Source organism: Carettochelys insculpta, chromosome 23 (genome assembly GCF_033958435.1).
Source record: "Carettochelys insculpta isolate YL-2023 chromosome 23, ASM3395843v1, whole genome shotgun sequence".
Classification (NCBI taxonomy): Eukaryota; Metazoa; Chordata; order Testudines; family Carettochelyidae; genus Carettochelys; species Carettochelys insculpta.
Window position 1 is genome coordinate 2,843,417 of NC_134159.1, and position 277,133 is coordinate 3,120,549.

The window sequence follows — 277,133 nt, forward strand, 5'->3', positions numbered from 1 at the left end:
CTCACCTGCACATCCTTCCCAGCCCGTAATGACTGGGAAATCAGTCATCTCAAGCCAACCTCTCCTCTCGGATCATGGAGGACAAACTCTTGCAGCCAGTAGGTGATAAATGGAAAATTTTGCGTTGCGTCTAGCAGTGGGAATCCAAAGGCTTCGTAAATAGAATCTTCTGGGCCTGTTACCATTGTCCTCAGTCAAAGGTAGTAAACTAAGTTGTTGTGCTGTGTGGAAGGCAGCATTGCAGGCCTGGCTCCTGTCACTGCAAGGTGGTGTCTCCAGACCATGCATTGTTGACGCCACCCAGCCGCCATCAAAATATCCTGTCAGGCCCAGTCTAGCACCTCAAATGATGGAGAAGGAAATGCTAATCAGAAACTACCCTGGGGCGTAGAATCCAAGTCCCTTGCACTGTCTCTGGGATCATTACACGAGACCCGGGATGTTCACCGGGAGAACAAGTTTAGACCTTGAGAATATGCCCCCCGTGGGAAAACAGAGTGGGCTACATCCTGACAGAGCCATGGCAGGCAAAGCAGTGATCAGGCAGGAAGATACAGAGTGCCATATCATACCCCAGTAGAGGGATGCGAGTTAGTCTGTTTTTCAGAAAGATCTGACTGTCTCATTTCTTACTGGGAACATGTGTAGAAAGATTTGCAGTAGAGTGAAACTCAGCTCTGTGTAGGGGAATAGCACAAGCATTATCAACATTGCAAATGCCTGATACTCCACCAGGTTTTCTGGCCTCTTTCCTTCTGGCCTTGAACTCCGTGGCTCACCTATGAAGAGGTGACCTTCAGCACACAGCTTGCCTTGCTCATGGAATCTGCTGGTCAGGTTTGGGCTATCCCAGCCAGTGGTTAAAAAATAACCCTCTGTTCCCTGAAATAGTTCTCAGCAATAAAATCCATGTGGTTAAACTGGTGCCATTGTCTAACGTAGCCCCAGGCCTGGGCTTGGGGCAAGGTACGGGTAGAGGAACCTGCCCTGGAGCTGTGCAGCCGTTGGCAGAAAGGAAGTTTCCCTCCTTGGCCCTGAGCTCTAATGAAGAATAGCATACATAGCCTACTGGCTGGCCCCACTGTCCGCACACCACCTTGGGCCCCACCCACTGGCTGGGCCCCACTGGCCCAGCTCTGCATAGCTCAGCCCAAACAGCAAAATTCTCCTTTTGAGCAATCAGTTTTGTCCCACAACGTTAATTTGTTTTGTTTGACTTTGGAGTTAATTACCTGGAGAATGGCCATAAACTTCAACTATATACGTCCATTATCCTCAGACTGACAACACTGCCAGCTCTTGCCATTCTATTGTGAGGTGTAGTGGTATGTATTGTGTGTTCTGAAATTGTGACTCGAGTGCACCTTAAACCCCTGGAAACCAGAAGAGAAATAACGAGAACACAACTTTTGTTCTTTTATTTTTAAAAGATCATGATGTTTAAGCTAACCTCACTATTTTGGGCTCATGACTCTTGATTTTGAACCCCAGTGGTTGGCAATGCTGGACTGAATCCTCACACAGGCCATATGCTAAATATCCCCAAATCTTTCTGGGTATGGGGCTATTCACTGACTGAGATGAGATGTCTCCAGTTTGCGTCATTAACTCAGTGCTCTCCAAACTAACAGACAAAAAGGGTGAGATCATGTTAGAACCACTGGAGCTGAGTTCAGCTCAGGAGGAGTTTTCACGCTGACAAAGGTCAGAACTCCTGAACTCTCCGTACAGCTTGAAAAAACATGCAACCAAAATATGTCTTAAGCTGCCCTTCTATTTTATTAATTGTTTTTTTTTTTAAGAAATAGCTATAGGCAGCCACTCTACTTGTCACCCAGCCAAGAATAATTTGTGGCAGGAAAGTTTGAGCATTTGTAAAAATAAAATAAAATAACCCCCCCTAAAACACTTTAGAGTATTTTAGCATGAACACAAACACAGTCAGGTATTTAGAGGGAGGGCAGAATAACCCCCAACGGCCGGGCATTTTGGACCATGTGCTGAAACAGAGATTTTTCATGTGTTTGTTTTAGTGATCGCACTACAGAACTCAGCAAGTCACTTGCTAATTTTCTTCTTGTTAACATTTCTCTGTCTCGCTGCCTTGCCAGTAAGTTTCCCTTTGCGTTCTACACCTGCTGCTCATTCAGTACTTAAGAGCCCCACTTGACGAAGGGCCAGAGCGCTCTAGCAGCCTAGGACTCTGGGGATGTTTCTAACATTTCACCAACACATTTATTGGTATCTCCTACTGCATGGCCAAGGGATGTGTAGGAACCATTTAGGGCTAGGTTGTGCAGTCCTGGTCAGCACCTATTCATGCCAGTTCTGTTATGGACTTCACTGGAACTGCTCAGGGAAGTAAGTGCTCACCAGCTGCCCCTCAGAAGAAATCTCTGGATCCTTGGGCATTAGGGCACAAGCAGAACACAAGTTTTGGTCACAAAGAAAATCGTACACCATCTAACCTCAGTAGAACAGTAGATTAAGGAGTTTTCCCATTTTCCACTTATAATAGGAGGGGGCATGCATTACCGGGAGAGATGATGGATTCTCTGTCCCTCAAAGTTTTTAAGTCCCATCTGGACAAGGTCCTGGCTGGGATGACTTAGTGGGGGTTGATCCTTCCTGAAGCAGGGGGCTGCACTAGATGACCTCCTGACGTCCCTTCCAGCCCTAGGATTCTATGATAAAAGATAGAGAAAACCAGCTGGGAACGTCTGATCTCACTGTCTCATCACACACAAAAAGGGACCATTTAAGTAAGTTAAAAGGTGGTTATGGTCAAAACTGATAATAATAGTTGTTGCTTGCACCCAATGATCAACTGGACTGTGGCACTCCTTGCCATGGGATGTAGTCAAGGCCATGAATTTAGCAGGATTCCAACAGGGGTTCACATGGATGGCAAGACTATCTGGCGTTGTACCAGTTAAGACAAACACACATTGTGGAATACATATTAAATCTCCTGCTCAGCAAGTGAGGATTAAGAGGAGGTTGAACGTGGGGGACTCCATCACCAGCCCCATGCAGGGTACCTACATCTTCCTCTGAAGACTCTTGTACTGGCTGCTGTCAGAGACGCGATGCTGTACCAGTGTGGCCATTCCAATGGTCTTATTCAATATGCTGCTCTACTCTTTTTATGTTCTCGTAATGTGCACATCACTGTAGTGTCTGAATACCTTCCAGAGCTACAAAAAGCTAACAACGATTGGCACCAAGCTGGGGTTTGTTCCCTAGGAAGGAAAGAGTGCGTGTGTGTGCGTGTGTGTGCGTGTGCTTTATGAATAATTATTGTTATTGGCTGATGTGCTACTTGTTATTTGGGAAGGCACCTGTGTCTGACTTCTACTCATCCGCCTTTGCAGCCATTGAGAGGTGATCCTGTTTCATTCACCTGTTCTACTGTTAACATCTTATACTGGCTTGTGTTGAGCTGCACTTTATGTGGTACCTTCTGTTTGACCTCACCACCATGGGTGGCTGTATGGGAATACAGAACTTCAGGTGTCATGTCTCTTAGGGTCTTAAGTATTCTTGGTGGTCCGTCATGTCTGGCGATGACATCTTGAGCTTGCACAGGCTCATTGTCTGTGGACTTGCCTGTGGCTGAAGAGTCCAAGCCTTGAATAGCATGGGCATTCACTGTAGGGACAAGGGAATTGTCCTGGCTCTGTCGGTACAGCTGCTGCTGTTGTTTTCCTCCCCTCATGAGTACCAATCAGGCATAAGTGTCGCTGCTCTTCAAAGTTACAATATGCGTGTCGTACCAGAGCACGCCAGCCTGTTTGGTCTTCTGCATGCTGCTCTGGTTTTAATCCAGCATGAGCAATATTGGCCTTCACACAGTCTTTATACCTCTTGTGAGGCCTACCTTGATTCCTTTTGCCCATAGAGGAGTTGCTTAGGGATTCCAGACTCCTTCATTCATATGACTTGCCCTGTCCAGCGAAGCTGGAGTTTCAGAATCATGACTTCAATGCTTGTGGTTCCTGCTTTGTCAAGGACTTCCAGGTTTGTGACTGTCCTGCCATTGAATGTGCGGTATTGACCTAAGGCTGCGTGTGTGGAAGCGCTCCAGGAGTTTCATATGTTTTCTGTACAGGGTCCAGGTTTCACATCCATACATGAGACTGGTCAAGACTACAGCCTTGTACACTTTCAGTTTAGTGGACTGTTGGATATTGTGCTGATTCAACACTTGCTCTCTCAGACATCCTAGAGGCTGGTTGGCTTGGCAGATCCTGGCATTGATTTCTTTGTCAAGGGCGCCATCATTGGCTATCACACTGCCGAGGTATTTGAACTCGTCTATTGTTTTTAACTCTGTTCCTTCAATAGAGATCGAAGTGAGTAAAGCGGCAGATCCTGGGTCAGGCTGAAACGGTGCCTTGGTCTTTTCTAGGCTGATGGTCAAACCAATGAGGTGAGTGGCTTCAGAAAACTTGTTGATGATAAGCTGGAGATTCCTTGAGTGCCATAAGTGCACAGTCATCAACAAAAAGGGCTTCAAGGGTGAGCCGCTCAAGAGTCTTGCTTTTAGCAGTCAAACGATGAAGGTTGAAAAGTGACCCATCAAGCTTGTACTTTATGTAGACTCCATGGGCCAGGTCCCTACCTGCGTGGCTAAGGACACGTGAAAAAGAGGTTGAATAACAATGGGGTCAGAATGCACCTTGTTTCACACCATTGGATGTCTCAAATGGATCTGAGGACTCACCATTTGAAAGAACAAAGCCAATCACGTCATCGTGGAACAGGCATATGAGGTTAACAAATCTTCTTGGGCAGCTGAATTTTGACATGATAATCCATAGGGCTTCTCTGTTGACAGTGTCAAATGCCTTGGTCCAGTCTATAAAGACAATCTATAGATCCAGGTTCTGCTCTATGCACTTTTACTGGACCTGACGAACAGCAAAGATCATGTCAATGGTGCTGAGGCCTGGTAGAAAACACACTGTGTTTCTGGTAGGTTCTCCTTTGAGATGCTGATGATCAGATGACTGATCATGAGCATGACTCGAGCCAAGATCTTCCCAGCAGCAGAGAGAAGGGAGATGCCCTGGTAATTTCCACAGTCAGCTTTATTGACCTTGTTCTTGAAGAGCAAGATGATTGTGGCCTCTCAAGTCTTTGGATATGTCTTCTTCTTCCCAGATGCTGGTCAAAATGCTGTGAAAGGCTTCAAGTGACATTGGTCTGCTACCTTGAAAATTTCATCAGGGATACCATCCCTATCATGGGCTTTGCCAGTGCTTTTTGCCCTCATCCATTGTAGAGGGCAGGTCAGGACTGTCTATCATAGGTTTCTAAGGGATCTGATCTAGGGTCGCAGGGTCAACAATGGAGGGCCTGATGAGAAGGTTGCTGAAGTGCTCTCTCCACCTATCGTTGATGCTGCTGTTCTCCCTCATGAGGGTCATACCATCTGCAGACAGGAGAGGTGCAGTACTTGGCTTTGAAGGTCCCTATACAGCTTTGATAGCACTGAAGAACATCTTGGAGTTCTTGGTGTCAGCGTGTTATTGGACTTCATCAGCTTTTCTCTCCCACCACTCATCTTGTATTTCGCGAAATGCAGTCTGTGCCTGACTCTGAAGGTGCTTGTAACGGTCCTGTTTGGAGATTGAGGACTGGTCATTTTGCCATACCACAAATGAATTCTGTTTTTCCTCTAAGATCTTCATGATGGTCAAACCAGTCGTGATGAACTCCCTTTTTTAGTCCTAGAGTCGACTTGGCTGACTCCGTCACTGGGTTTTAAACTGGTCCCGCTTTTGTATTGGGTCTCCAGACAGAGGTCCATGGGATGTCATCATGTCATCAAGGTGGGCTGTGAATTTCTCATGATGATCAGTATGTTGCAGCTTCCCAGTGTTGAAGGGGGTCTAACAACCTTGAGTTTCTTGCAGTGCAGTGGCGTGATGTGCAGCATAAGGACAGATCTGATGAGTCTATGATCAGTCCAGCACTCATCTCCCACATGAGACTGATGATGTAGTCAAACAGGTGCCACTGTTTTGATCTCAGGTGCATCCATGTGGTCTTGTATTTATCAGCTTGCCTGAAGAAAGTGTTGGTAATCATCAGTCATTTTCTGCGCACAAGCTCAGCAGAAGAAGGCCATTGGCATTCATGTTACCAACACTGTGATGCTCAGCACCCCTTTCCATTTCCCACAGGCCTGGCCAACTCTGGCGTTGAAGTCACCCAACAGGAGAAGCTTGTCACTGGGAGTAGTTGCTTTCACTAGACAATCAAGGTGCTTGTAGAAACTGTCTTTTGCTTAATTTCTGCTGGTCAAAGTGGGGGCGTAAGCGCTGATGACTGTAACGTGGCGAGAGAGGTTGAGGGGGAAGCAGAGCTTGATCAAACACTCACTGATGCAAATTGGTAGCTCAGGAAGCTGGAGCAGAAGTGATGTCTTGATGGCAAGTCCCACTCCATGGATTCGGTCTTCATTTTCTGGCCTGCCTTTCCAGAAGAAGACGTAACCGCCTTTTGGTTCACGGATGGATCCTTCCTCTGCAAGTCTGGTCTTGCTCAGGGCGGCTATGTCAATGTTATAACATGCCAGTGCTCTTGCTATGAGAGCCATTCTTCTCTCAGGCCTCATAGTGTGCTCCCTGTCCAAGAGGGTGCCAATGGTCCATGCTCCAAATATTATCTCTCTTTTCATTGTTTTTCGACCTCTGGGAGGGTAAAACTGCCAGCCGCGGCATGCTGGCCAGTTTGGTTGGAACAAGCAATTTTTGGGACACCTTTTCTAGTCCCCTCCCTCATCTGAGGGTGAGCAGTGCTGCTCCTAAAAAGGCTGCTCAGTCACCTGGGATGTTGCTGAACTCTGTTGTCCTGGGGTCAGAGTCAAGCGACCAAAGTCCACGGGCTGCCTCCATGCAGGTTTGGAACTAAGACTCCAAGTGGTCACCTCCACCTGTTGCTTCACCCCTCCCTCCCCCCCCGCATTGCCGCAGGACTTTGAAGTAAGAAGAAGAAGTAGATTAATAAAGTAGACTGTTTTGAGAGATGAGAATGTGCAAAGAACCTGTGTAGGAGAACATTTAAAGTGGAAAAGCCATTGCACAAGGGCAGTTCCACTTTCTTGGCCTCAGAAGCCTGGATCCAGGGGTTTGAAAAGTTGTCATGGCTGGAGACTTCCTAGGCTGCAGTGGATGGTCATACCATCTTTGGTGCCTTGCCATGCCCTTCGCTCTCCACAGAGCATTGTAGAACCGCCTTCCTGGTCATTAGATCTCACTGTTGATCTCATCCTTTCAGTCCACTGGAGCCAACTTTACATAATGGGGTAGGCAAGTCCCTTTCTCACTGAAGGTTTCAGACCTGTGGGCTACCCTCACCTGGGTTAGCCTGCTTGTCGAAGCGGTTGATCAGGGTGTGGATGCTATGCATGCCACAGCTTCTTGGAGCTCCAGGTGACAGCTGAGTGCCATGTGGGGACCAAAGGTACATGAAGTGCCTCCCAAAGAGATGCAACAAGTCCCCCACACCAGAAGTGCTACCCCTCCCTGGATACTCCATACACCTTAAGTATTACACAAGCTTTTCCACCACGTCAAGTGGCAGCCCAAGGAGAAGGGGCATCACTTCCAATGCAGCTGAAACCCAAAAATGTTTCTTGCAGCTTGGTGTGTCCATACCCAAGTAGATGAATCCAAAGGCGAACGATCCAAATGCAGAACAGCAGTTGTTGCCCCTGGGGGTAACATTGCCATTCTCATACAAACAAGATGTGCAGATGGAAACCACTTGAGGGTGGAGGGCAGCGGTTACATTTTCCCTTGGAAAGGAGAAGCAGCAAGTGACAGGCAAATACGAGCTGTTAAATTTGCAGTTGAGAACTTTCTCGTCAACTGTCTGACTGAGCTCCCTATCGGCATCAACGGGCACTCGTGACCCTCCCAATTAATCAATAAATTATTTGCCACTTTCTTCAGTGCACATGCACCAATGCTTGATGCTGAAGAACAGAAAAATCCTTCTATAGTGGCCTTGATAAAATGTTGTCCATCCATTCCAAAAACAGATCCTCTCAGGGAATCTTAACGCAAGAGTTGTCTGAGACTCTAATGTACGGAGCAGCACCATACATATACAAACCCATGGGGATGGATCAAATGCATCCAAGGCTGATGTGATTGCAGAATGATGGGCCATTACCTTTGAAAACTTGTGGCGATTGGGCAAGGTCCTGTATGACTGGAAACAGGCAAATGTAGTGCCCATCCTTAAAAGAGGGAAGAAGGAGAATCTGGGGAACTACAGACTGGTCAGTGTCACCACAGTCCCCAGAAAAATCATGGAGGGGATCCTCAAGGAATCCATTCTGAAGCATTGGGAGGAGAGGAAAGTGTTCACAAACAGTCAGCATGGATTCACCAAGGGCACAACTCGATTGCCTTCTATGATGAGGTAACTGCAAATTTCTGTGGATATGAGGAAGGCAGTGGATGTAATATACTTTGACTTTAGCTAAGCTTTTGATATGGTCTCCCACAGTGTCTTTGCCAGAAAGTTAAAGAAATATGAATTGGATAAGTGGGCCCTCAGGTCGACAGAAAGCTGGCTAGATTGACAGGCTCAACAGGCTCAATGTCTCTATATCTGAGCTGTTGGCTGGTATAAGTGGAATTCCTCAAGGACTGGTTTTGGAGCTAATTTTATTAACATCTTTATTAATGACCTAGATGTGAGGATGGATTGCAGCCTCAGCAAATTTGTGAATGACACTGGGGGGTAGGGATAGGGTTCAGGGAGACCTAGACAGATTGGAGGATCAGGCCGAAAGAAGTATGATGAGGTTCAACAAGGACAAGTGCAGGGTCCTGCATGTAGGATGGAGGAATTCCAAGCATTGTTACAGGCTGGGAACCAACGGGCTAAGCAGCAGTTCTGCATAAAGGACCTGGGGATTACAGTGGATGAGAAGCTAGATATGAGTCAACAGTGTGCCCTTGTAGCTAAGAAGGCTAACGCATACTGGGGTGCATTAGTAGGAGTATTGCCATCTGATCTAAGGAAGTGATTATTCCCCTTTATTGGGCACTGGTGAAGCCACATCTGGAACATTGTGTCCAGTTTTGGGCCCCCCATTAAAGAAATGATGTGGACGCATTGGAGGGACTCCAGCGGAGGGCAACAAAAATGATTATGGTGCTGGAGCACTTGGCCTACCAGGATTTGAGATTTGGCTTTATTTAGTCTACAGGAGAGAAAAGAGAGTGGGGATTTTATAACAACCTTCAACTTCTTGAAGAGGGGGTCAGAAGAGGATGGATAGAAGCTGTTCTCGGTAGTGATGGATGGCAGAACGAGGAACAATGGTCTCAAGTTGCAGCAGGGGTGGTCTAGGTTGGCTATTAAGAAAAACTATTTCACTAGGAGAGTGGTGATGCTCAGGACTGGGTTATCTAGAGAAGTGGTGGAATCTCCTTCTCTAGAGGTCTTTAACTCCCAGCTTGAGAAAGCCTTATCTGGGAAGATTTAGTTGGGATTGGTCCTATATTCAGCAAGGGGGTGGACTCAATGACCTCTCGAGGTCTCTTCCAACCCTATGACTCTAGGATTCTATGAAAATATTTCTCCGTGAAACAAATGACTGCATGTATATACCTAGCAATGACAACCTAAGGGTTGAAGGAGACTGGGAAGCCCTAAAACAGATTATCCATAAGGCTTGCAAGGACTCTATTGGACTTGCTACCCACTGCCATCAGGACTGGTTTGACAATAACATTGAAATTACAACCTATTTCACCCAAAGAGAAAAGCTCTCTGTAACTGGCAATATGAACCAATATCGCATCAGAAGCAGAGCTCTTTCAATCAGCTGAAAGCTCAAGTTCAAAGGCCGATTTGAGAACTCAGAACCAAATGGTGGGAGGACAACGCAAAAGAAATCCAAACATTTGCTGACAGACATCATATGTGGAGTTTTTTCGGTGAGAGAAAGAACCTGTGTGGACCATGCTCCTGCCACGTCACACTTCCGAGATCCAAAGATGGTAGTACACTTCTTAAAGATAACAAATCTGTTGAAAAGTTGAAAATCGAGAAGTGACTGTGACTGATGACACCATCAATTTCATCCCTCAGCACCCAGTCTGGGAAACTCTTGCCAACCCACCAACTCCTGAGGAGTTCTGCAAAGCATTTAAGTGAAAGGAGAACAACAACGCATCAGGTGCTGATTGCATACCACCTGAATTACCGAAAGTAGGGTGGGGGTGGGGAGAAACAATAACACTGACTATCTTCATTTGCAGCTTCTGAAAATCTGGCGTACTGAAGAAGTCCCTGCTGAGCTGCATAATACTCATATCATCACCATTTCCAAACAAGGAGACAGGCACCTGTCTGTTCTGTGCATACCAGAACTAGTGCTGGAAGGCCCAGTTAGCAAAGGGGAAAGGAAATGGGAAGGCCAAGAGAAATGCTCTAAAAATAGCCTCATGTTAAAAATCAAGAGATGTGGTACTGGCTCCACACACTGGGGGATGTGTGCTCAGGACAGGCATAAACTTGTCAGAGAGGAACGTCCACTTTTGAGGAAAACTGCCTTGCCATGGTCATAGGAAAACATCAGAAAAGAACGCGGCAAAAGCTCACACACCAGTTGGGCTCCAACCCTGTGTTCCACCAGCACCTGCTGTGTCTGGCCATCAGCCTGTGGCTCAAGGATCAGACTCCTCAGTCACCAAAGGACCCACCAAAAGTAAAACGCATCAGAGAGATTATCCAAGACCTTGGGGGTCACCGATAACTTGGGGAGGGAAGGCAGAATGAGTGAGCTTTGTATTTGGCCCCAAAAGCAGTGAAGTTTGCAATAGTCTTAATACTGGCCCCCCAGAGCCAGCTTGGAGGACACTGGACTAGCTAGGTGTTTAGGTGTTGGGCAGCCGGGTGGGTCCCATTCCAGGTGTCTTCTTTTCTGTGCTAGGAGCATCATCCTCTGTGTTAACCTGGATGTGGAAAGGGTTAAGACACACAAGCAGAGGCTGACGTGCATGGCCCCGTGGTGCCCAGGATCCAGCAAATTCAGAGCCCAGGGGCCCAGCTCCAGTAAAGTTCGGGGCGCGTCTCTCCCCAGCCCCATCTGCCACTCCCACATGCCTAATTCAGGAGCATCCCCAGGCCCCCTCAGAGCTTGCATTGCACTCCCTGCCCCAGCCCAGAACCTACAACCCTCACCCAAACTACCCCCGACAGTCTGCACCCAAGCACCCTGGCAGCTGCCCCAGCCCATCACCCACACCCAAACTGTGCCCCACAGCCTGCGCTCCCCCCCTCCCAAACTCCCCACACAGCCTGGATTTCTCTATGGTGCAGAAGTTTTTTTTTGGGGGGGGGCTATTTCTCCAGAGCAGCTGCATGGGGGTTCCTAGTTCAGCCCCCTTCTGGGGGATTAGAAATGGTTATGCATAAATCTGGGATGGATTCCCAACTGAAAAGATCTGATGCTGCTGCTTCTGTTACAGGGGCCTGTCAGCCCACCCCTGTGAGTATTATTTCTCTGTGTTTAATGCAACTAATTGCAATGCTCATGTGTCCACGGGCAGCCTCTTTCACAGGCATCTCTGCCCCCAGTCTTAAGTATTCCAAACAGAAGATTGGTTCAGTACACAGACAACTTCACGCAGGGGCTCATGTTCTGGCCAGCCCCACCCTGAGCAAAGGAGCCCTGGGCTGACCTGCTGCTGGGCCAGAAAACACTCAGGATATTGCAGTTCTGGAAATGGAAATAAAACCCTTTCCAAAGAGTGCGGCAAACTTTGCTGAAACATGACATGTCAGTGAGAGAATGTTGTGTGCACACTGCCACCTAGCACTGCCGGGTGGAAATTCATCATCCATCCTCGGTACCTGTACGCAACACTGCACTCTCTGACCCTGTAACAACTTTAACTAGTGGTGATGAGGGCTGGGAGGCTCTGTGTGTGTGTGTGTGTGTGTGTGTGTGTGTGTGTGAGATTTTGCATCCTCCTTCCAGCCCAACACTGAGATACATGCAGGATGCATGGCAGTAGTGCCCTGTGTGATGGATCTTCCCTTGTTGCATGGCGAATTGCAAAGAATATCGCCTGGTGCTATGTTCCTTCTCACACAGTCATACCCACTTTTTATTTGCAATAAAGTGTATGTTATCAACCCTGTGCTTGAAACCCCAGCATGTCCTGTAAACACTGAGGATGGAAATAGCAGTGCCTAGCACCTGTCCTCCATGGTGGACAGGTACTTCTCACTTGTCATAAACCTCCCATACTTGCATCTTCCACTGTAATTTACATACACAGCGGACAATAGCCCTAAGCAAAGCACATTGACGAATGCAGGTACCTTTCCAGGCTATCTGGCATGTCCCAGGCAGTTCATTTCCTTTTGCTCTCACTCTGGTCATTTCACGGGAGTCAGACTATGGAATTCAACTAGAATCTAGAGAAAGTGGCAGGTTCTGAGACATTGCCATTGCTGAGCCTGGAGGAAACTGGATGCTATTCAGAAATCCTTCTGGGTTTGGGTCAGACTCGTTTCTGGCTCTTCATAACCCCCTGAAGCCTGGAGCTTCTTGCAAATGGGTGAAAAATTGGATAGTTCTATGATTATTGAACGGTGAGGGAAATGTAAGATATTTATAACAGCAACTGGCAGAGGATATAATCCAGCAGAACTGGACTCCCAGCTGGATAAGGTGATAGAACTGCTGTCTTCAGACCCTCCATGAGCCCTCTTTGAATCTAGAGTACCTGGGGTGTACACCTAAGTCCAGCCCCTGGGCCAGTGAAGCTCGCTCTACAAGTGTCTGGCTGTCTGCTGGCACTCACACATCGGGGTTTATCTCCAGACCTGCCACTCAGTTTGAAAGCAAAGAAGTAACAGGTCTTGGAATTATTTTGGAACTTTGTACTGACCTGGAACCAGAGCTCAGTGGGCAGCTCACCGAGAACAGGCAGGGCTGCAAGGCCTCTTGTACCCTCTGCCTAGGGACGTCAAATAGGGCTCCCCTCATACAGAACCTCCCTCTCCCCTGCAAACACAGCCTCGCCCCCACACACAGCCCACATGGGATTTGGGGGGTTCTCACTGGGTCTTCTCTTCTCTCCCAACACAAACCTCTCCTTGCCATTTGCACACCCCGAGGCAGAGTTCCATGTGATCAGACGCGTGTCTCTCACCTACAGAAGTGGGGCCAATACCAGACATTCCCTCCCCCACCTTGTCTCTCTATGCCCAGAGTGTAAGTGTACTTCATTAGCCTGTGAGCATTTCTATCTTCACTTCCGAGCACCTTCCCAAAGCCTGTGTGTTTATGGCTGGGGAAGACACTGGATGAAGTTACACAGGATGTAACTGGACGTGCTATGGAGACAATTGGCCTGCTGATTTATACCAGCTGCAAACCTGGCTGAGTATCGTGATCACACTCACACAAACTCAGTTCAAAGAACATATGAAGGTCACAACCATCTCCTCATTATTCAGTGTGTGGCCCACAGCCCTTAAACACTGTCGGGGGTAACCTCTTGCACAGAAGGCAGAATTATTCATTTCCTGAGGGGCCTTTCTATTATGCGCACCAGCACAGCATCACTGCAGGGGCTTTCACAACACCCTTGTGAGAGGAGACTTAATCCTCATTTCACACTTGGGAAACTGAGGCACGGAGCAATTAAGGGCGGATGTGCCCGATTTGGGACACGTAGGACCTGATTTTTACACAGCGCTTAGAGTTGTGCTTTCTATGCTCAAAGCACAGTTCCCACTGACGTCAACTGCAGCTGCCAGTGCTTGGAGCTTCTATAAATGCGAGCACAAGTCAAGAATTCAAGTGCCTTAAGCATGGGACTCTCCTCTCTCTTCCTTCAGTCTCTGCCTTGTTCACCTCCCACCTTCCAGTTTCTGCAAGGGTGCCACAGACACCAGTGTAACCCTGTGCCACCCAACACTGCGTCATCTCCAGGCAAAGACCCATCTTGCACACTGCATGTGGCAGGGATCCTCGGGGAAAATAATCTGCGATCGAGTAGTTGAAAACTGACTCAGAATGCCCAGGCACCAGGGAGGCAAATGAGGGCAATTTCTAAACACTTGACTTTGGCCAGGTCTACACCAGGCATTAAGGCTGATTGTAGATATGCCGTTCTAGCTATGGCAATTAGGAAGCTAGAATCAGCTTATCTACAATCTACTTACCTGGCCGTCCTCACTGAGGGAGGTCAGCGGGAGAAACTCTCCCACTGGACCTCCCTTACTCCTCGCGCCATTGAGTACAGGCGTTGAGTGTTGATCCCAGCTAGTCTGATTTCGTGCATTTCTGCCAGGTGCACAAAATTGAGCCCCAGAAAACCGACCCTGCCTGGGCTGATCTTCCAGGTAAAAGAGATGTACCCTGTGCAACCTTAATTTTGGAGAGAGACATACTGAAGAGAGTCCAGCAGAGGGCAGTGAAAATGGGGCACGTGATTTATGACGGGAGGCTGAGGGATTTGGGCTTATTTAGTCTGCAGAAAAGACAAGTGAGGGGGGATTTGATAGCAGCCTTCAACTTCCTGATGAGGGGTGCCAAAGAGGAGGGAAGGAGGCTGTTCTCGGTGGTGGCAGATGACAGAACAAGGAGCAATGGCCTCAAGTTGTGGTGGGGGAGGTCTAGGCTGGATATTAGAAAAACTATTTTACTAGGAGAGTGGTGCTGGATACTTGGGCTTGGAGCAGCCTTGGCACGGTCCACTTACACAGGGATGGGTGATGAGGAGTCATCAAAGGTGGAGTGATAGTAAGGGAGCAGCAGAAGGTAGGTGACAGGAGGAGAAGGCAGGGGAGGATTGCATCTCTTAAAATTGTCTTCCAGTGCAGGAAAGTGGAGTTTCCCACCTTTCCTTCACTCAAAACCAGCTCATCTTAGTTTGCTCAACTAGCACCTCTGGGATTCAGAACAAGCTGGGAAATTTCCAGGTGACCCTTTGTGAAAGTTCTCCTGAAAACCCTGAGAATTAAACTCCTGCCTGAACCAGAGTGTTGCCAACTTGTGTGATTTCTTTGTAAATCTTGCAATAATGGAGTTCTCCACAAAGCCCCAGCTGCTGGAGGCAAAGAATAAAAGTTTTAAAAAGTCATGATTTGAAGCCTATTCACTGGTTTCTGAGGCCTGATTTTTAAATGGGGGATTAAATTGTTTAACATTGGGGGTGGGCAGCACAAGTTGAACCTCTCTAACCCTGACCCCTCTCATCCAGCAACATCTGTAATTCAGTATGATTTTAATCAGCTGGATGCCCACTTATCATGGGTTTGGCCAAGATTCCCCTCATCCCATAAAGTTTGTTTACAGCCACCAGTCCCGGCTCTCAGTGTTCAGTGCTGTTATTTAGCTGTAATTTACCTCTAAATGTCTTCTAAGAGCCCAGTAAGCAGCAGGCATGTCGATAATGTGCTAGACAATATTGACCTTCCATTCCCTGGCAAATACTCTCACCTGTCACCGGTCAGGTCCTGAGGGTGCCAGATTAGAGAGGTTCAACCTGTAATTGAAAGCAAAGTCCCTGAGCTGAGCCCACATTGGTGCAGGGTTGCTATTGGAACTGGGATTTCCCTTAAAGCGCTGGGTTCAGGACACTCGCCAAGACACGAGAATCAGTTTTCATTTAAAATGATGGTAACTTTCCGGCCTCCATAACTGCAGAGTAAACTTGAAAACATGGCATGAGTGCAGCAGCCTAAACCTCTGCAGCTGGAGGGCCCAGAACCCTCTGCTTCCCATCCCGCCCATATACCGTTTTCTGATGACGTTGTTAAGCTTTGGGTGGCCTGACTCAGGAGCGGCTTGGATGGGCAACGCTGGTGTGCGTGGTGAGGATGCAACTCGAGCACACGTCCCAGTCAGCTATCGCCGCTCTAAAGCCATTCCAGAGCAGAACGCTGATGGCTATCTGGGGTGAGCGATGGCTGACGATGGAAATAATTGCTCAGGGAAGATTTTATTTGGAAAATGTTGTGCAATTGACTGGGTAAATGGTGCAATGGAGACAGTTCAACCCGCTCCATGTGGGAAGGGGGGTGCTGGACAGCTTGAGTTTTTAACAGCTGGGACTGAGTAGATCTCGGGGGCTCAGCCCTGCTACCATTCCGAGCAGCCGGCTCTCGCCCCGATGCGCGGGAAGTGCCTCTTGCAGATGCTTTACTGACAACGCGCTCTAAGACAGCCGTTTGGAAACAATTAGGAGCTTCCTTAACTGGATCTATGCAACTGGCTCTGAGACACCGCTGGCAGCCAAGCCCACAGACACAAGGTCAAGAGGAGGTCAGGTCAAAAATACACACGTGCCCACGCCAAGGCGCAGACAGGGCCAGACCCTGACGGAAAGACGTGCGCATGTGGCACCCAGACATGGGCCCACACAGAGACTTTCAGACAGCTCGCTGACTGCACAGTACGACTGCAACACATGCAGAGATGCACGGCCAGGCCGATAGAGGGGCTCTCGTGGGAGCTGCCTACCTGTGCATCATGTTCACAAACAGCATTTCACAGAGACCCACTCCAAGTGCGCCTAATCCAGGCCTGGATTCAGGCAGAGAGGTGGTCAGAGTGTGACGCACAACAGCGTGTGAAGCTCTGTGGCTGTGCCTAGAGCAGGGGTGCGCAAAGTGGGAGGTGAGCCCCCTTGGGGGTTGTGAAATTTCGAAAGGGGTACGCAGCGTGATTGGCTGCTGGGTGTCAGGCTCATCCATCTCTGAAAATGTTGAAGGAGATTACTGGTTTTATGTACAGATGAATAAAGTTTTTCCATTCTACCTACTTAGCTTCTGATACACGGCAAAAGGTTTTCATATGAACGTAACTGAAATTTCCGTTGGTTTGGATCACATGAGACAGGTTTGGGGGCCCCTCTGAGGTGCTGGAATGAAAAGTGGGGCCTGACTTAAAAAGTTACCTCACCCTGATCTCGGGCTACATCTAGACCATGCAGAAGATTGACCCAGTCAGGGTAGATCTTTCAGAGTTCGATTTCATGCACCTGGAAGAAATGCATGCAATGGAACTATTTGGGATTGGCAGTCGACCCCCTGTAACCCTCAATATGGCTAGGGGCAAGGGAGGTCCATGGGGGACTTTCTCCTGTCTACCTCCCTGTGTGAATACAAACAGGTAAGTCAATTGCAGATTAGTCAATTCTAGCCATGCAATTGCCGTAGCTAGAACTGCGTACCTGTAATTGACTTCCCTGCCTAGTGCAGACCAAGCCTGGGTGGGAGGCAGCTCCAGACGACATGCTGGAGATAGCTTTTGTTTGATAGCTCAGGCCCTGGAGCAGTGAAGCTACAGCAGCCTGAGCTTCAGCAGGCTGACTCCACAAGGAATTACCCAGCACTCAGGCAGCCTCTGCTGCAGCACCCCTGCTAGTTTGCTGTGACTGCAGAATAGATATGCGCCAGGCTCCAGCAGAGACTCCTTGTTGCACTCACCACACTTATCTCCCATTATCGCGGCCCAGCTTGAGCTCAAGGGCAGGGACTGGAGCCACACAGGCAGGCTGTCATGATATGGCACATGTGCCCACGCAGACACTATACCTGCAAGTCCAAGATACACTACCTGCAAGTCCAGCCATCCTCGTGACCAATGATTGAGCCAGAGGCTTTGGAACGGCAAACTTAAGTCTTTGTAGTCTTGGCTACAACTGTGCACTATATTGTGCTCTGGGAAAGGTCCCCAGAGAGACAGGTCTGGGATCCACCACTGTTGAGTATTGGGTTGTCATGGCAATAGATCTGGTTGTTGTCAGAGTAACTGAGTTACATCATTAGGGGGTTAGCCCCGCTGGTTTTGGTTGGTTCTAGCTTGTAGTGTAGGATGGAATAATAGGAAAGCAGGTCTCTGTGTTCAAGTGATTTCTTCCTAAACTCAGTGACTCCAAACAATATAACAGCTACCATCTATTCAGTAGGGTTGCCAATCCACCAGGATTCACCTGGAGTCTCCAGGAATTAAAGACTGACATTTAACGAAAGATTGTGTCATATGATGAAGTCTCCACAAATACATCAAACCAAAACTGGCAACCCTACGTCCAGCCCTCCTCCAGCTACACAGGGAGTCAGAGAGCTGGAGCTGTGACAATCCAGATGAAATGTGTTGGACAAGGAACCCATGGAGCTGAAAGCTCCTCCCTAAGGCAATGAGGAATCTGGTGGCACCTTAAAGACTCATACGTTTATTTGGGCAGAAGCTTTCATGGGCTGGAACCCTCTTCATCATATGGGTTCCAGCCCAAAAAAGCTTCTGCTCAGATAAATATTTTAGCCTGTAAAGTGCCACATGGCTCCTCATTTTTGCTGAAAGAGACTAACATGACTACCCCTCTGAAACCATGCCAAACCTGGGGCATTGGCTTCTCATGCTGTTCATGGCAATATCCCCTCTGGATTCTGTAAGAAACCCAGTATGCTTTGAAGTCTACCAAATATTATGCAATACCTAATAATGGTAATAACCTTCACCAACAAGGTCCCATTTCTGAGGCTCAGTAAACCCTTTCTTACAGCATGGGTAGTGCCATGGGTAGAGGAAGGAATGACTCCACCAGAATAAAGTGGTCAAAGTTATTACTCCACCAGAGTAAAATGGCCCTAATTCACTAGCAAGTGTTGAATCATGAAAACATGGATTTCCATATCACATACAGAGAAACCTCCAACTTATAAACATCTTGGGAATGGAGGCTGCTTGTAACTTCAAGCTACACATTCTGGTTGTTCTTTCTAAAGTTTATAACTGAACATTGCTCATCTTTGAAAATTTACTGTGCGAAGATGGTTTTAAACATCTTCATTTAAATGAAAGAAGCACAGAAGCAGCTTCTTTACTCTGTCAGGTCATTGTTAAACTTTCCCTATATTTTTTTAGAAGTTTACTTTTCACACATTTGTGGTTTTTTTTTAATCTCTATTGCTGCCTGACTGTGGTTGACTGCTCAGCTCATACCTCAGTGTCTTGTAACTCTGATGTTTTGCTGTACTGAACAATTGTCAGCAACAAAGATCAATGAAGATATAATTCAGTGAATAGTGTTTGGCTATGAACCAAGGCATCGGACAACAGTGGAGGGGGGGGAAGTGAATAAGGTTCTTATAATGGGCGTACCCAACTGACAACGTGATGCAAAATTTTCCAAGTCCTTTTTCTTAGTTTTTCCTCTTAGAATGACAAGCCGTGTGGTTGTTAACACGGGGTTAAGCAGGGTGTTGTGTGCAAGCACCTTTGGGAGAGAGGGTGCTGTCTGAGCAGAGCAGGGCACCGGTACTGAGCTGGGATCCTTGGACGGAGGAAGAGCCCTGCCTGTTGCTTGATCACCTCACTCTGCGACTGGTGCATGTGTGCAGATAAAGCGAGTGACCCAGACTTCACTAATTCCTTGTGCACTGGGAAGCCAACCTGCTGAGCCCCTTGTATCTGTTACTGCTTGGCAGAGAAGCAATGCTGGTATGGAAATAAGGCGGCAATCACAGCGTCATGGAATGCTAGAGCTGGAAGGGACCTCGAGAGGTCATCAAGTCCAGTCCCCAGCACTCATGGCAGGACCAAGCACCACCTAGATCATCCCTGACAGATGCCTGTTCAACCTGCCCGCAAATATCCCCAGTGATGGAGACTCCACAACCTCTCCAGGCAACCCACTTCAGTGTCCTACTGCCCCGACAGTTAGGTGGTCTCTCCTCAAGTCCAACCTAAACCTCATATACTTGACCAAAACAACAGCAATTCTTCAGGTGAATTATTTGCAACGAATTATTGGATCAGCCAACTCATACAGGGCCAGCTCCTCAGCTGGGGTACTTTGGTGGTTCTCTGTTGATTTCAGTGCAGCTGTGCTGGCTCGCACCTGCCAAACATGTGGCCCACAGTCTTCTGATAGGGACCTCAGAAGTTAGTAAAGCTTGGCTAAATTGCTGAGTTTGCTTCCATATTACCTAGCTGGACTCTCATGAGCTTAAATTACTGAGCATCTTCCAATGCACACGATATTTGGAGAGGAATGAGACCTTTTTTCTCCGGGCTGACCATTCCCGCTTTCTGGGAACATGTTGTGTTATGGCAATGGGTTGCTGACCACTTTGGACAAACTCCTGCTAGGGTAGGAGGGTCTGCAAACAGTTGAATTAAGCTATTAGCAAGTCATTGTTTGTGATCTGTGGATTGGTCATCTAAGTCATATGGTATTGATTCTGGTCCCTGATTGGATGACTGCATCTGCTTAAACAGCAGAATGAAACAGGGAAGGAGAAGAGAAGCGTGCTGAAGCACTGGAATGCATTACACAGAGAGGTGGTGGAATCTCCATCCCTAGAGGTCTTTAAGTCCTGGCTTGACAAAGCCCTGGCTGGGATGATTTCGTTGGGATTTGTGCTGCTTTGTGCAGGGGGTTGGGCTGGCTGACCACTTCAGGTTCCTTCCAGCCCTAGGATGCTATGATTCTGTGATTCTAAGAGTGTCGAGTGCCACTGTTCCAGTGAGGATACAAGTGTTTGTAGGAAGAGCAGCCACACCCTAAGTGCTGGTCCAAACAAAGACTGATGCTCCTGAATGTTCACAAGGTGTATGAGAAGTTAGGAACTTGATGAACTGAGCAGCATGCAGGAATCTTCTGCACAGACTTTGAGCAACTCTACTGGCACGTCATGGTGGTTTTAGGCTGTGATTTGCAAAGGCACCTAAGGGAGCAGGCAGCCAATGGGATTTGGGCATCCAGCTCCCTTGGGCTTTGATGGACATCCAGGCTTTAGCCGATTGACTCTTCTACAGCTACCATGCCTTCCACTGAGCAGAGTGTGATGATGCATGGTGAGGCGGCTGCCTCATTCTTGCTTGCACTGCTGTGAATGCGATAAAATGAAAGCAGTTCATTATATCGACCCTTTCTGAGAGCTCATTCATTTTAGTTCCTTACTCCAGTATTAATGGGTTGATTTGCTCACTGCACTCACTTTTTCTCTGCTTTATATTGTCACATTCCTTCCTATTCCCTCTAGCCCCTTTCTCAGCATTAATTCCTTCTGCTTTTCTCCAGCCCATAACATTGCCCTGCACATCACAGCTGATTTGGCTTTGGCTTGTTTGGCTCCCCAAAATCTTGTTTCCAGGCTAGGTGCTTTTCGCTGTCAGACCTTCAAATCAGCCGAGCTGCCTCATGTGTCCTGGGCTTGTTCTTCTGAGGAACCAGAGAGCGTTGTGGCTGTAGGGCTCACCAGCCTTTCTGCACCCTTGTGTGGGTGGTGGGTTCTAAGATTTGCCACGGCACCCTGCCTCTGTGGGGACATGCAGAATGCTGGTTATCTAGTTCTTGTTCACTCCAGAACTGAAGTCACTTATGTTTGTCACTCTGGGGGATTTCAGTGTCCAAGCAAATGGTGGCACTTGTGACCTTCATCCCAGCTGTGATTCAACCCCTTGTGATTGCTGGCCCAAGAGCAGAGCAAGGTTTTGGTCACTCTCGGAGTGACCACTCCCCTTGGATGATGACTGAGTCTTTACCTCTGTTGCTTTGCTAGGGCTCAGGGAACTGAGGTATCTAACTGGGCTTCAGACACCTCCAGGGGTGCACAGCCTGTGGACAGTGAGCTCTGCAGTCGGGCAGGATGCTCTGACGAGCTCTTTCCTTGACGCACCTGTGCAGCTTGTCTCTGCTATGGTACAGTCCAGCCCAGGCCACTTGAGCATCAGCCACTGTATTCGGAAAAGGCCAAGGAGCACAACTGATGTCTGGGGGCAGAGCCTCTGGCTGCTTCCTCAGGCAGTGCAGGGAGAGACAGGAATCAGCCTCTTTGGCACCGAGGCTGCCCTTTCCCGTGTTATTGATGGAGGTGCATGGCAGAGTGGGGGCAGGGGGCACTGTGGCCATCTTTGCCTGGTGCCTGGTCTCTTGGGGGCTGTCGCCACCTGGTGCAAGTCAGAGCAGCCCCCCAGGCTGCTCTACCCCGGGCTGGAGCAGAGTCATAAGCGATGAGGGAGGGATCATTCTGTGTCTGCTCCCTCCTCCCATCTTCTGCTCTGTGTCTGAGCTCTGAGGACGTGCTGCCCTGGCACCGTCTGTTATCAGCAGCTAATGGGATGCTGCTCAGCAGCTGAGTACCTGGGGGTGCCAGGTGGTGTCTGAGCTCTCCAGTGTCAGAGTGCCCAGGGGGCGCTGGTAGGTGGCTGAGCTCCAGGTGTGGACTGAAGCGTCCGTTTCCATTTGGTTTCTTTCCTTCTACTTCAGCAGGAGCCCATGTTTTCCCCAGAGGCCACAGAATTCAGCATTTGGGGCCCAGACTTGGCCATTTGCTGCAGGGAGCTGCAAGGGCCTGGCCTGCCCAGCTCGTGCTGCTGCTGCCTCCTGCTCTCCAGCTTTGCCCACCAGAGGGAAGCATTGACTTGCAGTGCCTGCTGCCTGCGCTGCTCCATGGAGTCTGGAATCCAGCGGGGAGCAGGGAGCCAGAAGTCCAGGCTGGTGAGCCAGGCTGCCCGGTGAACAGCACAGCGAGGGTCTGGGCAGAGGAGCTCCTGGGGCCCCCTTCCAAGCTCCTCCTTCACTAGCATCCTCCCCTCTGGGGCACTGGAGAGAAGTTCCCAGAAACCATTGCAGGAGAATGGAGAACACAGTGTCCAGCCCAGCCCTAGATGACCTGCACATCGCAGAGAGTTTCCATCGGTGTCCCAGCCGGGTGCATCTGGGGGCAAAGAAAGGGGAGTTCCTGCCAGAGAGTTGCAGGAGTGATAGCTCAGTGGTTTGAGGATTGGCCTGCTAAACCCAGAGCTGTGAGCTCAATCCTTGAGGGGCCATTTAGGGATCTGGGGCAAACAAATTAAAAAAAAGGTGATTGGTGCTTGATCCTGCCAAGCCAGCAGGGGACTGGACTCAATGACCTCCTGAGGTCCCTTCTGGCTCTGTGAGATGAGTATGTGCACCCATAACACCCTCGCCTGGCCATGCACTCATGGAGCTGGTGCTGCTGAGCTGGGCCTCATGGTGGGAGCCTGAGGCTGCTCCAGTACCAGAGCACCTCAGTGGGGTGCCTGGCACCAGGGCTCACGGGTGGACGGGGTAAGCCACAGCCAGAACTGAAGGGTGACTTTTCAGAGGCAGAAAAACAGCTCCACTCCTCCCTTGCCCAGCTGCAACTAGTGGCACGGCTGTCTCCTGGCAGCTGCCCCAGCACCTCTGCAAGCCAGAGCAGCTTGACCAGAGCCAGTTCTGCTGATAATTCATCAGCTGAGCACCACACTGGGGGAGATGTTTGCTGGAATGACTTTCCTCCCTGTGCTCTCATGTCACGGGCAGGAACCTGCTGCAAACGCAAACGCCCCAGGGCAGTTCACTCGTCCTACTGTCCTCCCCGCCAGCCTCCTACATGGGTCTGACATGACCCTGGCCCAGAGCTAATGTTCAGTGCCTTCCCCTTGCTGCAGCTTCTAGCATGCAGGCGATGGATGTGCCCCCTCCTCTGACTAGTGGCTGCCGCCCCCAGGAGCAATGGCAGAGACACACTGGGGGCAGAACTGCCCTGCTTCCAGGGCATGCTCCCAGCATACAACCGGGGCAGGGCACTGTGCACCTCAGGCAAGGCAGAGGACTGAAGGAAGAATCAGGCCCTTTGTGGGAAGGCCAGAACCATTGTCCTGGGTCTGGAACAGCTGGGTGAGCCTCCAGAGAACAGGACTTCACTTACCATGGCAGCACCCCCTGCTGGCCGTTCGGGGGAATGAGCTCACAATAGCTGGTGCACCTGCCTCTAGTGGTGATTCCCCATCACTGCTGCTACCGTCTCCTAGACCCCCCTCACTCTTGGACCATGGCAACCTCTTTGGGGCCCAGCCCCCCAGCAGTGCCGGCCCTCGGTCCCACCACTTGCCACAGCAGCTGCTACTCCAGCATCTTCGCAAAGAAGGACCCTGGTGCACCCGCAGCCGCAGCCAAGGATGCCAAAAATATCCCAGAGATGCCAAAGGCCAAGTCACATGCACACACCCTTAAGTACCCCACATACATGCACCAGTGCTGTTATCCCAGGGTGGGGTGGGGGGCTTGGGGCAACCCCCTGGCAGCCTGCTGCTGTCCTCTCCGCCTTCTTCCAACCCACTGCGCTTCTCTGCACCGTGGCGATGGGAAGTGGACCCCCCAGCGCAGCCCCAGCTGCATGCAGGCCCCCAAGCCATGCATCGCTTTGGGGAGTGGAGCACAGCAAACTGGGGCTGGGTTAGGGCAGCTGCCACAGGGCGACCCAAAGTGCAGGGCACAGGGATGCCACCATGAACCATCCTATGGCCGGGATGGCTCTGAGATGCACAATGCAGCGCAGTCACTCCCACGTGTAGCTAGGTAAAGGGAGGATATGATTTAGTGGCTGGGGAATGCAGTGGCCATAATATACCTGGGCATCAGCAAGGCTTTTGACGTTGTCCTACATCAGGGTGAGCAAACTTTTTACATTGGGCCTCAATTTCATTCCGGCAATTAGTAGATACCCCCGCTTCCTAACCCATCTACTGTGATCCAGACCAATGGACATTTTAATGTTCCTATAAAAAAGAAACAAACCCACCCTTGTGGCACGTGTAAGTAAATACGTCTGTAGGGTGTAAAAACTTTATTGATCGGTAGGTGAATGTGAATACACAGGCTTTAAAACAGTAACATATTTCATCATTTTCCATGAGATGGATGAGCCTGAGACCCATCATCCGATCATGCTGTGCCCCCTTTCATGTCCTCGTGAGGGGGCCTGCCCCCCGTTTCGTGCTTCCCTGTCCTACATGACATTCTGATAAGGAGAAGTGCAGGCTCAATGCGTGATTGCGGCTACGTAATAGGTTAAACAAACTCAGACCAAGAATAACTACTAATGGAATGCTGCTGGATCAGCAGGAGGTCTCCCACGGCGTTCCACAGGGATCTGGTCTGAGTTTGGTGTTTAACATCTTTATAAATGACCTGGATGTAGGTACAGAAATCACACTGATCAAGTTTGCAGATGACACAAAGCAGGTGGGAGGTGGCTGCCAACACTTTGGAAGACGGCCAAAATTCAGAGGGATCTCGATAAACTGGAGAAATGGGCTGCAGACAAAAATGAAATCCAGCAAAGAGAAATGGAAGGTGCTGCAGCTGGGGAAGATAAACCAAATGCAGAATGGGGAGAGTGGCTTGGCTGCAGCACTGCTGAGAGAAGTCTGGGGGTTGTCCTGGATTAAACTCTCCCCATGGGCCAGCAACCGGAAGCCTTGCAAAATAAAGCAAATGCAGTTTTCGGTTGCCGCAACAGGGCATTATTCACCACAGCAGCACCCCCTGCTGGCTGTTCGGGGGGGGTGCGCTCACACGAACTGGTGCGCCTCTCTCGTGTCAGAGAGCAGAGGTAGTCTGTATCTTCAAAAACAACAGGAAGTCCTGTGGCACCTTCCACAGTAACAGATATGTAGGAGCACAAGTTTTCGTGGGCAAAGACCCGATTCATCCAAAGCGTGAGTGGGGGGCTCCAAAAGAGGATTTAAAGAGGGAGTCTCAGTCAAGGGGAGGGCCAGAGTTGACAAGGTCAGTTCAGTCAAGCAGGATGTGGCCCATTATCAGTAGCTAATGGGGAGGTGTGAACACCAAGAGTGGAGAAACTGCCACGAGTGGTGATTCCCCATCATCACTGCTACTGTCTCCACCACCGCCATCCCCTGGGCCCTCGTCACTCCTGGACCATGGCATCCTCCCTGGGGCCCGGCCCTCCAGCAGTGCCCAGCCCTCTGTCTCTCCACTTCTGGGGGACAGGCAGCCCTCAGTCCATCACCTCCTGAGCAGTCAGCTCACTCACAGCAAGCCGTTCTGCGGGTGAGGCAGATTAGTTAGCAGGGATCAAATATGGGTTAGATGCTGAAGTGAATGAGATTTGGACCTGCCATTATGTGGGTGACAAAGCCGCATGCCTCCAGATGTTGCTGAACTGTGAGGAAAGGTCAGGAAGGAACCCCCTCCCCCTGTGATGTAGTGGCATGCAGGAGTGCATCTTAGAGCCGGTGCGCCGTTCTGGAAAGCACTGTGCTCTGGCCATGTCTGGATGCAGGCTGCTGGCTTGTGGTTGTATCCAAGTACTGCTCATCCCACGTCCTGTCAAAATGCTTCCTCTTGTCATAGGATCTGGCTGTGCTCTAGCCATTCAAGAACTCTGGCAAAGTCTGGCCATCGGCCAGTGGAACAGGTGGAGCGAGGCAGTGTGGGCCATTGCCCTGGTACAGAAAACTCACCTCAGCTCCCCAGGAGGCCAGCCTTCCAGGGCACCTGTCACCACAACTACAGGCCAAATGCTCCCTGCCGGGCTGGGTGAGTGGGCTTGGGACCCTTGGTTTCGCACGTGCTGGAGGAAGTGCAAATGGCACGTGGGGAAGCGCAGCCCACGGGAGCACGTCGACTCAGAAGTTGCTGATTTAGGTGGAAGGGCCCTGTAAGAAACAGCTGAGGGCTGACCCCTCTTCCCTCCCAACAGGGGAGGTTCCTCTTCAGGCTTGTCCACAAGTGGTTAGCTCCAGCCTGCAGGCAGGAGGGGTTTTAAGCCTTGTTTTTCTCCCCCTGACATGATGGGGCTGGTCTCTGGTGTGCATGGAGCACAGCGGCTCACAATGGCTGTGCACGCTGGGACCAAAGCACCTGTCTGTCCCTTATGGGAAGCAGAGTGCACATCTGTGGTGATACATGCGTGTACAGCTTATTATCCGTGGCCTCTGTCCATGTGCATGAATACACAGAATCACATGCAGCTGTGCATACATGCACACACTGGACTTATGTACATGCCCCACACTGGCTGCCTGGGCACATGCCTGGGATGAACAGTCAACTCCCCCCGGTGACAGTGATGTCATGAGGTGAGGACTCCAGCTCCCTGCTCAGCCAGTCAGCAGCAGCAGCAGCAGCAGCAGCAGCAGCAGCAACCACATGCTCAGCATGTTGGTGTCTGATGCCTCTCACTAGTTCCTTCCATCTTTCCCTGTCCAGTGTGGAGTGGCTTAGTTTCTGCAGACGAGCTCCGCACCAATCTACGGTATCATCTACCCATTCTCTGTGGGCTCTGCCTCTCCTATTCGAACCCTCCATTGTGCCAAATACCAGGGTCTTGATTTTTCATTTGTCGTTCATTCTGCAAATATGCCCTAATGGCTGTAACTTGCGTAGTACAACCTTCTGCAGCAGGTTCTCTTGGCTGTATCTTTCTATATAATTCCTCATTGGTGACCTTCTGCATCCATCCTGTTCTCAGGATCTTTCTACAACAACGCTTCTCGAATGCCAGTATCCTTCTCTTCAAATCTTTCGTTATCACCCACGTCTCACAACTGTACAACATGCTGCTGAAGACACATGTTTTCAAGATGCTCAGCTTCATTCCTAAGCTAATCACTTTGTTTTTCCAGACCTTATCCACTGCTTTCAAACTCGCTGTTGCGTTCGCTATTCTAGTCACTATTTCCTCCTTACAGGCTAGCTCATACGTTATGTTGCTCCCCAGATATGTGAACTTCTCTACGTTCTCCTGTTCTATCTCATCTACACTGATCTTCCTTCCTATTTCCCTATCTCCAAATACCATAGTTTTTGTTTCATCGGTGTTCATAATCAGTCCGTACTGCTTCCCGTCCTCATTTAGCACCTGCACATTTTTGCTAGCTTCTCCTCTTCTTCCTCAATGGTCACTATATCACCTGTGAACCTCAAGTTATTAATTCTTATCCTGTGCACAGATATCCCTTCTACCTCTTCTTTGATCTTGTCGATCACTCTCTCTAGGCGTGTGGTGGAGATACACAGCAATATCGGATCTCCTTGTCTCGTATCTCTACCCATCCTAAATCAGCTTCCCAACTCTCCGCACGTTCTCACCACTGCCTCCACATTGTCACTGGTATCCTTCAACAACCAGATCAGTCTGCTATCCACTCCTTAGAACTCCAACACTGCCCAAGTCACTTTCTGATCTATACTGTCAAATGCCTTCTGAAAATCGATGAAATAATTGTCCATGTTCGCTCGTCGAGCTTTCTCCACTCTCAGTCTTAGTGCCAATATCTGCTGTATGGTACTTCTGTCTTTCCGGAACCCTGCTTGCTTGTCCACTAGACGTTCTTCCGAATGATAAATCTGCCTGCTGTCCCCGGAGCAGATGAGCTGAGTTAGGGGTTCTGCATTTGCTTCCTCTCGTGTGGTGCTACCTGCTGCCTGACCCAGCCAGGAGCTGAGAAACGAGATCTAAGAGCCCAGGAGGCCCTTGAGTTTGACCTGGTTATTGATAGGATTTTGCAGCAGCCACCTCTGCACACCTGGTTCCTCCAGGTTCCCAGATGTGCCTTGTTTGCCCAGTACATCTCACTAGCACTCTGAGAGGGAGCACAGAGAGGCTGGGCCACAAGTAGATCTGATGGGTCTGTCTGGCCCAGTGGCTGGGATTAAATGATTTCCACATGATGCCTCAGCTGGCAACTCAGAGCCCCAGGTAAGCCCTGCAGCCAGCGCATTCTGTCCCTGAGAGCACATGGCCAGAGCAAACCCATCCTTGGTGAGCACGTAGCTCCTTCTGCTGTCTCTGCCCATCCTCCTGCTGCAGGCAGCTCAGCTCAGACCCCTCCCTGGGGAGGCAGGGCAGCGATGGGGGGAGGGTGAGCACTGCCCAGCCAGCCTGAGTGCTGGGCTGGGCTGCTGTCCATTGGAACTGGCCCAGCATGGCCTGAGCAGAGCACTTGTGCAGCCGCCCACAGGTGGACTTGAACCTGGGACCCTGGGAGCTCTGTGCAGGAGCCTCTAGAGTTTGAAACAAAACCCAGCAGGCTCCTAGGTAAGGCTGCAGAGGAGACTCGTTCTTCCTCTGTGTAAGTGGGCTAGATACCACGGCATGGGACAGCGACTCACACCCCGTTAGCTGTGTGGGTTGCCCTTACCAGCCCCATAAGTGCTGAATGTCACTGGGCCACCTGTGGAGGATGGGATTCAAATGGGCCATGTGGGACAAAGGGCATTGTTAACATGAGGCCTAATATGGCCCGATGCTAATTACCGCAGCCTATGGTAGTTTGGCTGCCTTGGGCACCCCTACCCCTCTGCCCGGGCTAGTAGCCAGGCATTGCTCACACTTCCAAAGCCCCGTCAGAAGGGCTGCTCATGCAGCTCCAGGGCCTCGTGTGTGGGAGAGCCACGCCGGTGCCCACACTCTGCCACTGAAACCCTGCGCTCGGAGAGAGCCCAGTTAGTCGAGGAGGGGCCAGCGTAGGTGGAAGACGGCCGACAGCACATGAAGGGCAGTACCTTCTGGAATGTCAGGCATTGCCGCACGAAGCCATCAAGGAACAGCTAAGGAGGATTTGCATTCAGGCTGCTCTGCCTGTGGACCCAGAACCCCTGTTTGGAAGGTGGGGAATTCAGTCCCCATGCTTTACAACGGAGCCCTTTACGCAGGCTGCCTTCCTCTGAAAGGGCCAGTCGTCAGCGGGCGTCTACGCACGTCAGCATGGAGCAAACTACCGTGAGCTGTCTGATTGCAAACCCTCCCCGGGGTAGCCCGAGTCGGACGTGGGTGTCTTTAGAAAGCACTTAGGAAAGTCAGCCTGTGTCTTCGTCCACACAACCCCTCAGCTGTTTGGTTGCCCCTCCCGTTCTCCCATTCTCTGCTCTCTGGAGTCCAGCAGCTGGAACAGGAGCTGGCGGGCTCAGAGCGAGCAGCAACAGGGAAGAACCATTTGGCACCCTGTGTTCTGTGGCAGAGAGGCCAAAAGGGGCAGGCGCTTTGCAGGTCACCCATCAGTCACGGCTGAGAAGAGACGAGAACCAGCTTGAATAGGCTTGTCATCAGGTGTGTGGCTCCTCCTCCCTCCGTGAGCTCTACAAGGCCAGCCCAGGGAGTGGGGAGAGAGCTGGGCTCCATGCTGTTGGTCCCAGCCCAGCTATGAATGAGGCATCTGGATTCACATCGTCAGCACAAGGTTAACAAACCCGCAAGCGCCGAATAACACTGGGGACATCCAAAGCAGAAGGACCCTGGTTAGAGGTTCAGGGACTCTCCGACAAGGGACTTCCAAATGGCACCCTCAGAATCACTCCCTCAAGCGGAGCAGCTCCGGATGCAGGAGCTGGGTGCAGGCCTGGGGTGCAAGTCCAAATACAGCAGGGAAGGGCCAGAAACAAGGTGCTGGTGAGAAGTGAGACCACAGGGGAATTAGGAGAGCAGTGAGGGACTGGAGTGAAAGGGCCTGGGAAATGAGGGGCCTGAAGGACAGAGAGCATGGGGAAGGGAGGAAGTGGCACTGGAGAAAGGAAACAACAAGAGGCCACAGAAAAGGCTGGGGAGCCCAAGTCTCTTGCTTGGCTCTGGGGTGTATAAGGGCTGCTGACGGGAGAGAAATCTGATGGGAGAGGAGAGGAGCAAAGCCTAGGAGAGTTGAGGTGTGGAAGTGCCCCTCTCCAGCGACTCCGTCCTGGCCCTTTAGGGGTGCCCCACCACCCCGCTGCGCAGGCAAGGCTTTGCCGTTGGGAATAGGCTGGGAGCAGCACAGATGCGAATGGCACTGGCAGTGTGGCGTGCCCTGGGCAGGGCTTCGATTTGTCCCAGTGGATTTGAATGTCTCTGAAACATTGCAAACCCACGTGTGGCTCCCGACCTGCCCTTCCGCCCGCCCACCCGCGTGAGTGGCGTTGCACTGCTCACACTCCTGTGCCAATGGGGATGGAGATGTGGAGGCCAAACCCAAGCACCCCCACGACTCTCGGGCACCAGCTCACAACATCTGCACTGGGGAGCCACAGCCCACCCTGGGGGCAGAACCTGTTGCTGTGGGGCAAGAGTGGCTGGATTTGTCTTCCAACCCCCTCCCCGCCCGGGTATATTGGGGGAGCAAAACAACTAGGCTCCGTGCCCTTTGCGTGACTTTTCTTTTCTTTCCTGCACCACTGCCCTGAGGCTTATGAAGCGTTTCTGTGCCAAAACTGGAGCGTTAGCAGTTTGTTACCCTGCTAGGGCCCCTTGCCAGGGGAGACACTGCCTCGCAGGAGCCAGGCTGCCCTGGACAGGGAATGCGCCGCTCTCCGAAAGGGATCAGACACCAGCAGCATTTCCCCAGGGATTTGGCCCTCATTGTGTCTCCCCGGCTCCATTGTGGGGCAGCCCCCATGCAGAGGGCAGCTTAGTGAGTTCTCGCTCGGCTGTGAGCCTGTCCATTCAGCCCCGGGGTCAGGTGACTGATCTGGAGCTCAAGCCCAGAATGGTGGGCTCAGCTGCTCCGGCCCTGTACTTCAGGGCCCCTCTCCTGCTCCACCCTGGGGGTGCGCCAGGCACAGAGGAGGCATTTGCCACCTGCAGCTGCTGCACAACCCTGCTTTGAGAGGCCTGACCTGAGCTAGCTCCAGGGACAGAGCAGCGTACTCGTGCCCTATCTCCCTTATCAGAATGGCACATGGGACTGTCAGTGGCCTGATGTCCAGTGACACTGATAGGATGACGATCCACTTGGTTGGTAAGGCTGGGACTGACCCAGATGTCCAGGATCAGTGCTATGCCCCAGCCTCTCCCCCTCGGAGGAACCGCCGCAGCGTGTCAGACTCCGACACGCCTGTTTCCCAGCGGGAGAGCTGCCCAGCACGCCCATGTGAGACAGCCTCTTTGCCAAAGGTGTTTACGCTTGTTGGGGGTCGCTGCACCTCAGCGGAGGTGGGCAGTGAGAGCAGGCAGCTCTTCCAGGTGTACTAGTCCACTGGAACACAGCGTTGGCAAGTCCCCGCATTAGCATGGAGACACAAGGTTAAGACACCGTCCGTGCTGGCCAAGCCAGTGCTGCACACAGCCAAGCTGCTGTGGAATCCTTTCGCTGGCTCCCTTCTCTGTCAGCCCCAGGTGAGAGCTGTGTATCTCCAAAAAGCCAGCTCCCATCCCAGCAGCCTGACACCTCTCAGGCCCTTGTCCTCCTCTGCATTCCTGCTTCACCTGGATTCCTGTTGTGAGGCGTTAAATTGTTCAGTCTTGTCTTTCTCTAGATCCTCCCTTGGTTCAGCTAGTCCTTTAATGGCCCATTCCTACCCCTCCAGCCCCTCTTCCAAGGGCACGTGGATATTAGCTCTTGTGGAGCTCCCTCGGCTCTGTGGTGGGACCAAAATGAGAGGTCAGGTGTGCAGGAGGGGGCTGTGGATTAAGGCAGGTGATGCAGGCTCTGAGGTGGGGCTTGGGAAGATGCATTTGTTGGGGGGCGCGGGATAAGGGGACTCCAGGCTGGAGTCGAAGGGTTTGGAATGCAGGAGGGGGCTCAGAGCAGTAGGTGGAAGGCCTGGGTGGGAGATAGGGGCTAGCAAGGGGCTCAGGGCCGGGCAAAGAGTTGAGGTGCAGGATGCTTACCCAGAGTAGCTTCACTTTGGTGGTGCAGACCATAGGGAGGGAACGAGGCAAGTGATTCTGTGTGTTGCCCTGCGCTCACCTGCAGGCAAAGCCCCACTGCATTTCCCATTGTTCATAATTCCTGGCCAATGTGAGCTGTGGGGTGGAGCCTGCAAATGAGGGAAGCGCACGGATGGAGCTTCCCAGGGAGGCCATGGGGGCAATGGCAACTCTCAGAGTTGCATCCCCCTCCCCTCTCTACCAGGCGGGGCCAGAACACAAGGGCTTTGGTGACTGCAGCCCAGGGCCCCGGGCTAAGGGGGACCCCACAAAAAGATCTGCACTTCTGGCTGCTTGCAGAAATTTTTGAGCCACCCCTCCACCAGCACCTGGGGCCCTGGGCTACAGCCCTAAAACCCCTTCTTAATCTGGAGACAGTTATCTGACCCAGTGCCTCATGTCTTCTGCTCTGCCCCAAGGGCAGAGCTCACTCTTTGTGCACCCTCCAGGTAGTCAAGTCCCCAGTGGAGTATGTCATTCACTCTGCCTGGGGACAGGGGTGGGACAGGGCTGGTCTCTGGGAACTTGCCCAGCTCTGCCTGGGGATGGGGATGGGCACCTGCTTGGGGCAATTACCCAACCTCTTTGTTACTGGAGCAGCATGTGCTGGGTGGAACTTGGTGGAGATGTTTATTCCAAGGCAAATTGGTCGCAAAATTCTATTGTTCTGTTCATTCCTTCTTCAAACAGTTTAATAGAAATAACTGGTTTTGAGTCAGTGCCCTGAGTTATTGTTCCCTGGATGCTACCACATCTATACCTGCAGCAATAAGCTTCTGCGTGGAGCCTAGAGCCTGTTGCCAGCCTGCCAGTCATGAACCAGCATACCTGTGCCCAGAACTTATGAACACCTAAGCGACAAGTGCGTGTGTGTGCACCGTGCTCTGAGTGCGTATTCGTGCGTAGAACCATAGAGCACTAGGCCTGGAGGAGACCTCAGGAGGTCATCAGGTCCAGGCCCCTGCCCTCGCAGTAGGACGAAGTCCCATCTATATTATGTATGTGACTGTACTGAGTGTATGTCATGTGTCGCCATATGCCTTTGTGTATCCACATGTGTGTTTGTGGTGCTGTTTCAGCCCCCGTTTGGGGTCAGGTTGGGAGGCTGAGCCAGGCTGTGTGGACTGCAGCCAAGCGCAACACAGGGACCAGGGGGGAACTAGTTTTGCGACAGGTTCCTCTCTGCAGCCTCTTGGGTCCCCTGCTTTGTCCCGGGACAGGGTGCTTTGCTCCTCAGGCTTTAGGGATTTTCAGGTGAGAAGGAACCAGGCTCCCTGGGGCAAAGACTCGCCACGTGGCTCCCAGGCAGACAGCTCGGTGTGTGGGGGGGCTGTGGGGCTGCTGTGTGTTCGGTGCCTTGTCCCCCATGCGGTGACACAGACACACTGCACCAGCTCAAGGCGGAGGGAGCTCTGTGCCACAGTGGGGATGGAAATGAAGTGAAACTCCTCAGGAGCGGGGCTGTGGCTCCCCATCTCCCAGTTCGGCTCTCTGGGTCTGACACCCCACGCCCGCCCTCGGCCAGGGGACGGGGGACCCCCTGAATGCATTGGGCTCGGCGTGGTGTGTCGGTCAGACGGACAGATGGGTTTGTGTGAAGCGGGGCGCTCCCATTTGGAGGTAGGTGCTGCCCTCCCTGGCAGGGTGGCTGGCTCTGTGGTGCCACCGCGTTGGGAGCTAACTGCTCTTGAGTGCCTTAAGTTCAAGATCCTTCCATAAATCCTGGGCTGTCTGCAAATGCCACCCTCCTTCACACGTCGGCCCCTCTCCTGGGGAGGCCTGACACACCATCCGTCATCCCGAAACGAGATCCGTCAGCCAAATGAGCTGGGCTCCGCACCAGGCCCATAAATCGGCCGGGAGGCAGGCCCAGACACAGAACTCCCTGATTTATGCACCCGGCGCTTTGTGCTGCGAGGGTTCCTCTCTGCTGAGCCGTGTCTCCAGACAGCCTCTCGGGTTTCTCCGGCGATGGGGGAAGGGGCTGCGCCGGTATCTGTTGCAGACACGGAAGATCTGGCAGGAGGCGCTAACCTCCCTCCCTCCCCTCTCTGCTCAGACCGTCGCTTACAGCTGGCGAGCCAGGCGCTCTGCCGACACGGCTCCGGCCGCACGGAGACCAGGCAGGGCTCTAATGGAAGCCAGGTCCCCGCCTGGCTGGGCGAGCGAGCGTGCAGCCCGCCGCCCCTCCCCGCCCCCGCTGGGCAGGGTCAGACACCGGGACAAGCTCCATCCGTTACGTGGGGCGCGGGCTGGCACTCCCAGCCAGGGCTGTGCTTAATAAAACAAAGAGCGCTGAGGGCCGCAGGGGCCAGGGTCACTCTGGGGACGGCAGGCGGGGCTCTGGCTCCCCAGCCCCCAGGGTGTGTGTGGGAGTGGATATGGATGGGGCGGGGTGGGCCAGAAGCCTGTGAGGAGCCCAGAAGGGGCAGGTGGCTCCAGCACCCAGAACAAGCCGGGTGCCCTCTGAAGGCTGCAGAAGCAGGTCCTGGCTTGTCCGCAGACCCAGCCTGGCTGGCAGGGAGGAAGGGTCCCAGCCCACAGGCAGAGCTCGCAGGGAGGTGGCACATCAGGGGCTGTTTCGCAGAGTTAACCCTCCCGCTCCCTTCCCCGACTCCCAGCCGCAGCTCTACGCCTTGCGCTCTTCTCCAGAGAGCAGACAGACGAAGGCAAAATGGGTGACCTGTGCCAGAGGGTGACTCGGCTGGTCCCACAGAGGCAGCGTGAAGGAAAGCACCAGATGTCAGGGAGAGAAGAGAACACGCTGGCCCTGGAGATGGAGCAGAGCAGGAGGGATGCAGTGAGGCTGACAGGCAGTGAGAGCCAGGATGACTTAGGGCCTTAATGTTAGTCATAAGGCGCTGGACTTGAGGCACTGGAGAATAGCGTGGCCAATTCCGGCTGGAGAGATTCCTGTGGGTTTTGTCACACGCCGTCACCTATAATAACAGGTTGAGCTTCAACTTGTGGAGGCTCAGGGTGAGGAGCGGTAGGGTCAGAAAGAGGGACCCAAAGCATCACTTTCTCACAGTGTTTGGTATGAACCACAGGGGACTGTGGGGATGAGGGGTTGCCGAGGGCTGTGGGTACTGGGTAGGTAGGACAAAGGGGCTATGGGTGCTGAGGAAATGGAAGAGGGGGGCTGTGGGTACTGGGGAAGTGGGAGTGATGGGCTGTGGGTCTTGGGGAGAGAGATGGGGCTCTGAATTCTGCCTCCTCCATATCCAGAGCCCCCAGCTCCGCCCCCACAGGACCCACAGCCCCCATCTGCCTCTTCTGTATTCAGAGCCCCTCTCTATGACGAGGCGGGACAGTGCTGTGTCAGTATTAGTTGCAGACACCAAAGATCTGAAAGGAGGCGCTAACCCCCCTCCCTCCCTCCTTTGCACAGACCATCACTTACAGCTGGAAAGTCAGGGGCTGGTTTTGTTCAACATCTTTATTAATGATCTGGATGAGGGGCTGGATTGCACCCTCAGCAAGTTCACTGATAACACTAAGCTAGGTGTATAGATAGGTATGCTGGAGTAATGCAGACAAATTGGAGGACTGGGTCAAAAGAAATCTGATGAGGTTAAACAAGGACATGTGCAGGTCTTCCACCAAACACATTAACTGACAATCAGATACACAGGACCGCATCCCTTCCGGTCTGCATACACCAGAGGCAGAACGCAGACCCTGCGCCGGTACCGCTTGAGTGGTGATCTCATCAGAAATCAAAGTGAGAATTTAGATTCTTAGATTCCCAGGTCAGAAGTGAACAATCTGCCTTCTTGTCTAGGCACAGCCAGAGACCTGCCCCAAAACGATTCCTTGAGCAGTTCTGTGAAGAAAACATCCCATCTTGATTTAAAAATGCTCAATGATGGAAGACTCCCCTTTAATTACCAGTCATTAGTTAAAAATGTTTGCCATATTTCCAGGGCATCTGTGTCTCGCTTCTGGGGCTGGATTGTGTGAGACCTTTCTCTGCTCAATAGAAGAGCCCATATGAAATATTTATTCCCTGGGTCCCTACTGAACTTGTTGATTTTAAATCATCTATTTAACATCCTTCAGAGACACTCCTGAAATGGAAATCTGGGAAGGCCGAAGTCAGGCAGAGGATGATGCTGGCGATACTGAATCAGTGTCACCATGTGTAGATCAGGGCTGAGGGATGAGAAGCCAGACTGCGGCCCTGGCCCCTGGTGGGTGTGACAGAAGAAGGCGATTTGGAGCTGGAGTTTAGGTCAATTCCAATTGCACTCGCTGCATTCTGCCTCCTGATATTGAAATTCCATGTGCGCATTCAGCTGGAAATGAATGTTTTCTTCCCTTCCCTTGGTCCAGTTGCGAAGGATGGCTGTCCACCAACTGCCATGTTCCACCCCCGCGTTGGCTGCGGTTCTGCAGGGAGTGATGTCATCCTTGTCTCCATGGCTTGTAAAGTGTTTTGGGCCCTGAGGTTCTGCAGAGAGGTCAGACGTTGCTAATACGGATCGCTGGGGGTACCGGGTCCCCGTTTGCTCCCTTGTGTTAGTGAGCCTTCTCTGGTTCTAACGATAATTAGCACTGAGGAGAGCTTGCATGGCTCCAGCTGCGCTCGTTAGGGAAAATCCCAAAGTGCCTCACAAATTGCACATGTGTCAGGATCGCTTTCTCCACCCCAGCCACGCAGCCACTTCTGGGGTGTGAGGAGGCAACTGTTGTGCGCCAGAGCTGACTCCAGCACTCTGTCCTGCTCTGGTGATTCCCACAGCCCCGAGGTGTGAGGGTGATTTCACTGACTCACCAGGCCGGCCTGAGCGGCTGGCACAGCTGTGGCTCCAGCAGGGTGGAGTTTAAAACCTATCAGTCTGTAAGTTCTGAGGGAGGCTGCATTTGTTGAAATGTTCATTGGATTTTTCCTGTCTGCTGGGGCCTGTAAATCTGGCTGTGCAGAGGCCATTTCTGCTTCGGTTGCTCAGCGAGCAGGGCTGCTGTTTTTCTTGGAGGGCTGCACTGGTGTAACCCTCCTTCCAGCACCTGCTGCTACAGCTTTAGCCACATTCCAAAGCAGCACTAGAAAACGGGCCCATCGCTAAGGGCTTGGGACATGGCTCTGGATTATTGCAGGGTCAGGAGTCAGTCCCATCCCATCTGAGCTCCTCTGCGGTGTCCATACAGCAGAAGGACAGGACAAAAATATGGTCTCCCTTCAAGTCCCAACTGCTGCAGATAATCAGGATGCAGTTAGGGACCAGCTTTGGGGCTGAGGTGTTGAAACAGACTGTCATTACTGTTGCGCAGTACAGCGTGCCCTCTTACAGCCAGTGCTCCAGAGGAGCAGGGGTGTCTGCAGCAGAATCTCTTAAGGCCTCTACGTGGACTGAGAGACAGATCTCTGAGGTGATAAGCCAATGTAGTGTGGCCAAAGGGAAGAGAGATTCCCCTCAGATATTATCTGTTCTTCTCAAGTAGGCTTTGGTCTAATGTTTTCAGACCCCTCAGCCTTGCGGGAGATCCACGGAGCAGTTTTGTTGAGGCCTGAGACTAGCGGTATATCACATAGGAGTAGATTGTGTTTTCTTGTAGGGGAAAGAGCTGGCTGGTCTGAGTGCGCTAGCAAAAGAAGCTATATGCTCTGGATAGTGCACTGCCCAGGACGGGGAGCCAGCGGAACCTACAAGCCTGTCCCTGGCTACGGAGCACTGCAGAGTTCAAACAGATGGGTCTCGGCCAGGCTGCACAATGCTTGCACATGTGAGTATGTGAAAGGTCTGAGTCTGGGGTGGTTTCCCCACATGTAACTGGCCAAAGGCCAGTGAGATCGGAGCAGAGGCATGGCGCAGCCTGGCTCGACTTCCTTACTGATAACTTCTTGGGCTGTGTGGTCAGAGCAATCACGTGAATGGAAGGAAATGTCCATTTTTGAAGAAGGGCACTGAAAGAGTAGCTGCCGGGAACGTTTTCTGCCCACAGGCTCAGCGAATGGCTCCCACCGAAGACCCCTTTCTTGTACTGGGTATCATATTACACTCCTTGTAGTTAGCCTCTCTGTTACCTCCCAGAATGAGCAATGGTTCTTGGATCTGCCAGAGCAGACTAATGGCCGGATCAGACTGGCATGGGGAAGGGAGAGGGGTTGTAAAATAAGACCTCATGGACACCATTTATCAAAAGGAAATTGCCTGCCCAGGGGGAAGGGTTTTAATTGCTTTGCCCTTGATTCTGTTGTCTCAAGTGAAATTTCAAGCACTCAGGCAGCCATGGACACACACGTGTTAGATGCCATAAGGCATGTTGTCCTTTGCTGCTAGTTTTGCTGTGGTCACCACCACAAGCACCCACAGGTCCCAGCCTCAAGAAGACTCCCACAGGCAAACTGCACACCTGTCACAGAGGTACTGAGCATGTGTGTCACAGCGCCGTAATTAGGGCCATGGTCTGAAAGGACTTCCTATGGGACATAGAGTCCACTCTACATACATCTGGCCTTTCTTCATGACTTTTCACACATGGCTAGTTTTACACCTCATGCAGATTTTCTCCGTGGAACTGGAAGAGAGGTGAGTGGATCTGGCACAACAGGACAGTTATATAAAGAAATATTTAGGACCAAGTTTCAATTTTAGCCTTTATTCCACACAGCAGCAAATTTCTCGTTCAGTGGAGGCTGGTGAATCATCTCTTTCTTCTGAAAAAGTCCTCAAAATTGCCTTCTTTCCAAATGGCCACCCTATCCCAATCTTTCACTCATACTGAGGCCACCAGCTGGCCTCAGTTAAAATGATTTCATTGTGCCGCCAGACTGTGAGGGGGACAGTTAGGCTGCCCTCAGTAATGATGGCCTCTGACTCTCATTGTTCCCATGGGAATGAAGGCAAGCAGCTTCCAGGGGAAGTGGCTGCACCATATGCTGTCATTTGGCACAGAGGGACAACGTAAGGAGCTGGGGCATATGCTACAGATTGTACAGGAAGGAGTGCTAGGGCGATGGAAGCTAGAGCTGGAGGGGCAGGGAGTCGGAGATATGAGGGCAAATATGGCAGAGGGACACATGAAAGGCTGAGGGAGCAAAGGGAGAGAATGTGAGGTGGGTGGAACTGGAACAAGGGAGAAAGGACAGTGAGATGGGAGAGAAATGGAGAAGTAGAATGGCAGCTTCTCCAGCCCGAGGACTAGGAGATGGGTGGTGGCGTCCACTTGGAAGAGCCAGCAGGAAGACAGACATTTCTGCAAGGGGAATTAAAGTTCACCTCTCCCTTGGACACCAGCACACACTTTGGGGCTGGGGGGCTTCCCCCAGTACTCACTAGGCCGACTTTCATAAAACATGATATGGGATAGTTGTGTAAATCTCATGATTTCAACCAATCTCATGTGTTTTGAAGACTTGGGGTTGGCAGCAGTAGTGTTCTGTCCAAATGAAGGAACCCTGCTATGGACAGTAATCTTTAGGGACTGACCCTATGGCCTTTAACAACAGGAACACAAACCCCCTTGCTCCTGATCTAAAGGCTCAATTCTTTTACCTATTGATAATAGCAGGCTGATCCCCATCTTTGGAGAACCCCCCAGCACAGGGAAAAGCATGCTTAGATAAAACGAGTACATCATTTTTGCTTTACTCTAAGGCTAGGGTTCATTCGGTAGGTCAGCTGGTAGAGGTGACAACTGTAGACTTCTTTCCTGAGGGGAGGGAGGGCTTGGTAGTTTGAGCCTTAGCCTGCTGAACTCAGGATTGTGAGCTCAATTCTTGAGGGGGCCATTTAGGGATCCCAGGCAAATAGATTTCAAAAAAAAGGCGGGGTGGCAAGGGTGCTTGGTCCTGGAAGAAGACTGGATTCAATGATCTCCTGAGGTACCTTCCAGCTCTCTGGGATGTCTCTCCATATAGTTTTACTATATTATAAGGCTACATCTACACACAGTACTTACAGTGGCACAGCTAGGGCAGACGTTCTTAATTTGATGGGAGAGAACTTGTAATTAATCTATCCCCAACAAGCAGCTTGCGTCCCTGTGAACAGACATAACGTTGTCCACACTGGTGCTTAAGTCAGCATAACTTACATCCTTTGAGGATGGCTTATTCATACCCCGAGTGACATAAGTTACGCGGATATAAGCTGTAGGGTGATAACAGGTAGCAGTGGCGAGATGAGAAACTGGTGGGGTAATAAACTGCCTGAGCTCCTAAATGAGGCCATCAATCTCTTCCCCCCCAAGGGGGTGTCATTGAGTTGCCCCCCACTCTCAGGAGGAGATGGAAGGCTGGAGTTGACCAGCATGTGGTGTGGGATCCCTGCATCCCCACCTGGGAAGCTGAACACTGCTTTCAATAAAAGGCACCCCACATCCACCCCTCAGAGACGGCTTCCCATTTACACAAGGACCCCTGTTCACCACGCTGGCTGTGCAAAGGGCATCACAGCGGGTGCAAATGTACTTTATTTGCAGAATTCTTACCATGCCCCGGCCCCCTTCCAGTGTCAGGAAAGGCCTTGTTGTCTGGAGACCAAAGGTCTGGCCTTCAGAGCTCATCAAGCATCTCCTGCCCCTTGGCCAGTTGCCTCCTACCCCTCGCAGAAAACCCGCATGTGCACTGTGTGTGTGTGTGTGGGGGGCCTTCCCAGCCAGCTTCTGTCCTGTGCAGTGAGTGTGCTGTGGGGACATCAGACACACCAGAGGCCAGCAGAAGAGCCTGTGTCAACTTACCCAAAGATGAATGGCTAGACAAACATGGAAGGATAAACAGAGGAACCCAGGACTGGGGAGAGTGGGAGGGAAGAGGGAACTGGAGACAGGAGTCACCTCTGGGTCTCAGAGAAAACTTCTCCCATGCCCATGATGGAAGGCTGCTGGCGGCTGTCAGCTGAGAGCTCCGTGGCCTGTTCTCCCCTGTGTCTACGTGGCTTGTGTGCGTGAGTGGCTGGGCAGGCCCACGGGTGCTGCTCAGCTCTGTTTGAAATGAGCCAGAGGAAAACTTGGCATGGCCCCTCTGGCTGCTGCTGGGTGCTGATTTCCATCATGCTCAGCCTTGTGAGGGCAAGAACTTTTCCACGGATTCCCTCCAGCCAGCCATTCATGAGCCTCCTCTGCCTGCCCTATCCTGCACAAGGATCATGGCTGCCTGCCTGAGAAACACACTCCTGGAAAGGAAGAGCCTTATTGGAGCTAGGGCAAGGGGAAGGCAGCGGCTCCTTCCTGGGGGCAGAGCATACCGCCCTGAGAAGATCCCTGCTGTGCTCTGCTGCTAGACTGGCTGTCCCACCCCTCTGCTCCCAAGCCAGCCATATCCACACACAGGTGCACCTAGGCACCAAGATCAGTGCCCTAGAGTAGTGCCAAACAAACAAGGCACTGATGGGCAGTCTTGGTTCCCAGGATGGGTGTAACAGGGGCTGGGGGGCACTATGGGCTGGGTGCCCTGGTTCCCAGGGTGCAGCTGGGGGGTGGGCACTGTGGGCTGGCTGCCCCTGTTCCCAGGATGGGTGTGATAGGGGTTGGAAGGCTCTGGGTCTGTCTGCTTCTGTTCCCACGATGGCGGCAATAGCATCTGGGGGGCAGTGGGTCTGGCTGCCCCCCTTCCCAGAGCTCTGTGACTGCTAGAGAACAGGTCTTGGGCCACCTGGATGTCTGGGCTCCCAAAGCAGTGACCAGCCCAGCACACGCAGCAGGCAGTGAAAGGGAGTGGGAACTCAGCCGACACCAGCTCTCCTCTGCCATTTGGAGGAGACAACAAGCTGGAAAGCTTCCCATCCCCCACCCCCTGCATTCAGGGTAGCCTCGTCCCCTCCTCCCCCTCTGCAGGGTCACTGCCTCTTCCCATATGGCCGGAATCCCATTGCCCTGAAGTCCCCTAACCACTTGAGGACACCACATGGGTGCTTCAGTTCCTCTGCTGCTCCTGGATGGGGATGTGAGTGTCAGTTGTCTGGAGCATCACTTACGGCAGGCTGGGTGTGTGAGTGTGTGCCTGGGGGCGTGTACACATGGGTGTGCAGAGAGTCATAGATCTTGCATGTGCAGGTGCGCGTATTATGGCTGACTGCTTCCCCATGCTGGAATGTGCACACGTAGGCATGTGGATGCGTTTGTCAGCCTCTGAGGCTCTGCAGGTGAAGCCATATTCCTCGGCATGCTGGAGCCCCCAGGCAGGGTCAGTGAGCACCAGGAGGAAACAATGATTCCAAACTCCTTGTGCTGCATTTTGGTGCTTTTCCAGCAGGACATTCTAATAACATGAAACTGATTAAATAAGTCAGGTTGCTGGCTCTGCACCCTGGGCATCTGCCCAGTTGCATCTAAGGTATGGGCTGACCTTATGGCATCCACAGCCCTGTGGGATGCTGCCTGGTTGGCAATCATCTGCCTTTCACAATTCTGTTCCACGTTCCCTCCCAAAAATAATCCCTGATTCTCAGAAGCTAAATCCGCCCGATCTTTTCACATTTGCTTCCTTCTAGATTCAGCATTTGGTTATTTGTTTAGTTCTGAAAGCCATGGAAGGAAAAAAAGGGCTAGAAACAGACATTTTGGCTGCCTTCTAGGAAACGCAGCTCTACCCATGTATCTCCCACTTGATATGCAGCTCCCTCCTTTTCCAGGGCTGGGCTCCCCACACAGAGCTCTGCTAATGCACCTTGATCCTGACCTGCAGTTCCTAGACTGGGACTGGACATGTAAATCATTCTATAGGAACCCGAGCACAGCACAGGCCACCAGCACGGGTTTGCATTTTGCTAAGTAATTTGCAATGAAATTATGTTGGATATATTATATTAAGGTGACCATAGTTCCCAAAAGAAGAACAGCATATGGTAAGGGGCTGCTCCAAGGTAGCTCCCCCTCTCTGCGAGTTTCACCCCAGCCACTCACCCAAGCCATCTTATTCCAATTTTTCAATGTTTCCCTTTGTAATCAAAGCCCAGACTCTGGGGAAACCTCTTAGACTTAGGGACATGTCACTGCAGGGCCTAGCAAGGCCAGACAATGCAGTGGCCAGTATCTCATACAACACATGGCTCCCACTGCCTCCTGTGAGGGAACTGCGCCCTATAGTCTCTCCTTGCACACTGCCACTGAAGTGTCTCTGAACCCTCCCCATGCTGAGCTGTAGCAGCCTTCATGGAAACCACCTAGGCAGCTGATCTCTGCCCTCAGCCAGTGCTGACCAGGCCTCTTTCCAGGCAATGACACTTCCAGGACTGTACTGTCATGATTCACCTCTGCCCACCTCACCCAGTGCCAGCCTCTGCCTCTCTCCTCACTTAGTGATCCCCAGCACTGCGAAGGGAGCAGAGAGCATGGAAAAACGAGAGATACATCAGCGCCTGAGCATGGGCGCCTCACAGGGGCTGTTCCCTTTGTCTGAGGACTAGCCTATGGCCCCTAAGGCCTGGGCTGCCAGTACCTGTTGTTCAGCTAGAAGGTTGGGTTGGCTCAGGAGCTTTGAAACATCTGCACGTTCTCAGAACTGGTGATCTCTTGGACTGCTGTCCTCATTAAACAAACAAATAATTCTGTACTGAATAAGCAGATACTGGTATCACTGACGATTCAGTTAATCTCAAATGGGCCAATGTTCTGTCCTGGACAACAACGTTCCTTCTAAGTTTTTCCATCCAAGGGCAGAATAAATTTTGTCAGGTGCACCGAGATGTGTGCATGCGTAACACCAGTAGAAACACAGGCTGCTGGTTGTGGGCACTCTGCTAATACACTGGGCAGCATCTGAATCTCTCCGAGGTGGCTGCCCAAGTGCTCAGCTTCTGGGGAATGCTGCCAGACAATGGCCACGTCTACCCGTGCCAGCTACTTCGAAGTAGCGACGCCAACTTCGAAATAGCGCCCGTCACGGCTACACGTGTTGGGCGCTATTTCAAAGTTAACATCGACGTAAGGCGGCGAGACGTCGAAGTCGCTAACCCCATGAGGGGATAGGAATAGCGCCCTACTTCGACATTGAATGTCGAAGTAGGGAACGTGTAGTCGTTGCGCGTCCCGCAACATCGAAATAGCGGGGTCCGCCATGACGGCCATCAGCTGAGGGGTTGAGAGACGCTCTGCCCAGCCCCTGAGCTCTATGGTCGCTGCGTGCAGCGGCCCCTTAAAGCTCCCCGCCCCCTGCCTTCCTGTGCAGGAAGCTGAGAGAGCGTGCAGGTGGCAGCCCAGCCACGCGGCCATCCTGCATGTTCTTCTGCAGCCAGAAAACCCCCCCAGCGCTGCGATGGCCACCCCCCAGCCCCCTAAGCGCCCCCAGGGCACCCCCCCCGAAGGGGGGCCAGGGCTCGCAGGCTGGCAGCCAGGCCGGGAAGCGGCAGCGGGGCCCCTCCTGGACGGAGGCCAAGCTTCGGGACCTGCTGGGGCTCTGGCGTGAGGAGGAGGTGCTCCAGGTAACGGGGAGCAAGAGGCGGAACGCGGATGCGTTCGCTCGGCTGGCCAAGGGCCTGGCTGCCCGGGGTCACCCTGCCTGCACTCCGGATAATGTCCGCAGTAAAGTGAAGGAGCTGCGGCAGGGTGACGCCCGGGCCCGGGATGCGGCCAGCTGATCTGGGGCCATCCCCGTCACTTGCCCCTTTTACAGGGAGCTCAGGGCCATCCTGGGCCCCTGGCACACCTCCTCCCCTCCGGCCACTCTTGATACCTCGGCCGACGAGCCCCAGCAGGACCCAGAGGTTGAGTCCGCCCCGGAGGCAAGCCCTGCACCCTGGGGGCCCCCCCAGGAGCCCACCCCCGGGGCACGGGAGGAGGTGGAGGAGGGGGAATCCTCCAGCGACTCCGCGCTCCAGATCCACATCCCGTCCCGGAGCTCCAGCCGGGCGTCCGCCCACCGGGTGTCCCCCGACCGTGGGAGTGGACCATCAGGTATGTCCCCCCCCGGTGCACACCCCCGGGGTTGAGGGGCGGGGGTAATAGATATGACCAGGGCCCTCCACATGCCCAGATGACCATGGCCCCAAGGACAGCAGTGGCATGTCCCTCAGAAGAGTGCATCAGCCCCTGCCTCCCAGCATGACAGTGCCATGCCCCATCCCTGGGGCTGGGGGGAGCGGAAACTTTAGGGTCCCCCAGGGGGAGGGGGTGGGACACCCATCAGCAGCAGCAGCATCTCCCGGGGACGGGGATGGGGAACCTGCAGCAGAGGGGTGGGGGGACAAGGGCCACGGCTCGGGGCCCACACTAACGGCTGTCTCCACTCTTCTTCCCCACCTCCTGTGTTCCACAGCTGCACCATCGGAAGGACCGGAAGAGAGCGCTGGCGAGGTGTCAGTGGTCCCGGACAGCCCACCGGGGCCATCACTCCAGGCCAGCCCCTCGGTGGAGGACTGACCAGCCCCACAGCAGGGACGACAGCGGACCCAGCACCACCACCGGACGGCGACGGACCCCCCAGCTGCTGGCCATCCATCGTCGGCAGCTGGAGGTCGCTAAGCAGCGCCTGCAGGTGGAGGAGCGACGCCTCCAACTCCAGGACCAGGCGCTGGCCTGGCGCCAGGAGGCATGGGGGGCCTTCATGCAGACATTCAACAGTATCACGGACTACCTGGCCCCCCATGCTGCGCCGGCCGCCGCTCTGCCTGCCCTGCCTGCTCCACCCGCTGCTCCACCCACTGCTCCATCCACCGTCGCACCGCCACCCACCACCGAGGGCCCTTCCGCCGAGGGGCACCTGGGGCCAGCTGACACCCACCAGCCTTATCTCCCGGTCCGCCTGGCCCCCAGCCAGCCCCAGCCAGGGCTGAGGCCGAGGTGTGGGTCGCGGCCGCCCACCCCGAGCGCTGGACATTAGGGGGTGTGGGGCCCAGGACGTGGCCCCCCCTCCCCCTTTGTATATATCCCCTTCAGTTTAATGTTGTTTTGTAAAGAGTTTCTATTAGACCCCTGTTATGCTGATCCCTGCCCCCCCATGTACATAGTTCTCCCCTTCCTTGTCTTCCCCTTTCATCTTATCTTATTTATAATACATATATATAATTTTGATTTTGCCTGTAAATAGTTAGTCATGATAATAATAATAAGAGTACAACAGATATTTGATTTGACGAACAACTGTCTGCTTTTATTTGCAAGAAAAGTGTGGGGGGGTGTGGTCTTGGGTGCTCTGTGGTGTGGGCGTAGGGGCAGAGAGTGTTGTGGAGGATGGGGGGGTGCAGTGGGGGGTCTGCCAGTGTTCACCCCGCGGCCTCGTTGAACTGGGCCCGCAGGGCCTCCCGGACCCGGGTCCCTTCAGGGTCCACCTGGCGACTGGGGGCAGCGGGTGGCTGCACATCGGCCCTGCCGGCCTCCACAGCCCAGCCCTGGAAGAAGGCCTCCCCCTTGCTCTCCACCAGGTTGTGGAGGGCGCTGCATGCACCCACAATCTGGGGGATGTTGGTGGGGCTCGCATCAAGGCGGGTGAGGAGACACCTCCAGCGCCCTTTGAGGCGGCCAAATGTGCACTCCACCACCTGGCGCGCGTGGTTCAGGCGCTGGTTGAAGCGCTCCTGGCTGGCTGACACGTGGCCTGTGTACGGGTGCATGAGCCAGGGCCGGAGGGGGTACGCCGCATCTGCAATGACGCAGAGGGGCATAGTGGTGTCCCCCCACAGGGATCTCCCGCTGGGGGATGTAGGTCCCCACCTCCAGCCGGCGGCATAGTCCCGACTTCCGGAATACCCGGGCGTCGTGGGTGCTGCCAGGCCAGCCCACATAAATGTCCAAGAAACGGCCCCGGCTGTCCACCAAGGCCTGGAGGACCACTGAGTGGTAGCCCTTCCTGTTTAAATAGCGTCCTCCACTGTGCTCTGGGGCGCGGATGGGGATGTGGGTCCCATCCAGAGCCCCGAAGCAATTGGGGAAGCCCAGGGTGACAAAGCCCGCGATGGCGGCATCCGGGTCCCCAAGCCGCACGAGCCTGTGGAGGAGCAGGGCGTTGATGGCGCGGACGACCTGCAGGGGAAGCACATGGGAGAGCACCAATGAGGGGTGAGCAGGGTGTGTGTGGCCCTCCCCTCCCCTCCCCTCCCGTGCCAGGGCTGCCTCCCCCTCCCCTCGTGGATCCTCTTACCTCCATGAGGACAGCCCCGATGGTGGCCTTGCCGACACCAAACTGCTGGCCCACGGATCGGTAGCTGTCTGGAGTGGCCAGCTTCCAGACAGCGATGCCGACCCATTTCTCCACACTGAGGGCACGCCGCATGGCGGTGTCCTGGTGCCTCAGTGCGGTGGTGAGCCACTGGCATAGCTCCAGAAATGTCTGCCGGCTCATGCGAAAGTTCTGGAGCCAGCGGTCGTCGTCCCACTCTCCGAGCACCAGCCGCTCCCACCAGTCGGTGCTGGTGGAGTAGCTCCACAGCCGGCGGCGTATGAGGTGGGGGGCGGGGTGCTGCAGGGTTGGGGGTTGCATCCTCCTCCCCTGCCGGCAGCTCCTCCTCTGTGGCAAGGAGGTGCTCAGCTGCCTCCTGCATGGCATGGAGCAGGGCGAGCACTGCTCCTGCAGGGGCGGCTGGGTGGACCTCTGGCTGCTGCTGCTGGGGGGTCCATGACTGCGTCACTCGAGGTGTGCATGCCTATGGCTCTGCAGACCGCGTGCTGTGCAGGCTGCATGTGTCTGGGAGGGGCCCTTTAAGGGAGCAGCTAGCTGTTGCCCCGGAAGCGCTAGTCCACCCTGTGACCCTGTCTGCAGCTGTTCTTGGCACCCTTATTTCGATGTGTGCTACTTTGGCATGTAGACATTCCCTCGCAGCGCCTATTTCGATGTGGTGCTGCCCAACGTCGACGTTGAACGTCGACGGCACCAGCCCTGGTGGACGTGTAGACGTTGTTCATCGAAATAGCCTATTTCGATGTCGCTACATCGAAATAAGCTATTTTGATGTAGCGTGCACGTGTACACGTAGCCAATGAAGGTAATGCTGTTGCCCCCATAATTAATGCTGTCACCCACCTTGGTGTTGCCAGGGCTCTGCTTTCATCCTTCCCAGCTACAGCTCCGTTCAACTCAGAGGGGTTTTGAGCAGTGTCATGCCAGCTTGTGCTGGTGGGTAATGCACTGTCAGCTAGAGCCAGGGATGCTGCAAGGGGTTTTAAAGGCCAAGCATTCAGCCAGGAGGGAAGATCAGCAAAAGCGGCAGAGTCCAGAGACTCTTTTGTTGGATGCAAAAGGAGAACCAGGCAAACTGGGAGGCCCTCCAGCACCATCTACTGGCAAATAAGACTAGCACTGTTCCCAGGTGTATAGAGTCAATAAAGTTGTGATTATACAGAGACTTGGCTTCTGAAGCACAGCTCTGAATAAAGTCAGCGCTGACCAGCGTAGCGCTGATAGCAAAGCAAGAGGGAAAAGAAGCAGCTTTCAAGAATGCTTACTTCTTTGTGAGTGTTTTCCCACCTCAACCTAACGGATACGGAGTTGGACCAGAGAGTGTTTTTAGCCTGGCAAAATAAACTAAGCAATGGCTACGTCTACTCTATAGAGATCTTTCGAAAGAACTTCTTTCAGAAGAGTGCACCCACTCGCAAAAAAGCGGATCAAAAGAGAGCGACCTACTCTTTTGAAAGAGAGCGTCCACACAGCCCCCGCTCGTTCAAAAGAACAAGCCCAGGGTGGAAAAATCAGGTGCCATGAAGACTGCTCTTTTGAAAGAAGGGCCCTGCGGTGCATCTACACATGCTTTCTTTTGAAAGAAGCTTTCGAAAGGGGATGCTCTTCCTGAATGATTCGAAAGTAGTGCCTCATTCTTTCGATTTACTTTCGAAATAACGCTTTGTGTGTGTAGACGCTCTGTGGGATCTTTTGAAGGAACTTGCTAGCTTTGACGCAGCCAGTGTGTTTAATAAAGGTATAGCTAGTCTCGTACAGGAAAGGGAATAATGACAGGGTATAAGGCAGCTGTATACCACCATAATGGCGTAGACGCCAGGACTCCTAGCAGCATAACTATGTTGGTAAAAACTCATCCTCCAAAGCTACAGTTGTGCCCATACCTAGCTATGCAACTTCTTGTCTAGTTTGCACCCAACTTTGCAGAGTAGGTCCACCCTGGGATAAGGGGCACATTCAAAATCTTAGCAAGATGGTGTCTGTTTGGGTAACATTAGGACACAGCCCGAAAATCAGAAATGTATGAAAGGAAGCCTGCTGCAGCTTTAATAAAATGGTGAATCAGCAATCATATCAACATTGCAATGCTAAAAAATAAAGCCAAGCTCTCCTCTGGGCTTCTTAATGCACCTCTCTTGGCTGTGTCTGACTTGTTTACATTGTAAGCAGCTTGGAACAAGAACTCTCTGTATTGCATATCAGTTAACACAGTCACAACACCACCAGTGTTTAGTAAGTAATATGTAATGATCACAGAACATGACAACTACAGTTTTCTTTGTAGGATATTACATAGAAGAAGTCAAAAAGACTCTCTCTTTTGGCTGGAGTGAAGCTCCTTTTAAAGCCAATCAGTGGGTCCTCTGTTGCTGAGAAAGTCCTTAATCTGGTGAGGATTTCAAAGCAGGGGTATTCAGTCAGACATCTTCTGAGTGAGGGATGGGAGAGATGAATGTCTTTCTGGAAGTCAGGTCAGCTGAAAGGCTCCTCGTGGAAACAAAATGGGCTTCTTAACAAGAATCACATCCTGAGTCATCGTGGTCAGATACTTGAGTGTCTGCCAAAGATGTACACTAAGCGTGTTAGCCATGTGAATGTGCTGTATTCGCTGCAAGCCATAAGTGTTATTGTTGATTTTATCAGTTTGGTTTTCTGTTGTATTTTGGGTTCCTGCCTATCTCAGATTTTGTGCTATGTGTCCAGTTCTGCTGGGGCAGTCTGAGTTCTTATAGAATCTCAGAAGTGATTGGAAGAGTCTTATGGGCCAGCTCCCTGTTGTGACATTGCAGGCAGCTGATATATTGAAGAAATGTCATCACATCCCAAAGTACCAAAGTCTGAGCATGATGCTGCTTTGTGTCCAACACGATGAACTTTCTTTGAGGCTCGCAGAATTTTTCTGCCAAGAAGGCTCTGGATAAGAACTGCCCATGGCTCCGTGGGCACTCCTGAGTGGCACTTAGCGTTTAATCCATCAAATGATAGAAAATAGGTTCTTCTTTTCTGTCACCCTTTGCGTGTGAGGTTTATGCCACGATTTAGTCCAAGCCCCAATGTTTGCCTGCTCATTGACAGGAGTAACAATGAGAATTTCTGAATACACTTCTATGGTGCGATGCATCTTGCAGAGTACCAAAAGAACTTTTCAGGAAGCATTTTTCTATAGCCCAAAGGCTCTTTCTTCCCTCTGGACGTGGACACCTATGTGAGTTGATGGATAGGTGAGAATATCATGCATAGATAGAGACCCAAGACAATATGGTAAAGAGGCTGGGCCATGTCTCTTTGTGTCTGGGCTCTTCCATCTGTCTTCCTGAGACAGTGGATTGATTGGTGGCAGCCCCCTTTGAATGCCTGAAAACAATGACTCAGATGAGCAAGGGGCAGGTCTCCGCCCTTGGCTAGCAGTGATTGGCGTTTTAGTGGGAATGAAACAATGAACTTTTTCAGATATTTTCTTTTAATTTCCCAGTGGTTTCCGCTCCTGAGAAACAGCTCCTGGGTCCAATGGAAGAGCTTGTCTCAACGGTCAGGGTGGCTGTTAGCTCCAGGGCTGCGAATTCTGGCATAAAGTCTAAACTGGGCAGGGAGCTCAATGTGTGGTCGTTGGGAATGCCGGCTAGGGATGCCCCAAAACTCCAGACTTTTGCGCTAGATCTTCAGCTGGGGTAAAGCTGCAGAGTGCCATTGACTTCCTTGCCTTTGGCATTACTAGAGCAACGTCAGTTGGCATCAGCTGAGAATCTGGATATTTAAACAAGTACAAGCTTTCTGCTTTCATATGTCGTCTGCCCTCTCTTCCTGTCACTCTCTGCACCGACCTGCTCTCTCTCTCTTGTCCATTTCCCTGCACTCTCCCCTTTCACGTTTGCTGATATGGCATCAGACTGGACACCCTAAGCCATCGAGTGCAGGAGACTTCTCTCATGTGCTCCATTGTCACGTAACCCCATTCAAAAAGTCCTCCAGCTCCATTTTAAACCAGTGATATTATCTGCCCTCACTCCTCCTTTGGGAAGCTGTTCCAGTGCCCGTCTTCTCTGATGGTTAGATACCTTCACGTCAAGTCCAGCTCAAATTTATCCCAAGCTAGGCTATCCCCATTTGTCCTGTGCCAGAATTGTTCTTTATCTTAAATAGCTCTTCACCCTGCCTGGTGTTCACACCTACTGTATTTATAGAGAGCAGCCAGAGACTCTCTCCACTTGCATCCTGCTAGGCTGCACAAACCAGGCTCTTTTAGTCATTGTCTAAGATAAGCTCTTCAGTCATCTGAATTCATCTTTGTGGAACGTGGGTGACCAGAACTGTGCGCAGCATTCCACGCAAGGTCTCACCAGCGTCTTGCACAATGGCATGAATGCCTCTCAATCTCTACTGGAAATAACTGAGATGCTCCTTTGACTCTCCTTTCTGTGTCTCTGTCTCTTTTCAGAGTCTTAGCCCTCTCTTTGTTTGGCCCACTGTGTTTTACAATCAAAGAAGCAGAGAGCAGGGTCGGTAGAGACCTGAGAACGTCATCTACTTCTACAGCGGGACCAACCCCAACCCATCCCAGCCAGAACTTTATCAAGCCTGGCCTTAAAGCCTCTAGGGATAATCTTGCTCTGTCCCTCTCCATCTGCTGCACTAGCTGGGGGATTCAGTACTTTCCTCTGTTTTTCACCCTGTTTTGTGACAGCTGAGCTCCTCTGAATCATAGAATCCTAGTGCTGGAAGGGACCTCAGGAGGTCATCGAGTCCAGCCCCCTGCCTGAAGCAGGATCAACTCCAACTAAATCATCCCAGCTAGGACTTTGTCAAGCTGGGACTTAAAAACCTCTAGGGATGGAGAATCCACCACCGCTCTAGGCAACACATTCCAGTGCTTCACCACCCTCCTGGTGAAGTAGTTTTTCCTAATATCCAACCTACACCTCTCCCTCTGTAACTTCAGACCATTGCTCCTTGTTCTGCCATCTGTCACCACTGAGAACAGTTTCTCTCCAACCTCTTTAGAGCCCCCTTCAGGAAACTGAAGGCTGCTTTCAAATCGCCCCTCAGGCTACGTCTACACGTGCACCCAACTTCGAAATAGCTTATTTCGATGTTGCGACATCGAAATAGGCTATTTCAATGAATAACGTCTACACGTCCTCCAGGGCTGGCAACGTCGATGTTCAACTTCGACGTTGCTCAGCCCAACATCGAAATAGGCACAGCGAGGGAACGTCTACACGCCAAAGTAGCACACATCGAAATAAGGGAGCCAGGCACAGCTGCAGACAGGGTCACGGGGCGGACTCAACAGCAAGTCGCTCCCTTAAAGGGCCCCTCCCAGACACACTTTCATTAAACAGTGAAAGATACACAGAGCCAACAACTAGTTGCAGACCCTGTATATGCAGCACGGACCCCCAGCTGCAGCAGCAGCAGCCAGAAGCCCTGGGCTAAGGGCTGCTGCCCACGGTGACCACAGAGCCCCGCAAGGGCTGGAGAGAGAGTATCTCTCAACCCCCCAGCTGATGGCCGCCATGGAGGACCCCGCTATTTCGATGTTGCGGGAGGCGGATCGTCTACACGTCCCTACTTCGATGTTGAACGTCGAAGTAGGGCGCTATTCCCATCCCCTCATGGGGTTAGCGACTTCGACGTCTCGCCGCCTAACGTCGATTTCAACTTCGAAATAGCGCCCAACACGTGTAGACGTGACGGGTGCTATTTCGAAGTTACTGCCGCTACTTCGAAGTAGCGTGCACGTGTAGACGCAGCTTCAGTCTCCTCTTCTGCGAATTAAACAAGCCCAAATTCTTCAGCCTCTCCTTACAGGTCATGTGCTCCAGACCCTTAATCATTTTTGTTGCCCTCTTGCACCTGGCTGAGTGGAAATGCCAAACTGAGTGAGGCTCCTGCCTCATTGGGCCAGCTCCCATCACAGTCAGGATAAGCTTTCTGCTGATGGAATTCTCACTTCTCATCTGCTGAGGCCTAAATGCATGAGTGGCACTCTCTCCTTTAGAGAGGGAACAGAAAGGAGGGACATGATACAGGTATGTGAAGCCAGGGTGGTAAGTAAGGGTGCCTTCAGGGCCCCTAACTGGCTTGCTTGTATTAAAAGAAGTATGGGCCATTCCATGGACCTGAAAGGCATCAAATGTGAAACCGATGAATGTAAATTATCTGACACAAGCCACACTGAACCTGTAGAACTCACCAACACAAAATCTCACTGTGGCCAAGAGCTTCGCTGGATACAAAAAGCAAACCGACCATTTAACAAGAACATCTGCAGTTATACTTGACAGGATAGAAAATATATCAGGGCTGTAAACCCTCCTGTTTTAGGACCTGAGCTGCCAAATGAGGGTTGGAAGGCACTTCCTTTGGGGGCAGATTGTTTCCTAAGGACCTAGTTCAGGGTTCCTGCCCCTTCCTCTGAAGCAGCTGGTCTTAGCGTTGTCTGAAGCAGGATTCTGGGCTAGACGGGCACCTGGACTTACCAAGAGGGATAGCTCCCACAGCTGTGTGCTCTCAGCTTGTCACCCGAGCCCATACTGCTAACGACATGAAGGCTTATGAAGGGCAATGAGGTTTGCTTGGGCTCTAGGCACCTCTGCTCCATCACTATTTTGCACGACTGTCCTCAGTGGCAAGGAAACTGGGGGCATGGCTTCTTCTCTCCTAGGGGAGTGAGGAAATGAGACCACCTTCTGTGCGCAAGCCCCACAAGGGTCCCACCTCTCTCTCTCTCTGCTCCTTCCTGCTGAGCCAGCAAGAGAGGAGAAAATCCCAGTCCATAGCATGTCGAATTTTCACAGGCCGACATGTTCGTGTGGGGGGTTCCCCTCCCCCCAAAGCCACTGCTGCGTGTAAGTGTTTTATTGTTTGCCTGGTGAGGTGTGAATGAAGTAATGGGCCTTCTCTATCACTTCATCCGTCTCTGGCTGACAGCGCTGCTTAGACACATTGTGCTGTTCTGTATAAAGCCTGTCACCCTGCCATCTCCGAACAGGCAGCTTCCTCTGGGAAAGTGTAATCAAGCCCTCCTGGGCACTCAGCTAGTGCTGTCTGCGGCTCATAAATCACAGCCGCTTTCCTGGAAAGCCAAGAGAGGAGACAGACAGACTGACATACGTACACACAGCCCCGGAGCTATGCTCCAGGAGCAGCTCTCCTTCGGTTCAGGATGCGGGACCACAGTGCAGGACAGGCCGCCGGGAAACACACTGGAGAATGCTAGCTCACTGGGTTGAGGACTTCCATCCCCTCCATGGCGATTCTGGCCCAGCCAAGCGCTGGGTTCCTGTGAACTGGGCTCTTTGCCAAGGGGAAACTGTCATGGTTGGGGTGAGACCCTGGGCAGGGCTGAGGGAACCAAAGCAAGGCAGAGATGCTGGAGTGATGCCATCACATGTGCCATCACATGGCACAGCTCCACACCCGGCTAGGACCTGGCTCCCCCACTGATTCAGTGGGGACAGCATCCTCCAGTATCATCAGCACCACTTCCTGGGATGTCCTCTGAGGAAACCCACTCAGGAAGTGGCCAGCCTGACCCTGCCAAGATCCCAGCATGCATCAGGAACCCCAGGATGACATCATGGCATAGGCGCATGGATTGCCAGGCAGGGAAATGCTGGGTTCTTTGGTCTCTTCAGGCCTTCATCTGTCCTCCTTGTTCCGTACAGATGGGAAATCCCTCCCCCATGGAACGCTGCAGGTGCTGGTGCACCCAAGAAACGGACATGCCCATGGTCGTAATTTGGGAGTCCCCGCTTCCCAGCCAGTGCCTGGCCCCAATGACTCTGCTGTGGCCCAGGCTGGGTCTGAAAATCACATCAGCACAGCTCACTTGTCAGGGCTGTGCAAAAATGCACCCCTGGCCAAGAACCTGGCTGTGTCGACACTGCGACATTGATGGCAAAGGCCTTCTGTTCACACACCTAACACTGTCCAGCTAAAACCTTCTGTCAGTGTGGTCCGCATCGCCATCAGGGCTGTGCTGGCAGAGCTGTCCAGCACAGTGTCCAGCATGTAGAGATACATCAGTCATCAGCTTGCACGGGCAGAGGGAAGCCCAAAGCAGTGTACTTGGGAACAGACGAAGGCCTTCTTCTCTGGCTCTTGGCAGAGGGCCCTAGCAAGTTCCTGGCTGTGAAGGGCCTTGTGAGGTCACTGGACTCTGTTGGTAGCTGGGTTGGGCCCTGGGTGCTGGTACCCGGACATCAGACTCAGGTTCAGGCCTTGAATACTAAACCTCAGATTCTGGACCATATCAGATGCAAGCACCAGCCCCTCGCCCTGAACCAGCACCACCCCAAGCCCTGCACACTGGGTCTCACCAGGAAAACTGAGGAGCCTGGTACGGCCAAGCCCAAATGTTCAAACATCACCAGTCAGGCTCACCAAAACTCCCAAGATTAGCTTTAAAATAGTGAGAATCTACAAAAAGAATTTGGGGGGGGGTCTTTTGATTTGCCTTTTGAGCCTCATGTGGTGCTGGGGTGCACTGGGTTGGGGGGAATGTCACATTTTGAAGCTTTCTCCACAGCCACGAGGGCTAAAACTTACTTTTTCTTTAAGGAAGGCTGAAATCATCACAGAGCCACTTGACTCCAGCAGCTGCTGCTTAAAGGAAAACAGTGATTATCATGAGACTCATCACAAAAACCATGAGGGTCGGCAAACCCGTAATTGTTATGGGGAAAAAGGTTCTCTTTGACACACCGCTGGCAGGGCCATCCCTAGAGGGCACACAGCCTGGGGCAACTCCCCATCTGCCTCAGGCAGCAGCCCACCTCGCCTCTTCCTGCCCCTGCTTTCTCCCCACCCCTGCTCCCTGCCTTCCCCTAAGGCCTTTCCCTGCTCCCTGTTCAACCCACCTTTTCCCATCCCATCTCAGCCCCCACCTGCCCTTATTGCACCCCTACCCCAGTGCCCCCTCTCCCAAGAGCCACAAACTGGGGGCTTGGCACAGGGCAGCAGCAGGGGTTGGCAGGACCTGTGGGAACTCAAGTGACCTGGCTGGGAGATGGGTCATTCCACTTCCCTGCCAGGAGGAGTGTGGGAGGCCTGAATGCTGCTGCTACTCCACACCAGGCTACCCAGTAGTCTCTGAGGCTGCCCTGGGCTCCGCAGGTCAACCTTGATATGGGGACTGTCCTGTCCAGAGGATGGTTTGGAGCAGCTGCCACAGGTTCCTCCAAAGCATAGGGCCTGGGGTGGCCACCTGAAACCTTCCTAGGAACAGGACAGCTTTGACCAATTGGATCCGTGGTAGGCAGGCAGATCCCCTGCCCTTTCCCCTCCCTACAGCCATTCAATCAACATGCCACAAGAAGAGCTGCTGTGTGAACTTTGCAGCAGAAGAACAATACAGAAGGCTTTTCATCATCCACCTGGGTCTAAACAGCATGTCAGGAAGCAGGCAGACTGCTCCCATTAACAACCCATAACATCAGGAGTCACTCAGTGCCCTGACGGGGCCTCTCCAGGGATTACCAGGCTTCATTTATTTTAGGGATGATACTAGACCAGCTTCAATGAACGTCCAAGAGCCCAGGTCTAGTGGGAGGCTTAGGGTATGTCTCGTCTGCAGCATTATCGACGACTTAATCAGTAGAGTGATGGTGATTGAGAAATGATCAGGAGATTAGAGAGGCTAGTAAAATAAAAACCTCAGTAATAATGGGGCATTTCAGCTATCCTCATTTTGCCTGGGCACGTTACCTCAGGACAGGACGCAGAGATAAAGATGCTTGGCACCTTAAATGACTGCTTCTTGGAGCAGCTAAACTTGGAACCCACAGGAGGGGAGGCAGTTCTTCATTTAGTCCTAAACGGAGCACAGGATCTGGTCCAAGACGTGAATATAGCTGGACTGCTTGATAATAGTGACCATAAAGCAATTAAATTTAGCACTCCTGTAGCTGAGAAAGCATGACAGTATCCCAATACTGTGGCATTTAAATTTAGCAAGGGGAATTACTAGAAAAGAGCAGGTTAGTTAAAGAGAAATTAAAAGGGTCAATGCCAAAAGTGAAATCCCTGCAAGCTGCATGGAAACTTTTCAAAGACACCATAATAGAGGCTCAACTTAATTGAAAAAACAAAACAAACAAAAAACTGTCAGAGAACCAAAAAGTGCCACCATGAGTAAACAACCAAGTAAAAGAAGGAATGAAAGAAAAAAAGGCACCATTTAAAAAGCAGAAATTAAATCCTAGTGAGGAAAATAAAAAGGAGCATAAACTCTGGGAAATGAAGCACAAAAATATAATTAGGAAGGCCAAAAAAGAAAAGAACAGCTAGCCAAAGACTTAAAAAGTAGGAGCAAGAAATGTAAGTACATCAGGAGCTGGAAGCCTGCTAAACAACCAGTGGGTTGGACCGTTGAGATGCTAAAGGAACAAACAATGATAATAGGGCTAGTGCAGAGAAACTAAACAAAATCTTTGCATCAGTCTTCATGGGCTGAGGATATGAGGGAAATTTCCAAACCTGAGCCCTTCTTTTTAGGGGACAAATCTGGGGAACTGTCTCAGATTGAGGTTTCATTAGAGGATGTTTTGGAACAAACTGATAAACTAAACAGTAATAAGTTATTAGGGACAAAAGGCATTCACCTGAGAATTCTGAAGGAACTGTAATCTGTAACCCATCACTTAAATCATCTTCTGTACCAAATGACTGGAAGATAACTAATGCGATGTCAGTTTTTAAAAAGGGTGGCAGAGGTGATCCTGGCAATTATAGGTCAGAAAGATTGACTTCAGTACCGGGCAAACTGGTTCAAACAACAGCAAAGAACAGAACTGTCAGACACACAGATAAACTTAACTTGGTGAGGAACAGTCAACTTTATTTTATTTTTTTTGTTACAGAGTTATCTTGCCTCATGTTAGGGGGTCAACAAAGACATGGACAAGGGGGATCTGATGAATATAGTGTACTTAGATTTTCTGAAAGCTTTTGCAAGAGACTCTTAAGCAAAATTAGCTGTCGTGGGATAAGATATGGAAGGTCCTTGCATGTATTGGTAACTGGTTAAAAGATAAGAAACAAAGGCTAGGAGTAAATGGCCAATTTTCATAATGAAGAGAGGTAACTAGTGTTGCCTCCCTGGGCTCTGTAAAGGGATCAGTTCTATTCAACATAGTCATAAACCAATCTGGAAAGAGAGGTAGACAGTGAAGTGGCAATATCTGCAGATGATACAGAGTTACTCAAGATAGTTAAGACCCAGGCAGACTACAAACATGCAGGCATCTGATGAAGTGGGTCTTTGCCCACGAAAGCTTATGCTCCAAAGAGCTGTTAGTCAGTTAGATGTCACAGGACTTCTCATTGAACCAGATATGTAATGAGGTGGAGTGGCTGTCCACTGACCTGGTGGGGGAACCCCTCCCTGTGCCCTGGTGTGCTGAGCCTATGGCCCCAACAGGTCCACAGGCCCACAGCAGGTACTGGTCTGTGGCCAAGGTGCTGAGGTGAAGTTCTGAAGACCAGGAGCTGTTTCAAAGTCATGCGCTCCCGTCTATGAAACGCAGGGGAGACCTTGCTCCAGGATCGCTGACTGGGAGGTGGAACTATTCCACACTGTGATGACGGAGCTCCGGCTACTGACAGAGAGGCAAGTGGGCGGCTCAGTGTGTCCAAGAAATACAAGAGGACATTGTGCCTCATTTTGTGGCCGGTTGATATTAAACTGGAGCATGCGGCATTAACCTGGGATTACGAGAAGAATAACGATCAGCTGTCCAGGCCTGTCATCCCTCAACGTGACAGGTGCTTAAAGAATTCGCCTTATGATCCTGGAAGCTCAGTCGAGACCCAACAGGGAACGAGGGGTGACTTGAACACACACTTACCCGAGGAGGCTGTCAGGAGAGGAGCCAGTGAAAGGAAGTGAGCCCAGGCCCCGGATCCCCAGCTTGATTCAGGAAGCCATCAGCATGATATGCAGCCCTCATTAACGGGGACAAAACAGAAGAGAATTCAAACATGCCTTTGGCTTTGCTGAATTCAAACTTTACCCAAGCTGTCCGGGTGGACAGGTCCCCCAAGGACCCACCCCCGGCTTCGCACTGGCTCTGATTTATAAGGTCCTTTTGGACATGTTAAATATAGTATTAAGTGTAATAAATGTAGATCACTTTCCTAAATAGTCCATGATATATGCCTAAAACCCTTCCCTGTAGGCCAGGCTCATAAATCCTCTGTGCAGAGCTGTCGCAGGGGGCACATTTGTAAAGGCCCGTTGTAGAGTTAATGGCCAGGGAAGGGAGCAGTGAGCGTGTGAGGGATCAGAAAAGAAAAGCACTGTGGAGGATGGGCGGAAGGGGGAATGCAGCAGGAGTGGGGCATGGAGGGAGCTTTTCTGAAGCTTGGCCCCACATCGGGGCCTGACACCCATCCTCGTCTCTCTCAAGGGAAAGGGAACGGACGCTGTTCAGTGGGCTGGGACACAGCACAGCTAATCTGTGGGAGCAAAGTGGTTCTATCTGGGCCAGTCACCCCCACTGCTCTGAGGACACCCCTCATGCTAGCCAGTCTCTGTGGGGCAACCAGGCTGGCCTCATGAGCTCAGAGGGGAGGGAGTCACTTTGGAGAGTGTCAATTAAACCAGAGGTATGTCTGGGGGTTTGCAGCTGCATGAAATCTGCCCTCCGCTGGTTTTACCCAAGAGATAAAAGGGAGCTGGATGAGGGAGGAAGGACCCACCACTGCCTGACATAATGTGATGGGAGTAGAACTGTGTGTATTGTGCGTTGGGGAGGGGCAGATTCCAGGGGAAAGATGGTTCAGACTTGCACCTCTTAGTGTTGGGAAAATTAACAGTGACATCTTAAACCAGCCGCCACTCAGCAGTCAGCCATCATTGCAAATCACAGGTTGTGTATTTGAAAGTCAAACCCTTGTGATGATAAGTGACACCAAGTTCCAGCCAGGCTAAGAGCCGGGACTGGCCTCACTCGACGCTGGCAGGACTCACAATCTTATATCTTAGGGCCACAGCACTGTAGGACTGGAACGGACCTCATGAGCTCATCCATCCAATCCCCTGCACTTATGGCAGGACCACGTATTCTAAAGACCAGTGGTTCTCAACCAGCGGTACACAAACCCCTGGGGTACTCAAACGCCTTCCAGAGGGTACATCAACTCATTTAACTATGTGACTAGCTGTACAACATAAAAAGCACGAGCAAAGGCAGTACCAACTAAAATACCATGCGGGCAATGACTTTTGTAACTGCTTTCAATATACGCTGAAAAGAAAGGGCATTTCTTATGCTCCAATTGATTTATTTTGTAATGATATGGTAAAAATAAGAATGTAAGTTATTATTCAGTAACCAGGTGCTGTGGTACTTGTATAGCTTTATGTACAGTTTTGTAAGCACGTAGCTTAAGTGAAGTGAAATTTGGTGGGACTCAAGACAAATCAAACTCCTGAAGGGAGAACAGCAGTCTGGAAAGGTGGAGAGCCACTGAGCTAGCCCACCCCACATAGGCATTTGTCTAAAATTCTTAAAAATATCCAGTGATAGATACTCCACAACCTCCCTAGGCAATTTGCTCCAGTGATCAGCCACCCTGACAGTTAGAACATTTTTCGTAATGTTCAACCTAAATCCTTCTTGCTGCAGTTTAAGCCCATCACTTCCTGTTCAATCCTCAGAGGTTAACAAGAACAATTTTTCTGCCTCTTTCTTGTAACAATCTCTTATGCAGTAAAAAAGTGTGATCAAGCCCCGCTCAGTTTTCTCCTTCCCAGACTAAACAAATCCAGTTTTTTCAATCTTCCCTCATAGCTCATGTTCCCTAGACCTTTAATCCTTTTAATTGCTCTTCTCTGGACTTTCTCTACATCTTTCGTGAAATGTGGCACCCAGAACTGGACACAGTGGGCCAGAGGAGGTTGTATCAGCACGGAGTAGAGTGGAGTCCTTGTAGCCAAGAAGGCTAATGGCATATTGGGCTGCATTAGGAGGAGCATTTTGGGCAGATCTAGAGAAGTGGTTCTTTCCCTTTATTCAGCACTGGTGAAGCCACATCTGGAATACTGCATCCAGTTTTGGGCCCCCCAGTACGAAAAGGATGTGGATGTGCTGGAGCAGGTTCAGTGGAGGGCAACAGGAATGATTAAAGGGCTGGAGCTCATGACCTATGAGGGATTTGGGCTTATTTAGTTTACAGAAGAGAAGACTGAGGTGTGATTTAACAGAGCCTCCAACTTCCTGAAGGGGAGCTCTAAAGAGGATGGAGAGAAACTGTTCTCTGTGGTGACAGATGGCAGAACAAGGGGTAATGGCCTGACATTACAAAAGGAGAGGAGTAGGCTGGATATTAGGAAAAACTACTTCCCCAGGCGGGTGGTGAAGCACTGGAATGCGTTGCCTACAGAGGTGGTGGAATCTCCATCCCTAGAGGTTTTTAAGTCCCAGCTTGACAAGGTCCTGGCTGGGATGACTTAATTGGGGTTAATCCTGCTTTAGGCAGGGGGCTGGATTAGATGAACCTCCTGAGGTTCCTTCCAGCCCTGTGATACTATAATTCTATGAATTACTTCTTGTGTTTTGCTTACAACACTCCTCCTACATAATACAGGCATGGGCAACCCCTTATAGTAAGTGGGCTGTGTGAGTGACCTTCCTATGCATTGGTGGGCTGCAGCAGCCCATGGCCCAGTGGAGCTCCACCGGTGGCCCAGTAGGCCCCCAGCTGCCCTCCGCATCCTACACCTCTTGCACACCAAGGAACCAGAGCCCCACACTTACCTGCTGCTCCATCTCAGCACTTTTGGAGCATGCAAATCACGTGACTTACACTCTATCTCCACTTCTCCCCCTCCCTCCCTGATTTGCAGCATCCCAGCCCTGGGAGAGTGGGGAAGGAGCAGGGACCGAGCGAGAATCAGGTGATCTGCAGCTCTGGAAGACTTGGTAGAGACGGGGGGCTGAGGAAGTGTAGAGCTCTGGTGCCTGGTGTGTGGGAGGCACATGGGAGAGGGGAACAGCCAGCAGGTCTGCGGGTTGCCCACCACTGATCAGGTCAACAGGGAGAAAAAGGGGAAGTTGCCCCTTTGAAGTGTCTCGGTCAGCTGCTTGCTGCACCACATGGCTGGGGGAACGGAGGGCCAACTAAAGGCTGATTGTCCTTGGCCCTGCCCCATCCACCCTTGGCCCCAGGGCACAAAGCTGAGCCCCTTCCACTTTGTGCCAAGGCCTGAGAGGCTGTCGGCCCTATTGCCACTGGGTCAATACATACCAGAATGGCGTTGGCTTTTTTTGACTCTTCTCTAGCCTGTGGCCCTTTATGATCCCCAAATCCCTTCCCCCGCTGCTCCGAGGCACTCATTTCCCATGCCGTACATATTCAGCTGATGGGGCCTTCCTAAGTGGAGCACTTTGCACTTGTCCTCATTGAATTTTACCCTATTTACTTCAGACCAATGATTTAAACAAGACTGAAAATGCCCTTCCGTGTTTGCAGCAGCCAAGCTGGCAGGTCCTGCTTGCCGTCCCATCTCCCTTTCCCTTCCCCACCTGCTTCATGGTGATCCAGCTTGGCAGGATCTTGAGAGATCCCCACACATTAGTTTTGTTCTCAGATCTGAGTTGTTGCCATCTCTCTGGTGCAGTGCCTGCATTGCAGGCCATTGGTAGCATTTAATCCTGTGTCCTTTAACTCTGCTTAGAGCAGGTCTAGGTGCCATGGCTGTTAACACACCAGAGGCCACCCAACACCCAACTGGACTAGCGTTTTCGTGGTGATGACCATCCAGGGAAGCTGCAGTGTGGCTAGGCCACTGTGGGGAGCAGGCAGTGTCTGGAAGGTCTTTGGGCTGCCCAGATACACTCCTCACTCACAGGTGGTTTCTCTCCCATTGTGCCTGTCTCTCTCTCCTGGTCACAGCCCACCAAACAGCAGCAGCTGTCGGGGTTGCAAGTGGGACACACAGTGAGGCCTGCATAACCCCCTTCACTGCTTCGTCCACATTGCCCACCCAGAAACAAAACCCTCATCTCTTGGGATGTTTGAGGGGGGCTGTGATGATGAGGAGTGATCTCCCTCCCTGATAGACAGGGAGGGCACCACAACCAGCCCCTGGTGGGCAGAACCAGGACACCCGTGGCTGCCTCCCCAGAAGCAGAGGGGTGGGACATGAACAGGAAATATAAAAGGCAGGAACGCCAGGTCAGCAGAAGGAGAACTGCAGTAACCCTTAGAAGACATTTAGGGGGAAATTAAAACTAAATAACAGCACAGAACACTGACAGCCACGACAGGTGGCTGGAAACAAACTTTAGGGGACTGCAGGAAACTTGGCCACACCCAGGAGAGGTCTGGCTAACTAAAATTATGCTGGATTATGGATGCTGCCTGTCGAGAGTGTTCCATATTAGAGCGGTTCAACCGATATGTCATAATGTCTCTTCATTGCCTTTTTTCCCAAAGTGAGACGTTGCAATTTTTTTTTCTCTCCACATATGGAAATTGTCTCAAACCCTTAGTCATTCTAGTTGCCCGTCTCTATACCTTTTCCAGCAGTAATATATATTTTTGGCTAAGTAGTGGCATTATGATATTTTCAGTCTTACTATCTATCATTTTCCTAATGGCTCCTCACATTCTGTTCACTTTTTTTACTGCTGCTTCGCTCAGAGTAGATGTTTTCAGGGAACTAGCCACAATGACTTCAAGATCTTTCTCGAGTGGATGCAGCTAATTTGGACCCCACAGGCTTAGGTCTGCAAAACATTGATGGACTTAAGACTCAGGATAAATTAGCCACATTATGAGGATAAATTAGCACAAATAAGTTCATAAAAACCTGCTGAAATTGTGTCTGTTTATATGTAGATATATTGAAAAATCTCTGCTCCTTTTTGTGCCCTGGCCACATATTATATGCTTTTTTTCCCCCCAGAACGAGATGGCTCTTTCCAGCACTGCAGTGAGGTCTTTCTTCATATAGGCATCCCCAGCGAGTCAGCAAACAAGCAGGACCTGCACCTCACCTCACTTGCAGTTGCACATATTCATGGAACTGGAATAGCCCCACTGGTCAGTCTTTAATCAGCCAGTTTGCCTGTGCACACAGTTCCAGTATCACCATGTTGATCAGTCTGCCTCAGACCCTACAGACAGCTCCCCCTGCCCTTGCAGACCCATTGCTGTGCATCCAACTGCACATAGCTTTTTATTCCATAACCTCAGCTGTGCCTTGCCAGCTGTCAGCCAAAGGCACAAAACTGGTTATAAAACTCTTTCACAATTTAAGTCATTTGGTTACGCCTGTGTGACCATATAATGGATGCCTTGGATTGTCTATTGGCCAGGATCTTTTCCTTTGGCTTGCAACTTTCCTCCTGAGATCAGGTGGTACCATGTATCCCCCTTAGTACAGACTAACCTTTGGTGCTGGCTCTAGACATGTTGGCACTAACAACTTCCTCAATAATGGCTGAACTTGGATAGCAATGCCTAGGAGAGATCAGTCCAGACCACAAGCTGGCCACTGGTGGCCAGCAGCATTCCCTGTAAACTGAGCACTTGGGGGGTCGACCAGGAGAGATTCAGGTTCCACCCAGACGATTAGCAGAGTGCTCACAGCTGGCAGCCTGTGTTTCTATTGGTGGGCACAGCCACACATGCCTTGGTGCACCAAACAAAATTTATTCCACCCACAGACGGAAAAGATTAGGCTGGTGGCCAGGCTGAAATTTTAAGAGACTTCCTTAGGGTAACTGCATGTTACCGTGATGAAAAGGTGACACGTTAATAAGTTAAAAAAGAACAATTCAAGTGGCCTATGGGATGGATAGTCCCCTAGAAATATTGGGAAAATGCCCCCCAAAGGTGGGCACAAGGGATTCATATCCCAGAGTTTTGTCAGGCATGCGTGTAACTTTTTATAAAGACAGCCTGGCCGGTGGCTGAAGGAGGTCACTTCCTGACTTTCGGCAGACCCCTCCTCTACTTCAGGATTCCAGCTGGAGACATGAGTGTCATAGGACTGCCATTGCCAGTGCTGGACATTTGTGTTTTCAATCTGTGTGACTGTCACATCATGTGGGACTCTCTGTGCGAGAAGACTTCTAATAAAGTTGCACCTGATGACTGCTTCTCGCAGCACGCTAGCAGTGAAGCTCACCAGCATTGTGGTGGTAGCCTTGACGTTTTAGATACCCCTGCACTTCTGTCCAGGGAGAGGACACAAGAAGTTGCATCCCAAATCTCCCTGCAGGTGGGGCTGAGGCCAGCTCTGCCCATACCCCCTTACCCTCTCCTGGTGAGCACTGACCTGCAGAGCCCCAGACAAAGGTCCCTGCTGCCCCTTATCCCCAGGCCCATCTTTCCTGCTGCCTGCCTCTTTCCTGCAGGAAATTGCCCCTTCTTGCTGGTCTGTGCTCCCTCCCTCCTCCACAGGCTACAGACATTCATAAACAGGTGCCAGAGGTACATCCTTCCCATCAAATGGCTTCATCACAAATGAGGAGCTTTGTGTAGTACCCAGAGGCACTGAGACCTCACACTAGGGTGAGTGAAGTCTCTGCTCTACAGCCTCAGCTGAGAGCCAGCTGGTCTTTAGCTCTTGTGGTAGAGCACAGGGCTTTTGCCCCTACGATCACAGGTTCAGTCCCTGGTGCTGGTGACCCAGGTCTGTCAGGGTTACATTTGGAACACAGCTGGACAAGAACCACTTGGGGATGGCGAGGCCATATTCTCGGAAAGCCATCAGCCAGCATAGTTTGTCAAGCTCTCAGATGGAACCCGCGAGGCAAAAGAGGAAGACCTTGGACAACGTGGAGAAGATCTTCTACAACAATGGGCGGACTCCTGAGGACAGCTAGAAGCTTTCTCCCGAGACAGAGTGAAGTGGAGGAGACTTGTAGATGACCTATGCTCCACTTGGAGTACAAGGGTTTACATACAGTCAGTCATGTAAAATCCAGATTGCAGGCTGTGGATTGGATGACATGTTGATCCTGGTGGATGTGGATTGGATGTGGATTGGATGCAGATCTATGGCAAGTTCCAGTAACTGGCTTTTCACAGTTTGAATACAAGACGGTGAAGCAGTGTGTTATGTCAAATCCCTAATAGATGGGGGGAAGATTTTCCTTTCTTGGAAGGGGAAGGGTAGAAAAGGCTCATGGGGAGACCACAGCTGAGCTTGGTCATCTAGGTAGCATCGGGTACACTCTGTCAGTCAGTACAAGAGCCACAAGGACCCTGTCTTGCTTGAAAGAAATCTAGGATGATGTATTGGATCCACTAAATTATATCTGGAAAGGTTCTGAAGTCAGTCAAAGAGCAGGATCGTGCCTTTTCCAACATTGGCACAATACAATCAAGTAGGCCCAGCTCAGTAAGCTGGGAGACTTAACTTGGGGGGCTCCTAATTCTCTTGGGCAGGGAAGGAAGGAGTTCTGAGATGTGGGGAGAATGTTTGCTCTTTGGGGGATTTTGCCCTGGGACTGCTGCTGCTTTACGGTGAGGACCCAGCCACTTTCCTGAGGACCATTTATCCAGAAATGCTAACCCCTCCCCCAGCCCGCCCACCATTATTGTTGAAGGTGATGTTGATGGTGAGAGGTCAGACCAAGGGAGGAGAGCTCCCCAGGAGTGCTGTGAGCTGGGCTTTGGTGACCAACGATATTCACCGAACAGGTGGCCTTGTGCATTGGAATGGGATCGAGGGCTCTGGAGCACCAATAGTTTTGACCCTGCTGACATATTTAAGATGAAATTAATACCTCACGCCAGATGCTGTAAGTATGGGTGTAACTGGGCCTAAAGTGGAAAAAGCCTGGAATAATGGCCAGCCAGAACAATAGCTGTCCAATGGTGACGCGTGAGAAGATACCACAATAGTCATGGGACTGTCCACAAGTCGGAACATTCCACTGCATGGTCAGTCAATGCAGCGGAAGTATCACATGGAGGGTTGTAGTTTAATGAAATTGTGAGCAGGTAACCAGCTCTGCTAGGGAAACACCCTTCCGACAAACACCAGGCTGGCCCTTTGGTGTGGGGAATGACAGTGCGCCTCAGGGTGTGAAGGTTTCAAGTTCTTTAGAATGGGTATGAGGATCAGTTTGCTCCCAAGATTGGGTTTGCTGTGCCCTCGTCTCGGGTAGGGCACCAAGACAGTGGCTCAGGGGTTATGGACGCAGAGTTGCCTGTAGGCTGAGTGACCAGGAGGCAGTGTTTTGTTTTGTTTTGTTTTGTTTTTTCCTGCGGGCAGAGGATGGGATTGGGACCTTTGGTGTTTTACTCCCACCTCTGTTTCTCTGGTTTTATCTTTGACAAATTGCTCTCCCGTTTCCCTCTCCATTTGGTTTAGTGATGTTGCATTGGGGGGTATTCGCTATAAATGTTTCCTCAGCACTTTTAAAGCACTGTTAGCTCTCAGCTGAGAGCTAGAGCCCTGCAAACAGATTTCACCTTTGAAGTTGAAACCAGTGATGTGGAATCTGGGTATCTGATCAGCGTTGCTCATTTATGGTTTACACTAGAGCTGCCAGTCCTGGCACAGAGGTGTCACAAACAGCACACAGGTGAACCCCGTCCGGCAGCTCAGCCCAGACACCAATGGCCAGTTCTCAGGGAGTTGCTCTGCCCCAAGAAATGTCTCTCTCTGGCAGACAGCTGGAAATCACATCCCTAGTTCATAATGTTAAAGTAGCCTGGCAGCAACACAGCATGTCTTCCAAGGCTGAAAAGTGCTCACCTGCCAGACTGCAGGTAACAGTGCCACCTGGTGTCTCCCTCCATAACAAGCCAAAGTGCTGCAAAAGTGCTAAGCTGCCCTTTTCTTGACCTGAAACGTTGCCATTCTGGGCCTTGAGTCTGTCTTTGAAACAGGCACTCTGGCTAGGCTGGCAAGATAGAGAGTCTCATGAAGTCTTTCTTCTGCCGGCCGGTATGGTGCAGGAGAGGAGGATTTAGGGTACAGCTCTCTGACTTGCTGCTTCGTCTCTGTCCTGTGCTCTTTTCAGGACTTTGTTTCTCAGGTTCTCCTTCCGAATGAATAACTGCTTTACCTCAGAGTCTTGCCTGGCATTTTTCCCGCTGAAACTCCTTTGGTTTTTAATGTCCATAATTCTAAAGTCTCTCCGCACTTTGGCCTTTTTCCTGTTTTAATTGGTGCTTGCATGTGAATCGTTAGGCTGTTACCTCCCCTTCCTGATCATTAAGAAGAGCGCGCCATGAGACTAACCCAGCACAGACCCCTGCAGCATCATCCGACCGTGCGCCTTCCCGCTGACTCAACACATTGTCAGTTGTGTCGGATCCGGCTGCCAGTTTTCAGGCCACTGGACAGTGTTCTTGTCCAAGCCACTTGGAATTTTTGAAGGGAAGACAGATGAGATGATGCAAGAAATGCATTACAAAACTCTGGATGTGTGCAATGTGCAGCATTCCTAGCATCCACCAGGCTGAGGGTTTTTTTCAGAAAAGCAAGCAAGCATGAACCGTTTGGTTTTTTATTAATCATGCTGATTACTTCTCCATTACAGCCTAAGGCTACGTCTACACTAGCACACTACGTCGAAGTAGCCTGTTTCGATGTAAGAACATCGAAATAGGCTACTTTGACGTGTATCGTCTACACGTCCTCCAGGGCTGGTGCCGTCAACATTCAACGTCGAAGTAGCGAAAGAGAACGCCGAAAGGAGCCGCCCCGGAAGGAAATGAGGAGCACCCACACACACAAGTGCTCCCCCTCGAAATAAGGGGCCAGCAAAGCCCCAAGCCGCTCCCTTATAGGGCCCCTCCCAGACACACTCGGCCTGCACTGCACGAGATCCACAGAGCTGACAACTGGTTGCAGACCCTGTGAACGCAGCATGGACCCCCAGCTGCAGCAGCAGCAGCCAGAAGCCCTGGGCTAAGGGCTGCTGCGCACGGTGACCATAGAGCCCGACAGGGCTGGAGAGAGCGTCTCTCAACCCCTCAGCTGATGGCCGCCATGGAGGACCCAGCTATTTCAAAGTAATGGGACGTGGATCATCTACACATGCTCTACTTCGACTTTGAACGTCGAAGTAGGGCGCTATTCCCATCTTCGGATAGGAATAGCAATTTCGATGTCTGGCCACCTAATGTCGATTTCAACGTTGAAATAGCACATGGTGCGTGTAGATGCGATGCGTGCTATTTCGACATTGTGCCGGCTACTTTGAAGTAGCCGGCTAGTGTAGGCACACCCTAAATGTTTACATAGTTTCTTTTATAAAATCTGTCCATTATGTGACTTGGATTCGAACAGGGGGCAGCAACCGCTGATACTTGCACCAAGAGTGGCACATGAGTTGATTATCCTCAGCAAGCGAGAAGGGAGCTCAGCCCGGCCCATCCTCCCATGCAGCAGGGAGCTTGCTCAAAGCCATGTGCCAGTGGATTAACAAAAGGCCAGCTAATGCTACCGACTACCACCTAAACGGTAAAGCTCAGCATCTTCATTGATTTATTAATGAAGCTGTTGTAAGTAGGATTGTAACTGGCTTTTAAAAGGATCACCGGCACTCAGACCCTGCACAGAGGTCACATTTCAGCGCTCTGCCTTGGAAAGGTCGCTGACCCCTGGATTAGAAATTGGTCATTGCTGGGAGCCTGGGTTTGGCTTTTTATAGTTTAGTCCCCTGGTCAGTCAAGTCCTCAGGCAACTCTCTAGTTGCTTCTGACTTTTTACATATTAGAGTCAGCGGTTTGGTGAGTTATGTCACTGGCTCCCCTAGCGCCCCACCTGGCTTCCACACCTGTGCTATATAAAGGTCTGATTTGTCCAAGTGCTCTCTTGCCTGCTTGCAGAATACCCAGCAGGGACATTGGCTGGCTGGATGTCAGCTCCGAATAAGCCAAACGTCTTGCACTCGCTGTTTGTAAAGAGCAGTGGTGAAAAGCCCCCCAGAGACAGAAAGAGGGGCTCCAGGGGGTCAGCTGAACCCCAGAACTATGAACGGCAAGGGAGAGAGTGTGTGACGGAAAGGAAAAGAGGGTTTTAAGGTGGCATACTGGCGGGCGGGGGTCATGGACAGAGGGCTGACCAGTTTTCAGGCAAAGCCAGGGAAGCTATGGGATTTCACTCGGTGGCACGGTTCACCTTGCCAACACATTCATTTCTGTACGGACTCATTCAGTGCCCTGAAAAGCTGCACCGGTGTGTTCCTGCTGTGTGGCTCTATGCGGTGCCCTGATGGGCTGTGCCTTGCATTTGTGCCACTGAAGTGGGCTCTGTCATAAAATCCTGGGTTAGTGCATGCCGGGGAAGTCCTCTTACAATGAGGACTGTTAGCCATTCAGTGTCGAGCAGTGTAACGCATTATACTGCGGGGCCTTGTGAATCACGGATCTGCTGAAATGAAAACCCAAGGAAAAGGCGGAAACGGCTGCATGCGAGTGGCTGTGCTCCAACCACAACATGGAAGGTGCAGCTCTGGGCAGGGCCATGCATGTGTGTGTGTGAGAGAGACCCATTCTCCCTGGACATGCAGTCGCCAGGCAAACTCTCAGCCAATACCAAGGCAGCCTCCTCTCAGCTGGGCAGAAACCCTGACGCTTTCCTTATTCCTGACACATCTGGGCACTTATGGTGAGCAGGGCTTAGCCAGCCTGATAGCATGAACAGCCCAGTGAAGTCCTTGCAGCCGAACAGCAGCTGGGAGGGTAAATCCATTCGCGGCTGCTCAGGGCTTTGACTGTGGTGGAGTCCCATGTCCACACGATGGGATCTCAGGGACCCACCAGCTGCCACTCCTGTGTGCGGAGCTGATTTATGCTGACATTTCATTCTGTTGTTTGGTGAATCAGGAACTTGGAAATTGGCATGGCTTCTTGCTGCCTAGCCCTGCTGACGGCTGGGGTTATCACAACAGCTATAAATCCCCTGCAATTCTGGATGGGAAATCTCATTATTTCTTCTCTCCCCCTCCCTCCCTGGGCCACGAGACCTGGCAGAGCCACGGGAAAGAGGAGTTGATTCAAACCAGCTCCAGCTAAAGTGATCAGCCATGAATCATTCTCACCAGGAGACCCTCCCCTCTGTGGAGCCCTGGCTGCTGGGAAAGCGAGATGGGCTGTTTCGTGGAGATGTGCATCAGCTCCAAGTGGGTACGCCCAGGACAGCGATGACTGTCTGGGGCAACTGCAGTCTTAATCCCCGGGCCAGGAAAGAAGCAGGAGCGAATGAAAAATCTGCACCCCCTCCTCCATTCCTTCCCCTCCTTCCCTGCAAAGGCAGCTTGTGAGGATTTGCCAGGATGGGGGCATGAGCCTTTTCTCCTCCAGCTGCTGGGTCCAAAGGGGACCTTCCTGTGCACAGACGGAGGCCAGGACCCTGCTGATACAGGCTACGTCTACACGTGCAGCCAACATCGAAATAGTCTATTTCGATGAATAACGTCTACACGTCCTCCAGGGCCGACAACGTCGATGTTCAACTTCGACGTTGCTCAGCCCAACATCGAAATAGGCGCAGCAAGGGAACGTCTACACGTCAAAGTAGCACACATCGAAATAGGGATGCCAGGCACAGCTGCAGACAGGGTCACAGGGCGGACTCAACAGCCAGCCGCTCCCTTAAAGGGCCCCTCCCAGACACACTTGCACTAAACAACACAAGATCCACAGAGCTGACAACTGGTTGCAGACCCTGTGCCTGCAGCATGGATCCCCAGCTGCCGCAGCAGCAGCCAGAAGCCCTGGGCTAAGGGCTGCTGCCCACGGTGACCATAGAGCCCCGCAGGGGCTGGAGAGAGAGCATCTCTCAACCCCCCAGCTGATGGCCGCCATGGAGGACCCGGCAATTTCGACGTTGCGGGACGCGGATCGTCTACACGGTCCCTACTTCGACGTTGAACGTCGAAGTAGGGCGCTATTCCTATCTCCTCATGAGGTTAGCGACTTCGACGTCTCGCCGCCTAACGTCGAAGTTAACTTCGAAATAGCGCCCGACGCGTGTAGACGCGACGGGCGCTATTTCGAAGTTGGTGCCGCTACTTCGCAGTAGCGTGCACGTGTAGACGCAGCTACAGTGGCCTGGGTGTTGGGTGGACACCCAAAGTCACTGCAGGATGGCTTCAGAGGGGCACATCCCTGGAAGCTTCCTATGGCAGGGTACAACAAGCAGCACAAGCACGCCCTGTCTGCTGTATGGCTCCACAGGGGACAGAGCGGACAGAAGGGTGTCTGCTTTGGCAGGTGAGTGGTGGAGCTGAGAGAGGCAGGGGAAAGCCTCGGTACTGCTCCACCTGGGCAGGGCAAATCGCTTTGCTTTGGTGCCATGATCAATAATTTGTGTCCTGAAGCAAGGGTCTGAAAAGGATTCAGGCATGGCACTGGCTCCTTCCTGGGGGGACGCTCCCCAGCCTGCATCCTCTGTGCTCCAGCAACAAGCCCCTGGGCAGTCGCTAGCTTGGGGACAGTGCTTGCTCACCTGTGAAAGAAAGGGTGGAGGAACCAGCCAAGAGAGCCCCCAGCAAGATCTCCTGCTGGCTAAGGGCAGAGACTAGGGCTAGGAGGAAAGAGTTTTGGAACAAACACGGGTGGGCCAAGTAGAAAACCACACCCAGCCCTCCCCCAGGCTCTCTGGTCCTTCTCATTTTGTCTCCATTCTGACCCAAGCCTAATGTTCTCAAGTGGAAGCTCTTCATAGTACCCTATGAATGGCCAGGCCAGATCTGAGCCAAGCTCCAGATAGTCCAGAGTCTGGTCTCTGCCAGTGGCCTGTACCACATGCGTCAGAGGAAGGTGTAAGAAACCCAGCAGCAGGCAGAGGTGGGCTGGTAGCCTACTCATTATTTTGTATACTCCTGACTCCTTTTCTTTAGCTGTGCTCCAAATTAAATAGTCCCAATCTTTTCATGCGTCCCCTCTTACGGATTCATAGATTCTCAAGCCTGCGGTGAGCAGCGTGAAACCTGTTCATTTCTCTGATCACGGCTCTCTAACCCGCTTTGTTTCTGCCATATCCCTGTTGCGATGGAACGACCAGAACTGAATGCTCTAATCCAGATGAGGGCATCCCACTGATTTTGATAATGGCTTTATAATATTTTCCATATTAGCCTCCATCCCTTTCCTTCTGCATCCCATCATTTTGTGCTTTTGTGATGGCTGCTAAACACTGACCAGAGATCTTCTCGGAGCATATTTTTGTTAGTAGCTCAGGGCCTTCTTTCTTAAGTTCCTACACAGATCTTGAATGAATCATCTGTTCCTAATGACTTATTGCTCTTTAATTTACCAGTTTGTTCCAGCACCTCTTCTTTTGACACTGCAATCCTTCACTGAAATTAATAGATGGCAGGTAGCTTTCTTCCCAGCATCCTCTGTGGTGCTGAAGGATGCAAATAAATCATTTAGTGTCTCCACAACGTCCTTACACTCCTTAATAGCTCCCTTTACTCCTGGTCAGTAAAGTGGACCCATTGATTCACTGAGACTTCCTGCTTCAGATAAACAAAAAGAATTTCTTGAAATTGTTTTCTGTATCTTTAGTTATTAGCTTCCATGTGGTTCAGTCCTAACTTCCTTGTTACAGACGTACGATCGTGCCTGGTGGGTATTTGTCTGTTCTGTTCTTTAAAATCTACAAAGCTGGAGACTCCACAATTTTCCTCGGTAATTTGTTCCAGGACATGACTCCTCTGACATGAGGAAAACCTGATCATCGGCTTCTCTAGGACAGCCTTTAACATATTGGAAGACTGTTACCAGGTCTCTGCTCAGCCTTCTTTTCTTAAGACTAAACAGGCCCAATTTTTTTAACCTTTCCTCATGGTCAGGTTTCCTCAACTTTCGATCCCTTTTGTTGCTCTCCTCTGGGCTCGCTCCAATTTACTTCCATCTATCCTGAAGTGTGGTTCCCCACACTGGACGCTATACTCCAGCTGAGAACTCACCAGAGCCAACTCCAGTGGAACAGTTACCTTCCAGGTCTCACCCATGACACTCCAGTTAACACATCCCAGAATCACATGAGCCTTTTTCACAGCTGTATTGGATTTTGAATTCACATTCAGTGCCTGATCCACTATAACCTCAGAGCCTTCTCAGCAGTATTATCACCAGGCCAGTGATTTCTTCATTTTTATGCACATATTTGATTTTTTTTTTCCTTCCTAAGTGCAAAGTGCTTCATTTGTCTTTACTGAATTTCTTCTTGTTTAATTCAGACCAATACTAAAGTTTCTCAAGGCAATTTTGAATTTTAATTCTATATTCCAAATTCTTCAAAGCCCCTCCCAGTTAGCTTGTATAAGCTGCGCTCCATTCCATTATCGAAGTTATTAATGAAAATATTGCATAGTATCAGATGCAGGGTTGACCACTGCTCCACACCCACTAGACACCAGGTTGAGAATGAACCATTGAGTACAGTCTTTCAACCTTTATAGTAATTTCATCTCGATCACAATTCCCTAGTTTGCTTATGAAAATGTAATGTGTATCTATGTCCAAAGCCTTCCAAAAATCAAGACATATCACATGTACTGCTTCCCCCATCCACCAGGCCTGTAACCCTGTCAAAGAAGTAAATTAGACTGGTTTATCATGATTTGCTCTTAATTGATTCACGCTGGCTATTTCTTATAACCCTATTATTTGCCAGATGCTTACAGACTGATGGTTTAAGAATTAGTTCCAGCATCTTTCCAGTTATCGAGGTTAGGCTGAAGTTTATAATTCCCCAGCTCTGCTTTGTTCCCCATTTTTAAGATAGGTGCTGAGGGTACGTCTACACAGCAAAGTTAGTTTAAAATAACAGCTGTTATTTCAAAATAACTAGCCTAGCATCTACACGACGCAACTGCTATTTCAAAATAGATTCAAAATAGCACCTGTCTTATTTCAAAATTGGTAAACTTCATTTCACAGGCCGTTTCTACACAGGCCACTTCCTTTGGAAGTGGCATCCTAACACAGGGAGCGAAAGATGCTAATGAGGCACGGATGCAAATTCCCCGTGCCTCATTAGCATAACGTCACGTGATTTGGAGTACAGAAGACCATTCTTCCAGACTCCAAAACGCTATGTAGAAGCGCGGCCCCGGGGGGGCTTCTGGAAGGAAGTCCTCCTTCCGGAGGCCCCTTCTTCCCAAAAATTTATGGGGAGAAGGGGCCTTTGGAAGAAGGACGTCCTTCCGGAAGCCCCCCCGGCAGCTGCACTTTTACACAGCGTTTTGGTGTCCGCAAGAATGGTCTTCCAGACTCCAAATCATGTGACGTTATCCTAATGAGGCACGGGGCATTTGCATCCGTGCCTCATTAGCATCTTTCGCTCCCTGTGTTAGCATGCTACTTTCGAAGGAAGTGGCCTGTGCAGAAACGGCCACAAGGAACAGCGCCTATTTCAAAACAGCGATTTCAAAATAAACCATAGTGCATCCAATGGCTCTATTTCAAAATAAGCTTTCTGGGAGCGTCCGCAATAGATTTCTATCCCAAAATCAATTTTGAAAGGGGGCCTAATTTTGAAAGAAGCCACGGAGCATCTACATGCATAACAGACTCTTTCTAAATGATTTTTGGTGTAAAGGGGTCCACATTTCGAAATCACTCTTCCTATCCGATTTCAGGGAGAATGCCCCCTTTCGAAACTGAATTCTGAAAAAGGGTATGTGTAGACACTTGTTCTTCCAAAAGGGCTCACCTTGCTGTGTGGACGCTCCCTTTCGAGTGAACGGGAAACTCTTTCGAAAGAGCAGATCAGTCTGCTTTGTGCCTGTACACGCGTTCTTTCAAAATCCCTTCTTTCCATTCCAAATTTCGAACGTCAGGTTTTCAAAATTTGCGAGTAATGTAGATGCAGCCGATGTGTTTAGATGATATATTTCGAAATGTGGTCACCTTTACTGATGGCTTGTGATCAGGGAAGTGAGCTAACAGGAGCTGCTAACAGCAAGTTTTGTATGGGAGTTGAGAGGGGGTTAGATAAGTTGGCATTCTTTTAAACGTCTCTTAAATTAAACTAAAACAAAAACTACCTGATTTAAATAAAACCCCTGTCAGAAATCTAATTTTCTGTAGGAGGAAATACAATCAGAAGCCCAGAAGCAGAGTGTGTTGTTTTTCAGTTTATTGCACCCAATGCAGCATGTATGATTACCTGTCTTATGCACAGGTGGCATATGAGTGCATTTGATGCAAGGAGCTCCTGGCCCTCAGAGGCCACGTACAGGCTTTGGAGACCAGGGTGGATGAAATGGAGGAGCTAAGGGAAGCAGAGAGATATACAGATGAAGCTTTGTGGCACATTGTAGAACTGTCCCACCTCCATTCAGACAGACCCCGAGCTGTTGAGGAGCGTGAAAGTCTCAGAGAAGGAGAATGTTCAACTGGAGCAGAGGGAAACCATCCCATAGTTGGGATTTTCCTTCCAAATGATGGTGTGGTATCTTCTCACACTGAGGATACCTATCCAGGGTGGGGAACTCCAATCATTAGGACAAGGCAGATGTTAGCAATGGGGGATTTGATCATTACAAACATAGATAGCTGGGTTTGTAATGACTGGGAGAAGCATGCAGTGACTTGCCTGCCTGGTGCAAAGGTTGCGGATCTCTCAAGACATCTAGATAGGCTTATGTGTAATGCTGGGCAGAAGCCAGTGGTTGTGGTACATGTATGTGCCAATGACATAGGGAAAGACAGGAGAGAGGTCCTGGAGTCCAAATGTAGGCTGGCAGGAAAGAGATTGAAATCCAGAACCTCTATGGTAGCATTCTCTAAAATGCTTCCAGTTCCATGTGCCAGGCCAGGTAGGCAAGCACAACTTCAGAGTCGCATTGTGTGGATGAGATGATGGTGTAGGGAGGAGGGTTTTAGATTAATTAGGAAGTGGGGAAACTTTTGGGGAAGGAGGAGCCTTTACAGGAAGGATGGGCTCCACCCTAACCCAAATGGAAGCAGGCTGCTGGCACTAAACATTTAAAAGATCATAGAGCAGTTTTTTAAACAAAGGGCTGGGGGAAAGCCGATATGTGCAGAGGAGCACATGGATCAGACAGAGGCATTTCTTATGGGGTGGCCTGTAAGTCGTGACTCCCTATATTCTATTAAGGAGGAGGGGATTGAAGATGATGAGAAAATGTGGGTAAAATCAGATAAATAATCAAGTGAAAAATTATCCAATACATTTGGAAAAGGCAGACATATAAGCAGTGACAAATGTTTACAGTGCTTATACACAAATGCTAGAAGCCTAAATAATAAAATGGATGAACTAGAGAGGCTTGTATTGAAGAAGCATATTAACATAATAAGCATCATGGGAACTTGGTGGAATGAGGACACTCAAAGGAATGCAATCGTACCAGGCTACAAAATACATTGGAAGGACAGAACAGGTTGTGTTGGTGGGGGAGGGGCACGACACATAAAAGAAAATGTAGAATCAAATGAACTAAAAATTGTAAATGAACCAAACTGTTCCATGGCGTCTATATGGATAGTAAAAGAACCAGTGAAAGATAAAGAGGCATTGATTGAAAAGTGGAAGTTAAATCCCAGTGAGGGAAATAGAAGGCAGCATAAACTCTGTCAAGTTAAGCGTAACAGCACAATAAGAAAAGCCCAAAAGGAGCCTGAAGAACAGCTAGCCAAGCACTCAGAAGGTCAAAGCAAAATGTTCTAAGTACATCAGAAGCAGGAAGCCGGCTAAACAACCAGGCCGTGGCTACACTAGCTCCCTCCTTTCGAAAGAGGCATGCTAATGAGCCTCTTCAGCAGACGCTAAAGAGGTGCTACCATGAATATGCAACACCTCATTAGCATAGTAGCGGGTGCATTTATTTCAAAAGTGCCGCTTTCGAAATGCACGCTGCTCATGTAGAGAGGGGCCTTTCGAAGGACCCCCTGGATTTCGAAGGCCCTCTCTTCCCAAAACCAAATGGGAAGAAGGGGCTTTCGAAGTCCAGGGGTCCTTTCGAAAGGCCCCTGTTTACACAAGCAGAATGTGTTTCAAAAATGTCACTTTGGAAACATGTGCAGTCATCATTATGTTAATGAGGCGCTGCATATTCATGACAGCACCTCATTAACATCTGCTGAAGTGGCTCATTAGCATACACCTTTTGAAAGGTGGGGGCTAGTGTAGCCATGGCCCCAGTGGGGCCACTGGATGATCAAGATGCTAAAGGACCATTGTGGAGAAATTCAATGAATTCTTTGCTTTGGTCTTCACCACTGAGGATGTTAGGGAGATTCTCAAACCTGAGCCATTTTTAGGTGACATATCTGAGGAACTTCCAAGATTGAGGCGTCATTAGAGGAGGTTTTGGAACAAACTGTTACACTTAACGATAACAAGTCACTGGGACCAGATGACATTCACCCAAGAGTTCTGAAAGAACTCAAATGGGAAATTGCAAAACTGCTAATGGCGGTTTGTAACCTCTCCTTTAAATCAGCTTCTGTACCTATAGACTGGAAGATAGCTAACATGACTCCAGTATTTTAAAAGGGCTCTTAGAGGTGATCCAGGCAATTAAAAATCCTGGCAATTCCAAGTCTCACATCAGTACCGGGCAAATTAATTGAAACTATTGTAAGGAGTAAAACTGTCAGACACATAGGTGAATACAACTTGGTGGGGAAAAGTTGATATGGTTTCTGTAAAGGGAAATCATGCCTTAGATATCTACTAGAGTTCTTTGAGATGGTCAATAAGCAAGTGAACAAGGGGGATCCAGTAGATATTCGATTACCAGAAAGCCTTTGAGAAGGTCCTTCACCAAAGGCTCTTAATAAAATAAGTTGTCATGGGGTAAGAGGAAAAGTCCTTTCATGGACTGAAAACTGCTTAAAAGACAGGAAACAAAGGGTAGGAATAAATGGTAAGTTTTCAGAATGGAGAGAGGTAACTAGTGGTGTCCCCCAAGGGTCTGCACTGGGACCAGTTCTATTCAACCTTTTTATAAATAATCTGGAAAAAGAGGTAAACAGTGAGGTGGCAAAATTTGCTGATTATACTAAACTGTTCAAAATAGTTTAGAACAAAGACAGTAAAGGGCTTCAAAAAGATCTCACAAAACTAAGTAATTGGGCAACAAAATGGCAAATTAATTTTAATGTTGATAAATGTAAAGTAACGCACATTGGAAACAAAGAATCCCAACTATACATATGAAATGATGGGGACTAATTTAGCTATAACTACTTGAGAGAGATCTTAGAGTCATTGTGGATAGTTCTCTGAAACCATCCACTCAGTGTGCTGCAGCAGTCGAAAAGACAAACAGAATACTCACCATCATCATCATCAATAACCGTGGACTCAGCACCCTTTGGTGTCTGATGCCTCTCTCACTATTTCCTTCTATCTTTCCCTGTCCAGTGCAGAGTGGCTTAGTTTCTGTAGACTATCTTTGCACCAATCTACTATATCATCTACCCATTCTCTGTGGGGTCTGCCTCCCCTACTCGAACCATCCATTGTGCCGAATATCAGGGTCTTGATTTTTCTTTCATCATTCATTCTACAAATATGCCCAAATAGTTGTAGCTTCCATTTTATAACCTTCTGCAGCAGGTTCTCTTTTGGCCATATCTTTCTATATAACTCCTCACTGGTGACCTTCTGCATCCATCCTATTCTCAGAATCTTTCTATAACAACTCCTTTCAAACGCCAATATTCTTCTTTTCGAATCTTTCATTGTCACCCAGGTCTCACATCCGTTCAACATGCTGCTGAATACGCATTTTCAAGACACTCAGCTTCATTCTTAAGCTAATTGCTTTGCTTTTCCACATCTTATCCATCACCTTCAAGCTCGCTCTTGCTTTCACTATTCTAGTCACTATTTCCTTCTTACAGTCTAGAGCTGTGTCTACACGTGCATGCTACTTCGAAGTAGCGGCACTAACTGCGAAATAGCGCCCGTCGTGGCTACACGCGTCGGGCGCTATTTCGAAGTTAACTTCGACGTTAGGCGGCGAGACGTCGAAGTCGCTAACCTCATGAGGGGATCGGAATAGCGCCCTACTTCGACGTTGAACGTCGAAGTAGGGACCGTGTAGACGATCCGCGTCCCGCAACGTCGAAATTGTGGGGTCCTCCATGGCAGCCATCAGCTGGGGGGTTGAGAGACGCTGTCTCTCCAGCCCGTGCGGGGCTCTATGGTCACCGTGTGCAGCAGCCCTTAGCCCAGGGCTTCTGGCTGCTGCTGCTGCAGCAGGGGATTCATGCTGCATGCACAGGGTCTGCAACTCGTTGTCGGCTCTGTGGATCTTGTGGTGTTTAGTGCAAGTGTGTCTGGGAGGGGCCCTTTAAGGGAGCGGCTGGCTGTTGAGTCCGCCGTGTGACCCTGTCTGCAGCTGTGCCTGGCACCCTTATTTCGATGTGTGCTGCTGTGGCGTGTAGACGTTCCCTCGCTGCGCCTATTTCGATGTGGTGCCGCGCAACGTCGAAGTTGAACATCGACGTTGCCAGCCCTGGAGGACGTGTAGACGTTATTCATCGAAATAGGCTACTTCGATGTAGGCTTCACGTGTAGACGTAGCCTAGATCACATGTTAGGTTGCCCCCCAGATATGTGAACTTCTCTACATTTTCTAGTTCAATCCCATCCACACTGATCTTCATTCCTATTTCCTTATCTCCAAATACCATTCCTTTTGTTCTATCGATGTTCATAATCAGTCTGTACCGCGTCCCTTCTTCGTTTAACTCCCGCACTGTTTTCACTAGCAAACAGAATGCTAGGAATCATTAACAAAGGGATGGAGAATAAGATAGAGAATTTCTTACTGCTCCAGTAGAAATCCATGGTATGCCCACATCTTGAATACTGGGTACAAATTGCATCAGCTCCAAAAAGATAGATTGGCATTGGAAAAGGTTCAGGAAAGGGCAACAAAAATTATTAGTGGTAGGGAACGTGTGCCATGAGAAGAAAGATTTAAAAGACTGGGAATTTTCAGGAGACTAAGGAGCGCTATGATAGAGGTCTATAAAATCACGACTGGTGCGGAAAAAGTGAATAAGGAGAAGTTATTTACTGCTTCCCTAACAAAAGAGCAGGGGGGATCACCAAGTGAAATTAATGGGTAGTGGGTTTAAAACTAATTAAGTTTTTCTTCAAACAGTGCATAGTTGGCCTGTGGAACTCCTTGCCAGAGGAGGTTGAAAAGACCAAGACTTTACCAGAGTTCATAAAAGAACTAGATAAATTCATGGAGGTTAGTTCCATCAGTGGATATTAGCCAGGATGGGTAGGAATGGTGTCCCTGGCCTCTGTTTGTCAGAGTTTGGAAATGGATGACAGGAAAGGGACCACCTTCATAATTACCTGTTCTGTTCACTCCCTCTAGGGCCTCAAGCATTGGCCTGTGTCACACGATAGGATACAGGGCTAGATGGACCTTTGGTCTGACCCAGTATGGCCTTTCTTATGTTAATAGCTAAGTGCTATTTCGAAATGCATTTTTGTGTTAGCAGTGTTATTTTGAAATAAGCTATTTCAGAATAGCTGTTCTGGAATAGCTTATTTCAGAATGGGGCTGATGCATAGACATACCCTGTGTTTGCCCTTCTCCAGTCATCTGGGACTTTACCTGTTCTTCATGAGTTCTCAAATATAATTTCTCACAGTTCCAAAGTTGCTTCAACTGGTTCAATAAATACCTTTAAGGAGTTCCATCAGGCCCTGCCCTTTTGAATCCATTGTACTTACCTAAATGTTCTTTAACTTGTTCCTTCCCTACTTTAGCTCATATTCCTTCCCCTTTGTTGTCAATAGGAGTGGTGTTGAGTATGTGATCGCATTAACCTTTTTATTGAAGACTGAAGCAAAATAGGCATGAACACCCTCCCTTTCTTGATGTCATCAGTGATTAGCTCACCTTTCGCACTAAACAGAGCACTGACACTTTTCTTCTTTGCTTCTAATGTACTTGAAAAACCTCTTCTGATTGCCTTTTATGTCCCTTGCCAGGTACAATTCATTTTATGACTTTATCTTTTTGATTTTTCCCCCTACATGCTCGTGCTTTTCTATTGCATTCCCCATATCAATTAGCCCATGTTTCCACTTTTTTCAGCATTCTTTTATGATTTCAGGTCATTAAAGAGCTCCTGATGGAGCCATATTGGTCTTTTACTATTCTCTCTGTCTTCAATTCACCTTGGGATGGTTGGCAGTTATGCTTTTAATATTGTCTCCTTGAAAAACTGCCAGCTTTCCTGAACTACTTCATCCCTCAGATTTCTCCCCAAGAGACTGCACCTACCAGGTCCCTGAATTTGCTGAAGTCTGCTTTTTTTTTTAAGTCCATTATCCTTATTCTGTAACAGCAACGAAGGGTCCTGTGGCACCGTATAAACTAACAGAAAAGTTTTGAGCATGAGCTTTTGTGAGCACAGACTCACTTCATCAGATGCTGGTCTTGGAAATCTGGAGGGCCAGGTATAAATAAGCCAGAGCAAGGCTGGGGATAACAAGGTTAGCTCAGTCAGCAAGGGTGAGGCTTACTACCAGCAGTTGATCTGGAGGTGTGAACACCAAGGGAGGGGAAGCTGCTTCTGTATTTAGCCAGCCATTCGCAGTCTTTGTTGGCCAAGGCTTAAACAAAGACTGCGAATGGCTGGCTAAATACAGAAGCAGCTTCCCCTCCCTTGGTGTTCACACCTCCAGATCAACTGCTGGTAGTAAGCCTCACCCTTGCTGACTGAGCTAACCTTGTTATCCCCAGCCTTGCTCTGGCTTATTTATACCTGGCCCTCCAGATTTCCAAGACCAGCATCTGATGAAGTGAGTCTGTGCTCACAAAAGCTCATGCTCAAAACTTTTCTGTTAGTTTATACGGTGCCACAGGACCCTTCGTTGCTGTTACAGATCCAGACTAACACGGCTACCCCTCCAATACTATCCTTATTCTGTAGCTTTCACTTCTTTCCTTTCCTTAGAATCTTGAAATCTCCCATTTCACGATCATTTTCACTCAGATTTCCTTCTCCCTTCAGCTTTGTTACTAAGTCCTCTCAGCAGGTCAGAATCCAAACTAAAATGGCTGTCCCCTTGGTTACTTTCTTCACCTTCTCAAATAAAATTTCCCCACGCTTTTCAATAACTTAGTAGAAACGTTGTTTGGCCACATTATTTTTGCAACAGATGTCTGGGTAAAGTCCCCCATTGTCATTCCATTATGCTTTCTACTCACTTCATTAAGGCTGGATTTTCATTTTCTGCAAGATACCTTTTTGGCTCAGATGCTCTTTTGAAACCTAACTCTTTAACCCTACGATGTTTTTCTTCCTTGACTGTTTCCTTTTTTCTTTTGTGGTTTACTGTCTTCTGGACACTCTCACAGAAGCTTAAGTAACTTCCACATCAAATCTAAAGTTTTCAACTCACTTTGCACTTAGGGTCCCTTTTGAAGAACATTCTCTCTTTTTTAAATTTCTTTTTCTCAAGTTTAATGGCATCGTGACAGTGTTTGGCGCCATTCCTTCCCTCAAAGGATGCGACCCTCTATGCAGACGCTGTTATATTTGCTCAAATCTAGTTTGTGACAGTCTAGTTTACAACCACAAAGACTTATCTACATGGAAACTGGAACTTCCCATGCCATGGGACTAACATGATGTTTTGCTTCCACCACATGGTTCTCCGCCCTATGTCTGTTAGGCAAAATTCATGAAATCATATCGTCTCATTGTTTCCTTACACTCGCCTCTCAGTCTGTACCAATTAGTTGTCTTCTGTCTTACTCACAGATGGATTGTGAAGGGACTATCTGCTAGTTCTCCATTGTACAGCTCCCATACAGTCAGGGGATTGCCCATGACTGCAGCTCTGAGGAGCTACAATAATAGTAATAATAAATAATACCAGCTGGAATTCACACCTTTACTTATTTTAGTGCAAATCTACAGGCACCAGCTTTTATTTTGGAAACAAAGGGTGCGTCTACACTTGCATTCTTCTTTTGAAATAGGTATGCAAACGAGGCACATTAAAATGTAAATGATGTGTGTATTTGCATATTTGCTGCCTCATTTGTGTATTTGGTGCCTCATTTGCATTTTGGTACCCCATTTGCGTATTCTAATTTCAAAAGAGCTTCTTTCGAAAGAAGAAAGCCAGTGTAGGCGCTACTCTTCCAAAAGTGAACCCCATCTTCGAAAGAATCCTTCTTCCTTTTATTTAATGGGAGGAAGGATTCTTTCGAAGATGGGGTTCACTTTTGAAAGAGCAGCATCTACACTGACTTTCTTCTTTCAAAAGAAGCTCTTTCGAAAGTAGAATATGCAAATGAGTGTCAAATATGCAAATATACGCATCTTTTGCATTTTTATTTACCTCATTTGCATACCTCTTTTGAAAGAGGAATGCAGGTGTAGAGGCACCCAAAGTGTCATAGTATGATTTCTCTTAAACTGGTAAAAAAATCAACTTATGCTGAAACAGGATCGTCATATTCTGAACTTCAGCCACTGTCATTATTTCAATCTCAGTTTCTATGCAGAAAATCCCTTATTATTTATAAGTGCAATCTAAAAGCCAGGTTTGAACCAGCGTACATGTGTCCCCACAGGGATTTACCCCAGTTCAACTGGATGTCTCATTTACATTTTCAAGTCTGTGTGCAGACCAGATCTCAGTTGTGTGATTGTTGAAGTAGCGGTTGCAAGATGCAATTGCTTCGGATATGATACATTGTGTCCCTAAACCTCACGACAACACCCATTGTTCCTCTTCTGTTGAACTAGTTGCCCCTTTGATCTCTCTCAATACCATCCTGGTCCTGGATGCTGAGGGTAGTGCCACCCCAACACCATATTGTTTGGGCTTGGGGTTTGCATCACTGCAGAGTCCATTGTGCAGCCTTTTCCCCTGAGTCCTGGGACATCTTTGGATTTGCTGAGGCTCTGCTGTTCCTATTCCGCTTCACATCAAGTGGAGACATTAACCAACCTTTAGTTCCTCAAGCTCCCCCAGAAAGCACTGGGAGATGCAAACCAAGTGACAGGCTGGAGGTCTGTGCTGTGAGGGCAGCTGAGACCCACTGGACTGAATTCATCTGTAGCCAAGAGAGAAGTGGGTGGGGCAGTATTATGTGGCTGAAGCATCTCCACCCCTCCCAAGGAAATCAGCTGTTCTACATTGCAGAGCCTCATCTGCTCACCCACCAAAGGCCAGCTGGTCAGTACAGTGGGGAAATCCATCAGCTAAGGACATGTGGGAGGTGCAGCAGGTTTCTGCTTCCCCCACCTTCTACGCTGTGCCCCCCTCATCAGAATGTGAGGTGCCCCTGTCTCTCCCTGTCCTTACCGAGCGGGCCTGTCCTAGCACGGCAGTGGCTGACTCATCGCCTGTCAGGGCCACTCTGGCTGGACCACTTGCCTCTCCCTGAGCAGGGCAATTCCTTTCCCTCGAGGGGCCCCTCACCCCTCTCCCTTTAAACTGTTTTTCAGCACAGCAGTTTTATTCTAAGCCTCCAGCCTTTCCCCCCAGGGGGTGACACAGTCACGGCCGCTCTGCGCCCCAAGAGGAGATCACTGGCTCTGCTGCTTGGCGGGGCCCTGAGCTCCCTGCCAACGGCTGCTCAGAGCCTGAGTTCCTGAGACTGGAGTCTGGCTGCCGGCGTGAAAAGCTCTGATTCAGCAGTGAGCACCTGACACCTTCCCCAGCACAAAGAGGGCTTTCTCCCCTCCTTCGGCTCCAACAGCTCCAGGGAAAGCATCAGGCATGGGGCGCTGCCTCTCACAAAGCCACATCCTGCGCACACACCGGACACCCCCGGGTGTCTGTGGAGCAGCAGAGAATCACCGGGGGCACTGGACTGCTGGCTTGGCCCCATCACAGGTACCAGGGCAGCTGGGTACCTGCACTGCTGGATGGATGGGGCTGCCCTGTAGGGCCTCCAAGCCGGCTGATGTTGCCCCGCATGAGCAGCGCATGAACTGCCCATGCAGGAGGCTTAGCACCTGGTCCTGACCCTTCTGCTAAGGCCCAACACTTACCCTGCGCCCACCTCTCTTGCCAGAGCTGGAGGAGTTCAGTGCCAGGTGCCATGAGTCCAACCTTTCTGCCCCAGGACACTGAGGTTGGCCAGCCCTGGCCCTGGGCCTTCTGGCCCAAGCACTGGGCATCCCCAGTCCTGGAATATGGGCAGCCCACCCTAGCCTGGTGCCAGTCCTCATCTGCTTCGGGGAAGAGGCTGGGCAGGGACAGAAGACGACCAGCCTGGGCTGAGGGGAAGGGCAGGATGCGGGACAGAGCCTGGGGGTGGAGCATTAACAGGGCCACTCCTGGCTGCTTGGGGAGGCTCTGCCCCCGAGTCTACGATACCACAACCCATATTGCCCAGCTTTGGACACTCTATTGCCGGAGGTTTCTCTCCTGTCACAACAAGAAGTCCTGCAGCACCTTATAGACGAACAGATATTTTGGAGCATAAGTGTTCGTGGGCAAAGACCCGCTTCATCAGGACTTCCACAGGACTTCTTGCTGTTTTGGAAGATACAGACTAACTCAGCTCCCCCTCTGGTATCTGTCTCCTGTCAGAGGCCCTGGACCTAGCCTTGCTCACCTGGCTCCTGTCTCAAGGAGCCACATCCTGATCCAGGGGCCTGCTCTCCACGTCCATGTCCCAGTCGCAGGGTGATCTTGAGTTGAATGGTACCAAGAGAGCAGGACTGGTATGGCAGCCCCAGTGGGCGAGGGGGGATGTGATGCTTCCAGCCATAGCTCCGAGCTGACCAGTATCACGTGCATTGATAGGTGGGTTAATGGCAGACTGCAATGTATTGAGCTGCGGGAGGGGTCTGATGGGGAACCACTGGGAGCAGGAAGGCTCCAGCTTTCTGTATTGTCTTCATTAACGCTCTGGTGCAGGGAGTGACCCCAACATGACAATCCCAGGGGAGTCCCAGTGGAGGTGCCTACCCCTCCCAGATTCTCAGAGTCCAAATATGGGGTCCAACGCCTGAAAAAAGCCCCAAAATGACAGACACTCAGCAGTTACTTATGTTACTCAGCCTGCCACAGGCTGCCTCCCCAGGACGTCACCAGCTCTACTTGAAACCTGTGTTGCATGATTCTTGCCTTCTAACCCAAGTAAAGAGACCTGAGCACTTAAGAGCCTGACATTCAATGAACCAAAGGGAGCTGGAGTCCTAGAGGCCAGATGTTAAGGTACAGGTTGAACCTCTCTTGTCCAGCACCCGCAGGAACTGGCCAGTGCCAGATGAGAGAATTTGCCAGCCCATGAAATGTCAATATCGTCAAGCGCATCACCACCACTTCCACTGCTCCCTGGGCTCTTAGAAGGCATTCGGGGTAAATTACAGCTAAATAACAGCACAGAACACTGAGACTCAGTACAGGTGGCTGCAAACACACTTTATGGGACAATGGGAAATTTGGCCACGTCCATGATATGTGGTTGTCCAACTAACTAAAATCATGCCGGATTACAGAGGTTGCTGGCTGTGAGAGTTCTGGATTAAAGAGGTTCAATGTGCATTTAGGCACCTGAAAACACAGGTAGGCACCTAGCAGACGTTTCCAGAGCAGCTAAGCCAGTCAGGTGCTGAGCTCTGGTTGCTTTCAGCCCAGCCCAGCAATTTACAAACACATTTCTTCCACTGCTTGCAGCAGCAAAGGACTAGCTGGGCTGCAGGCCGAGGCCTAGGAGCATTGCTGCTCTGCATGGGGTGCTAAGTGGATGAAGGGGCTAGAGTTGCATGGGAGTTATTTGTTATGCTCTTTGAGGGTCAAATTTTCAGAAGTCTGAGCAAGCTCAGATGCACGTGGCCTGGAGCTCAGCTGGAAGAAAGAGGTTTTTGTGCATGCAAAGGGGCTTCTGTCTCACATGAAGCCTCCAGGTACTGGATACACTCCCATTCGGCCCAGATCTCACTCTGCTCCTATGCCCATTCTGCCTTAGCGCTTCCTAGAGATGTGTGCTTCCAGGGGCATTGTTACCACTCTTTGGGTGCAGCTGCTCCTGAACATTGACCCCCTTGTGATTAATGTACCCACAAGGGTGGGAAGCTCAGTTTTTCCATGAGCCTTTATGAACCCCCCCGCCCTCCCAAACAGGATGCTAATATCCCCAGATTCACTGGCCTTGTCCTCCCCAAAGACTCTGTTCACTCCTCAGTCCCCAGGAGCCCTCAGGGCTAAAATACAGACACTCAGAAGGCCCAGGAGGCACTGATCCCTGGATAAGGTCCCCATGGGAACACAGGAGTGATTCATGCGTGGACTTTGCCTCAGAACAGACACTGGGAAGGGCCAGGAAAAGTCAAACCCTACAATGCCATAAATTGCTTGCCATGACAACAGGGCCACTAGGAATCATTGAGACGTACAGTCACTGTGCACCTTGAATGGATCAGACCTCAGTTGACTTCAGTAGTCTTTGCATCGGGTCCTATGTTACTTTTCTTGCACTGTGTCACTGTAATAGCAACGACATGTGCTTAACGTTCTAATGGTCCCAGGAGAGAGATGTTACCCAAATAATCTCAGCTTGTAAGAGAAATCAGAGACACGGAAAGCACTGCATTCCTTTCAAATGCAAATCAGATGTGATGTGAGATGTCAGGGTTGAGATGAACTGGCAAACACACTGAAAACAGGATTGCTTTTAGCAAAATGTGAAAACACTTTAGTGTCTCCATTGCTAAGTGCTATGTATTTTATTGCTGAATTAAAAACAAAGCCATTAAATTCAATCCCCTACATCTCAAAATGATGTTGGGTATGCAGTGAGATTGGCACTCGCCTCACCAAACTAAGTCTAAGGCTAACCTGAGAAACAAGACCGGGCTTTTAGCTGTGGAAAGCAGGATGCAGTTTCCAAACCAGTGACCTAAAAGGTCCAGGGCCAAAGAGAGAACTGCAGGGACAAAACCTGCATTTGTGAATGCAAACAGGAATGTCCATATAGGGCACCAATTGCATGATCACATTGCATAGTTACGGCTGACATCAGTCGTGCACAGACACTCATGTGGCTAGGACTGTCGTGTCCACACAGCGTTGACTTTGGAAGGTTTCTGATAACACTGAACTGAGCTGAAACAGGTTCCTCTAAGAAAGAAGCACACACTAGACTCACCCTTTGGACAAAGACGTGTTTGCCACATCCTTTTATTGTAATTTCTGGGAAAGAATGAACTAATGAACTAATGCTGACTCCTAATCCTGCCCCAGGCGCCTAGCTCACATGCTGCAGGGCTTAGACTCCAGAGCTGAAGATTGCAGCAGGGGAGCTGGTGAGAACTGCAGCAGCATGTCTAATCCCTGAAGAATGCTGGGGAGATGAGCTTGCAGCCTGGAGAGGTAAAAGTGTGGCAGAGCTCACAGGCATAGCACGGCCAGGCCAGGCACCCGGGAGAGGAATGCATTGCCCTGTACACACTTGTGGCTCCAGGACATGATGGGCTCAACCTCGTTTGCAGCGCGGTTGTAGCTGTGTTGGTCCCATGACATTAGAGACAAGGAACGTCACTCATTGGACGCACTGCTGTTGGTGAGAGAGCCGAGCTTCCCAGCTAGGCAGAGCCTCCCATAGCATCGTGGAACTCACGATTAGAGAAGCGTTGCTCATGGGCACCGCCTTCCGCCGGGGCAGCGTGCTCAGTCGGGTAACGGGCCCCAGGGGAGCCAGTGTGCAGCAGTAAGTGACTCTTCAGCTGCTGTATGATGGGGTAGAAGGAGCCACATGTAGGAGCTTGTTTGCCATCCTCCTTTTCCTCTTACCCTCTCTCACATTCTCTGCAGCTTCCCTGTCTCCTGTCCTTCCTGCCTCCTTTCAGTATCTCTCCCTCTGCCCTGTCTCTTTCAGTCCTTCCTGCTTCGAGCTCTTCCCTGCAGGCAGCAGTGCTCCACTTGGGGGGCGGGGGCTGAAGCACTGGCTTGAGGGGGCGACTCCCAGCCCTGTCTCCTCCAACCAAGGCACCACCCCTAGGCACCACATTATGGCTGCCCAAGCTGGTGCCCACCCCAACCCCAGTGCTAGGCAGCTTTGCGGCCCCAGCTTCCTCTCCTACCCTCACCCCCAGGAGTGTCAGGCAGCCCCAGCTCCTGCCTGACCCCTGGAGAGCTGCAATTGGCCCACAGAGCAGCTGGGCAGCCCCATATCTTCAGCCTTCTTGACCTGACCCCTCCCTCCCCACCACAAGCTCCAGTGCCCTAGCACCCGAAACCACCTCACTCCCCACCAAGCACATGGTGGCACGGCCCCAGTGCTGGAGCCCCTGGGTGTCTCCAGCCTCAGCAGGCTCTCTGGAGAGCAGCCTGTGTGTGGATAGGAGGGGGCCCCGTGTGGTTGGGCATGGCAGCCCATGGCTCTTTGGGAAGGCATTGCCTTCCCTGGCCTTTATTACCCACCGCCTGAGACAAGCAGGAGCAGTTGAAGGCATTTCACAGAATCCCAGTAGTAAACAGGGATAAAGCAGAATCAGTGGCACGGAGCAGGGAGTTCAGTGGAAGAAATAGCTGCCTTCCCATGCTATTTACTGAACAGGAAACAAATATTTTTCTGGCTTTCACCGAAGAAAGATTTCCTCAAAAACCTGTTAATATTAGACGTAAAAATGCAGCTTTAAACCTGTTAAGTGGCCGCAGTCACAGGAGTTTTTTTTTTTACTATATAAAGCCTAACATTGGCCTGTTTATGCTACAGCCAAGATTTCTAGCAAATTACAGGAAGGGGTCATGTAACAGTCAGCGTCAACTAGCCTGAGATTATTTGCAGCAGCCGAGTCCCTTGGGCCTGTGGAGCGGGGAGCAGAAAGGGGATAGTACAAGGGACATCAGGAACCAGAATGCGGATGGAAAGAAATAACTGACGATTAAGTCGTCATAAACTCACACTCGGGACAACGTTTCTGGAAAACGGTCAGTGCAAAGAGTACACGGCTGAGGGCTGAGATGAGGTAAGGCCATTGAGCAATGCAATGTGGGGCTGGCCAGAACACCTCAGCCCATCTGCATCCAGCTAGCCTGGGCCTGTTTGACAGTGGCCAGCTTCTCATGCTTCAGAGGAAGGGTTAAGAAACCCCACAGGCTGTAGACATGGGGTGATCTGCTCCTCCTCATGGAAAGCTCCTCAAGCTAGAGATTGGCTGGAGCAGAAACTGTCATCTCACAACAAACTCTCGTGAGTTGGTACGATCTAATTTTAGTTTTCATACCATGATCATCCAGTTAAATACATGGCTTCAACACCAACGAGATTAGAGCCCTGACCACAGAAGAATGGAGTCGGGGTGAGCCACAGAATGATGGGGCTCAAGGCTCAGCCACAGAATGAGGGAGTTCAGAGAGAGCTTAATTTGTACTGACATTTGCAATGGGGCTCAAGCAATTTTTTACATTCATATCTGATGCAGAAACCCCAGAGGGGCCAGAGCTATGAACTACCAGGCCCAAAAGTGCCGGGGCAATGAACTACCAGGCCCAGAGGTGCCAGGGCAATAAACTACCAGGCCCAGTGGTGCCAGAGCTCAGCTCTGGAAAGCCCTGGTACAAATTAAGCACTGAATTGAGGGCTGGGTCACAGAGCAATAGGAGTCGGGAGATATAAACCACAGAGCAATGTCGTCAGGTTTCAGGGGATTTGGGGCACAGAATGGTCGTAATGAGGTTGGGCAGTGCAAGGATTTATTTTGGTATCATCTCTGGCTGGAATTAACTGCTGAGACAAAATTTCTTTGCTGTCCTGTCCCTTTACATATTTGAGCCCCCTCCTCTCCCCTCTCCAGCCCACAGCCTCACTTCCCTGCAGTGTCAGTTTTGCAGCCAGGGCAGTAAAGCAAACACTGCAGACACCTGCGTGTCCATCGGCTCCTACTGTGTCTGGCTGTCTCCTCCTCTGCTGGAACATGGCATTGGTACTGAGCTGGGGTCCTTGGAAGAAGGGATTGCTCTGCCTGCTGTCTGGTGACACATTTCAGGGCTGGTGTACATGTGCAAATAAACCAAGTTACATTTACAATATATCACAGCACTAATTTCTCCTGCACTGCGGATGTCAGCCTGGAGAGCCGTGGAGACCTGCCCACTCAGCAGAGAGCCGACACTGGCATCAGAAGGAAGGACAGCAACATAAACGTGGTTCCTACCCTTCCCTGAGTCCCACTGAGCTCTGGGCTGCAATTCCAGTCTTGGGGTGGAGAGTTCCCCTGGCTGCTTACGCACTGGGTGAAAATGCTTTTCTTTTTCTCCATTTTAAATGAGATGCCTCTCAAAGGCAGATTGCACCCCCTCCCGCCCCGCTGGTTTGGCCACATCTGATCTACACCTATACCACCCCTTGTTTTCCATTCACCTCTCATATCCCCTGACTTGTCTCATGTCTAAACTACACAGTCCCATTCTTTATAGTGTCCCTCTAGATAGAAGCCTCTTGTGAACTTAGAATTTCTTCTGTATCTGGATTCCCTCTCCAGTGCTTGTGAGCTGGGGTGATTGTAGTGAACAACGTATTCCAGGTTAGGGACTCCCACTGACTTATACCAAACCTTTATATTATTCTAGTAGGGCTGTGTGAAATATTTTGTTTGCTGCTTCCCCCTGCCCCAGATTCAGAGCAGCTGAAACAGTCCATGAATTTGTGCCAATCCCAGGAAATTGTTTTTGTCCAAGCACACCAAAAAAGAGAAAGAACTTGTCAGAAATGCTCTGTCTCATTTTGAGGCTAAAGGCACCTGAAGCTTTAGGGGCAGACACAATCAGAAGCAGATGAGTACATGCTACCTCATCATCATTAGTCTGGCATACTCACCTGCAATGTGGAAAACCCAGGCTGGCCTTCCTGCTTCAGTGCAGGGACTTGAACCCAAGGCTCTCATTTCTCAGGTGAGTGCACTAATAATCAGGCTAGTTCTATCTAGTGTGCCATTGTACTACCTCCTAGCCACCCTGGGGTTTCGGGGGTGGGGGCCTTGTGAAGTCCTTCCCAGTCTCCTCTTCTGGATAACCTAAGTAATGCTGTGCCATCTGCCAAGTCCACCACCTCATCTTTATTCTAGGTTTTGTTAGCTTCCTTAATAGCCTCTCAGAGATGCCTGTTTCAAGGGGGTTTTAAGAGCCCACCTAAAATCAGGCAGTTCCCCTCGATCTTCTGTTTTGCTGATGCATTAAAAAAATTCCAGTCGAAAGGATTCTTTTCAGTGAAGCCTGTGGGGTTGGTCCCAATCCTTTCATGGGCTTCCAGGTGTTTATAGTTCTGGGGATGAATGGGGGGTTAACTCCCATTAGCTGCTGATCTCAGAGAGGGGCCTAACCAGCACTTATGTCTTCGAAAATCTCACTCTCTTTTTTGAATGATCACTTTAAACAAATGGACTGGCTCAGAAATAAGGCTTCCTGCCCTGTCATTCCCAGGATCAGCCCTACAGCCTTTTTTTTTTTTTTTTTTTTTAAAGACTGGTACAACAGATTCTGCCCTTCAGCCCTCCAAAACAGGAGCTGTTTTCAGGACAGGGCTGTGTATTTTTGTTGGCAGCTCAGCCACTTTACTCTTAAACTCCTCTGGAACCCCTGAATGTACCGGCCACTCCTGGTGGTTTGTTGATTTTTCATATATCACTTTGTTCCAGCACCTCCACTTCTGACAACTCAGTCCTTGGCAGTGCTCATGTTCCGCAGGTGCCTAACAGGGCATGGCACTGGATTGTGGGGCAGCATTTGGGTTTGGGAGGGGCCAGAGAGCTGGTGGCTTTGCACCAGGATATGCTGACCAGCGAAGTCCCAGGCTGCACTTACATTTTTCATCCTATAACCAGAGTCAGTGTGTTCAGAACCTCTAGCTCAGGCAGGGTCATTAGTCTTAAAGTGCTCTTCACATGATTAAGAACATGTCTTCCATGTGTGATGTGCTATTTTTAAACCAAATCCATTTCAACTCCACTGGCCAAATCAAGATGGGTTTTCGTCAGGGCACTGACTGCCAATTCATTTCTATTGGTTGGGTTTCAGCTTTCTCCACGACACCACTGAAGCACAGATTTGTTAAAGAGCAAAATATTAAAAGTCACAAGACTGTTCATAATGAGAGTTTGTTATTCTCTTTGTTCTCTGTCAGCTCATTGTTTCTGCTCAAATTTTCAAAATTCAAAATTTACCCTTAGACAGACCAAACCTGAAAAACACTACCCAACTCACTGAAAGTTAGAGATAGGAATGAACCACTCTATAAGATGGATCATGGAAATCATGACACAGTCTTAACTATAGCCATTGCAGTAGGCACTGCCTGAAATGAGAGGGGGAAAATCTGAATCACAGGTACAGAAGAGGGAGGAGGAACCCAGGAATTGATAAAAGCTGAAGAATCTCAGAGGGGAGCCCAGTTTGTCCGTATCAGCAAAAACAATCAGTCCCCTGACACCTTAAAGACTAACAGATTTATTTGGCCATAAGCTTTTGTGGGTAAAACTTACTTCATCAGATGCAAGAGATGAAGGAGGGACAAATGTTAGGCTCATTTGATCATCACTTGTAGGGACCTGGAATAATTTCTTGTCCAGTAGAAGGGAGAGGTAAAGTTTCCTTTCAGTGAAACTTCACAGGTTGGTACCTATGATCTCACGAGCTGCCAAGTATCATTCTCAGGATCGGCTCTTCAGCCTTTTTTAAAGACCTGTACAACATTTTTTACCTTTCAAGTATCCATTTTTTTTAGCTCTCATTCACCCTTACACATAAACCTGATGAGTGCTGCAGAACGTGGTGCACAAGACTAATCACTGAACCCTACAGAGGCTGCAGCTTAGTGGGGATGAAGGTCATCCACCATGAGAACCTGGGCCTAGTCCACCCCAGATCTTAGTTTCCCCACATGAGAGATGTATAGAAGGTGGCACTGAAAAAAGAACACAGGTGCAACCACTGAGACATCCCAGCACTGTCCAGAGCTCAGCTTCTTGATAAAGAGCTGCAGACTCAAGTAGAGCCAGACAAGACAGAAGAGGGAAGGACAAAGGACAGTCAGACCGGGTCAGACCAAAGGTCCATCTAGGCCAGTACCCTGTCTTCCACCAGAGGCCAATGCCAGATGCTTCAGAGGGAATCAACAGAACAGATAATCATCAAATGAATCATCCTCTGTTGCCCATTCCCAGAATCTCACAAACAGAGACTAGGGACACTTCAGTGTGGCTTTGCATCCCTTCCCATCTGTCTCATAACCATTGATGGACCTATCCTTCATGAACATATCTAGCTCTTTTTGAGCCCTGTTATACTCTTGGCCTTTCCAATAACCTCTAGCTGTGAGTGTCACAGGTTATGCAGTGTGTGGAGAAGAACTTTCTCATTTGTTTTAAACCTGATGCCTATTATTTTCATTTGGTGACCCTTTGTTCTTGTATGATGAGAAGGAGCAAATAAGACTTCCCTGTTGACTTTCTCTACACCAGTCACAGTTTTAGACTTTCACCATATCCTTCCTTAGGCATCTCTGTTGCAGGCTGAATAGTCCAAGTTTTATTAATCACTTCCCATGGGGGAGCTGTACTATATCCCTAATAATTTTTGTGGCCCTCTTCTATATACTTTTCCAACTCCAAAATATTTATATGCATATATATTGCTCTCCTCAGATCTTACCCCTCTCCCTCTGGCTGGAGGGTTTAGGCTGCACCCAGCTTGGTTGTTCTAGCTGGCTGGTCACTCTCTTTCCCTCCCCTAGTCACAGCCAGGGCTGTCAGCCTTGCTGCAGGCGGGAAGCCTAGGAACTCTTCCCTGCCCAGCTGTCTTTACAAGCACTCCCTAAACTCCATATTGGTCTAGTCTTCTTCTCAACTGCTCTCTAATCTCCTACACTTCTTCTCTCACTCACCCCTCTGCTTGCTTCGCTGGGAAAGCTTTTAAACCCTGGCCAGCACACCGGCAGTCAGACCAGCTGGTGCTCATTACCTGATTGCAGTGCTTTCACCTGTGTTGCTGCCCTAGCTGCTTCCCTAGCTCAGGCTGCTGGCTTGAAGCGCTTCTCCCCCATTCCTAGCAGGGTCTGCCTGCCTGACCCTGTTATGAGAGAGAGAGTGACCCAGATTTGCATACAGCATTCCAGACCTGAGCATACCGCAGATTTGCATAAAGACACTATGGTGTTTTCTGTCTCATTCATATCCAGTCCCTTCTTAATGATTCCCAACATTCTGATTGCTTTTTTGACTGCAGCAGTGCATTGAGCAGATGTCTTTGCAGACCTACCCACAATGACTCCAAGAGCTCCTTCTCGAGTGGGAACAGCTGATTATGTTTCCCATGTGCATTACTTTGCCTTTATGAACAATGAATTTCATCTGCCATTTTGTTGCCCACTGTTGTGAGAAAGAGCACCCAGTTTCCTAAAGCTTTCCCATCATAATGAGACTGACACAACCACCTTGCCCCACTCTTTCCACAAAACCTATCCCGAGCTGAGCAACCGATAGCCCAAAGTGATGAAGATTCAGTTAAATCTCCTGGAGTTCTCTCCAAGCCATTCGAATTAACATGGGGGGCTACCGGGATGCCAGTTCCAAAGAGATGACAGTCGAGGTGAGAAAGGACAGAGCAGCATTGGCCGGGTGCTCAGAATATTTCAGAGAGCTGTCAAGAGTGTGGCAGTGTGGCAGAAAGCACAGTGGGGACACAGTGCATGCAGTGGCATGGGCTATTGTCATAACAATAGTACGTCCTCCACTCACCCCGAGACAATTGAAATAACATCTTTTCTTTGTGCCCCAACTGGCTCGGAGGGTCTGGCCGAAAGGTAAGCAGTGATGCATGAGTCTGTAATTTTGCATCTGCGGAGAAAGGGTTAAAGCTGATAGACCCTCAGGGATGGACTTTCCCATTTGTGACATCACTGGACAACCAAAAGGGTGTTCTCCAAACAACTTGCATAGGCACTGGAGGCACCCCACAACTGATACTCTGGTTCAGCTGGAGGGCCTCTTCCAACATCAGCCTGATGTGGACACCTGGAATGTGCCAGTACATTACCCACCCGCTCTAACAGCCACAGAAAAGCTCCTGTTTCCCCTGACTGTTGGCACGTGCAGTCTCATGCCAAAGGCGAATTTGCTGGGAGAGTCTGAGGTGAGCCAGAAAGGCGCCAAGCAGATTTTAATTTAAACAGCCAGTGTTTCCAACCGTATAAAATCACTTCCTGCCTCCATGGCTGCCTTAGGGCAAGGGTTTGCCTCACGCGCCAGCTTTCAGCAAGAAATGGTGCCGAGCAGCAAAGTGTCCTAGGCAGAAATTCCCCACAGGAAACCCAGCCTCTGCACCACTGTGAAATGGATATTACAGGCCATGCTCCCAGCTGGTGGAAATCTTTGTTGCTCTGTGGATCCCTTACTCTGCAGATTCTGTGTAGGGACCACAGAGCCCATGCCAGGAGGCTGGTGCGGCCTATGGGAAGCTACGCTGCAGCCACTCCAAGGTCTGAGGCATAAGCAGGTACTTGTCACCAGGAGCTGAGCGAGTCAAACCAGGTGCTGAGCAGGAAATTGGCCTTTCTGGGAGTTCATTCAGCAGCAGAAGCGGCTGTTTTTCCATCTCTGAGACCCAAAGAGCCAGGGCCTGCAGTTTCCAGACATAGGCCAGTGGTTCCCACCCTTTTCCGTAACACAGCAAACTTCAATGAGACAAACAGTTCCAGGGCACATCCATTTTTTCAGCTGAATCGATTGCTCAGAAACGTTTACTTACATTTACTCTGGATACAGTCTTACTAGAGAGGTTTGCAACACACTGGTGCTAAACAAGCTAAACAAGGACCAAATGTATTAATGCTTCATATCCACCACAGAATACACCATCTTAGCCAGAGGGCCCAGACGCGTTTTCAAAATCTGCTCAACGCCATGGTAGGGACATTGAGAAAATGAATAATCACTGAAAGCAGGCTCCACTCCCTGCCAGCCTGTTGGCGCCGGGACGTGGCATTTAAACCACATCCCAGCTCCAACAGGAGGGAGGAGGGTGAGCTTCCCTCCAGCTCTTTCAGGCTGGGAAGCAGTATTTCAGCTGCCTCTGGGTGCGAACGGGGTCCTGGGGGGGTCAGCATTTTCCTTCATGGTGGCTCCACAAAGAGCAACTACTCGGGGGGGTGGGGGGTGAGGGGAAGGGGAGGACAAAATTTCACTGAACACTTGGACAGTTCTCACAGCACACCAGTTGAAAACCACTGGCCTACGCCTTCCAGTTCAGCTGCCTGCCCCTCCGCATACAGCACCTCCCCACAAGCTCTGCCCAATGGTTCACTGAGAATCTTTCTCTGCAATACCCCCCGCCCCCTGGCTGCTTCTTGGGTGGAGGCTTCCCACTCCAGTGAGGCATTCACCATGGAAGTTTCCTGCTTTGGTCTACACTACTCAGCTCCATGGGTCAACAGGACACTTGAGGGCTGGCTCTCCACAGAGGGATTTTCAGGGTTAGACGCTTGAAAGGCATCCAGGGGAACACGTCTGAATATTGTCAGGCAAATTAACACATGACAGTCAAATTCCCCCTTTGAAAACATGAGCTCTGTCTCATCCCATGAACAGAGGAGCCCTGGAGGAGATGATTTCCAGCATACGGAATTTCCTCTCAATCCCAGAAAGTGGAGCAGTCTGTGCTATGAGGCATGTAAAAGACTGGGAGAAAAATGTGGATGAAGATAGAGCCCAAAGGATGGCCAAGAATTAGCAAATGTCTGCAGTCACGCTGTGAAATCAGCACAGCAGGTTACTGCACAAGGACAGGGCTGCAACAAGTGGCCTGGAATTTATCTCCATAAATCAACAATTTTCCCAGAGCATCTCTGGTACATAGGTCTCATCCCCAGTCCTGCATCCTTCAGGGAGATCTGTGAATGTGCACACACAGAACTGGAACAGACCTTGAGAGGTCATCTAGTCCAGCCCCCTGAACTCATGGTAGTACCAGCCACCATCTAGACCATCCCTGACAGGTGTAGATTTAACCTGCTCTTAAAAATGTCCAGTGATGGAGATTCCACAAATCCTCTACGCAATTCGTTCCAGTACTTAATGACCCTGACAGGAAGCTTTTCTTAATGTCCAACCTAAATCTTCCCTGCTGCGATTTAAGTTCATTTCCTCTTGTCCTAGTAAACCTAGTGGTACAGGGCTCAGCCCTGGCATGTGCTAAGCATTTCTCCTTGCCCTCAAGAGCTTCAGATCACAGACCTCCTGCCCACTGAAGTCAGAGAGATCACTCACATATTCCATGTCAGAGAAGGTGCTAACTAAGGCCTCTCTGCTGCACACAGCTGGAAGGCACATCCCTTGTGCTCCTGCGCTGCTCCCTGGAACTGTGGCTCTCGAAGCCCATGGTCCACTCACATGACAGGAGCTAGGGAAGGCTGAAGATGGCTACAGGTGTTGGGATGTCACACAACAGTACACACAGAATGTGGGGCAGCGGTGAACAGGAAGAGCTCATCTGAGTAGAGGCCTCAAAGGTTTTACAGAGTGCCCTGGCTCCCAAGTCACCAGTATCACTTCCATTTGCCAGGAAGATAGCAACAAATCCCCAGAGCTATCCAAAGAAACAGAACTGAAGGATTGGAAGGGACCTCGAGAGGTCATCTAGTCCAATCCCCTGCACTCATGGCAGGACCAACCACCACGTAGGCCCTGCCTGACAGGTGTTTCTCTAACCTTCAGGTAAACATCTCCTATGACAGAGATTCCACAACTTCACTATATAGTTTACTCCAGTGTTTAACCACTTGGACAGGAAATTTTTCTTTTTATGTCCCACCTAAAGCTCTGCTGTCACAATTTAATCCCATTGCTTCTTGGTCTACCCTCAGAGATTAACGAGAACAATTTTTCACCCTTCATTTCGTCACAAACTTTTATGTACTTGAAAACTGTTCTCATGTCTCCCCCTCAGGCTTCTTTTCTCCAGACTAAACAAACCCACTTCTTTCAGTCTTCCCTCAGAGCTCATGTTTTCTAAGCCTTTAGTTGTTTTGTTGCCTTTTCTGGACTTTCTCCAATTTGTTCATATCCTTTCTGAAATGTGGCACCCAGACCTGGACGCAATACTCCAGTTAAGGCCTAATCAGTGCAGAGTAGAGTGAAAGAATTGCTTCTCATGTCTTGTTTACAATACTCCTTTAATGCATCCAAGAATCATGTATGCTTTTTTTTTTTTTTTGCAACTGCATCACACTGTTGACTCACACTCAGCTTGTGGTCAACTATGACCCCTAGATCCCTCTCTGCAGTACTCCTTCCTAGACAGTTAATTCCCATTTTCATGTGAGCAATTGTGTATTCATTGCTAAGTGCAGTACTTTTCATTTGTCCTTATTGAATTTCATCCTGTTTTCCTCAGACCATTTCTCCAGTTTGTCCTGCTCATTTTGAATTATAATCCTATCCTCCAAAACACTTGCGGCCACACTGAGCTTACCATCCTCCACAAACACAAATGTACTCTTTTTGACGTTATTCAATTCACTGAAGATATGGAAGAAAACCAGTCCCAGAATACATCCCTGAAGCACCCCACCCAATATACTTCCAGATTGTTTGAAAATTACTGATAACTACTCTCTGGGAAGGGGTTTCCAATGAGTTCTGCACCCTTCTTACAGTGCAGCAGTCCCTTGCATTATGCGAGGTTGAGTTCCCATGTACCCTCACATAACTCGAATTTCGCGTAAGTCAGGGGACAGCTTTTTTCCCCGGAGTGGCAGTCGGGGAGGGTTAAGCCTGGTGGTGGGTTGGGACCATGGGAAGGAGGGGCAGGGGAGTTTAAGGCTGCGGTGGGTTAGGGCTGCAAAGGGGGCCAGGGGTGGAGTTGAGCCAGGGCTGCACAAGGGTGGTAAGCCAGAGCCACACATGGGGGGTGAGAGAGGCTGCACGGGACCGGGGGGATGCTGAATTGGGATGTGCGTGGCTGGGGGATGATGAACTGGGGCTGCACGGGGCTGGGGGTTTGAGCCAGGGCTGGGGGAGTGGGATTTTGAGTTGCACTTAACTCACATTAATGTGAGTTGAAATCGTGCCTTTTGAGGGTTTAATGTATCTCCCTGCATGCAAGACAGTAACAAAGCCTTACTGAAGTCAAGATACACCACATGTACCACTTACCTCCTAGCCACAGGGCTTGGTTACCCTGTCAAAATAGCTGTTAGATTGGTTTGACATGATTTGCTCTTGACAAATCCATCCTGTTTTTTATCTCCTTATCATTATCTAGGTGTTTGCAAATAGATCACTTAATTATTTGCTCCATACCAAAGTTAAGTTGTCCTTATTTCCCTCTGGAAGTAGCTCTCATTTCCCATGACTCCCTGATGATAATCATGATGGCCCTGATAGCTCCTCAGTCTTCTTCTTGAGTATCCTAGGATGAATTTCACCAGGGCCTGGCACTTGAAGCCATCTAACTTGTCTAAATAATTTTTAACTCCTTCCTTCCCTATTTGAGCCTTGAGCCTGCCTTATTTTCACTGGCATTCACTATGTTAGATGTCCAATTCCTACTAAACTTTTTGGTGAAAACTGAAACAAAAAAAATCATTTAGCACTTCTGCCGCTTACACATTTTTAATTTTTCCCCTGCCTCCACCCTGCTTTGAATGAGGTCTTTCCTGGCCTTTTTCTTGCTTCTAATGTATTTATAGAATGTTTCCCTTTTACCCTTTTTGTCTCCAGCTGGTTTAATCCTGCTTGGTGCCTTGGCCTTTCTAATTTTGTGCCTGCAGGCTTGTGTTATTTTTCATATTCCTCCGTTGTAATTTGACCTACTTTCCAGTTTTTGTGGGATCCTTTTTAAAGTTTCAGATCATTGAAGATCTCCTGGTTAAGCGAGGGTGGTCTCTTAGCAGGCTTCCTATCTTTCCTATGCAGTGGGATAGTTCGCTCTTGTGTCCTTAATAAAGTCTCCTTGAAAAAACTGCCAATTCTCTTGAACTCCTCCCTTAGACTTCCCTCCCAAGGCCTCTTACCTACCAGCTCACGGAGTTTTCTGAAGTCTGTCCTTTCAAAATCTCTTATCTTTATGATGTTGTCGCCTCTCCTACCTCTTGGTTTCAGTGCCAACCCACCCATATTTTCACAGCCATTGGCTTCTCAGCACTGTGAAAATACACACTGGTCTCACTCCTGTTCCTTATTTCATGGGCCTCGTTTAAAAATGCATAATGAACTTAAGACTGTCAGTTATCTGCCTGGATATCAGTTCTGGGGTTCATGAAATACTGACACTGACCCATCCTCATCATCCTACCCACACCTTGGCTGTCGTCTCTGCTACCCACAAAGGCAGAGAGACCCTGACCCTTCTAAGTGCTCTTTGGCCGATCTGCCTGAGATAACAGCCTGTTCATCACCCAGCCCTTGCTCCCATTGTCAGATGCAAAATTCCCCCCTCTCCCTTCATTTGGTTCCTGGCCTTCTCTTACATAGTTGCTGAGACCAAGGACAGATTGGTTGGTTTATAAACCAAGCCCTCTCCCAGCTCTCTCTTTGAGCCGCTCTGGCTTCCAGATGTCTTGCCTCCATTTCTCCTCAGCCCCATCTGTGTGAGGGATGGTGGGTGGCCAGGCAGGGTGCAGGCTCACCTTTGCCTAGGTCTGTGTCACCCAGCTGTCTGACAGTTTATCAGTGTCTAAGGTCTGGCCTTCAGTCTCTCGGTGTCAAGCTGTGATCTGGTTTTGATTGATTTTTATGGGCTAAATATCTGATACCAGACCTGAAAGCATCTGGGGAAAGGAGTCTGGAGGAAAGTGCTGAGAGGGAAAAAGAAAGTGGGAGGGAGATGGGGAGAGCAGACACAAGTCAAGATAAACCAAGCAAGGTGCATCCGTGCAGACTTGGCCTACCTTGGGAACCTCTCTCTCCCGTGGCCAGGCCCATTCCCAGAACCAGAGCAAGGCCGGCTGCTCAGCAAGGGTTGGACAACAAGCTGTCTCCCCAGATCAGCCTCTAGGGAGGACAGAGCAGAGCCAAAAATCCAGGAGAAAAATGTGATACAAAATTGTTCATCTGTTACTGATTGGGAGGCTGAGAGCTCACTTCAAACCGCCCAATAAAACAGGCTTGGATGAGAATTTCCTGTGTCCCAGATTAAGTGAATAAAGATGTTCCAGAAGGTCAGGGCAGCGGTTGGGCGGTTTGCACACAATTTGCTGTTGCGTTCGCCCTTTGTTGCTTAATGAAGAACAGAAGGAGGGTCTCCTCGTCTTATTGGGCGCACACAAAAACTCTTCTAAATTTAAATTAATTTCCTGTTGCTGGCCCCCCTTCTGTTTATCTGACCTTGACAGTGGCTCCATCTTGGATGGGCAGCTCTGTTCTCAGGCATCTTGGGCATCCTTCACACCAAACGCCAGCAGTTTACAGGCAGTGTGGCAGCCTGTTTATGAGCTAAGCATAAGCATGACCTAAGATTAACTCAGGCTAATTACAGCAAGACGCAGTTTGGAGGAAGGGCGTCAGTTCTGGATCTGCAGGCAATGCTGGAACAACACGGTCAGATGGCAGGACGTGGCCACAACAGAAAAGAAATGGAATCTGAGGATGTGAACCCGACTCAGCTTTCCTGAAAGCTGGTGTGAATGCCCCATGCAAAAGGAGAGAGGTGTCTGGGCCTGGCTGCTCCCAGGGCAGACCTCCAGCTAAGCCAGGCGGTGGCTGAGAGAGGCGGAATGAGCCTCAGGTGGGGAAGAACAGGCAAGTCTTGCACACTGACGTCTTTGACTCCTCTCCAAGAGCTGAACAGAGAAGCCGGCAGGGTAAGGTCAGCCAGACATGCAGTGTGGCAGGTATCAGGGCTGGAGTCCGACCAAAGGGAAAGTGGGAACTTAAAACAGAGCCAGCTGCCCTGGTCACTAGTCTAAAGACAACCAATGCTGATTGTGACTGAAACTCACCATTCAGTGGCCCAGGACCTGGGTGGGATGAGCTGGAGGACTCGGTCCTCTTCCTACTGGTGCTGGTAGGAGATCAGTGCCTGGGTGTTGAAGGAGGAGAATGTATCCCATTGCTGCAGTTCAGCATCCGCTTCTTCCTTCACCCCCAGCCTCAGTATTTTACCCACTTAGTGACTTCTCTACTGTCAGTTCCACACTCAGTGTCCCTGCCTGAATGCAAATGTCCTGCCCACCTGGCTGTACACTGGGACTGAGGCACCACTGTTCCTCCAGCCTGCACATCTCCAATGTCATACAGTGCAATGCATTGTGGGTCGTTGTGTCCCAGCAGTGACCCACAAGCCTAGGGATGGTGCAGGTGGTCACCAGGAAGGGACAGAGAGTGGGTGAGGGGTCTGCAAGGAGCTGGCACCATGTAACAGAAGGGCTGAAAGGGAGCTCCCAAGATTATTGTCTTGCCTTCCTCATTGAGGCATGACTGAGTAAACACAGAGCACCCCTGACAATTGTTAGTCCCCCTTGTTCTTGCAAACCTCCAGTGATGGGGACTTCTCCCTAGGAACCTTGTTCAAAACTTTATTACTCTTCCAGTTAGGAAATTTGTTCTAATAGCTAAACTAAACCTTCCTTGCTTCAGACAAAGCCCCTGACTCCTTGTCCTTCCTTCCGTGGACATGGAGAACAATTGATCACTGCCTTAATTAAAGAAACCTTTAACATCGTAAGAGCGTTATCAGGTTCCCCTCACCTCTAGTCTTCTTTTCTCAAGAGTAAACAGCTCTTTTATCAGGCAGCCAGCCAGCCAGCCACAGGGATTGTTTGCCACTTGGTCCATTCTTGTGTGACCAGGAAGGCTTGATGGCCTCAGTGCCCAACTTCGGAACAGATTTGCTGACCCCATGTAATAGGGGGTCTGCCTCTGGGCTGCCTCCACCTCTCAGTAGGTGGAATTTTATCCCACATGTTACAAACCACCCAGAGAATGAGGTATGCTGGATCGTCTTGTAGCATCCCAGTGACATGTATGAAAAGCCTAAGGCACAACCTGTGAGTAAAGCCCCAGTACTCTGTAGACCTGAACGACCATAAACATTTGCATTAAGATGAAGTCATTTCACTTTATGCCCAATATGCAATGTTTTCATTTTGTGTGGAAAGCCTCCAGCTTCATCCAGTCTGCACGGTGCCGTGTCCACGTTTGCAGCTATACAACAGCGTGGGAAGGATACAGCTTGAATAAATCCTGAACATGGTTGCCATACTAAAATGATGTTGATTCCATATCCTTTGTAAACAGCCCATGGCAGATGGTGTGATGCCAAACTGATGGACAGCCTCTGTGAGAACAGCTGATAGGAATAAGGGGATTTCAAAGTTGGTGGGGTCCTTTTCCAGAGGACCCCCATCTGGATGAGCAGTGTGGGAGCAAAAAGCAGCAAATTTGAAGTGCCGTGGCTGACAGCATGCTAATGAGGTGCTGAATATGCATTTCAGTGCCTTTTTAGTATTCTTCAATCTGGCCATTAGCATGGCCATTTCAAAGTTTTCTCTAAGTGTAGCCACAGCCTTAATGTTGCAAAGGCCCAAGTCTGGAAACAAAACATGCACAAACACCTTCTGTGGTGAGCAGGATGATTGGCCTGTTGCTCTTATGTTCACTGGGTGTCCTTGTTGTGACTGTCACACCCAGCCTTTTACTGAGCAGGCCCCTCTTCTATCCATGGCCCTCAGACCCAGCACCATTGTTTGCATTATGGCATGAATGCTGCTTGTGTAAGAAATGGTGATTTTCCCTGCTGGGCTTGGAGAAGCACCAGATTCCTTTTCTCCATCTGGACTGCACATCACTCCCCATTCCCATAGGGCAGTGGTTGCATAGAGTGAACATTCAAGTAGATCCCCCCTCCTTTATCTCTGGATGCCAGGCCCCTGGAACTCAACAGTTGTAGGCAATACAACTGCACCCTTGATTTGATAGAAACATGGCCTGATCTGCAGAAGGGCTGAGTACCAGATGATGCTGGGAGAGCTGTGGACCCTTGGGGATGGATTCAAGGTTGTGTTATAAGATCACACTCAATGCAATCTCTAGGGGAGCAAGCTCATGGTGAGACCAAAGGGCTATCCACTCATACAAATGATGTTGACTTCATATTCATCATAAATGACCCCCTGTAGACTCTGCAATGCCAATACAGGGAAGAACTTTCATAGACGAGCTGAAGGAACTGGTGAATACAGAGACCTAACAGCAAAAGCTGGAGACTGGTTTGACAGTTTCATTTGTCAAAGAGATTGGAGCCACTGGTGGACCTGATCCTAGGTTTTGGGGCTTTGTCTTTGGCCAGGAAACTTGGAGGCCAACCTGGGCAACTACTCCTCCATTTGCAGGAGTGTCTTGCAAAACCTGCTGAGGGTCTGTGCTAGGAAAACAACTTCATCAGCATAGTCCAAGTCTGAAAGTGAGAGATCACCAATATTGTCTACAGGCCTGGTGCAATGGAATCCATTGCCGGACAAAAGAATGCAGGGGCCAGGATGCAGCCCTGCGTAACAACAGACAATCATTTAAAAGGTGCCCACCTCGGATTCCCAAGATGTACACTGGAAGTGGTCCCATTATGCAGATCGCTAATCAAGTCCAGCAGAGTGGATGGGACACCTATGAGCTTCTGAAGTGTAACTTGGCTAGCTGATCAGCCTTAAGATCAACAAGAAGTCCTGTGGCAATTTACAGAGTAACAGATATTCTGGAGCAGATGATGAAGCGGGTCTTTGCCCATAAAAGCTCATGCTCCAAAATATGTGTTAATCTATAAGGTGCCATAGGACTTCTTGTTGTTTTTGAAGGTACAGACTAACTCGGCTACCTCTCTGAGCTTTAAGATCGAGGCAACTCACACTTCTTAATCCCTATTATCATCCCACAGCAACAGCCCACCAGACAGACCTTTGAGTTTTGTCTTTTTAGTAGCTTTGGGGTTGGGAGCTTGCTGTTGGATAGCAGTTTGCAGGTTGCTTTGGATGGATGAGGTGGCAGCTTCTTTCTTTCTATCAGGAGTTAGAGCACAGGCCTGCAAGTCAGGAGGGTTAATGTATTGTTGTGTGCAAACAACTTTCAGGCCCATGAAGGAAGTCTGTGCAGGAGAAAGGAAAGCGATGATGTATAATTAATTACTGTTAATCCCATTGATTATGCTGGGGAGGATAGTTTGAGGCTGGGATGTGGCTACCTTTTAAGGATGTTTAACTTTAGTTAAACTTGGAAGGATTAAATTTTTATTGATTTCACAGTGAACAAACAAGACGATGAGAAGATATTTCATTGGTCATAACTGCAATTTGCTGACAGGTAACAAGCTGCTTGGCAATAGTTTAAGGATGTTTATTTTTCAAAATAATTGGAAATACACATGTCCTAGAGCTGGAAGGGACCTTGGGAGGTCATCTAGTCCAGTCCCCTGCCCTCTTGGCAGGACCAAGCACCATCCCTGACATCTATGTGCCCTAGATCCCTAAACAGTCCCCTCAAGGGCTGAGCTCACAATCCTGGCTTTAGCAGGCTAATGCTCAAACCTCCTCCCTGTGTTTTGACCTGTGATCTCAACAACTTGTCATTATCAAGATTAACATTTTCAACTTCCACATCAACTATCATTAAATAATTATTGTCTGACTCCCATTGTTTGACTTCTCCCATATTTTGCATAGCTGGGAAAATTAATATAGACAAAAATTAAAAGGGTTAAAAATAAAGGACCTAGTCTGTCACCATTGATTGCCTCAATGACTAGACTGAACATTAACAAGAGAAAGACCAAGACAATGAGGCTCAACCAGTCCAAGAACAACACCATCGCACTGGGTGGGGATGACCTGGAAGACATGAAGCAGCTCACCTACTTTGTGAGTATTATGGGCAGAGATGGAAGAGCAGACAAGGATATTAGTACCAGGATAGGGAAAGCAATAGCTGCATTCAAGATTCTTCATTCCATGTGGAGTTCACAGATATCTGTGAAGGTGAAACTGCAGATCTTCAACACGTGTGAAGAGTGTACTCTTGTATGGATGCTCAAAAGTCCTCAAGTCACAAGCTACAGACATTCATAAACAGATGCCTGAGGTACATCCTGCACATCAAATGGCAAGACATTGGCACAAATGAGGAGGTTTGGAACAGAGCAGGACAAGAACAACTCGACATTCAAATCAGGAGAAAAAAGTGGGGATGGCCGGGCCACTCTCTCAGACAAGCATCATCCAGCATAGTCCATCAAGCTCTCAAATGGAACCCGCAAGGAATATGCAAAGGAGGAAGACCTCTGACAACGTGGACAAGATCTACTGCAGTGGTTTCCAACCTTTCTGAGGCGGCAACCCACTTTGACAATTCAGTAAGGCTTTGTGACCAAGGCAATTCAAAACTGGTGGGGGGAGGATCTCCCCTGGGAAAAATATTTTTATAAATCTTGATTTCCGCCCTCCCACCCCTCCCCAGGCTTAAACCCCTTGCAGCCCCAATGTGCCCCCCCACCTACTACACATGAGCACTGCTGCTGCCCACCACTGCTCGTTCACTGGGCTGCCACCATCTCCTCTGCATGGCTCCCCCAGCCCTCCTCCTCCCTTCCCCCACCTGCAGCACAAGCATTTCCCTGCCCCACTGAAATGGGACTCAATTTAATTGGTTTAACAGCTGGATCCCTCCTGCTGGCCATTAAACCAATTACACTGAGTTCCCTTTCAGAGCGGCAGGGCAGGGACTGGGAGCCAGAGGAGTGAGTGGCGGCAGCAGCAAGAGCTGCAAATGGCTCCTTAAAGAGCCACATGCAGCTCAGAGCTGCCTAGCTGGCAATCTTTAGAAAATCTAATGCCGACCCAGGTCTGGGTCCCGACCCATAGGTTGGAAATCCCTGACTCACTGAGACTGAAGGACAAAAACTGGGATACTCCTGGGGTCAGTTAGAGGTTTTGTCCTGAGACAGAGTGAAGTGGAGGATATTTGCAGATGACCTGTGCTCCACCTGGAGTACAAAGGTTTAAAAAAATTTTAAAAGTCTGTCACCATAATAAAAAAAAAATTCTGACTTGCCTACTTATATGGCAGACAATTTCTACAAGGTTTGACTAAATATTTCTAAGACTAGTATATTTAAAAAAAAATCTTTTTAAGTCTGTGAATTTGTCCCAAGTTACCAAACGCAAACAGGTTAAACAGAAGTTGTTCTAAGGGCTAAGCCCTGGTTTTTGTGTCCTAGTAGCATGAGGGAGATTTGGCTGGCCTTAGCCAGGTAAACACCTCAGCACTACAGAAAGAGGAGCAGGCTTTGGAAAATCATCTACTGGGTGTCAGTCCCTGTCTGTTCAATCTCAAACACTGAAGTGTTATGAGACGCAGCTGACATCTGTGAGCCAGAGGGCAGGCAAGTTAGGCACCAGGCTTAAGAGTTTCCAAAGTCCCATTTTCACAAGTGCTGAAGTCGCTTGGAAGCGTCAGTGACCATGAAGATTCATGAGACTGAGCCTCCCATGTCCCCTGTGCTGCCCTTCGAAAGCCTTACTCCAGCATCTCTATTTATGTAGCTAAGTGAGTAGCTTCATTTCGACAGCTGCTAAACACCCACAAATCCCAGTGAGTTCATGAGAACTGCAGCAAAGCCCAACGTCTTCAGCTCCTGTGAAGCCTCCCTGTGTATATCCAGAATGGTAGAGGTCCTCTGCCTTGCAAGCACAGGTCCAATCTGCAGGCCACTATCCCTTCCAGGTTTCACTCGGATGAGGCGTTCCCCTTCGCCTTCACACTGATGATTTTCAGATGGTTCCCCACATGCATTAGCAGCATTTTCTCAAATTTAAGTCTATGTTTCTAATCGCTGAGAATTTACACGGCAGTTTTATAGCCCTGCAGTGTGAGCCTTGTAAGCTTCAGCCAGCAGTCCACGAGCTAGCTGTGGGAGTTTTATTTCTGTGTAGACATACCCAGTAGGACCCTAATTCAGCTAAATTGTTAAGCATGTGTTTAAATCCAATCCTAATCAGCAAGGCACCTAAGCACATACTTATTTTAAGCATGTGCTCAAATCCCATTAAATCAGTGGGATTAAAGGTGCTCAAATGCTTTGCTGAACAGGGATGGATTTCAGAATCAGTGCCTATGTTCCTTTTTGCCATGTTCTTGTCTTCTGCCTCTTCAGAAGCTGCTGGCACGCTTAATTCTTGGCATCTGAGTCTCTCCTGATAGGAGAATTGCAGCATGTTAAAGCAGAGTGAATGAGAGGAGATACAGTCCTGTTGTGATTCCATTAAGGGACATCTGAAATGGAAATAGCAGTTGGGTTTGGTAAGGGCTCCACATTGCCCCTCTTACAAATATCAAGAATGACAATGCTGGTCTTCCCTGGCTCTGCAGGAGTCAGGAGTCTGTGAAAATTTCTAATGTGGGTTGGGAGCTGCTCTCCAACGCCTCGCTGAAGGAAGAGGGGTAGCCTGAGACCTGATTGTCAGCAAAACCATTTGTTTTAGATGGACTTCCTGAGGTTTCTCCTGATGGACATACCTGAAGTGACAATCCTGATACTCTTGCTGCCTTGTGCCCTGTGCCATCATTTGTGCTAATGTGAAGTGGTGCAAATCAGAATGACCATATTTTACACCCACTTTGTGCTGGCATAAATGATGACACAAGGAAAACTAATGAATCAGGCCCCAAGAGGTCCTGTAAGACAGACACCACCTGAGGATTATTGTGGATGAGAGGCTGGATATGAGTCAGCAGTGTGCCCTTGTAGCCAAGAAGGCTAATGGCATATGGGAGGGCATTAGGACAAGCGCTTCCAGCAGATCTAGAAAAGTGATTGTTCCCCTTTATTTAGCACTGGTGAGGCCTCATCTGGAGTATTGCATCCAATTCTGGGGCCCCCAGAACAGAATGGGTGTGGATGTATTGTAGTGGGTCCAGTAGAAGGCAATGAAAATGATTAAGAGGCTGGAGCACATGACCTCTGAGGAGAGGCTGAGGGACTTGGGCTTATTTAGCTTGCAGAAGAGGAGAGTGAGGGGCAATTTGATAGCAGCCTTCAACTTCCTGAAGAGGGGGGCTCTAAAGAGGATGGAGAGAGGCTCTTCTCAGTGGTGAGAGATGGCAGAACAAGGAGCAATGGTCTGAAGTGACAGAGGGGGAGCTGTAGGTTGGATATTAGGAAAAACTATTTCACCAGAAGGGTGGTGAAGCACTGGAATGTGTAACCTAGACAGGTGGTGGAATCTCCAATTCTAGAGTTTTTTAAGACCCGGCTTGACAAAGTCCTGGCTGGGATAATTTAGTTAGAGTTGATCCTGCTTCAGGCAGGGGGCTGGACTCGATGGAAGAAGACCTGAGGCCAAATTCAGCCACACTATCAACAGGAGCAACATGACTGATTTAGTGGAAGTTGTGCCTGTCTCACACTAGGGCTGAATTTGGTTCCTGGAACCATAGGCTTGACCCTCAGATCAGCCTTTTCTCCTCTTTGGTGAGTGCCCTGAGTTCCACACAGGAAACTGTGCAGGTGTCTTTTAGATGAGACCTTACACATCCCAGTCCAGTTAGCTTGTCTTCAGCTTGTCAGAAACATGTCTTTCCAAAGCCCAGGAGCTCAGGCTTGCCTGCAACTGTGTGTGCGGTGACTGTTCAGATGCCTCTGGGGCTGCAGAGCCACATGGGCATAACAAGAACTGGGCTGAAGGATAAATGGGAAGTAACGAGGAAGTGTCAGGGTGCATCAAAAGCAGCACAGCAGGTAAGAAGGTGAGTACCCATCCCTCACAGCCCCAGCATGTCAGTCGAGAAGACTTAGCCCCTGGGACTCCCGGTAACAGGCATATCTATGGGCAGCAGGCTGGCTTTCCTCTCAGTCCAAACAAGTAGGAAGATCTGCTCGGGCCCTTATGTGTCCCTGAGACAGGCCTTGCCAGGAGCGATTCTCCACGTGGCATATAGGGAGGAAGCTGCTGGCAATACAGTAATACTACTCCCTGGAGCTCGCTGTCTGCTGTACAAGCCAGTGTTACCCTAAGGGTGAGGGTCAGAGACAGGACACTGCTCCAGGGATGTGGGGAGCTGCCATCTAGCCATCTGATTTATTTATTTCTTTATCTGCTCCACTGTAAATATCTGATTTCTTCCTCTTCCCTCTCAGCCCTGTGAACTTCCTGCTGGGGCTGCATCGCCTGTCCTTCCTCTGCAGGGACAGCTGTGTGCCACAGACACACTCTTGCCAGTGCTGGTGGGATATTTTTGGCCCATACAAAATTGTCCAGTCCAGGGCATTATCTGGCTCTGCAGCAGCAAGGTCCAAGATGGCAGGCACTGACCAGAAGAGCACTCAAGCTTTGCCAGGAAGCCTCTGGGTCTGGGTTATCACTAACATAGCCTGTTGCCTAGATGTAGCTCCCTTCTGAACTCTGTATCTCATGCTCTGAGAGATAATTGTGATTCCTGTATGTAGTAACAGCCCTCCAGCTTCACCGATGGGACAGAACCAAGCAGTGAGTCCGGACGGAAATGTGGTGGGAGGGATAAAGTCATGGAAGACCTTGGGATTTGACCAGAGGCCTCAAGTAAAGGAGTCAGAAAATACTGTTGGAACAAATTCACATTCTGCTCTCCAGACCTTTATCACACTGAGTCAGACAGGCCTGGTGCAAAGAGACTCGACGTGGGTTAGATTATAATCAGAGGCACTAGAGAAGGAAAAGACCATTAGGTCATCTAGGCCATCTGCCCTGGTCGGCCCTGGGCTGTTCCCTGCTGTGTAATATCTACTGCTTAGTTTGGAATGACTCAAGTGATGGAGCTTCCATTGCTTCCCATGGGAGATTTTTTGACTCTAATAAACCTAATAGTTGGAATGGAAACATTTCCTGATATTCTGCCTAAATATTCCGTTGCTCACATCCATCCCATTACTCCTTCCAATTCCCCCTTGGGACCCTGAAAACACGTCTCTCTCTCCTTGGTGTTTATACCCTTCAAATTCTTGCTGACAGTTATCATCATATTTTCCTTTCATTGCCATCAAGCCAAGTTATACATTATGGTGTCACAGAAATGGCTCCACAGTTAAGACTGTAAACAGCTTTCCTCTATTAGTCTTTCAAGCCTATTTTGACTCCTCATATCTTCCTCAAAACAAGTCCCTTCTGCCTCAAATTGTGCATGTGTAGCCATTATCTAGAGAGAACGTCTTCTGGATAATGTGGTGTTTCGTGGATATGGGCCTTTGGAAAAGGAGTTTGTTGTCTCCCAGATGGTGGTTTTGATGAGTTAAATCACATAAATAGCTCAAGATAAAAGCTATGTCCTCCTTTTCTTCGTAAATCCTCAGTAGGGTGCAGTGCACGGAGATACTTTGTGTAGCATCCTGGCAACCTACACAATGGATTCTGGAGTATCCAAATGTGGTTAATATCAAGGGAGGTGGATATCGAACACAGGGGAAAGAAATGGCTTCCCACATTTCAGCCCCAGCCACCAACACTCCCATTCAGCATGGCTCCCCTACTCTTTTGGAGCTGCCTGGGTTTCAACCCAGCCAAGACTGACAGCCCTTCCAAGGCCAGGGAGTTTGAGGATGGTTGCTTACCATGCTTCAAAGGCCAGGGGCCCAACCCTGGCCTGCCTTCCAGAGCCCTGTGGAACCACGCACACCCCCAAATACTCCCAGAGAGTTGGTTGCAGAGTCATTGGCCATTATCTCTGCAAATTTGTGGTGACTGGTGCCGTCCCAGATGATTGGCAAAAGTCAAATGTAGTATCCAACTTTAAAAAGGGCAAGAAGGAGGATTCAGGGAACTATGGACTAGTCAGCCTTAACTGGGTCCCTGGAAAAATCATGGAGTGGGTGCTCATGGAATCCATTCTGAAACACTTGGAGGAGTGGTAGGTGCTCAGAAACAGTCCATGTGGAGTCACCAAGGGCAAGTCATGCCTGACTAACCTGATTGCCATCTATGATGAGAAAACTGGCTCTGTGGCCATGGGGAAAGTGGTGGATGTGATATACCTGGACTTTAGTAAAGCTTTTGATACAGTCCCCACAGTTTTCTTGCTGGCAAGTTAAAGAAGTATGGCCTGGATGAAGGTACTGTAAGGTTGACAGAAAGCTGGCTTGGTCATGTGGCTCAAAGGGTAGCAATTAATGGTTCAATGTCTACTTGGCAGCTGGTATCAAGTGGAGTGCCCTGGGGTTGGTCCTGGAGCTGGGTTTGTTCAACTTCCTCATTAATTATCTGGTTGATGGGGTGGATTGCACCTACAGCAAATTCACAGGTGACACTAAACTGGAGGAAGAGGTAGATTTGCTGGAGGGTAGGGATAGGGTCCATAATAATCTCACAAATTGGAGGACTGAGCCAAAGGAAAACTGATGAGATTCTACAGGGACAAGTGCAGAGTCCACCACTTAGGGTGGAAGAATCCCAACTATTGCTGAAATCTGGAGACTGACACTAAGCAGCAGGTTTGCCAAAATGGACCTGGGGATTAAAGTGGAGGAGAAGCTGGATAATGAGTCAATAGTGTGCCCTTGTTCCCAAGAACAAGTAGGAGCATTGCCTGCAGATCAGGGAAAGTGGCAAAAAGGAGTAAACAGTGAAATGGCAAAATTTGATGATGATATAAAACCACTAGAGGTAGTTACAGCTAAAGCAGGCTATGAAGAATTACAAAGGGATCTCACAGAACTAGGTGACTGGGCAAAAATATGGCAGATGAAGTTCAATGTTGATAAATGCAAAATAATGCATATTGGACAACATAGTCCCAACTCTACTTATAGGATGGGAACTAAATTAGCTGTTACCATTCAAGAGAAATCTTGGAGTCATTGTGGAAAGTTCTCTGAAAACATCCCCTCAATGTGCAACGACAGCCAAAAAAGTAAACAGAATATTGGGAATCACGAAAAAAGGCTAGCTAATAGGGCAGATAATATCTTAGTGACTATATAAATCCATGGGACATGCACATCTGGAATACTGTGTTCAGTTCTGATCACCCAATTTCAAAAAAGATACATTAGAATTGGAAAAGGTACAAAAAATGAGTATGGAACAATAAGAGAAACTAAGAAGACTGAACTTTACGGCTTAAAAAAGAGATGACTAAGTAGGGGGATATGACGGATGTCTATACAATCATGAATGGGAGACAGTGAATAACAAAGTGCTATTTACCCGCTTCACAGAACACAAGAATGTGGGGTTACCCAATGAAATTAATAGGGAGTAGCTTTAAAGCAGACAAAGGAAGTATTTCTTTATACAAAGCCCAGTCAACCTTTGGGACTCATTGCCATGGGATGTAGAGAAGGTCAAAATATAACAGGGTTCAAAAAGAATTAGATGAGTTGGTGGAGGATAAGCCCCTCAGTGGCTATTAGCCAAGATGGTCGGCAATGCAAGCAAATGTTCTTGGAATCCTAAACCTCTCACTGTCAGAAATGGGCCTTTGACGACAGGGAATGGCTTGCTCAGTAATTTTACCTGTTCTGTTCATTCCCTCTGAAACAACTGCCGTTGGTCACAGGGCTAGATGCACCATTGGTCTTACTTGGTGTGGCCATTCTTAGCATCCAACGAGCCACGAGGCTCTAGCTGAGATTAAAACTTTGCAGAAGATTGTGTGAACATCCCATATGACAGATGTAGATAGATAGATAGATAGATAGATAGATTTTCTCAGTTGTACCATGTTTTCCTCCTCTGCCTCCCACAGCACTGAGTTTGGTCATGGTGTGTGACTAACATATCAACATGAGTTAACCACACAAGGAATTACTCAGGGTCCCCAGAGGGGCTGGCTCTCACAGACTGAGAACAGGCTTTGAAGACCAAAGTGGCTGAACCTCAGGAGCAAAGGGAAACAGTAAGGTACATAGAGGAGACTTTCTGGGACACAGTAGACAGGTCTCACCTGCAGTCTGACAGCCTCTGTACTGTCAAGAAGGATGAAAGTCTTGGGGGAGGAGAACATCAAGCTAGAGCATTGGGAAACAATTCCATAATAGTAGGACCCTCCCTCCAAAAAATGGCATGATAACCCCCTACTGAGACTACCCCTCATGGACAGGGAACTCCAGTTATTAGGAAGAGGTGGGTCATAGCAATGGAGTAGTCAGTTATTAGAAATAGAGGTAGCTGGGTTTGTGATGACCAGAAGAACTGCTTGGTGACTTCCTTTCTGGGTGCAAAGGCCAAGGACCTCCTCAGATATCTGGATAGACTTATTTGCAGTACCGAGGAGAAGCTGGTGGGCATTATACATAAAGGTACCAACATCACAGAGAAAAGCAGCAGAGAGAGATCCTGCAGGCCAGTTGTAGGGTGGTAGATAAGAGATTGAAGTTCAGGACCTCCATTCTCTGAAATGCTTCCAGTTTCATGCACAGAGCCAGTTTCACAGCACTACAGGGTCTCAATGTGTGGATGATACTGTGGTGAGATGAGGGATTTAGAGAAATATTTTGGGAAAGGAGGAGCCTATTCAGGAAGGATGGGCTCCACTAAACCAAAACAGAAAGAATCCCAGACATGTAACGTTTGTAGCTCACAGCAGAGTTTTTAAACAAAGTGCTGGAGAAAAGCGAGCAGGTGCGGAAGAGCACATGGTATAGACAGAGACATGCCATAAGGGAGGATTTGTTAAAGAGCACATTGTATATCTCAAAAAAGAGCAGAGGGTAGTAGTTTATGGAGTACAAGTAGGAGTACAAGTAGAGAAACAGGCAAACAAAAAAGAATCCCCTTCAGGTAGATCGATATCAGAATCTCCTTCAGGTAGATCACATCACATAATAGTTTTCAAGTACCTAAAAGAGTGCTAAAAGGAGGAGGGAGAAAAATTCTCCTTAACTTCTGACGATAGGGCAAGAAGCAGTGGGCTTCTTTCTGGCCCGTTCTTTTGAAAGAGCACATCCACACACAAAAACAGGGATTGAAGGATCAATCCATTCTTTTGCTAGAATGTCCACCCAGCCCTCACTCTATCGAAAGAACAGGCCAGGTATCGAAAAATCTGGAGCTATGAGGACTGTTCTTTTGAAAAAAGGACCCCTAGAGAGTCTACACACACTTTTTTCTGAAAGAAGCTTTTGGGAAAAGGAGTTCGTCCTCACCTGGGAGAGGAAGATGGCCAGTGGAAAAAGTGCCACGTTCTTCTGATTTCAGATCCAAAGAGCGCATTCTGAGTGTGGATGTTCCGTGTGTTCTTTCAAAAATGGGCCTGCTTTTCCGAAAGAACTTCATAGAATCATAGAATCGTAGGACACTAGGACTGGAAGGGACCTCAAGAGGCCATCGAGTCCGGCTCCCTGCCCCAATGGCAGGACCAAGTACTATCTAAACTATCCCTGATAGACATCTATCTAACCTGTTCTTAAATATCTCCAGAGATGGAGATTCCACAACCTCCCTTGGCAATTTATTCCAGAGTTTGACCACCCTGACAGTTAGGAACTTTTTCCTAATGTCCAACCTAAACCTCCCTGGCTGCAGTTTAAGCCCGTTGCCTCTTGTTCTATCCTCAGAGGCCAAGAAGAACAAGTTCTCTCCTTCCGGCTCCCTTTTAGATACCTGAAAACCGCTATCATGTCTCCCCTCAATCTTCTCTTTTCCAAACTAAACAAGCCCAGTTCTTTCAGCCTTTTTTCATAGGTCACGTTCTCTAGACCTTTAATCATTCTTGTCGCTAGTGTAGATGAGGTAATCCAGAACCAGGAGCCCCCAGCTCCCCACTATAACCCAATCCTCCATCCCCACCCCTACTCCACAGCCAGCCCCGCCTTTAGCCCCCGCCCAACTCTAACTTGATGCCAGCAACTCACCAGAGCTGCCATCACCACTGTTGCCACCACGTGCTTCGTCCATGAAGCAGTTAGGCGCATGTGCAGTGTGCCAGATAGCACTCCTGGAGCACAGCTGAAGGAGGAGCCACATTTAACAGTTCCAAGTGCAGCATGTAGCTTAAGGGCTGTGGGCTGGATATCCCTGAACCAGAGTGTCTGGTATTGAAGGAGGATATTGATAAAATGAAATCACAGCAACTTAGTGGAAGGATGAAAAATATTTATGGTTCCCATAACATAAGAACCAGGGAACACTAAGTGAAATTCATGTGCAGCAGGTTTAAAACAAATAAAAGGAAGTTCCTCTTCACACAGCTCCCAGCCAACCTGTGGAACTCCTTGGCGGAGGAGATGGTGAAGGCCAGGGCGACAACAGGGTTTAGAAAAGAGCTCAATAAATTCAAGGAGGTTAGGTCCATTAATGGCTTTTTGCCAGGGTGTGTAAGGAATGGTGTCCCTGGCCTCTGTTTGTCAGAGGCTGGAGATGGACAGCAGGAGAGAGATTGCTTGCTTGTTACTTGTTCAGTTCACTCTCTCTGGGGCACCCAGTATTGGCCACTATTGGCAAACAGGACACTGGGCTGGATGGGCCTTTGGTCAGACGCAGTGTGGCCGTTCTTATAATCAGTGGGAAATGGTAATACAAGGGTACAAAATACATAGGCATAGTCGATCTGGTGGGGGAACGGCACTGTATGTGAAAAAAAATCACAGAATTTATACAAAAAAAGTAAATGAATCCAAGTGCACCACAGAATCTCTATGGATAGAAATTCCATGGCTGAATAGTAAGAGTGTAGAAGTAGGTATATACTACCAACCCCTGGCCAGGATGGTAAGAGGGATAGTGAAATGCACAAGGACATTAGTAATAGCAATGAAGGGTCCTGTGGCACCTTATAGACTAACAGAAAAGTTTTGAACATGAGCTTTCATGAGCATAGACTCACTTCATCAGCAGACTAACATGGCGACCCCTCCAATAAAGGACATTAGTGAGGTTACAAAACCAGAAAGCCCAATAACAATGGAAGATTTCCAGCATTGTATTCACTCAAAATATGTTCCCTCAAGGGAGATGCAGAGATAAAAATTCTGGACACCATTAATGACTTCAGCCCACAACGGGAGAGGCAATTTGTGATTAACTCCTAAGTGCTGCTCAGGATGTGGTGCAGCAGGTGAATATAGCTGAATTGCTCAGTAATAGTGAGCACAACATAATTCAGTTGTGCAGAAAGGGAGCATTTCATTCCAGAAAGGGGTCCCACACACAAATGAGGAAGCTGGTTAATTGGGATAGTCACGAGTGAAATGCCTGCAACCTGCATGGAAACTTCGTAAAAACACCAGAAGACAGGCTCACACCAGAAATATACCCTCAATAAGAACAAACAGAAAGTGGACCAAACAAAATTCCATCAGAAATAAACAACAGAAAAGATGAGGTTGTTGCAGGGTGTGTGTGGGGGACAAGGAGATAACTTTTAACAGTGGAAGTCAAATACTACTGAGAAAAATAGAAAGATAAACTCTGGCATGAGCATAACCAAACAGGCACGCCACCCAAAAAAAAAGAAGTTGAAGATCAACTAGCAAAAGATTAAAAACTAGAAACAATGTCATTTTGAAAGTACACCAGAAGCAGGAAGCTGCCAAACAATCAGTGGGACCCCTAGAAGATGGAGGTACTAAAACAAAAACAGAAGCGAAAGTCCTGGGAGTGGGCACTCAGCTAATCAGCTGGGTGGCATTGGAATCTCTCCTTGTGGACACACGAATGCACAGGGAACTCTGATGCCTGCATCTCTCCCGCAGCACGCTGAATAAGTAGCTACAAATAAGTTATCGGCGCAGGGAGCTGGGAGGCTTGTCTCCCCTGCTCTGCCCCCAGAATGATTCTTGTGTCTGGGCTACTCCTCTTTCCTGATGAGTTGTTTTGGGCTAGAGAGAATGTTGACTTGGCTGCGTTTTATGATTAGCTGAGTCCGGCAAGGCCTTACCATTGCATCTCTTTGTCAGTCACCAGGTCAGAGAATGGCCAGAAAAACTATTCTGGCTACAGTAAAATCCCCTCTTCCCGCAGCTCTGGCCAGTTCCTAAGACTGGACTCTTTACGCTGAACTCCATCCTCCTTCCCCAGCAAGTGGCTTCCACCCCGGACCCCACTCCTGCTCTCTGGGCCTCGATTGGCATTTACAAAGTTCAACAGACATGAGCAGCTCCACATGGGACCCTCTAAGTCAGGTTTTGTACAACTGGCAGCATCAGTAAAGACATAAAGCAAATACCCTGTTTGGAGCAATGGCCACGTAGTGTGACATTAACGGAGGATCAGTTCAGCCATGCCTCAGTTGAGAACTGCACTGAAGAAAGAAACAACAACAAGCCCATTCCAGGCACATCATCACACTGCAGATTGGTTGATTGTCTTTCCTAGTAGTACTGTACAGGATAAGAAATGGTTAGATCCCTCTCCACTCTGACTCTGCTCAGACTGCCTGTGAGCAGTACATGTACCTTTTTCACAAGAGATGGGATAGGTGGATTAGAACCTGTCAATTAGCATTTCTTCTTCCAAGCAATGCCCTTGGGCTAACTCACAGGATGCAACAAAAGTCACTGTCACTGAGGGCTGCAGATTAGGGCCCTGCAAAGTCCAGCTATCTGTCTCCAAAATATAATTAAATGTGATCAGATGTGCCCAGGCTCAGAACCACAGTAGCAGCTTTCAAGGCAAACAGAGGAATAAAGCAGCTTCCACTAGCACACAAAGTGGAGCTGCAAAACAGCTACCCCTGGGATCCCCATTTTTTGGCTTTCTTCTAACTGCTGAATTCTTTGGGAACAGAACTTTCAGCCCACCAGGAACGTTACGTTTGGCTGTTTCTTCATTTGGCAAACCTTAAAAAAATGCACCTCCCCCACGGTGAAATACTCCACGTACTTTTTATTTTAGACAAAGTGGCTGAAGTATGGTGCCTGGTGAATGAGTCCTTCTTGAGCAGGGCCTGGGGCATATTTGAGAAGGGATCAGAAGCGGAAGCATTGCTCCTGGTCCTAGTCAGTTTACAACCCAGCAGTAAAGGTTTTAGCAAAACCTCACCTCCCTTCTGAATTCCTCCAGCGTTACCCTGCCTAACCTGACGGAAGGGGGATGGAACATTCTATGCACTGGGGGAACACTCTGTAGCTCCCATGTTCTTCATTCATAATCATGATACTGTATAAAACATGCTTTGTCAGGTATTGGGTAAAAGCATATGATCAACAGTGACAGCTGGCAGAACAAGGAGCAACGGTCTTAAGTTGCTGTGGGGAGGTCTAGGTTGGATATTAGGAAAAACTATGTCACTGAGAGGGTGGTGAAGCACTGAAATGGGTTACCTAGAGAGGTGGTAGAATCTCCATCCCTAGAGGTTTTAAGTCTCGGCTTGATAAAGTCCTGGCTGGGATGATTTAGTTAAGTTTGACCCTATCTTGGGCAAGGGGCTGGACTTGATGACTTATTGAGGTCCCTGCCAGCCCTAGGATTCTATGATTCTATGATCAGTTGAAAGTCACTTCTATCTAAATCTGAGTATCTTTGTTGCCTAGGAAGTTATAAGACTGTGTCATAGGGTTGTCACTAAAACATGCCGTAAGTTAGGGAATCAGCCAGATACTAGTTCCCCAGAGACAGCAGCAAAGAACATAACCAACACCTGGGCAAGATATCAAACAGCTATCAATAGCCATGGTCCAGCAAGGGAGTTACAATTCAATGGCTTATCTACATAAGGCCACAAAGGGGTAACTGCTCAGCTTTGCCTGGGGATTCAGCAATGCCCACCAGACGTGCCTGGACTTGTGTTCTCCAGGCACACGGGACCCATGCTTCACCATTCTCCTGCAAGCAACAAGGACACTGAAGAGAAAAGTGAGGGAGGATTTGATAGTAGGCTTCATCTATCTAAAGGGAGATTTCAAAGTGGATGCAAAGTGGTTGTTCTCAGTAGTGACAGCTGATAGGATGAGGAGCAATGGTCTCAAGCTGTGGCTGGGGACATCTAGGCTGGATATTAGGAAAAACCATTTCACCAAGAGAGTGGTGAAGCTCTAGAATGGGTTACCGAGTGAGGTGATGGAATCTCCATCCTTGGAGGTCTTTAAGTCCCAACTTGACAAAGGCCTGGCTGGGACGATTTAGTTGGGACCAGTCCTGCTTTCAGCAGTGAGTTGGACTTGATGACCTTCTGTGGTCTCTTCCAACTCTATGACTCCATGATACTGAGAAGCCTGAGGACTCCAACAGGGGAGACTGGCCCAGGTTTAAGGACAAAACTGTGCACTGTGAACTGCAATATCCAGAGGGGTGAGAAAAACTGCTTAATCTAGATGTTGTCCAGTCCAGTATGGTTGAGTTTGGACTGTGCAGATATATATGTATTCACTTTTGGTAATTAACTCTGACTTTTTGCACAGTCAATAAATTTATCTTACTGTTTATCTTTACCAGTGAGTTTACCTGAAGTATTTCGTAATTGTTCAGGTTTCACAAAGGCTTGTATATATCTACTTCCCCTTCATGAAGTGGTGAACCAATCAATAAATTTGTCCTGTTCATCTTGAGCAGTACAAGAAAGTACCTTCCAGAGGTACAAGGCTGGGAGCTGAAGGAATTTGGCTGATGCCTTTCTCTGAGTGATTCATGAATGGCCATAGCTGGGTGTCGTTATGCTGAGTGATAACAGTGCCTGGAGGGGTTTGCTGCTTGTCACTAGCAAAGCAGTGAGAGACACAGCCTATGCTGGAGAGATGAGATGGTACAGGTGCTCCATGGTCTCAGCCTGCGCTCTAGAGTTCCCACCACAAAGGATTCATGGACTTCCATTCGGTCAGAGACAGTGTTGTGCCTGTACTTACTTGCATCCACTGGTTAGGTTGCTTTAATGTCTTAGGCTGTGATGTGTAAGTTCAGATTTGGGCCCCTGTCTTTCACCGGGGTCATAAGGGGCTGTTCATTCAGGTCTCATTGGAGAATCAGGACATTTCATATCTAAGTGCCCTTTTCTGTTTACTGTGCAGGAACATCTGTGCAAATGGGTTTTTGTTCACACAGCTCCGTGGGCAACAGCTGCTCTTTTCGGGGTCACCTGCTGACAAGAGGAGCTAGGCGCTTGGCCAGGGGATTTGCTGTCTGTTCGCCACTATTCAGCTTGTATTGCCCTTCTGTTCAAAAAGTTTCAGTCACCCAGTGAATGAGCAGCTACCGCTGCCTGTTATTCAGAGCCCAGACACACACCATGAGTAATGAACAGTGAATAGGCGAACAGTTCTAAAAATAGCACAGGGCTAACCATTATTTGTCCAAACGATTTGACCAATAGCCACGAATAACAAATCTGCTGGCAGAAACCGGGCTCATCTTGGGAATGATTCAGAAAAGAGTGAAATTCGTCAGATCGTTTGTCACAATGAACAAGTCAGCTGTCCAAGCTTTCCTGTTTATCCAATCGTGTATTTCAGTTGGTATCATACCCAAGGCTGGGTGAGCACTATATTCCAGCCAAACACAAGCTTTCGTGCAAACAGCTGGCTGTGGATTTACTGCTGGTGACAAGTCAGGTGGAGTTATGGAAGCACGTGACCGGGGCTATGATGGATCCTAGGTCTAAATACAGAAACGATACACACACTAGGAGCAGTCAGACCAGAAAGCGCAGGTGCTGTGGACGCCTCATGGAAGCTGTCGGCCTTCCACATGACAACCATCTGGGACTCTAAAAGCATCACTTGGGACTGAGAAAGAGGCCCATTTCCCCTTGAAGTGTAATGCAGTCCATAACCATAATAAGCCAGGTGCCAGGCTTTTCAAATGAGCTTCCATGCTTGCATCTCCAACTAGTGTCTTCCTGATAACTGGTCACTCAGCTTACACTAGGCAACGGCTGGTCTGCTCTAGGAAGAGCACCAGGTTCTCCACAACATGTTGGAATCCCAGATGGTCTCTAGCTGGGACTCAGGCTGCAAACGGGTGCCAGCTGTTTAGGAGATAAACTTTAGAAGAACATTTGTGGGTTTAAATATCCAAGCCCTGGCAGGGCCCAACGGCCCAGCAGGTGAAACTGAATACATGAGCTAGGGACCCAAGCCTGGCCATGCTGCACCAAGGCATTGAAAACACCATCCCTGCCTCTACTTTGCCTGTATCAGAGACCTGGACTGGCTTTTTGTTTTGATAGCATCAGTACTGGGAGCCACATGTCCTCAGCAGGCTGGACCCTGCACAGCGGTAATGAACCTGCTACCTTCTCCCTTGGGCAGCAGGACCACAGGAAGAGACTGTCTACACCGAAGCTGTAGATGTAGTCTCTAGGCCGGGTAAACATACCCGCACTAGTGGTCACTGAGTTAGCATACTACACATGGTGGGGATGGGGAGCAATAATAGGGACGAGCACCCGCACGTATGAGTCTATGTGGGACACTAGGCACGATCTTGGGCCTGCTACCCAGCTGCGAGCATCGTGGTGACTACGCCCTAGCTTGCTATGCTAGGCGTGCTCATGCTCTGCTCATGCCGGCGTGGGTGTGGCTACACCCGCTGGAAATTACACCTGAAGCTCCCGTGTAGCTGTAACCTAGGAATTAAATTCACCTCACCTTTGCACCACACCAGTCACAGTAAAGCCTTCACTTATGTAGTGCATAGAACTTGTGTGACATGGGGGAGATTTGTACACCAAGGCTTTTCTCCGCTGGGAGTTCTACATTCCTCTCTTCTTCTTCCTCCCCAAGGCCAAGCCAGCAGTAACATGTGCTAAATGGCCTCATTTTCCTGTCTGAATGACAACATGGAGGGTTCTGTAAGTCTCCCATTCAGGGAAGGACTCCTCAGGAGAGAGCCTGGCTGGAGAACTGCTCAGCTGAATGATTGTCTCGCTCAGAAACCCTGCATGTGAGCCTGCCGCTGCAGCAAAGTCTGAAGAGACCCCCAGGCTGGCAGCCTCTCACCAGATGTGCATGGGCAGAAGAGGGCTTCCTGGTGAGTACCACATTCACATAGATGTCTCACTTGCTGCTTGTGGACACGGAGCCAGCTATCCAACAGGCTGTAAGTGAAACCCAGCAAGAACTGCTACAAGCTCCTTGCCTAGCAGCCCTGCAGACAAGAATTGTTTATGCACAGGAGAGGTGCATCCTGGACAATGGCAGGACAAGTTCTCATCTTCCCCTCTCCCTCTCCTCGACGCTTAGCCCTCACTTGTAGGAATCATCTCTGGAGAGAGGGAAGGTATTGACCTGGCTGCTGCGGCTCCCAATCAGAGGCCTGTCGAGGGATGAAAACACTGATTCATCTGATGAAGCGGGTCTTTGCCCACGAAAGCTTATGCTCCAAAATATGTTAGTCTATAAGGTGCCACAGGACTTCTTGTTGTTTTTGGAGATCTATAGATATTACTCTACTATCCTATAGAATTGACTAGAAAATAAAATCCTTTCCATGGGTGTTTTTAAGAGAATTCTGCAGTAGAGCTGGAATGCTGCCTTTAGTTCTATAGACGGTTCAAAATACCGGTAGCTAAATCTCTATCTTCTACTCAGGCTATGGGCTCTTTCTTTAACATCCACTAGGAGGTGAGTTGACTCCCTGCCAGGTCAGCCTGCATCATGATACCATAAGCTTCGTGTTCCTAATAGCGTCTCTTTGCCTTCCGGAGTCGTATCTGACAAAGATGCAGTTAGGGTTATTCACCACTGGGGTAGTTATAGCTGTTCTCTTCCAACAGCATCCAGGGAAGCATCCAGGGATCTTCTGCCCCACCCATCCAGATGCAGAGGGCAGCTGAAGAATAGTTGGTCCCAATCTACTCCAAATGCTGAGACATGTTGAAGGAACATGTTTTCAAAGGGGGGCGAGGGGGCTGAAGGCCCGAGAGCTAGTATGTCAGCATGTGGTTTGTGCGGTTACTAAAGTAACAAGAAAAATTCTTGCTTTGCCTTTATGAGCTCTTGGAGGCAATAAACACAACTTCTGGGCTTCCAAAATGCCACGCAAATTTCCCGTGCTGCTCCAGAAAGGTTTGTTAACAAACCAATAAATACTAGCACCGCACATTGTCGATTTGCTTTTCTCACTGTTAGGCTCATTTCATTTGCTCACGTTTGATTCTTTTCAAGTTCCACAAGAGCTCTGAGACTGATGCGCAGCCACAGAAAAGGCCAGCTTCCTCCTAGAGAAAAGGATTTTTGCCCTGGGGCACAGTCTGAGCAAGGAAGGAAGTCTAGCTTCAACCAGAGGTCTTCTGATTAGGTGCCTTCTTGCACCCTTCTCTGGAGCATCTGGTACTGACTCCAGTGGAGACAGAATGCTGTGCTGGGTGGGGATCTGATGCAGGATGGTAATTTCTGCTCCGGAAACAACTTTATGGTTAACAACAAGAAGTCCTGTGGCACCTTATAGACTAACAGATATTTTGGAGTATAAGCTTTGTGGGAAAAGACCTGCTTCATCAGCCTTTGTTAGTCTTTCTCATGAAGCGGGTCTTTGCCCACAAAAGCTTATGCTCCAAACTATTTGTTAGTCTATAAGGTGCCACAGGACTTCTTGTTATTCTCGAAGACACAGACTAACACGGCCACCTCTCTGATTCTTGTAACTCTGTGGTTAGGCTCCTGCCTGGCCAAGCCTGATTCCTGACCACTGAGTGTCTTGGCACTTCCATGGGAAAGGAGAAATTCGTACAGCTCAGTGTGAATCCTTACTGAGCTGACCCCCTCTTCTCCCCATGGGTCCTGGACTGGTGCCTGATCCTTCCCCGATGGCTGTTTATATCCCATCTTACTTTGGGACCCAGCAGCAACCAGTCAGACAGCCCAGCAAAGCAGCTCTCCAGTTAGATTCGCTGCTGGCAAATCCTTTGCTACCACAGCCACAGCGGGGGGACAGGATTTTCACCCCCTCCATGCTAGGATACATGCACCTGTCTGCCAGAGGCCCTGCTTTCTGAATGGAAGTTATGGAGGTGAGACTCACTGCATGGTACGCTTCATTGTCCTTCAAAGTGTCTTTTACCTGGTCTGAGCTCTACTCAAACCAAAACAAAACAGCAGTCATGCAGCACTTTGAAGACTAACAAAATGATTTATTAGGCAATGAGCTTTTGTCACCTAATAAATCATTTTGGCTGCATCGCCATGTGCTGCTCCTTCTGGAAGCAGCATGCTAAGGAGCTCACTGGAATATGCTAATGAGGTGCGGATGGAAATTTTCCGCATCTCATTAGCATAGCGGCATGTTTCAGAGTCCGGACTCCAAAGTACCCATGGAGACGCACGACCCATGGGGATCTTCCAGAAGGAAACTCTCCTTCCGGAAGCTCCTTCTTCCCCAAACTTCCCCTCCTTCCGGAAGATCCCCGCGGGCTGTGCATCTGCACATGTAATTCAGAGTCCGGAAGAGCTTCTTCCAGACTCCGAACCATGTGCCGCTATGCTAATGCAGTGTAGAGAATTTGCCTCTGCACCTCATTAACATCTTCCAGTTAGCTCATTAGCACACCACTTCTGGAAGAAGTGGTATGTGGAGACGCAGCCTTTGTTAGTCTTTAAAGTGCTACATGACTGCTGTTTAGTTTCGTTAGAACACAGACTAACACGGCTACCTCTCTGTTAGTATTTCTTCAAACCAATCATGCTACAGTTGCCACAGCCAGTCCCAGTCTTCAGCTCTGAAGGCTCCTTCAGCTGCCAGATGTCCACAAAGAACCTTCCAGGAGCCTGGCTAGACTGGAACCCACATTCGCACCAAGAATGGAGGCACTGAAAGAGCTGGATGAACAACCTAGAAAATTCTACAGCATAAAGGTCCATTCAGCTACAGGTCAGCACTGAAAATTGCATAAAGTCCAGCACAATGCCTGATGGGGAAAACTACTCAGAACAGCTGGTCCCACATTGAAAACCTATCTCCAAAGAGGCTGGACATGAAAAGCCAAATCAGATTAAAAAAGGCTGTCACTCTAATGATGGTCTACACTATGGGAGACCAGGCTAAGTTATGCAATTTCAGCTACGTGAATAACTCTTTGAAGTGGCGTACCAGAGTCAATGGGAGAGTGTTCAGGTGTCGATTTATCACATCTATACCAGATGTGATAAATTGGCCCCCACTCTAGATCAATCACTGCCCCCTCTGTCTGGCCCACAGTGGAGACATGTCCTCTGTTAGAGAACCACCAAGTCTAGAATCCAGGGATCACATTCATGTCCAATCAGATGCAGAATGGCAGCTGTCATAAAGAAAAAGAATTCAGTGCCCAGATCAGAGATGATCAAGTCCAGCAGTGGAGAGTTAAACAGAAACCGTCCGCATCTAGTTTGCTCCTCAGAAAGAACAATAAACTGAGCAAACTCGGCAGACGTAGAACAAAAGGAAAACTCACATTCCAAACTGATCACAGCCAGTAGATGCCACTAATGGAGAGCCAAATAATGAAGCTGTTAAATATTCAGGTCGTATAATTAGAAAACCAGTATAATTCAGTGGTACTTAATAGATGGAGCCTCACTGAACTTCAAAGACAGTGTAAATATTGCAAACGGTAAGAATGCAGTGCTTAAAGGGGAGATGTAAGAGAAAGCTAAGCTACATTATACTGTTCAGCCACTCCGTGGGGCTGTCTGTTACAACCAGTCAGGGCAGTACAAAACAAGGAAGAAAACTGGAAGTATGTAACCTCCAGAAGAAGAAAGCCAATTCAGGTATCTCTGACTCCAGTGGAGGTAAGCAACTTCTTTCAGGCTCTCTGCATGGGTGCTAGAGTGGAGAACGCTCTGGCAGAGACCTCTGAAGAAAGGGATCAGAAGACCGCATTGACAGGTAGGAATGGGATGCATAGTCCTAGGCATGGGGTTTTCCAACCACCACCCCTAAGAGAAGAAGATGGATCCTAAGAGGGATGGAGTCGTCCATCTACCATCCAGACCTGGAATCTCAAGATGTTTGCTGTGTACCAGGAGCTAGAATTCAGGATGTAACAGAGAGACTTCCAAAAATCATCAAATCTGCAGTTTATTACCCCTTCCTACTTCTCTGTGTAGGAACCGATGACACAGCAAAGAACGACCTTGAGCTGATCACCGCAGATCATGTAACTGTGGGAAGCAAGATCAAGGAATATGAAGCACAAGTGGTGGTGTTGTCCAGGTAGAGATTGTTGAATCGTGGAAGTAAATGTGTGGTTGCACAGGTGCTGTTGGAGACAGGGATTTGGTTTCTTTGACCGTGGGATTCTGTTTCGGGAACAAGGAATGTTAGGAAGAGACGGGATCCACCTAATGAAGAGAGGGCAGAGCATCTTTGCGGTCAGGCTTGCAAACCTAGTGAGGGCTTTAAACTAGGTTTGTCGGGGGATGGTAACACAAGTGGGGGGGAGGAGAAGGTACAACAATGAGGAGCTCTGATTTGAAAGGAGAAAGTCAGCCAATCACCAAGTTATCTAAAGTATTTCCACACAAATGCAAGACACCTGGGAAAAAAACAGGAAGAATTAGAGGCCCTGGCACAGTCATAGTAGTATGAAGTGATTGGAATAATGGAGACTTGGTGGGATGACTCGCAGAACTGGAGCACAGGCATGGGAGGGTATAAACTGTTCAGGAAGTCAGGCAGGGGAGAAAAGGAGGAGGAGTGGTGCTGTATGTAAACGAGCAGTACGATTGCTCAGAGATCCACTATATGGAGAGCAAAAAGCCAGCTGAGAGTCTTTGGGTTAAGCTCAGAGGCAGAAGCAACAGAGGTGATGTTGTGGTTGGTGTCTGCTGTAGACCAACAGATCAGGGAGATGAGGTAGATGAGAATTTCTTCAAACAACCAAACGAAGCTTCCGGATCACAGGCCCTGGTTCTCATGGGAGACTTTAACCACCCAGACATTTGCTGGGAGACCAACACACCAGCACACAGACAATCCAGGAAGTTTTTGGAAAATGTTGGGGATAACTTCTTGGTTCAAGTGCTGAAGGAACTGACTGGGGCCATGCGCAGCTTGACTTGCTGCTTATAAACAGGGAAGAACTAGTAGGAGAAATAGAAGTGGGTGGCAACCTGGGCTGCAGCAATCATGAGATGGATTTCAAGATTCTGACAAAAGGCAGGAAACTGAGCAGTAAAACACAGACCCTTGATTTCAGAAGAGCAGACTTTGACTCTTTCAGAGAACTGATGGGCAGGATCCCCTAGGAAACTAATATAAAGAGGAAAGGTGTTCTGGAGAACTGGCAGTTTCTTAAAGAAGCCTTATTGAAGGCACAGGAATAAACCATCTGATGTGCAGTAAGAAACATGGTAGGCAACCAGCTTGGCCTACCAGGGAAATCGTTGGAGAGCTTAAACTCAAAAAAGATGTGCATGAGGAATGGAAACTTGGACTGATGATTAAGAAGGAATATAAATCTATTTCTGGAGACTGAAGGGGAGTAATCAGGAAGGTGAAAGCACAACTGGAAGTGCAGCTAGCAAGGGATGTGAAGGGTAACAAGAAGGGTTTCTACAGGCATGTTAACAATAAAAGGGTTCTCAGGGAGGGTGTGGGGCTGTTACTGGATGAGGGAGGTAACCTGGAGACAGATGATGTGGGAAAGGCTGAAGTACTCAATGATTTTTTTGCCTCTGTCTGCATGAACAAGGTCAGGTCCCAGACTACTGCATTAGGCAATGCAGTATGGGAAGGAGCTGGGAAACCCTCAGTGGGGAAAGATCAGGTTAAGGGCTATTTAGAAAAGCTTGACTTACAAAAATCCATGAGTCCAGATTTAATGCATCCAAAGGTACTTAGGAAATTGGCAGATGTCATTGCAGAGCATTTGGCTGTTATCTTTGAAAACTCATGGAGATTGGAAGAGATCCCAGATGATTGGAAAAAGGCAAATGTAGTGCCCATGTTTAAAAAAAAGAAAGACAATACAGGGAACTATAGACCAGTCAGACTTCCCTCAGTCCCTGGAAAAATCATGGAGGGGATCCTCAAGGAATCCGTTTTGGAGCACTTGAAAGAGGGGAAAGTGATTAAGAGTAGTCAAGACGAATTCACCAAGGTCAAATCATACCAGACCAATCTGAATAGCTTCTATGATGAGGTAACTGGCTTGGTGGACATGGAGAAGTCAGTGGATGTGATATGCCTTGACTTTAGCAAAGCTTTTCATTCAGTCCCCAACAACATTCTCGCCCATAAGTTAAGAAAGTATGGATTGGACACATGGGCTGTAAGGTGGATAGAAAGCTGGCTAGTTGGTTGGGCCCAACAGGTAGTGATCAATGGCTCAATGTCTGGTTGGCAGTTGGTTTCAAGTGGTGTGCCCCAAGGACTGGTTCTAGGGCCAGTATTCAACCTTTATTTATGACTTGGATGAGGGGATGGATTGCACCCTCATCAAATGTGCAGGTGGCACTAAGCAAGGGGGGCAGACAGATATATTGGAGGATAGGGATAGGGTCCAAAGTGACCTAGATAAATTGGAGGATTAGGCCAAAAGTAATGTGATGAGGTTCTGTAGGGACAAGTGTAGAGTCCTGCACTTGGGACGGAAGAATCCCAAGCACTGTTACAGGCTGGGGACAGACTGGTTAAGTAGCAGTGCAGCAGAAAAGAACCTGGGGATTACAGTGGATGAGAGGCTCGATATGAGGCAACAATGTGCCCTTGTAGCCAAGAAGGCTAATGGCATATTGAGGTGCATTAGGAGAAGCATTTCCAGCAGATCTAGAGAAGTTATTCCCCTGTACTCAGCACTGGTGAGGACTCATCTGGAGTATTGTGTCCAGTTCTGGGCCCCCCAGTTTAGAAATGGTGTGGATGCATTGGAGCAGGTTCAGCAGAGGGCAATGAAAATAATTAAGGGTCTGAAGCACATGACCTCTGGGGGGAGTCTGAGAGATTTGGTCTTGTTTAGTTTGCAGAAGAGAAGACCGAGGGGCGATAGCAACCTTCAACTTCCTGAAAAGGGGCTCTAAAGAGGATGGAGAGAGACTGTTCTCAGTGGTGACAGATGGAAGAATAAGCAGCAATGGTCTGCAGTTACAGAGGGAGAGGTGTAGGTTGGATATCAGGAAAAACTATTTCCCCAGGAGGGTGATGAAGCACTGGAATGTGTTACTGAGATAGGTGGCAGAATGTCCATCCCAAGAGGTTTTTAAGTCTTGTCCTGACAAAGTCCTGGCTGGGGTGATTTAGTTGGGGTTGATCCTGCTTTGGGCAGGGGGCTGGACTAGATGACCTCCTGAGGTCCCTTCCAGTCCTAGGATTCTATGATTCTACTTATTTAAGCCAACCTCAGCTGTACCAGGCAGAGCAGTCGAGGACCTTGCAGTGCACGCGTTTGGTGCATTGCCCTGGGAAGGATGCTCTGTAGCCAGTCTCTATCTGATATGGAAGCCTGACCTGCTAGCAGCAGACCTGGAACCTACCACATACAATCTGTAAAAGAGTTTGCTTCGGTTCCCACCGTACATCCTCCATCCACACTCCCTCACTATAGAACCCAGCTATGCACCCCAGTTTACAGACCATCCCTTGCACCTCAGGGCAGAGACATCCGCCGTGCTGGGATAGGAATTTTCCTTCTCCAGGTTAATGGCGCAAGAGAGAGGTTCTGGGGGGCGGTTGTCCTCCCTTCCCCTGGGTCTGTCCCGGCCCTGGGGTAGGCAAGGGAGGAACAAGAAGATGTTTTCTGCCTGTGCTGCCCCTCAGCCCTCCTGTCTCCTGGTCAGGGCTGAAGCAGGCCTGCCCTTGGCTGTTGAGCTGGCTCCTTGCAGATCCCGTAAACAGCAAGCAGGGTCTTGACCTTTCCCCGCACACACAGCTTCGCGGTTTCTGTGCTTTGGGACCTGCTGAGTCATTCATCTGACTCACTCAGTGGCTGAGTTTCCATTGCCCCAAATTGCTCTGATTTACGAATCCCGAAGTCCTAGGGACCCTCTCCCAAAGGCAGCTCTATTAGCAGTCACGGAAGAGGCTGAGAAATGACAAATGGGCTAGTGGTTTGGCTGCAGCACACACAGAGCTCTCTGTATGCAGCTGCCACATACATGGGTCATCAGAGACAGCTCCAGGCCTCTCCAGACTCTGACACCCAGCCTGTTCTTCCAACCCTGCTCTCATCTGGCAGCCCTGTCTGCTGGTGGAGGCAGCTTCCGGCAGAGGCCCATGGCTGCCGGTACCTGCCACTGGGGCAGAGTAGCAGCTCCCCCAACAGCTGGGATCTGTCACAACTCTTGCTGAAGGACCAGCTCTATCCGACACACCCCCAGTGCCACAGTGTTTTCTTACCACGGTGGATGAGGCAGTGTCACCTGACAGTGCCCAGGAGATAGGGGAGCTGTGCCAGGGCAGGTCTGTCCTCTGACAATGACCAGAAGGGGGGGCACCGCAGCTGGTGCTGCAGCTGCTGCTCTGTCTGAGTCCAAACTATCTGCTTATCTCTGGCACTCCCCTCACCCCCATTGCCGAGTGGGAATGAAATCTGTCACCTGCTCCTTCGTGCTTTAAACTATCACCCTGAGGAGTGAGGGATCCAGGTTCTCCAGAGCTGTGTTCCCACAGGCTGCGCCAGGAGCACTGGTCTGGTGGGGTTCAGGGGCCACTCTTCCCCTGGGGGTCATGGAAAACCTCCTGCCCGATCTCTGGCCACCTCTTTGGGACAGGCACCACCCTATGGCTCAGTGTCTGGCACAGCAGGCACCGGGCCCAGGGCTGCTGCTTCTAGGTGCTCCCATAAGAATGAGAACAGGGCTGGGTCCTCCAATGGCCATCCCCAGAGGTGTGGGAGCAGGATGCCCTCTCGGCTGTCCTGCGCTCGATCGAGCTCTCTGTCAGCCCTATAGCAGAGGCCGCCCGAGCGCCTGTGGCAGCCCTTGGGGCTGGGATCTCCCTGCCACGTGGTCCCCAGTCCTCCCGGGCTGATAGCAAACACATTGCGCTCTGGGAGGGGAGACGGCACACACTCTTATCTAGCTGGTTTGAATTAGGTGGCGAGGCTCTCCGGAAACATTGTTCTCATTAGCTCCCCGCGCCTGCCCTGGCGCCGGCTCACTCACGTTTTATGGCATCGTTTTTGTTACCAAATGTTCACCAGACCCCACAAAAATGCAGCCGCTCGTCAGAGCCATGGACGCTGCTGGGGGCAGCCGGTGAGCCCTCTGTTCCTGCTAACCCGGCCCTGCCCCTGGGTGCCCACCCAAAGCTCTGCCCTGGGGCGCCTGCCCACAACCCTGCCTTGTGCCAAGGTGCCCACACAGAGCCCTGCGGCAGCTACCACAAGCCTGCCCTCTCCTCGAGGCCAGGCTGGAGGACTGCTGTGTCCAACAGGCCTTGCCCTACCCTCACTCCAGAGCCAGGGCCTGAACCTCTGGGACCTGCAGCAAACCACTCTCAGCCTAGGGGGGCAGGGACCCGCGGGCTGGCCACACACCTCACCAGCATCCTCCATAGTGCCACTGTCCCCTGCAAGCCGCACTGAGCCCTGGGTGCTGGGTGCTGCCCAGGGAAGGGCAGGGCAGGCAGGCCCAGAGTTCGCACAGCAGTGAGCAGCGCGCAGCCGTAGATTCAGAGGTGCCGAAGCCAGAAGGGACCCACCCTGCTGCGTAACCCCGGCCAGCAGCTGGCCCCAGTGTAGTGCCTAGAGCACGGAGGGGAAAGGTCTCTCCCACCTTCCCCAGCTCACGTCGGTCTCCGTCGTGTCTCCTGCACCGTCACGGCTCCCACTGGGGTTAGTCCAGCCTCGTACCCTGCCGCCAGCTCCTGGGGTGCGCTCAGTGCTCACCTCCTCGCACAGGTCTCCCCCAGCCCAGCTCAGGACAGCTCTCTCCAGCGCCCCTCCCTGTCTGGACCCCGCCCACCCCCCCAGCTCATGCCATGCAGAGAATACTGGAGGGAGGGGGTCTTGAGGGTAGGTAACCCCTTGCTGCTACCGCCACCTGCTACCTCACCCTGCCCCAGGCAATCCCCGGCCCTAGTTGGTAGGGGAGTGGGTAAAGGGGCAGGGTGTGGGCAGAGTCGTGGAGTTGTGGGGCCTGCAGCACAGGGTGCAAGCCTGGGACACTGGGGGGCGGGACTTGCCCTAGCCCCACCCACCCTCAGGGCAGCTCTGTACAGAGGTAAGGGGCAAATGTCCTCTTGTCTGCCTACGCAACGTGTGAGACAGAATCCTTGAATCCTAGAAGTGGAGGGACCTCGAGAGGTCATCAAGTCCAGTCCCCTGCTCCCATGATAGGAAACAGGCACCATCTAGGTCCAGGGTTGGCAACCAAAATAGCAAGAAGAGCCATTATTGCCAATTCAGTAGAAAACGCAATACTTTGAGAGCCGCAGTACATGTGAATACGAGACAGTCCTTAATAGATAACAGCAAACCATACGTTTTGTAACCCCTATTTTCAGACCAGCGCACGCACAATGATTTGTAACGCGACACACATTTACTGCAGAATATTCACAAACTTTTTATGTATTCTATTTCCTCACACTTTACATGTGCCTTTGTATCACTGTCTTTCTCGCCTGCTCTCCCAAACCTTCTCTCTCTGTGCGGGATGCTGGGGGGGAATTATCCAACGTTTTGAGCTCACATGTTGTTTGCCATTTAGATATGAGTTGTTCATACCGGGGCTTTTAGAAATTCACTGTTTATCGAAAATAATCAGGAGGGTTTTGTTTGTTTGTTTGTTTTGCAATTATAGCATAGGGAGCCACAATAAAGTCCTTAAAGAGCCTTGTGGCTTCAGAGCCACAGGTTGCAGACCCCTTATCTAGGTCATCCCCGACAGATGCCTGTCCAACCTGCTTTTAAATATCTCCAATGATGGAGAATCCACAACCTTCCTGTGTAATTTATTCCCCTGCTTAACCATCCAGGTAGGCAGGAAGTTGTTCCTAATGTCTAACCTTAACCTCCCTTGCTGCAGTTTGAGCCCATTGCTTCTTGTCCTGTCCTCAGAGGTACAGAGAATAATTTTTCCCTCCTCTTTGTAACACCCTTTAATGTACTTGAAAGCTGCTATCAAGTCCCTTTGCAGTCCACATCTGAGCACTCAGCAGTACCTGAGCCCAAGCAGAGGAGATCATGAGAGGTTACAGCTCTCCCACCTCTCAGCAGCGAAGCTGGAACTGAAATGGGGGAGCCACTGCGTGTGCTGTGGGAAGGGGCTGCTGGTTCATTGCATAGTGCTACTCTCTCTGAGTTACAACTGACCAAATTCCGCAGCTGGGCTAGCAGCATAGCACCAGATACTGCTGTGGGGCTGGTGCAGCCCATTGAAGTCTCTGGGTTAATCTGGTGTACCTGTAAGCAGGGTCTGGGCCATCGCACTGTTTGCTGGAAGGGCCACGGTGAGGCAGGCAAGGGCCCGTTTGCCTACGCTCTCACAGCCTGGCTCTCGTTACGGTCCCAATCGCTAACTAGATCTCGTCTCCCTAAACCCGCCCAGCACACGCTGCTGGCAGCTGTATCGCACTGCACGTCCTGTCCGAAGCTGCCTTGGGCATCAGCTGGTGCGTTTCAGCCCAGCCGCACCGTCCACTGCCGTAGGGGAGGAAGCGGGCCTTTGTCTTGGCAGGCCGGGTTGCCAAGGAGGTTGAGATGGCGGGAGAAGGAAGGAACCATTCCAATTCCATTTCCTGGGCCTCAGTGACACCAGGCCCTGTGGCCAGAGTCTCCCCTCACCGCAGCGTGACACCACGGACTTTACTGCTAACGTATACGACTGTAAACCCAAAGGGCGAGCCCCCACTCTGAGCTGGAGGGGGATAGCATGAGTGTGTCTGCAGCAGTGCGACGGCTGGAAGGGAGCTGGGGCCAGTCCCAGGCTGTGGTGCTTGGGGCTGGCCCCTGCAGCCAGGCACACCTCTATTTTTAACACAGCTGTTCCATCAGAGCCTGGGTAGGTCTCCTCGAGCTGGGAACTAGCCCCCAGCTCCAAGCACAGACATGTCCTTGGATGCCAGGTCCATCCTCCAGCCCCAGAACAGCAGCAGGCCCATGGGAGTCCATCTCTGATAACATCCACCAATGGACCTATCCTCCCTCAAGCTACCCAGATCTTTTCTGATCCCAGTTATACTTGGGGCATCATAGCATCCTCTGGCAACGAGTTCCACAGGTTGACTGAGCAGTGTGTGAAGTTGTATTTACTTACTGCGCCTATTAATTTAACAGACAGATAGCTCAACGTTATGCATGTGGGGTGTGAATGACAGCTAGGTCTGTGTGCCTGGAGCCAGTTCACATCAATAATACTCTCAGCAGGCTCTCCTGAATGCAGTTGTGGTATATCTCATGAACTGCTGAGCCTCACTCAGGAGCTTCTGAAAAACAAGCAGTCCTGTAGCGCCTTAAAGACTAACCATTTTGTTTATCAGGCTCACTGGGTCTTATCCATGAAAGCTCATTCCCTAAGAAACAAAATGGTTAGTCTTTAAGGTGCTACTGGACTGCTTGTTTTTGTGAAGCTACAGCCTAACACTGCTACCCCTGTGACACTAGTCAGAATGTCATGGTAGAATTCTCAGCTCCAGGGTTTGGATTTGTTTTTTTGGATTTTTTTCAGCTGTGGGACATTCTTACAACGTGGTCCCAGTCAAACCAGAGGTATCCAGGTCTTAACCAAAGGAATGGGGTTTCTCCAGCTGGCAGTGACTTCCGAAGTGCTGTAAAAGACAATGAGGATTCCTTTGCTTATCAGATGAACAAAGCTACCCAGCTAACAAGGGGAGTGGAAGGGAAGCACAGTTCCCCTCAGGAGCAAAGAGAAACTTCAGGCTTGAAGAATCTCAAGCACTGTTAGAGGCTGGGGATGGACTGGCTGAGTAGCAGTGCAGCAGAAAAGGACCTGGGGATTACAGTGGATGAGAGGCTGGAAAGGAGGCAACAGTGTGCCCTTGTAGCCAAGAAAGCTAATGGCATATTGGGGTGCATTAGGAGAAGCATTTCCTGCAGATCTAGAGAAGTTATTATTCCCTTCTACCCGGCATTGGTGAGGCCACATCTGGAGCATTGTGTCCAGTTCTGGGCCCCCCCACCCCAGTATAGAAATGATGTGGATGCATTGGAGCGGGTTCAGCGGAGGGCAACAAAAATGATTAGGGGGCTGAAGCACATGACCTCTGAGGAGAGGCTGACAGATTTGGGCTTATTTAGTTTGCAGAAGAGAAGAGTGAGGGGTGATTTGAAAGCAGCCTTCAACTTCCTGAAGAGGGGCTATAAAGAGGATGGAGAGAAACTGTTCTCAGTGGTGTCAGATGGCAGAACAAAGAGCAACGGTCTGAAGTTGCAGAATGAGAGGAGTAGGTTGGATATTAGGAAAAACTATTTCACCAGGAGGGTGGTGAAACACTGGAATGTGTTACCTAGAGAGGTGGTGCAATCTCCATCGCTGGAGGTTTTTGAGTCCCATCTTGACAAAGTCTTGGCTGGGATGATTTAGTTGGGGTTGATCCTGCTTTGGGCAGGGGGCTGGACTAGATGACCTCCTGAGGTCCCTTCCAGCCCTAGGATTCTACAAGTCTATGACTGTCTCTACTGGCAAGTTACTGCACTGTAATTTTCTCCCAGAGGGGTGTGAAAAAGCAGATTACAAGGCTGTAAAGCACAAGGTTAAACAGGTTTCCAACTCCCTTAGCTACTCCCCTCCCGGCGGGGGTTCACCTGCAGCACTGCGAGCTCTCTCCCATCCCTGTTGCTGTATTAAAGTGCAGCTTCATCTGAGAGAGGAAGATGTGGGAGACGGCCAAACTTCAAATGAGCAATGGACTCAACCAATTGCAGACCGTAATATTGTACCAGCCCAGAGCTCACAGTGCAAATGAACATATAGAGATACACATCTTGCAGAACCGGAAGGGACTTTGTCCAGTCTGGTCTCCTGCCCTCTTAGCAGGACCACGCACCATCCTTCCCCACCATTTGCTCCAGATCACTGAATGGCCCCCTCAAGGATTGAGCTCACACCCCTGGATTCAGCAGGCTAATGCTCAAACCCACAAGCTACCCTGGGTACCAACATAGGCACCTCACATAGCAGGGGAGTGGTAGCAGCATGTATTCAGGGAATGCCCCTTTCGCTGGGCTGTGAATGCAGCAGGCCAGGCAGAGCCCCCCTCCTTTCCTTCGAAAGGATCCCTGCCCCAGACAGATTCTTTCCAAGGCCTTGCCCCCTGCCCAGAGAGAGCCCCAAATAAATACGCCAGCAGCTGCTGCACCCCGAGGGTAGTGAGGAGAAGTGGCCGGGAGCCGGGCACTGGCTCACGCACACCATCCCCACACACAGGCCATTCACACAGAGCCACACTGTTGACGGAGCCAAAAATAACTCCAGTGGCTCCGTTTAGACCCCCCCTCTGCGAGAGGGAGAGCTTCCCCCAGGACAAGATCAATATTTATAAATGCTGTGACTTCCGGGACCCGGTGATTTATACGGGAACTCGGCTGTCAGGCTAAATTCCTGCAGCCCCTGGCTGCTCCCTGGCTATTAATAGCAGCAGTCAGGGCTGCTGCCCCCAGGGAGGTCTGCCTGGTGTGGGCAGGGGGAACTGGGTTCTTCAGAGACAGCCACGCTGGGGGGAAGTCGCAAGCAAGTGGCAATTCTGCCCTGGAAAGGCATGCAGGGCTGCAGCCCCCCCACGGCCCCCTCTGCTTGCAGCTGTCTCTGCCCCCTGCGCAGTCAGACCCCAGCCTTGTGTGCACTCCACTCCCATTGGGACTGAGTGCTGTGTGGGCCAGGAGGGCATCTCCTCACATCGTCAGGTCTCCCACCCACTGGATGGCCTCCCATAGGAGGTGGGTACAAGAGGCAAAGGGAGGCATTGCCTCCCATGGGCCTTAGTGCTCAGCCCCTCCCCTCTTCCTATCCCTACGCTGTCCGTGCCTGAAAGCTCCCACCACAGGCTGCTACAGCAGCTCGGAGACTGGTGACTCTTCCCCCACAGTGGATCTGTTAACTTAAAAGTGAAAAGTCGTCCAGCTTGCCAAACCTATTAACATAATGCTGAACCTGTGACAGAGCTAGTTTAGCAGCACGTGCCAGCCCTATTTATTGACACAAACAGTTGTGTATTACTATGTCTACAAAGCCATAGTTTAAAATTTACTTTAAATATTTCATTAGCTTGTGGCTGAAGATTATAAAATCACATCTCTAAAAATCCTTGTGCAGCTATTTAGAGGCACAGTCTCAGCTTTAGCTTTACAGGCTTGGGGCTTCAAACATTTAGCCTTGAAAATAAATTCTGCAAGTGACCATCTTTATCTAAAATACACATTTTAATTTGAATTAGTCTAATACAACAACTTGCTTCCAAAGTCTTCCTGCCCTTTTTATTCATCCCTGTCCTCCTTTCAGCCCCTTAAAGGGACAACATTCCTTTTCTCCCAGATAGCTGGTCAAATGAGTTTCCCTTTTACTTCTATTTGATGAATTATTTTTAAGAGAACTCTCCACCAAAATCAGTACCTTTATCAAACATAAAATCCTTTGATGTGCCTAAAATCTTTGGAAACATATTTTAGTATAAACATAGGGTTACATTTCATAAACATATCTTATTGTGAAAGTCACACAAAATAAATTAGTGTTCCCTTTTCCAAAAAGGAATGAACTTTGTTATGAACACACTAAACTTCTTTGATTGATTAATTTAAAGTAATGCCTTTGTTCTGGTGGTTTTAATAGGTGGTGATCTGGAGTGATTACTTCATGAAGACTTAACAGTATATTTAATACATAAAAACAACTTAGAAATACCGCTGAAGAACATGTAAAACAGAGGAAGGTTGCATCTTGTATTCCATAATATTTAATGTTATATTCAGCTGGACAACTGACTTGCCCTTACTACAAAGTTTTGCAAATAAATCTCTGGCAAACTTCAGAGTATATCAAAAAACCTGTAACTGACATTTTTTGTTCCCAAATTTAGTGCTTTTAATAAAGTACCTTCTGCATGTCCTGTCTTCACACTCTGGAATGCAGTGAAAATATGGTCTATTCTCTTCAGAAAGAAATTTTAGAAGAGTGGGGTATTTCCAAATGCCATGTGCTGCATTTGGGTTCAAGGATTTGGCTTGAACAGGTGAGCAGAGAGGAGAGGAAGCCAGTGGGGAGGATGTGGGGCAGTGGGGAGGGGGCAGGACCTAGGAAGGTTAGGAGTGGAGTATGGGCAGGGCCACAGGCTAATGAGTAGCAGCTTCACCCACTGCCCATGCTGCCTCCCTGGTTTATCCCTGGTCTGTTTTTGAAGAAACCCACATCTCAAACTATGCATCAGCCAGACACAAACCTCACTCAGAATCATAGAACACTAGCACGGGAAGGGACCTTGAGAGGTCATCAAGTCCAGCCCCCTGCCCTCATGGCAGGACCAAGCAAAGGCGATCGGCAACCTTGTCGAGGCAGAGTACCAAACTTTGACCTTTTGACCTCAATGTTACAGACTGAGTGCAGGCGATACTTTTTAAAGTCGCTAATAGTCCTACTTACAACAGCTTTGTTAATAAATAAATAAAGCCCATTAGTGACATGCCTGTCAGTTTGCTCTCTAATTCTTATGAGTAAGGCTACAAAAATGCACAATTATAATTAGGGCTTCAGAACAATGAGTTCAAATTAATCCAGTTTTATTAGTAGAACTGTCAATTGATTCTTGGAGGAAAGGGTAAATAAAGTCTTTCACTGTGCTCTTTAGGCTGTCTTTGATCACGAATGCCTTCATACAAAACCACAGATATTTCATTTCTTTGTAAACCAACTATTTTTTAATTAAAGTATCAAAAAACTGACAGCCAAGTTGCAGTTGGGGCCAGCAGCCCAGTGCAGAGCCAGAGCTGGGGTGGGAGTCAGGGCCATGGCTTGGGGGCAGAGTCAGAGCAGAGATGGGGACAGAGCAGGGGTGGATGGTGCCCCCTCTTTGCCCATTGTGGGGGCTAGACCAGAACCTGCTGCCACCCCCCCTCCCAATATTCCACCGTGGCCCCTAGCCCCACTGTCCGGGCTGTTCCTGCCAATATAATGAAGTTACGCTGGAGGCTGGGATGCCTGTGGCCAGGGCAGAGAGAGAGCAGCCAAGCCAGTTCCAAGGATCTGGCCCCAGGGAGCGAAGGTCAGCTATGACTGTTCACCATTTTCAGCATGCAAAGTCTCACCCATGTCATACGATATCACTTCTGCTCCCTCTTTGGAGGAGCAAAGCATTTAAAATAGAAGGCCGAATGGAAGAATGCACCCCACTTCAGGCAGGCTAAAACTCATGGATCTCTTTGGATCAGTAAGAAATCTCATGTAAACCCAAGCATCCACAGCAAGCACCATGCGTGAGCAAGTAATGGGGAGGGAGCTTGCCTACAGGAAGGTCACAAAGTGGCACCTGCTGAGTGAGCTCTAAAGGGGTAACTTGGTGCAAGCCTCTGTTCTCTTGAGAACTGTGCTGCATGTAGCAACCCACATGGAACTTGGAGAGTGGGGCACGGGTCGCAGGCCCTGGGAAGTTAGTCTGTGTGCAGACGGCTGGAATGCTAGCTGCAACTGCAACTTCTCTGTCTGTAGTTCTCTTAATAAAGAGCCAGAAACAGACAGAAAAGCCCTGCCCAAGCATAGAAGCAATGGTCACATGAACTGTCCAGCTGCAGAGCTGACACTAGGGATGAGATGAGAATATGAAGGGGTTTTGTTCTGTTTCGTTTTTTCACTATCCATTGGGAGACCAGGACAAGAAGTGAGTGAGATGCAATTGCCTGGAATAATGCCCCAAATTCTGGAACAGCTGATAAAGATGTCCGATGACAACTGAGATGCGCAAAGCACTGGGGCTGTAGAGACAATCTGGTTTCTGCCCTGCTCTGCCCAAGAAGCAGGTATTCTACTGGGACTGAAGGACAACCTTCAAGCATAGAGACACCTGGAGACCAAGCTGGAGCTAGAAACAGACCCCTACACGCAACAGAAGGGGATGAGCGAACCCCAGAGCGCTACATTAGATTAAAGAGATGAGCGCTCTGGCATCCCCATGTGATTTTGGAAACACTGAAGAGTCTATGGTAAGAGACAGGACCCTTGTGGGACCATGATCCCAGCTTACAGGTGAGACTGTTGATAGAAAAAGATCTAACCCTGAAGAAATGCCTCCAAATAGCAACCGCAGCTGAACTGCCCCAGGAGCAAAACAAATGACAACCACTGGAGGGAAAGAAGCGCACAGGCTCCTGCTGAAGGAACCCAGGTGGCAGGATAGAGATAGACTGACCAAGAACATGGGCTTCATGGCACAAGGGCTGTGCTGTGGAATGTGACAGGAAAGACAATGAAAAATGCCCAGCCTATGTGTGAGGGGAGAGGGAAACAGACCCACTTTATGCCCTGTTGCCATGGCTCCCTTGGTGGGGGTGGGGAGCAGAACCAGCAGTGCCTGAGGATGTAAAGTCTGCTACAGAAGAGGAGATCTGCAGTGTATAATGTCAATAGACCCAAAGGCTCCCTGTGGACACATGCTGCCGAAGCAGGCTGCCAGCCAGGCAACTGCTGGTTTCGCAGCTCTGTTCTTAGATCAATGACTGATTCAATTCCAGCTGCATTGTGGAACCAATTCCAACATAACCCCAACAACACTGATAAGCAGCAATATTAGACGGGCGAAATGTGAACCTGGGTTGGTGATGGACAATAAAACCATCCTGAGGCCAGTGGACAAATACACGGTGTCAGGAAGAAGCCTGTAAAACAGAGATATAATCACGGGAAGTTTACAGTAGTTGACACATGGGAGATGACAGCATAATGCCAGAATATCCTCAACAAGGGAAACAAGGGAGGAGAATCACTATGGGCCCTGCCCAGCCCTTTTACCAGAAGGACATGCTGCAAAGAGCTGAACACCTGGAGGCCAAGCTTGAAACAGACTCTCGCGTGCAGCCCAGGAGACAGGTGAAACCCAAGAGTTCTATCGCTGAAGGAACTGGCAAGTCTGATATTCCTCCTGTAGGAAGAGGAGATGTGTGGGAAGAAGCAATGCAGGACTCAGAGACTCAAAGGTCAGAAGGGACCACCATGACCCTGCCAAGCTGCAGCAACTTTGGAATTGTTGCTGGGAGTGGAATAACCACAGATGAGCTCAAGCTGAGGAAGACTCTGGTCTCCTGCATCAGAGGTCTGTTGACCCAACAGAGACTCCTGCTGGATCCTGAGGCACAAGAAGACGATGTGCTCTGCCTGGAGCTTCTGGCTGGGCTGTTGGAATTAAGCCGACAACGGGGGACAGAAGATGAGACTATGAAGATGCCGTCTATGGGACAGAGATGAGATGCCATAACTGCTCTCTGGGTACCAGCTGGAAATGCAGGCTGAGCACAAGCCAGCAGCAAACAGCGTGACAAAGCCTCTGCTTTGGTGCACAAAGTGAAAGCACATCCATGTAGCTCCAGTGCTATGAGGTGAGGATAAGGCACTGCTCAGGAAGATCACAGCTAGTGGCGCATACCTGACACACTCTACTTTGGCAATGAGCACACGATGGCAGCAGAAACCAATGATACCAAGATGTGTGAAGATCTGAGCAGAGGGTGTTATCCCTGGGTACCCACAAAGCAACGGGAAGGCAGAGTCAGCAGTGAAGACAATCAAGAGACTGATGGGAAAAGTTAAGACAAGTAGACAGGAAGGGATCTCTATGGGGTAATGTTGGACCATCACAATACAGACCCTCAGCGCACAGACAGTAGATCCGCAAAGAACTTGAGAACCAAGGCTCTTGAGAACCTTGAGAACCAAGGCTCTGCTTTCCCAGAGGGGTAGTCTGCCGCAGCCCACTGGAGGAACAACAGATAGCACACAGAGGCTACGTCTACACGTGAAGCCAACATCGAAATAGGCTATTTCGATGAATAACGTCTACACGTCCTCCAGGGCTGGCAACGTCGACGTTCAACTTCGACGTTGCGCAGCACCACATCGAAATAGGCACAGCGAGGGTACGTCTACACGCCAAAGTAGCACACATCGAAATAAGGGTGCCAGGCACAGCTGCAGACAGGGTCACAGGGCGGACTCAACAGCAAGCCGCTCCCTTAAAGGGCCCCTCCCAGACACAGTTGCACTAAACAACACAAGATACACAGAGCCGACAACTGGTTGCAGACCCTGTGCCTGCAGCATGGATCCCCAGCTGCCGCAGCAGCAGCCAGAAGCCCTGGGCTAAGGGCTGCTGCCCACGGTGACCATAGAGCCCCGCAGGGGCTGGAGAGAGAGCATCTCTCAACCCCCCAGCTGATGGCCACCATGGAGGACCCAGCAATTTCGACGTTGAGGGACGCGGATCGTCTACACGGTCCCTACTTCGACGTTGAACATCGAAGTAGGGCGCTATTCCGATCCCCTCATGAGGTTAGTGACTTCGATGTCTCGCTGCCTAACGTTGAAGTTAACTTCGAAATAGCGCCCGACGCGTGTAGCCGCGACGGGCGCTATTTCGAAGTTAGTGCCGCTACTTCGAAGTAGCGTGCATGTGTAGACACAGCTAGAAGGAGCAAAGAGAACGCCAACTACAGCTACAGCAACAACGAAGCCAAGGACCTGAGGCCACTATGCAGAGATAAGCAAGTCTGGTTCCAATCTCCAAACAGCCACACAGTCCCAGTCCCGGCTTCAGTAGCAGCAGACTTAGGAGAGCAATGGAGATGAAACTAATATAATTGTGGACTAGCAAGAGATGGACAGCACAGCTGGCCAGGACCAGGAGGACTTCAAAAGAGCCTCAGCTGATATGATATAGGACAATCAGAAGACAAGTAGATGAGCAATACAAACGACCAACAGGCCACCACCAGATGGAACCAAGGCAGCGAACAGGCGGAAGCAAGTAAGTGACAGGCTCACAGACCAGCACACTCATAGGCTGCAGTGCTTGGGCAGCCCAGGCTGTGTCCATAGGGTGGGCTGTATGCTAGTAACTTCTGGCCTGCCCTGCAGCAAATCAGCAAATGCTGGCACTGCACGGAACTTGGAGAGAAGAGCGTAGAGTGCAGAAGGGAAACGTTTGGAGGCAACATCAGGAAGCTTATCTGCGTGCACAAGGCTGGAGTGTGTATCACAGCTGCAGCACCTCTGCAAATGGTTCTCTTCATAAAGAGCCAGTGGCGTTTTAGAAATGTGGCCTCTTTGCATGTTATTAACTAGCACATGGTACAGGCTGAACCACTTCAATCCTGTCCTTTCTTGTCTGGCATGGATGACGCAGGACCAGAGAGTCGTGAGAGTGGGGACAGACCAACATCAGCCGGACAGGGGCTGGGTCCAGTTCAGTGGCCGGCAGCCTGTCCTGGCCCAGAGTTGGACCCCCTGCCAGGCCTGCTGCAGCCCAGGTGAGGGGAGCAGAGCCCTGGCGGGAACACAGGGCTGGGGCTGGGGCTCCCCCACCCTGTTGGAGCCCCGTGGTAGCCCTGGGAAGCCTGGAGGTCCCAAAGAACAGGATGGTGGGGCTGCTTGGGGCAGAACCCCTGGATGTCCCCTGGTCCAGGAAATTCTGTAGTTCAGGATCTGCCGGGTCCCGGTCATGCTGGATCGGGTCTGTTTGTATGAATACTTCTCCATCCCTCAATCTACCTCAGAGCTTAGCACAGATTGAAAGCTTCGCTCATCAGCGTGCCAGCACAGGACAAGACTGAGGCCCATAAGCCCAGCTTGGGCAGATCCGGGGATGATGCAGGGTGGGCTTGAGTGACACTGGCCAGATTAGGGGGTGGGAGGAGGCAGAACTAGAGATAAACAAGAGGTGATGCAGAGTTATTGGGCATACAACCAGCCGGCGAAGCTGGGGCAACATGGGCTAGATCTGAGCTCTGGGATGCAGCGCTGTCAGCTCTGTGTGCTTAGGGATCACACTGTTTTGGTCACATCACTGGAGCTGGAGAAGCAAGTGTCACAGACCTGGACGGGGAGTCTGCTTCCAATGCATTAGCAGAGGTGTGAGTGGATAAATCTGGATGCTGGGCCATGGAGAAGCATGGAACATGCGCTTTACTTGGCAACCCGCAGCGTCTCTTTGGGCCCATTTGGAGGCTTGTTCTGGTGTTCCACTCCATTAGGAGCTGCACTATGCCAGCGCATGTCAATAATTATTCTGGCACAACTTCCCCAATGGAGTGTTGTATGAGAATCCTCTTGCGCTGTTGAAGAAGTGACCCTAGAACAGCTGGCACAGCTCCTCTGCTTCAAGCAGAGTCTGTTCTCAGGACTGAGGCTGCACTAATTCCCCAAAGCTACCGGCTTCAGCGTCCGCTGAGAGCTTGTGCTGAGACAAATTGCTGGGGGTTCTCAGGAAAAGCACGTTGCCAAGAGACCAGGCCAGGGGCTTTTCACATCTGGCCCCCAAGAAGAAAAATCCAAATCTTGCAAAACTCCTCTAGCTTTTGGGCTGAAAAACGGAGAATCTTAAAAGAAATGCAAACTAAATCTAAACAAAAACACCAAGGTTTTCTTTTGCAGGGATTTGCCTGAGGCTGAATGCTGCATCTGCACCATTAAACCCTTGGGAACAGGGAGGTTTACAATGGAAAGATGAATCGTACAAAGGCTGAATGTCCCCCAGAATATGGGAACAGCAGCAGCAGAACCTGAGCGGTGTAAATGAAACAGACCCCACAAAAGAAGAGAAATACCCAGTTTGTTCAAACTCCAACAGTGCCCCCCAGTGGTGCACAGGGGGTGTTGCCAGATGCAGATGGGATTGGGCAAGCTGGGCCCAGCAAAATCCCACAGAGCCTCACCTAGGTTTAGTCTGTGCTACAGCAGACGATCAACATGCTCAGGGGGTTGATTTCATGGCGTGCACAAAATCAAGCTCTCAGGGGTCAAAGCTGACCCCTGTGCTCCTCACAAGAGGCAAGGAATAAGGAAGGTCAAAGGGAGAAAAGCTCCTGTTGACCTTCCCCTGTAGAGACAGACATGGAAGTTGACTGTAGATAACGTTGATTTTAGCTGTGGAACTGGTGTAGCTAACATCACATATCTGCAGTCGCCTTCCATGTCTAATACAGACATAGCCTTAGTGCACACGCTTTGAGCAGAGGGTGTGACTCCTAGCAGAAGGAGACATACCCTCACTAGCTCTGATCAAGCTGCTGCGCGAAAAAAACCAGCAGTGGATCTATAATGGAGCTAGGGACAAACCATACGTAGGTCTCAGACAGAATCGTACCCAGGAGACCAGCCCTTCCATTGTTTGATCTGAAGCAGCACCACTATTTTCAGCATCCAGTCAAGTCTACTAAGCTGGGACTTCTACCCAGCTCCCTTGTAGACAATCCCATCATGCGATGAGCTGGCCGAATGTGGCAGTGACCAAGGCCTCTGTGGGTGAAATGCTTATTTGTCCCAGCAGAACAGCAGACCAAAGCTCAAAGCTGGAGGTGGCTGGGGCAGCCCCGAGCATTCAAACATCCTGCCTATGCCCCACTAAAATCTTGAGACTGGATTACACATCATGAGACCTCAACAAGTCATGCATGTGAGGTTCTTTTCATTGGCTTTCTCATTCCTGAGTCTTCATGGTGCACTTGGAGCTGGAGGAAAAACCGCACGGGGACAATAAAAATTCCAATTCTCACAGAACCACAGGAGTCCAGGAGCTGGGGCTTTACGAAAATCACCACCTATTGTGAGACGTGTATTCAAGTTGTGAGTGAGATGGGAGAGACCTGAGTGAGAGACAGCCATTCCAGAAGTGATCCAGTCTGAAATAAGCCTTTTTGAAAAACTCAGCCTCTGAGCTGGGTCTGTGTTCTCATTAAAAACCGGACACAGTAGCGGCTCTCTGGCTTTATGCTTTCTGTGTTTATCAAAACCTTGGAGATTATCTGAACCGCTAGGACCGGGAAAAGGGTCAGGAATGATACAGGATCCCCCATGCGTCACAGGCCTGGCTGGAATCCAGCAAACCAGGGACAGGGGACTAGGATGAGAGCAGGTTCAGCACCCCCAAGTAGACTTCATCTTGCCTGACTGCATAGGCTCATTCCAAGCTCAGCACAAAAAGCCGGCGAGGGCCAGGAAGCGGGGAGGAACGGTGCCACTGGGGAAGGGCACTGCCTGCTCTTGTGGTAGGAGGGGGACCCTGAGGAGACTGGGGAGGGGAGTCCCATGGGAACAGGGTAGCTCCTGAAGTGGTGGGGATCCGGTTGTTCCCGGGGACGGGGTGAAATGCTGAGGCCCCTTGGCCAGCTGCACTGGGCAGGGGGATGTCCCAGGGAAGGCTCTGCACTCAAGGATGCTGTGATGTGCTCCTCTGAATCTGTCAGTGGCAAAAGTCAACAAGTCACAGCAAAGAGATGTGAGCCCTGCCCTGCAGGACAGGAACCACCACTGCATGGCGACCAGAGAGCAGGCTACGTCCCCCAAGGAAGGTGTCACCAGCCGCCTGTGCGCTGCAGCAAAGTATCTAGCTTAGATTTCAGGTAAGAGCTTAGGGACAAAGGTTCTGGTTTCATCACAACCAGTTCAGACCTATCTGTCAGACCTAAGCCTGCCCCACGGATGGCAGTAAAATGGGTCTGGGCACATTGTGGCCCATTTTACTACTTTGTGTGATACAATAGTGGCACCTAGTGGTCAACTGGCAAACACACACCTATGAATGGCTTCCCTGAACATTGCCTCCCCGCTGCACCTCACCCCCACCCCGACCCCCGTTCCTTAGCTAGGCAGACTAAAAGCCCCCAGCCTGGAGCAGCAGGCAAGTATCTGGCATTACCCTGCACGTTCCAAACTCCTGTGACGGGTCCAGAGACTCCAGAGAGGGACCTGCACAGCAGGTCGGTTTAAAATGTCACGGCTCATTGTGGACCCATCTTCTGATGGTCTAACTCTGAACTAAGCCCCCCACCCATGTTTGTGAGTTTCCCATTGGATGCACAGACAAATGTATGCACCATGCCCTCTTCCTCCTTGCAGTGAGGAGGCATCCTCTGCCTGCCTTTCCCTCCTCCCTTAGCATCCCTCCAGGCACTGCAGGTTCCCTTGAACAAGTGTCCCCTGGCTTGCCTGGGTATTGTTCCCAGTCCCCTGCAGCCCTCCCTACAGGCTGTTGCCCCAATGGGTAATGCTCCTTGTGTTCATAGCATTCACTTCTTCCCCCTATGCAAAGTCTAGCCATAGTAGGGGGACAGAGCACCTCAAGGTGGGCAGAGAGCTACTCCACTAAATCTAGAGAAGCAGGGAGATTTAGGAATGATGGAGTAGATATAGAAAGAGTAGATACTATATATTAGATGATCTGGAAAAGGGGGAAGACAGTGAAGTGGCAAGCTTTGCAGATGATACTAAATTACTCTAAATAGTTAAATCCAAAGCTGAGTGTGAAACTTCCAAAAGGCTCTCACTAAATAGGTGAGTGGGCGGCAAAATGGCAGATGAAATCCAGTGTTGGTAAATGCAAAAGTAATGTGAATTGGAAAACATAATCCCAACTGTCCATACAGAATGATGGGACCTAAATTAGCTCTTCCTGCTCAAGCAAGTGATCTTGGAGTTACTGTGGAGAGCTCTCTTAAAAAATCTGCTTAATGTGTGGTGGCAGCCATAAAAGCCAAGCGAATATGAGGAACCTTGAGGAAGGGGGCAGAGAAGAAGACAAAAACTATCCTAACTGAACAGCGTAAGTCCATGGTATACCCACATTTTGAGTACTGTTTGCAGTTCTGGTTGGTTTGTTTTGGAAAAAATACCTCTTCTTTGGTGCTCATGCTGGAGAACTGCTCCTGCACCTCGCTGGGGAGGCACCTGCCCCGAACCAAATCACAACAGCGCTTTCCAAGCCTGAGGATAATCTGTAGCCCAAGAAGGGCCTTGGTACCAGGTGGCCTGTTCAAGCAGGTGCTGTCTGAGGTGAAGAGCCCCTGCCCGTGAGTTCTGTTTTTCAGTGATCTGGAGATCATACCACACTCTTCTAGGGGGCTTTGCCCAGGGAGAGCAAGCACCACATGTCAGGGCTTCTGTTGGGATCACTGTCCAATTCACAGGTAGGACGCGTCGTTCTTCTAACACCCCAGTGAGCAGATCACCAGAGAGCACTACTGCTAACACTACATTATATACAGCTTCTTTTTTGTACTAACATTAACTATGGACAAGAAATGAGGCTAAAAGGCTGAATGTGAGGTTGTGAGACTACACGCACACAGAGATCCAACTCCGGCCAACAGGCTGTGATACGGAGCCAAGGGAGGCTGGATTAGCACTACCTCAGATAGCCAGCAGAGGGGCAACCCACACAAGAACAAGTCCTGCCCCACTACAGACATGGCTAGACAAGTCCACAGTTTTGGGAGACTGTCGGAATATATGCTGGTGTCAACTCAAAGGAAAACGAAGGACATAGGGGCTTGCACTAGTGGTGCTGGGGGGCTACAGCACCTCCTGGCTTGAAGCGACTTCCATCATAGACAGGGTTTACAATTTGGTTCAATGGTTCTCAGCACCCCCACTACGCAAATTGTGGGTGGCATTAAAAGAGCAGCTATTAAAGGTAGACTTTTTACAATGAGCAGATCTGGATAATTTGCTTCCGGGAGCTGGATGAAGAGCACTCTAGGCCATTGATAACAAGAAGTCCTGTAGCACCTTACAGACTAACAGATATTTAGGAGCATAAGCTTTCATGGGCGAAGACCCACTTTGCATCTGACGAAGTGGGTCTTTGTCCACAAAAGCTTATGCTCCAAAATATCTATTAGTCTATAAGGTACCACAGGACTTCTTGTTGTTTTGGAAGATACAGACGAACACAGCTACCTCTCTGATACTAGACCACTGACGCTGATTTTCAATATCTACTGGAATGTGGAAGGAACTCCAGAGGGATGGAAGGAAGCTAATGTTGTGCCCAAATTTAAAAAGGTGACCTGGGTAATTTTACGTCAGTCAGCCTGAAATCAGTGCTAGGCAAAAAAATTGACTGGCTGATATGGGAATTGATTAATAAAAAAGTGATGGAGAGTAATATAATTAATGCCAATCAACATGAGTTTATAAAATATGAATCTTCTTAAACTAACTTGATTTCATTGTTTGATGAGATTACAAATTTTGTCAATAAATGTAGTAGGGCTGATGTAAGATAATTAACTTGGCAGTACGTAATATTTTGATTAGAAGACTAGAATAATCTCAGGTAAACATGGCACGCATTATAAGGAGTAAAACCTGATTAAATGACAGATCTCCACATGGAAATGGGGAATCGTCACTGAGCAGATGGGTTCCTAGTAGCATCCTGTAGTCATCAGTCCTTGGCCCTGTACCATTTAACTGTATTTATCCTGCATTTTTATCAACGACCTGGAAGAAACTACAAAATCATCACTGGATAAGTTTGCGTATGACATGCAGACTGGGGGAGTAGTACCTAACGAGGACAGGACACTGATACAGAGCAACGTGTACCATTCAGCAAAATAGATGCAAGCAAATCATTTGTGGTTTAATACCCTCAAACATAAGGTCATACATCTAGAAACAAAGAACATAGGCCAAGAGAGGGCAAACCACAGCCTGTGGGCCATGTCCAAACCACCAGAACTTTTAATTTGGCCCTCAAGTGCAGTTGCCCTAGCTGGCCAGGGAGCAAGGTCAGGGCTTGTCCAGCTCCTTAATATATAGTATATGGAACAAAGCAGCAGAAGTGGAGCACTTTAAAGACTAACAAAATGATTTATTCAGTGATGAGCTTTCATGGGACAGACCCATTTCATCAGATCAATCTCATTTCCGATATAGACTGACATTTATAAGTACAGAAGACCCAAAAAATGCAATAAAAACTGATAAATCAAGTACATAGGACTGAAGAAGGGGGTTGGAGGGATGGGTGGGGGATGTTAAGTGTCCTGCCTGAGCTAATCACAAGCATCAAAGGAAGAGAAGCAATCCTTGTAGTGTGTGAGGTAATTGATGTCTTTGTTCGTACCACGTGTTAATGTGTCAAATTTGAATACGAATTCCAATTCACCAATTTCTCACTGTAATCTGTTTTTAAATTCTCTCTGCTCTAGGACACAAATTCTCAGGTCTTCTAACGAACGGCCCACTCCATTGAAGTGTTCACTGACCGGCTTATGTGTATTGAGTTCTTGATGTCTGCTCGGTGTCCATTTATTGTTTGGCGAAGGATTTGCCCAGTCTGTCCTTCCTCCCTGATGCCATCATGCCTCAGTTTTCACTCGTTTGGGTACTTTACCTTTCCAGTTAAACTAAGAGTCCTCTTCTTCCAGAATGAACAAAAAAGTCCACATCTCCCCTTACACAGGAGCTCTGCAAGAACCTTTACCTTCTGTGGGCAGCAGCCCTCCTTCCGGAGTCAGTGTGACTTCAACCATCCCTCCAGCAGACAGAGAATTACCCTATTCATTGGCCTGTTAGAAACAGCAAATTTGCGTGTTCTCTCCAGGCAGTGCAGCTGAACCCAGGCTTTCCCCAGAGGAAACAAAAAAGCAGTCATGTAGCACTTTAAAGACTAAGAAAATAATTTATTAGGTGATGAGCTTTCATGAGGCAGACCCACTTCTTCAGATCTGGAGATAGAGCTGTGCTGGAAATAGTGCCGAAAGCAAATTGGCAAGCTGATTATATAGCAGAGAGATGCAAACAAAAAAATTAAAAATCAGATACTGAAAACTGACAAATCAAGTACATAAGACAGAAGTGGGGGGTGAAAAGTGGGAAGAGGGGAGAGAAAATTATTGACTGGAAGTGTTTATTAAGTGACTTGACTGAGATCACTACTAATATCAAAGATGGGGAAGCTGTCTTTGTAATGTGTACGGTAATTGCTATCTCTATTGAGGTCAAATAGCAAAGTATTAAATTGGAGCATAAACTCTAGTGCAGATGTTTCCCTTTGTAATCTGGTGTTAAAGTATTTTTGTTTTAAGATGCATATTCGCAGGTCTTTAACTGTATGGCCCACTCCATTGAAATACTCACTAACAGGTTTACGTGTATTCAGATTCCTAATGTCTGCTTTGTGTCCACTCATTCTTTGGTGAAGTGATTGTCCAGTCTGTCCAATATACATAGCAGAGGGGCATTGCTGGCATATATAACATAGGTTGAGCTACAGAAGTATGAGCCCCTGATCCTGTAATAAATGTGGCTAGGTCCAGTGATGTTGTCTCCAGAATAAATGCGTGGCCAAAGTTGGCAACACGGTTTGTTGCACGGAAAAGTTCCAGGATTAGTATAACTGTGGTATGGCCTGTGGTTGCTATTGAAAATTTTCCTCAGGTTAGATGATTGTCTGTAGGAGAGAACAGGCCTCTCACCCAGAGCCTCTCATAATATAGCATCATGTTCCAGTATAGATTGTAGGTTGTTGATAATGCACTGGAGGTGTTTGAGCTGGAGGCTATAGGTGTGTGTCTGGGAGCTATAGGTGTGTGTCTGTCTTTGAGCTGGGGGCTATAGGTGTGTGATGTTCTGTTATTGGCCTTCTTGGGCCTATCTTGAAATAGCTGGTTTCTGGGCATGCGTCTGGCCCTGTCAGTCTGGGCTTTTTTTAATCCCCATGCATAATTAAGTTTTACAAATGCTTGGTAGAGATCTTGAAATTTTTGGTCTCTATCAGTAGGATCAGAGCAGATGCAGTTGTATCTCAGGGCTTGACTATAAATGATGGATCGTGTGACATGTCCTGGGTGGAAAATGGAGGCATGTAGGTAAGTGTAGCGGTCAGTGGATTTCTGGTAGAGAGTGATATTGATTTGGCCACCAGCAATTTGTACTGTGGTGTCCAGGAAATGGATCTCTCATGGTGAATGGTCAAGGCTCGTTAAAATTTCTGTGGAATTCTTCCAGAGTCTCTTTACCATGGGTCCTAATGATAAAGATGTCATTGATGTAGTGTAAGTAAAGGAGAGGTAATGGAGGGACAAGAGATGATATGCTCAGGCATTTTCCTCTAACCTTGTAAATCTAGCCCCAAGATTGAAAGCCTGCCTAGGCTGAAACCAGTGGGGAAACTTCCATTGACTTCAAAAGGATCGGGCTTTCAACCTGTTGCCTAACCCTAAAGTTTCTGTTCCTAAGAATGCGCAAAGCTGCCTAAACCCCGATTCTGCTGAGCGACTCTTAGTGCAGGGCCCAGTCTGGAAGCTGTGCTCCAAGCATGCCAGACCCACACAAGCCAAGCAGGAAAGCATGAGGCTGGCTAGCATACGGGAGAACTGTTTTCAAAATACACCTACGCCGATCTTTGGAGCAGAGACTTGAACACAGGCCTCCCCACTTAAGGGAGTGCCCTTTCTTTTGGCTCTCACAAGCTGGGGTCTCCCTTGTCTTTTTTGTGAGAAGAGGCTCCTATGGCTTTAGGTACCTAGGTCCAGAAGAGAGTCTGTAGCTGGGAACCCTTTGCCTCCCATTAAGCACCTAGGTCTCTCCTCGGCATTTCCTATTGGCTAGCTTAGCCAGTTCACCACTTAGTTTGCTGGCTTCTCTCCATCCCATTCCTAAGCACCCATTTCTCCCAATGCATTGTGCAGGGACCCTCGCTCAGGGCTGAGTTCCATGAGGCAGCAGGATGCCTAAGAACAATGCCTGAGAGCCCTTTATGAAGCCCTTTGTGTCCCCTTCACTCTCAAGGAAATGGGGCAAAAAGGACCGTTTGGGTGGAGAATGTGTGTCTGAGGGACATGTGTATGGTATCTCCAACCCCTAAAGCTCAAAAATTATGAATCAGGCTAGAAAAAAAGAAATCACAAGATTGGACCCAAAACCATGAGGTATTTTAAAACCAGTTTGTCTGTGTTTGTGTGTGGCGGGGTGGGTTCTGTCTTTTAAATTTTGATCTCCCCTGGCTCATTCCTAGCTCTGAGGCGCTTCTGGCTCACTGGAAGTACCCTTGCTGCTGGCGTAGGTTGCAGGGCTTCCAGCTTCTCCCCAAACCCCAAATCCTGATTTATTAATTCTGTGTGCCTGCCCAACCCCACCTGTCACCCCACTAGTTCTGCCCCACAACAATTAATTAGGCACTTCCCAAGTCCATGTCTGCCGGCCCTCTGTTCCCTCCCCATTCATTCTGCCTGTCCAGCATGCCTCACAAAGTCTAATTCCCAGAGTACCAGAGCTGCTCGTTCTCCAGCTCATCCATTAATTCTAGCCCTCAGCTCCCACTACCCACACCCTCCGCAAGTCAATTATGGACTCTCTGTGACAGATTGACAATTTTCTACAATATCCTGATGAACATTAATTAATGAAGTTAGACCTTATTGAATTAAGTTTAATACCTTTGGGGTCCATTGTATTAACCATGCACTTGCATGTGTGTTATTATAGAATTATAATGTATGGAGATGTTAATATAACTCCTGTCTTATCAGTACTCTGAAGCCGTCCTTCTGAAGAGGTGCACATACACTTGCTCCAGATGGATTCTCCAGGGACCAAGAGACAAAATAACGATTTTTTTAATATAAAAAATTGCACCCTCAGCAAGTTTGCAAACGACACTAAAGCTAGGGGAAGAGGCAGATTTGTTGGAGTGTCGAGATAGGATCCAGAGTGACCTGAATGAATTGGAGGACTGGGCCAAAAGAAGTATGATGCGGTTCAACAAGAAGAACGTATAGAGTCCTGAACCTGGGATGAAAAAATCCCAAGCATTGTTATAGGCTGGGGAATCACTGGCTCAGCAGCAATACGGCAGAAAGGGACTTAGGAGTTATGGTGGATGAAAAGCTGGATATGAGTAAACAGTGTGCCCTTGTAGTCAAGAAGGCTAACCGCATTTTAGGATGCATTAGGAGGAATTTGCGAGCAGATCTAGAGAGTGGTTATTCCTCTCTGTTTGACACTGGTGAGGCCACATCTGGAATATTGTGTCCAGTTGTGGGCCCACCAGTATAAAAGGATGTGGATTTGCTGGAGCAGGTTCAGCAGAGGGCAACAAAAATGATTAAGGGACTGGAGCCCATGACTTCTGAGGAGAGGCTGAGGGATTTGGGCTTGTTTAGTTTACAGAAGAGAAGAGTGAGGGGTGATTTAATAGCAGCCTTCAACTTCCTGAAGGGGAGCTCTAAAGAGGATGCAGAGAAACTGTTCTCAGTGGTGACAGATGGCAGAACAAGGAGCAACGGTCTGAAGTTACAGAAGGAGAGGAGTAGGTTGGATATCAGGGAAAACTAATTCACCAGGAGGGTGGTGAAGCACTGGAATGCATTACTTAGAGAGGTAGTGGATTCTCCATCCCTAGAGGTGTTTAAGACCAGGCTTGACAAGGTCCTGGCTGGGATGACTTAGTTGGGGTTGATCCTGTTTGAAGCAGGGGGCTGGACTAGATGACCTCCAGAAGTCCCTTCCACCCCTTGAATTCTATGATTCTATGAAAAAGCCTGGTTTTCAGCTGACTCGAGACCTTCCTCATCCAGCAAAGAGATAGAGCCACTCTTCCATTGGAGGCTCCTACCCGTAGGGGAGGGCTGGAAGGACTGGGCCTACTGAGATCCCATAAGACTGTGTTCTGAGCTGAAGCTCTGCACTTGTAATGACAAGGAATCTCCTTGATAAGGGATACAGAAATACTATTTTTTGCCAGAATCCATGCTAGGATTAGGATGAGCCCAGGTAAGTTTATTACCATGCATGAGGGTTTATTGTTTTTAATATATTTTCACTGTAGTACTTTTTATCTCTAGAATAAAATAGGTGTCCACAGAATGAGCTGCTGACAAAGCAAAGAGGTATGTGTAGCAGTGTTCCCTTGAGGTCTTTCCATCTATATGCAGAATAAATGTTGGTAGGTGCACCAAGACACGGGTGCACCACTGGTAAAAACCCAGGTTTCTGGCTGTGGGTGCTCTGCTAATCATCTGGATGGCATCTGGATCTCTCCAATTGCTCAGCCTAAAGGGGACGCTGGAGCTCAGGCAATCTGTTTCTGATGGGAATTGCACTGAAGGCAGGAAACTGCATCCTTGAAATAACTCAGTCAGAAGGGCCAGCACTAGGGAAAACTGGATGGGAGTGGGGAAGGGTGCAGTCTGCAGGGGCAGGCAGAGGCTGTAGCAGGAGGTCACCTCCTCTCCCACTACTTCCCCCCCGCCACACACACACCAAGTGTCACAAGCAGCAGCCTGCTGTGCACCATTGCAGCTCCCTGGCCCGCTGAGCCCTGCTTTTCTGCAGCAGCAGGAAGGGGTCTGTGCTCCCAGCCACCTGCACGGTGAGTGTGTGTGTGGTGGGGACGGGAGGGGGGAACACAAGGGCAGACTTGCTGTTGCTGCCATGCCCTTCCCCAGGTAATCTCCCTGGACTGGTCAGTGAGGGGGTAAGTATGGCGGGGTTAGCAGGGAAGGGGTGGGGCCGGCAGTGCAGGGGGCTGCTCAGGGGCATGCACCTGGGGCACTCTGGGAGGGGTTTCCCTGCTCGCACGGGTTCCTTGGGCTTCTGCCACCTCATCACCTCTGGGCTTTGCTGCCACCTCCAAGTGTTTAATTTGTATTGGAAGAGGCGCAGAGCCCAGCCCGACCAGAAGTTAAGCACTGGCAGGGCAACATGACCCCAGTGTGTGTTGGCCAGGTGCTCAGCTCTGAAGGAAACGCCAATGCCAGCAGCAGAGCAGAAGTAAGCATGGCAGGGTGTATGGCATATTACTACTCTTACTTGTGCACTGGGGCTGCAATTTATGGTGCCTGGTGCTTGTTATGCAGCTCTAGGAGGTCTTTACCCTATTACACAGGATTGGCCTCTTGCCAGAACCCACAGCTCTCTCACATCCCTGCTGGCTACTTGGCTCAGCAGAGGTACAATTACAGATGTATTTTTGTGGGTGCGTGTCGGGGGGCAACTTTTTACTGTGAGTCCAGGGGGCATTTAGGAACCTGAAATCAGTAGGGTTTTCTTTTTGTTTTTGTTTTGCAGATAAGTTAGAAATTAGCTATTGATTTCACACATTCACATCCACAAACATATTTCCACCTGTAATAATTTCCATCCTCTCTGCGGATCAGCACTTTGTAATGGTGGAGAGGTGTGCAAGTTTCAATGGCCCCAAGAATGATGCTGCCTGGAATCAGGTGCTATCTTCGAGTCACCCATGGCAGAACGCTCAAGGGTGAGGTTCTGGAGAAAGTGTGATCCAAAAAGTCCTCAACGGCAAAGCAGATGGAGGATAACTGCACAATGGAGGTGAAACTGTTGTGCGTTGTTATAACGGCTGTGAAGGCTGATGAGGGCTGCAGCTGACAGAGGATTTCCAATCATCGTGGTGTCCCTGCCATTGGTTTCAAGCCTTCTATCTGTTGTGCACCAGTCTCCCCTCTCTAAAAGAAGTCCTGCACAGGCATCTTCCAGTTTTGGGAAGACAGTTCTTGCACAAGTAAAAGTCCAGTGCCAATAGGCGAATGGCGATGGGAACAGGACAGTGAGATCCAAAACTTCCTAGTCACAGACCGCCACACAGGCGGTCAGTGTATGATTCAACCATCATGTGCAAGGAATGAAGCAGGTTGAGCACTCTGGCAGCTACCCCCATGACTGAGAAGTCCTTTTCAGGATCCATTCTACTCACCCCACATGGGGAGAAGGCTAGAAAAACTGCCCTAAAATAGACTCACCTCTGTTCCTCTTGTCTGGATAGCTGCATCCAGCATGTTCACCATTCCAGCAGTCAAAAATGTAAGAAACTTTGTAATTTTGGAATTTGGAACATACATAACCAGCCTGATGGACAACTCAAACAGGGACTGACCAGAGTGACATACAGCCATCATTGCTTGCAAACTGTGTCTGTTTAATACTGATATCACTGCCTTGTCTGAAACTAGAAGAGCTGATGGACAGGTGAGAGAGGAGAAAGGAGGATACACATACTTCTGGAAGGGAAAGCATTTGGGTGAACCTCGAGAGCATGGAGTGGGCTTTGCTATAAAGAACAAGCCTGTAAGCTCGTGTGCTACCTGAGCTCTCTGCACTCAACCTCCTTCCTCCAGGTACCAATTGGCATCGATATGCAACTCATGACATGCAGAACGAGGCTCATTAAAAGCCAATAGGCACCTATTGTGAGCACCTATGCACCACCGCTGGGTGCTGATGATGTACAGGAAAATTTCCACTCTCCGCTGGAAACCATTTTATTGTTTAGATAAGATAAGATATGATAAGATAATCCTTCTGGGAGATTTCAGTGCATGTGTGGGACAAGACTCAGACCTGCAGAAAGGAACAATCAGGAAAGAAATTTGGCAGAAGTAACCCAAATGGAATTCTGCTCTTCACCAATTGTGCCAAACATGAATTTATCATCGCAAACGCTCTTTTCCAACAAAATGACAAATTCAAAACATGTTGGAGACATTCATGGTCAAAGCACTGGTATCTTCTTGACTATGCCATAGTTTATGTTCGAGATCGCATTAACATACTTCTTACAAGAGCAATGACAAGTGTTGAGGATTGTTAGCCTAATCATCGCCTCATTTGAGCCACAATGAAAATTAAGATTGCCCCCAAATGAAGGCTGCATAAGAAGCAGGTCAGGTGCAAGCTGAATGTTCAAGATTTGAAGAACCCCATTAACCTTGACCACTTCCAAGCATCTTAAAAGAAACAGTTCCACCAGAGTTTCCAGAAGAAATTGAGGAACACTGGAGCCAGCTGAAAGCAGTAATCAATGCCTGTGAGGAAACCATAGGCTACCAAACCAGAAAACGTCAGGACTGGTTTGACAAGAATATACTGAAATTGAGCAACTCATCAGTGAGAAGAAATGGGATTTTGAGCTTGGCAGAATGACATAAATTGTAATACAAAGAGGGAAGCCAATGCCAAAGTGAGGGCAGAAGTCCAAAGTAAGACCAGAGAACTCAAGAGCATGAATCCCCTTGACTCTAGGGATGGAACAAAGGACAACAAAGCCATCAATTTTCACTGGAAAGACCATTTTGAAGATCTTAACAACTCTATGATTGCAGATGAAATGCTTGAGCAATTCCCCAGTGACCTCCTGGGGAGGAACTTGGAGATCCTCCCAATTTACATGAGACACACAATGCCTTTAAGCAAATGAAGAACAACAAGACAGCAGGTCCAGATGGAACCCCACTGAAATATTTAATGATGGTGGACCAGAGCTAATTCAGCAACTTTCCATCGTTAAAATATGGATAAAGGAGGAGATAACCAGTGCAATGAGGGATGCCCTGCTTGTCACCTTCTTCAAGAAAAGGGATAAAGTGGGCTGTGGAAACTACTGTTCTATCGCTCTCCTTGCCACTGCAGGCAAAGTTGTGGCATAGAGCCTTGCAACTCACCTGCCCTTGTCAGAAAAAATTTTACTAGAATCACAGAATGGTTTCCAGTCATGTTGTGGAACTGCAGATATGGTCTTTCCAGCATGGCAGCTGCAAGAAAAGTGTTGGGAGCAAAACTGACTGCTGCATATAGCTTTCATTGATCTAACTAAAGCCTTTGATTCAGTGAATCACTGTACCCACTGGATTCAAGTATCGGAGGGGTAGCCGTGTTAGTCTGGATCTGTAACAGCAACGAAGGGTCCTCTGGCACCTTATAGACTAACAGAAAAGTTTTGAGCATGAGCTTTCGTGAGCACAGACTCACTTCATACCCTCTGTATTGTACTTTTAAAGATTGGATGTCCTGATAAATATATCAGTGTCCTGAAGTTATTTCATGTCCACATGAAATCAACTGTTCTGAGTAGCACTGGCCCCCAGAGTGAATCTTTCAAATAACAAACGGGGCTATATCATTGCCCTTACCATGTTTGCGGTTTTTATTACTGCCTGTCTCTACATAATTGCTGGGAAGCTCCCAGCTGGCATTGAAATAATTTACAAAATGGATGGAAAGTGGTTCAGACTTAGCAGGCTAAAAATTAAGAATAAGATTTCCACCACCTCTGTTGTGGAACTTCAGTATGCTAGTGATAAAGCAGTTTTTGCCCACTCTGAGAAAGATCTTCAAGCTATCCTGAGTGTGTTTGCAAGTGCTTACACCTGTCTTGGTCTCATGCTCAACATCAATTAGACCAAAGTGCTTCATCAGCCCTCTCCAAATTAGGTACCGCACGCTCCATCTATTAAAATCAATGGAGAAGTACTGGAGAATGTTGATCATTTCCTCCACCTTGGCAGTCATCTCTCATCAAAGGCAGATATTGATGCAAAAATCCAATACCGTCTAAGCTGTGCCAGTGCAGCCTTCGCTCATCTATGGCACAGCGTTTTTGAAAATCAAGACATTCAAAAAAACACCAACCTTTTTGTTCATCAAACAGTCCTTCTCACAACTTTGTTGTATGGGTCTCAAGCCTGAACAACCTACGGGCGTCACTTGAAAGTCCTGGGGTGGCATCACCAATGCTGTCTCTGCAAGATCTTGAAGATAAAATGGGAAGACAAATGCACCAACTTTAGCGTTCTGTAAGAGGCAAAGACCGCCAGTATCAATACAAAGATCATTCCTCAGCAACTCAGCTGGACTGGTCATGTTTTCCAGAGGCCCAACCATCACCTGCCAAAACAGGTCCTGTTTTGTTGAAGAATAACAAGGCAGCGGGTGCTGATAGGATCCTTTCCTGAAGGATAACTTGAAGTACAGTATTGATATTGAGAGTTGGAACCACTCACCCAGATTGCTCAAAACACAAAGTACTATGCAATTGTCCCCAGCGTTTTGAAGTTGCCCACTCACAATCTGAAGAGGAAAAGAAGTGTAGGAAGGAGAGACTGGATTCCAGCCATCATCAACAACCTCCTGCCATACTTGCAAACATCTTTCCTCCATGTAATAAAACTGGTGGTTTAAGGATAGACCTCACCAGCCATCTGAGAATCCACAACTTCCATGGAATAAGCAATCACCGAAATTGAAATTTATGGCTAGGGAAAGCAAGAAAATGCTGCTTAAGAACTTGTTAGAGCCAATGTTCAGTGATAAAAACTTTTGAATTGCGTTTGTTACAAATGGGTTGTTGAATGAATAGTTAAATCAACAAGTCATGTCTTGTGTTAGCGTATTTATTAGGTATATCTTGACACAGGGTGGTTTTTGCTGTTTTGTTGCAGGCACGTTGGTACCAGGATGAGAACCATCCAAGGTGGGCAAGGTGAAACGTGGCTGGCGAAAGAGACAAGCTTTGGAACTCCACAGAGCTCTTCTCCAGGTCTGTGGCACTCAAAGGGGCTGATCTCTCCCACCAACCAAAGCTGCTCCCCAACTAAAAACCACCCCCTGCCCGGGCACCCCCGTCTCTCTGTTTTATAGCCTGAAAGCTTCACCTCCTCGGGTCTCGACTTCTCCTGCCATTAAGCAACGATCTGGCGCCCCCCAGAATATCCCGTCGGTAGGAAAGGAAAAAATTACAAAAATACAAAACATCCTTGAGGCACCACGTGTGTCACACGCCGCAGGGAGGAGACAGGCAGGTCCGAGCCAGAGCACGGGGGCGAGTGGCGAGGGGGCAGAGCCCACACCCCCGCCCCAGCAAGGCCTCTCAGCTCAAGGGGGCGGGGGGAGCCCGGCCCGCAGCAGCGGAAATCCCCCACGAGCTCATGGCGGGAAGCCTGTGAAGGTTTTCTTGTCACGTGAGCGAAGCCGCCGCCTGCGCGGCTCCCGTGTCACGTGGCCTGAGAGCCGGCGTGCAGTCATGTGACCAACACGCCCGCCAGCGCACCGGGTCTCTCTCCGGACCCGCTCTCGCCACGTGATACAGGTGCCAGGCGGGGGACCTGTGGCTTCAACATGGCGGCGCGCAGCCGGGCTCGGCTCAGTGGGGGCGGGGAGGGGCGGCTGTTGTTGAAGCTTTATTGTTCCTGCTGCCGCCGCGCCGCTCCCCAGCCAGGTAACCATGGAAACGGGCGGCCGCGTTGCGGAGCCCCAGGCTCGGCCGGGCAGCCCCGGAGCCGCGCGGGATTCTGCGGCCCGGCCGGATCCTTCCTCACAGGCCGCGGGCGGCGCGGCGGCAGCACGGCCCGGCTCCTTGCGCTCCGCCCATGGCAGCCGCTTTTATCTGCCTTCGAGGCCGCGGCGGTCACGGGGCGTGATGCATGTACCCTGCCCGCCGCACCCCGAGAGGTGGCGCGTGCTCCCAGCACCCCCCGCCCGCCCCGTCCGCAGGGAGGCATGGCACGTGCACCCGGACCCACGCCACCCCCCCGTCCGACCCCACACCCCCCGTACCCCGAGAGATGGCAAATGCTCCCGAACCCCCAGCACCCCCCGCCCGCCCCGTCCGCAGGGAGGCATAGCACGTGCACCCGGACCCACGGCACCCCCCCGTCCGACCCCACACCCCCCGTACCCCGAGAGATGGCACGTGCTCCCGGACCCCCAGCACCCCCCCGTCCGACCCCACACCCCCCGTACCCCGAGAGATGGCACGTGCTCCCGGACCCCCGGCACCCCCCGCCCGCCCTGTCCGCAGGGAGGCATAGCACGTGCTCCCGGACCCCCAGCACCCACCGCCTGCCGGGAGGCATGGCACGTGCACCCAGACCCACGGCACCCCCCGTCCGACCCAGCACCCCCCGTACCCCGAGATACGGCACGTGCTCCCCGACCCGTGGCGCACAGACCTATGGGTTAACCAGGTCCCAGTTCGTTGTGTGTACCAAGCCCAGCGCCCTTGGTGGTCGCCATTCTCTGCTTTATGAGCCACTGGTGCTGGTTTAGCTGGTGCAGTGGGGAAAGGGAGCCCTGTTTAAGACACTTGGCTGGGATGCTAGGGGCTTCATGGGAGTGACACGTGGAGTGGTGCAAGTGGGCATGTGCTCCCTCAAGTGCTGTGGATGGGAGGTGCAAGGGGCCAGCCAGCAGCTGGTGGGGTCAGAGTCTCTGTGTCCAGGATGACTAGTGCGAGGGGCTGGCATCTAGCGCCCCTGCTCCGTCAGTGGAGCACTGAAGCCGTACTTCACGCTGCTCTTGTGATCTCGCCCTACCCTTGCTCTCCTCCCACCCTGTCTCTTCCTTCTCTGGGGATGGAGCAGCACTGGTCCCCTCATTTCATCCACTGCAAGCGGAGTGATGTGGCAGGAGATGCAGAGCAAGCTGGGGCCATGTTGCTCTGCTTCTCCTGCTCCTGACAGTGAGTGCAGTGGGGCCAGTTCCCTGGCCACACTAATTCCCCAGGCCACGTTGCTCAGGGTTAGAGGGTGGGGAAAGAGGCAGGGTGCAAGCAGAGCAAGTGAGGGGGAGTGGCACGACCTGGGGTGGGGGGAGGGGGATGTCCCAGCCTTTCCCCAGGGTGAGGGTAGGGGATCACATGGCCAATGTACCCCCTCACTAGTTACTCTGGGGCTTCATTTTGTCTTTGGGGATGCTACATGGGGCAGATTTTGAGAAACAAAGTTCAGCATCCAAAAGCTCCCATTTGAGTAGCCAAAACAAGTGGCCAGATTTTCAGAAAGAGCCGGTTTGGGGATTGTTTTCACGGGGAGCTGCTGAATACTAAGTATTTTTAAAAGTTTGGCTCTTAATTGGTCTGTACCTGAGTTCCCTATTTGTAAAATGGAAATAGTATGGGTTGAAACTCTAGTCTGGCACTTTTTGGACCGAACTGGTGTCGAATGAGAGAATTTGCTGGACAGTGGGAGGTCAGTATTGGCTAGCAGCATTGCCAACATTTCCACTGCTTACTGAGCTCTTAGAAGACATTTATGGGTAAATTACAGCTAAATAAAAGCACATAATGCTGAGAACTAGGACTGGTGGCTGGAAACAAACGTTGTGGAACTGCAGGAAACTTGGCCACACCAACGATAAGTGGCTGTCTGGCTAACTGAAATCGTGCCTGGCAAAGGATGTTGCCAGACCAGAGGGTGTTGGACAAGAGAGGTTCAACCTGTAGTATTTTCCAATTACAGATGGGAGTTGTGAGGATACGTTGACTGTTATGGTGGCTGTATCATATCAGTATGTAAAGAGACAGATTTTAGGGTTTGAATCCTTAGGAGATGTCTCCATTGCTAACACTGAGAAGAAAACCAGCTTTAGCTTCTTTACATGCCTGTGAAGCCAACATGCTTCTCTTCAGAATAAGGGAGTCTGACATACCGATCTGTCTGTTCCTCTCTTCTCTCTATTAGCTGCATGTACTGCTTGTGAAGTTGCTTATGAGAGCAGAGCAGCTGGAGTTGCTTTTAAAGACTACTACTGAGGGATGTATTTTGGAACAGGATAATTCTATGGACTTTACAAATAAACTTGAGGAAAATAGGCACCATTTTGAGCTGACTGTTCTTACAGTTCCCTCCCTAAGGTTTGCCTTTAAAAGACTTTCAAGGAGAATCAGCATTCATTATTGCCTTGTCTGATAAAGTCATACTGGAAGAGTATGTTGTCCTATGTTTTACTGAAACCAGAGTCGCACAAAGGAGCTGGTCAAAACCGTGTAAACGCCACAGAGAATAACAACATGTAATTAGTGTGTCTTATGTACACTTGCATGATGAATAGAAATTTAAACCAGCACCTGGCATTCTGCGTGTGCTGCAGATGTCACTGAAAACCTGTATAATGTCAGTCTCTCTCTCTCTCAGCATTCTTGGGCACAATGACTCATGTTAGGAACAGAGTTTCAAAGCAAACTTGGACGTTCTTTAAGTTTCAACAAGACTTTCATGATTTTGATTCTGTACTTTGTCTAGAGAGATATTGTTCCAAGTAGGATAGGTGGCAACCCTTGCTTCAGAGGGTAATGGAAAACTCGCTGTGAAAATCTGGGACATACCAATTTGTTTTTCAATCTATTTTATTTGCATTCATAGCATCAGTACAGACAGATAGTGTAGGAAAACAAGCAATGCTTTGACTGTATTCTGCCACCTTTAGAAATTGGGGGAGACTAAATATAGTCAAAGTGTTGCTTGTTTTCCTCTATCTGTCTGCACTGATGCTTTGAACTGAAATAAAATAGATTGAAAAACAAATTGGTATGCTCTGGCTCATCATACTGAGTTTTACATTATCCTCTGGGAGCACTGCCTGCTCTGGCACTTGGATCACCCAAGAAGAAGGTAATGACCCCTCAGCTTCTTTGAACTCTTCAAAAGACTTTCACTTTCGCTGGGAGAGGAGAGAAAATTGATTCATGTACACGGTGTTCCGGCTTTCCAATAACCCTTTTCTAAGGTCGTTATCTTGATAACAAGAAGATGGGAAACTGGTAACACACACAGGAAAAGTATTTAAATTCTGAGTTAAGACTGTCACTCTGTCCTTAACTCTCACATTTACAGAGACCTTGATATGGAGGGTTGCTCACTTTTTCACAGACTGCTGCAATGCACAAGGGACAGCACAGTGAAAGAATTTCCCTCTGTTCACTTGTGTTTATTGGTTTAGATGAGAACCTTTAATACCATGATATGAGTAGCTGCATCGTGGGCATTGATAAGGCAAGCTCACCTCTCACTTAGAAGGGACATTTTAGGAGAGAGAAGGAAGCTTGTCCCCAATGACCAGTTCAGGGTTTAGCTTCTCTAAGTAAAGTGCGTACAAGGGGCCTCAGCTAGTGTCAACAGTGACAAGGTGTTTCATGATGCAGGTTTTTAACTGATCAGGTGTCAGAAGTGACTTTTATTTATGGCTGACAGGCTGGATTATTCTCTTTACTAATCAGAACTTCATTTTATATACGGTAAAACCCCTATTTACACTATTTCAACATGTATGGTACTTGGATTAACATGAGTCCAAATCGTAGTGGCTGGGAGCTGAGAACCAGGTGGCTCCTGGCTCCCCTCTGCTTGCACGAGCCAGGAAACAGACCAGCACTGGTGAGCTGGTGTGTTTCCTGGCTCCCAGGAGAGGCAGGACTGAGAGCCAGGCTGCTCACTGGTTAGCAGCTCCCTGCCAGTCCCAGGAGCCGGGAAACTGACCAGCGCAGTAGCACTGGTCAATTTCCCAGCTCCACCACCTGCACATAATTTGACTTACACATGGTTGCCCGGAATGCAATGTATGCATAAGTCAGGGGTTTACTGTACTTGACATGCTTTGTAGTTTCTGCAAAGCTTGATTAGAAAATGCTTTCCCTCGACGTTCTCACAGAGCATTCAACAACAGTACTTGTTCATCCCTTTATTTAGCAATATTATCACGTGCAGTGTTTTTATCACTAATGTCTGTGTCGTCCAGGCTTGCAATAACGTTTGTTATCGAAGTTCTGTGGGCAGGAGCCCAGGACTGTGGATCTGCAGATTGTTTAAAAAAAGTAATTATTGATTAATTTCTTGTAACGCAGCGGTGTTTGGTTTTTGTTTTTTTTTGCCCAAGGGTGCATTGATAGACACTTGAAATCCCCAAGTATATCTTCTCTCATGTTATATGTTTAAAATGTAGTCACTTTGCTTCTAATAATCTTTAAACACCGTGTTTAAAGAGGGTTGTGGGGGTTTTTTTTATTTGTGTCATAGTTGTTGGAAAGACTCTTATTTCTTATTTATGTAGTGCCAAGGACATGAGATATCTTCATGGCAGTTCGGTGCCCAAAAATTGAAAATTCTCTGCACAGTGTTTTACAAAATCTACAAAATTCTGCGGATTTCATATTTTATTGACAAATGTGAAAGCTCCAGCATAGCACAGGCCGTTGGCCGCATGGAGGTGGGAGATCACCCTGCAGGTCCCCCCGCGCCATGCACGCACCTAATGGGACAGGGACTCAGGAGTAAGTCTGTCCCTGACCCTAACGTAGTGCAGGGGCTTTTCCTACCTCAGAAATACCCTGTGGGCAGACAGGCTCAGCCAAGCAGGATCCAAATATAGGGGTCATGTGCTTCTCTGAATGCTGTGAGCCCAGGGGAACGGTACTTTTCATGTTGCCTATCCTGCAAACAGGCAGTTCCCATTGGCCCATTTCCATTTCTGGCCAGTGGGAGCTGCAGGAGGGGACAGTGCGTGCAGGCTCTCTCCCTGGATTCACAGCATTCAGAGAAACACATGGCCATCACCGGCAGCTGCTCTGAGCAGCATGTGGGGGGTGGGGCAGGCAGGGAGCCTGGCTGAGGCTCCAGCTGGTCTGTGGGCCAGATGTAGTGGTTTGCTGGGCTGGATCTGATCTGTGGGCAGTATTTTGGCTGCCCCTGGATTGCATGAATTTATTTGTCCCTTCTGGCCTTGGAATCTATGAAAATGGACCTCAGTTTCCCTCCAATTCAGGAAGCTCCCTGCATGAGAAGGCATGGAGGGACCTGGTTTTCTTCATATGGTTCTTCCTCTCTTGGTCCACGAGGAAAGGCTCACTGGGGGCTAATTCATCTCAGCAGGTCTCTTGATCTTCTCTCCAGGAGACTCCATTATGCAGCCTCTTCTGTCGTTTATACTACAGTGGAGTATCATTGACAATGAACAGAGGCAGTTTTCTGATCAGAAATAGAACAGCATTCAGATGCCTCTGGTGCCCCAGAGGATACAACAACTTAACAGCTAAGTTGTTCTGCACAGAGGGTTTGAAATCTCTAAGCTCTCAAGTCCTTGAGCTTAGTGCAGAATGCACCTCAGAAATTTGGGCTGAAAAAGCAACAAATTGCCTTTTCCTTTCAAGTGGGCACATGGAGAATATGCTGTCAGTGCTTAGCAGATAAATAACAAGTAATCATAATGACCTGAAAGATACTCCCTGGACCGCCCAGGCAGTAAGCCGGCTTTCCCAGAAGTCATCCATAAAATGTCTGGCAGCTGAAGCCAAGCACATTAGATACAAGATGCATATTGTAACAATTAGCGTAATTAACCTTTGGAATAAAGTATCAAGGGAAGAGGTAGATTCTCCATCTCCTGATGTTCTTAAAGACTAGATGGCTTTCTGGAAGACATTCGTTGTCCAAACAAGGGGTAGCTGAGTGAAATGTAGTGGCCTGTGGTATGAAGGATGTCAGACTAGATGATCTAATGATCCCTCCTGAATTTCAATTTTATGAATGAAAGACACGCAGTCTGCAAAGGGAGTTTTTTGCATCCTGGACAACAGTCCTGAGGCTGGTTTAGCAGTCACCTTTAGTGTAAAGAAAATCCCCATTCTCTTTAGGATCACAGTGGCTCTTTAGGACCCTGCAGGTAGATAGTTGCAAAAGGTGCCATGATGGGTTGTGTCACAGGGCTCCAATTGAGACTGTCATCTGGCGGACTGATCATACCTCTGAGCCTGCCTACCTGCCCTCTGGGGTGCACACAACCCTGTCCTACTGCATCAGAAACACTCATCTCTCTGCAGTAATATCCCCCCAGCAGAGTAACATGGATGCTGAAAAAACAAGAAGTCCTGTGGCACCTTATAGACAAACAGATATTGTGGAGCATAAGCTTTCATGGGCAAAGACCTGCTCCATCAGATACTGAGGCTAGCTTAGCTCTCAGAGGCTCAGTCACAGGGATTTGACAGCACCCAAGTGTACAGCCCCAAGGGAACCTAAACCCCAAATAAAACAGTCTTACTCTATATAAAAGTTTTACACAAAGAATGCTCATAACATTTGCTCCTTTTATTAATGAAAGAAATGCACAGCTGGTGCCCCACCTCCTCCACCCAGATAGCAATTATTTACACTGGGTTTGATTATAAACAGAAATGATTTATCAAGTATAAAAAGTAAGATCCCAGTAGTTGCAAGTGGTGACGGCCAGATCAAAGTAAACTACTAAAGATAATGTAGAACAAAATAAACAAGCTAAGACTAATACACTAAGGCCGTAGCTACACTAGCACCCCCCTCTTTCGAAAGGGGGATGCTAATGAGCCACTTCGGCAGATGTTAATGAGGCACTGCCATGCATATGCAGTGCCTTTTCAGCATAATGGCAGCCGCGCATGTTTCGAAGGTGCCGCTTTCGAAACGCACGCTGCCGGTGTAGACGGAGGCCTTTCGAAGGGAACGCCTGGATTTCGAAAGCCCCTTCTTCCCAAAACCAAATGGGAAGAAGGGGCTTTTGAAATCTGGGGGGTCCTTTTGAAAGGTCCCTGTCTATTCCAGCGGCGTGCGTTTCGAAAACAGCACTTTTGAAACACATGCTGCCGCCATTATGCTAACAAGGCGCTGCATATGCATGGCAGTGCCTCATTAACATCTGCCGAAGTGGCTCATTAGCATCCCCTTTCGAAAGGGGGGTGCTAGTGTAGCCACAGCCTAAGATAAATTGTTACAAATCAACATCTCAACCCAATTCTTATTTCAGGTAAAGTTGTTTGCAGGCCAGAGCTGATCTTTTTCCTGACCTGGGTCTAACAGCTTCTCCCCCATTAGAGTTCTTTTCTTTCTAGGTCCTTTCACATGTCCTCTTGTGGTGGAGAGAAGTTTGTGAAGCCATGTGAAGGCCATAGTTGTTTGCTTCTCGTTCCTTAATTAGAATTTCTCCAGTGGGGAAAAATACAAAATTCAAGATGGATTCCAACACTGTATGACATGATCTTTGTAGTTTAAGCTTACAGGAGAAACAAGACAATTTACTGAGCATTGTCTTGAATGCTGTGCCAGTCAGTTCCTTAAGTACTACTGATGGTTTTCATGGGCCAGATTAATCTAAATGATCTAGATTAATATGAAGTATAAACCTGTTTATTTCTAACTTCATATATATGAGAGATAATTGCACACAAATAGAATATGTACATTCAGCAGATAACAAGCTCTTAAATGACAGTCACGTGCCCTGATTTGCATAATGCATATTCAAGTTATGCATATTGAAACACATTTCCGTAAAAATACGGAGGTGCAGCATCACAGGGAATGCGACTTAGTGCCTCAAAAGCATCGGCAGCCATACTGCATGACCCTCTGCTTCAAGGTTGTCTGTCTTAGAGAAGGGGCAGAAGCTTCTGAGGATAGTCTTGGATTTCCTTGGTAATGTCTTGACCCTGCAACCTTGTTTTCTCTACTACTTACTAAAAGCATGGTGGGAAGCAGATTCTGGGTTCAGCCTTGGCACTGGCATTTAAGCAAACAGATGGAGAAGACTAGCTCTTTGTACAAAGCTTTGAGGATGGGGATAGGTAGAGAACTTCCTCTTCCAGGACACAGATGTTCCCTATGCTCTTTTCAGAGCTACTATCCCCTCTTCTATACCACACCAATCATGATCAAATCTCATATCAGCTACTAGAGATCCTTCAGCTCACAGCAAGCAAGAGGTGGGCTAATGCTGCTGATACATTGCATCTGGCAAGGAAAGTGGGCCACCACCTGTTCTCATGTATGCCAGCGTAATTCCACTGGTTTGAGCTGGGTTACATTTACGGTGTTGTGGGAGGGTAACTCATGCCTCATTAGCCTGATTGCCTTCTCTCATGAGGTAATTGGCTCTGAGGATGTGGGGAAAACAGTGGATGTGATCTATCTTAACTTTAGCAGAACTTTTGATAGTCTCTCTCACAGGATTCTTGCCAGCAAATTGTAGAACTATGGATTGAATGAATGGACTATAAGGTAGATAGAAAAAACTGACTAGATCTTTGGGCTCAGTGGCCGTGATTAATCCCTCAATTCAACTGGGATCAAGCAGAGTTTCCCAGGTGTTGGCCCTCAGGTCAGTTTTGTTCAGGATCTATATTAATGATCTGGGTGATGGGCTGGCACATCAGCAACTTTGCGGGTGACATTAAACATGGGGGGAGAGGTTCATATGCAGAAGGGTGGGGTCCTGAGTTACCCACACAAGGTGAAAGATTGGGTGAAAAGAAATCTAATGAGGTTCTGTAGCCGGGCGGGGGGGAGGCAGGGGGAGCCTCCAGCCCATGAGGCTTGCCTTGATCCAGCCCATGAGACTTGGGGCTTGCCCTCTGCAGTCAAGGGGCAGGGAACCCCAAGCCTTGCAGGCCCCATCCAAGGATGCTGTGGGCCAAACTTAGCCCACAAGCTCTGCCTAGCAGGGTGGGGAGTGAGCGGCTCTGCACAAGGCAGGGAAATGTTCCCTGCAGGCACTGTCCTTTGCTCCCATTTCCTGGGAATCACAGCCAGTGGGAGCGGCAAGGGTGGATGATGGTGCTGTCACCACTTGGAGCTATCCCCCATGCTGCCATTCTCTCAGCCAGACAGTCTATGCACATTGAGGAACTGATTGCTGCTCTGTTCCCCAGCTCCTTTTGTAGGCCTTCCTTGCTCCTGATTGGCTGTGTCCTCCACAGCCACACTAGCCTGCTTGGAGGACTTCTCTACTGTCTCTCTGGGGCAGTGTGTGTCAGGACTGCAAGGCGTCCAGCAGGTGGCCCCAGGACCTGATCCACTCTGTCACATTTGTTCATTCACCTCATTCTTAAATATGCCTTAATTATGCTGGCCATTCCTGTCATGATTACTGAATTGATCCTTAGAAAATTAATGAAAAATTGAAACAGAACCAACTCTTTCCTTCTACTTTGCTATTGGCTGAGCGAGGTTTAACAGGGCGTTTTGTTTTATCCGTAGCTGGCTCTCATTAAAGCAGTGTGGTATCTGAAGGAAGAAGAAGCCAGTAGACCACTGGAGCAATGGAGCTTCCCAACTATAGCAGGCAGTTGCTACAGCAGCTTTACACACTCTGCAAAGAGCAGCAGTTCTGTGACTGCACCATCTTCATTGGGACGATGCACTTCAGAGCACATAAGCTTGTGCTGGCTGCGGCCAGTCTGCTATTTAAGTCCTTGCTGGATAGCACAGACACAATCTCCATTGATGCTTCTGTGGTGGCTCCTGATGAGTTTGCTCTTCTGCTAGAAATGCTGTATACCGGCAAGCTCCCGCTCGGCAAACACAACTTTACCAAGGTTATCTCTGTGGCAGATAGTCTGCAGATGTTTGATGTGGCTGTTAGTTGCAAAAATCTCCTCAGTGACCTCATCAGCTGCTCCACGCAGGATCGGGTAGTGAGGGACAGTGCCATGCAGACAGTAGATCCACCCAGACGTAATACTGTTGCTCAGGAGCCACCCCAGACTGAAAAACCTCCTGCTGAAAATCCTACGGACACGCAGCTTCCTGGAAAGTCTTCAGCTTCCCTTGGTTCTGAAGAACCTGAAGTGGAGACAGTCACCTCCACCTCAGTGCCAGAAATGACTGTGAATCCTACTTTTGACCATGAGGAGGTTCTGGAGGAGGAAACCCCAATTGGTTCCAAAACTCTCCATGAGGATTCAAATGCCCATACTGACCACCATTCTCCTGCCAGACAGGACAGCAGTGAGGAAGGGGAGGTTGCTGAACCTGTGAAAAAGAAAGGAAAAATTGGTGATCCAGGTGAGCACTTGAGACTCCAGTCACAGCTCTGTCTGTCAGTAATTTTGCAGCTCAGCTAGTTAATGAGTTCCAGGTGTGGGTAAAGTGCTGGCTGGGCGTGTGCCTACACTGATGCATAACTCTGAACAAAAGCTCCCTTTCTAAGAATTCAGTAGATGTCCTCTTAACCTTGGAACCCAAACAGACCCTTTCTTGGGGGTTACAAAGTCTGCTCCCTGATGTATTGTTTCACCTGAGCTGCTGTGAGCAATGCCTGTTTTGCTTATGCATGGATTTCTGCATCTGGCATACAGAATAATCCATTTTGGGCTCAGAAGAAGGGACGTAGCTAAAGCAATTCATAGAACTAAGCGATCACAGAAGTTTGCTCTCTGTATTTTGTCCTTAAAACTACTGTCCGCCATGGGAGGAAATAAAATTTGCCTTGCGTTTTAAGTAAATGCTTCTAACTAGTGTTAGCCCCTTTTTCCTCTACAGCCTGGATAGTATCTGTAAAAGATTTGTAGGTCAGTTTTTCCTCATTATATCAGAGGTGATAGCAGCCCTGTGCAAAGTGCTAGTTATAAACTGATGACCATCCACTATCTTAATCTTTCCATGAATTCTTTCCATAAATGAGTAACTCATCTCTCTTGTTACATGCAGAAGCAGAGAGCAAAACCTGTAAACTGGATTTCCTACTTCAGTATGAAAGTGTTTTCTCCGATGCCCTTTCTGACACCAAGACTGTGCTGAAGAGACTGGAGGAGTGCAGAGGAATTGAAAGGTCTCAGAGAGAGGTAGGTGTGTTTGCCAGAGCCTTTTAATGGGCTCAGTGTAGCTTGTGCTACAGCACTAAAAACAGGCCATGGGATTTGGAGCCCACTCTTCAGCCTGAGCTGCAAATTGCAGATCAGGGCTCTACAGACTCAGGCTTTGAGACTTCCTACTGCAAGATGGGGATTTTTTTCCCCCAGTATAGACATACCCCTTCATACCTAAGCCTGGGCTATGCTTAAAAATTGAACCACCTTAGCTTCATTGCACAGGACTGTGAAAACTTGGCACCCTCACTGCCATAGTTAGACTGACCTAAACCCAGTGCAGAAATGGCTTGGTCAACAGCATTCTTCCATCAATGTAGCCATCACCTCTCAAAGATGGGTTAACTACATAGATGGGAAAAAACCCTCCTTTTTTTGTAGGAAGTGTCTATACCACAGTTTTGCAAACAGCACAGTAGCTGCTGTAGTAGAGACATGTCCCAAGTAAGTAGCAACACAAGTAGGCAAACTGAGGCACACAAAATTGATAGAATGCAGACGTTTCCCAGGTTTTCCCCCGCTGACAAAGGGCATACATGAAAGACTTCAATAAGTGACTGGTAAGATAACAAAAGGAGAGACAACTCTTTGAATCCTGCAGCTGACAAAATTACAGCCTTAATTATATGTCCTGAGCTGGATTTCTCTGAAGTGAACTTGCACTTTAAGCGTTACTTCAGAACACAGCATTGTTGCTCTGAAGAAGGCACCAGGATTCCTTCTCTGGAAACAGAGTGAGGATAAATAAAGTGGAGTTGGTACCTACAATGCCTGTTATCTCAGCAGAAAAAGACAGTTCTGACTGAGTTGGGGAGTTTCAATCTAAGCCCTCAGTTACAATGGCTTGAGGTTCTTCCTTCTCCCCAATTACTTTTGGATTGGAATTTCTTGTGGTTGTTCACAGCCTAGAAGTGGTTTTTCTGGAAGGTTTGAAGAAAATTCATTTCTCATTTATTTGGCATTTACATACAGCTGCTGGAAAATTGTCCAGGTGCCATTGCGCAGTCAGATAGCTAAAAAATCGTTTGGATTTCACAGTGATCCTGTGTGGGCAGAGTTCTGTGCCTGTGGGCAGCCCAAGTAAAGTCAGAGGGACTCCAAATGGGTTCAAGAGTCCATGCATGTCACCTCATAGTTGGATCAAAGGAATGCAAAACTCTTATGTTTAAAAAATAACAGGAGCAGCCTTATGAAGTCAGAGAAAAATAAGGGCAGGATACAGCCCACAGGGATAGTGTAATGTCCTGAGGCACTTGAAGGAGGAAGCGGTCAAGATATGTTGGGATATGGAGTGAAGCCAGGATCCACCTTACCTGATCTTCCACTGGTATAAACTTTGTTTCAGACCTTAAGCTAGTGTGCAGTTCAAGTAAGCCATCTGCAGATCAAGTCTCCAGGGCCGGTCAGTCAGAGGATAGAGTAAAGGGCAGCACTCTGCCCTGACCCTGCCCGTTCCCCACAGAACCTCAGCTTCTTGTGACAGAAGGACTCTGGAACTCAAGAGCCATGTTCCAGTCTCCTCAGGACTGGAGAGGATAAAGTAATTAATGAACCTGCTCTGACTTGTCAGATCCACTTCTGCCTTCATGATCAAGAAAGACCTTGCTTGTAATCCTCTCTCCTGTTATTTAAGGGCAATTCTACACTAAGCAGAGGTACGGTTTGAAGGATTTGGTATCAAGATACCAGACATTCGTATGTGAACTGAAGTTCTGGGCTGAGGTACCAATAAACACTTTTGGCTTCACCACAGATTTAGCACTAGTAAGAGTCAGAGACTTAGAAGACCAAATAATTCGGCATCTCTTCAAGAACAGTGCAGAAGCTGAAGGTGGAACCAGTGATTTAGTCCACAGAGAAGTGACAGGTGTAGGCACCAAGGATGTCTGTTAATAGTCCATCATGTGCTTCTCTGAAGACCATGCTTTGACGTAAAATGTTCCCCACCGTAAACTAGGGTTGAGGCCTAAGCAGATCTGTCGAGTGAAAGCCCAGCATTTAGACACTGAATTGATGAGTGTGTTTACTTCAGACAGATGAGGCAACAGGCATATCTGACTCAGGGGGGCAGGAGTCAGATACATTAAAACTTTTAGTAGGCTTTGCTCCAGTCATGCTGTGGACCTGTGTTAAGGCCCAAGGCATCCATCGTAAAGTTCTACATCAGGACCATTGAGCAATCCTGAAAAGCTGTGACTAGTTTTTATGTATGTTTCCAGGAATGTTATCTGACTTTTCCATCATGTGTAGGGCCCTACCAAATTTACACACATACAAAACACATCACAGACCATGAAGTCTGGTGTCCTCCTGGGAAATCTGACCTTTTGTGTGCTTTTACCTTACACAATACAGATTTAATGAGGAAAACAAACGTTTCTCAAGCTGGGGGTCCTGTCCTAAAAGGAAGCTGCAAGGAAATCATAAGGTTATTTTAGGAGGATCACAGCATTGTCGCCCTTGCTGCCTTCAGATGTGGGCAACTGGAGAGTGGTGGTAGAAAAGGTTGAACAGGTGCCCAGCTCTGAAGGCAGGAGCCCTCCAGGAGCAGTGAAAAAGTGAGGGAGGCCATGTCACCCTTCCTTCAGTTTCATCCTATTAATGTCATACAATTTCTTCAATTTGTCCAGATCATCTTGAATTTTAATCCTTTTTTCCAAAGCACCTGCAAAGCCTCCCAGCTTGGTATCATCCACAAACTTTGTAAGTGTACTCTCTATGCCAGGTAGTGGTGGCAAACAACCTAGTTAGTTTTAGGATAGTACGTGTATGAGTGAGATTGTTTGACATGGTTGTCTGCAATAATGGGGGCAGGGCTTGGTGGCCCAATGTCTTTTGTCCTGAGTCTTCACCTTAAGCCAAGCCCCTCCCTGCCAGTGCTCAGGTAGGAAACTTTTCCCTTCCAGAAATAGTCTTATTTTATTTTTTTTTCTCCTTTCTCTGAAGCGTCTGATGGCTGTGGCTGGAGATGGGACACTGGACAGGGCAGCCAGTGCTCTGAATTGGTACAAATATTCTTTGTCAGATGCTTGGTGGTGACTCTAGCTCAAATGGTCAGGGTAAAACACATTTCCATTTTGGGGGCTGGGAAGGAAATTTCTCTGAGGTCAGTTTAGCAGGGACCTTTTGGGAATAAAAAGCAAGAGAAGTTCTCCTTTCTCTGCAGCATGGAATGCAGGTCATTTGCTAGATTAATCTGAGCATGTCTCACCAAATCAGTTTCCTGCCTGTGCTGTGGTTGCAGCTGTTGGTGCTCTTTGCCTGTGGCACATAATAGTTCAGTTTCCAGAGGCCTGTAATATTTTGGTCTCGTCTGCATTGCTGGCCTTAGTGTGGAGGTGGCTAGGTGGGATCTGATACCATGTACCATGCAGGAGGTCAGACTACGTGATCTTCTAACTTTGAACTCTGTGGCTCTGTGTGGCTGCAGGGATCAGAGGGGGGACTGGTCCGAGAGCAGAGGCTTGGAATCCTGGGAGGACTCTGTCTCACATAACAGAGGACATTCAAGAATGTGGAGGAGACTGAGGCAGAGAGTGGCATACATATTTTGAATGGATCTGTATATCTCTTGTACCCTCTCCTGAAAGTGAAGAGTGGTTGTTTTAGAAATCCTTTGGCAAAGAGTGTGTCTTTGCTTCCGTTATAATTTGTCTTTGAAGGGTAGGTGCTAAACCAGAATGCTCACAAGTGAGGTGTTCTGTAAAAGGTGTGTGAGACTTGTGGTGTTCATAACTGGTCATGGGTCCTATGGCAACTTCCATGAAGGGGTACCAGCGAATGAGTCCACAGGCCAGAGAGAAAGGTGCTTGGAGCCTACTCAGGTCAAAGGGGAGCTTTAAAAATCACACGGGCCAAGCACATGGGTCCTAAAACAGCAACCTGGTGAGCATCCAACAAAGGAGCATGTACAGGGCAGTGATAGCACGTTATAGCCACTTGGAACCACTAGAGAGTGGATATAATTAAGCCATACCGTGAGCAGAGCAATAACCAGCTGTGCTGGGAGTGCCTCCTTTGTTTCATACTCCTACGTGCTAGATGCTGGTGTCAAGTGCCACTGTCTAGGAGAGTTTTCCCACATCTCAGAACCACCTTCCCTGCTAGTACCTTTTTATGAGTAGTTCTGTCCTGGCAAGGTAGGTAGGTACATTTTTGCTACATATTAAGAGAGTGCAAATAGACTCTGTACCAGGCTGGTATCAGAACAAGACTGACATTTTCAGTAATTCGGGAAAGCATGGGAGAGCTTTGCTTGTGTCAGATCTTTGGCTGTGTCTACACTGGACAGTTTTGTCGACAAAACAGAAGTTTTGTTGACAAAACTCGGGGAGCTTCCAGATTCCCAAGGCAGTCCGTCGACAGCGAATCAACAGAGCACAGGATTGTTGACAGTCTTATCCCACTCCCCAAGAGGCATAATGCCTCTGTCGACAGAGATCTGTCAGCAGAAAGCTGGACTGGGTGTTCTGGGGGCCCCTCTGTTAACAGACAGGGCTTCTGGGACACCGGGAAGCGCTGTCTGCAGTGCTTTAGGTTGGCCATTTTGTTGAGAGAGTGGCTTGGCAGTCTGGCCGCTCTCTGTCAACAGAGCAGATCGCTCTTGCGATCCACTTGGCAATTTTGCCGCGATCTATCAACAGAAGTTTCGTGGAAGTTACCTTCCAAAAAGATTTCTGTTGACAGGTCATTGTAATCTAGATGTAGCCTCCCTGTGCTGTCTTAGAGAAACTGAATTCAAATGATTGCACAGCTCATTTCTTCCCTTTACTGATGAGTTCAGATGAAATTTGGGGGAATGTTGATTTTTCCATGTACAGGATGAACCTCTCTAGTCCAGCACCCTTGGGACCTGATCAGTGCTGGACAAAAGAATTTGCTGGACCATGGGAGGTCAATGTTGTCTAGCACATTACCAACACTTCTCCTGCTTCCTGGGCCCTTCGAAGACATTTAGGAGTAAAGTGCAGCTAAATAACAGCACAGAACACTGAGAGCCAGGACTGATGGTTGTAAACAAACTTTATGAGACTGCGGGAAACTTGGCCACACCATGATACGCGGTCAGCCAGCTAACTAAAATCATGAAGAATTACAGATGTTGCTGGATGAGAGAGTGCTGGACTAGAGCGGTTCAGCCTATCACATACACATCACTGTGCTTGAGGAATATTTCCATTATGTATGGGCTTGTCCAATTATTTCCACCCTTTTGCAAAAGCAGGAAATTTGGACAAAGTTCTATGAGAGTAAACTCCTGTGTTCTTTGCATTTTGAAGACAGGGCAAGTGGCTGGAAGTTTTCTATCTTTAGTAAAAGCCATGCTAGAGAAATACTCTGGCCGCATCTACACAGGCAGCTTCTGTAGACAGAACAGCCCTTTTGTTGACAAAACCTGCTGAGTGTCTACATGGCTAAAGCGTTGTGTAAAGAGGTTTGTCGACAAAACTCAGCTGTTCAGCCAGCAGTGTTATACGTGTTTCCAATCAGGAGCAGCGCCTCTGTCGATAGTGTTTTGTCAACAGCGTGCCTGTGTATACAGCTCTGTTGAAAGAGAGGGCTTCCAGTTCCCCAGGCAGCCCTGTTTGCAGAGCTTCAGGTCAGCTCTTCTGCCGAGAGAGGGCAGTGCAGTGTGACTGCTTTCTGTCAACAGTGTGGATTGCTCTTTCAATCTGCTTTTATGTATAGATGCAATCTGTTGACAGAGGTACTGCCGAGGTTTCTCTGTCGGCAGTGACTTTCGTCGACAGAGGCTGCCCGTGTAGACATAGCTTCTGTTGCTAGAAAAGGGATCCTGAAGTTCTGTTCTATGACAAGGCCTTTGTGCCCAATTTTAGGGTTTGTCAGCTGATTGATATTTTGTAGGCTGAGGCTGAGGCTGAGGTAGAACTTCTGTAAGCTACATCACTGTTTTTTTAAGGACCTTCTTGTCAATTATTCATGAGAATGTATGTTAGAAAAACAAAAAGACCCCTTTTCTCTGAACTGGCAACATTCAATTCAGAGTACGGGTTTTCTTTGTAACTTCTGTGTACATCATGATATTTCATTAAATGTATAGTCTGGTTATAGCCTGCTTGTTTTTTCTGTAGTTTAGATATGTAAAATTAGTCTCTGTGCTACCCATGCTGATGATAACTCTGTCTGCATTAAGAGAAGAAAGTTCTGATGGCTCTCTTTTTTGCATTTCAAAAATTGTTCACTAAATATCCAACTTCCTTTGACAAAGGATTGCTCGTTATGTGTCTGAAATGTTCCCAGCGGAATCCTCTCTCAAATAAATGATAAGCCTGATGTTGCGAGGCACTTTACAGCAATGCTCAGCTAGAACTGTGTGTTTCGCCTGTCTCTGATAGAATGTAAATCGGATTGAATGATGGAAACAGCAACTACCTTGTTCAGGGCCAACTCTGTTAGCCTTCGATGTTGTGTATGGTACAGCGGTATGGAGGAAGTCCTGCATCTGGTGCGGTCCCCTATCTTCCCAATTTCCTAATTTCCAAGGATTCATTCTTTCTTTTCTCAGGGGCATGCCCATGCTAACTGTCATAAATGTGTCAGGATGTATCTTTCAGGGGAAGAACGTGTGACCTGATTGATGACAAAACTTGGTTTAAAACCATTAGTGTTGAGGCATGTTGTTGCTGTGGTACTGTGTTAGCTGGTCAGATTTAGATTTAAATAGGAATTCCAGCAGCAGTTATAAGTTCCCTTTGTGTTTCTTACAAGTTGTGCAGTTTCTCCTGCATGAATTGCTGTTAAAACGCACTGGACTGTTGTACCCACTGTTGGTGGTCATATTGGTCTAGACAGGGATTTATGCGAATTCTAAACCATATTCAGAAAGCACACAATCTCCAGTGCAGATGGGTGTTTGGGAACTTAGCATTTTAATCACAAAAATTGGTTTTATGTTCAATGCTCTGTCATAATCATGAGGGTTAGCCAGCAGCCTGGGAGTAAAAGGGTTAACCTCCTTAGCCAGGTGGGGTTGGCCTATAGAAATGTAGGTAAAAATTAAATTTTGGCTCCTCCCTTCTTCTGTTCTCTGTTTCTTTTTTTTCTTTCCAGCCATAAGGGAAAAAAACACAACATATCTCCCTCCAAAAGCAGGCCCTCCAATCTTCTGTAAGTAGGGTAAAGTTTAAATAAATCCATTAGGCTTTATTGTTTTATGGTTTGGAAAGTGGAATCTAGTGTCTGTGCACTTTTTAAAAATGTTCTTTTACTCTCCTTGTAACTAAGTTCTAGGCCCATGGTAAAAACTCCCCATGTGTTTTACTTTGTAACTCTTCCATCTAGTCATAAGGCTTGCAACACAAATATTGTAATAATAAAAGTTCTCCCTTTTTCTTTTTGTTAACCTGATATCGGTTAATGTTTGTTTCCTGGTTTTTACTTTTGGGACTAAAATTCCCCAAGTAGTCTCTCCCTGATTTCCTTATTATTACTTGGGTGGTGGCAGTGAATTTTATCCCCAAAATCTAAGGTTTTTATAATTTTTGGAAAAAAGTTTATACCAAAACCTGGTAAATAAGGTTTTGAAGGTACTTTTCCTGGCCTCCACTTCTGCATTTATCTTGCTAGAGTGGGAAAAAAGCCATAACATGCTCTTTACAATGAGAAGGATTTAAAATGTTAATTCATAATAAATGAAAGGTTAGATTCCATCTAAATGTGACGATTTCACAAGTTGTCTCAGGACATGAAGGCATTTCTAAAGTTTCATAATCAGAACTCTAAAATGAGCCTTCCCCCAGAATGCTGGAAGCTTCTAGCTCTCAGGAAGAGCCATGTCCGAGAGGCTATTCTAGAAACACTGACAACCGTGAGTTTCTTCAGCATCAGAAAACTCATCCCAGCAAGTCTCCTCTACCTCTCTCCAGCAAACTGGAAGAAACATTCATCAATATAGTGACACAGTCTGGGTGAGAGATCTTTTATTGAACCAACTTTCTGTTGGTGAGAGAGAGAGAGAGAGAGAAGCTTTCAAGCCACACCTTAACTGATCCTTTATCACAGGGGTGAGCAGACTTTTAACATTGAGCCCCACTTGTCATCCCTGCAATTAGCAGGGGCACCTCCCCATCCTGCCTAATGTGATCGAAGCTGACATAAATTTTAGTTATGTTCATATGAGAAAAATAGCCCTTTAGTACATGTAAGAAAATAAGTATGTAGAAGATAAAAATTTCATTAACCGGTATGCAAATGGCAATACACAGAGATAAAAACAGTAACATATTTCAACATTTTTAATGAGTTGGATGAGCCTGAGACCCAACAGCCAATCATGCTGCACCCCCCTTATGAACTGTCATGCCCCCGACTTTGCTCACCCTTGGCTTAGCATATTTGCCAACTACTTATGCTAAATAACCTGCTCTATCTTTCATTTAGCAGTGACACTCAAATGTACCTTTGCCCCCAGATCTGTGGCTCAGAAGTTTGTCTCTCTCATTAACAGAAGTTATTCCCCTACCTTGTCTGTCTCGTATCCCGAGAACACCCCAGCTACAGCTACACTGTAAACGCAAAAATAATCCATTGAGAAGAACCTGCAGTTGGGAGCTTGGGTTAGCTAGTCTGTTTACCTTTAATAAAAAATGACTAAGGATGGCTACTTACTTTCTCATATAAGCAGTGAAAATCTGACCTTGGGAAGCACTCTCAGCTCCCGTTCACTTCCATGGAAGTTGAATGTGCTCTGCATCTCACAGCATTAGGCCAGTAAAGGAAGAGGACAGACATGCAAAACCAAAGAATTTATGAGGTCTGGTTATCAACTTCCTGTTAAAAGTGCTCTTTACATGACCGATCTTTAAATCAGTATTCCAGACATGTCTGCGGCATCACCATACTCTCCCAAGGGCCTTTGTAACAGAAACCTTGATGTCCGTGTTCCTCTGCCTGGCAACAAAAATGCCATTAGCACAGTAAAAGCTGGGTTCATGCAGCTCTCCCTCTGTGGATACGCTTTGCATTGACTGCCATGCAACACTACTATATGAGCATTTACATCTGCTACAGAAAGCAAGTGCACCCTCCCCTGATGGGGTCTGAAGCAGCTACCTTCAATCTTTTACCATGGAAATGAAAGTGACGATAAGAGCAGAAAATAGCCATTCTCCCTGGAGCTGGGCTAAGCGCTTTTCTTCAAGAGTACTTTTGTAACATCCCTGGAGTCTTTACGAAAGGATGCTTGCTCTGAAGGGCTGCCTTCTCTCATTGAGAGTGAGACAGCTCGCGTTTAAAGGGGTGGTTTTACACCATTAATGGGCTATGAGGAATGGCCATGAGAGCACCAGCTCATTTTTCCCTTGTGTTATGGCCCCAATTAATAATTTCCCTAGCAGCTCATCTTCCCGAGTGTCCTGGTGTAGGACATAGGGATAGACCTTAGAACACTACATTCTGATCTCTAACAGCATTAGCTGAACCTGTGTGTGTTTGGCATTGCAGAAGATCAGGCACCAAACATTTTATGATGTGTGTGCCTGGTTTTCTGACTTGGGTTCCAGAATGGGCCAGATAGGAACACACTCCCCTCTCCCTGCACACAAGTGACCTCATTTTGCAGTGAAATTTAGTATTCCCCACTCTGGCATTCAAAGCATTTTTGGCAACCCAAGGTGTTGTTGGAATCTGGCTCCTGTAGAGCACCTGGAGAGATGTATTCAGACCTGAAATAGGAGCGCTTGCCAGCTGCAATTCATTGCACTCACCGTAACTATAAAAGCTGGTCGATTCGGCTTGTCATTCTCCTTCCTGTAGGCTTACAAGTAAATTAAAAAGTGTTCATGTAGCTAAATACTGAGTTTGGTGTGGACGGAGAGATGAATGTGCCCTTCCAGTGGGTACCTCCCCATTTGGCAGTCTGAAGTTCTCCACTGAGCTAGGGGTTGTGGGGGTGGTTGACCTTTGTGTGTTTCAGCACAGGGGTTAACTATGGTGCTAAGCCTGGCTAGCATGGGCTGACCTTCTGGCTTATACAGTCAAGCTCTATCTGCACTGTTTGTGCGGGGAGGCTGTTAACCAAAACTCTTAATGCCTTTGTGTGTATTCTGTGATATGCTGTAGCCTCATGTCTGTTGCCTTTGGGCCTTTTGTTCCCCTATGACATTTACTAGGAATAGAGAGTACCCCGGGGCCATTGTTGTGAATAAGCCTGTTTGTCTTACAGGTGCTAGTGGCATGCTTGGAAGATGCAGAAGAACAGTCAGTGTTCAAGAGTCTGCTGAGCAAAGTGAGGGACGAGCAGAGTCTGGATGCTGAGACTGTTGTGTCTGTGTTGGAGCTGTTCCAAAACACACATCCCAAGATAAAAGCAGCACTGCTGGAGCGAGAGCAGGACATGGGGGAGACCCTGCAGCAAACAGGTAGGGGACCAGGTACATGAAGCAAGGGTGGGCCTGTGAATGTTGGAGATCTGGAGCAGCTCTTCACCAGTTCCTCCAAAACCCTTCTGTAGTTCTGGCATAAGGCTGTTATTCAAGCATGGGGAGTTTGTGTCATTCAGACCCTAACACTCTGGTGTGTGATACAGCCAAAAACACTCAGAGAGCTTTTTGCAACTGGATTTTGCATTTCCATTCTCTCTGCCTGCCTGCAGTGGAGCAATCCCCTAAGTGTTCTTTGCCCTTCACTAACCGTAGGTCTAAATCAATGGCTAGGTGGCCAGCATGGGCCAGTTCTCTGACTGTGCTGTGGAAATGAAAACTCCTTTCTTATTTGAGTTTGACACAGCAGTGGCCTTGCAAACCCGCCGTTAACCTCCAGCTAGCTTTGCAGCTTTGTGCTCTCTTAGATAAATGAGACGTTTTCCTTTCACAGAGTTAAAAGAGAATAGTAAAGTGTTTTTCTTTGCTGCTTGCACTCAGGATAAGCTTTGCTCTTCACTTAGATCTCTCACCGAGATGCACATTCTCACATTTTTAGTGGAAAACACTTAGCCGTCACCTTTTTCAAACCTGAATTGTTTTTTTTTCCTCTCGCCTTTCCAAATCTTTCTTCCCCAGGAAACACAGAAGAGGGAAAGACCCTGTCTGCTCTGTTACTGGGATACAGGGAAGAGCTGATACAGAGCGTAACACAGTTGAGCCCCATCGTAGAGTTCCTAGAAACAGGAGTGGAGGGATTCCTGACTGGCTTGGAGAAGCGGGTAACAAATCTGAAATAAGGAAAGCTCTGTGTGAGTGAGGTGTGTGTGTCTGAACGGCACTTTCTTACCACATGATTTGCCAAGTCACAGTTGCTTCCCTGGCCTGGTAACTACCTTATTTACCCAACACAGCAAGGAATAGAAATAATTAATATTCTTGTGTTAACTTTTTAATTGACCCACGTGAACATGAGAGCTGGTTTGCAAAAATTCAGTGCTGGTGTATGCCTGCACTAAGAGGAACATTGATGGTGCTGTGGTCAATCTTTTGGGGTTTGATTTAGCATGCCTAGTAGGAAAGCACTAAATCAAACCTTGAGCCGCCCCCCCACCCCCCGCAGTACTCCTCACTGTCACACAAGGGAAATCAACAGGAGAGTTTCTCCTGTCCTCCTGCTGGAAATTCAACTTAAGGTGAATCTACTGCAGCTATGCAATTCTCGTAGCTGGAGTTGCGTCTCTTAGGTTGAATTTCTTTTCTAGTGTAGATCAGCCCTGAGATGAGCACTCCCAAATCTAGGCATTGAATGCCCAGTTGGCAAAGATGGGCAAGGGGAAGCAATGCAGTGGATGTTCTGTATAAGTTCTGTGAAGGTCCACTGGAGTGAACTCGGAGAGCTACCACAGGACTGTGAAAATCAGGACATAAAAACATTAGTGTTGAATACCCCTCCCCGTTTGATAAATGGGCATCTCATTCTATGTGAGTTTCTCTCAGCTGACCTGTCACCTTTCAGTTACCTCTACAAAGCTATTGGTTTACTACACTGAGCAAACAGTTGCTCATGAGTGTAGAATATCCTCATAGGTGCAGAACAGCTGTCTCAATGTTTGATAATCAGCCTACTTGAAATTCACAAAAAGCAACGCTTAGTGTTTTGTTGTGGATTAGCAGCACTCACCTGTATGTGTGCATGGTGCAATCACGGACTAGACTGGCCTAAAATGACCTCCTGGTTTATACAGTCAAGCACCTTTTGCGTTGTTTAGGGAGGGCTGTTTATCAAAACTCTGAATACTCTTGCCATATGTGTTTTCTGATATGCCTGCAGCCTCGTCTCTGTTGCAGTTGGGCTTTTTTTTCTCTTATGACACCGTATTACAAGGAATAGACAGTATGGTTGGGGCCACTGGTGTGAATGCAGCCTGCTTTCTGTCTGCAAGGGTTTGACCTGAGGCCAAAACACAGAGCAAAAAATCTCTGTTCTTACCTATAATAGTCTCCTAAGTTACTTTTTGTTATAGGCTCATTTTGTTACGATTTTCCAACAAAATGTTTCCAAGCATGAACTCTGCTTCTGGCCATTCTAGAAGGCCGGATAAGGTGCTCTTATCAGAATCCCAAATTGCTCCTTCCTGGATTTAGAGATTATTCCCAACGTTTGGCAGATTTTCTCCACTGAAGGGACACAAAGTTAAAACAGAATGTGGGTATGTGAGAAGGAAGGGTCATGCATAAACATAATAAAGCAACTAACATCCACCACTGGTGTTAAAAGCATAGGGTCACAGGTGCTCCAAGAGGTTCTATGGACTCCTGGTCCTTTATGTAGAGCCGCATGAATAAAGGGCAAGTGCAGCTAGCTGAAAATTTTCAATGTTTGTTGTCGACAGCAATCTTTTTTTTTTAAACATTTTGTTTTATTCTCTATTCTTTGTAGGCGATAGGTTTCGTTTTATTTACGAAACTAAAATGTGATGCAGACTTCTCCTTTGAGGGGTGTCCCTCTGGGCAGTGTTCCCTGTAATCTGGGCATTTGGGCCGCCGTCCAGGAGCGGTTCAGAGGCCACCCATCTGATTAGCAGGGCGCTCATGTTGCCCTCCAACGGCAGCACTTGTTTCTATTGGCGATGCACGTCCACGTACGCCTCAGTGCACAACACTCCACACGTGGCTGGAAAAAAGAGGGCGCGTTGCATGTGAAAGTTTCCTTTGGGGTATTCATGTGCCTCTGAGCTTGTAATCGAAGGTTTATGGTAGCAGTACCTGGTCGGGTTGCACACATGCATTCCCCATCCCGGGCCACTTTAGGTGGTTCTCTGGCTCTGTGTGACCAACCTTCCCTCAGTTCCTTCTTTGTTGCTTTTGGCTGCAAGTCAGAGCGCTCATCACTCCTCAGAGTGTATCTAATGAAGAATCACCCTGGTTAGTTCTAGTTTTATTAGAAGCAGTAAAACCCATTTTTTCATTTGTTTTGTCCCTACTTATCCTCCCTCCCCCGCCTCAAAAAAAAAATAAAGTCCTATTATTTCCTGACGAGAAATAGGTTTTAATTGAACCTTTACTCCCAGTTCTCCCCGTATAGTGGGATGAAACTCACTCCTCAGGGACAATCCAGTTCCCCTTTAAATCATGGATGGGGAACTGTTTTCAGGTTGGGGGTCACAGACACAGGGACAAATCAGTCAGGGGCTCCATAAGTCAGAAGCAAAAACAAACCAAAAAACCCGAACACCTCACTGATGTGGTCCCAACTTTAAAAAAAAAAAAAAATTGACACTCTCCTCTTTCCCTCACACACCAGCCCCAGACCCTTGGGAGGAAAGGCAGGGGTAGCATATTTTATGGGCCACTCAAGGGTCTGTGGTGGGGCCAAAGATGAAGAGTTCAGTATGGGAGGGAGCTTTCAGGAAGTGGGCTTTCAGTATGCTGTCTGGGCGGGAAGGAGGGTGCAGGAGTGGGCTGGGAATTTGGTGGGGTCTGGATGGGAGGGAGGGTGCAGAGGCAGGCTAGAGGTGGGTGATCTAGGCAGGCGTGGGGTGCAGGAGAGGGGTGGGGGTCTGGGCAGAAGAGCAGTACAGGAGCAAGCTGGGAGTGTGGCGTCTAGGTGGTAGGAAGAGTGCAGAAAGGTTTGGTCTGTGGGGGTCTGGAAGAGAAGGATCAGGGTTGGGTGAAGCATCTGGGAGGGAGGGGTCAGGAGCAGGGTAGGGCGCTGTCATGGCAGACCCACTATACAGAGCATTTTTCACTTTAGAACAACATGCAACCTCCGATGCGATGTTCAGATTCACTGTACTCTCATTTGCTATGACTTCAACTCCGAAGTTCCCTCCTCCTAGCGCAAGGCACTGTTCTGAAGCCAACTAAAGTGGAGCTCCCATAGGTGCTTCACCTGAAGAAGAGAAAATTACTGTTGTGTAGTAACAGGTTCTTTGAGATGTGTCCTCCTGCAGGCGCTCCACTCCCTCCTCCCTCCAGCCCTGTACTTCTGTGTGTCACGCTAATACTCTCCAGCAGAATAGAAAATGAGAGCAGGTTGGTCACACAGTATCATTTAGCCTCCCAAAGTGGCACAGGATGGGGACAATGCACGTGTGACCCAAACAGGCACTGCTACCATAATCTGTGATTACAAACACAACGGCCATGAAAGCCTAATGTGCAGCATCCCCAGGGGGACACATCTCCAAGAACCTACGTTTCTACAGAACAGTAACTTTCCCTGCTTTGTTTTCACAACCCTGATCAAGAGCAGTTCTGTCTTGTGCATTGAATGAGATGGGGTCCCTGGAAACAATAAAATGGGATCGTGTAATTAAAGGCTATCATTATGCATATGTACAAGGGTCTGAATTAGGGGTGGCATGTATAACCTTAACGTCGCATTTCCTGACTTGTGAGAGTTTGGCTTTTCAATCAGAATATTCTTTTAACATAACTTTTTGATTCAGTTTTCTATTTAAAAAGCAGCCTGAAAAGAGACAAATTCCATCTATGCTGATCCCCAGTCTGGGTTATCAACAGGAGCTCGATGTTTACATCCACAGCACAGAGCTAAAATGTATCCTAACAGAATAACTTGGTAGCAGTAGCACAAGGGGATGATACAATGTGCCGATGGGTTTCAGAGCTATTTGCTGATTGCAGAGGAATTTAGAAACCACTGTTTGCAAAGAGTTTTCTTGGCCATGTTTGGTATGTGGTATCTCTGTTTCCTTTTGAAAAGACCATCTCCTCTGCTACTGCCTACATCTGGGAAATGCAAGCTTGTGCAGTAAACACTTTCATATCTGGCAGCCACAGGACCAGGAGATTGCTGGATATTCAAATATTCTGGATAATAGAGTGGTATACCTAGCAATGCATAACACTTTTAAAAAAAAACCAAGATTAGATATTAGGAAAGAAGCAAAAAATATGTATGCAGAGCACTCTATTTACCAACACAGGAACATTGCCCACTGTAAGCTTATCCTGTATTTGCTATATTAATTGTGTTTACTCCTACTATACTATTCTTATGGAAAACATAACTAAAATTTATTTATGGTTAAAATGGTGGCTGTTTGAGAATTCTGGGTAATAGAATGCCAGATATGAAAGAGTTTACTGTATTCAGAGAATGCTTCTAATCTTGTGTTAAATCACTATTAACAAATAAAGTGTTTAACCGGGTTTCTCTCCCTTTCCCCATTTTACAGGAGCAAAAAAGAAGGGAAAATACTCTGAAAAAGCAAACCAAAAACTAAAACCAGATTTTTTTTAAAGGGTGGGGAGGGGAATTGAATAAAAAAGCAATCTTTTTTGGAACTCACAGAATGAAAATAACATTGAAATACTTTATCTAAAATGTTTCCCATTTTTTGATCCAACACTAAGTGCCAGGTTTGGTGGGAAAATGTAATCTGACCTTGTGCATATAGAGAGGTTGACAAACTAAACACACCTTTTGGGACAGGTTCCTCCAGCTTCACCCTGGAAAAGGGGTACCTCTAAGTCCTCTGTGCCACCAATCAGGGCACCCTTTCTTACTGTGATGCTGTGACAAGCTGCAGACGTCTCCACATACTGCACCTACACAGACATCCTCATGCATGCGTTTGCCAGCCACTCATTGTCCAGCAATAGATTCCAGCCAGTTCTCCCCTGCTTCCCAGTTTTGCAATACAGAGCTGTATCATCTTACTCTGGTCAGAAGCCTAACCAGTGTAAACTTATTATTCATCCATCCCTTCTACAAAGGAAAGTGGACATGCAAACCAGTCCTTGCAAACAGATTTATTAACTACAGAAAGATAATTATTTAAAATCTGTAAGTAGTAAGTGTACAGATCAAAGTTGGTTACCTAAGAAATAAAAGTAAAATCACAATCTGAGTTCTGTAATCTAGGCAAGATTTGAATGAAGTGGTGTCTTACTCTGTTAGATAACGTAAGAAAGCTACAGGTCTTTCATACATGTGCTGGCAGCCTCCTTTATCCTGGGACCACCTTCCCCAGTTCAGTCTTTGTTTTCTAGATCGGTTTCCTCATAACCTGTTCTTCTGGGTGACACGTGTCAGTACATAGTGTGCTTAGACACCAAATTACAGGGATCTTATAAATACTTCAGAGTATGATGTCAAGTATATCTGAAGCAGTGGGTACAGTAGATGCAATATTATAAAAAGACTATACAAAATTAATGGAACATTCTGTCACCTTATACCATTTTAGGCCACATTGGGGCATTCAAACATAAGTGTCATTTGGGAATGTCTTGTCACAGGTTGTTTGCTTGTTCCTGCAGGTGATTCTGGATTGCTGTCAAGGCAGCTCCCACAGGGAGGCAATGGAGAATCTTCTCAGGAAGGTGGTAGAAGAGAAGACCCTGAAAGCTGAGAGCCTGGTAAAACTCCTGGGGGCTGTAAAAGCATCATTCCCTGATCTGCACCTTCTGCTAGACAATTTGGTGGCAGCAGCAGTTGTGTCTGATGGCACAGGTATTAATGGATTTAGCTCAACAAAGTGAAAGCTAAGGGTGGCTCGGTATAAGTACGTACATAGGGAGCAAATATTTATTAATGGTCTCATCAGTTTGTAGGAGAAAGATATAACACAATCCAGTGGCTGGAAACTGAAGCGAGACAAAGTGAGAAATAAGATGTACGTTTTTAACAGTGAGAGAATTAACCATTGGAACGATTTACCAAGGAACATTCTCATCACTGATCATTTCTGAATCAAGACTGGCTGTTACTCTGGTAGATCTGCCCTAAAAATTATTGTGGGGCAGTTCTCTGGCCTGTGTTACACTGACTGATCTTCAAAGTGTTGTAGGCTCAGCTCAGATCATGTTTGGATGTTTGTGTACACTTCAGTGAACTTAATGTTTATAATTACAAATAAGCTTTTGGTTGTTAATCGCGTGAACATAACGCCTCTGGTATCTGTGATAAACCAGTGGTTTCACACAGTGTTTCTTTTATAGGCAAAATTGCCAAACTCCACAGTTTGGTGCATTGATGTGAAGTCCAGATAGTGGCTGCTGGTACAGATGCCCCCTTATTTGAGAAAAGCAGATACCAAAGCACTGAAGCACAAACTTTGCCTTGCATGCCCTGTATTTCATGTTGACCAATCCCACAGCTGTGGAAAATGAGTCCCTCTTGAGAGCTGAGGTTGTGACTAGCTTTCCATTGTGAGGTTGGTTTTGAGTGCCCTTCTCCATCACTTGAGACTTGTGGAGATTGTGGGTCCTAGATTTTCGTTTGAGGTATAGCCATTGAAGTCAGTGGCTCTAGATTCCAGCTGATAATCTGACCCTCTACATTCCACAAGTGTATCTTTGGTTTTGCAGAGTATATAAGCACTACAGTCCCCCCAAAGCTGATGGATGTCCCTCAGGTCTCTCTCAGAATCTTATAAGGCTTTATAAAAGAGCTAGTTGTAACATAAAGGACTGAAGGGTGAACCAGTGCTGGAGAGTTGGCAAAACTATCATCTCTGAAGCAAATGGGCCAGTTATACCTTCCAGACCATTAGCAACCATAGATTCCCATACTGAACTCCAAGCCCTCCCTTGGAGCTCCCTGTTAGCGGCTGCATTCCTGCAGTATTCAGTTAGCATTTACATAGTTTTAGAAGGATGTAGCATAGCTCTATGAAAATTCAGCTCTAATGATTTAGCCTGGAGTTGGTGTTTGGCTTTGCCCGAGGGAGTGCCATGGAGATGTTGTGTTAAGTTAAAAGGGAGAAGCTTTCCTGTGCTAAATGTCTATCATAACATGGGAGAATCAGCAGTGCCTTCTCAGGGTCAGGACATTGGTTGGCTGCCGGGTAGACTGGAGCTATGTTATTTTGTTTAAGATTCGGTGTGTGGTAGTAATGAAACTCGTGGGGCAGTTTCTGTGTGCTGCTACTGCTGCTCCTGGAATCCTTGCATTTGTATTAGTGTCTGTTGAGGGCAAAGCCTTTGAGCAGTTGTGCTGCTGTGTTTTACATTGGTGGCTGGACAGTCTCAAAATCCAATTTCAGCCTGGAGATCATGCAAGTAGGGATCACCACAACATTGGGCAGAAAGGAGTATAATACCCCTGTAACCACTGTGAATTCATTTGTAGTCATTTCTGTGAAGGATTTCAGGCTTCAAGGTGGTCAGTCACGTATGGGAGATGCTGGCACATATCTCCTCCAATGTGCCTGGTTGCAGCCTGCCAGAACCTCCATCTGTATCATCTCTGCTTAGGTGCCCCCTCTTCAGCCACCTCTTGGTGCTGGCCACCACGGCTACACATCCGTCTAGGAAGTGGAGGGTGAGGCATTCTTTGGGACCATGGAGCCAACTTCCATTCTTATTTGTTTACATCTTTGGGCAGAATTCCTATCTGCAGTATCCAAACTCAGCAGAGCAATGGGGAATGTCTGGAATTCTCCACTCACCATCTCTATCCGGCACCTTTGCCCTATAGTACCTTTGTACCATCCAGTACATGTGCCCCATTTTTTGTTACTTGTCTCATAGAACCTGTTGTTTCCTGACTCTGTGGTCCATCCCTCATTTGAGGGGTTAGCCTTTCTGTTCTGTGTGTGCCTAGATCTTCCCTCCTGGACTTCAGATAGGCCAGCATCTTTCGTCAGCACCGAATCTCCTTAAAAATTCAAAGCTATATTAAAATGCAGTGAAATATAAAAAAGAACATAAGATGAATGTTTAATAGCTAATTTGTTCCCATAATACCAATAAATCCCTCTGTGACAAACATTCCAGGCTGACAGTATACCTCATCATTTGTTGAGCACTGTTGCTTCCCTTAAAACAACAGACTCCAAATGTGGTTAATTATCTCCTGGTAATCCCCTTTCCAGGGAGCAGCCGTCCTTAATCACATTCATTGCATATCCTGGAACTGAAATTGGAATAAATAGATACATAATGTTCTTCACCCTGGAAATAAAGAATGAAGGAGCATGCACTGATATGGCCCTGCACTGTGTGTCAGATAGAGCAGCTCTGGATTTGGGACAGTACTACCTGTGGTGTGAAATGCACCTTTATTGCTGTGAGCAGAGTTTAAGTACTTGTACTAAGTGTACAGGTATTTTCAGAGCTTGATGTGATTGCTAGGCTTCGAATAAACTCTAAGAATTAATGTTTGTTTAAAGAAATCATAAACATTAAATATGAGAAAAAACTTTACTCCAGGTTGAACTTCTCTCTTCCAGCACACTGAGCATCTGACGGGTGCTGGATGAGAGAATTTGCTGGGCCACAGGAGGTCAATATTTTCTAGCACATTAACAACGCTTCCACTGCTCACTGGTCTCTTAGAAGACATTTAGGGGTGAATTGCAGCTAAATAACAGCGCAGGACACTGAGAGCCAGGACGGGTGGCTGCAAACAAACTTTATGGAACTGCAGGAAACTTGGCCACACCCATGGTAAGTGGTTGTCTGGCTAACTGAAATCATGCTGGATTACAGATGTTGCCAGATGAAGGAGGTCCGGATTAGAGAGGTTCAAGCTGTAGTTCTTAGCCCAGGTCCCTACTTAGTGTAGGATTGTTCCTTACAACTCCAGGATGTTTAGACCATTTAAAGCTAGACTGAGTAATGGAGCTTTCATCACTTCCCTTGTGAGACCAGGCCACTTTCTCACTGAATTCATTGGCAGGAAGTTTCTCCTGAAGCTCGCTCTGAATTTTCCTTTTTGTAATTTCTTCCATTAACTCCAATTGCCCTTCACCACCCTAACAAGTAGTGCTTTCTCTTTACAGTGCGTACACTTCCAGCTCTTGGAGACTCACAGTTTATTTCCCAAGAGCCCAAGTGTTCTGCATATGTAGTTCATTTTGTCCATCAGCACCTGAACCACGTTGTTACTCTTTCCTGATTCACTCAAATTTTCAGCTGTGTTCTAGTGTTGATGTGCCTGCAATCAAATGTCATTTTCTACGTTCATCATTTCTCTGGTCTGGAGAAGAGGCAGTTCGGAATGACAATTATTTTTTTGGGCTTCTGTTTTGCAATCCACAGTTTACTTTACTTTACTTTCTCCTAAATATTCTCATCAAAAATAATCCAGCCCACGCAGTCCCTAATTATTGTGGCCATTTGGTGGTTTTGGTGTTTGGAAAGTGGTAGTGTATTTAATACATTACTTGCTCACACCTGAAGAAGGGTGGACCAAAGAGATGGCTTTCTCAAAGGCTGTGATTTACAGACTGTAGTCCCTTCAATGCCATGACAACCAAAAAGCAGCAGTGGAGCTTTCTAACTGCAGAAGAATCAAAAAGAGACGCAGTGAAGGCTGATCTCACAGTACTATCTTCATGTGTTGAACTGAAGTCTGTTGGTCTTGGCCAGAAACAACCTTTGATCTGACTGTGACTGTTGCTTTCAATAGACTAGAAATACCTGTTTTCATCCAAGAAACTTACGGGTATATACTCACACTGTACATCTGATATGAATAAATTTAGAGCTCATACAACTGAACAACTAATAGCACTTGGATAGAACTAACCAGAGTGCAGGCGGACACAGCAAACTGCAGTTACAGAGCTCAGCTAGTGCAGCTCACGCCTGCTGCCGTCCTTTCCTACTGATCCCTGCCAGTGACCTTCCATCCGAGTCTGCAGCATCCGGCCTCTGTTAGTCACAGCACCTTACTACCAAGACATCTCGGACCTGTCCTGCAGCCCCTGACCTCCAAGGCTCCTGTGAGGAGAATCTATTTTTAATTCAATTTTCAGTTTACAGATCGTTGATGAGTAGACCCTAGTGTTCCTTTGAGGCTTCCTGTCTGCTTTAACGCCTTAGCTCTGAGCAGCAGAAAGGCACAACATACTAAAAATCCATTTCTCATGGATGATGTTGGGGGGGTGTTTGTGGGGGGAAGGGGGATGATGGGGAGAAGGATCCAGTGGAAACTCTCGGAAATGAAAGTCTGGACTCCACATATGAACAATGAGAGAGGAACTTCTGGTGGGATCTAGAAAGCAGTATAATATCACTGTCTGGAAGAAAAATTCTGCATTTGTTTTCCTTCCAGATTTCCTCAAAGAGCAGGTTGAGTTGCATCACTTCCTTTCTCATTTCCAGGCGCAGCTGCCAAATGGCAGGTGCCAACTAAGCCTGTTCTTCCAGTGTTGCAGATGTCAGAGCTGAAACCACTTAAGCCAGTCCCCCTCTTCACAATCTGGTTCGTGACCTACTGGAGACTTCCATGCATCTGCCACAGACTAGCCAGCACTACTCGTCTGCTGCTGGAGATTTGGATTTCCATTTTTCTATTGCTCTGTTGAGACCTATAGAATCAAAGCATCATAGAATCCTAGGGCTGGAAGAGACCTCAGGAGGTCATCAAGTCCAGCCCCCTGCCCAAAGCAGGATCAACCACAACTAAATCATCCCATCCTGGACTTTCTGTAGCTGCAGCTTAAAACCTCTAGGGATGGAGAGTCCACCACCTCTCTAGGTAACTCATTCCAGTGCTTCACAACCCTCCTAGTGAAATAGTTTTTCCTAATCTCCAACCTAGGCCTCCCCCACTGTAACTTAAGACCATTGCTCCTTGTTCTGCCATCTATCACTACTGAGAGCAGCCTCTCTCCAGCCTCTTTGGAACCCGACTTGAGGAGGTTGAAGGCTGCTATCAAATTGTCCCTCACTCTTCTCTTCTGCAAACTTCTACGAGCTCAAATCCCTCAGCCTGTCCTCATAGGTCATGTGTACCAGCCACTTACTCATTCTTTTTGCCCTCTGCTGAACCGGCTCCAATGCATCCACATCCTCTCTGTACTGGGGGAGGGGCAGAACCGTAGGCAGTACTCCAGATGTGGCCTCGCTAATGCCAAATAAAGGGGAATAATAACTTCTGCAGGTCTGTTGGAAATGCTCCTCCTAATGCACCCCAATATGCCATTAGCCTGTTAACTCATATCCAGTTATCCATATCCATATCCACTGTAATCCCCAGGTCCTTTTCTGCTGCACTGCTGCTGAGCGAGTTGGTATTCAGCCTGTAGCAGTGCTTGGGATTCTTCCATCCCAGTGCAGGACTCTGCACTTCTCCTTGTTGAACCTCATCAGATTTCTTTTGGCCTAATCCTTCAATTTGTCAGGGTCACTCTAGACCATATCCCTACTCTCCAATGTATCTACCTGCCCCACTAGCTTAGTGTCAAATACCCAGAACAGGAGTCAAGTGAACACAATTCTCAAGTCCTGCAGCACCTAACATGCAGCCAGACAGCGTGCTTACTGGAGCACCAGTGTGATGATATGAGCTGGGCCAATAATGAGAGAAACTGAAATCATTCAACTTTCAGCTTCACAAATCCATCTTTTGCTGTGTTTTGCTGTAGCTGATGCCAGCTAAAGAGAAATTAACCCATCTTCTGCAGTAAAAAAACACCCTGCACCCTGCTGCAGTGATGAGTGAAATCATCTAGTCCTCTCTGGCCTTCAGCTTGGGATTTAGGACTTCATGTTTTAGTCAAATAGACAGAAAATCATCTCTTTCTCCAGGAGCTAAGTTCTGTGCAGCTGAAATCCCTCACAGCAGCATCTATGTGTCCATGAAGAGCTCCGCAAAGGTTTATTGGTATTATCTCAGTTATTGGATCCCATAATCCTCCAGGGTCTGTCTGTCTGAATGCAAATGAAAACAACAGATCTGAAGAGACTACTGGATCCTTCCTGCCCCGGTCAACACCCTTCCTCACAGATGTCACTCAGGCTGCTTTCATCTTAGGCTTTCCTCTAAGATTCCACCAAATCCTCTCACTTCCTGTGCTCTCCCGCCACTGCAGGTATAGACCCCCTTCCACAGATGTGCGTCAACCTCACTCCTGATGCTACAAAGTGGAGACTCAACATTTCAGAAGTCAGATAAGCATCTGGAGGTTTGGTTGCTTATTTGACTCCCTTGGGTCACTCCTTACTTGGGTGGGAAAATGGCAAAAGCCATCTTTCCTGTGTGACTTCCAGCACATCCTTATAGTCAGGTCTGGAGACACCAGAGCGCTCTCCACATGTTATTCATTGCTAGAATTGTGCAGCGTATTGTTCATTGAAATGAGTAATAATGAGGCACAGCAGGAATGGCGAGCTGATATATACTGAACTGTTTCTAACAAGGCAGCACTTATCTCTAGAAATTGGTAAAGCTTTTGAGGCCGGGGTGGTGGTGGGGTGTTTCTGTGACTCGGTTCCCCTCACTGTTGTCCTCCTAGGTAACAGGAGTGCACGCATCTCATGTCCTTGCGGCTGGTGAGGACTTTCTGTGAAAAACTGAGTTGAAAGAAATTAAGAAGTGCCATCAAAATGAAACACCCTCTATTTGGCAAACCCAAGGTCACACTGGGCACAGCTCTGCTGCCTGACCCCTCCCCTCAACCCAACCCCAACTTACTCCTGCTGCTGAGTTCCCCTGACAACTATAATCACATTTTCTTACTTTAAAATGGTTGTCTTTCCCCACTTCCTGTATAATAATCTCACCCAAACAAGAATGGAGCTGAGCTGGCTGACTCGCAGTTACTGGAAAAGTGAGACTGACTGTCCACATACTTCCATAAAATGTGCCAAGACGCACACTGGAAAAACTAAAGGAAATACATGTACCGTAATCTCTTCCACTGCAGCGATCTTAGGCACTGCTGGTCCCAAAAGCAGGTAGGATGCACTCAGAGAGAAGTAACAGAGAAAAAGCTGTGCTAGTCTATATACAATCAAAACAAAACAGCAGTCAGGTCAGAGAGAAGTGTGACGCCTTGTTTGTTAACAGTGTTCCTTTAAAGGAATTCGTTCAAAGGAATTGGGGAACCTGTTCTTCTCACTCCACCCTCCAAAGTGGACAAGCACTGAAACTGTCACTCCTGCTGTATCTCCAGTTTTAATTGTTGTTGGATGATGTTTTCTCTTCCACAACTAACACCACCGAAGTCTGCACCTTTGGGCTTTGCCCTCCCGCCTCTCCCAAAGGGCAGTATTCCCACCAGGGGGAGGGATGCCTGAAATAGGGTAAAAGAGGTAAGATCCTTTGGAACCCACTCCAGTCTTATTATCTTCTTTTCCTTCAGTGGCCACCAATGAAAGTACAGCCATTGAGATAATCCTGAGACATAGCAAGCTGATCTCAGAGGCCATCAAGCAGAGAGCTGGACTAGAGGGCTTGGCTCCAGGCGAAGTGGGCCTCACAGAAGCAGTGAAAGAGGTATTGATGGGGTGGGGGTGTGTGGGGGGGTAAAGTAGCTCACAGCTGTCCTCTGCTTTAATGTGATGTGTGTCCCATGGTGTTGTCAGCTCCTGGTTTGAAACGTTTCCATCCTGATCCAAGCTGACTCTGCTCAGGACAGAGTACAGCATGGTGTACTGGCACCTGTGTGCTCAGAGCTACCCCTGTTTTAGAATGAGGGGGTGCCAGATGTTTTATGCGAGGGGTACATGCAGGACAGTTCCAGGACAGTTACCACTGACATACAGTACCAGCTCTGCCCTGCAAAGTGGTGTAGATGCTTGTCATGTGAGTGAAGTGTTCCCAGCGGGCATGCTGGGAATGCATATCAGTTATGGTTAATGCCGTGACTTCTGGGTTTTCGCTGTTCTGCAGTGTTGGTAAGCTCACCTTGGCATTCCTCTCTCGGAAAGCGAGAGCAGCCCACATCCGGCCTGTCAAACTCAGAGGCAGAAACATCTGTTATGCTCCTTGGTGGCTGGCTTGCAGAGTTCATTCATAAAGCAGCCTGCAGCTGATCAGCTCTGCTCTTGCTAATTGCTGTTGCAGCATCTCCGGGGATTTGGTGTTATTTAGACTGACTGTAAATATTTGTCAAAATGGAAAGTTCTTACAAGCCTTGGACTGATGTAGATTACCTAATAACATCCTAAACTCTTTCCGTGCTGCTGCTTATACCCTACGCACTTTTTGTTTCTATTGCCAGAAAGAGCTACAGTGGATATGATACCATGGGATCATGGTGGAAGGGGAAGAAATGTTGAAAGGTCATCAGAATGATTTGACTTTAAAGTTCTGTAAATTACGGCACATCAGGGCTATCCCCCAGTGAAAGCCTGGAGTTAGAAGTTAGTTAATGTTGTTTTCCTCCGGAAAAATGAGCTATTGAGGACTGAACTAGTCCCCACTTCCTTGCAGCAGCAGTCCTGGTTTGGCTCCATCCAAAAACCGCATGTTGATCACTTGAGCTGCTGTAACATTTTCTTTTTTAAATCCCCCCCAATCTGTTTCAGCTGGTGCGGTTATACACTAAGTAAAATACAATATCTGCCAAAGGAAGGTCAGCAGTAGAGGGTGGTTTGGACCACATTGATAAATTAAACAGTAATAAGTCTCCAGGACCAGATGGTATTCACCCAAATATTCTGAAGGAACTGAAATATGAAATTGCAAAATTACTAACTGTGGTAGGTAAACTGTCTTTGAAATCAGCCTCAGCTCCAGATAACTGAGGGGTGGCTCACGTAATGCCTGTTTTTAAAAAGGGCTCCAGAGGCAATCCTAGCAATTAAAGGCTAGGGAACCTAACTTCAATATCAGACAAACTGGTTGAAACTGCAGTAAAGAGCAGAGTTACTGGACACAGAGGTGAGCACAATGTATGGGAAAGAGGCAACGTGGCATTTTAAGGGAAAATCATGCCTCATCTATCTATCAGAATTCTTTGAAGGAATCAACAAGCATGAGGATATGGCTAGTATAGTTGATATAGACTACTGAATTTTCAGAAAGCCTTTGACAGGGACCCTCAACATACTAAGCAGGTCCTCTCCTGGTTAAAAAATAGAAAACTAGGAGTACAAATAAATGGTCAGTTTTCATAATGAAGAGGTAAGTAGCAAGCTGTACTGAGAAGTGCTGTTCAGCATATTCATAAATGGCCTAATGAAAGGAGTAAACAGAATTTTCCAGTGATACTAAACCACTGAAGATAGTTTGCTCCAAAGATGACTGCAAGGAGTTAAAAAGGGATCTCAGTTGAATTGATGACAAAATAGCAGATAAAATTCAGTATTGCTAAGTGCAAATCAGTGAATATTGGGGGAAAAATCTAGTCTATATGTAGAACATAGGGATCTAAATTAGCTACTACTGCTCAAGAAAGCAATATTGAAGTCATCAAGGATAGTTCTCTGAAAACATCTGCTCAATATGCAGCACCAGTTAAAAAAGCAAACACAGTTAAGAACCTTTAGGAAAGGGGATAGATGATAAAACAGAGAACATCATAATGTTGCTGTATAAATCCCTGGTATGCACAACTTGAATATAGTGTGTAGTTCTTGTCTCAAAGACATTAAAATTAGAAAAGATGTAGAGAAGAGTAAAAAATGACAAGCGGTATGGAACAGCTCCCATGTGAGGGAAGATTAAAAAGGCGCTAGGGCTGCTCTTTTTAGAGAAGAGTTACCTAAGGTATGATAGTGGTCTATAAAATCACAAATGCTTTGGAGAAAGTGTTGTGGTGTTGTTCTGCCTCTTCACATAACACAACTCAGGATCACTGAACAAAATGGATAGACAGCAAGTTTAAAACAAACAAGAGACGGTACTTCTCCACTCATCTCACTGCCAACCCATTGAACTTGTTGCCAAGGGATGTTGTGAAGGACAAAAATACAACTGGGCTCAGAAAAGAATAAGAGACACTCATGGATGATAAGTCTCTCAGTGGCTATTGGCCATGATGGCCAGGGATGCAGCCCTGTACTCTGGGCATCTTTAATCTTCCAGCTGCCTGGAACTGCGTGACCATATGGATCACTCAGCTATGGCCTGGTTTGTTCGTTCCCTCTGAAACCTCTAATGTTGGCTGCTGTCAGGAATGAGTTACTGAGCTAGGTGGACCGTTGGTCTGACCCAATAGGGCTATTCTTAGATATTTTGAGTTCTGTGGCGAAAGGCCAGTTCTTCTGTTTCTCAGAAAGGGGTCTAAAGCAAGAACAGAAAAGGAAAAAGATAAATCATTGTCTGCCATGTGACGACTTCTCTCTGGTGTTTCTTTAGCTACTGAGTATTTCTTCTCAGAAGGAGAGTTCAGAGGCCTCCTTGAAAGCAGCGCTGAACACTGCACAGGAGAAGTCTGTTCCTGCCATCAAGATCTGTCAGCTGTTGTGCACTGTTCATGAGTCTTTCCCAGGCCTGCAGCCGGTGATGCAGGAGCTGGGACACATGGGTAAGAAACCTGCAGGTGCCACTTCAATTCAATTATACTAGTCTCTGGTAATTGGAACTGTGACCCCCAACTGCCCCTCAGTTCCTTCACCAGTGCAAAATCCAGGTTTAACCAGACCCCATAGTAGCAGGAGGGGCAGTTGATGATGGAATATATTTGAACAACACGTCTCAAAGAGCTGCAGTTTCTGCAATTTGAGTAACCATATACACTCCACTGCAGCGTCTCACAAGCAGTGACCTGATTACAGGAGGTGGGTGCTAGGAGTCTTCCATGTGCACCTGCCTCATATACTTGTCCCATGCATTCTTTGGATAGCTTGAGCCTTAATCAGTTTTGCAGCTCTTTGGCACATTTGGGAGTGAAATACTGGTCACAATGAAGTCAAGGGCAAAACTCCCAGGCTGTGTCTACACGTGACACTTCTTCCGGAAAATTTTGAGGAAGAAGGGGCTCCCGGAAGGAAGTTTCCTTCCAGAAGATCCCCATGGGCCACGTGTTTGCACATGTATTTTAGAGTCCAGAAGAGCTTCTTCTGGACTCCAAGCCATGTGCCCCTATGCTAATGAGGCTTGGGAAATTTACATCCACACCTCATTAGCATCTTCTCGATGGCTCGTTACCATGCCACATCAAAAAGAAGTGGCACATGTAGACGCAGCCCCAGTGACTTAGGGTCAGGATTTTCACTCAGGATGCCTGATCAGTCAGCCAGGGCCTTCAAACATCTTCAGTCCCAAGTTCCCTGCCGCTCATATCTTAGAGCGTGCTCATTCACACTGGCATATCTGAAAGTGCATGTTGTCTAGTCACAGAATCCTATTTCAGATGATTTAAGGTGCTGTGAGAGGTAGCAACTTCCAGCACTGGTGTCAGGGAGTAGATTTGGTCTGCAGGATGGGAGTAAAGTGGAACTCCTGGAAGACGTAAGAGGTGGGTGGTGCTTTCTTGTCAAAGAAGGGTGAACTGGTATTTATTTTACACTCATTACATTTTTAGTGTGCCACAGCTTGACGTGTGTCTCAGAGTTAATGGTGCATTAAAATTCATGGGTAAACACCTCTCAGATGTTTTTCAGGCTTTCTGCAAACTCAGGGTGACATCAGTACAGGGGTGCGCTCAGTTCCCATTTACGAGATTCTCTCCGTCACCACAAACATTGGAAACAAACTTCCAAAAACGCACCCTGGAGTTCCTGAGTGCAACAGCACTGGGGCAAAGCACGAACTCTGCACTAGTTTCCGTGGCCACGTAGTTGCAGGATATATCATTAGGAAGCCAAATAACTGTTACCTCAGGGGGTTTCCTGAAGGTTGGCATCTGATGTACCTTTTAGGACTGTGTGGGGCAGAGAGAGCTCAGCGATTTGAGTATTGACCTGCTGAACCCAGGGTTGTGAGCTCAATCCTTGAGGGAGCTATTTAGAGAGTTGGGGCAAGTGAATTTGAAAAAATATATATATATGTCAGGGTAGCTGAGAAGTCCTATTGTGAGAGCAGGGGACTGGACTTGGCCTCTCAAGGTCCCTTCCAGTTCAGTGAGATAGGTGTAGGAGCTGTTGCAGGGTCTTGACAGATTGTTAGAATCTCTGGACGGGGGTATCAGTGAGTGATTTTACATCCAGTAGAGAGGTCTGCTCAGAAAGCAAGAGGCATCACAGAGTGTTAATGCATGCTCTTTGAAACAGGCTGTGTTGGACAGGGATTCTTGTGACTTATCCTGTTCAGTTAAGGGATCTGCACTCCTTTTTTATGGAAAAATCAATGCTGTCATATCTCTGGAACCATGAGGGTGCCATCATACTGAAGGCCTCAGATTGCAAATGCACACTATAATTCCACTTGTGCGGGTAGGAGGCCAAGTTCCAGAAGCTCTCAGTTCCCTGCAGCTCCAGTTTTCTCATTGCTGCTGAAATGGGAGGGGAGGTATTTTTTGAAAGTCTGCCCAAGTGCTCTGTCACTTTATTCAACCCTCTTTTGGCATTTTTGATAGAAATTCAGGCCTGATTATCCATTTCCTTGCACCTAATATTGTCTCTGCAAATTGCACAAAGTGGGTGTGAAGAGCTGCCAATCGGATGTGACGCTGTTCTGCACGCATTCAAGCATCCGTTCACACCTGTGCAGAGTAGTGATGAGCAAGGGGCTCTTAGCAGGCATGTGGTGAGGAAAGCCAGCCCTTGGAATTCTCAGTAAGCGCTGAAATGAGAGTTCTTGTCTACACAGGGCTCCTGACTGAGGGCGGTGGGGAGAAAGCTGGAATCAAGAAGTGGAAGGTGAACAGTGAATCCCAGATTGAAGCTATGGATAAGGAGGAGGAAAAGACGGGGGCCTTAAGTGCCAAGGAGCAGAAGGAGCATCAAGAGAAAGCTCCCTCCAAGAAGAACTTTGTCTGCAAGGCCTGTGATAAGAGCTTCCATTTCTACTGCCGTCTGAAGGTGCACATGAAGCGGTGTCGCGTGGCCAAGGGGAAGCAATTGCAGTGTAAAGAGTGCGATGAGATCAAGACCTCCAAGAAGGAGCTGGAGAAACATCAGCTGGAAGCTCATGGAGGGCCTGGAGCTGCAGGGACAGCCAAAAAGAAGAAGAAGCGGCTCCCAGTGACATGTGACATCTGTGGAAGAGAATTTGCTCATGCCTCAGGTAGGATTAGAGCTGAGAGAGACTCCACAAGTAGCAGGGGAGCAGGTGTTTAGATGCCAGGGTAATGGTCATGTTAATAGCACATTCAGTAGCCTGAAATCAGAGGCCCCTCCCTCATTTATACACTGAGACCTCTCGGGGAGGTTGAGAAGCCCTGGACTGTGCCCTGGACTGTGCTGTGCAGAGAGGAATGGCAGTTTGGTAAATTTTACCTGTGCTGCTGATTGCCCCAGCATCTTGCTGCTTATCTTAATGCAGGATTGTTTTTCTGCCATTGCTTGAGGTTCATGAAGGAGAAGGCGGGGGCTGCTGACAATTTAAAAGACCACCAGAACTGTCTGCACTGCTAGATGGCCTGGGCAGTTCTTCAGATGGTGGAAATGAAAGGGCTAAAGTTTCTCAGTGCACTGGGTTCCTTTCCTTCCCCTCCCCGGCTCCCACCACTTTCATCCGTGCGCAGAGAGAGTTCACTGCCCTGTCATTCTTTCCTCTCCGCCAGAGGCACCTTGGGAAGCTGTCTGGGGCTGCTGTCTGCTAAGAAAATTAGCTCCTCTGACGTAAAGTTAGGTCATTACGTGGTGATCATCTAGTGCCAGGGCTGGGATGGGGTATTGCTTGTGTGAGGCTGTTGTACCAGGAGTTAACAGATGTCCCTGGTCTCCTGCCCCCAGGAATGCAATACCATAAGCTGACGGAGCACTTTGACGAGAAGCCCTTCTCCTGTGAAGAGTGTGGTGCCAAGTTCGCGGCCAACTCCACCCTGAAGAATCATCTGCGGCTGCACACTGGAGACCGCCCCTTCATGTGCAAGCACTGCCTCATGACCTTCACGCAGGCCTCTGCCCTGGCCTATCACACCAAGAAGAAGCATGCAGAGGGTGAGCCCCTGCATCCCCTTGTGCCCCAGGGCATGTGCTTGGAGAAGGAGCGTGGCCAGGCAGTTAAGGCACAAGGCCACAGTGCAGAATGGGATATTACTCGTCAGCAGTGCTAATGCCCTTGTAGGATCCAGCCCTGTGTTTTCACCTGAGATAGTATTTCGAGTTTTGCTTGCCTGAGTCAGTTTTGCATTGTGCACTCTTAGCGACGTGTTTGAACAAAAGGACCCTTCCCGAGGGTAGAGACTGTGTATGATGCTTTGCCTAAGCCAGATGGGTTCGTTAGTGTATTGGGAACAGATAAGAACAGTTAAAATGGAACTGGGCATGGTGGGAGTGCGGTGTGTGAGCGCACGCTTCCAGGTTGCCTCAACTTCTATTTCAAGGCAAGATGAAGCATCAGGTTGGGAGGAGCAAAGGTTGGTGGCAGTGAGGTAAAACACTGAAAGGCCAGAGAAGTGACAGCCCCGACCATAGGACAGCCTCACTCCTCACCCCCTCCAGGCGCTACAAAAGGGATGGGATGAATGCCTCAGACTCACCCCACCTGTAGGGGATGGTGCTGTGAGCGTGCACTTCAGGTATAATTATGCCACTGAGGAGGGGAGGGCGGAACAGGCCCTGAAGTGTCAGAGTTATGGGGTTTTGCTGGAAACCAACCCCAATAAACATCACATTGTCTGTGCTTTGGACTTCTGGTCCTCTGCTCTCTGTGCGTGGGGACGAGAGGGTGAAGTATTTACCTGTGTGAGGAGGGGTTCTGGCTTCATCTGTCCATGCTTGGCTACTGCTGCTGCCTTGCTGATGGGCTGTTCCTTCAGCCTCCCTTTTAACGTCTCCTCTGCCTTTGCTCTTGGCTGGTGCTGGTCTCCCTGACTGATGATCGCCACCGCTCCCATCCTGGCCATTCCCATTAGCTGGGATTACCAGCCAATGGGAGTGGAGCTTGGAAGCCAGAGCAGGGATCAGGGTGGTCCTGCACTGCCATTCCTGATACACAGCCACTTCCTCCCTGCACCAAGCAAATCTAGACAATCCCTGAAACTGACACAAAGCAGCGGGGTGGAGGTGTGCAGAGGACTGGACTTGTTGACCTCTGACGGTCCCTTCCAATTCTGTGGTATGATGAACTCCTGTCTTGCGTATGTCCCCTTGTCTCCTGGAAGCGTGTAAGTTTCTCTGAGCAGAGAGTGTGGTGTTGTGTGTGTAAAACACGTTGCACATTTGTGGCACAGCATAGCTGTTTTGCACTAATAATTCACTGTCTTCAGAACAGCTAGTGATTCAGCAGTCTCCTGTGTAGGTGCATGGATGGATTTGTCTGTTTATGGTCAGAGAGGGCTCGCCTTTTGCGTGCAAGCTCGTGTGGTTCTGATGCCAGCTTCTCTAGGAAGGACTGCTTTGGTCTGGAAGCTTGAGTTGTGAGCAAGATGTTGATCCTATGAGAATTTTTGTCTTCCATAATCTCCTTCCTTCTTTCCTGAGGGGTGAGGTTACGCTGGCCAGAAATCCTGTCCCCTTCCTCAAGGCCAACTGGAGAAGTTCCCGTCTCTGATCTTGGCTTTTGCTGCAGGAAAGATGTATGCCTGCCAGTACTGTGATGCGGTATTTGCCCAGTCCATTGAGCTGTCGCGTCACGTGAGGACTCACACCGGAGATAAGCCGTACGTCTGCAGGGAGTGTGGGAAAGGCTTCAGACAGGCCAACGGGCTCTCCATCCATCTGCGCACCTTCCACAGTGAGTATCTGAGCCCTGCTGTGCCCTAAAGAGTGTCCTGCCGTGACCAGAGACATTGGAGCTTCCTGCACAAATGTCTATCAGAATGTGACTGCGAGGAGCAGGGGCTTCAATGGTGGGACTTCCCCTTCTTTCTGGGAAGGGAAAAACTGTTGTTGAGAAGTTTTACATTCTGGTACTGTGGGTGGGATCTTGCAGTAAATAGCAGGGGCAAAAACAGGGAATGATACCTACCTGCACAGATCGTAAACGTCAAATGTTTGCCATTGCCTGGAAATAACTAGTGTCCCTTCTTCTCTTGCTCCTTTTGCTCTTTCTGCTGCCTCTTCTCATTTCTTCTCGCTCTGTCTGTCTTCCTCTCCTCCCCACCCCTGCTTTTTCCAACTTGCGGTGGGAACAGATATTGAGGATCCGTATGATTGCAAGAAATGTCGGATGAGTTTCCCCACCCTGCAGGAACATCGCAAGCACATTCACGAGGTCCATTCCAGGGAGTACCATCCCTGCACTACCTGCGGGAAAGTCTTCAGCGCTCCATCCCTCCTGGAGCGCCATATGGTGACCCATGTTGGAGGGAAGCCGTTCAGCTGTGAGATTTGTGACAAGGCCTATCAGGTGGGCTGGGCTCAGTGCACGTCAGCCCAACCCCCCAGATTGCCATAATGTATGTTATCCCGCTCCTCCAGCGTACCCCATGGCAGGCTGCTTTTCAGACCTCCCACTCATGGTGTTCAGTTAGACACTCACACGCGGCAGTCCCCTCCACTGCAGAAGAAACAAGTCTCCTTGTTGCTCAGAGCAGGATAATCCTGTGACAGGTGGAAAAAAGACAGGCATACATACAAGGGCAGTAGAAATATGTGGGCTCTGAAAATGTGCCAGGCGCAGAGATTTAGCTGCATTTCTGCCCTGGACTCCACAGAATCTGAGCTTTCACTTCAACATAAAAGTTTCTGGTTCCTTGGCTGCCAAGTGCCACAAATGGAATTCCCATTTGGCATGTCAGACTGCAGGGAATGAAAATGTAGTCCCAGGTGGGCTCATACTGAGGAAACTGGGAGAGAAGTAGCCATGCTGGGCTTTTCAGAGCTATGTGATGAATTTTATCAGTAGATCTTATGTGCTCTTGAAGTGCCATTCAGGATGCTGTATTGCTGACACCCATGAATTATAGTAACACAAGCAAAGGGCCAGCTGTGCTGAGTGAGTGGCACAGGGGTGGGTTGGGCTTAGAGTAGATGAGCAGTGAGATTTTCTGTGTCTCTTACCACTTAGCACAGCCACTGTAGCCATGTGATCTTACAAACACATCCTGTTGCTCTCACATCACCCTGTAGAACATCTTTGCTGTTGTAACCGTGATTTGATTTCTACATTTACAGCAATTGTCAGGGTTATGGTATCATAACCGGACCCATCACCCCGATGTCTTCGCAGCTCAGAATCACCGCTCCTCCAAGTTCTCCTCACTGCAGTGCAGCTCCTGTGATAAAACCTTCTCTAGCACTGCTGCTCACAAGAAGCATGTCAAGGCTGAACATGCGGGTAAGAATCCAGCACAGTGCCAGTGCTGTGGAGAGTCGAATGAGCTGCATGAATCACCCGACCTTGGCAGGATTGTGTACTGCTCAGTTTCCTGAGATAGCACTGAATTCACTATGTTGCATCAAACCGGTCTCCTCCAGGGAGTCCTCTCTAAGTACATCTACACTACAATTAAATGCCCACAGCAGGACCACATCAGCAGATTGCAGCTTGCAGAACTCAGTTATGGAGCTGTTTAATTGCAGTGTAGACGTTTGGACCTAAACTGGAGTCAGGGTTCTGGGACCCTGCAAAGGGGGAGGATGCCAGATCTTGGGCTCCAGCTCAAACCTAAACATTTACACTGCAAGCCCAAGTCAGCTGACATGGGAAAGCTGCAGGTGTTCAGTTGCAGTGCAGACATGCCTCTTTGTCATAGCTAGTTCCGGAACAGCCTCAAGTCTCCCAAGGTGCTGCTTGTAACTGTAGTGAGATGGGCTCTTGCTGCCAGGGCTCCCTTGAGAGCTGGGTTGTGCCTTGGCCAGGAACCCTGGTCCAGAGACTGTCTGATCTGGGAGGAACCCACACCTCTCCCCATGCTCTTGTTTTCAGATGTGAAGTTCCACGAGTGTGAGAAGTGTAAGGAGCTCTTTCCCACACTGGCTCTGCTGCAGGTCCATGTCAAGTGCAGGCACTCAGGTCTTCTTCTTTATTATACGTATTCCCACAGCACCTAGGGAACCTTCTCATGGCCCAGGCCCTCTTTGTGCTAGGCATTGTACAAGCGCAAAACAGAGAGCTCTTGCCCCATGAGCTTACAGTCTAAGACAACACTGCTGATGGGTACAGAGCAGAAGGGGGAGTACAAGGAAACATTCAGACACTACTGATCTCAGCACGGCAGCCTAAGTTGTCAAGTGTTTTGGTTGCATCATGGCAAAGGAGTGTTTTAAGGAGGGATGTGAAAGAGTCCCATGCAAAGGCTTTGTCAGCGTTAACAGGGAGCTTCTCCCAGACACGGGTGGAAGCACACGGGAGGGCACAAAGGTGTTTGTTGCAAAATGTAACAAGTGGGTGATGGAGGCTGGTGTGAGCCAAACAGCGGCAGGAGTCAATATCTCAGTAGGGAATGAGGGATGAGCGTTAGAGTGGAGATAAACTGTGAAGGGTTGTGAAAGTGAAGGCAAATAGTTTGTCTGATAGGGTAGAGCAGAGGGAGCCAGTGGAAGGACACAAAGGGCGGATGTGGGCTGTCATAGTCAAAGCAACGAGCGAAGAGACCAATCCTTGCAGCAGCATTCTGAATGGCTGTGATTGGGGTACGGTCGCCTTTGTCGAGGGCCAGGAGAGAAGAATGTGCAGTAACAAGATATGAGATGGTGAAAGCCTGGAGGAGAATTGTAGCTCTGTGGATAGATTGGGAAGGCTGTGTCTTAGAGGTGTGATGGAAGACGATGCTACAAGATGTAGACTTAGCCTGTGGGAGAAGCCCCAAAGAGCATTCCACATCACAGATGACGCCAAAGATGTGGGCCTGAGTGACTAGGTTGGTAGGGGTGATGTCCACAGAGATCAAGAAAGGATGTGGGGGAAAGCTTTGGAGCGCTGGCGAGATAAAGAGCTCTCTTTTTGTCACTTTGTGCTTCAGCTGTTGTCTGACCATCCATAAGGAAATGCTGGAGAGACAGGCCAAGATTTTAGTTAGGTCTGAAGTGGTGAGGTATGTCTGCGAGCCATCAGCAGAGGGATGTTTGTGTTTGCTAATGAGGTAATCCATGGGTGCGGTGCAGAGGAAGAGTAGAAGAGGATAAAAACGGAACCTGGTGATCCCACCACAGAGGGCTGGAAAAAGGAGAATGAGAGAACGGGGGCTGTGAAGGAGATCGGAAAAGGGGCGGGGGTCCCTGAGGTGAGTGGAGGAGTTGGAGGAGAGCAGATGCAATGCTTGTGAGCAAAGAGGAGAAGAATACTGTGAGCTGAGAGGAGCGGGAAGACCACGATCCTCTGGGCTCAGTTTTCTCGTGGGAGAAATCAGCAAGTTTCTGTGCAGAAAGAAAAGTGGAGGCAGAAGGAAAATGGAGGAAGAGGGAAAGTTGACAGAAAGGGGTAGCTGGAACTGAGGATGTGATGTTCAGTTCAGCTGGAGAAGAAAAGTGTTAGTGAGGAAGATGGCAGACCTGACGGAGGACAGAACAAATGCCTAGCAGAGGGAATCACCCTGTTGCAGGACTTTGGCCACAGATAGCAGTACAAGAGCACAAGGGATGAAACTGGGCATGAGCCAGGGCTGACGTTTGGGAAGGTGGAGCTTGCAGTGATCTTTTGAAATCCAAATGGGGTGTTCTTTCTAAGCGATGTGCTCTATTTCAAACAGGAATTAATTCAGATCGGTCCTATAGCCCCAGCTGGATGGGAGGTCAGACTAGAAAATCACAGGGGCCCCTTCTGGCTCTACAGTCTGTGAACATATGAGTTGAGATCAGCCAGGAAGGTCAAAGGGTGGTAGATGACAGCAGCATGGCAAGAGTGGAGAGAAGGCTCAGATGCTGAGCTGCTCAAAGAGAGGGAGGAGGGACATGTGGGCAGTGCAGCAGCCCCTTGTGTTGTGTGAGGGTTGTGTTCCCGCACACCCTGGCATAACCTGAACCTCACATGAGTCAGGGGGCGGCTTGTTTTCCCGGCGGAACACACATTCTGCAGCCGGGGGAGCCGCAGGAGCACCTGGAGCTCCTTTTGAAGGTAAATCCTGGGGTTTGGGGGGGCGGTTGGGGAGGGTTAAGCCTGGCGGTGGGTTGGGGCTGTGGGAGGGGGTTAAGCCAGGTGTGGGTTAGGGCTGCAGGAGGAGCAGGGGGGTGGAGCTGAGTTGGGGCTGCGCAACCCTGCGGGGAGGGGTGAGCGGGAGCTGGGCGCAGGTGGTGGTGAGCCGGAGCTGGGGCCAGGCACGGGGTGGCGGGGCTTGAACTGAGGCCATGCAGGGCCAGCGAGATTGAGCCAGGATGGGGGAAGTGGGATTTTGAGTTGCCCTCAACTCACGTAAATGTGAGTTAAAAGCAACTCGAAATTGCACATTTCAAGGGATTGCTGTAATGGGTGAGGAGCAGCCTAGCAGCTCCACCAGGGTCTGCTGCAGGGTAGGGAGTATGAGAGAAGAATAGGGCAGCTGCAGAGGTAGTGCCAGCTGAAGGAGGCTAGGTCCTGGTGAGATCCCAGAGCTGGAGAGAGCAAAGCAAGCAGAGGTGGTGGATGGCTGAGATCCCTGTGGAGATGGGTAGGGTGTTCCAAAGACAGGAGGAGAAAGTGGGTGGGGCGGAAGATGAGTGTGACCTGGTGGTGCAGGGTTGGGTTTGGCAGGTGGAGACATTGGGGATGGAGGGAGGGCCACGTCTGGGGTGACTGTCTCCGGAAGTGAGAGAGGGAGCATGGATGTGGGATCTGGATTTGAACTGGTGGGAAGAAAAGGGGAGATGGGAAGCGAACAGGCAGCGCTGATGGGCAGCAGGTGACAGGAAGAGGTGATGCGGGGAAGCGACTGGGTAGAGGCTATGATACAGGAGACGGGTGGGGAGAGCTATTTGGCCCATGGGCAGGAAAAGCTAAAACTTCACCACAGTCCCCACCCTCATGCAGTCACTGAGCCCAGGTAGAGTCCCTTAGAGCAGAGCCTCCCTCTTGTCTGCTGCATCGCACTCTTCCTCCCATGCGTGCCCCATCCCTGGCTCCTTGCCCCTCCGATCTGTTCTACTCGGAGTGACGCTTTCTCTGTGTCTCTTGCACAGGCAGCCAGCCATTTCGCTGCTTGTACTGCGCGGCCTCCTTCCGCTTCTCGGGCGCCCTGCAGCACCATGTCACCACAGAGCACGTTAAGCAGCTAGAGAGCACCTTCACCTGTGGGCTGTGTGGGGAACTTTTCACCACTCGGGAGCAGCTGCAGAAGCACTATAGCGCTGAGCACCCAAAGGTGACATTCACAGAATGCCAGGCCACCGCTGCCCAGCTTGTGCAGGTAACTGATTTCTCCCGTCACTGGCAGTAACCATGAGTGCCGGACAACCCTCCTGTAGGGGAGGCTGGAATAAGCCGCTGGAGTTGGAATGTCTGTCTTGGGAGATCAGCCTTCTCCTTCCTCTCCTGCATCCTCCCAGCCCCATTCCTCTTTCCATTGGTGGGCATCACCAGCTCCCCTGCTTCCACTCCTGCTCCACAGCTTTCCCTTTCCCAAAGCTGCCTGTTCAAGGGACCTAGCAAGTCCCATGTCTGATAGGTCCTTAAGCTGCTCGGAGTTCCCTTGGGCTCTGGCATGCAGAGCACACGGATGTGGCTCGTTTGGGAGGTGGTGAGTGAGCCCTGTCTATAGATCTGTACTTTAACAGGAGTCAGGGTTCGATAGTAGACAGTGCTGAGGCATTGCTCAGACTGAATTGGTTCCCCATCACAAACAGTCTTTGGCCTCCACCCTTCCCATCCCACGGACCCCGAGTCCCGTTCTCAGCCATGCTGTCAGGGAGCTGAGGCGAACTCGTTGGTGGATGTGCGGAGCAGACTGGTTACTCAAAGGAAGAGTCTGTTGCAGTCCAGAGAACATTCCCCACTAAATTAGAATTGTTTTGTAGAAGATGAAATTTTAGGCTTGGGACTCCGTAGCGTTCCTTTAATATTGAAGCCGTCAGTAGAGAATAGCCCTTTGGATATGGGAGCCCAGCGTGTGATAGTCCCTGGGATGGTGCTCCACGAGTGTGTAAGCACAGAATCTTTATGATCCCAGACTGCGTACAGTGCTAAATTACAGCCATTTTTTTGAAAAGGAATATTTAAATTGCTTGCTTGTCTTCTCCTTTGCATCACTGGTGCGTGCAGCTTGGAGTTTCCCATTAGGCTCATGCCAATTGTAATTGCGCTCCTCTGGAGTGAAAGTAAATGTTATCATTAGAGCTCAGGCTGAGAACAATGCAGGCACTGGAGCAATTTAGAGGAAATTTTGCTGTAAGCATCTCCTCAACTCTCCCATTCAGGTAATTCAAACATCGGAGCACGAAACAACAGCCGAACACACAATCACCTTGGATGAAGCCCAGCTTGCTGGATCCCAGGTCTTTGTGGCATTGCCAGATCCCCAAGCTAACCAAGTTGGGTCGGAGCTGGTGGCGGTGACTATGGAGGACCTGTTTGATGACAAAGTAACTCTGATTTGCGAAGAGGCTAAGTGAGATCACCGGTAGAGAGGCCACTAGGCTGGCTTGTTGGCTGTACGTACCAGGACATACTGATGTGGCAGTGACAATCCAGTTTTCTCCAGCAAAAAAAGTGGGGTGTGTAACACTGGCAAAAGAAGATACGCTGCAAGCACAGCACATCTGAGAACGCTGAGAAACTGGCAGTGCTAACTCTTCTTGGAAGTCATGGGTCCATTAACGCTTGTTTCCTTAGCAGGGGTGGCGGGTAGCAGCTGTTGAGTCTGAGGAAGTGGGCTGTGTTCCTTCCAGCCCAAGGACAGCAGCTTGGGTGCTGGGAAAAGAGGGAAATGGAGCACAGCTAAGCAGAGGCTCTGCACAAGCATGGGGGCAGGGCAGGAAGCAGAAGAGGGAGACGCAGGAAATTTTGTCGGTCAGAGAAAAGTTGAGGGCTGCGCCTTCGAGAATCAAGCCGAACTAAGGGCCGCTCTCAGCTGTCTTGGGATGCTGGTGACAAATGCTCGTAGTGAAATCAAAGTCTCCAGGCTGTACCTGGACACTCGGATATTTGCACGAGCACAGATCTGTGTCGATACAAGAACTTCTCGTACACTCCTTTCTTTTTTCGTCCCCTCACCTAAGCCTCTTGGGCCAGTGTAACCTGTAAAAACAGTATACAGGAAGCTCTAACCCCAGGTAAAGACCTCTCATGTCTGCAGCAGGCTCTGTTACACTTTTTTCATCAAGGTTTAGCAATGCCTAGCTCCTGACCATATCACTGCCAAGGCTGTCAGTGCAGTGCAGCTCCACTAGTTCACGCCTTACATTAAGAAGTGGGGTCAGACTGGAAGCTGGACAGCTGCAGCTTGTTTGCTCTTTGTGAGATGTCAAAAGCCTCAAGATCTCCCTGCCTCCTTTCACGCAGATGAACTGTAGTGTTTGCAGAGAGAAGGAGCTAATCTGAGTGCAGTAGCCCATCATTTCTCAGGCATTTAATACTCTTACCAATGAATTAGCACTAACGCAAACACTTCTGTTGGAGCACACGATGGCTGCTACAATTGCATACAGCTGTTCCCCTGAGGCACACAATACATGGCTTTGTAAAATGCTTTCAAGTACCTTGCATAAAGCTCACTGTGCCAGCACAATGCAAAAGCTTCATTGTTGTGTAGTGGCCCCTTTAAGACAAAATTTTACAAAGCTTTTTTTATCTCCCGTTTCCTAAAATATAATCTGATAATTAATGCCTTGCTGAATTCAGTATGAAGTGCAATTAGATGGATGCAGGATTCCTGCAGCTCCAAGGGAACTAGTAGCATTTATCTTCCTTTCCCTCCTGCCAAAAGATTGAACCCTGCCACTGCAATATTTACATACTGAGCAATGATCCACACTGCTCCCCCGCAGTGAGCTGTGCCCATTTAATCACACTGCCCAGTGCCACACAAGAGCAGAAAATGAACAGACCCCAGCTTTCCAACAGCATCCTATGCTGGCTGCTCGCAACCACTAGCCTGAGGCTATTGTGGTTAAATAGTCCAAACTTTTCTTGCCAGTTACCTTGCTTGATGCCCCTAGTACAATGTGAGGGATGTGAGCAGATGGCCATGGTGGCATTTTCCTTGATGTAAGCAAAGACCCAATGAAGCAGACATTCTGCAGTATGAGTTTGTGGGTGACAGCAAGTGGATGATGCCCCAGAAATGCTGCACTGTGTAGTGATGTGCCCCCATCTCTGAATCTCTCCCTCTTGTATGCACACACACTCACTGACTGTCCCTGGGGATTTTAAGTTCGAAGCAATCAGAAGTCACTTGAAATTAAATTCTCTGAATCCAAGAACGGCCAGGAGGTGGTGCTCAAGGTATTGGGTATTCATCTCAATGGAGAGGCCTCTGCTGAAGCTCCTCTTGGGCATTTCCAAACCTCCTCTTGCTGTTGGGCTCCTGGAAATTTGGCCCAGCAGCCCAACCATTACTGCTTCACTCTGTTAAAAGGACACCGCATGAAACTGGTTTGCTGAGGGTTGGGGAAGCCCCTCTCTCCCTAGGCAGCAGCAATGAAATGGTGCAGGGAGAATTCCTCCTTGGAAAAAGAAGAGTGAGGGATACAGCAGTGCTGTTTGTTAGCATATCTCATCACCTTCCCTTCACAGTCTACCTTTAGCAGAAGGGAGGTAGGTGTCCAACAGCCTGCTACAGAGTGTGGGGAGTGTGTGTAGTCTCTTTGAGGTGTGCGTGTCTTTACAGGCAAGTCCACATGGAGTTTGCCACAAAGGACAGGCCAGAGGGCATGCAGGCCTGAAGTCGCGCAGAGGGTGAATTAGTTCTTGCTTCTCTGTTGGACTTGTTCTTCCTACCTGGCACAGAGATGCTTCATCGACACAGTTTGACGAAAGGCAGAAACAGGCAGCAGTGGAGCAATGACGTTAAGGCTCCAGGACAGAGCCGCTGGGAGCAGGAGATAGGCCTGGTGCTGGAGGGCAAGATCTCACTATCAAATTGAACCTTGGGCAACTCCTGTTACAGCCAGCAAAGTTCTGGGGGGAGCCTGATCAGAGTCATCTCCTTGTTCACGTAGATGCAGCTGTGTATTCCGCTTAGGCATGTCCATGCCCGGCATACCAGAGCTGGACATACTTGCCTAAGAGCACTGTAGAAGGGCAGGGCTCTGGCCTTGTGATGTGTGGCACCACCCCAGCTCTCCCTCATTTCCCTCTTACCACTCATGCATGGCTGGACTTAGAACTCAGTGTGATGTGAACCTGACAACTTCTCAACTAGTGTGTTGTCCCTTTGCTGTATCTAGTTAGTCCCCTTCGTGCTCCCATAGCAGTAGCTGTGGTTCGTTGCTCTGTGATGCCCTCACTGGGGTTAAATGTAGGTCTGTTTTGTGAGCGAGCCATCCCCACACATGATGCTTGCTCAGTCTCAAGAAGGCCCATGCTGCACATGTGACGGGCCTGCCTGGGCGCAAGCTGGTACTAGCAATACCCCTGAGCACTCTGGCTTACCAGCCTTGGTTCTTTCTCATGCTGCACTGCTGAGGTAAGCGCCAGGTCCTACGCTTCCAGCAGTATTCACACAGGCAAGGGACGCACACATCTGCACTTAACATGCAGGCTCTGGCCAGCAGCTGCATGCATCATCAGCAGCAGGGTTACAGACAAAATGCCCCACTTCCCCAGTCTAGGAGCCCAGAGCTATATCGTCCTTCCCTGATCATAAAGCTCTGCAGCTCCCTGCAGACTGTGGTTTAAGCACCTGTTTCCCAATCTCCCTTTCATGAGCCAAACATTCTCACTCCTGACATGCTCCTCCTCTCTGGAACCCCCTTCCCTTGTGTTCTCCTGCCTCCCAAGATCCAGGCCCTGTCTGTAGACCTTTGTGCTGTGCGTCAGACTCCTGTTTCTTCCCGCAGCAGTCTTAGCCTAGTTTTCATAGGGCATCGTTCAAAATAAATAGTGTGACACTAGCAGACACAGCTGTGCTTTTGCAGTCCCCACAGTTGTGGTGCACCTGCGTCCTTCTAACATGGAACAAAATGTAGGTGAACACAGGTTTCAGCCTGCGGGGTAATGTGTTATCCAAATTCCATAGGTGTCCTCTGCACGAGGCAGCCCAGAGCCTGATCCTGGAGCTGGCCTCCTAAATCAGGCCTAGACAGCGCCGAGTGAAGGAGCCAGGCTTTGAGTCAACGCAGCAGGAGGGCATCACTGCTGAAGGTATCTGGAGATGCGAGGAGGGTGTCTTAGGTGGGAATTCAGTGACAAGCAAGCCTCCATTCACAGATGAGGAACCTCCTGCTTCTTGTTCTAAGGGTCCCCGTTGCTGATGAACCTTCTAATGGGGTCTTGCCATGCTTGCAATAGGTCAGAGTAAAAGAGGTGCTAGTAATGGGTAGAAACAAGCAGATTTATCATGATGAAAACCTGGGAACTAAGGCCCTATACACAGAGTTTGTCAGTTTGTAGCATGTGTCCCTTCACAAGTATTTGTGGTTGTAGGTAGCGAAGATACCAGAAATGGTGTGGCCGGGTAAGAATGCCCTTTTCCTCCAGTGTGAGCAAATCATTCTGGGAAGGGGAGCAGCTTTTTGCACAGTCCTAGTTCTGAGCTTCATCAGTCTCAACCAGGATTCATTTGCCTCAGCCACTGGGGATGAAAAACAACAAACCAGTGCAAGACCTTAATGGATGCTTATGTCAGTCTTCGTGGGCATGGCCACATGTCTGCTTCAAGCTCCAGCATTGTGCTGCCAAAGGCAGCAGTCTTGTTTAATCCGGAAAGAAGGAAGGTGGCACCAGCACCATGAATCATTAGCCGAAGTATTGCCATGGTACCTTGTTTATCAAGCACCTTCTGCACCCTTACCAGAATAATATTTGAGCCCTCCATTTCCAACTCTTTCTGCAGTGAGGAAATATACTTGGCAGAGCAAATGGTAATATTTACAGGCAATATATTTTTTTCAGAGCATATTCTAGCATGGTGTATGTACAATGTAAGGGATTGATTATTAATTTCTTCTTTTATGCTGCACTTGTTTTCCCCTCTGTAAAAATAAAATGTGGAAGGCAGGATATGTAACAACACTGCTATATGTCAGTGAATTGATTCAGAAGAAAATGTGATTTTTCCAGAAACGGGCAATGTATGTGATTTTTTTCAGCTGCCCTGCTGAGTGTGCCGTAGCAAGTGGGCACCTGTGCGTCTTGAGTTCTGTTCAGTCTCTAAAACAATGTGCTGTCCTGACCCTGGGCCTCAGTTGTTTGCTGGCTGACTTGCACGGGCTGTGTTGTCCAGGAACTGCCAGCCCTGAGCAGAACTGGGTTCATCTAGCCCTTTACACTGCCTCCAATAGTGTCCATTACCGGATGCTTCAAAGAAAGAACCTGCAAAAGACACAGGGGAATGTCATGGTTATTAGGGAAGTTTCTCCCTGACCATGATCAATTATTGGTTGTTGGCTCATGCCCTAAAGGAGGAACGTGTATAGCCTGTACTGTGTGTGTGTGTGTGTTTGTTTTTTCCAGTCTGTTAAAATTATATCATTGAGGTGTTAAAGTTGAGCACCAGGACATTAGGAAAACGACTGTTGCACATCCCTTTCACGTATCCACCCTAAGCACTGAGGCAGGATGGTCTTTAATCATGAGCACAGACTCTCTCGTAAAGCAGATGTGCATGGGGCCCATGGTGAGGTTGCACGGTAATGGAAAAGTAGCCTTTTTAACGTTGAGTGTTCCATGGTTGGTTTTTCTAGGCAATTTCCCTTTTCTTTGTTTCTTTCAGAAGTTAAAACACTAATTCTGCACTGCACAGACTATGAAGCAGAGTTAGAACCTGAACCGTCAACATGACAGTACCTTCTTAGAGCTCATGAGCTACAGGGCTAACTAACTTTTATGGGCAGGAGGAGAAGTCTGTTGCCTGGAGGGTTGGGTGTGGAGTCCTCAAGCTTGGCTTGGGAAAGAGCTCACTCCAGCCAGACTCTCTTCACTGCCACCCTGAAGTAGGAGGAATTCCTGTCCCTGTTTTTGCCCCAAGAGCATGGGGTGTGATGCCAGCAGGCCTGCTGGTGGGAATTGGAGGTTGTCCCGGCGGCCTGGAGCTCGGGCACTGCTGGTGCTAAAGTAGCAGTGGTGGCAGCTGAAGCTTTGGTCCCCTTTGAAACACCACGGTAGCGCTGTGCTACTGCTCCGTGCGCAGCTCGGAAGGAGCATGGCAGGCAGCCTGTTCTGACTGCCCTAAGCCCCGCCCCTTCTGTCTTTGGCCCCACCCCTTCCAGTGCGGGGAGTTGGCCTACGGTGGCTGTCAGCCCTACTGGATGCATGTGCCATATGGTGGCAGCTGGAGGAAGCTTAGCCAGCTGGGAGGGCTCTCTCCTGACCCTCCTGGGGAGGAGGGGGAACTCCAGTCACACATGATATCCCCAGGGGTGAGGGGAGGGAGAAAGGCCGGTAGGGCTCTGTACCAGCTGGTGGGGGGACCCTGTCCTGGTTCTCTTTCTCCACCACCAACTGCTCAAAGCTGCACTGGGAGCCTCCCCGATTTTCAGTGTATGAGTGGCTGCTGCAGCTTTGATGAATTTAGTTATTCTGGCAGGCTGCCAAAACCGTGAAGCATGCAAGCCAGAGAAGGGGAAGGGAGATTGTCTGAACAGAATTTCATGGGACAAAGAAAAGGCACTTCTGTCGTCTCTGGGCCTGCACCCTTCTGAATGTCAAACATCTGCAGCAAACAAAGGAGATGTGAGGGCCTCTCCAAGAAGCAGCTGCTGTTACACTGAATACAGGTGTCACTACCTGCTAGACATGCCATTTTTTTTAACCCAGACTAATGTCACTGAATGTTTCCATTGTCCAGATAAATGGCTAATCCTAATATGCCCCTGACTGCAGCAATCATTTGTGGCAAGGAGTTCGACAGGTTAAATGTGTTACGTCAAAAAGTTCAAATGGGAGCACTCACTTTATGGACCTGTTTTTGGTTTATTTAGCTTTGTCTTGTCCCCTCTTCTTCATGTCCTCTCTTAACTGTCCTAATGTTGTCTGTCTCTCCGCACATGGCAATCTGATTAAAAATGTGCCAGTTTTTAATCCATTTATTATGAACCCTATTGATTTTTTTTTGTGTGCATATAGTGGTCACGTCAATTTTAAAATATCATTAATGGAGGCTCCTCATCAAATGGGGGTGTTTTTAGGGAACCTCTGCCAGGATTTCATCCTCTGCCCAGTGTTTTAACAGCGACCTGAAAGAAAAATATTGTGGCAGATCACAGTCTGCAGCCAACAGGTGCCTGGGGGAAGGGGAACATTATTTTGGGCATTGGAGAAACCCCTTTCTGTCCCCCTTGTAAGTTCCCAGACAGCACAGTCCTGCAGTCTGCATAGGCAGCTGGGGCTCATCAGGGTGGCCAGCATCAGGCTGGAGTGGAAGCACCTGGGACTAATCAAGTCTCTCAGGCTCTTCTATAGAAGGCTCTCTCCAGGCAGCAGGAGAAGAGGGGTGTGGTGCCCAGAGAGAGCAAAGATGGAGGTGCGGAGAGTGGAGAACAGTCTAGTCCAGTCCCGAGCACAGCACCAGCACCAGCACAGTACTGGGGAAAGGTCTCAGAAGGTGGTGGTGGTGGGGTCAAAAGGCCCAGGAAGAGAAAGCTGTTGTGGAGCAGAGGCAAAAAGCTCCACTGGCTCCCTCCCTGCCTAGGGTCCCTGGGCCGGAGTCCAGGGCAGTGAGTGGGACTGGATTCCCCCTTCCCCCCGGAAGAGCTGACCGACTGGAGTAGGGCCAGAACAGCTCGAGGCAGGAGGAGAAGGGAACCTCCTCCACCCCAAATTCAGACTGGTCTATGATGAACATGGCTTGGTAAAGGGAGAGCCTCACCTCTGGGAAGCCCCGGGACAACTAAGGGGGCCTCCCTGAGTCTCTGAGGCCCACAAGGATCCACCTGGAAGCGCAGGACCCCGTAGGGATGGTCGAGCGGTTTGTCACAATATTAAGTCATTGCAGATAAGGTTTGCACATGACACACAGATCAGCTGATACAATGAGCTGGATTGCTTGGTAGGCCTGGTGCCATTAAACAGTGTGTATATTAATATGGCCAGATGTATGAGTACACATCTAGAAACAAAGCACATCAGCCACTTACATTTACAGGATATCTTGGGAAGCAGTTATGATAGAAAAGACTTTTATGGATCATGGTGGCAGGCAAACGAATGTGAACTGAGTGATGCTATTGCTTGGATACTTTAGCAGGGAAATATCAAATGGGAGGAGGAAAAACCTATTACCTTGGCATACACGGTAAGCTTGACCATTACTGAAATATTATGCGCATTGCTGACGTCTGTGTTCTAATGTGATGTTGGAGAGGGCACAGAGAACAGCTACCATTACGGTTCAAGGTCTGGAAACCTGCCTTACAGTGAGTTCAGTCTACTTAGCTTACCAAAAGAAGATTAAGGGGTGATTTGATCACCGTCTGTAATTGCCTGCACAGGGAGATTATATCTGATACTGTGCAGCATTTTTGTAAGAGCCAAAGGCAGAATGAGATCCAAAGGCTGAAAATTCAAACTAGAAAAATTCAAATGGTAAATAAGGGCAGTTTTTTAATGGAGAGGGTAATTAACCAAAAGAACTACTTGGAGATGTGGTGGACGCTCTGTCACTTGAAGTCTTTTAATTGAAATGGGCTGTTTTAGAGTTTTGGTCTAAGTCATCCAGAAGTTAAGGGCTGGATTTGTGATTCACTGGATGAAATCTAAGGGCTATGCTGTACAAGGGGTCAAACTGAATTATTTGAATAGTCCCATCTGACCTTAAAATCCACAGCCTACGAATTGCTCCCCATTTCTGGTCCTTATCTGTTTCTGTTTCCCCCCACACACACACCTAGATGGTGTGATGGGATAACATCTGGCTTTCGAGGCTTCTTACAGGTGTCAAGGCAATCCTTACTACACCCTGCCCCAGCAAACAGAAAAGGGACCAAAGGTGGGTTCACTAAGTCTACCTGGAGAAGCCTCACAGAAGAAGCAAATCAAAGCCCAGCAGGCACAGATCACAGGCGCTGCCATGACTTAACAGGTCGGTTCATGGCGAGGACCTGATTGGGGACAGATGCTGCCTCTTTCCAACTATGGAAACTTGAGGGCTGGCCAGGATCTGTTTCCTGGCTGCATTTGCAGAACTGGATTTGCAAAGAGAGAGAAGAAGGATGTGAGGACCTACCCCGGAGATAAGGATGAAGCTAAAGGGGCCAGGCTCCTGTTTATAGACTCTGTGAGTTGGAACCAGGGATTCCTTCACTGGCCTTATTTAAAGTGGCATAAACCCCAAGAAGAGGAGTGTGTTTAGCTGGGAGCCAGAACAAAGTGCTGAGTTTGAGGGGCCCAGAGATCATGCTGAAGATCCTAATGAGGACAAAAAGACTGTCTACTTATCGGACTCCAACTCTCCCATCGGGGGTCCATTCAGGCTGTGCGACTTGGAAGGAAGGCCAAATCACTGAAGACCCGTCGAGAGTGCCAGTAACCCACAGGGACCCACACTGCACTCAGCTGCTTGCAGGAATCCAAGAGGTGAGCGCCCAGTTGTAAGTGGCCACAACCGAAAACCATATTCAGAGTCAGATCGTGGCATCAATTTACGTTTAATGGCCTGGCCATATGCTCATCGTTATTTTCTACTGCCCCATTCTACCTATTGCTTTTTTATGGGTTCTGTGCCCTGAAGAGTTGTTTTCACTCAGCAGCCCACTGTGACAGGTAGGGCATTTTCCTGGATGATTCTGGTGCATTTCAAATTTAGCAATATTTAAGAAAAATGAAAATTATTGCTGCCAGTGTGCATTTGCTTGCACTGGTTAACATCACAACTGCTGTGGTGCCCTTTCCCCAGCTTTGCTGGCTCCCCCAAAGTTCCTCACAGATCCTTGTGGTCTCAGTTAACCTAAATAATTTTGTGCCTTCTGCAAATTTAGCCACATCGTTGATTCCCTTCTCTTGCCAGGTTCTGTTGATTCCCTTCTCTTGCCAGGTTCTTGCCATTCATTCTGTTAAGTACACACATGTCTAGTGGAATCCTCACTGATCACCTTTTGCTATAATGAGCTAGTTGGCAATCCATGATGGATTTACCTCCCACCAGGGTTCCCTGAGGTGCCCCAATGACCTCAGTCAAGGGACTGATGATGATAAGGAGGAGGAGGGTTCCCTGTAAGCTGAATGCTTGAGTGGCCTCCCAGGAGAGATTCAGGTGCCACCCAGCTGATTAGCAGAGCTTCCACAGCTGGCAGTCTGTGTTTGGTGCACATTGACATAAGCCTTGGTGCACCTAAACTTTATTCCATCCCGAATGGAAAAATTAGGGAGCCCTGCCTTCCACTCTGTGCCTTCTTGGTTTCCTTAACAGTCTGTTCTGAGGACTGTTGTCAAAGATTTCTGGAAAGTGCAAATCAATTAAATCAACAAAGTTTTCTTTATCCATTGCTTTACTGGCACACACAAGTCTAGTAGATAGCAGGGGCATGATTTTCCTTTATAGAAAGTATGCTATTTGGTTTCTCTGTGTCTTTTCCAATTCTCTTGAAATGATCACTTTTACCCTGGTGCAGCAGAATCTGCTTTGATTCCTAGAATCTTCTTTGTTTATTTGGAATTTTACTTTTTGCTGGGGAAGAGGCCTGGGGCGTGCAATACATGGATGGTGTGTGCATAGTGATTTAAATTTTAATAATGCCTTCAATTCTCCTTTGGCTGCTGGTTCATGTCCATTCCACAATAGATATGCATGTTCAGCACATGCAATGGTGCTGGAAGTTTTAGGAGACTCCAACCCTTCTTTGATGTAGGACTCCCTGAAAGTGTCCCCAGCCCGTCACTGGGGGACTTCCGGCACCACTGACACCTCAGCTGGTGCAATGACACCAAGTCCCATGTTTGACTCCATGGCACCACTGGCATCCATGGAGTCTTGCTTGCCTGTCCCACATGATGCTCAGTAGCAGGGTCTTGAGAGGCTGAGGGTGACCCTGCCACCAAGAGCTTCAACCAGCCCCCACGTCTCAGTCCTGCATGGATCCCTTAGTGGCAGGGTGTCCCTCAGCTCCCCAGGGAGGATCAGCACCAGTACCGATGAAGCCAGGCAGGACACCAGAAGTGGAATCTTCTTCCTCCTTAGCTCCAGGTAAGGTGATTAGTGCCACTTCCCTTCCTGCACCTCAGGAGGACACAGAGGTCCACCAAAAACAGCTGAAAAGAGTAGCCTTCCACCTTCACTTGAGGATGGATGAGCCCTCTGATACCTTATTCATAGAATCGTAGAATACTGGGACTAGAAGGGACTTCGAGAGGTCATCAAGTCCAGCCCCCTGCCCTCATGGCAGGACCAAGTACTGTCTAGACTATCCCTGATAGACATTTATTTAACCTGTGCTTAAATATCTCCAAAGATGGAGATTCCACAACCTTCCTAGGCCATTTATTCCAGTGTTTGACCACCCTGACAGGGAGTTTTTCCTAATGTCCAACCTAAACCTCCCTTGCTCCAGTTTAAGCCCACTGCTGCGTATTCTATCCTCAGAGGCCAAGAAGAACAGATTTTCTCCCTCCTCCTTATGACACCCTTTTAGATACCTGAAAACCACTATCATGGCCCCCCTCAATCTTCTCTTTTCCAAACTAAACAAACCCAATTCTTTCAGCCTTCCTTCATAGGTCATGTTCTTTAGACCTTTGATCATTCTTGTTGCCCTTTTCTGGATCCTCTCCAATTTGTCCACGTCTTTCTTCAAATGCAGTGCCCAGAACTGGACACAATACGCCAACTGAGGCCTAACCAGCACAGAGTAGGGTGGAAGAATGACTTCTCGTGTCTTGCTCACAACACACCTGTTAATGCACCCCAGAATCATGTTTGCTTTTTTTGCAACAGCATCAATCACACTGTTGACTCATTTAGCTTGTGGTCCACTATAACCCCTAGATCCCTTTCTGCCATACTCCTTCCTAGAAAGTCAGTTCCCATTCTGTATGTGTGAAACTGATTGTTCCTTCCTAAGTGGAGCACTTTGTGTTTGTCTTGATTAAACTTCATCCTGTTTACTTCAGACCATTTCTCCAACTTGTCCAGATCATTTTGAATTATGACCTTATACTCCAAAGCAGTTGCAACCCCTCCCAGCTTGGTATCATATGCAAATTTAGTAAGTGTACTTTATGTACCAATACCTAAATCATTGATGAAGATATTGAACAGAACTGGTCCCAAAACAGACCCCAGAGGAACCCCACTTGTTATACCTTTCCAGCAGGATTGAGAACCATTAATAACTACTTTCTGAGTATGGTTGTCCAGCCAGTTTTGCATCCACCGTATAGTAGCCCCATCTAACTTGTATTTGCCTAGTTTATTGATAAGAATATCATGTGAGACCACATCAAATGCCTTACTAAAGTCTGGGTATACCACATCTACCACTTCTCCTTTATCCACAAGGCTCGTTATCCTATCAAGGAAAGCTACCAGATTGGTTTGATGTGATTTGTTCTTTACAAATCCATGCTGGCTGTTCCCTATCACCTTACCACCTTCCAAGTGTTTGCAGATGATTTCCTTAATTACTTGCTCCATTATCTTTCCTGGCACAGAAGTTAAACTGACTGCTCTGTACTTTCTTGTGTTTGTTCTTATTCCCCTTTTTATAGATGGGCAGTATATTTGCCTTTTCCCAGTCACAGAATCACAGGGCTGGAGGGGACGTCAGGAGGTCATCTAGTCCAGCTCCCTGCTTCAAGCAGGATCAACCCCCACTAAGTCATCCCAGCCAGGACCTTGTCCAGCCGGGACTTAAAAACCTCAAAGGATGGAGAATCCACTACCTCTGTAGGCAACGCATTCCAATGCTTCACCACCCTCCTGGTGAAGTAGTTTTTCTTAATATCTAACCTACACCTCTCCCTCTTCAACTTCAGACCATTACTCCTTGTTCTGCCATCTGACACCACTGAGAACAGTTTCTCACCCTCCTTTTTAGAGCTCCCCTTCAGGAAGTTGAAGGCTGCTACGAAATCACCTCTAAGTCTTCTCTTCTGTAAACTAAACAAGCCCAAATCCCTCAGCCTATCCTCATAGGTCTTGTGCTCCAGCACCTTAATCATTTTTGTTGCCCTTCACTGAACCTGCTCCAGCAAATCCACATCCTTTTTATACTGGGGGTCCCAAAACTGGACGCAGTATTCCAGGTGTGGCCTCACCAGTGTCGAATAAAGAGGAATAACTACTCTAGATCTGCTCGAAATGCTCCTCCTAATGCACCCTAGTATGCCATTAGCCTTCTTGGCTACAAGGGCACACTGTTTACTCATATCCAGCCTCTCATCCACCATAACCCCTAGGTCCCTTTCCATCATACTGCTGCTGAGCCAGTCAGCCCCCAGTCTGTAATAATCCTTGGGATTCTTCTGCCCCAGGTGCAGGACTCTACACTTCTCCTTACTGAACCGCATCTGATTTCTTTTGGCCCCATCTTCCAATTTATCCAGGTCACTCTGGATTCTCTCTCTACCCTCCAATGAATCTACCTCTCCCCCTAGTTTTGTGTCATCTGCAAACTTGCTGAGGGTGCAATCCAGTCTTCTGGAATCTCTCCTGTCTCCCATATTTTTCCAAAAGATGATAGCTAAAAGCTCAGATACCTCCTCTATCAGCTCCTTGGGTATTCTAGGATGCATTTCATCAGGGCCTTGTCTGTGTAGTCACCCAACATGGGATGTGAACACTCTGCTGCCATCAGCACTTGGTCTGATACACGCTATTCCCTCCCCAACCTTCTCTCAAAGTAGGAAGTGACAATGGGGTTAATGTTTCCTACACTTGCAGGGAGTGCCAGGGTATCCGTCTTCAGGACTGTGGTTATTTATCACATCGCACATGGTGTCCAGCAGCACTGTGCCCTTCAGCTCCCTAGCAGAGGATTGGCTCAGCACCAGCTCAGGATGCTACCACTTGCTGAATTGTCAGAACCGTTTTTATGGGCTCTTAGGCTTCCTTGAGAGTGGAGGCACTCTGTCTTTTATGGCTCATTACCCGCTTGTAAATGTTTGTGGCTTCTCAGGACCCAGTAAATAACTTGGGGGTGGAAGAACTGAGCTGATTTCATGGATCCTGTTCTCTGGGGGGTTGGATCCAGCCCAGCAGTCACACCCCAGTGACAGCTCCTTTGGCCCCTATGCTGTGGGTCAGATTGGCTGTGCCCCCAGTGTTGCAGCCTCTGGAGGGGCAGTGCAGGGCCGGAGTTATGAGAGTGGAGTTGTGCTACCATTGTTCTACTGGCACAAGCTTTGCTGCCATTGTTTTACTGGCACACAGAATTCTAGTAGATAGCAGGGGTGTGATTTTCCTTTTATAGAGGGCTCATGGGGTGGCAGAGCCATTCACTCAGATTTGGCCTACCTGGACTCCTCTCACCATGATGGCTGGGCCAAATCTGAATGGCACTGGGACCCCAGAGGTTGCAGAGCCTGCAGAGGGAGATGAGCCAGTCCCTTGGAGCAGAAGCCCTGAGGCAGCCCTTTCAGAAATTCTGGCAAGCTACTCTTGGGTCCCAACCCATGGACTGAGAAGCCCTGGAGAAAGACATCTCTGCCACGTAGTGCCCAGCCCCAGCTTCAAGTTGTTTAGAGGATGGGACCAGAGCCTGGGCTGGTAGCACAGCCCCACGTACATGCTGGAAATGAGAGGAAATGGGGGAGGATACAGTGCCGCTGGAGTCTCATGGCTTGTGTCTGTCTTGTGCCCCTCACAGCATTACCTGCCCTTTTCCTTGGCTCCTGTTGCTGGGGGGTGCAAAAGGCTCAGAAGCTCCTGCTTCCCTCCTGCTGGACTTGGCAGACCAATGGCCCAGCGATTGACAGGGAATTGGATGGTGCTGAATGATCCCTCTCAGCTTCTCAGAGCAGCTCTGGGACAGAGATGGAGAGAGGGCTCCCCTGGCAGTGGCAGCTTTGTCAGACACCCTTCCTCCAATCTAATGCTGGCTGGACTCCTGCCACCCCCATTGGCCCCCTCAGACTCAGCTGCCACGACCACTCGCTTTCTTTCCCTGGCGTGTCCACAGCTTCTCTCATCCTCTGTTTGCTGTGAGTGGGAAGGGCTGAGCCAGAGGGCTCCGGGCAGTCTCAGCAGTTCCTCTGTGCCCCTCATGGTGCTCGACGCTCACCTCACAGCAGAGATCAAACCCAATTTCCCTTCTCGTGTAGCAGGCCTGTTAGCAGCTGGGGCGAGCAGAGCCAGCAGGGGTGGGCACAGGCTGAGTTTGATTAGACGCACCAGGACAACGGCAGCTGAGAAGCAATCGCTTCCGCTCAGGCATGCGGTGGGTGCTAACCCCATCAGCAACAGCGGCCAGGCCCGTTTGCACTCAGGAGAGCACAGCGTTTCTCAGAGCGAATGTAGCTTCAGTTTCTTACAGGCAATGTCATGTTGGTCCCCTGCCCACCACCCCTGGCAGGGCCTCAGTGCAGGAGGCTGTGTGTGTGGGGAGTGATGCAGACGGCAAGGAAAGAGCTTGAGCCATGAGGGGCTCAGGCCAGAGGAATTGGGCGGGGGGTGGGAGGGTACAGAGGTCAGGAAGGCTGAGGTCACTGTCCCCCGACAGTCCTAGTTTAAGCCCTCCTCACCAGGTTTGCAAAGCTGCACTTCCCTCTCTGAGGTAGGTGGGTGCTGTTTCTTCCTGGCAATCCTGCCTGGAGTGTCATCCCAGGGTCTAAGAAGCCAATGGCCTCTCTCCAACACCGCCTGCGCAACCCCACCTTTACTGCTATTTACCCTATTTCCAGCCTGGATCTGTCCAGCGTCCGCTTCCAGCTAATGGATGGGGTTAGACCTTTGCCATCCTAGTTCCAAATTGTGTTCTCATCTGCCTGGCTAGCGGAAGGAAAAGGCTCAGGTGGGGATCGTCCAGTTATAGAATTAAATGGCTGAATTCAGCGGGCATTGCATGGCTGGAGTGTATTTCCTCACCCTGCACAGCCCAGCACTCCTCTCTGAGGACAGCATTCAGAATCCATTCAAACCCCTCTCCAAGCATTGCTCACTGCTCTTCCTGCCCTCCCGTACACTAGCTTCCACCCAGCATGTCCCCAAGGTGTGTTTGTGCTCAAATGCATTGCAGTCTCAGGGTTGTCTCTGCTGCCATTGGCCTCAAAGCCAGAGATGGTTTTAATGAAACCTGAGACTTGGAACCTCCCTTTCATCTGACAATTAGGCAAGGGTTAAAACATTTGCTGAGCTGTGTAACTCTGAAATATATGAATGACGCCTGATAATAATTTTTGATTCGACACAGTAAAACTTGAAAAATAGCTGGTGCCTGAATATGGGCTGAAAGCTGGAGAGAGGCAGCTGCTGAATCTCACAGGTGTGTGAGATTCACTAAGCTGGGGCTGAAGGGATGCACAAAGAGGTTAGTTTTACCTCCTTCTCCTTCCCAAGCTCTTCAATGTGCCTTTTTGAAAGACTGATGTGCCAGTACAGTTGAGGACCCCGGCATGAATGCTGGATGTATCAGGGAGACTTGTCCACATGTCACAGAGATGGACTTGCTGGTTTACAGCCCCTCCATAATTATCATTACAGCCACTTTTGCAACCTCCTTAATCTCCATTGAGATGCCCTGGCCTCAACCCTGGCTCGGAGTTGAGCTGCTGCTGTCCATGCTTCTAACACAATCAAGTCCCCGCCTCCAGCTGTCCTCCTCCATGTTCAGCTCTTTGAGGCACCTTTATGAAAACTTCAGCCCCTTCTCCCCAGCCAACGACCTCTCATGCCCATGACTCCCATCACCAAGAGTTCCCATCCCCTAGCCTACTGGTTTCTGTAACCTGCCTCGTCTTGGACATGCCAACAGGGTCCTCCCAAGCAGTTGCTTCTCTACGGTGGTCAAACCTCATTAGCCACAAGCCCTGTCTCAGCCTCTCTCCTCCTGGGCCCCGGCAGGTCTCTTCTCCTGCCTGTGCGGCCATGTGCAATGTTTGTGTCTGACCCGAGTGACTCTTGTCGCTCCCTCCAGCGCCTCGTGCTGACACCCCTCCGCCCCGAGCTGCCAGCAGCCCAGCTCCTGCCTCAGCACGTTGGGTCTGTCATGATAACAGCAACCTCTCCATAAAAGGCCCCCTCAGGCTGGGGCCTCCTGCCTCACAGTTTCCCCAGGGCCTACAAAGCTTAACCTGTCCCCATGCTCCTTCCCTGGCTGAGGCGGTACCTTAACTTCTCCCCGGCTGGCCCTGCACGTGGCACCGAGCTCTGCATCCCTTTGTGGGCCTCTCTTGTGCTCCACAAAGCAGTGAGGCCCACAGCTGCCCCCATACTCCCACCTTTGGCTGGATACTGCCCGCACCGCGAGCTGCAGCTGATGCAAGCACCGCCCTGGGGAAGGCTTCGCTCCCAACACTGCTGGCTGCCAGCTCCGCAAAGTGATGAGTTGTGGCCTCCTCAGCAGGGATGTTAACTTTTAACTGCTAAGCCCTGCCCTAAGCAGCCAAGGCTTACTGCATCTGGTTAGCTGGTGGGGGCCTCTGCCTGCCACAGGTATGGAGTTGCTCCAGCTGAGCCAGAGCTGCCCCTGGGCTCCCCTTCCCTATTTAACTGGTTAACTAACTCAATGGGATTTTACATCCCTGACCCTCAGCCCTGCCTCCCTGCATTCCCTTGTCTCTGTGCAGTAGCTAGCACAGGCTGGGAAGGGCTGAGCAGTTTTGCTAGTGAAGTGTTATTCTCATTGCTGCGCCAGGAGCCTCTGTTATCACGGCAGGTAATTCCGGTGTCATTGAGCAGCTCTCTCTGTCCCTGGCCTTTCTTGCTATTATTGGCAAACACTCCGAGGTCGGTTTGCGCGAGTCTCTTACGCACCGTGGGGTTCCCTGTCGATTGCTTTATTTTGTACCTCTGCTCTTGGGAGCCCCCTGGGACTGTGTCCTTAACTCTCAGCTGCGTCTTTGGGACAGCAGGAAGGGCAATGAGTGAGCGGCACATGGGCCGAGATGGATGTGTCCTGAACAGGAGAGTTAGGCAACACAGAGTTTTCCATGAGAGCTGCCTGCGTGCAGCCCAGGCTGTACCCTTGAACCCTTGTATGCTGGTGCTGCAAAATTCCTCCAGCCCTGCTCTGCAGTGTGGTTCCCGCTCACCAGACCCTGTTCCCAGCACCCTTCACTTCCTTTGTGGCCCTGCCCGGCCCTGCCCAGCCCAGCCAGCTCTCTGTCAACACAGTGCAAACCTCACCTGATACATTTATTTCATTGCTTCGTTTAAGTTAATTACTTTGTGGTTGAATGAGAACAACAGAATTGATGTCAAGGGCTGGCTATCTGTCATTTCCATTACTGCCCCCTAGAAATGGGAGCCTCGCTCGCCCAGGAACCGCCTCGGTCCTGGGCACCATAGTCCAGCATAGCTGCAGCAATGGGGTAGCTGGGCTGGGGGTCGGGAGGGGTCCATGGTTGGCAGCTGCAATTGCACTCTGGAGTGTAGGGACGGTGAGCCAGAGGGCAGCCGCAGGCCTCGTTCCTGGGCACGTTCCCCCAGGGCAGAGCATGTCCCACCACCCCCACCTCCTGTGTTGGCTGCAGAGGGGGAAGGGTGGAACAGGTGAATGTGTATTTACCAGGCACAGGCCTTGCCAGGAGGGGCCTGGAGGGGCTCCCATTGAAGGCTGTGACTAGCGCTGGTTTAGATGGGAGCCACGCTGTGTGCCAGGGCGACCAGCATAGGCTGATGCCTTGCTCAGCTGAGCCGTCTCCCACACAGGGCCCTGACTGTGCACAGGACGGAGCCGGATGCAGCTGTACAGCATCTGGCCAAAGGAATGGGAGCAGCAGGCTGGAGCTCAGATCCACTTCCCTGCAATGCTTCTCCACAGGCCCTAGCTCCACCTCTGCGACTAACCCTTTCACACTCTCAGAGCAGAACAGCAGCCCAGGAGCCCTTTAAAGACTAACAAAATAACTTACTAGGTGATGAGCTTTCGTGGGACAGACCCGCGTCTTCAGCCCAGAGCCACACCAGAGCAGACTCGATATTCAAGGCGCAGAGAACCCAGCACAGTAATCAAAGAAGTGGGTCTGTCCCACGAAAGCTCATCAGCTCATAAGGTATTTTATTAGTCTTTAAAGTGCTCCTGGGCTGCTGCTTTGTTTTGATAGTACATAAACTAGCACGGCTCCCTCTCCATTACCTTTCACACAGTGTTTCCCTCCTGCTGATGCTGGGCATAGCTGTGCTGGCGATTACCAGGGCTGTGGACTCCGAACAGCTCCTGCATTAACTTATTGATTGGAACTGAGATGATCTTCCAGGCTGGCCCAAATGGAGACCAGGGGCTACACGGGCTTCGGCAGCGTTACGCTGCACCCTCAGGCCCAAGTGTCCCAGAGCAACGGGCGCAGGGTTTGTGAAGCGTTAGCTGAGCACAGCAGAGGAGCCTGTGTTCTGTGCAGAGAGGAGGGAGGGGAGTAGCTGGCCTGGGCTCTCGCTTTGCCTTCTGGTAAGGGCCGCTGCCAGGGACGCCGACCTCAACGCCTCTGAGCATCCACGGTTTCCTTCGTCATCGGTTTTCCCCCTTTGCACCTGAAAGGACGTGGCCTGGCGGTGCGTTGGCACCAGTAGGTTAGCACATAAAAGGCTTTTGCTGGAGCTACCTACTGCTGGGCTGCACGTGAGTGCCCCTGAGAGAGACATTTCTATGCACGCGAAACCTTCCGTCCTGTGACCCATGCCGAGATGTGACCTTTTGTGCGCCAGGCAAGTAATCCTCACTCACTGGCACTGAAGTGTCTGCGATAAAAGCTTTATCGGAAATCAAAGCCACACTTCCAAACTACCGCCACCTGAAACACAAGTTTTGTTTAAGTTGGGTCCAGGTGCAATCATGGGGCCAGCTCCAAGTTCAGCTCCCTGACATACCTGTGCCAGGGCCTTGGGAAGTGAGTTTGATGCGATTATCCCCACAGCCAGGGGGCTCAGGGGGCTCCTCTCAGTTCCCACTTTTGCAAAACCACCTAGGATTGAGCTTCCCTTTCCCTCTGAAGCGTTCACCAGGTAGCTGGGGAAATCAGGGTGAGGACCCGCTAATGGCTTAGGTTTGAGTGGACTCAGCATTTTCCAGGCCCTGCACAACCCACGCCTGGGTTTTGCTTCAAGCACCACTGATGATTTCAGCAGACCTTCTGGGCCAAAGTCAGAAGTGACTGAAATGTGCACAGCCTTCTCTGCAGTGAGAGATGGCTGCATGTATACCCCACACTGTATGGCCAGCCACAGGCATTCAGAAGCTGGAGACAGCTCCCCACCCCCCTGAGATTGCTTTGAAAAAGTCGGGAATTTCAAAGCAATGTTGGGAGAAACGGTTGGATGTAAAGAAGGTGAAATTGGCAAAAGGACAAATGCAACATACTCTACTTCTGAAGGACCAACCAGCTGAACACAAGGGGTTTGTCTACGCAGCAATGCAATTTCGCCGTAACGTCTGTTATTCCAAACTAATTTTGTGAGTGTCTACACACCGCAGCTGCGATTTTGAAATAATTTCAAAGTAGCGGACTATGGCTTATTTTGAATTTGGTAAACCTCATTTTACGACGAATAGCACCTATTCCGAAACAGATAGGTTGCACCGTTACCCGTTCCAGGAAGTGGTGGGACTTAAATCACTGGGAAAAGGATGGTTCTCAGATGAGGGAAAATGGGCAACATGCAGCTGGCTGGAGAGTGAGCTTCTTTGTCGAGCAGCAAATGAAAGGATGATGCAATTCCAAGATGGGCCAGTCCGGCCCTTACTAGCTCTCCAATCCCCAGAGCAGACAAGGCGGCAGGCTGTAGTGAGAGCAGCGCGGGGGTAGGCGGGGATTTAAGAGTGGTTTAGAGAGGCAGGTGGCCTGTGCCAGGGGTGAGTGGCCAGGGGACTGACTCAGGCTGGGCCTGTTCAGCGACTGTCCTTTCTTCTGGTGTGTCAGTGCAGCTTTGGAGGGGAGGGGACTGGACGCCAGAGAGGCTGGCAGTAAGGCAGCTGTTGGAATGGTCTCAGTGGGGAATCCAAGAGCTGCAATGATCTGCTTTGATCTTCTATGCACGGGAAGATCGCTTACAGGCTTCATTTGAAGCCTAAAGTGATGAATTTCACTGGACCTTTCGAGTGGCTGCAACCTGGAGGCGTTTTTCTTCCTGAGGGAGGAGACAGGCTCCTCTCTCTACCTTGCTGCTTCACGTGGGGGGCAGCTAGGCCTCTCAGCTCCCAGTGTCAGAAAGTGCCAAGTGTGTGGTGGCAATTCTGTATAGTTGGGGTGAGAGCCCAGGTGCCAGGAGTAGCGTTCACCCGAGGAACATAAGAACCGTAAGTCCTCTCTTCTAGCTGCAAAGCCATGGAACTCCAATGGAAAATAGGATTTTGTTCACTTCCAAACGTTCTGTGTAAGTGTGTGAATTTTCAATGGTCCCATTTGGATGTGGTCGGGTCATCGCAAACAAGATATATCGGCATTGGAAAAGGTTCAGGAAAGGGCAACAAAATGAAGAGGGGCTTGGGATAGGTGCCCTATGAAGAAAAACTAAAAAGATTGGGACTTTGCAGCTAAGAAAGGAGGAGACGAAGGGGGGATATGAGAGAGGTCTATGAAATCATGAGCAGTGTGGAGAAAGTGAACAGGGAAAAGTTATTTATTTGTTCACATAACACAAGAACTGGGGGTCACTCAATGAAATTAATGGGCAGCAGGTTTAAAGCCAACAAAGGAAGTTTTTCTTCATGCAGCACCAGGTCAGCCTGTGGAACTCCTGGCCAGAGGAAGTTGTGAAGACCAAAACTTTAACAGGGTTCAAAAAAGAGCCAGCTCTCTCGCCTGGGCTGTGCTTCATGATACCTCGCTATTGCACAGCCAACCCCTTCCAGTCCTTGTAACTCACACTGTCACTCCCAACCGAACATGTGAACCCCACCATCCAGCCAGCCATGAACAGACACTGTTGTATCCCTCAGTCCCAGCCCTGCACCCAGAAGTGTACATCTTGCACAGTGCAGAACGCTGCTCCATGGAGCACATTAATTAGTCTGGCTTTTAATCAAAGAAAACGATTATGTCACAGCCCTCATTAACCTGAGTAGAATTCCCCAGATACGTCAACCACAACCACACTGGTTTGGATAAGAAGCATAAACAAGCAAGATAAAATATTGAAACAAACGTAGTAACTGGAGAGAGACAGCTTTAAAGCGATAAAGGCACCAGAGTCTCTGAGGGGTTCGGGTTGGAGTTGGTTACCACAGATATAAAAGAGAAACATTCAAGCTATTTCCTAGACCCCACCACTCCAGATAAGATTTGAGAACAAAGTGGTTTCTCCTCCCACGGCTCACAGCAGTTAGTACTGACTAGAATCGCTTCTCACCTGCCTCCCTCCCGGTTCCGTCGTGCTCCCTTTCGTCTTTCAGACGACTTTGGGGAATGACCTGGGAGCAGAGGTAAATGGTGCGTTGTGTGGTGTTCGCCTCTCTTGCTCTCTTTGAGAAGAGGGGAAGTCCCACCAGCACCACCCGTGTGTGGGTGTAGCCCCCCGAGTGTATGAGATTCAAAGCGCCTTTCAGGGCCATGGTACGTTTCTCACTCAGTGTGTACATGATGTTTAGGAGGTGTCCGGGCTGACCTGCGAATCCCCTGCCCCTGCCACTAGTGGTGAATGAACGGTTGCTTCAGTAGTTAATAGTTTTCTCACACTGGTGGTCAGTCCTTTGCTGACACTGAGGAGCCAGGCTGCAGGAAGTGGTAGGAGGGAGCCGAGACTGGGGAGGCTGACCCCCCTTCCCCCCGCCCCACCACTCAAACAGGATGTGGTCACCTCTTGGTGCAGTTGCCCTGGGCCACCACCTCCTGAGTGCTGCTGCCAGGTGGGTACCAGAGCTGTGGCTCCACTTGCGTTTATCCCTTGTCCTCGCTTGCCCTCTTCCCCACTGGTCCCACGTGCGCCACGCCTCTTCCTGCCCCCACTCCAGCTTTTTTCCCAAGCCCCGACCCTCACTCCACCTTTTCTCATCCCTGCTCGGCCTCTTCCCCAGAGTCTCCTCTGCCAGCAACTTGCTCTTCTCTGCCCCTCTCCTGAGGGTCCCCCCACGCACCGGGTGCAAAGAGATGCACGCAGTGGATGGGGAGTCTTGATAGGGGGATAGACAGAGATGTGAGACCCTTAGGGGTGGGGGCTAAGTGGGAGAAGGGCCTGGGGTGGAGCAGGGGACAAGGGCTTGGTACAGCCATGAGGCCTCCCCTTGCTCCCAGGAAGCTTCCGGCACTGGCATCCAGCCTCGCCAAATGACACCCACTGCTGTCGATGTTCCTCGGAATTACCACATAGGATCACAGAACTGGAAGGTCATCAAGCCCAGTACCCTGCCCTCAAGGCAGGACCCAGCACCATCTAGGCCACCCCGACAGGTGTTTGTCTAACCTGCTCTTAAGCATCTCCAGTAATGGGGATTCCACAACACCCATAGGTACTTGAAAACTGTTATCGTGTCGCCTCTCAGGCGTCTCGTTTCCAGACCAAACAAGCCCAGCTCTTCCAAGCTTTCCTTCGAGGTCGTGTTTTCTAAACCTTTGATCATTTTTGTCGCTCTTCTCCGGACTCTCTCCAATTTCTCCACATCTTTCCTAAAATGTGGCACCCAGAACTGGACACAGTGCAGTATTCCAGAGGAGGCTGAATCAAAGCGGAGTACAGCAACACCCCCATTAACACAGCCAAGAGTCATGTTCACTTTTTTGCAAGTGTTGCATGTTTAGCTTGTGTTCCACTATGACCCCAAGATCCCTTTCTGCAGCAGTCCTTCCTAGGCAGTCATTCCCCATTATGTATGTGCTTTGGGCAGGGGGCTGGACTTTGGTGACCTCCTGAGGTCCCTTCCAGCCTTAGGATTCTATTAAACTGATTGCTCCTTCCTACGTGGAGTATTTTACATTTTGTTCTTCTTGAATCTCATCCTATTTACCTCAGACCATTCCTCCAGTTTGTCCAGATCATTCTGAATTATAATCCCACCCTCCAAAGCACGTATCACCACTCCCAGCATAGTATCAACCACACTAGTTTCAGTATCAAATGTGTTTCAGTAACATATGTTTAGCAAAATCTCATAACTCCATATACAACATTGATCCACACGTTCTGGAGGGACAATGATAATCAGCAGATTATGACTTTTCAAATGATACCTCGCAAGTCATATTTTGTACTGAACATATCGTAACAGTTACAGCGGTGACAGGGTGTTACCGTCTCTTTAGGAGAAGGGATCTGATCCTTTTGTCTTTTGGTAAATTGTGTCCCAAAGAGCACAGCAGGCCCATGTTCATTCACATACTCACTATTCCCAAGGCATTCGACAGCTCTGTGTTCTGCATTGTTAAATCCTTCAATTACCTGCCTGCCATCAAAACCAGAGCTCTGTACCTTATCCTCATGCAGGCGATGTCAGGCTCAGGCTAGGCAGTAACAGCCCTCCCCATCACCAACTGCGTTCTCATCCCTGTTAACAGACAACAAAGAGGCCTCCATGTGTCTCTGCTCTTGAACAAACTATCACCTCTCTTGAGATTCCCTGGTCACTTGCCTGCATTCCTGAGTTCATCTCAGCACCATGGACAGATCTTTGATCACAGGTTTGCTGCCTGTTTCAGCTCCTTTTATTCTAGCAAGAGCTGAGAGAGTGATCTGAGCTGTTGCAGCTTTTTAATTCCTTTGCCATTTTGAAGAATCTACCACCAGGTTTCCCAGCTCTTGGGAGGAAGTGGGGTTCTCATCAAGTAAGCGAAGGAGAAGTGAGCCCAGGGGATGATGTCCCTGCTAGGCGGAGATGGGTGACTTGCGAGACCCCATGCTGGAGGTGGGATGGTCTGCGTCACCAAGATTCCCTTGAGACTGTCACATGATGGGCTGAGCATACCACTGAGCACCTATCCCCGGCACATGCAAAAATTGTATATTTTCCAGGGGTTTACCATCAGTAACACTTCCTGGGTTTTGACCCTTTGCTGCTGTAGGAAGAGGTAAAGGTTACCAGCAAATCTACAGCAGTGACGTTTCCAAGTGTGGTTACCAAAGCTCACCCTCTGCTTGAACCCCATGGATATTAAGTATGGGCTTTCCTTTTTCTTCAGGAAAGGCTTTCAGTTCATGCATGTGCCTGAAGCTTTGGAGAGGAAAGCGAGCTGCACCTCCCCCACTCCTTTTGGCTGGGCTAAACGCATGCAAAGAATTTGCTCAGACCCGAGACAATTTTCTGTAATCCTCCCTTCTTCTGTTGAGATATTCTGCATCCCCTCCCTTGGCTGATCCATGAGCATTCCCACAGACACTGGCAGGGCCTCCTATGGCTGAGTCATGACAGACACTTTTGACAGACACTCGCAGCTCCACAGGGGTTTTATCTTCCAGTCCCAAAGAGACAGTGTTAGTTTTACGTGTATTTCTAGACAAGTATCTGGCAATGGTGTGTTTGAAGCCAGTGGGGTTCCCTTTGTATCCCCAGGATCTGTTGCCAAGAAGTTTGTCATGGAGCTATCCCCCTCTGGGAGTTCAGACCCACCCCTAGTCCCCCTAGAAACCTGAATGATAGATGAGCAACTTGGGATTATAGATGCAGACCCAGCACCCTCCTCCAAGGCCAAGGCCCCTCTGCAAGAAGTGGGGAGATGCTCCTGCACTCCCTTCTCCAGGCTGTACATCCCCCACGTAGCTGTGGGCATACAGGTCCCACCCATGACAGATCCTTCCCTGGTAAGCCCAGTATCTTTCTCCTGCTTATAAAGGGGCTGACCTCCACTTTCTCTGCCTATAGGCTCCTCACCCTCTGCTGTGGCTTCTTGGATCCTCACCTCTCTCTGAATGCCTCCCTCCAAGACACATACCTCTGTGCATTTGAGGGCCTGACCTGCCCCTGTTACTAAGCAGAACCTCTTCCTCCCCGGGGGAGAGGAACAGAGAGAAAGGAATGGCTTCCTCCAGCCCACCTCCTCTTGTCTCTGAACCTTCTCCAAAGAGATGGACAATGGACTGGACCTCGGCTGCTGTATAGGGGGTCCCTGGGCTGGAACCCAGAGCATCAGATGGACCTCAGGAATGGTGGTGTGAGGCGGTAAAGCAGAAGACTGCCTGAGACTGCTGAAGATCAGGAACTTTGATAAGGTCCCCAGAGAATGGGACACCCCAATAGTCACCTGGATGGAGGGCTGAGCCATGAAGCAGATGCTGCAGTTTCTGAGCATGAGAAAGGAGCACTGTTACAGGCTGGGGACTGACTGGCTAAGTAGCAGCACAGCAGAAAAGGACCTGGGGATTACAGTGGATGAGAGGCTGGATATGGGTCAGCAGTGTGCCCTTGTAGCCGAGAAGGCTAATGACATATTGGGGAGCATTAGGAGAAGCATTTCCTGCAGATCTAGAGAAGTTATTATTTCCCTCTGCTCAGCACTGGTGAGGCCACATCTGGAATATTGCATCCAGTTCTGGGACCCCCAGTATAGAACGGATGTGGACGCATTGTAGCGGGTCCAGTGGAGGGCAACAAAAATGATGAGGGGTCTGGAGCACATGACCTATGAGGAGAGGCTGAGGGATTTGGGCTTATTTAGTTTGCAAAAGAGAAGACTGAGGGGTGATTTGATAACAGCCTTCAACTTCCTGAAAGGGGACTCTAAAGAGGCTGGAGAGAGACTGTTCTCAGTGATGACAGATGACAGAACAAGGAGCAATGGTCTGAAGTTTCAGAGGGGGAGGTGTAGGTTAGATATTAGGAAAAACTACTTCCCCAGGAGGGTGGTGAAGCACTGGAATGCGTTGCCTAGAGCGGTGGTGGAATCTCCATCCCCAGAAGTTTTTAAGTCCCGTCTTGGCTGGGATGATTTAGCTGGGGTTGATCCTGCTTTAAGCAGGGAGCTGGACTTAATGACCTCCTGTGGTCTCTTCCAGGACTAGGATTCTATGATTCTATGATAGGACCTGCTGAAGAGAAACTGATGGGGTGTAGGGGCCGGAAGAGGCATCTGCCTGACTCAGCTGCTCCCCAGAGCTCGAGCAGGTGCTGCTATCCAGGAGTGAGTGGAGCAAACCTGGCTCAATCCCCTTAGCCCAGCACCACTCAGAGCCCTGTGCGTTGCTGGGGGAGGCTCATGCTGACAGGCTGCACCTGGATCCCTGTTTCCCCTGGCAGATTGCCGGCAGCCCTGCGCCTGCAGTGTTACGGTTTGAACTGGTGTATGCGGAGGGCATGGTCCGCTCTCTGCCTGCTTGCCTGGCTGGCACCGCTGCTGCTGCTGCCGCCCAGGTGACTGTTCCAGAGCAGCCGCCGTATTGATTGTCTGTTGCGACTTCATGGATGTAATCTTAGGACCATAACGTCCGAACACTCTGCTCTGCTCTGCTCTGCTCTGCTCCAGGATTAGCCATCGGGCAGGCATCCTCACCAAGGGGTGTCTGAGAGCAAACGCCCCTCGGTGCCTCCAGCCTGGGACTGAGGCTCTGATCCATCCTATCAGCAACTGTGCAGCTGGCTGAGGACCAGGGCTAGGCAGGGCATGGGCCAGGCAGCGGGAAGGAAGGTTTGAGCATAAGAACGGGCACGAGGCTAAGACTAGGATGTGCCATGTCCTGCACAAACCTGGACACCTCGCAGAATTCTCTGAGCCCTTGTCCACCAGGCTGGGTCTTTTCCATCACGCAGCCTCTTCTGGCTGCTCTATTTAGTCGGAGGGCTCGTTGGAGCAGGGACAGTCTTCCACGCTGGGTCTGTGCAGCAGCCAGCACAACAAGCCCTCATCCGGGCCGGCATCCCTAAGTGCTCTTGTCACTCAAATGCCGGCTGGGGATTTCTTGACAAAACTTTGGAAGGAAGCAGCTACTTCCAGGGGAGGGCTGGGGTCAAGGAATCGCCTGGTTGTTTGTTTTGGTCAGAGTGTGTGGGGCGGGGGGGCTCAAAAAAGTAACAAATGAGCAGGTTAGCTGGGTTTTCAGCTCACCACAACGTGGGGTTTGCAATGTACGTCGACTTATAGTGAAACAAAATGGCACTTCCCTTGTGGTGGTTTGTTTATCTCAGTCTGTCTTGTCTCCCACCCAGTGAACTCTGCAGGGCAGTCTCTGTGTTCAGCACCAGCCCAGTACCATGGTCCTGACCGGGTGGTGCATCTGTAGATGCTGCCAGCATCCCACCTGTAATCCTGGGTAGGCAGCAGGGGCAGTGGGGAAGCACGCCTAATGGGAAAGGACAGCGGCTTCCCCGCAGTGAGTGGAACAGGCAGAAAGGAGGCTACTGGCGCGGAGCCCTGCCTGTGAGTGAGGTTCAGACTGTGAATTTTCGGACACAAGTGAAGAGCCAGGGCCTGGGGCTGTGCCTGACAGCCGCAATGCAGAGAACCCCATGCCCCAGTTCCAGGTGGGCTCGTTCTGATGAGCTGGTGGCCTTTGTGACAGGAGATGCTCCAGTCACCAGCGTAACTGTTAAAAAAACTCTGTCGTGCAGCTGAGTTGTGCCATCAAACCCAGCCTCTTCCTGACACTAATTAATGCCTCGCAGTGCTTTGAAAAGGAAACCACAATATGCACTATCATTATTACTATGAATGTATTAAATCGCCTTTGCCAAGTTATATTCCCCCACCTCCTCAGGGCAAGCAATTTCTTCTCAACAGGCAACTAAAACGTCACCTTTTTGCCTTTTCATTATTACCCTCCCTCTTGCTGTGCTAAAGGGCTGGGGAGAGAATTCCAGGCCCTTTCCCAAGGGTATTTTTGCAAGATTTTGTTGTATGAGCCCAGCCCCGTTGGACAAACAGACCCAAAGCCTCTGGGACCAGCTGGCAGCAGTCCCTGGCACCAGCTGTACAGCAGCTGGTAATGGCCTGAGCTCTGCACGCTCCAGCTATACTGTCCCTGCCTTGCACCTCCTTTTCCAAAGGGCCTCAATGCTGAGGGCTGGGAGGGAGGTTTGCAGCTGGCTCTGTGCCTGCACTGCACCCCATCCGCTGGCAGGAGTGACACTCAGCAGGTACAACAGGAGGTTTATTAGGCAACAGATGCCCAGTTTCTCACAGAAGCGACAGTACAGCAGCCAGAGACAGTCCTTCCAACCCGTCCTGGGGAGAAGACCCCGAGGGGTGCCCCTCTGGGGTGTAGCTTCCCCCTCCTCCGGCTGGCTGCCTTCCAGCTCTCCCTTTCCCTCCTCTCTCACTGCCGCCCCCGATTCAAAAACCAGCTCGGCTCCTCCCTCTTCTTTGTTCAGGGCAGAGGTGTTACCTGCCAGTTGTAGCCCCAGGGTCATCCTTAGCCACTGGGAGCTGCTGCTAGCCTCAGACATCCAGCCTGACTCACACATGCACCCCCCCACTCCATCACATCTCTCATGGACTCCCCCCACTCCGTCACACCTAGAGACTGCCATTCCCTCTGTACCATCTGAAAGAATGTTCCCCCACCCACCCAGCCCAACTTACCACCTGTGCCCAGCCGTAGATTAGCTTGTGAGGGCCCCTGCTGGCTTTAAGCACAGCAGGGCAATTGGTCTTTTAGAAATAGCTTTGTCCCTCAGGCTGGAAATTGCTGCCTGAGAGCCGCAAGGGCTTGGTGCCACTCAGCAAGCACAGCCCGGTGAGCGTGGCGATCTGGTAAGGGGCGTCATGGGGCCTCAGGCGAGGTTAGTGTAATTTGCAGCATTTGGCCCCCAGACTCATGAATTCCTCCCTGGGGAAAAAGTGTCAGGCGGGAAGCAGAGAGCAGGGCAAGGCTGGAGTGTTGCCTGTGATTGAGGCATTTGTCAGCACTATCCTTCCTGTGAACCTTGCCCCTTCTGTGGTTCTTATCGTGATGTGAGTATTCACACTCACTCACTGAGAGCCTGGGGCAATCATTCCCAGCCTGAGGTGTCTGACTGGTCCCTCTGCTCATTGCTATGTGCAATTGGTCTACTGGACTAGTTCCATCCCTGACTGGGGTTATGTCGAGACGAGGAGATTACGTTGATTTTTAGCCCCCGGTTTTGTAAACTTGAGGGTGCATGTCCCCACTGGCACATGAAGTCAATGGAGCATCCTCATCTTGGCACCAGACCACCTTGCCACAGAGGACATAAACCTCCATGGGTACTTCTCCAGGGCGTTGTAGGCCTTGTGGGAGAAACAGCCCCTATGAGCCACCCTCAGTGTGGGATGGTCGGGCAAGGTGCGTGAGGCACGCATCTTTAGGGCCTCTGGTCTGTTCAGAAAGCTGCCAACAGGAATGTCCTTCCCAGACCAGGAAATCACTAGCGGAGATGCGGCCATGCCAGTGGTGATCCTGGGAGATCCATCTTACACCTTACTCCCTTGGCTCAGTGCTTTACCTTGTTATGTGAGCAGCTGAGGTTTGTCAGGCCTGGTCCACACACCTGGATTGAACTGTGTTGGATGAGGGATGGCTTTCTACCAGCAGAATTAAACAGGGCCAAGTTCTGGCAATTGGTGTCAAGGTGTCTGTCGTGGAAGAACTGGTACACCTGCCCTCTTGTCCTGACTCCAGGCCCTGACAAGTCCCAGGAGTCTTTTCACTAAAGGAGGAAGCAGAACATGCCACAATTCATCTACACCACAGCCTATCAAAGTCACCTAGGAAACAGAGGACAGATGTTCGCCTCTACCTTCTTCCATGACAGGAATCTCTTGGCAGTAGATGGAGGCGTTTGCAGACAGAATGGGAGGTTTGGGTCTGGAGGGGCACTTTGATTCCTCTGTGGCTGAATGCTGTCAGCCACCACTGGACATGAGGGCAGAGTGCGAAGGCTTTGCCAACCAGGGCTCATAAGGTGAGCCCTGGCCTGGCCTCCCGCAGCCCTGCCCCCCAGCGAGGGAGCTGCTCTGCTGGGGAATCTCAGCAAGTGACTTCCTCCAACTCAGCCCAAAAAGAGAACTGTGACATTTAAGCCCTTTCTCCCTCACGGGAAGCAGCAGCTGAAATGAAAAGTTAATGAAGGTAACCGTGTCTTGCCAAATCTGGGCTCTTCTCCTCCCTGCCCGCCACGCCGTTCCCCATTAACATCTTGGCTGGATGGCTCGGCTGTAAAGACTCTGCCAAGATAGGAGGTGGTGGGGGTAGAGACAGAATGGGGGAGATGCCAGCTGCTGCTCCTCGTGCAAACCAGATGAAAGGAGCAATCTTCCCTGTGTGTGAGGAGGGAACAGAGACCCCCTGCGCCTCTCATCCACACACTCCCCCCTCTCTTTAGAGCAGGAGTCGAGGGAGCCCAGCTCCACAGCTGCTGCAGAGGGGGCTCTGTATGGATGGCACATGGATGGCTGGCATCCTGCTGCTGAGGGAGGTTTCACGGGCTCAGGAGGTGAGGGACTGGGCTGTAACGGAGGAGGTGAACGGCAGATTTATCCTATGGCCAGCTGTATTTTTGAGTACTTCAGCTTTTCCTATGTCATCTGTCACTAGGTTACCTCCCTCATTGTGACAGCCCCACACCTCTGATAACCCATTTATGGTTAACATGCCTGTAGAAACCCTTCTTGTTACTCTTCACATCCCTTGCCAGCTGCAGTTCCAGTTGTGCTTTCGCTTTCCTGATTGCTCCCCGGCATTCTCCAGCCGTATGTTTATACTCCTCCTTAGTCAACTCTCCACGTTTCCATTCCTTGTATGCATCCTTTTTGAGTTTAAGCTGACTAAGGATTTCCCTGTTAAGCCAAGCTGGTTGCCTACCATGTTTGCGTTTCTTACTAGGCAGCGGGATGGTTTGTTCCTGTGCCTTCAGTAAGACTTCTTTAAAATACTGTCAGTTCTCTTGAACTCTTTTCCCCTTCATCTTCATTTCCCAAGGACTCCTGCTCATCCGTTCTCTCAGGGAGTCACAGTCTGCTCTTCTGAAATCAAGGGTCTCTATGTTACTGCTCATCTTTCTTCCTTTTGTCTGAATCCTGAAATCTACGATCTCATGGTCACTGCAGCCCAGGTTTCCACCAACTTCTATTTCTCCTACTAGTTCTTCCCTGTTTGTGAGCAGCAGGTCAAGTTGCACACGGCCCCTGGTCATTTCCTTCAGCACTTGTACCAAGAAGTTATCCCCAACATTCTCCAAAAACTTCCTGGATTGTCTGTGTGCTGCTGTGTTGGTCTCCCAACAAATGTCCGGATGATTAAAGTCTCCCATGAGAACCAGGGTTTGTGATTTTGAAGCTTCACTTTGCTGTCTGAAGAAATCCTCATCTATCTCATCTCCTTCATCTGCTGGTCTATAGCAGACACCATCTACATCACCTCTGTTACTTCCGCCTCTAAGTTTAACCCAAAGACATTCAACTGGATTTTCTCCTTCCTCATACTGGAGCTCTGAGCAATCATACTGCTCCCTCACATAGAGCGCAACTCCTCCTCCTTTTCTCCCCTGTCTGTCCTTCCTAAACAATTTATAACCATCCTCGACCGTGCTCCAGTTGTGTGAATCATCCCACCAAGTCTCTATTATTCCAACCACCTCATATTTCTTTGACTGTGCCAGGGCCTCTAATTCTTCCTGTTTGTTCCCCAGGCTTCTAGCATTTGTGTACAAGCATCTTAGAGAAGGGGCCGATTGGCCCACTTTCTCCTCTTCACCCAGGAAACTTGCTTCATTATTCCCTCCTCCTTCTCCACTTACCTCAGGGCTTGTGTCACCTTCCCCCAACGAACCTAGTTTAAAGCCTCCTCACTAGGTTTGCAAGCCTGCCTGCAAAGATGCTCTTTCCTCTCTTCATTAGGTGGATCCCATCTCTTCCCAGCAGTCCCCCTTCACAAAAGAGAATCTCATGGTCAAAGAAACCAAATCCTTCCCTACTACACCACCTTCGCAACCACACGTTTACCTCTGCGATTCAATGATCCCTACAGGGACCCCTTCCTTCCACAGGGAGGATAGAGGAGAACACCATTTGTGCACTGTATTCCTTGATTTTCCTTCCCAGGGTTACGTAATCCGCCGTGATCTTGTCAAAGTTGCTCTTAGCTGTATCATTGGTTCCTACATGGAGAAGTAGGAAGGGGTAATAGTCTACAGGTTTAATGCTAGTTTGCCGGTGTTCTTGGTGTGGAAGCAAATGGCCCCGCTCCCTGGAAGCGAGCTCTCTGCTAAGCTAATGCATGCGATTTCGCTTCACCAGGCACCCGCTAAAAGAAATGACCAGCCTGCCCGTGCACTTCAAAGAGATCTGGTGATCAGCTTTAGCAGCTTAAATGACCAGCCTGCCCGTGCACTTCAAAGAGATCTGGTGATCAGCTTTAGCAGCTTCAGCAAAACTCTCATTAGACTTTCTGTGGCTGCTGGGAGACTTGTGCAGGGACAGCTGAGCGAGAGGATTGAACCAGCGCTGGCCGTCATTGGCGCCTCTGTCCTTTGCCCCGTTGTGCTGAGGTGTTACAGGAGGGGGAGAAAGAGAAGGGAAAAGTTGAAGGAGGGCGACATAACGCCCCCCACCCCTGGAGAAATGCACAATTGCCAAGAGAGATTAAAAGGCCTGGGCAGGGAGATGGTGGTGGCTGGAAAAGACGGGTGGGCAGGGGTAGCTGCAGGCGATGGTGCTAGTTAGCCGCTCGCTGGAGGACGGTAGGTTTCCAATCAAACAGCACAAGGGGAACTTAGCCTGTTTGGGTTAAGCTGAGAATGGTGCAGCGAGGCTTGAAATCAGCGATTGTCTTGTGTGGCTCAGCTTCCCCCAGTGGGATGCTGCAGGAAATGGGGCCACACAGGCAGCATAGGAAGCATCAGATGCGGTGTGCGTTCACAGCTGAAAACATGCACCTGTCCATGGCCTGCTCCGCATGCCCTGGGGCTTTGTCTGCACAAGGTACTTGGCTGCGTTCGTAGGGATGGCACGTTAGCAGCGCCCCGCTGAGCGAAAGGAACGCAGTGGCCAGCATCCAACACGCGCGGGGGTCAAATCAAAATTGGCAAATACGCAGGTCAGACCAGCCCTGAATCAATGCGACACTCCAGCCAGCGTGGCCAGCAAGGGCACCATGAGATGCACCCACCAACAGGCCGCCAGCGGCTAGACCACTGGTTCTCACACTGTAGCCTGCGGCCCACCCCTTTCACATGGGCCGGGGCCCAGAGCGCCCCACTCCTCCACTCTGGTGCTCCAGCCTTGCCCCCCTGCCCCACGAGGTCAGAGCACCCACACCGGCTTCTGGCTTGGTGGGGGGGTGGAGAGCCCCTGGTCTCACCAGATCTGGCTTGTGTGGGAGCAAACGGTTCTGCCTCCTCCCCCTCCTCTGGTTGGGGGAACAGCAGAGCACAGGGGTGCTGCATGCAGGCTTTCCCCTCTGCTCTGATTGGCCACAGTTCTGGAATTGCAGCCAATAGAAACAGCGGGAAGCTGTGCCTGGGAGTGGCGGTGGGACTCAAAGCCAGGTAAGTGCCTCGCCTCCATTCCCAGCATACACAGACTCCACATCCCCTCATGCGCACACACCCTGCCGAGACCCAGTACCCCAGCCTGGTCCTGCGTGCGTGCACACACACACACACACACACACACACACACAGCTAGAATCTGCACCCTGCCTCTTAACCAGACACTCCACCCCCAGCCCACTTCCCTTCCCTCCCTTCCAGACCCCCATCCTCACCCCTGTCCCTATCCTACTCCCTGGCAGCCCCCTCCTGCAACCAGAACCCCTCATTTTCGGCCTCACCTCAGAGCCTGGGGTGGGGTCATGAAATCTGCTAACCCTGAAACCCCAGAAGAGTTGATCTGGCCCATGGGAAGCCCAAACCCCATAACCCTCCCCTCCCATGAGGCTGGAGCGTCAGGGGAGTGATGCATCTCAGCTGGGACGCACCTCAGTGAGGGTTGGAAGGGTTTGTTGCTGGAGGGGGTTGGTTGCCTTTCACTTGTGTGGCCCCCGACTGAATTTTCTGTGAATCAATGGCCCCCGGCCCAAAAGCAGGTCCCCACATCTGCCGTAAATAAAGACAGTGTTGGAACCTTTTGATTGGGCATAAATTAATAATTCCTTTTTTAAAATGAAGTTTGGTAAACTACCAGGATAATGTTAAAGTGCTTCATCTGCTTAATTGTTCCAATTTTTGATTAGTAATAGTCCCTTTTTATCTGTTATATACACCGCGTCAATTCGGGCTCCGGTAGCCCACTCTGTACTATTTAGTATTTAAGGTATTTAGAGAGAAGTGGAGGCATTTGGTTGTCCTGGGTGGGTGGCCTGTGGTCCGTGGAAAGGTTAGCATTGAACAGGGTGGGCCACGGCCCAGAACGCTGGAGAACTGCTGGTGTAGCGAGAGATGCCGGCTAATGTGTCAAATTCACCCATAGTTTCAGTCCCCCCCAATGCATTTTCCAATGACTTTACCATTCAGTCAGCTGGATTTATCAGTGGGGAGCAGGAGCCCCCTCTGCCCAGACCCGGCTGGCTCTGCTTTGGAGCTTCCCAGTCTGTGCCCACCCGCCACCATCCAGGCGCCTGCAGGCTAAATTAGCGTGTTGAAAGCCCCACACGCCCAGCTGGGACAGGGTGGCTTTGGCATCTCTTGCTATGTGCAGGTGTCTCTTTAAGAGGGGGCTGGTAGCTGAGCCAGTGCCCCAGGTGTCTCTGCAGCGTGGTTTGATCTCTGTGTAATGTCTGGTGCTTCCATGGCTATGGCTGTCACCGGCAATTTCACGCCTTCCCTTACATCTTCAGTTTCCCCTGCCGGAGACTGCTTCATCCCCTAGCTGTGAGAGAGGCTCCCCATGCTGAGATGGTCACTTTGCAGTCACAGAGGTGCCCCAGCCTTTAGTTCCCCAAGACCCAGATCCAGAGCCAGGAGCTTTGGCCTGGCTTCCAGCGCCCAGCATGGAATAGCAAAAATCCTCTTCTGCAGAGCTTGCACTTTCTGATTTGCAGGCGCTCTGGGCTGCATGAAAGGAGCCTCTCAAAGCCTGGAAGGAGCTGCCCCTGCAGACTGAGGCAGGAGGGTTTGCTCTGATGGACAGCTGGAGAGCAGCTTGAAGGCTTCTGTTGGTCCCACGGTAAGCACCATGCATCCCAATCAGGCCTCAGCTCAGCTGGGGGAACAATCCAGGATTAGCGAGCAGGCAACATCCCCAGGGCTTCAAACTACAGCAGCCCTGGCAGCCCATAGCCCGAGAGCACAGACAGAGGGCAGCCTGTGGGAAAGTGCCGGCCCAGTTTCCTCCATTCAGGGCTCCCGTCACCCTGCTCTGCAGGCAGAGACTGAAATGCCTGGAGCCAGCTGGTCCCTGTGAAAGCCGCCATGAAATCACTCTGACATTAGGCATTTCCTAATAAAGCTGTCACAGACACCCCTTATCTGCTGGCTCAGCCCCCTGCCCCATTTCACCAGATCATCTGCTTTTCAAAATCCCATTTTCCACCAGCTCGGCAGATGGTCGGGTCCGTCCTGGTTCCTTGTCGGTGAGTCACACGGACGACTCTCAGCATGGACAGTTATGTATTTATTTGTCTTTGTGCAATAGAGCCCCGGCTGTTCTGGGGCTGATTATAGGGTTCTCTGCATGTCCCCATCCTTACCACACTCCAGCAACCTCTGCAGAGCACCACCGGCTCCCCTCAGCCACAGAGGACTAAGCCTTCCAGTTAGCCCCACTTCAAATGCAGCAGCTGGGTTCCAGCCTGTCCTGTGTCCCTTTCTACCACCCTCAAGGAACCAGGCTGCCCAAATGGGTCTGGAGATGCAGCAGGTTTCTGTGCTGTATGGCAGAGATCTCGGGTGTCCTGGCTGGGGGCTGGGGTGCCAAGTATCTGAATGTATCTGAACCTCTTTGGCTCCATGCCTTGGGGACAGCCTTCTGCTGCCCCACAGAGATATAGATACCAAGGAGGCTGGGGAGTGTCTAGGTTTCTCCCTCAGAGTACTTTCCGTCTTGGAAAATCTTGCCTAAAAGCCTGCCCCTGAGTGGGGGTTCAAGGAAAGGCCCTGTCTCCTGCCTATACCATCTGGAACTAACCCACCCACAAGAACAGTCTCGGATCTACTTGGAACAGCCTGGAGACTGAAGTGAGATCTCCCCTGATGAGAGTCAGGGACATGAGGTACAGCCCAGGGCTAGGCCTGGGGATCTTGCACGTGACAATAGGGGAAGCTGGACCTCCACCACCACACCTTTGTCACCCCAAGCACATGATCAAAGGGCCCATGGCAGACCTAGACATTTCAGCTCCAGTGCTTTTTGCTCAGCCCCTCCGCAGAAGCAGATCGCCTGTCAGTGCAACTGTTCCTAGCCCCAAGACCAGTCTGACAGGTGCAGGAGAATCATAGGCCTCCAGGTCTTGCCAGAATTGCCTCAACCCAGTGTGGGAGGTTTGAAACAGGGGCAGAAATAACAAAGCCATCCCTGTGGAGGTATGACTCCTGCTGCAGGGCTCTCACACTCCCGGCTGTAAGGGAACTGACTGGCATCCCGTCCCCTCCTGTCCTGTAGAAATACGTTGAGAATCTCCCAGACAAGTGACTTTCAGTCCTTGCAGCCAGGAAGGTCATGGATCCATCAAACAGGCTGCAGCCCAAAGGTATGTCAGACCCTCCAGACCTTCAGCGCCACAGCCTGTAACTCAAGCAGAGTTTTATCCTGTTCTGCTCCTTGGCAGGCAGGTGCCACAGTCCTGTTCTGGGGAAACACGTCACAAAGTCACATGGAAATTCTTGTCAGTAAAAAACACCCTCAAAACCAAAAAGCTGTCACCAAGTGGAGACACCTGTGTTCACCAGGCTGCCCCTGTGCCAGGGCCTTCCTAGGCCCTATGGTGGAAGTGGCCTCCAACACATTGGTCTGAGTTAGCACAAGATCTCCAGCGCCAGCCTGCTAGATGTCTTCCTTCTCACTCTGCCTGTCACGGGCCATCTCAGCACCATGTTACAGGTGAGGAGAGAGCCAAGGGCAGAGGCTGGTTGGGAGCCACCTTGAGGGTAGCTGAGAACAAGGATCCTATCAGTAGAGTCTGTTGTCTCAGCAGTGTCCCCCCAGGTGAACAGGCAGATGCTTTGCTGCTAACCTTGCCACCAAGCCTGAGTGAACATCCTGGCAATGAATGCATGGTCCAGAGCCCAACCCAGGGAGTGCGCAGGCTGAGCTGTGCACCAGCCATCCTCTACGAAAGCTCAAATTCAGTGCTGTGTGAATTATGGCACCGGAGCCCTTTCCCTCATCCAGAGGGCTCTCCTCATAAGATACCTTCCTGCTGCTGCAGAAAGGTGCCATTGGGTCCTGTGATTGCCTCCAGCAGGAGTCAGGGTCTCGTTAATTCAGCTCCTTGCTAACGGCTGTGAAGGTCGCATTCACGTATGGAGCAGCAAACCGAGGACACGTCTACACTGGACCTCAAACTGATTGTAGATACACAATTCCAGCTATGGCAGCTGCACAGCGGGAATCGACTTATCCACCATCAACTTACCTGGCCATCCTCACCGAAGGAGGTCAACGCGAGAAATTCTCCCATCGACCTCCCTTACTTCTCGTGAGGTGAGGAGTGCAGGGGTCAACTGTCAGCCCCTGGTAATTCGATTTCACACGTCCCCACTGATCGGGCCAATCTTCTGGGTAGCGTAGAGACATCCTCAGGGTCTGTGTGGACTCTTGTGACCTCATCCAACCATTAAACCCTCCCATTGCGACACACAAGTTAGGGTTCTCTCCTTCCTCTTGGGGAGCAATGGCCCTCATGCTTCTTTAGTGGAATACATTTGCAACAGCAAAACCTTGTTCCATTTATTATCAGGCAGAAGCTGCAGAAACTCAGGACTTGCTTGTCCAGTCTCTCCCCAGTCTCATGAGTTTGGAAAGAGAGATCTCGCTCTGTTAGTAAAGCTGCAGCTGAGACCGTTCTATCTGCTACATAAAGGCCAAATTCTCCTGACTCTAGGTTTCATTTTCGACTTACGGTGGCTGATCAGACAAGATGCTGCGGGCTGTGCTGGGGCCATATGCAAGGTGCCCGTGGGCCATGTCACATCCAGGCCATTTAGTAGGCCCTTTGCCCCAGTTCACGCTGCAGGCAGTCAAGCTTCCGGGAGTCAGGTTAGATGCACCATCAATGCTTTGGGAAACTGCCTCTTCCAGACTTGCCAAGTCCAGCACAGGTTGTATTCAGCACCGAGTCCTTCGCATGTCTGTCTAGCAATGGCTTAGCGCAATGTGGAGCTGAGTACAGGACTGAAGAGAGTCACATGTTAACCAGGCTGTAGCAGATGACAAGTTCAGCCAGAGCTGGGGCCTCCTTGGCAGCTGCCAGCAGGGCATGTGAAACTGCCCAGAGGGGGATTTGAACCTGGCACCGCTGGAGCTTAGTGCAGGAACCATGGAAGCCCCCAAGACTTGGTTCTAGGGCCAGCACCATTCAACATCTTTATTAATGACCTGGATGAGGGGATGGATTGCACCCTCAGCAAATCTGCAGATGACACTAAGCTAGGGGGTCAGGTAGATATATTGGAGGGTAGGAATAGGATCCAGAGTGACCTAGACAAATTGGAGGATTGGGCCAAAAGAAATATGATGAGCTTCAACAATGAGAAGTGCAGAGTCCTGCACTTGGGGCAGAAGAATCCCAAGCGCTGTTACAGGCTGGAGACTGACTGGCTAAGTAGCAGTGCAACAGAAAAGAACCTGGGGGTCACAGTGGATGAGAGGCTGGATATAAGTCAACAGTAGGAACCAAATGGGGTCTAGAGGTCTAGAAGAAGTGGCCCATCTTATCCCAGAGCAAAGCACGATCTGTGTTCGGGCACTGAGCTGCCATTTCCTAGTAGATATTGCACCTAATCCCACTAAACTCACTGAGCCAAAGCACCTGGGACAGCTACGGGCCTTGCAGAATTACCGCCAGTGCCAGGAACGATTGTCCAAATTCACCCCAGCACGCCTGGAGTTAAAAGACCACAGTGGGAGCTGCTGATACACCATAATGGATTCACTTCAGACACACAACATTATGTCATTCCGCAGAATACAAAGAGCTTAAACACAAAAGAGCCAGGGCCAGTGTTGCTCATTTCACTCCTAATAAAGCACTGACTCTGCAAGCAGCTGAGGCGAGAATTGGATTTAATTTAGTACAGCTCCAGAAGGCCACCCATGCTATTATATATCAAAATTGCACCAACAGAGAGGCCCGATGCACGAGCAGAAATGGCTTTACACACCTCTGCAGCTGGCTCCAAATTTTTTCATCCATATGTAGAGTGAATGATCAGAAACCTTGTGAACCAGTTGTCATGGACTGGCACACAGGAAGTCAGGCCCTGTGGTCAGATCGGGAGCTGAAAGCCAGAGGTGAGAGCCAGAGTCAGGAGCCGGGGCGGTGGAAAGACATAAAAGCAGAGATCTGGAGTCAGATGAGACTCAGGAGTCAGGCAAGAAGGCAGGAGCTGATGTTGCAGCCAGCCGGCAATTCATCCAGCAGCTCAGACAATTTCCTGTGGCTCTTTGTGACATAAATAGCAAGTCCTATTCAGCTGGAGAGGCCAGATGTATCCTCCAATCAGGGGCTTCCAATCACATGGCCTGCTGGTCTCAACAAGTTGGTGGGGTGGCACACCAATTTGAGGAATGCTTGTGGACCTGGCTTGGAGTCCCACGCTCCCCTCCCATTCATCCCGGAAAAAAACCCAACACTCTGTACAGTATCAGGCAGCTGATCCTCCAGCTTCAGAGATCTGGAGTCCAAGATGTGCATCCTCTTGGAGAGGCCACTCTGATAATTTAATCCGTTACGGAACCCCGGAGAACGCCACTGGTGGAATAGGGAGGTGGGTGGATGTGGCAGGTTGGAATCTTCCAGTCAGGAAAGACCAGTCACTTACCCCAGATCATTTGACCCCCTAGCTCTTATGCCATTACGACATCGGTAGCCAATTCTATAGCAAACTAACCAAAGGTTTGTTAGCTAAGAAAAGGAATGAGAGTAATTCAGTGGTTAAAGCAGATAAAATATATGTACAGGTGAGTCACAGTTCATAATTCCAAGTAGCAGCGGAGACGTGTGATCTGCCGATTCCTCAAATCTCTGAGGACTACCCAGCCTAACTCTGGGGGTCTCCATTCTCTCCTTCAGTTGTTCCACTTTGTAAGAAGTCAAACAGCCCAGAGATAAAGGATCTGTCCCTGAAGCAATATTTATAGCATCTTCTCATAGAAAAAAGCTGCCCACATGGGCTTTTCCTTTGATGACCTCGAGTGAGGAATGTATTTGGAGTCTCTTAATGTTGACAAATGATCACACACAATGACCACTTGCTTTTAAATTCACACTTTTCTGTGCAAGTTCTGCTTGTATGCATTTCACAAGGCTTCTTTTCTTGTTTGATGAGTTGTTTAGTTACAGGGCGCATACACAGGGGTGTATAGAGTGTGAATGATTGCTATTATGTTATGATGACATGCAGATAAGTAATAACAATGCAGGTAACTAGTAACTGCCATTCTAACAGCTACCAACACCTGCTCTTTCTGTGATAAGACCTGCAGCTCCAGAATCGGGCTGGTCAGCCATCAACGGAATCACAAATAGGAGGGTGACATGAAGACTTCCTGTTTGTTATTGAGTGACCACCAAGAGAAAGGGAGTTTAAATTCCAAATACACACATGCATTTAACAATCACTTTGATCTATATTAACACGGGTGAATAGGCCCTTCTCTGGCATGAGCTGCACCTCAACTGCCACCATCACCAAAGGAACCCTGGAGCAATGAATCCCAGCCAGGCAAAGGCAAACACCACCACCAACAGCATCTCTGGAGCATCTCTGCTGAGGACGGTTAATCCAGTGTGAGACCAGATTACAGTCACTCAAATCAGCTTGAACTATGGGGGAAGCAAACAAATTCTTGGAAGGTTTCAGGGTTAACTTTTTGTTTCAGAAAGTGGAAGAAGTAACTAGAGACTGACCAACAGGGAGGAATTCATAGCAAATCTAAAGGTGAAAGACAATTTGGGTGACAGTGATCATGAGATAATAGATTTCATGATTGTAAGGAAAGGCAGCGAGAGAGCGGAATAATTGAAATGGACTTCAAAACTCAGACTGTAACCAACTTGTACAACTGGCCGTTAAGGTCCTATTGGAAGAATATCTAACAAAAAAAAGTATTTCAGGAGAGCTGGCAGGTCCTCAAGGAAACACTATTAAAGGTGCAACTGCAAACTATTCCAATACAAAGGAAAGATACGGCGAATAGGAAGAGCCCATCAGGAGCTCTTTAATGACCTGAAAATCAAATAGAAATCCTACAAAAGGTGGGAACAGAGAGGAATTGCTATGGGGAAAGGAACAGCAAAAGTATGTTGAGAGGAAAAAAAAAAGGCACAAAATGAGTTGCACCTTGCAAGGGACGTGAGAAGCAATAAGAAGAGGTTCTTTAAATACATTAGCAGAGTGGTCCCCAACTAGTGCATACACCCAGCCACCCCACAAACCACTCATGGACCCCCATCAAAGCCAACTCTAGCTGCTATGTACACTTCATTCAGTGAGAAAGGAAACAGAACATTCAGACAGCAATTCATAACATTATTGGAAGATATTTAATTTCAAAATAATGATTGATTGCAACTTTGCAATTTATTTAAAACTTATTTTCTATGATCATTTTTATTTATCTTTTATGTTTTTCATGGACCCCCTGCAATACCCTCACTGAGGCCCGGGATGTGAAGAGCCCAAATTGGGAGCCTCTGCATTGGGAGCAAGAGAAAATGAAGTGCAGGTCCTGTCCTTAACAGGAAGGGACAGTTAATGACTGATGACATCAGGAAAGCTGAGGTGCTTAACGGCTATTTTGCTTCAGTCTTCACTCAAAAGATTAATCTTGACCGGATACTCAAAATGATTAATACGAATGACAAGGAGAAGGAATATGAGCCAAAACAGGGAGAGAACAGGTTAAAGAATATTCAGATAAGTTTGGTGTATTCAGGTCAGTGGGGCCTGATGAAATTCATTCTAGGTACTTAAGAAACTAGCTGAAGCAATATTGCTGCCATTAGCAATTATCTTTGAGAATTCCTGGGGGACACAGAGATCCCAGAACACTGGAGAAGGGCAAACTTAGCACCTATCTTTAAAAAGGGAAACAAACAAAACCTGGAGAATTATAAGGCGGCCAGCCTGACTTCAATACCGAGAGCTAATTGTTACACAATCAGTTTCAAAGCAGTTGGAGGATTGATGGCATTATAAGGAATAGTCAAAAAGAACAAACCACACCAAACCAACTTAATTTCCTTCTTTCATAGGATTGCTGACTGACTGGCTGGATGGGGGAAGCAGTAGAAGTCAGGTGCTTTGCTTTTAGCAAAGGTTTGTGACAGGCTCACACGACAGGACCTGGGAGTTGTAGTGGACGAGAAGCTGGACATGAGTCAACAGTGTGCCGTTGGAGCCAAGAAGGCTAATGGCATATTAGGTTGCATCAAGAGGAGCGTTGCCAGTAGATCCAGAGAAGTGATTGTTCCTCTTTATTTGGCTTTGGTGAGGCCGCATCTGGAGTACTGTGTCCAGTTCTGGGCCCCCATTATAGGAAAGATGTGGATACACTGAAGAGGGTCCAGCAGAGGGTGACTAAAATAATTAGGGGGCTGGAGAATATGATTTATGAAGAAAGGTTGAGGGAATTGGGACTGTTTAGTCTGCAGAAGAGAAGACTGAGGGGGGACTTGATAACAGCCTTCAACTTACTAAAGGGAGGCTGCAAAGAGGCTGCAGAGAGGCTGTTCACAGTGGTCATGGATGGCAGAACACGGAACAATGGTCTCAAGTTGCGGTTGGGAAGGTCCAGGTTGAACATTAGGAAAAACTTTTTCACTAGGAGGGTGGTGAAGCATTGGAATGGTCTACCCAAGGAAGTAGTGGAGTCTCCATCCCTGGAGGCGTTTAAGTCTCAGCTCGACAAAGCACTGGCTGGGCTGATCTGATGGGTTTGGCCCTGCCTAGAGCAGGGGACTGGACTTCATGGCTTTTTAGGTCTCTTCCAGCTCTATGATTCTATGACAGAATCATAAGTAAATGAGAGGAATGTCATCTGGATGAAATTACTATAAGGTGGCTACACACCTGGTTGAAAGTCTGCACTCAAAGAGTAGTTAATGCTTCTCTGTTAAATCAGGAGAACGAATCTAGTGGACTCTCACAGGGGGTCAGTCCTGGGTTTAGTGCTAGTCAATACTCTCATTAATTCATGGATAATGGAGCAGAGAGTGTGCTTATAATATTTGTTGATGACACCAAGGTGGGAGGGGTTGCAAGCACTTTGGAGGACAAACCTAAAAGTCAATATAACCTTGACAAATTGGAGAACTGGTCTGAGTTCAATCAGATGGAATTAAATAAGGACAAGTGAAAAGTGCCTCACTTAGTAAGGGAAAAAATGCACAAATATACAATGGGGAACAATTATCGATGTGGCAGAACTGCTGAAGGGGATGTAGAGGATCATAAACTGCATGAGTTGTCAATGTGACACAGTTACAAAAAAGGCTAATATTCTGGAGTGTATTGAGAAGCATACAGAATGTAAGACATAGGTGGCCAGTTGTCCCACTCTGCTCAGCGCTAGCGAGGCCCCAGCTGGAGCACTGCGTCCTGTTCGGGGCATCATGCTTTAGGAAAGATGTGGACAACTTGGAGAAAATCCAGAAGCGACAGAGAGCAGAGATACCAGGTTTAGAAAATCTGACCTCTGAGGAAAGGTCATAAAAACACCGTTTAATTATGCGAGACTAAAGGGCAGCCCAATAACAGGCTCCCAATATATCACCGGCTGTTATAAAGAGGACAGTAATCAGTTGTTCTCCTTGGTCTCTGAAGTAGAACAATGGGGTTAATCTGACACAAGGGATATTTAGATCGGGTATCGCCCCATTGCCTTGTGGGTTATCGTGGGAAGGAGCAAGGCTAAGGGAGTAAACCCTGACAGAAAATCCAGAGGGGAGTCCTAAGGCGGTTCTATGCCAACTTCTGGCATTGACCCGGCAACTCCTGCAGCTGAGCTGGTACCACATGTAGAGGTTATCCTCTCCTTTGGACTATATCAGAAAAGCTGAGAGGGGGACACTGGCATCTGGGCAGCCCAGGGTCCCCCAAAAAAATTGCCCAGGCTCGCGCCTGGAGAGGTACTCCAGCATCGCTTAACAGCATTGAACCAACATGGGAGGTAACAGATACCAGTTATAAGCTCTTGCTCGACTGGCGTAGAGAACGAGCGCCAGGGGTTGCCTTCGACGGTGGGAGAGATCATCGCATCTCACTGGACAGTCACCGCCCGCCTCAAGCTGGGCAGCCCCCAGCCAGTAGGGTACTGTCCCGCCACAGTTCACCTGCCTCACTGGGTGCGTGAGGCTTAAGGCTCCCAAACCTGACAAGTGACTGAAATTTGAGCACCAGGCAAACCAATAAGGAAATCAACAAGAAAAGGAAACCATCAAAGTTTTAAGCTTGCTTGCTGGAATGTGCAGACCATGCTGACCAGTTTGACTGAAGATCTTCAGGACATCAGCAACACCCGAAAGACCGCTGTCATCAACGAGGAATTGAAGAGGCTCCGAGTTGACATTACTGCTCCGCAAGAGATGCAACTCGCAGATTTGGGATCTCTAAAGGAAAAGGACTACACCTTTTTCTGGCAGGGTAAAGCCCAAGAAGAACCCAGGGAGCATGGTGTTGGCTTTGCCATCAGAAATACCCTTCTACAAATGGTGGAATTAGTCATGGGCGGATCAGAAAGACTCCTTCAGGTCATACTTCAAACTTGCACTGGTCCTGTCCACCTGATCAGCGCTTACGCTCCAACCCTGTATGCCACACCAGAAGTAAAAGACAAGTTCTATAACGTGATTAGTACTGCCATAGTGCAAATACCTGCTTGCGGAGAACTGTACATTCTGAGTGACTTCAATGCAAGAATTGGAGCCGATAGTGACTCATGGCCTTCCTGCTTAGGCCACTTCAATGTGGGAAAAATGAATGAAAACGGACAGTGTCCTCTCGAACTTTGCATGTTCCACAATCTGTGCATCACAAACACATTTTTCCAAACCAAGCCACAGCACAGAGTGTCATGGAGACACCCACACTCGAAACACTGGCATCAACTACATGTGGTCATCACTAGACATGATAACCTCAAAAACGTCTTTCTGACACGCAGCTATCATAGTGCCAACTGCGATACAGATCACTCGCTAGTTTGCTCCAAACTCAAGGTGAGACCCGAGAAGCTGTACCGCTCTAAACCAACTGGAAGGCCCTGCACTGATGCCAGAAAGACAACAAACTCAGAGACAGCCGAAAAGTTCAGAGAGATCCTCAAGGAGAATCTGCGCAGCAACCCTGGGGGTGCCGATGTGACATAAGGCCACAGGTAAAAGACCAGCCAGCTGCCCTGCACCAAGCACCCACCAGGTCCCTGGGCTGGGGGACCATCTGGCAGTTCTCCCTTGTATTGGTTCCTGGTCCCCATGGAGTTAGGACCCAGCCACTGAAGATTGCTTGACCCTGTGGAACCATGGACAAGGCTGAGGTGAGACCAAGGGGGTCCAGGAATGGACAGTACCATTGAGTTGAAGGGCCTGATGTGGGCATGCACGTCCTGGGGGAGGGAGTCAAAAAAAAGGCAAACAAGATCCTGGGGTGCAGTAACAGGTGTGTTGTGAGCAAGACACGAGAAGTCATTCTTCTGCTCTACTCAGCGCTCACTAGGCCTCAGTTGGAGTATTGTGTCCAGTTCAAGGCACCACATTTCAGGAAAGATGTGGAGAAATTGGAGAAGGTCCAGAGAAGAGCAAACAAGAATGATTAAAGGTCTAGAGAACATGAGCTATGATGGAAGACTGAAAGAACTGGGCTGGTTTAGTTTAGAGAGGAGAAGATTTAGAGGGCACATGATAGCGGTTTTCAAATACCTCAAAGAGGGTTACAAGGGGGAGAGAGAAAAACTGTTCTCCTTGGCCTCTGAGGGTAGGACGAAGAGCAATGGGCTTAAACTGCAGCAAGGGAGGCTTAGGTTGGACTTTAGGAAAAACTTCCGAACTGTCAGGGTGGTTAAAACACTGGAATAAGTTGCCTAGGGAGGTTGTGGAATCTCCCTGGCTGGAGATATTTAAGAGCTGGTTCGATAGACACCTGTTGGGGATGGTATCGACAGTGCTTGGTCGTGCTGAGGGCAGGAAACTGGACTCGATGACTTCTCACGTTCCCTTCTAGCTCTAGTGTTCTATGATTCTGTGAGAAGGGCAGTGTGGAAATGGAGCAGCATTAGAAGGGGCTGGCAGGGCTGGCAGTCAGGGGAAGCAGAGGGTCTCAGAACCTGTGACCATAGGAGGGCTGCTGGAGCAGCCCCCATCCTTTGGTGCAGTTGGGGCCTGGCCAAGAAGGGATTTACTCTTCAGCTGCAGCTCTGTGTGTGTGAGCTGCTCGGCAGGGCTGACATAAGTGTCCAGTGAGGGGCCAAACCCGAGGCTCCTTCCCCCACCCCTCTGAACACTGCTTACTAGCTGCTGGTGGAGCAGGCTGGGCTGTCCCACAAGCCCAGTGCTGTGGCAGCTTGTCAGGCCACACTCATAGGGGTCTGCAGACAGCCCAGCCCATGTGCCTCTCAGGGAGTGTGGCTGGACCCTGTGTTGCTTTAGTGGGAGTGTCCCTGCACTCCGCGACTGCCTGGGTAATTCCAATATTGTCCTGACAGGCAGCGGATCAAAGGCTGGGGGCGGGAGCGGCACAGCAGGTGTAAGGATCATAGAATCCTGTTGATGTGCAGTTTGCATTTCGAAAGCACTTAAGAAGCAATTACCCAGCGCTGGAGCCCTGGCCAGGGAGTGTGGCTCATGTATTTTAATGCATATTTCAAGGAGATGGAGACTGGTCCCCAGCAGGAGGGTCTGCCAGGCCAGGAACAGCTGTGTCACTCACGAGGGGACAGGCTAAACATGCAGCCAACTATCAAAACAAAAAGCAGTCAAGTAGCACTTTAAAGACTAGCAAAATAGTTTATTAGGTGAGCTTTCGTGGGACAGACCCACTTCTGTTCTGGTCTGGCTACGGTCTGAAGCAGTGGGTCTGTCCCACGAAAGCTCACCTAATAAACTATTTTGCTAGTCTTTAAAGTGCTACTTGACTGCTTTTTGTTTTGATAGTGTATAGACTAGCACGGCTTCCTCTCTGTTACCCCGATATACCGTTAGCCTTCCTGGCTACAAAGGTACACTGTTGACTCATATCCAGCTTCTCGTCCACTGTAATTCGCAGGTCCTTTTGTGCAGAACTGCTGCTCAGCCAGTCAGTCCCCAGCCCGTAACAGTGTCAGTGTAGTAGATCAGTGCAGTAAATAGCTGACACTTTCTCCATGTCGGCTGCTTACTGCCCCAGTGGGGTTTTTGCTTTCCTGGTCCCTGTCTCTGTCCCCTTGCTGCCCCCGGTGGTTATTATAAAGTATAACTGTCCCTATGAGCAGAACCCTCCCTTTCTGTTTTATGAGAAATGTTCACATTCTAGGCACATCCCATTGTCCTGGCACAACCACACCCTGACCTTGGTTTAACTTATGACATGAGGAACTTGGTGGTCATTTAGGAGGTGTTCTTGACCACAGACAGAAGGACCAACAGACAGATATGGTCACAGACAAACTCTTCCAAATATACAGTAAATGTAATAGGGTTCCACTGGAATGCATTACCTACAGAGAAGGTGGACTCACCAGCCCTATAGGTTTTTAAGTGCCAGCTTGACAAACTCCTGACTGGGAAGATTTAGTTGAGGCAGGTCCTGATGACCTTGATGACCTCCTGAGGTCCCTTCTAGCCCTGCCATTCTGAGGTTCTAAATTTCTACTATGAATTTCAGAGAATCTGACTATGTCTTTGTCTGTCCCAAGTGGGGGACCTGCACTCCTCCCCCAGCTGTGCCTGCTTACAGATGCAGTGGCCACAGACTGGTGCTTCTCACTTGGCTGTGAGAGAGGGTTGGGGTGTCCTTTCTCCCCAGGGCAGCCTGCACACTGAACCCCTCATCACCAGCCCCACTCCAGAGCAATGATTTAAATGAAGAAAGTCAAAAATGTTTTGAGTTACAGACCTGAGGAATGCTGGGTAAATCTTCTCATCATAAATATACAATGTTCATCTGCATACGAACTTGGGCCCAGCAATTGACAATGCAGTACACTAACAAGAGGATGTTGCTGGTTTACAGCTGGCTGGTAAATGCCAGGAGCCAGGACTGGAGGTGCTAAGTCCATTACTACCAGGTGCAGGGCCCTCCACAACTCTGATTTCCTTGGAGCCCTCTGGCAAAGGGCCCAGCTCAGGCCATGTCCTGCTTTGCTTCTATGTGATGGAGCTGGGAGGACAGGAAGGGCTGGCTCTGATGGCCTGGCCAGCTCCTGGGATGGTGGCAGCAGAGATTAGTATAACGGGGCTTAGAGTTACTGCCTGCCTGAGCAGGAAGCTGTCAGTGTCTGATGCTGCAGGGCGGCTTTGACGGCATGGAGAGAGATGCCTGGCCTCTTTGCGTCAGCAGCAGCCTGTCAGGGCTGGGCCCTGGGTGTCCCAGTCTCTTGTTGTGGCGTCTCAGTGCTCATGCAGCTACCTTTGGACGTTCCACCTCAGCAACAGAGAAAATAAGCCAGGCAGCAAGCCTCAGCGGGGCGTGAGCAGAGGAAAGGCCCCTAGTGCCTTTAACAACCAGCAGTCAGAATTCCTGGGAGAGAGAATGCTCGCTCTGGTGTCCCATTCTCGCTTGCTCATCCTCTGCCTGTTAATGGCTGTTTAGCACTTCAATACATTGTATGCTCACTCATAAGGGACCAGGGATATCACCAAAAGGCCTTTCTTAACACCCCCACCCCTGCTTCTCTTACCCCCTCTCCTGGCTGACGTTTGTCTGAATTCCAGCTCCAAATCATCTTCGTTACCCAGGGAGAACTTACGATAAGAATATTTTGAATATGAAGGATGTTAACACCCAGCCTTTCCGGTAATGACAAGGGATGGGAGAGCACCAGGCCTTGGCAGCCCTGACCTGAATCACTCAGGCACTGGTTGCTGCACCTGCCACGGCCCCTGACGCCCCAGGCGGGGGAGAGACCACTATTAGCATTGCCACCCAGTGACGTTGCACCGGAGGGCAGAGGGAAGGGGGCGGGGTGGGCCGATGAAAGGAGCATGCTGCCTGCTGAGGGGAACTGGAAGGTGCCCAGAGTGCTCAGCAGCTGCCCCTTCTGGGACTCCTGGGCGGAGCCGGATTCAGTGGCATGAAGTGCTGGGACTGCTGGGTGGATGCATACACCCCTGTGCTGGCTGAACAAAGCGGCTGTAAGGCCCCCTGGAGAGACACCCGGGCTGCTGTGCCTCTCTGGCGGATGTGATGAAGTGGGATGTGGGAGGCTTTTGTTCCCCTGATGAGGTGGCAGTTGTTTCCTACTGTCCTGTAGTAATTGGAGGCGGGTGCCTCAGTTTCCCTAGTGGATTGTGGCAAGGGGACTGTCTGTGTGATGAGTTCTCACATGTAGGCAATAGCCTGCCCTGCTCTTTGTAACCTAGCCAGCCACGTGACATCTTTTCCTGGGGAAACGGGACAAAGGCAGGAGGAGGGGCCTGGCTGGTTTGAACGGGAACTGGGCTGTGCAGTGGGGCAGTCTGGTTTGGCTGGAGAGGAAGGAGGGAAGGCCATGGCCACAGCCTGGGGAACCCCTGGGGGCCTTCTCCCCAAGATGGATTGTACTGATTTCTCCTTCTACTTGAGAGAGGAGTGTTGGGGGCCAATGGAAGCGATATAAGGACGGGCTGAAGGCACACGTGAAAAAGTGCAGCATCAGTGTGGATGCTTGGGAGAACCTTGCCCAGGACCGTCCCCGGTGGTGAGTGGTAATTCCTGAGCAGGTGGTGTAGTCTGAGAGGTCCTGCTGCTGTGCAGACAAGGAGAGGTGGAGAAGAAAAGAGCGTTAAAAACTGCCCCACACCCTTGCAACGGCTACCAGCACCTGCCCCTTCCGTGATCAGACCTGCAGCTCCAGAATGGGGCTGATCAGGCACCAATGGACTCACAAACAGGAGGTTGCCAGGCCAACATCTGACTCATTATCGAGTGACCACCAAGAGAGAGACTGACGGCTTCTGGCGTCTGTGCTGACGAGTCTGTTCTACGCTGTGTCCCTGTCGCCTCTCAACCCTCCTGTTCTCCCTGCTGAGTGGGGGTCATGTTGAACTGTGGATGGGGGGCAGGGCCTGGGGACCCCCATGCACTATGACACTGTGGTCTGCCCCTCCTCTCCCCCAGGCCTCCAAGCCACCCAGAGCATGCCCCACAAAGGGCTGGTGGCCATTTAAAGGGCCCGAGGCTCTGGGTGCTGCTGCAGGAGCAATGCCCAGGAGCCCCGGGTTCTTTTGAATCGCCAGGCCCCATGGCAGTTGCCCCCTTCGCCCTTTGCCAGTGGGCCGGCCAGCAGGGCACTCGGCCGGGGAGCCCCTGATAGATGAGCAGCCCTTGAACACTTTCCAATCCGTGGGCTCATCTGAGGGTTCTGTCTGCTCCAGCACCCCACAGACACTCACCCCACCCCACTTGCTCGTGCTGTGCCTACACCCCTTTTGCCCCCGCAATCCCTCCTGAAGCTCAGGCTCCATTCAGCCACCATCCTGCCCACTGTGCTGCAGCCTGACCAAACCCTCTCTTGTGCAGGACGTGGGTCAGGGGATGGCCGGGCTTTGCCTAGGCAGGGGGTGCTAAGTGACAGCTCCTGGAGGTAGTACTGCTGACTTCATGACTCAGTTACCAGCTGCCACCCGCATTGCCAGGTAGACAGCTGGCTCTCAGCTCCCAGAGGGCAGCCTAGGGTCAGGGGTGAGAGCAGAGTGGGAGGGGGCGATGGAGTCAGGAGATGCACCCCTGCAGGTTGGTACAGTACAGGGCTGATCTTCCAGCTCCAGAGGCTGCTACAGTTGAAGTCAAGCTGAGAGACCGATCAGGGCAGAACTGAGAGGAGGAAGGGTCAGGACTGCTCTGAAGGGCAGCCCAGCCGGGAATCGAGCACTTGTGTGACGCAGGCATTTCTCTGGCACCTCATGCAGCATCGTGAGCTGCTTTGAAGAGCCACTGCCCTGGAGACTGGAAGGGTGTTCCCAAGGATGTGGCCGCTGGCCCCTTGCTGGACAGCTTGGGCAAATGACCTAGCTAAGGGCCCCTCCTGCCAACGCCTGGTTCAGAGCAGCAGGTGCCTCTAGGCAGCAATGTGAGAACCAACCTGACCGGAAGTGTCAGAGGGGAGCCGAGTTACTCTGTATCTTCGAAAACAGGAAGTCCTGGGGTACTTTATAGACTCGCATATATTTTGGAGCATGAGCTTTCGTGGGCAAAGGCTCACTTTGCACCCGACGAAGCAGGTCTTTGCCCATGAAAGCTTATGCTCACCTTATCTGTGAGTCTATAAGGTGCCACAGGACCTGGGGAATTATTAGTTTCAACAGTGCTCCTTCCTCTCCTGCATCTACAGATAGCCACCCTGTCTGCATGACAGCCCGGTGCAGAACATGACAGGGGACACAGGGCAGAGGCTGCAGCCTGCGTGTGGTCAATCTTCTGAGGTTTGATTTAACGCCCCAGTGGGCCTGCGCTAAATCGAATGACCAGGGTGCCCCGCTGAGCCCAGTACTCCTGGCAGTTGTGAGACGCAAGGGAAGTCGATGGGAGAGTTCCTCCCTGTGTGGGGAAAGTGACAAAAATTGATATAAGGGACATCAGCTCCAGCCAGGCAATTCCCATAGCTGGAGTTGTGTATCTTAAACTGATCTTCCCCGGGGGGGGGGCGGAACAGCATTAAAAATTCCACCTGTGCCCATGGTCACCACCTGCAGGGAGCTGAGCACCCTCTCAGCCTGGGAACTGGCGGTGGCACTGGGGAGTCAGAGCTGACCACTGGCCACCGCTCTCCCAGCACCTCCAATAGCTGCTGCTACAAACACCGCATGCTGCGGTGCCCAGGGTGGCTGTGAGAAGGCTGCATGGACTGCCCCGTGCCCAAGGCCGGTCCTTGCTGGCGGAACGGCCTTTGCTTGGGATCTGGCAAAAGGGGCCCAGCGAACAGGCTGGGGGGGGGGGAGGCAGCACTCCTCCCAACAGCCCCCTGGGGCCGAGGCCTTTTAAACTGCACTTATTAGACCAGCTTGGGGGCCCCGTGGTTCTGAGCCAGGCCAGGCCCAGGCCATGCGCAGAGGGCGGCTCCAGGCAAGGCCAGACACGGGTCTCCCGGAGCTGGAAGCGACCTCGGGAGATCACCGAGTCCAGTCCCTGCCCGCTCGGCAGGACCAAGCCCAGGCCCCCGCCCTTTTTTAATCTACTTGCCCCAGACCCCCAACTTGCTGAGCGGCCCAATGCTCCACCCACGGAGCTACCCCGGCTGCTGCCCCTGCGGAGCCTGCCCCTGCGGAGCGCTCCGCCCCACCGACGGGGGGAGGGGCACTGCCCCGGGCTCGGTTTGCAGGGACTCGGCAGCCTGGCCCAGGCCGGGCGCGGCTTGTGCCCTCGTGCGGCGCCGCCCGGGCCGGGCCGGGGCGTGCGAGCAGCAGCAGCCGCGGGGAGCGCGCGGGCTCCCATTGGCTGCTGGGCTGTGACGGGCCCTTAGCACCGCCCCCGTGCAGCTGGCCGGGCGCGCGAGCCGGCGTGTGCGAAGCGGGGCGGCCGGGCGGGCCGAGCCGAGCCGGCGGGGGCTGGGAGCGGGAGCATGGCCCGGCCGCTGCCGCTGCCGCTCGGCGCGCTGCTCGCCGCCGCCTGCGCTTCGGCCGCCTGCAGCCAAGGTGAGAGCCCGGGGCGGGGCCGCCAAGTTCTGCTCCGGGCACCTGCTGGGCGCCGCGGGGGCGGGCCGGGGCCGGAGCCGGAGCCGGAGCCGGAGCGCTCGGGAGGTGCGGGCCGGGCCGGGACGTGCAGACGGGCGCTCCCCGGGGCTGCGCCGATCCCAGGGACAGGGCTGCCCCGTCCCACCCGGCCGCGCTGACAGCCCGGCTCCCCTCTTGCCCGTGCCCCGGAGCTGGTCCCAGACTCCTCTGACCCTCCAGCTGCCACCCCCTCCCCCAGCTCTGACCCCACGGTTCATGCGTCCCCTGGCTGCTTCCAGCCAGCGCGGCCAAACAGCCTCCCCCAGAGCGCTGCGAATCTCCCCCTTGCTGTGGCTCAGCCCCAGCTCTCCTCTGGCCTTGCTTTGCCAGGCCCTTCTCCCCAGTGCCTGGCCCTGGCTCCCCTGCGGCCCCGCTCCCTGCCCCGGGCCCATGGCTTCTTGCCAAGGCGAGCCCCGGCTGTGCAGCCCTGGAGCTGAGGTTCTCTGCTGACTCCGAGGTGGTACTGGAAGTGGTCTGGGAAAAGCAGGGAGGGAAGGTGGGGGTCTCTCACAGTCCGGGAGCTGCAGCTGGCATTGAATGGTGCCCTGCGGCCTCCCAGCTCCATCCCTAATTGCATTGTTCCCTGGGAGTGCGATCTTTTGCAGCGCCCACCTCCCCCCAAAGCTCGGCCCCCCAGCCTGGTGCCAGCTCCCGTTGGACTGTTCGGGCCGCCTCAGCAGCCACCCGAGCTTGGGCAGCGCTGCAGCTGCCCTGGGAACCTGAGCTCAGCTAGCCCTGCTCCCACCCAGAGCATCTCGGAGCCTGGGCAGCAGAAGCTGCTCTCCCTTGCCTTGTGCTTCTGGGAATGCTCCTGTGCACTGGCTTTATTCCTGGCACGGGGCGGGGGTGGTGGCGGGGACTGCTGTGAGGAGTAGAAATTTGGCTCCCCGTGGAATGTGCTGGCTGGGAACCAGCTCGGTGTGCAGGCGGGAAAGCAGGTCCCCAGGGACGTGGTCTCATGCAGCCTGGCCTCTGGAGAGGAGGCAGCACTGGGGTTCTTGCCCCACATTCCCTCCTTTGCTGGCATGCTGTGGCTCTGTGGCCCCCCAGCAGTCAGGGGAGCCCTGCGCAAGCCCTGCATGGACAGAGTGCAGTTGTCCAGGCTCTGTGGCTCAACCTGGGGCTGCGCTACCCTTCCCCCTTCTGCGCCTCTCTGCTGGGGACTGGAGCCTGCAGGGTGAGATTTGTGTGAGAGCCCCAGAGCCGCACCAGCCACGCTGCTGTTTCCGGTGTGCTGGCCGGAGCCCCGCTGGTGTGTGTCTGTCTCTGGGAGTCCAGGACTGCAGCTGAGCTCTCGCTGCCCGAGAAGTGCCTTCTGCACAGGGCTCTCCTGCTGCTGTGCGTACAGGGCCACTCAGGTCTTAGCAGACTACTTCTGACCCCATCCCACCCGCACGGCTCCTGGCTGGCAGACAGCTGTGCAGCAGGCTGGGCTCTCCGGCTGTGAGGGCTGGCTGTGTCCCTGCCAGGTGAGCTCTCCCTCAGCCCAGCCTCACTCCTCCCTGTGCCGCCCCCCCCCCCCCGTTCATCCCCTGCCCACCTACCCTACCCACCCTGCCCCTCTTGCAGTGCTGCGGCTCTCCCCTTCCATCGGGGACAGAGGTACCAGGAGTCCAGGCCTTCGGCAGGCTTCTCGCTCATGCCATGGCTTGACTGGGCTGTGGTCCAGCAGGGACTGCGTGATTTTGGCCTCTGAGCCCCAAGCCCGACCGCTCGCCTGCAGCCTTGGCAGAGTGGGGAGCTGCGGTTTGTGGCTGCTAGGCTCGCCCTGGGATTGCGGGGGGCTGGGTTACATGCTGGCAGTGGGCAGAGATGGGGGTGGGGGCAGAGGATGCCAGGGGCCGTTCGGCCTGTGTTGACAGGGGTAGACCAGGCAGCAGATTGTCAGCGGTGTTTGTGGCTCCAGGCTACTCTGACCAGTGGTTTGTTGGCAGAGCCATGGAGATACTGGGCACTGAGTTATTCTGCTGCTCCGCTTGATAGCGGTTAGTGATGCCAAAGTTATCAGGGGCAGGGCTGAGCCCAGGACTCCAGAGAGGTCAGTGGTGCCCAGTGGTAGCTGGCAGCAAGGCCTGTGTTACCAGAACCAGAGCTGGCAGTAAGGGCAGTGCCAGGCTTGCGCCGGGCTGGGAGGTGAGTGCGGTGGGCAGAGCAGCAGACTGGCCTGTGGTGCGCAGAGCCGGGCCGGTATGTTGTGCCATGCTGGGATCGGTCAGGATTTTGGTGTGATGTTAGGTCTGGGCCATCGTGGGCAGCGTGGCCCCGGTTGGGGAGCTCAGTGTGTGGTGTTAGGCTCTGGTGGCTGGGTGTCGGGGGTGCCAGGGACATACTGAAAACTGATGGTCCGGGGGCGACGTAGTACTTTGCTGTGATGGAGCTGCCCAGCTGTTGATGAGCCTGTTGTGCCCAGTGGGTAGCGGGTACCGTGGCACTGTGGTTACACAAGGCTGGAGCGTAACAGTTCTATTCAGCTGCAGTGTATTTCTGCTCCCTTGCTTGCCTGGCCAGCTGGGAGCCAAGATGTGACTTCTGTACAGCCTGCCCAGGGGAGGGTGGGTTTGACTGGCCAGCGGAGCCTGGGTGCACGGGGCAGGGGTGGGATCGTGGGGCCATGTGTGCACCCGACTGCTGTGGTGGGCAGGGCTTGTGTGTGGAGCCAGGTTACACTCACTTTGGGGTGGGGCTGTTCCTTGTAGTAGGGTTATGCTGGGAGAGGTTGGTTCCCTGGGGCAGGGGGTGAAAAGTAAGTAAAATTGGCGTAAGGTTAAATCGTGGGTTATTGGAGAGTTGCGGCTGATAGAACGCTGGCTACGAAAGAGTTCGCTCGCTCTGTGTACTGGGACACGCTGACGTGAGGTGGTCTCTGTTCCAGGCGTGGGTTACACCGCTGAGTTCAGTGGCTCTCGGAACATGCACTGTTCGCTCTGTTCCATCCCACCTGCCTGCTCTGTCTGGCGCCCGTTACCCACCCTGGCTCAGCGCTCTCTCTACAGACTTCCCTTCCCACTCCCCCTGAATCCGGCCCTCTCTCACCACCCCGCAGTCTAACCCTCTCCTGCCGGCATTAGGCACTGCGGCCAGAGCCAAAGCCTGGGCCGCTCCCTCCCCCAAACTCTCGGCCTGGGGCGGCTGCTCCCAGGATCCATGGGGCTTCCCTGCGCTAGGTGTGGAGAATGGCACATGGGCACCAAGCTCCATTGTTGGGGCCAGAGGGTCTAATTTGTGCTTAGCTGGCAGGAAGCCTGTGGTCTGGACCCTTGGGTGACTGCACCAACATGCAGCCAGGTGAGCTACAGTCCACTGGCTGCTCCAGACACTGCCCAGGGCTGCAGGTTTGCTCGGAATCCCCCCCGCACCTGCCTCGGGCTCAGGGAGGGAGTTTTGTGAGGGAGGGGATGAGGGGTCTGACTGCAGAAGGGAAGTAGGTGGGGCAGGGGCCTGGAGTGCAGGCTCTGGGAGGGAATCTGGGTGCTGGGGGCAGGCTCAGGGCTGGGGAAGAGGGCAGGTTCTTTGACAGGAGCAGGCTCTGAGGGGCGTTGCAGGGGAGTGGGTGGAGGGCTGTGGTGCTTACCTGAGGCACACCCATAGGCACCATCCCTGGAGCTCCCATTGGTGCCAGGGGTGCTCAGGAATGGGCAGGGCCACCTCCCCAATCCAGGGCCACAGGGACATGCTGGCAGCCATGCAGCACAAGAAGCTGCTTTAGCTGCACTGCCAGCGGTGGTTTGGGCCAAGGGCTGGCAGGCGGCCCAGGGGGTGCAGAGGAGGCGGGGGCAGCAGGCAGGGCTGGGAGAGAGACTTGGCCATGAACTCTGTTAGAACTGAGTCTCTAGGCCAGGAATATTCCTGGACCCTAGGCACTCCGGCCAAAGAACTCATTGTCCCCGACGCTGCTCCCTACAGTGCTTCTGCAGCTGGGGCTTAATCCCACCATCCCTGCATGATCTATCTGTCAGGCACCAGAGTTCCTTCTAAGTTTTTCTGCCTGGGGCAGAATAAATTTGTTACGTGCACCAAGGCATGTGGACGTGCACCACCAGGAGAGCTGTGGGTGCTGTGCTAATCACTTGGGAATGCTGATGGGCAGCCTGGCATTGCTGTGACCATGCACATTGCATGGGGGATGAATGGTTGAGAGACCTAGTCGCCACCATTCTGAATGCTGGAACCTAGAGTAGATCCCCACGTTGGGAGGTAAGGGGTACAGAGCAGAATCCTCTTTGGTCACATCTGCAGCGTTAGATTAATGGTGCGTGCGTGCGTGCGTGTGTGTGCAGGATGGAGAAGCTGTCTGTCTGCTCTGCCTCCTATTCCACCAATACCTAACAGCCCCCTTCATTCCAAAGGGATTTAACACACACTCAGTTTTCCAACTTAAGGGCCATTCCCACGTGCTCCAGGTCTCCTTAGGTCAGAGGATCCAGGAGCCAATCTTGCAACGTCTGTGTGTAACTTCATGCTTATCGGCAGTTCCCCAAAGCTAGGTCTTTGCTGGGGTTCAGGCATGTGTGTTGGGGGGCTGATGCTGCTTGTTCAGTGATGAACTTAAAACCAGCTGTTTGGAGAAGGCAAAGTCCTTTTTTGTTGTGCTGGAAATGCTGACATTTCAAAAAATTGTTTTGTTCCCAGCCAGAACGCACAGCTGAAATTTTGATGCAGCATCATAGACCCATAATGTTTCAATAAAATAAAGCGTTCTGTTTGGATCATGTGAAAACATGATTTATAATATAATACACACATGTCAAAATGAAATTAATCAAACTGAGAATGCTGAAATCTTTTTATCAAATCTTTTTCTTATCGAAATTTAACCTTTCGTCCTTTGAAAAATGATATGAGGCAGTTGCAAGATTCATCTTGATTTTTTTCCTTTCAAACATTTAATAAAAAATGACATGTTCCCACAAAATGTTTTGATTTTAACAAATCTGCGTTTTCATATGGAAAATTGTTCTGTCAACATTCTACTTCCCCTGCTTCGTCTGGCCGGAGAGCTGCTAGCAGCCCTGCATTCTTCGCCTCAAGCTTGGGAAAGATCTGTCAAACCAGTGGAGTCTTTCAAACCAACAGAGGCATTTAAAGTGCTGCCTCCAGAGGCATGAACGTGTTTGCAATAGATCTGCATCCCTTTAGTGGCTGTGTGGAGGGCATAATTGTTACTAAATGTCTGTCTGTGCAGAGGGGTGTGAGCCCATTTATCTGTGCTGTGTCCCTTGCCACGTATTTTATGAGCCATTCCATGTATGCATCCCTCTGCAGGAGGGTGTGATTGATAAGTGGGCCACTTAAATGTAGCCTCTTGGCATTGCTGTAACATGAAGGAAAGTGGTTCTGTTGAATCTGCCCAGCTTTCTTGTCCTTTCACTCCTGCTGCAGCCTGGAGCACGTTTCCCTGTCGGTTTGTTTGGGAACCTGAGATAAAAGTTTGGGTTTGACTTCTTGATGACGCTGTGTGTCATAGCTGATGCTGTGTGTGTGGCTTCTGTGGGGTTTGTTAGTTGAATTGGAAGGGATAAGACGAGTTGAAGTGTAAGGGGGTCAGAGGGAGTGTAATAAATGTGGGCAAGGTGGCCTGGCTTCCTTCCCTAGCCAAGGTCAAGCACCCAGCCAAGAGGAGCACATGGAGACAGGCAGAGACATAACAAAACCCTGAAAGCCAAAGAAAGGTCTGGCCTTTGCCAGCACAGCCTCCCTGCTCAGCCCTCCCCAGGCACACAAAAGGGGTGTGATAGGTCTCAAAATCTCGCCCCTGCAAAACGGATGAGGATCCTAAGTTGGAAGGGGAGCAACTGGGGCGTGTCCTGCAGGGGCATTTCAACCTCTTCGGAAGGCTGCGGAGTAAGAAATTGGGAGTGGGGAGGGGGACACAGACAAGACTTTGCAAGGGCAGGGCTGGGAAGGGCACTCGGCGGAGAGGCTCTGCGGGGTCAGGGCTGGATATAGAACACTGAGGCCAGCTTTACCCTAGACCTTGAAGTCGACTGTAGATACGCACTTCCAGCTGCGTAGCTGGAATCAACTTATCTACAGTTGACTTACCTGGCTGGCTTCTCTCATTGGCCTCCGTCACTGCTCAAAAGAGAGCAGCCAATGCAGACAGTTCGATTTCGTGCGTCCGTACTAGGCGCGTAAAATTAAATCCCGGAGAATCGACCCTGACCAGGTCGATCTGGATAGTGAAGACTTACTCGTAGAAACAGACTCTACTGGGATGTGGACACTAAACTCTTCTGGTTTCTCTCTGCGTGACAGCCACCAGGGAGGGGCTGGAGAGGAGCTCCCGACACAGCCGGATAAGCAGGGTGCTAATTGCTAACTGCTCTTCCGGCTCAGTGTTGAGATCCCTGCACCCCCGCAGAGTCCCAAAGGCAGAGGGGTGTGCCCCAGGAGGAATGGGACCTGGGCTGTACGGACTGTGTGGCTTGTGGATTGTCCTGGTATTCTGGGTTCAGACTGTGTATTGCCAGCCTCGGCTTGCAGCGCGGTCGGAGTCCTTGAATTGTTTCAGGCAATCCCATGCAGCATCAGGATTTGGTGAGGTTGCGTATTTGTTGGATTGGACATAAACTTGTGAGCCTGTGCAAAGAGCCAGGAGTGACCAGGATACAGTTACAGGCAAGAAACCAGAAAACTGGAAAGTCAAGTGCAGCTTGTCAGGAAAAGCTAGAGGCAGCCAGTGAGCAGAATGAGTTAGTGCAGCCCGTGGCGGAATGAGAGTGTTTATCAAATATATCAGGGGAACACTGGAAACGGGACAGCACTAGTGATCCATTGATAAAAGAGAGAGGGGAAGAAACTGCTGATTACTCTGAAACAGCTGCTCTGTGGAACGAGTCTGAAAAAATCTCTCTTTAGGCAGAAAAAGAAGCAAATGTAATTTAGTCAATTAGTGAAAAAGGAAGAATCTGTTAAAATAACTATTGACAAAACGTATTGGCCATATTGTATCATCTGCTTTTAATCAGAAACCCCCATTGATTTCCATCAATCTTCAAACCTGCAATCTGCTTCGGCGTTCTTGGCATAATCATACCCTAGGTGAGGAGGCATTTGGATAGTTATCAACGTGCAAAAATTAGCTGTCTGGGATTAAATGCATGTATGGGTATTTAGAGAAGCTATTTTGCTCCTGATATTCAGTGTCATTAGAGCCATGTTGCTCCCAGGAAACTATTGGAGAGACAAGGTGGATAAGGTCACTTTTTTTTTTTTTATTGGACCAGCTGCTGGTGGGGAGAGAGACCAGGTTTTGAGTTCTTCAGGTTTGGGAAATGTGCTTGGAGTATCACAGCTAAATACAGGTGGACTAGATTGTTTAGCATAAGTAGTTAATGCATGTTTCAGAGGACCATTCGAGGTGAAGTGACCCATAACACTCATCCAGTAATAGGGGGGAAGGGAAGGGAAGGGGAGGGAGAAAACAGAAAAGGCCACTAATAACAATTTCTGAAAAATCAAGAGAAGAGTCAAGGAGCCAAGAGTTTAAAGGTACTGCCCTTCCGTACGAAGGGAAGAATGATCCTGGTATTTCCCATTGTACAAATGTAACTTGTAAAACAAGGAGAGAGGGGAAAACCCACTAATTAGCTAACAGAGGATTCTCCGAGTTTCCCTTGGAAGAGGAGATTTGTCAGAAGATCTTGAGGCTGAATTTGTAAGTGGGCAGTTCCTTCCCACAGCTGGAGCCATATTTTCTAAAGAGCGAGCATTCAGTGTTCTTTTGAACATTTGGCTCTTTATTGCGGTGCTTACATTGGAGCATCGTTTGGACCACAGCTCAGTGGAGAGGTCATTTCATGGACTCCTCTCCCCTACTAATTTTTCGGTTGCAATCTCATTAATGGTCTCAGTGCTCAAATAGAAAACGAGGCAAAATTCATCCGATAATTTATTCCGCGTGCATTATTTTGTCAGCCCTGCTTCCAGCAGTGATGGGGGAGAGCAAATGATGGCCTAGTAAATATGTGATCGAGAGAAGAAATGGCTTTTCCAGCTGTAATGCTTTGACGATGCTACGGTCAGTTTTAGCATTTAGGAACAGGGCAAATAACAGATTTTCTTTATGTAGCTCATTTGAGATGAATGAATAGCGAGAAAAGGACTTGTGAATATTTGGAAGACAAACTGAATTGGCTTCGATAAAATTTACAAACTTTTTTTTTCTATGACTGCTTGCAGGAATGTTTTTTGTTTTGTTTTGTTTTATTTTGTTGTTTTCTCTTTACAAGCATGTCGGTGGAAAGCAAAGATTTGTGCATGCGTATGCAGATGCAAAAAGGTTCATGCACTCATGTCCCATTACAGCATCTTGAAAGCTCTTTAATTTCTTTTCTCCTGTTCAGAGTATTTTTAGAGCTGGTTCAAAATTGAAAACAAATGCATACAAAAATGTTGGAGTTTTTTTCATCTTGCAGGATGCAAAGTGGACCTAGTGTTCGAGATGTTTTTTCACAAGTTTTGTTTTTATCAAAATAGTTATTAAAATTTTCTTGTGTACTGAAAAATCAATTTTTGTAAATGACAAATGTGGCTAAGTATTTTGATAAACATTAAAATGTATAATGAGAAATGTAAATAGAAATCAAACTCACAGACAAATTAAACTGTGTTCTGTTTCATTGGTTATCAAAATTCCAGTTTTCAATATAAGTGAAAAAATGTTTAACTATTTTGATAATGAATTCAATAACCTTTCACATTTTTTTAAATTATCTGAATGTTTTTGCAAAAAAAATCCTAAAAATTAACTGTTTGCTATTTTTCACAAAAAAGTCTTTTAAAATATTCTTTTTCAGCAGCAAAAATCCTTTTCCTTGAAAAAATTTCAACTAGCTCTAAAATGTCCAACCTAGAGGTAGAAACTCCCTCTCCC

The 277,133-nt window shown here is 49.4% G+C and overlaps 2 protein-coding genes across 6 annotated transcripts; one reads left to right on the top strand and one right to left on the bottom strand.

Annotated features, from left to right (window-relative positions):
• Positions 1 to 46,671: 46,671 nt before the first annotated feature.
• On the bottom strand, positions 46,672 to 163,810 carry LOC142001060 (uncharacterized). Of its 2 annotated transcripts, XM_074975913.1 has the most exons (4): positions 163,556 to 163,810; positions 162,534 to 162,652; positions 56,051 to 56,104; positions 46,672 to 47,346 (listed from the first exon to the last, which is right to left on the bottom strand). In XM_074975913.1, exons 1-4 carry the CDS (start codon positions 163,653 to 163,655, stop codon positions 46,804 to 46,806), a joined length of 816 nt encoding a protein of 271 aa, XP_074832014.1. In that variant the 5' UTR covers positions 163,656 to 163,810; the 3' UTR covers positions 46,672 to 46,803. The 2 variants fall into 2 exon arrangements, with proteins under 2 accessions (XP_074832014.1, XP_074832015.1); XM_074975914.1 differs by lacking the exon at positions 56,051 to 56,104.
• A 186-nt stretch (positions 163,811 to 163,996) lies between these two features.
• Positions 163,997 to 219,198, top strand: ZBTB40 (zinc finger and BTB domain containing 40). 4 transcript variants are annotated; one of them, XM_074975771.1, is made up of 16 exons: positions 163,997 to 164,118; positions 173,678 to 174,484; positions 175,130 to 175,263; positions 185,471 to 185,666; positions 186,306 to 186,448; positions 191,958 to 192,150; positions 199,736 to 199,869; positions 202,678 to 202,846; positions 205,072 to 205,488; positions 206,160 to 206,366; positions 207,940 to 208,104; positions 208,505 to 208,719; positions 209,487 to 209,649; positions 210,241 to 210,327; positions 213,405 to 213,631; positions 214,638 to 219,198. In XM_074975771.1, exons 2-16 carry the CDS (start codon positions 173,740 to 173,742, stop codon positions 214,830 to 214,832), a joined length of 3,390 nt encoding a protein of 1,129 aa, XP_074831872.1. In that variant the 5' UTR covers positions 163,997 to 164,118; positions 173,678 to 173,739; the 3' UTR covers positions 214,833 to 219,198. The 4 variants fall into 4 exon arrangements, with proteins under 4 accessions (XP_074831872.1, XP_074831873.1, XP_074831874.1 ...); XM_074975772.1 differs by lacking the exon at positions 210,241 to 210,327; XM_074975773.1 differs by lacking the exon at positions 214,638 to 219,198 and having other exon boundaries at positions 210,241 to 210,302; positions 213,405 to 213,621.
• The last annotated feature ends 57,935 nt before the right edge of the window (positions 219,199 to 277,133 follow it).

Bases quoted from the DNA above. Each gene is read 5' to 3' on its own strand.
- LOC142001060 (XM_074975913.1), bottom strand. From the start codon at position 163,655: ATGTTTTGTATTTTTGTAATTTTTTCCTTTCCTACCGACGGGATATTC. The intron at 162,653-163,555 runs GTGAAGCTTTCA...TTTATCTTCAAG, and splicing joins AGAAGTCGAGACCCGAGGAG to ATCTTGCAGAGACAGCATTG. The intron at 56,105-162,533 runs GTTGGTGTTTTT...TCCTTTAAGCAG, and splicing joins ACTGTTTGATGAACAAAAAG to CAGCTGCTGGAGTCAAGTGG.
- ZBTB40 (XM_074975771.1), top strand. From the start codon at position 173,740: ATGGAGCTTCCCAACTATAGCAGGCAGTTGCTACAGCAGCTTTACACA. The intron at 175,264-185,470 runs GTAGGTGTGTTT...TTTGTCTTACAG, and splicing joins TTGAAAGGTCTCAGAGAGAG to GTGCTAGTGGCATGCTTGGA. The intron at 213,632-214,637 runs GTAACTGATTTC...TCTCCCATTCAG, and splicing joins CCGCTGCCCAGCTTGTGCAG to GTAATTCAAACATCGGAGCA.